Source organism: Hemicordylus capensis, chromosome 10 (assembly GCF_027244095.1).
Source record: "Hemicordylus capensis ecotype Gifberg chromosome 10, rHemCap1.1.pri, whole genome shotgun sequence".
Classification (NCBI taxonomy): Eukaryota; Metazoa; Chordata; class Lepidosauria; order Squamata; family Cordylidae; genus Hemicordylus; species Hemicordylus capensis.
In genome coordinates, this window is record NC_069666.1 from 15,878,625 (window position 1) to 16,162,913 (window position 284,289).

The 284,289-nt window shown below is 46.6% G+C and overlaps 9 protein-coding genes and 2 long non-coding RNA genes across 29 annotated transcripts in view; 6 read left to right on the plus strand and 5 right to left on the minus strand.

Moving 5' to 3' along the window:
• Positions 1–14,392: 14,392 nt before the first annotated feature.
• On the minus strand, positions 14,393–69,912 carry TRIP4 (thyroid hormone receptor interactor 4). Of its 2 annotated transcripts, XM_053272798.1 has the most exons (14): positions 69,753–69,912; positions 65,240–65,406; positions 63,745–63,881; positions 59,424–59,645; positions 57,111–57,189; positions 56,455–56,584; positions 53,511–53,726; positions 52,649–52,772; positions 50,853–51,040; positions 48,257–48,381; positions 47,769–47,882; positions 43,569–43,660; positions 30,044–30,146; positions 14,393–16,276 (listed from the first exon to the last, which is right to left on the minus strand). In XM_053272798.1, the coding sequence occupies exons 1-14, from the start codon at positions 69,830–69,832 to the stop codon at positions 16,209–16,211; spliced, it is 1,845 nt and encodes a 614-aa protein (XP_053128773.1). In that variant the 5' UTR covers positions 69,833–69,912; the 3' UTR covers positions 14,393–16,208. The 2 variants fall into 2 exon arrangements, with proteins under 2 accessions (XP_053128773.1, XP_053128774.1); XM_053272799.1 differs by lacking the exon at positions 47,769–47,882 and having other exon boundaries at positions 69,753–69,908.
• Positions 61,038–67,006, plus strand: LOC128335049 (uncharacterized). Its single transcript, XR_008311489.1, has 3 exons — positions 61,038–61,174; positions 64,535–64,598; positions 65,259–67,006. It is a non-coding gene; the product is annotated as an uncharacterized LOC128335049 (long non-coding RNA).
• An 18,625-nt stretch (positions 69,913–88,537) lies between the features above and the next one.
• PCLAF (PCNA clamp associated factor) lies at positions 88,538–98,799 on the plus strand. Of its 2 annotated transcripts, none has more exons than XR_008311378.1 (4): positions 88,538–88,731; positions 92,298–92,375; positions 95,133–95,353; positions 98,389–98,799. XR_008311378.1 is itself a non-coding variant. In XM_053271823.1 (4 exons), exons 1-4 carry the CDS (start codon positions 88,680–88,682, stop codon positions 98,450–98,452), a joined length of 360 nt encoding a protein of 119 aa, XP_053127798.1. In that variant the 5' UTR covers positions 88,543–88,679; the 3' UTR covers positions 98,453–98,799. The 2 variants fall into 2 exon arrangements, 1 of the variants encoding a protein (XP_053127798.1); XM_053271823.1 differs by having other exon boundaries at positions 88,543–88,731; positions 95,133–95,298.
• Positions 98,800–100,776: 1,977 nt separating this feature from the next.
• CSNK1G1 (casein kinase 1 gamma 1) lies at positions 100,777–158,744 on the plus strand. 8 transcript variants are annotated; one of them, XM_053272126.1, is made up of 15 exons: positions 100,777–101,475; positions 113,267–113,653; positions 119,557–119,597; positions 120,747–120,816; positions 122,338–122,492; positions 124,939–125,173; positions 129,343–129,428; positions 130,463–130,531; positions 131,081–131,165; positions 135,920–136,068; positions 137,109–137,210; positions 138,580–138,684; positions 141,976–142,082; positions 146,083–146,106; positions 148,190–150,287. In XM_053272126.1, the coding sequence occupies exons 2-15, from the start codon at positions 113,482–113,484 to the stop codon at positions 148,200–148,202; spliced, it is 1,413 nt and encodes a 470-aa protein (XP_053128101.1). In that variant the 5' UTR covers positions 100,777–101,475; positions 113,267–113,481; the 3' UTR covers positions 148,203–150,287. The 8 variants fall into 8 exon arrangements, with proteins under 8 accessions (XP_053128101.1, XP_053128102.1, XP_053128104.1 ...); XM_053272127.1 differs by lacking the exons at positions 146,083–146,106; positions 148,190–150,287 and adding an exon at positions 150,301–150,545 and having other exon boundaries at positions 100,778–101,475; XM_053272129.1 differs by lacking the exons at positions 146,083–146,106; positions 148,190–150,287 and adding an exon at positions 150,317–150,545 and having other exon boundaries at positions 100,778–101,475.
• Positions 158,745–161,223: 2,479 nt separating this feature from the next.
• Positions 161,224–174,041, plus strand: PPIB (peptidylprolyl isomerase B). Its single transcript, XM_053272788.1, has 5 exons — positions 161,224–161,430; positions 165,075–165,188; positions 168,120–168,213; positions 171,602–171,786; positions 173,642–174,041. Exons 1-5 carry the CDS (start codon positions 161,254–161,256, stop codon positions 173,762–173,764), a joined length of 693 nt encoding a protein of 230 aa, XP_053128763.1. The 5' UTR covers positions 161,224–161,253; the 3' UTR covers positions 173,765–174,041.
• Positions 174,042–174,959: 918 nt separating this feature from the next.
• SNX22 (sorting nexin 22) lies at positions 174,960–189,179 on the minus strand. Of its 3 annotated transcripts, XM_053272789.1 has the most exons (7): positions 188,941–189,179; positions 181,806–181,889; positions 179,508–179,612; positions 178,638–178,732; positions 177,996–178,028; positions 176,111–176,184; positions 174,960–175,921 (listed from the first exon to the last, which is right to left on the minus strand). In XM_053272789.1, the coding sequence occupies exons 1-7, from the start codon at positions 189,061–189,063 to the stop codon at positions 175,767–175,769; spliced, it is 669 nt and encodes a 222-aa protein (XP_053128764.1). In that variant the 5' UTR covers positions 189,064–189,179; the 3' UTR covers positions 174,960–175,766. The 3 variants fall into 3 exon arrangements, with proteins under 3 accessions (XP_053128764.1, XP_053128767.1, XP_053128766.1); XM_053272792.1 differs by lacking the exon at positions 181,806–181,889; XM_053272791.1 differs by lacking the exon at positions 177,996–178,028.
• A 3,432-nt stretch (positions 189,180–192,611) lies between these two features.
• On the minus strand, positions 192,612–226,059 carry SNX1 (sorting nexin 1). The gene is made up of 15 exons (XM_053272936.1): positions 225,881–226,059; positions 222,026–222,128; positions 220,780–220,913; positions 218,618–218,684; positions 214,188–214,231; positions 210,052–210,193; positions 209,031–209,109; positions 205,654–205,729; positions 200,715–200,828; positions 200,469–200,562; positions 198,931–199,136; positions 196,795–196,938; positions 195,474–195,554; positions 193,969–194,040; positions 192,612–193,027 (listed from the first exon to the last, which is right to left on the minus strand). The coding sequence occupies exons 1-15, from the start codon at positions 225,998–226,000 to the stop codon at positions 192,977–192,979; spliced, it is 1,527 nt and encodes a 508-aa protein (XP_053128911.1). The 5' UTR covers positions 226,001–226,059; the 3' UTR covers positions 192,612–192,976.
• A 3,361-nt stretch (positions 226,060–229,420) lies between these two features.
• Positions 229,421–251,909, minus strand: PATL2 (PAT1 homolog 2). Of its 2 annotated transcripts, none has more exons than XM_053271758.1 (19): positions 251,797–251,909; positions 247,208–247,310; positions 245,899–246,254; positions 245,754–245,822; positions 243,817–243,882; positions 242,721–242,870; positions 242,278–242,361; positions 240,443–240,567; positions 239,545–239,625; positions 237,654–237,795; positions 237,145–237,262; positions 236,971–237,068; positions 235,613–235,657; positions 234,100–234,248; positions 233,325–233,484; positions 231,939–232,079; positions 231,635–231,732; positions 231,214–231,363; positions 229,421–229,803 (listed from the first exon to the last, which is right to left on the minus strand). In XM_053271758.1, exons 1-19 carry the CDS (start codon positions 251,842–251,844, stop codon positions 229,800–229,802), a joined length of 2,187 nt encoding a protein of 728 aa, XP_053127733.1. In that variant the 5' UTR covers positions 251,845–251,909; the 3' UTR covers positions 229,421–229,799. The 2 variants fall into 2 exon arrangements, with proteins under 2 accessions (XP_053127733.1, XP_053127732.1); XM_053271757.1 differs by having other exon boundaries at positions 231,939–232,087; positions 233,324–233,484.
• A 2,920-nt stretch (positions 251,910–254,829) lies between these two features.
• B2M (beta-2-microglobulin) lies at positions 254,830–265,161 on the plus strand. The gene is made up of 4 exons (XM_053272498.1): positions 254,830–254,985; positions 260,147–260,425; positions 261,967–261,997; positions 264,231–265,161. Exons 1-3 carry the CDS (start codon positions 254,916–254,918, stop codon positions 261,978–261,980), a joined length of 363 nt encoding a protein of 120 aa, XP_053128473.1. The 5' UTR covers positions 254,830–254,915; the 3' UTR covers positions 261,981–261,997; positions 264,231–265,161.
• Positions 264,625–271,847, minus strand: LOC128334924 (uncharacterized). The gene is made up of 3 exons (XR_008311451.1): positions 270,725–271,847; positions 269,858–269,923; positions 264,625–265,594 (listed from the first exon to the last, which is right to left on the minus strand). It is a non-coding gene; the product is annotated as an uncharacterized LOC128334924 (long non-coding RNA).
• The window catches only part of TRIM69 (tripartite motif containing 69), an 18,120-nt gene continuing 4,764 nt past the window's right edge, over positions 270,934–284,289 (plus strand). The window contains exons 1-5 of one of the 7 annotated variants that reach the window (XM_053272490.1): positions 270,934–271,335; positions 274,781–275,322; positions 278,266–278,361; positions 279,829–280,062; positions 282,668–282,690. In XM_053272490.1, coding sequence (XP_053128465.1) covers positions 274,828–275,322; positions 278,266–278,361; positions 279,829–280,062; positions 282,668–282,690 — 848 coding nt within the window. In that variant the 5' untranslated portion in view covers positions 270,934–271,335; positions 274,781–274,827. Of the gene's footprint in view, positions 271,680–271,704; positions 271,922–272,032; positions 272,308–274,780; positions 275,323–278,265; positions 278,362–279,828; positions 280,063–282,667; positions 282,691–284,289 lie in introns of those variants that run through there. The other 6 variants (XM_053272491.1, XM_053272488.1, XM_053272487.1 and 3 more) reach the window with 6 other exon arrangements.

Consider the following 284,289-nt stretch of genomic DNA (forward strand, 5'->3'; position numbering starts at 1 on the left):
CTGGTTTTTTTACTCTCTGCTCCTGCCGATCTCCAAGAGACTCAACGTAATTCATAGGGGGTGCAACACGGGCAGGTGGGGAGTCATGTGATGTGCCTCTGGGGGGGCCTCGAGGCAGTGGGGCCCCAAGACGACTGCCTCCCCTTGCCTAATGGTAGTTACACCCCTGGGTCTGACTCAGTATATGGCAGCTTCCTATGTTCCTAACTTAGTGGAATAATGTTACAAGTGCAATAGAAATCAACTAGTAACAGGTGATATATCTGGGCTGTCCTTATCTGATTTGTCCCTAACCTCTAATTTGGATAGGAAGTGCATTCCAAAGTCCCGGGACAACCCTAGAAAAGGCCCAGTTTCGAGTCACCATCGAGCCAGTGGCAACCAGGCCTCCCTCCCCAGATGATCTTAATAGGCAGTGGGGATCATGAAGAAGAAGGCGTTCTCTTAAATACCTTGGGCCACAATATGGCCCATTCCTCCATTCCAGAGATGTGAGCCGGGTGTGAAAAACCTCCTGGAACCTTATTGGCAGCCAGTGTAGTTCTTTTTAATTTGGTGTAATATGATCTCTTTGGGTAACCCTAGAGACCAACCTGGCTGCTGCATTCTGTACTAACTGCAGTTTCCAGACTACATACAAAGGCAGCCCCACATAGAATGCATTGCAGTAGTCAAGTCTGGATGTTACCAGCATATGCACCACTTTTCAAAGGGCATTTATCTCAAGAAATGGACATAGCTGGCATATCAGTTTATTTATTTGTTGTATTGCAAGTTTATTTATTTGTTGTATTGTTTTATGCCTGTTTTTATATGTTTTTATACTTTTAGCATGATGTTTTTATTGTGTTTTTATTGTATGTTTTTAACTTTTGTAAACCGCCTTGGGGCTATCTTTTAACGAAAGGCGGTATAAAAATGCAAAAATAAATAAATAAATAAATCAGCTGAAGCTGATAGAAAGCCTCCTGTTCACTGCCTCGGCCGGAGAGACCAGGGAGAGGTTTGGGTCCAGAAATACTCCCAGATTACGTACCTGTTCTTTCTGGGGGAGGTTAACCCCATCCAGAACAGACATAGTTCTCACTGAACAAACTTCAAGCACCCTGTCATAAATAGGGTTGTCAAATGGCTCACATTTGCAATATTTCAGGGGTTGTCAAACCTGGGTCGCCACAGGGAGGAGAGCTGGTCTTGAGGTAAAGTTGTGCCATTGAGTTGGTGTCAACTCCTGGCAACCACAGAGCCATGTGTCTTGGGTAGAATACAGGAGGGGTTTACCATTGCCTCCTCCTGCACAGTATGAGATGATGCTTTTCCGCATCTTCCTATATCTCTGCTGCCTGATATAGGGGTTTCCCAAAGTCTGGGAAACACCAGCAGGGATTCGAACCTGCAACCTTTTGCTCCCTAGGCAAGTTACTTCCAAAGGGCTCACAATCTAAAAAGAAACACAAGATAAACACCAACAATAGTCACTGGAGGTACTTCCTCTGAAACTGAGGACATGGTGTACAATGTACATGGGTCTCCTCTCCTGGATTTCATCCTCACAACAATCCTAATCGCTGCGCCATTAGCAAGCATGAATTGTCCCCTTTGTTAAGCAAGGTCCACTCTGGTTTGCATTTGAATGAGAGACATGTGTGAGCACTGTAAGATATTATCCTCAGGGGATGGGGCCACTCTGGGAAGAGCATCTAGGTCCCAAGTTCACTCCCTGACAACTCCAAGATTGAGCTGAGAGAGTCTCCTGCCTGCAACCTTGGAGAAGCTGCTGCCAGTCTGTGTAAACAATACTGAGCTAGATGGACCAATGGTCTGACTCGGTAGAAGGCAGCTTCCTATGTTCCTATGTCATTGCAACGGTGGCTGGGGTGATGGGAATTGTAGTCCAACATCTGGGGACCTAAGTTTGAGAACCTTTTGCAGTACATGATAGTGGTGGGACAGTGGCTGGAATTAGACCTTGGAGACCCTGGTTCAAATCTTTACTCAGTCACAATGCTTATTGGGTGACCTTAGGTCAGTCAATGTCTCTCTGCCTAACCTTCCTCACAGGATTGTTGTGAGGATGAAATCCAGGAGGGGAGAACCATGTACATTGTACACCATGTCCTCAGTTTCAGAGGAAGTACCTCCAGTGACTATTGTAGGTGTTTATCTTGTGTTTCTTTTTAGATTGTGAGCCCTTTGGGGACAGGGATCCATCTTATTTATTTGTTATTTCTCTGTGTAAACTGCCCTGAGCCATTTTTGGAAGGGCGGAGTAAAAATTGAACAAACAAACAAACAAACAAACAAACAAAAATATTATTTATTTAACACACTTCTATACTACCACCCAAAACTCACATCTCTGGGCAGTTTACAACAAGCAAACAAAGAGTTAAAATAAATATTAGTTAAAATAGATGACAAAAAAACCTTTAAAACAGTAGTTAAGACAAAATAAATGACATAGTCAAAGTTAAAACATTACAACAATTTACATTTTTTTAAATTAAAATTTTAAAAACAACATTTTAAAATGAGGTTAAAACTGTTAAAACATTACTTAATTAATTAATTAATTAATTAATTAAGGCAAAGTACAAGGCCTCGCATGTATAATGTAAGCCTGGAAAAGAGCACTCGGTTTGAAAGCTAGTTTTCCATGAGTAAGGATTCTCATGGGGAGGGGAACATTTGAACATGCACTCCTTCAACTCCGTCTAAGCAATAGTCAATCAATCAATTTATTACAGCCATAGGCCATACAGAGTCTAAGCAATAGCATTTCAGTTACTCTTTGAAGCCCTACATAGTCTGGCACTAGGTTAAAGTAACCCTGACCACCTGCTGCTGCATGAAGCTGAGTGATCTCTTTAATCAGCCTCTGAGACCTTCCTTTCTGGCCCATCTTTAACTAGAAAATGCCTGGTCAGTACCAAGGACAGGGTCTTTTCCTGGTGGTAGCACCACACCTGTGGAACTCTCCCAAGGGAGGGACATCTCAGGCTCCCTCTTGAAATATTTAAGCAGCTGACGGCCTTTGTTTTTGCCTAGGTTTTCCTTTCACATCTTCTTAAAGCTTGAAAGCTGGCTCTCTTTTTAGATGACTGCTTTTATATTGTTTGTGTGTGTGTATCTATATATACACATATACACACACATAAACAATATAAAAGCAGTCATATATATATATGAATGTTTGTTTATTATTTTATACAGTGAACTGCCTTTTGCCTGCATTTAGAAAAGCAGAATTTAAATAAATGGAGAATAAAGTGCATTGCACACATACAGTGCTGTATACATCAGTGCACTTCTGCTTGCAATCCTGTTCATCAAAGTTATTTCCAACATAACACTTCTACCCCATCATAGCAAGTATAGAAAGGTGTTAACAGAAAGTACTTTAAAAAAAACTATCATTATACAAACATATGAGTAATTAACAGCCTAATCATGTTCCTTGTTTTAAATAGATCTCTTTCTAGTTAATGGCTTTTTGTGTATGATATGTTGCAACATCGGATGAATGAAAAATGAATAAATTCCACTTATCTATACAAGGAATTTGCAGGGGGGGAGGAAAACATAGGAACATAGGACACATAGGAAACTGCCATATACTGAGTCAGACCATTGGTCTATCTAGCTCAGTATTGTCTTCACAGACTGGCAGTGGCTTCTCCAAGGTTGCAGGCAGGAATCTCTCTCAGCCCTATCTTGGAGTAGCCAGGGAGGGAACTTGAAACCTTGGCTTCATCCTGAGGGGAATATCTTGCAGTGCTCACACATCAAGTCTCCCATTCATATGCAACCAGGGCAGACCCTGCTTAGCTATGGGGACAAGTCATGCTTGCTACCACAAGACCAGCTCTCCTCTCCTAAACATTAGTAACTTAAGTGGTGTGATATGTCTATTGCTGCTGGGCAAAATCCACCAGGGCGTTCCCCAACAAAAGACCAATTAAAATGAGGGGGAGCTACATAAAATACGCTGTGCCCACCCACACCCTGCACACACGCAATGAAATTACAGCGCATTTCTGTCAGCCGTAGCCTATTTCTTGGGCATTGCTGCCGCATGCATGGCCAGCACTGGACCAGGCCCTGGAACTGGGGGCTGGAAAGAACGGGGTGGGGGGGTTGGCAGGAGGAGAGGGGTCTGCTTCCCTTGCTGAGCTCGGCACGCTGCCTAGCGGCCCACCCTCTTCAGACTCTGGCGTGATTTACAAGACTGATTGCTGATTAGATTGTTCTGTCCAGTTATGCAATAAATAAAACTGCTTACGCTGGTAAGGGAATCGTGCGGGTCTGACCCTCCGCAGCATGCATCTTTGTAGCCGGGGGAGATTTATTGCCTTTCAAGAACTTCATCAGACTTCTCTGAATTAGTCCCAGCTTGGCTTTCCTTCAGCTGGCAGTACGTTATCCACTTGCACAGCTGCTGGGAGGGCTATTCAGGGCAAGTCTGGCTGCATGGAAGAGGCTCTCTGGGCTGCCTGCAGCAGCAGCAGCAGCTTGGGTCAAAGGCTTGCAAGGTCCAAGCCAGTCTGGCGGTCAAAGCATTGATAGTTTTATTTCGGTCATATTCGCAGGAAGCTGACAGTCCCTTTGGAGCCATAGTGTGCCTTTCTACAAAACCACTAGTCTTGGCTATTCTGCTGCTTGTTGTTTTGATTGAAACAAAAGCCCTATTAACTCATAGGAACATAGGAAGCTGCCGTCTACTGAGTCAGACCATTGTTGGTCCATCTAGCTCAGTACTGTCTACACAGACCGGCAGCGGCTTCCCCAAGGATGCAGGCAGGAATCTCTCTCAGCCCTATCTTGGAAATGCTGCCAGGGAGGGAACTTGGAACCTCCAACCTTAGCTGTCCAGCTGTTGTTAAACTACAGCTACTGTCATAGGAAGCCTCCTTAAGTGACACAGCGGGCAAATACTTGACTAACAAGCAGAAGGTTGCTGGTTCGAATCCCCGCTGCTACTATATTGGGCAGCAGCGATATAGAAAGATGCCGAAAGGCATCATCTCATACTGCAGAGAAGGAGGCAATGGTAAACTCCTCCTGTATTCTACCAAATACAACTAAAGGGCTCTGTGGCCACCAGGAGTCAAAACTGATTTGACGGCACACTCTAACTTTAACTGTCATAGGAACATAGGAAGCTGCCACATCCTGAGTCAGACCATTGGTCTATCTGGCTCAGTATTGTCTACACAGACTGGCAGCGGTTTCTCCAAGGTTGCAGGCAGGAATCTCTCTCAGCCCTATCTTGGAGAAGCCAGGGAGGGAAATTGGAACCTTCTGCTCTTCCCAGAGCAGCTCCATCCCCCTGATGGGAATATCTTGCAGTGCTCACACATCAAGTCTCCCATTCATATGCAACCAGGGTGGACCCTTCTTAGCTAAGGGGGCAAGTCATGCTAGCTACCACAAGACCTGCTCTCCTCTCCTCACCATCCCTCATTGCTTATCCCTGCCTCAGGAGCCTCAGTGGTAGAGCATCTGCTTGCATGCAGAAGGTCCCAGGTTCATTCCCTGGCAGCATTTCCAGGTAGGTCTGGGAAAGATTGCTGCCTGGAACCTTGGAGAAACTGCTGCCGGTCAGTGTGGTCAATACTGAGTTAGATGGACCAATGGTCTGACTCGGCAGAAGGCACCTTCTTATGTCCCTATGTTTGCCCTCTTGTAGACAGTCTCAGAGCCAGGAAAGAACTGAACAGATATCCAGAAGGCAGGTTTTCAGGGAGAGGTATAACTCTCCACAGTATTAGCACAGTATTAGCCGTATTATGCAAAATATATGCAAATATAGTGAATTCAGATAATTTCTGCAGGCCACTAAATTCAGCTGTTATTGGCCACAGGTATTTGTATTTGTATTTGTGTGTGTGTGCGCGCGTGTGCATGCTTCACCAGGAGTGGTGAAGCAGATTTTCCCTTCCCTGCAAGCCCTACAGAGCTTAAAGCCATTCAGAAACCCCATACATTCCTATAGCCATTCGGAAAGAACCAGCAGACCTTCCCAGTCATTCAGCCTAGTACATCCCCCAGAGCCTACAGGATCCTTCACTTCTTGCAAGAGAACCTCCCAAAGGATTGCGTCTATCTAAGCGAGGGGTGTGGCTGTCGTGGTGTGTGTGGCTATGGGGGCTGTAATGGAGAGCCCCCGAATTTGCAACTAGGATCACAACTAGAATTTGTTTTAGGATCACATCCACACCCATCCCCAGGGGATGTCTTATTTTGTACCCATCACATCGCTGTAAGCATTTGGTACTAAGCAAAGCACCTCTTCCCTGCCAGGAGCGTGTCCAGAGTTGGCTGGGGGGTTGGAATGCAGTCCGCTCTGAAGGGGGCCGCCTGTGTGCTGGCTTTGGGGCCAAGGGAGTTTCCCAGCTGCCCAAACGGGGCAAGTGAGCAACAGCCAGCTTGGCTCAGGGCATGCTACAGCACTTCAGAGGGAAACCATCGCTAGTTGTCAAGAACAGGCAGCGGGTGAAGTGGCCTAGAGGGATCACAGCCAGCTACTAGTGGCGGAATCATCACCTGCGGCGGGGAGCGCAGCAGGAATTGTCAGAGAGTAATTTATTGGCTGATCAGCTCTTTGAATTCCAGGCTGCAGCGGGTGTTTTTTCTCTCCCTCTGGCCGCAGATATCACAGGCCAACGAGCCAGGTGGTGAATGGATGGACAGGCTGCTCTCTCCCAAGCGGGGTGTGTGTCTCTCTATGGGCAGAGTCCAAGGGAAAGGACGGGTCAGTAATCTACAGCGATGTGGTGCTGTGGGGTGACAGCCCGATGTGGCAAAGGCAGAAATGGCGGCGGCAAGTATGGCTTGGCCGATGGCGGGAGAGAAAGCCACCTGGGCATGCTTTCTATACACAAAGGTCCTGTCGTGCTCCGCCACCTACACCCTCCGTTCGCAGCAAGGAGCAGACCCCGATTCCTCTGCTTGCCTCCCTGAATGTGAGCACTAGTGCCTGCTGGTGGTTGTGAGCTAAGCCATTTGGAGACTCCTTAGGAACATAGGGTTGTTGGTTTTGCTTTTCGTGACGGGGGCCGTTCAGCGGTTTTGGGGGGTTCCGGGGTTTGATCCGCTCATTCCTCCAGGTGACCCTTGTTGACCATGCTGTCCCTTGCCAAGTTAAAATGCCTTGGAGGGATTTTGAGGGGTTCAGAAAACGCCCAGAGGTTCAATCTGCTCATTCTTCTTGGTGATATGAAAGGATTTTGGGGGATTTTTTTGTGTATTCTTTCCTTTATTTTGAGGTCTTGTTGTGGTTGCAGTTCCCCTAACCCCATTTCCCATATACTTGAATGCTTCACCAATTTTGAATTTGCCAACAGCAAAGTTTTGCCAAAACAGAACCCTAGCAGTTGGCAAGCAATGACTGTATACTGCCTCTGAATCTGGAAGTTCCATATAGCTTCTTCTTCTTCTTCTTCTTCTTCTTCTTCTTCTTCTTCTTCTTCTTCTTCTTCTTCTTCTTCTTCTTCTTCTTCATTTTAGAAAATATTTATACCCCGTCCCTCCAATATACTACTGCTCAGGGTGGCTCACGACATCAATAAAACAGATACAAATACATTTTAACCAGTTAAAAGACCAAGCTAAAACCAGATTTAAAATTGTGGTTTGACATATGGAAGCTATAATGGCTTGCAGACATAGCCAGATCTATCCATGCATTTGTCTAATTCAGAGATCCCCAACTTTGGGAGACCAGATGTTTTTCCTGGGGATGATTGGAGATGCAGCAATGGACTTCGGCCATTGTGAGCAGGAATGATGGGAGTTGTAGTCCAGCGAGCTCTGGGCACCCAAGGTTGGGATTCATTGAATAAGTGCCGTCAAGGTGGTGTCGACTCTTAGCGACCACACATAGATAAATTCTCTCCAGGATGATGTGTCTTCAGCTTGGCCTTTAAGGTCTCTCAGTGGTGCATTCACTGTTGTCATAATCCATCTGCAGGAGTCCATCTGGGAGACTACATGTGAGCACTGTCAGATATTCCCCTGGGGGGATGGGGCCTCTCTGGGAAGAGCACCTGCCCGCTTGCAGGCAGAAGGTCCCACGTTCCCTCCCTGGCAGCATCTCCAAGATAGGGCTGAGAGAGACTCCTGCCTGCAACCTTGAAGAATCCACTGCCAGTTTGTGTAGACAGTACTGAGCTAGATGGACCAACGGTCTGACCCAGTAGATGGCAGCTTCTTATGTTCCCCTTTGGTCCTTCAGGGCAAGGGATTTAGGCAGGAGGAAACCAGTACCCAAGTTCCCATCCGTGATGGGAACAGAAGCCAAGGCTGGCTGCTCATAATCATCCCACCTCATCAGTGGTCCATGGAAGTTCCCAGGTCCCCTTTGCTCTCACAGCAAATCACGGGGATCCCCTTGGAATCAGGGGAAGTACGCAGCTTTCATGCTGTACTTCTGGAGATGGTGCTTTCCAAGAGCAATTTGGATGCAACCCCACAGAAGGCATTCTAAAGCTAGAAATGAAAAACTGTCTCTGAAATGTAGTCAACTGGGAGCAACAAATCATACAAGAAGGGTTGGCCTTTTTTTGGCTGGTTTGGGGCCCTGTTGATTCTCCTGCTCTCGTTCAGACTGTTTTTCAAGTGCTCTGGCCATTATGTATTGTGTAGTTCCCATACTGTGCAAAGACATTCAGAGATACCTATTCATTGGCTCCCAGCTGTGAAAATACTTTGCTGAGGAATCTATTTTGCCCATGGGGTTTTATCCATTTATCATTCTAGTAAATCTATTTTCCATACATGAGAATGGAGCCTGTCTGGTTGTTTTTTTTTAAAAGGCAATCTCATGTGGGGGGAGAGAATGTTGACATGGAGAATGAGCCTAGTTGGGGGTTATTTCATGTGGCAACTGAAAGACCACAGAATCCAAGCAGATTGTCTTCTCCTGACAACATTTTGTGAAAGAGTGCTCGTCCTTCTGGTTTCTCATGTGTGGATCTTCCTGCCTTTCATAGTTTGAAACAGTGTTAACTGCCAAGATCTTGATTCTGATATGGAACTTCTTAATACCCAGATGCAACATGCTTTGCGTTGCAACAGAAACTTTAGCCAAATTTAGCTCTTTGATCTCCTAACTCACCAGCACTCAGTCTTATGCATCCATGTTGATAATACCCCAATGTCTGCAGGGAGATTATACCAAGTGGCCTAATGTAGGAAATACTTTGCCTACGGGAGCCTTCTGGGGGTCACTGGAGACTTTCAGCAAACTGGAAGAGTCCTTTCCCCCGCTCTCTCCCTTTTCTTTTCTGGAAGACCTTTGGGGAGGAGAGCACTAGCAAGCATGAATTGTCCCTTTTGCTACACAGGGTCTGCCCTGGTTTTCATTTGAAAGAGTGAACACATGTGAGCACTGCCTGCTGTAAGACATCCCCCTTAAGGGATGGGGCCATGACCCAGGGGCAGAGCACCTGTTTTGCATGCAGAAGGTCCCAGGTTCACTCCCTGGCAGCATCTCCAGGTAGGGCTGGGAAAGACTCCTGGCTGCAACTGCCAGTCCATGGAGATAACATAACATTGAGCTAAAAGCAGTCTGAGTCTAACTTGATAGAAGGCAGCTTCCTATGTTCGTAATTCTAGGATGTCTTCCCAGTTGGCATGATCCAGCCAAAGTTAAGCCATTAGTTGCACTGATTTAAAGCATTTGCACAAAATTATTGAAACCCTGGAAGCAACTCTGGGTAGATTGTAGGAATTATATACAGTTCTGTACTGCTGATTAACATCTCCTAGCATCTGTTCTATATGTGACAAGGAAATCAGAATTCTGGCAACAAGTGGCTGCCTCACCTAATTAATCCTTTCCACACCGCTTCATTTGGACAACATTCCAGGTGTTTTGCAAGCCTTTGATTATTTGTGGCAAGCTTCCTCCATGTCCAAAGACTGGCTTTAGTCACTTGTGCTACAATGAGCACTTGCTGTATCCCCTTGTATTTCTCCTCTTTCTCCAGGCTTTCTCTCTTTTGCTGAGATTTAAGTTAGAACATAAGATCAGCCCGGCTGGATCAGGCCCAAGGCCTATCTAGTCCAGCATCCTGTTTCACACAGTGGTCCACCAGATACCTCCAAGAAGCCCGCAGGCAAAGGGTGAGGGCATGCCCTCTCTCCTGCTGTTGCTCCCCTGCACCTGGTGTTGAGAGGCACCTTGCTTCTGAGGCTGGAGGTGGCCTCTAGCCACCAGACTACTAGCCATTGATAGACCTGTCCTCCATGAATTTGTCTAAGCCCCTCTTAGAGCCACCCAAGCTGGTGGCCATCACCACATCCCATGGCAAAGAATTCCATAGATTAATTATGCACTGGGTGAAAAAGTACTTCCTTTTGATGGTCCTGAATTTCCTGGCCTTCATATTTAAGATTGTACACTTACGGGCAAGGTCCTGTACTCCTTGCTTGTGTGTGTGTGTGTGTGTGTGTGTGTGTGTGTGTGTGTGTGTGTGTGTAATGAGAGAGAGAGAGAGAGAGAGAGCGCTTTAAAATAGCTGAATCTAAATGTATTAGAATACATTTGATGTAAACCATTATATCTGATAATATATAGTGGAAAGCATCCAGATGAGTATTCCACTTTGGGAAGGCTGTTCCACTCAGGAAAGAGGGGAGGGGTGGTTTTTGCCAATCCTTTCTTCCTTCTGCTGCCTCCAGTGCCTTAAACTTCCCCCTCAGTGAGACCCTCAGGGACCTATTCTGGGGAGGCATCGGGCTGCAGAGAAAAAGGTGGGATTGGATAAAATTGTCTCTCCTCCCTTGCACAAGTGAAATACACTTCTCCGCACAGAACGTTAGTCTGGATGCTGCCCACTATTAATCCATTATTTGATATAACCATTTCCATCAAATGCATTCTAACAGTCTGCAAATCCTTCTGCTGTGTGCATTTCGTAACCAACACTTCCCTGCAAACCAGGACCAAACTCTGGAGAAAGAGCACGCCCATGGCTGCTTGGGACCAGGGCTCACAGCAATTCACAGGCCCGATCCTCCTCCGGGAATGTGACTAATCCCAGTTTAAAGCCACTTGAGCTTGTGGCCATCAGAGTTTGTAAGAATTCCATACATGATATACTCTCTCGTCTGTCCCGAATCTACTGCCAATCAATTTAACTGGATAAGCCAAAAAGTCTCCCTCTCCATTCTCTCTGCCTAAGCATAATCTCACAACCCTGATCACACCCCCCCCACCTTACATCATTTTTGTCTAAACTAAACGTCCCGGAGGCTTTCGCCTTGCCTCATAAGGAAGGTGCTCCAAGCCTCTGGTCATGCTGGCTGCCCTTTCCTGCATCTTTTCGAGCTCAAGGATATCCTTTTTGGCTGCACCAGAGATTCGTAGGAGGACATCACATTACTCTCCCTTCTATTTCCAGTCCCTCTCCTGACAATCCTTCACGGGGAGTTTACATTTGTCCTGGCACTGCTTACCAAGCAGACACTTTAACGGAGCTCTCTGGCACGAGCCCCAGCTCTCTTTCCAGCGACACCACGGCCAGTTCAAGCCCCATCACTGTATACATGAAGTTCGGATTTATGTGTGCGTGTTTTTTGCCCCAGTGAGAGCATCACTTTTGACTTGCTTATGTCAGTGTAGAGAAAGAGCCAGTCCTCTCTCTGACTCCAGTCCTCCTGCTCCAAAGACAGGCTCACCTAGGAGGCCAGATCACAGACAGACAGTCCAGCAGAGCAGCTTTTGGTCCTCACCGGCAGGCAAGGCCCCAGGCTAGCACTCTGCCTGCCTCTCGCATTGACTTTCTGTCAGAGGAACATTTCGGTCCAAGTGAGAGGGGAGGGGGCAAGATTAGACACCGATTCCCACAGTGTCTTTCCTCCCGCCCCACTGTTTTCACGTACTTCCTTTCCAAACAAGGAGATCCTTCACATTTCCTGTTGTGAAGAATCTGCCCAGCTGGGAAACCGTCGGTAAAGGTGAAGTGTACCGCCAAGTCGGCTTTGACTGCTGGCGCCCACGGAACCCTGTGGTTTTCTTTGGAAGAACACAGGAGGGGTTTACCATGGCCTGGAGAGGCTGGAACAAGTCGGGAGCAGCAGGGAACTAGAAACCCAAACGCCTGTGCTCAGAGATGGTCTATTTGCAGTTTGGTAAAAGCAGAGAAGAAGGGCGTATTTTCTTAACCCTGGCTAACTGGGCAAAGAGGCGCCTTTCCAAATGGTGATTCTCTTAACCGGGGGAGAGCAACTGGCCCCATACAGCATCCCTCCTAGTGATTGTTGCTGGAGTCTCCGTTCCTTTTTTAAAGACTGTGAGTTCCTTGGGGGCAGACAGGGAACCATTTTCTTACATAAAACCACATGGGAACTTCTGTATTGGAAAGCAGTATATAAATAGCAGTAGCAGAGGTAGTAGCATTCTCACCTCAAGTCCTGCATGGGGCCCTGCAGTCATTTCTGCTGGTTGGAATAAGGAGGTGGAGGAATTGGGCCACGGGACTAGCTAGAGAGCCTTAAAGAGACAGAATGACTGAAGTGGAGCATGGCATAGTGGTTAGAGTGTTGGAAGAGGACCAGAAGACCAGAGTTCAAATTCCCATTCAGCCACGAAGCTCACTGGGTGACTCTGGGCCCATCGCTTCTCTCAGCCTAACCTTCCCCACAGGGTTGTTGTGAAGACAAACACAGCCATGTACACTGCTGTGGGCTCCTTGGAGGAAGAGCGGGATATAAATCAATACACCAACCCTTGAGCTCTGATCCCAGCTCTGGGCTTCCCTCCCCCAGCCCACCCTGTCTTAATTCAAGCTCTCCCCGTCACAATCTCGATCTGCTCTTTTCCTCCTGTTACGCAAGGCACAGACCATCTTGCCCTGATCTCGAAAAGGATGTACAGCAATCGTGACATCTAAGCTAGTAACAAGGGCATCAAACTACCTTCCTGGGGAATTGGGACAGTTATTAAAGGCCAGACACTTATTCACTAGAACCCCAACTGCATTCAAAGCTGGTTTTTCACACATTCGGACCCAACTCATCCATTGTACAAAATAACAAAACTGATGCTAGGGCCCTTGAGAAACTGCATTGCCAGCTGACAGCCCTTGAGCAGAGATTCTCTGGCTATTCTTTGGGAGAATTCTGAGCAAAGCAGTTCCTGGATGAGGAAGGGCCCAGGTCTGTGACTGAGGGGAAGCCTTGTGTGTCCATAGGAACCCCAGATCTCACAAGGAGACACAGAGTACAAGCAGGGGTGGGGCCATCGCCCAGTGGGAGAGCATTTGCTTTGTTGCACAGAAGGAGGTTCCAGGTTCATCTCCCGCTGGGAGAGACTCCTGCCTCAAACCTTGGAGAGCGGCTGCCAGTCACTGTAGACCAGGCCTGCTCAACTGAGGGCCCCCCCCCACTGTTTTCGGACTACAACTCCCATGATCCCTAGCCATAGTGTCCAGCTGTCAGGGATTATGGGAGTCGTAGGTAGAGATGTGCACAGAATTGGTTTGGAGGCCCTTTATGGGCCTCCGAACCGGTTTGAAGAACCGGCGGTTCTGCCAATTCGAAGGCGGTGGGGGTGCCACTTTAAGAGTGAGGGAGGGTGCACTTATCCTTCCCACCACTTTTTCTCCACTGGCGTCCTTTGTTAAGAAAGCTGATCGGGGCAGCAGCGTACCTCCTTGCCGCCCTGTTGGCCGGAAGTCCCCGACACGTGGGCGCATCGGGGACTTCCGGCCATATCCGGCCAATGGGGGCAACGGGGCGGCAGGGAGGTTCGCTGCCACCCCGATCAGCTTTCTTAACAAAGGACGCCGGCGGGAGGAAACCGGCGGGAGGGGTAAGTGCCCCCTCCAATGCTCTTAAAGCGGCACCCCCACCACCTTCGGACGGCCTCGCCGCGGTTCCGTGCACATCCCTAGTTGTGGGCCAACATCTGCAAGAGAAGTTGAGCAGCCCTGGTGCAGACAATACTCCGTCGGAGGACCAAGGGTCTGACTCAGGAGAAGCAGCTTTCTATGGGAAGGAATCGCCACACACTGCCATTTCTGTTAGGTCTCTGGCTGGCAGCACTGGGCATCATCCAAGTGGGCATGATTTAAAGGCAATCCGGTCAGGAGCTGGACGTCAGGGAAGCTACACACAGCCAGAAACCACCTGGGGCCTTTCAGTCTAAAGAACTATGAAACTAGTGCTGTCACCCCAAAGGGAATTTTGGGACTGCTTTTAGGGACACCCCCCCCCAGACAATTGTCTTCCCAACAGCCAAAGGGAATCCTGATTTTTAAACTGAGAGGGGTTTCCAAATACATTTGCGACATGAGGTGGGAAGGGGCTGTTTCTTTTTGGGTTTAAAACAAAAGGAGAACTTAAAACTCAAAAACAGACTTTTGAGTTAAACACAAAAAACATGTTTTGTTTGTTTCCATTGTTTTAATCACTTTTAGCTGTTGAACTTGATTTGGCTGTTTTATTCTTTGTCTGTAAACTGCCATCAGGGTCTACGAGTGGTGGCATGGAAAAAATATTAAATAATAAATACAAAATTTACCTGCAGCTTCTGGAATCCTGGCTTGCGGATGTATATTGATTATGATTATTTTTTACATTTCCGTCCCACTCTTCCTCAGTGGAGTTCAGGGTTGTGTATACTATTCTCCTCCAGCCTATTTTGACCTCACAACAATCTCTGAAGTTGAACAAGGACTGGAGAGACCTGAATTCAAATCCCTGCTCAGCCAAGCCATGAAACTCTATGAAGCTCTTTTCACAATCAGTGAGAAGAGCTTCGGGTGGGTCTGCAGGGAGAGCAGGCCTGAAGTGCCAGGAATTCTCCCATGAGGGCACATGCAGACGTCTCATTTAGTATCTAGCTCTAGCTCGTATTTGACAGGGCTGGGAAGTTTGATCGCCTCTCTCTTTGTTTGAAGGAGGAGGGAGGCAATGGAATTTCTTTAGCACTACGTGCTGAATTAACCCGACAGCTACTAGGGATTTTTCCTCTACAGAAGCACTCCTTTCATTTCATTTCAGTGAGCAGGGAGGGGGGTGAGGAGCATCGGCTGACCGGGAGTACGGGGGTGGTTGGGTCCGGCCCTGGGGTCTGGGAGGTTGTGGGGCTGGGGGCCACTGCCCTGCTTGCCCCACCTAAAGGACAGGCTTGCAGAGGGGAGAAACTGTTCCCCTTGCAGCCTGAAAAGAGGTGTGTGTGTGTGCTGGCTTAGCCCTTGACATACGGACCATGTGGAAACAAAGGCCAAACCCCTGATAACCGAGCAAGAGGCATCTTTCAAAGCGGTGGCTCTCTTACATTTAGCAGGGGGAGAGCAACTGGCCCTATCCAACCCTGGCGCAGCATCCCTCCAGTGGCTGTCGCTGGTGTTTTACTTTATGTTTCTTTTTTCGATTGTAAGCCCTTTTGGGACAGGGACCCATCTTATTTATTTTTATGCTTTATTTGTCTATGTAACCCACTTTGGGAACTTTGCTGAAAAGCGGTATATAAATAGTGGGAGGAGACAGAAGCAGTGCAATCAACAGCAGAGAAAAAAAAATCTCTGCAGCCTGTGGCAGGACAGCAGGAAGGCCACTGGAGATGAGCTGTTAAGGAAAGGGAAAGCCCTCTTTTATTCAGGCTTCAACATGCAGGATGGAGCCCTGTGCCCCCAAGTGGAGGGAATCCGTGGCCCAGATCCGTCTGCTTGCCGGTGTGCGCGCGCGCATGCGCACTGAACACACACAGTGATTCCAGAGGTCACGCGGGTTCAAGAGCCCTGAGCGTTGCCAACCAGCGATGTGCCCCCCCCCGAGACCCCAGCCAGCCCCCTGTCCTGAAGCTTGCCATGCGCAAAAGGGTCACCGCAGCTCAGCAACCCGGGAAGGCCTTGGCTGTCTTTGGGCTCAGGCAGCACAGCGGCAGGCCAAGGACTCGGAGGCTGGGCTCACAGCCAGCCAGAGCTCCTCGCTCTCCCTCCCCTCCTCTCGGAGGGCTGCTCTGGGGACACAGACAACTCGGGACCTCCTTTTTTTCTCTTGGACTGCACTGTTTATACCAGCGGACAGCAACTTCACCTGTGCTTCTCGCTCCACCTTCTCGCCCCCGGGCCCCACCCCCTGCACGCTCCCTTTAGCAGCTTTGGAGCCTCCACTCTGGACATCTCAGTGGCCCAGTTGAGATCCGTTCTTCTGCTTCTGCTGCGGGTGGGGAGCCCAGATTCCTGCCCGGCAGTTCAGGCCCTTGCCTGCTGCCTCATTAACCCCTTCTTGGCTCCTTGATGGATCTTCGCATCCAACTTCCCTGTAAAAAAGAAGAGGGGGGAGAAAGGGAGGGGGAGAGGGACTCTCATGAGCACTCATTTTTTAAAGGTTATTTGCAATGTAAATCAGCTGCAGGCAACAAGGTCTCCCGCTTAGTGTGTTCTTGTCACATTCAATTTCCCTGCTTCAGGAGCCAGACATTTCCAAACCCAGCCGCTGCAGGGAGGTGGCAGGGACTGTGTGAGGAGAGAGAGAGAGAGAGAGAGAGATGGATGAAAGCCAGGGGGAAGGGAGGAGGAGGAGTGGAAATTAACAGCCCTGGCTGATACGCCCACCACTTCTGCTGTCACCGTTGCAAAGAGAAAAGCAATCTCTCTACTGACTGGGATACAAGCAGTATGGGTGTCAGCGTGGTGTAGTGGTTAGAGTGCTGGACTAGGACTGGGGAGACCCGAGTTCAAATCCCCATTCAGCCATGAAACTAGCTGGGTGACTCTGGGCCAGTCACTTCTCTCTCAGCCTAACCTACTTCACAGGGTTGTTGTGTAAGAGAAACTCAAGTATGTAGCACACCGCTCTGGGATCCTTGGAGGAAGAGCGGGATATAAATAATAACAATAACAACAACATCCATTGGACGAGGGGGTGCAAATGTCCCTGGGCCTGGAGGATCAAGGGGCCCACAAAAGCCCAGCTGCCTCGCCCCCGTGCTGCTGCCCCGCCTGCCTCCATTTCCCCAGGGAGAAACCGGCCAGCCGAGAAGCCCACCTGCCCACCAGCTGCCGCCAAAGGTAAATAGGGGGGGAAGCACAGTGGGGCTGGAAAGTAGGGGGCATGGCTTCGGCACTGGGGCACGCGGGGAGCCCCCCAAACAACCTTGTCCCGGGGCCACCGGGAGTCCCCCTACGCCACTGACAAGCAGGCCTCTCTGCTCAGGTCATCCAAGACCATCGCCAGCCATCCTGAAAGAGGACCGGGGGGTGGGGGATACGTGTAGCCCGCTGCTGTTCTTGGGGGGCAGTGGACCAGGGCAAGAACCCGAGACCCACGAGGAGACTGCTCTGTTCCAGGAGAATCCTCACTCACAAGGCAGAGCCATGGGAGAGAGAAGAATGGGCACAAGGAAAGCAGCAGGCTAGGGGCTCACGGGAACTGATTATTTGGCAGGGGGAAGTGACTGGCCCAGAGTCACCCAACTAGTTTCAAGGCTGAATGGGGATTTGAACTCAGGGTCTCCTCGGTCCTAACCACTACACCACGCTGGCCTGAGTATTCACTAGGCCCCTACACTTTAATGTAGGTTAAAAAGAAAATTATTTGCAGTATTCACATAACATAGAACAGTATCACATAACACCACAGTACATTGAACAATCATATTTTACATATATCACAGGAAAATCCAAAATCAGATCTAGTACTGTTAATGTAATAAATATAATCTGCCGGTGGAAACTGTGATTCTGCTCACAGCATGGATTAATCTAATCTTATCAGTTATCTTTTCTAAGAGCGCAATTGACCACACCTTATGATCCCACTACTCAATTGTTAACTGATCCAAAAATTTCCATTGTTGAACAATTAGTGTTTTTACTGCCAAGATTTTTTAAAAAGTACAAGTTCCTTATTTTTTAACTCGGCATTATTTCCTACAAATAAATGTAATAACCCTAATTCCAGAGAACATTCCACGTTTTGTCTCATCATTATTATTATCTATATATTTAATTCTCTTAGCTGGCAGGTGAGTCCTCCTGGATTTGGTGGCGGAAATCTCGCGAGAGTTCCTCGCATTGGGTGAGAGTTTGGGGGAAGGGGGAAATGGCGGCAGATGGTGGCGGCGGCGCAGGCCACAAAACGGCCGGAGATAGCCTCGGCTGGTTGCCGCCGGCGGGACAGCCCGGGTAAGGGGGAGGCAGCAAAGTCCGGCCTGTCCGCCGGGGGTGGGAGATGGCAGGCCTGGCCGTCCCGGGTAAGGGGGAGGTGGCGGTAAGGGGGAGTCCGGGGGTGGGAGGCAGCAGCGGGACGGCATGGCCAGGCCATCCCGGGTAAGGGAAAGCCCAGGAAGCAGCGGAGAGACTGGAAAGGGGGTGAGTGAGTGGGAAAGAGAGAGTGGGGTAGGAGGGAGGGGAGAAGAGCCGGCCCCAAACAGCGCACAGATGCTCTGTACGGGTCGGCTAGTAGTTCTTATTACTCCAAATATTTTTTTGCAGAAAACATACTACAGACACTTCAATGTAGCTGAACACCATAAAACACTGAAGATCAGCACCCAGAGTGACAGAATGGCTGTCCACAGCTCAGGCCATGCTGGTCGAGGTCAATGGCGCCCACCACCAGTCTACTTAAAGTAGGAGTGGGGGGAGGCCTAGCGCAGCACGGGGCCCGGGTTCCCTGCAACAGGGATTCCCAGATGATGTTGACTAGGACTCCCATCATCCCCAGCTGCCATGGCCTTTGCCCTGGGATGATGGGAGTTGTGGTCAACACCACTTGGGGTTCCCTATTACAAGGAACACTGCCTGGGAGTCCATCAAGAACGCGGCTGGGGCCTCTACTGGGATGCCCTTGGGCTGCGGGGAGCGCTCAGCTGGGGCCATCCAGTCGCCCAGTCAAGAAGCCTCAGCGCCTCTCCGACTGCTCTGTCAGGTCACCGGCCAAAATGCTTCAGGCTAGTGCGCTCTTCCTTTGCTCAGCAGGAGGAGGAAGAGGATGGCCACAGTTCTACAGGGCACAGCCATTCGTTAGGATGCCTAGGACAGAGCCACTTCCAAAGGCAGGTTGACTCGGCAGTTCCGCTCTCCCTTTCCTGCCAGGCTTGGAGCGACTGCAGAGCCATTCAGAAGCACACGGCCTTAGGCCAGTTCAGACCCTGGCTCCATCTAGCTCACTGTTGTCTGCATGGACTTGCAGTAGCTCTCCAGGGATTGGGGCAGGAGTCTCTCTCAGTAGTGAGGTGCACGGAACCAGGCAGGGGAAGTCCGAAGGCGGTGTGTGTGTGTGTGTGTGTGTGTGTGTGTGTGTGTGTGTGTGTGAAACTTTAAAGGCAGGGGAGGGTGCACTTACCCCTCCCTCTGCTCCCCCCCCCGGCACTCTGTTTGGAAAGCCTCCTTCGGGACTACCGCCCTGCCGCCCCGATTCTTTCCTGGCCAGAAAAGTACCCAGCGTACATGCGCATGCTGGGCACGGGTATGCACACATTGCACTCGCTTGTGTGCACACTGGGTGCAAGTGTGATGTGTGCACAGGCGCACCGGGTACTTCCATCCGAGAAAGAAACGGGGCGGCAAGGAGATATGCTGCTGCCCCGAAGGGGGCTTTCCAAACAGAGTGGGGGGGGAGCAGAGGGAGGGGTAAGTGCCCCCTCCCCCGCCCTTAAAATCCGACACACACACACTCCGGCCTTCGAGCCAGCCAACAGCTGGCTCTTTGGACCTTAAAAGGGCCTCGGAATGGGTCCGTGCACATCCCTCTCTCTCAGCCCTCCCAGGAGAGGCTGCCAGGGAGGAAACCTGACACGCAAAGCCCATGTTCTTCCATTGGGTTGGGGCCCCAACTCTTCATTCTACCAGGGTGCCCTGTGGGGGAGAATGGGAGGGGGGACCCACCTGCAGGCTGGCAAGGCGCTGCCCTTTGCACGGAGCCCCAGCCTTGGCTTCCCGTGCCCTGCCACCACCTCCTCCTGAGGCGACGTGTGCTCTTTAATCAGCGCGACGCGACAGTTGCCCTTGGCCTGCCGTCCATTGCGCGCGACAGAAACATTTGTCAGGAGGAGTCTGCTCCCACTGGTCTCGGCACGGTCAGGGCACTGGCTGACTCTAGACATGCTCATCCATAACCAGTGGCAAGAACTCATTAGCGGCATCCTCACCCCTCTGAGACATGGCGGGGGCTGCTGTGCAAGCCCAGCCAGCATCACTCTCGTTGTCCAGAGCCCTTGGCAGCTCAGCAGGGGAGCCGGAGAGCCCGCCCGGTACCTAACACTGCCAGGAGAGGATGCTTGAGACAGCACAGCAGCAAGAAGGGGAAGGAGAGCTGCTCTGATGCGAGCAAGCAGGACTTGTCCCCTTAGCTAAGCAGGGTCCACCCTGGTTGCCTATGAAAGGGAGATTAGAAATGTGAGCACTGGAAGATCTTCCCCTCAGGGGATGGAGCCGCTCTGGGAAGAGCAGAAGGTTCCAAGTTCCCTCCCTGGCAGCATCTCCAAGACAGGGCTGAGAGAGATTCCTGCCTGCAACTTTGGAGAAGCTGCTGCCAGTCTGTGTAGACAATACTGAGCTAGATGGACCAATGGCCTGACTCAGTGTATGGCAGCTTCTTATGTCCCTATGACCCATCAGCCCCAATGCTTTTCAGGTCACGCTTCTCTCCTGGATGCGCACTTACAAACATAGAGAGCTGCCTTATCCCGAGTCAGACCGTTGGTCCATCTTGCTCAGTATTGTCTACTCACTGACTGGCAGCAGCTCTTCCAGCAATCTTTCCCAGCTCTATCTGGAGATGCCAGGGAGTAAACTTGGAACCTTCTGCTTGCAAAGCAGAGAGCCTGAATACTCCCATTCAAACCCTTCAAGCAGATGAAAATGTTCAGTAAATAGCTCAGAATGTGGCATGTTCCAGACACTGAGAACAGGGAATTAGTGGGTCATGACACCTTTGTCTGTCCAAGAAATATCCCAGTGCTTCATCCGAGGTCAGCCACTGTCCACCAGTAATGCACAGAGTATTTAAAACAGATAAGTCCAGCATTTAGGCTTAAAAAAATGTGGCTCTTAAGTGTCCCGCTGTCATGACAGGTTCCTCTTTAATACAGTTAGCAAACCGTGGTCCCTCTAATTTTTTCCATCTCTGTGCAGAATGATTTTTGTTCTGGGAGGCAATATCAAGGCATATGCATTCCGAGTGAGGCCTTCCTGAGTGGGATCTAAAATTAATGGAGCGAACATCAGAAAACTTGTGAGTGCGTGCATGTCTTAGAGGGAACAGTGGTAGCAAAACACATCTTCACAAATATGACAGATCAGCCACTCCACACTCAACGAACCATTTCACTCCACAGCTGTTTGAAGAATAAGTTCTCCTGCTGTGCAGGCTCAGATTGACACTAGATAAAGGCTCTTCCCTAGCTATCATCTTGTCTTGTCTTTTGGCAGCAGCTCTGCCTGGGATTGCACAAAAACCTGACCCTCAACCCACTGAGGAACCTTGACATGCAACAACAGGCTTGTCACCACAACATCAGCTGGGACGTTGCTTTTCCAACACAGCAAATACCCATTTCTTAAATCAGGTAGGATCCTTTTCATGGCAACACCGGGTACAACCTCCCCTAGTTTTCACAGTCCACACAGAAACATGCCTCAAGGTTAAGATTTCCCCACATTTTCCATAACAGGAGCAGAACGGTGGGCAACAGGTTCTAAATTTCCTTTGGCCCCAACTCATTTGCAGGGGTCAAGTCAAGGGAGGACAGCTGGTCTTCTGGTAACAAGAATCAATTGTCCCCTTGGTGAAGCAGGGTCTGCCCTGGTTTGTATTTGAATGGGAAACTACATGTGAGCACTGTAGAATATCCCCCTTAGGGGATGGGGCCACTCTGGGAAGAGCACCTGCTGGCTTGCATGCAGAAAGTTCCAAGTCCCCTCCCTGGCAGCATCTCCAAGATAGGGCTGAGAGAGATTCCTGCCTGCAACCTTGGAGAAGCCGCTGCCAGTCTGTGTAGACAATACTGAACTAGATGGACCAAGGGTCTGATTCAGTATAAAGCAGCTTCCTACATTTCTCTGATTCTAACTTATATTGACATTGGAATGTGTTTTGTTTCAGGACACTGAGAGCGGCTGTCAATTTTGGTGGTTGGAATTAACATGACATTACTGCGGAGGCTTCCAAATAATCTATACATTGCCATATATAATAAATAATAAATGTATTAATAAATAATATATGAATTACTGAAATGTTAAGTTTACAAGCTGATGTGTTCTTCTACATCAGGGAAGCTCAACTTCAGCCCTCTTGCAGCAGTTGTACTAAAGGCAAAGGCAAAGTTCTGCCGTCAAGTTGGTGTCGACTCCTGGTGCTCACAGAGCCCTGTGGTTGTCTTTGGTAGAATACAGGAAGGGTTGACCATTGCCGCCTTCTGTGCAGTATGAAATAATGCCTTTCAGCATCTCCCTATATCACTGCTGCCCGATATAGGTTACCAGCGGGGATTCGAACCAGCAACCTCTGGCTTGCTAATCAAGTCATTTCCCCGCTGCACCACTCCCATAATCCCCGACTACTGGCCATTGTGGCTGGAAATAATGGGAGTTGTCAGCCACCTAATGGCGCAGCGGGGAAATGACTTGCCTAAGCCAGTCAGAGGTTGCTGGTTCGAATCCCTGCTGGTATGTCTGGGAAACACCTATATCGGGCAAAAGTGATATTGGAAGATGCCGAAAGGCATCATCTCATACTGTGTGGGAGACAGCAATGGTTAACCCCTCCTACCAAAGAAAAACCACAGGGTTCTGTAGGCGCCAGGAGTCGACACCAACTCAACAGCACACCTTTACCTTTAATACAACAACAGGTGGAGGGCCAAAGTAGTATGTGATCTATTTGTGGGGTTCCCCCCCTCCTCCTAATGACCACTTCAGCAGCTGTTTGTGGGCTGTGAATTCCCTAGTGGCTGGGTTTAATAGGATTCTTATCTCACCGTCTCCACCGCACCTTCCTTTTGCCACCAATTCTTGCATGATGCTCCTTGCTCGTAAACATGAAATCCCATTGGCAATGCTTCTTGCTGCAGGCCTAGCTGTTGTGTCACTCCAACACAATCCCATGCAATTGCAAACACTCACAGTAATCCACATTTTGCAAGCAAAAGCAGCTGATCCAGGCAGACAGCATAGCAGGCTTCCAGATTCATCTCCTTAAGAAGGGCCCAAGGCAGCAGCCAGGAGGAAGAGAAGGCCCAGCTTTTACAAGACCGACTCCAATCAATGGGAGCTGCCTAAGAGCCTGTTCACAAGCTGGTGTGCAATTCTTGCTGGTTTCTGAGGGACTGGAGCTGGTGGGTTGATTATACCCAGTGTGAGCAAATAGCAGCAGCTGAACTGCCCCTGCAAGGGACCCTATCAGAAGGCAATACTGAAGCCGGAGGAAGCCCTCCTCGACTGGAGGTTTTCAAAGCGAGGCTGGACAGCCATTTGTCAGGGATACTGGAGCTCAGCAGTAGAGCATCTGCTCTGCATGCAGAAAGGCACATAGGAAGCTGCCTTCTACGGAGTCAGAACTTAGTACTGTCCACACAGACTGGCAGCGGCTTCTCCAAGGCTGCAGGCAGGAGCCTCTCCCAGGCCGATCTTGGAGATGCTGCCAGGGAGGGAACTTGGAACCTTCTGCATGCAGCTGCTCTTCCCAGAACAGCCCCATCCCCTAAGGGGGATATCTTGCAGTGCTCACATGTTGTCTCCCATTAAAATGCTAACTGGGCAAAGAGGCACCTTTTAACGTGGTGATTCCCTTTATTTAGCAGGGGGAGAATAACTGGCCCTATCCACCCCCAGCACAGTATCTCCAGTGGCTGTTGCTGGTGTCTGCCTTATGTTTCTTTTTAGATTGTGAGCCCTTTGGGGACAGGGATCCATCTTATTTATTTATTATTTCTCTGTGTAAACCGCCCCGAGCCATTCTTGGAAGGGCGGTATAGAAATCAAATCAAATCAAACCAATCAATCAATCAATCATGCAAGCCAGGGCGGACCCTTGTAGAACTGCTGCTGGTCATTTGCTAAGCCGGGTCCACACTGGTTTGCATTTGGATGGGTGACCACATGAGAGCACGGTCTGCTGTAAGATGCTCCCCTTCGGGGATGGGGCCGTAGCTCAGTGGTAGAGCATCTGTTTGCATGCAGAAGGGCCCAAGTTCAATCCCTGGCAGCATTTCCAGGCAGGGCTGGGAGAGACTCCTGCCTGAAGCCTCGGAGGGCCGTTGCTGGTCAGTGTGTAGACAATACTGAGCTGGATCGACCAAGGGTCTGACTCGGTAGATGGCAGCTTCCTATGTGCCCTGCATGGAGTAAAGGGCTGGACCATAAGGCTTCCAAGGTCCCTTCAAACGGCAATAATCTACGATCCAAACAGGTGAATTGGCTCCGTGTGAATTTTAGGTTTGAGATAACAGAGCTGTTCTCATGACCCTACAGAGGGTTGGAGGAACGCCCAGCCAGTGTAGGAGAGGCGTGTGCATTGTGTGTTTGCAAAGATCAAGGTAGGAGGAGGGAGCTGCGGAGGACCGGCAGAGGCAACCCACACGCTGTTCCCTGCATTTACATCAGAGCAGCCCTGCTGGATCAGGCCCAAGGAAGCCCATCTAGTCCAGCATCCTGTTTCCCACAGTGGCCCACCCGAAGCCTCCGAGAAGCCCACAAGCAGGGGGTGAGGGCAGCCCCCCCCCCGCAGCTGGTATTGAGAGGCATCTTGCCTTTGTCGAGGGTGGATGGAAAGCCACCCCACCCAGCTCCCCCACAGCCACTCTCCTTTCCTCCTGTCTTGAGCACCGATCGGGAGGGCACACATGGCTCAACTCTTACCCTGGGCGGGTGCTCCGCAGACCCTATTTAGGGCTGAGAGCAGCCCTAATATCGGGCTCGGGGGGGGACGGGAACCAAATGATTTCCTAGCAATGCTCCAGTGAGAAAGGAGAGGAGAGCTGGTCTTGTGGTAGCCAGCATGACTTGTCCCCATAGCTAAGCAGGGTCTGCCCTGGTTGCATCTGAATGGGAGACTTGATGTGTGAGCAATGGAAGATATTCCCCTCAGGGGTGGAGTTGCTCTGGGAAGAGCATCTAACTTCCAAGTTCGCTCCCTGGCAGCATCTCCAATATAGGGCTGAGAGAGATTCCTGCCTGCAACCTTGGAGAAGCCGCTGCCAGTCTGTGAAGACAATACTAAGCTAGATAGACCAATGGTCTGACTCAGTATATGGCAGCTGCCTATGTTCCTATGACAAAAGAAGAACAGTGTGTGGCTGTGGCGAAAGGCTCGAGGCTTCTCAGTCCCCACACTCTGCTTACGAGCTGTTTCCTGATGGCCTGGAATGACCAACCGCTTCCACCCCGCCAGCAAACTTGCTGTGCGAGGATCTTCCGATGGCTCAACCCAGCCACGAGGGCGCCAGCCAAGGGAAGAAAGCAGGGCACTCAGGCTGGGGCCATCTCCTTCCAGTCTGTGAAGCTGATCCCTCTGCAAGCAGGAAACCGTCACTTTGGAAAGGACACTCTGTGCTATTCTTGGGAAGGGACGGTCCTGGCAGCAGAGAGGCACATTCTGCTTCACAGCCGTGGCGGGGAGGGGAGGAAGCACCCCAGCCGCCCCCCCCCCCCGCCAGGACTTGCTCTGCTGGGAGCAGAAGGCAAGCCAGCTGGGGAAAGGCACCCAGCCGAGATGCGGAGAGGCAAACCCCTCTCGCAAGGGTGGCTGGATCCAGACTGCAAGGGGTGGGGGGAAGAAAATACCCCTGGGGCCCTGAGTGAGTGGGGGGCACAAGCTGCGTGACAACTTGCTCTTTGCTCTTCAGCATTGATGCCATATGAATATATGAGGCAACTGTGGTTGGCGTCTATGTTAAAACAGGTTTTTGAGTGGGGGGGGAGGAACACACACGTCTCTCTCTGTGTGTGTGATGTTATTTGCATAGGAATAAGGGCAAGATCTTGCTGATGGTGTTTTGTTTTTTACCATGTCCTTATTGTTCTTTTGCATTAGGGTTGCCATATTCTGGCTTCCCAAATCTGGGTGCCTAATTTGCATATTATGTAAATTGGCTTGAAAACAATGTTTGAGCAGAATAGTGACTGCGTGTTTTGCTCCATGGCTCCATTTCTACATGGGGTTAGAGTCTCTCTCTCTCTCTCTCTCTCTCTCTCTCTATATATATATATATATAATGAAAGCTGAAATCTGGGTGGGCGAAGCAATCTGGGTGAGATGCTCAAAATCCGGGTGTAACCCAGTATTCCGGGGGGCATGGCAACTCTCTTTTGCATCAAAGACATGGGGGGGGGGGAGAGAAGGAGACAATGGGCCCATGGGGCCCCATCTTGTCCCAGGGCCCCAAGCTTGCTATGCCCCTGACTTAGAGAGATCCCCCTCCCCGCCTTTGGAATGGCACATGAGCAATCAGAATCTGTCTTTAAAAGGCAACATTGGATCCTGCTTTCTGGGGAAGCTCAGACGTCTTCCTAAGACATTTGCTCAGTCCCCTGCTAACTGAGGAAAGAGGCACCTTTTTAAAGTGGTGAGTATCTTTACTGAGCAGGGAGAGAGCAACTGGCCCTATCCATCCCCAGCACAACATCCCTCCAGTGGCTATTGCTGGTGTCTGTCTTATGTTTCTTTTTTAGATTGTGAGCCCTTTCGGGACAGGGAGCCATCTTATTTATTTATATCTATGCAAACTGCATTGAGAACTGTGGTTGAAAAGTGGTATCTAAATATGTGTCACAGGTGGGTGGGCAGTGCGTATATACATGTGTGTGCGTGCACGCACATGTGCACCACAGGATGAAACATTGCATTAAAGTAAAACTGCTTGTGTATCCCCATGAAGGGCTGTCTGCAGCTTCTGCCGCCAAATCTGTTCAAACAGCGATGGATCTTCTCCTTTGGGGAGACAAACTACAAAACGACACATTTGTCTAGGTACTAACTACAAATACAAGAGTGTGAGCAAGATTACATCCAAGTACATACAGTGAGAAAGAGGCAAACCTCCCCCTCCTCCCCACCCCCGGCAGTAAATGCAGTCTACAATTCAGCAGAAAATTGGAATGATGTTATGCTGCACTTCCCCAGGATTACGCTAATGGGAAGAAAAAGAGAGGAAGCCAACTGTGCTGACCCATTAGAGGAAAAAGACTGAACAGGAACAATCTTGTGAATATCTTTATAAGGCCAACTAAATATACCAAATCTGAGCTAGCTTTTGAATGTGTGCTCTTTGCAGACTAGTTAGGCTAATCTATGTTTAGTGCACAAGATCACAGGTTGCACCGAAGTACATTGGGACAAAAAATGGAATGGCTATTCTCCTCTTGGAAGTATACCTGCAGTTATTCAAATTGGTCTCTAGCTCTAAAAGGTAATTCCCAGGTCCCCTTGTAAGGTAGAGGGCTGAGGAAATAAAAACATGATAGTTCTTACATTAGCTGAAGTTGAGATTAGCTCTAGGAGATGCACTCAGTATAAATTCAATAGAAGCCAAATTAGGTAGGACTGCCTAGTGCCTCTTTCCCCCTTTAAGATTTAACAAATCTTAAATCATTAGCTTCAGGCATGATAGATCAGGACCTGAACCACAACAAACATCCATCCAACCAACCCCCTCAGGCTACACAGAAGACCACTGTTCACAGATTAGCTACATGCTGATCTTGACTGAGATTAAGAACCAGTGTGGGGCAGTGGTTTGCAGGCCTGCTCAACTTCGGCCCTCCTGCAGATGTTGGCCTACAATTCCCATAATCCCTGGCTATAGGCTACTGTGGCTGGGGATTATGGGAGTTGTAGTCCAAAAACAGCTGGGGGGGGGCCTAGGTTGAGCAGGCCTGGGTTAGAGCGTTGGACTAGGACTGGGGAGACTAAAACTCAAATCCTTCAAATTCCCCGTTCAGCCATGACACTCTGGGTGACTCTGGGCCAGTCACTTCCCTCTCAGCCGAACATACCTCACGGCATAGTTGTGAGGATAAACATCATAACCATGTGCACCACTCCGGACTCATCGGAACATAGGAAGCTGCCATATACTGAGTCAGACCCTTGGTCCACCTAGCTCAGTACTGTCAGATTCCCTTTTCGCCACTCCCCCCCCACCGCCTTCTTATTCTAGGGAATCCCCCTTTACTGGTAGAGGGGAATCCGAGCTGAATTCCCCTTTACAAGTATAGCCCCCAGCTGACCTGCAAGCCAGTTCTTTGAACCGGGGCAGGGGGGGACGGCGGTACAATTCTAACTCAGACCAGCACACACACACACACCCTTTGCGGGTGGCAGTCTGGTTTGAACTTGGACTGCTCGAACTGGGCCGGCTTGCCCATCCCTACTGTCAGAGGAGAGTTGGTCTTGTGGTGGCAAGCATGAATTGGCCACTTTGCTAAGCAGGGCCCATCCTGCTTTACAATTGAATGGGAGATTATATGTGTGAGCAGCTGGTCGAATGACCATAACAATAAAGATCTGAATGGGTGTGAGCATGGTGAGATATTCCCCTGAGTGAATGGGGCTGCTCTGGGAAGAGCATCTGCATGCTTGCATACAGACGGTTCCCTCGCTGGCATCTCCTGATAGGGCTGAGAGAGACTCCGGCCTGCAACCCTGGAGTTACTGCCGGTCTGTGTGGATAAAACTGAGCGAGGTGGAGCAACGGTCTGACGTGGTATAAGGCAGCTTCCTATGTTCCTAAGTAATCCTTCAAAGACTTCTACACTTCCAAATATAATCGAACAACAAGTCACTGGCTGGCATGATGCACAGCCTCCCCTAGATCCAATGCTCCACCCTGGGGCTGCTGCAGAAGAACCCCACGGCAGCATCAGGGCTGTCCAGAATGTGCGGCCGTGCTAGCAGCACTTCTGCTGTGTAGTGATGTGATGTGATGCGATGCGATTAGAAGGTTCAATGAGGACCAGGGACACCAGAGTTCAAATCCCCATTCAGCCATGAAACTCACTGGGAGACTCCAGGTCAGTCACTTCTCGCTCAGACCAACGGCTGTGCATCTGCCAGCCAGTATAATCACACATCGCTGGTGTCCTATCGTAAGCTTAATTACTACCACAGTAGTTATATTCGTGGCAGCTGCTACTGTCAGGCAAGAGGAAAAAACACCAACCAAGGCAACTGCTGATGCCTCTTTCATGGCCGACGTCTGTGCCTTCTTTGCGAACTGGAGTGCAGGGACGGAGGCAGGGCTGGACTATGAGATGCGGAGACCCTAACCAATATCCGTATTATTATTCTAACAAAAAGGGCAATGGAAATAGAAACAACCAAACTTTATTTTAACCTGGGAAAGATGCCACGGAAAACCAATCATCTAACAAACGGTCATCTTGCAATAAATCTATCTGTATTAGAAATACCTTTAAATGAAGATACACTATGTAAAATTTGAAACTTAGTCATTTTTGTGTATTCAGAGGCCCCTCAGAATGTGAGGCCCTCAGCTATAGTTTACTTAGCTTATGCCTAAACCCAGCGCTGGTCCGAGGTCTCCTGCCTTTCCCCATCCTAAGATGACTGGGAGCCAGCACAGAAATTTGGTGCTCCTCCCACCCATTCGCAACTGCCCCACCCTATGCCACCCCACTGTTCTGCAGGGTTCTCATATCAAGCAGGGAGGTAACAAGACAATTGTGGAGTCACAGAACAAGAAGATATATCTGTGCCCTTTCCCCTGTCTCACATCTGAGGCATGAATGTTTAATGTTAATCATTTCCTCATCAAGGGAAGTTCTTTTAACTAGCCCCCAACACCCACCCACCCTGCCCCACTTTATCTGATTACATCAGGAGAAGTTTACCATTCCTGCAACATTAGCAAGGGTGGTGGGGACGATGTGTCAGAAGGAAGCACTATCGTTGGGGGAAAGGGGGAAAGAAGAACTCAAGAGACATTGGCACTAGTATGCAAATGCCAGTGCTGAAGACTGTAATAGTTAAAAGGCATCAGGACTGGATACAAGAGAGAACACACAGAGTCGGATGCCACCCACTGCCTGCTAGGAAATGTCAGCGGAAAATGAGGACTTACAGATTTTGTGTTTGCCTTTGATGGGAAACTTCACCACCATCTCCTGGGGGTTAGAGCAGATAAAGACAAACGGAGAAGCCGACTCCTGGCTCAGCTGTGGATACTAGAACAACAAAAAAACACACACACACAAAAACAGTTAGGCTAGACCATGATGAATTAAAGCCAGAGAAACTGGATGCCCCAACATTACACAGATCAGCAGAAATATGCTTGCAGCAGCACAGAGCAATTGACCATTTCATGGCAAGAAGCAGCAGAGGCGCCTTTCGCAAGAGCTCCTGAGGATTAGGGTGGCCCGCGTCTAAGTGCAGCGGCACTGAACACAGCCAGATCCAAGCAGCATTACAAATGTGGCATCACATCCCTGTAAGGGGCTCAAGGAAGATTGGCCACAAAGCCCTGGCCTGAGGGAAGGCAGCAGGCAGCTGCTTTTCTTTAAGTAAGAAAAAGCCCTGCTGGGCCCATCCAGTCCAGCATCTTGCTTCATGCAGTGGCCAGCCAGGTGCATCCGGGAAGAAGCCTGCAAGCAGAGAGAAGATGGCAAGCAGCCTTTCCCGTTCCCATTGGTATTCCCTTCAAGGGCATGACACCTCCAATCCTGATGGAAATACACAACTACCAAGGCCAGCAGCCATGGATAGCCCTCTCTCCCATGCATGTGTTAACCCCTGTTAAGAGCAGTCTAGATGGGTGGTGATCGCCCAACTAGACCCTAACCATCACCTTAAAACTCTGAAGGCGACATTCAAGGAATACCTTTATTAGCACCAATCACGACGACCAATCATAAAGCAGCTAACTTCCACGATATCCTGCCATTGTGGTTGGTTCCAATAACGGTATTCCTGCAATGTGGCTTTGGGGGTGGGTTGGTCCAACATGGCTACCTACATTAAAAAAACAAAAACAAACCAGAAACAAATTCCGAGCCATCTTCAGAGATCCTGTTGCTGGCAAAGCTCCAGGTCACCCCAAACAGTGCAGAATTGGGGCAGCAAGTAGGAAACGGGTCCTCCGCTGTGCTGATAAGGGACAAGATCAGAAAGAAAGAAGACGCCAGCTCTGCTCAGAGGCATCCAGCCTCACTACTCTCCAAGGGCCAAGCCAGATGTGACGATCAACCCATTCTTTGTGCTTGCAGTTTTTTCTTGCTCAAGGTAGCAGCTGGGAGGGTGGGCGGTCAGCATCTGGACTGCGGCGGGCAGGAAAGGAGCACTTACGGTTTCCCCCTTGTGCTGCTGTCTCAATAAAAACTGAGCTCCCTGAACTGGCTATGAGGCCTTGGGACAGATGAGCCCAACTGGTGCAAACTGAAGCTTCCCTCTTGGCCCTTAGGAGCGTGTCAGGAGCACGGCACAAGCCAGAAGGATGCAACGCCCCCTTCTTGTGGGCTATGCCAGGCAGCATGGCAGGGTGGAATAGGAGAGAGCCACAACTGGAGCTGACGGAATCAGAGGCCACTGGGCGCCTCCCAGGCTCACTAGGACAAGCTGCTGCTGGCAGACTGCCTTTTGATCCCAAGACAGTTGAGACGTGTAATGAAAGCCATTCAACAGTATTTCAATTGATTCATCGAGCCAGCTAGTCAATTAAGCATTGCAGCCTCTCTTAAGCCAGTGTGGTGTAGTGCTTAAGAGTGCTGGACTAGGACCAGGGAGACCCAGGTTCGAATCCCTCTTCGGCTGTGAAACTCACTGGGTGGCTCTGGGCCAGCTGCTTCTCTCTCAGCCTAACCTACCTCACAGGGTTGCTATGAGGAGAAACATAACCATGTACAGTGCTCTAGGCTCCTTGGAGGAAGAACGGGGATAGAACTATCAAAAATATAAAATACAGAAATGTCCAAAATATAAAATACAAGCCTACTCACAAAGCCATGTCAGCACACTCTTTTTGGCTCCCGTGAAGAGCAGTTCCTGCACCTTAACCGCCACATGTGGAATTTAGCTTTTGGCAAGTCGCAGCAACGCAAACTCCTGGAAAGCAACACGGGGGAGAGCTTGCCAGAAGCTGAAACAGCCGGCAGCCGACATGGGCAAAGCTTCTCCTAGAGCAGCCACTTGCCAGAAGAGTTGTGTGGAAGCCCTTCGGCTGCTTGATTTCTGTTTCTCGTCCCCCGCTTTCTCTCCCCCCCGCCCTCCCGTATGACGGCTGCCCCTTTCTGAACAAGAGCCTGGCCCTGCACTCCGAATCAGACGCACACCGACCAACCATTGATATATTCAAGAATTATTCTAAATTCCTTTGTTCTTTAGCACAGGCCCCAACCCCTTCGGCACACTTGTTTCAACGACAACTACACAACATGCAGAAGGCACTCAGTCCCTGAGCCTGGCCAACACATTTTGGCCAGTGGTGCCATCTTAGGATCAGCTGTGGTGGCGCAGCAGGGAAGCAGCTGGCCTAGGGAGCAAGGGGCTGTTCGTTCGAATCCCTGCCGTTGTGCTTCCCAGACTGTGCCTAGTAAATATAACTGTAGTCCCCTATATCAGGCAGCGGACCACTTTAAGTGGCGCAGCAGGGAAAGGCTTGATTAACAAGCAGAAGGTTGCCAGTTCGAATCCCCGCTGGTACTAAATCAGGCGGCAGTGATATAGGAAGATGCTGAAAGGCATCATCTCATACTGAGCGGGAAGCGGCAATGGCAAACCCCTCCTGGATTCTACCAAAAGAAAACCACAGGGCTCTGTGTGCGCCAGGAGTCGAAATCGACTTGATGACACACTTTACTTTATATCAGGCAGCAGCAATGTAGGAAGGTGCTGGAGATGGATGCTCACTTCAGTGACAATGGCAAAGGCATCATCTCATACTGTGTGGGAGGAAGGCAATGGTAAACCACCCCTGTATTCTACCAAAAAAACCCTATGGCTCTGTCAATGCCGATTCGACGGCACAATCTTTCCTTTCCTACCAGCTCAGGGGACAAACGGTGATAGTGATTTTTGGCAAGGTCTACCCACCCCGCAGAGATGGAAAACAACAGACCTTCCATGGACACCGAAAGCGCATCCCACCAGGGCAATGGCCACTTCTGCAGCCTTTTGACAGTAGCCTTGGAAGTAGTTTCCCAAGCTGAGGAGAGAAAAGCTTGGCAAGCCCAGAGCCCAGAAGTATAAAGCACAGAGACCACATAGAAGAAAAGGTGGCAGCATTGTTGCAACCCACTTTCTCTGTGTTAAAACCCCTTCTTTATCCTTAAGGAAAGGAAAGTGTGCCGTCAAGTTGATGCCGACGACCACAGAGCCTGCTGCCAGTCAAAGCAGCCAATACTGGGAAAGACCGCTCATTGGTGTGACTTGGTGTAAGGGAGCGCCACATGGTCATAGCCTCCTGTGTCACACTCACAGAGATTTCATCCGGCACATAGGAAGCCGCCTTATACCAAGTCAGACCATTGGTCCATCTAGCTCAGTACTGTCTACCCAGAAGGGCAGCTGCTTCTCCTAGGTTTCACGCCATTAAGGACAAAATCAAGGCAAGGTGTATCCTATCAGCTGGGATATTTGCGTCCGTGTTTTCTTGGAAGGCCTAATTCAGATTTATCCTCCAGCCAGTCTTTGCCGCAAAGTCTCAAACTTAGGTTTAACAACAAGGCAGGAGATGAGAGAGCAGTGAAGCACTCTCCATCCTCCACCCCCATGAAAACTGAAGACGCTGCCAGGGAAGAGGAAGGGGCCATCATGAGTGCACTTGAAGCCTCCTTCCCCCTTTTCCAAACCTAGCTGGCGAAGAGGACAGAGCCACCCTCCTTTCATGCCTCATAAAAGCTTCACAGCTGTCAAGCCGATACTACAGGTAATTAATTACTTAGCACACATTTTCTACTCTGCTCCTGCAGGAAATTGCTCACCATTGCAGGAAGAAAATGTGAGTTGTTTTCTGTTTTGCTAAACAGCAAAATGCATCAGGGTTTTTTTGGGCAAGTAGGTCAAGAGCTGAGGCTGGAGGCAAGTATGTCAAGGCTATGGATCAGCACGGAGTCCCTTGGGAAAGACTAGCATCATGGCCTTGCCACATCAGGAGAGAACCTTGGTTTGACCCCATTGATTTCCACTGCAGCTTCAGCCGGTTTATATGCGATGGGAGCATTTTACGGGGTCCAGTTCTCTTCATTTCATGTGTGATGCTTCCAACTGACCCCTGCTAATTGGGCAAAGAGGCACCTTTTTCATGTGGTGATTCTCTTTGTTTAGCAGGGGGAGAACAAACGGCCCTATCCATCCCCAGCACAGTACCTCCAGTGACTGTTGCTGGTGTCTATCTTAAGTTTCTTTTTAGACTGTGAGCCCTTTGGGGACAGGGAACCATCTTATTTATTTATTATTTCTCTGTGTAAACCTCCCTGGTCCATTTTTGGAAGGGCGGTATAGGAATCGAATAAACAAACAAACTAGGTTTTGAGCTACAGTTTCAGCATGGGAAGAGGTTTCTCAGCATCCCCTCTGCCCATGGCCCTCTTTCCTTCACTTTACAAGCAAGTGGGCACAGCAGTGGGAGTCCGGCTGCCCATCTGGTCTATGAAGCTGCAGAGAACTAGCCAGAGCAGATATGCTCCAGCACCATTCTAAGGAGTAGCAAATATAGAGATCATTTTAAGAGAATAGGGTTGCCATAGTCATATTCTGGCTTTCCAAATCCGGGTGCCTAATTTGCATATTATATAAATTGTCTTGAGAATAATTTTTGAGCAGAATAGTGACTGCACGTGTTGCTCCATAAAGCTGCTTCTACCAGGGCTAGAGCTTAGCTTTTCTTTTTAAATGAAAGCTGAAATCCAGGCTAATCTGGGTGGGCTAAGCAATGTGGGGAAGATGCTTAAAATCCAGGATTTCGGGGGCATGGCAACCCTCTATGAGAACAGCCTAGTCAGGGGCTACAAGCAGCACCCCTCTATAGGATTTGGAACTGCAGGCTTGCAGTCTCCATCTTGGCTATCTGGACTTGCGGGACTGCAAACCCTCCACATCCCCATATTCGGCAAACTCTCAGGCGCTTAGCACAAGCAGCATGGGGCAACTTTGCCCCAGGTCAAGTATGACGTGCAACTGCAAGGTATCCCCATGCCCCTCTCTATTCACAGACACAGAGAAGGGTGGTGGCTGGGCAGACCGGAGCTAAGCAGGAGGACTATTTCTCAAGAAAACAGTGAAACTCCTCTTTTCCTTGGCACAAAGGATTAGTCTTACTAAGGATAAGGCTGTAGCACTCCCACGTCGCTATGGCAGCGTTAATGGTCTGGTGCCAACCAGAGGAAGAGGCTCCTGAGTGTGAAAAGCATCCCAATCTTGATCTTCTCACCTGGTAGGTCTTCCTTACCCACAAGATAAGTTTTGAGCCTGCCCATTTACCTGATCCCATACAGGTTTTTCAAACCATTTCACTTGTGTGATCCTCAAGATTGCACACGCCCATGACTGACTCATACAGCACAAGTTAGTTTGTTAACCATGGAGGTCATTCCCTGCAGCCAGGAGGTGTGACCCGTGTTTGGTCTGAAGGCATGTTTTTGCCTATATCAACCCTAAACCCCAATCAATGGTGTGCGTCTTCTTCGGACCCACCACCCGCGTGTGCTTTGGCTTTGGTTGTTCCATCGACCATGGCCATTGCTCCAGCTTCACTTCCGGCTCCTGGTTTGGACCCATCTCCTGATCCAAACTACGCACCATGCTTGGCTGCCTTGGAGAACCAACCTCCCCGGAGCCAGCTGCTTTCCTGGCTCCCTGGCTCTTGAGTGTCACGCCTGCCTCCCCTCTGCCCTGTCCTTCTGCTTGGCCCCTGGGAAGGAGGACTCCAGCGTTCGCTATCTTGCAAGTGGGACAGATACACCAACGTAAATAGAAGAAGATATCTATGTATTTATTTCTCCTGGGTGTAACCATCACTGATCCCATGTGTGGCAGCTCTCACAAGAGCAGCTGCCTAGAAAATAGCAACGGGGACGGAGAGCCAATGGTGGTGGCGGCGGCGGCGGGCCAGGCAGGGCGCCGGGAACAGGAGGTGGCGGCAGGCCGGCCTGGCCCAGCCACCGGGAGAAGGAGGCGGCGGCAGGCCAGGCCAGGCCCCACTGGGAGACGGAGGTGATGGCGGGCAGGGCTGGCCGCTGGGAATTAGCGGGCGGGAGGAGGTAGCAGGATGGCTTTCTAGCTGGCCGGCCAGCCAGAAAGTGCCAGGTGGGGGGGGGGGGCGGGAAAAAGAAGCGGGCCGGGCAAAGGGTGGGGGGAGAAGTGGCCAATGGAGGCACAGATGCTCTACGCCCGGCCCAGCTAGTTACTAATAATCTCTGCCTCTCTCTCTCTCCCCTTCTTCCTCAATCTAAACTCCGCACTCCAGGTCTGCTCTCTGGCAAGTCTTAAGCTGATTTAATTGCAATTCAAACCTTTAAGCTAAAACAGCTCTTCGTGAGTCTCTAATTGATATTGCTATTTAAGTTTTATTGCCCTTTATCACTTGCCTAACGAGCTTTCATTTCCTGTACCTCAATAATCGTTGAATCAATCCGACTGTACCATATCCCTGTCTTAAGCCTTTATTTCCAGACCAAAACTTTGCAGAAATCGACACTGTAATGGACTGTTCACTCCAGTCTAGAGTTGCCACATTCTGGCTTTCCAAATCTGGGTGTCTAAATTGCATATTATGTAAATTGGCTTGAAAATAATTTTTGAGCAGAACAGCGACTGCGTGTGTTGCTCCATAACTACATTTTGCTCCGTAACTCCGCTAGAGCTTAGCTTTTTAAAAGGGGGGGGGAGCTGAAATTCGGACAAATCTGGGTGGGCTAAGCAATTTGGGTAAAGATGCTTAAAATCTGGGTGAAACCCAGAATGGGGGAGGGAGGGCATGGCAACTCTGCTCCTGTCTCGCTAATTCCCCACACAAGCCCCAAAGTAGTTCATTTAACAACCAAAGGTTATTCAGGATGGCTGGATCCAAGGACTTCTATCCGGGGGGAGGGGGCTAATGACCATCTCCTTCAGCAGGGGAGGCATCTCCCACTGTTCCAGAGTGGCACTGGCTACCCCTGAAACCCAAGACCCCACCCCATCCCTAGCCACCCTTAACAGCCACAAAGGGCAAGGGTCAAGCATGCAAGTGGTACGTCTCAGACTTCCAAACAGCTTGTGTATCTCTTAGGCAACACATTCTGAAAACTATTCAATATAACCAGATCAAACAGCAGCACATGGGAACACTGAGTTCTGGCGCTACAGAAGTCTTAGTCAACATGGATAGGAGAGATTTTATCTAACAAATTTAAAGCAGACTGGTGAGGGTTCAGATAGCCCTTTGGGCCCTCATTGAGGACACCCCAAACCACTCTAGAAGGTTCAGCTGGGTGACATTGAGGGGATACAGTGGCAGTGGATAAAAATGTGTTTTTTTGCCTTCGCCACCACCGAGTAGGCCCTAATTTGGGTTCTAGCCACTGTTCCCTGTAACAGGGATTCCCAGATGCTGTTGGCTACAACTCCCATAATCACCATCCAAAGGTCATTGCAGCTAGGGATGATGGGAATTGTAGTCAACAACATCTGGGAACCCCTGGTTCAAGCCTGTGTTTGATTATATTTGCTCTAGATTTTCTGCCAGTGACAGACTAGCAGCCTGCTTCCTTGCCCATGGTTTGCTTTCTACTGAGGAGTTGCCAGCCCCAGCAGGACAGAAGGCGGCTCTTCGATGGGATCATGCCGCCCACCTCCTCCTTCCTCCAAGTTGATGTATGGAACTGAGGACACCCGTATGAACACCCACGATGAAGATACATGGCCATAAAGGAGAACCATGTAATCATTTACAAGTTTGTCCATGAAAATTCACTCTCACAGTCTGAAGCAAGTCTTGTCTCAGTTTCAAGGCCTCTTGGGACCTGGTGTGTAGTGTCTGGTCTCACTAGCTTGGTTATTTGGCTTCTCGGACCTGTAGCTCTGGTCCTGACCTTGCCTTCTGCCCGGCGTGACCTCTGGCTCTGCCCAACAGCAGTGGCCCTTTCATGAGGCAGAGTGAGGCAGTGACCTCAGGCAACAGATAACAGGGGCACCAGCAGGATGGCAAGATCACTGGGCCCAGAGTATTTAAGAGAGTGGCTTCTTTGTCATGAACCCTGCCAGCAATTACCATCTTCTGGAAAGGTCCGGTTACGGTTGCCGCCAGCTCGTTGGGTAGAGAATCGGGACCGGGCTCTTTCTGTGGTTGCCCCAGGGCTTTGGAATATGCTCCCTGTTTAAATAAGAGCATCTCCTTCTCTGTTTGCTTTTAGTAAGACCCACAAGAGGCACCTGCTTCTTCGGGCTTTTAACTGGAAATAGTTTTAATAACCTGTTTAAGGAGATGGTTTTCATTCTGCTTTCTGGAATTTTAATCTGTTTTCCCTCTTCCATTGTGTTTTAAGTTTTGTACACTACCTAAAGAAGTACATATCAGATGGTATAAAAATATGATAAATAAATTATAAATAATAAATAAAATGCTCCGTCATCATCGCTGCAGCAACAGCAGCAGCTCTTTGGGGCCAACCTGACCCTTCCAAACTTTGCAAGGAGCACAGAAGGAGAAGAGGAGACTGCTAACCGTCTTCTCATCTCCCTACCTCCTACACCACTTCCAAAGATTGCAAAGGTCAGTTTTGAAAGAGGGAGGACCCCCACCAAGGGAACAGAACAAGGCAGCATTTGGCACCTCCACTCAGGTGCCATGATACCTTGGGCCAGCCCAGTGCCAGGTGTGATCCTGGTCAGCCCACCCAACTCCCAGCTTGGACTCAGACTCTTGCCCTCTTTCCTGCCCCTCAGCTCCCCATTGCTTGCTGGGCTCTCCCTGCCTTGAATAGAAATACAAAGGATATTTATGTGCCGCTTTTCAACAAAAGTTGCCAAAGCGGTTTACAAATGAATAAATGAATGAATGAGAGAGAGAGAGAGAGAGAGAGAGAGAGAGAGAGAGAGAGAGAGAAGGGATGCTGTGCTGGGGATGGATAGGGCCAGTTGCTCTCCCCCTGCTAAATAAAGAGAATAACTAATTTTTAAAAGGTGCCTCTTTGCTCTTTTAGCTGGGGACCTTGGACTCTGTGGCCCATTGAGCAAGCTGCCCACGGTTCAGCCCCCGATGCACCAGGATTCGGCTTGGAGACAGAGTCGGATTCAGAAAGCAAAATTGGATGGTCACAGTCTGCCTGGGAAAGCCTGCAAGATCTAGATAAACCATGTGAGAAAGGAACTGAACAAAACCACTGCTACTAATAGTTATCTATTTGGCAATCAAAATAGTTTTGTTGTGGGGTGTGTGTGTGTGTGTGTGTGAGAGAGAGAGAGAGAGGGGGGGGGGGAGAGCGCTAACTGCCTCAACTGCTGAGGTTACAAACCACAGTCTTGCAGTGCTGCTGAATTCAGGCAACATCTTCTCTTGAGGCTGCTGAGAGCTTATATCTGCTGCTTGCAGATAAGAGAACAGGCTGGAAAGGGGCTGGATTGCTTTGAAGAGGAGACACAAACCTCTTAGCCAGGCTACTTCATTTCCCTTTCATCACACACTTATGTAAGTCCCCTCTTGCTTTCTGCACTGCTTCCCTGCGCAGCAAACCGATCCTGGCCAAGTCAGGAGAAGGAGCAAAGGGAGGAGGCCCTGAGTACACCTTGGAGCAGAAGGGAGGAGTCTCCTCCTACATGCCCTCCTCCAACAGAAGCCTTGGCAAACCTTTCCCAGCCTACATCTACAGTAGGTCGGTATTTCTGCTTAAAGCAAGACTTGGCTGAAATGGCTGAAACATCACATCAGGGGCACTAACTATAGACTGCGTGTTTCAGGGGATGCATTTTTCCCACTTTCCATGTTGGACAAGATGCCACAGCTCAGGATTTTACAGTGCCAGCAGAATGGGGGCAGATTTATTTATTTGCTACATTTGTAGTAAAAAAGATTTTGAAATAATTGCACAGGCTGCCGATACAAAATACAAAGTGCTGGTTATTACCTGTAAGCCTTTAACTATCTGGGAAATGGTTGCTTAAGAGAGTGTCTTCTTTTTTCATGAAGCCTGTTACCTATTGAGATCATCTGGAGAGGTCCAGTTACGGTTGCCGCTGGCCTGTTTGGTGGCGACTTGTGACGGGGACTACCAAGCCAGAGGTTGCCAGTTCAAATCCCCGCTGGTATGTTCCCCAGACTATGGGAAACACCTATATCGGGCAGCAGCGATCTAGGAAGATGCTGAAAGGCATCATATCATACTGTGCGGGAGAAGGGAAGAGCAGAAGGTTCCAAGTTCCCTCCCAGGCAGCATCTCCAAGAGAGGGCTGAGAGAGATTCGTGCCTGCCACCTTGGAGAAGCCGCTGCCAGTCTGTGAAGACAATACTGAGCTAGACAGACCAAGGGTCTGACTCAGTAGTATATGGCAGCTTCCTATGTTTCTATGATGCATCTAGCTCAGAATTTTAAACACTGACTAACAGTAACTCTCCAGGGCTCCAGTCTTCAGCCCTACCCAGAGACACTAGGAACTGAGGCTGGGAGCGTCTGTTTTCAAAGCATGTGCTGCCATACTCAGCTGCAGACTGTCCCCAAACATATATCTCATGCCCTACACATCAAATACAACCAATCTGAAATCCAGGCTGGGGATGCCCTGGTTAGACGGATTCCAAGCATCAACACAAAATCCATTCTCAGAAAACTGCGAGAGCCCCACCAAAGGGGGATGTGGATTAAATGCCGAGTATCCAGGGGCCAGTCACAGTGATGTGAACCAGAAGAGTCTGCCTCTAGACTGAATGTGACCAAACAAGGGTAAACAAAAGGTGGTGGCTGCTTTTCTCTGTTATAGCAAGACCTCTCCCCCCGCCTGGCGACCTCCCTCCATCTCCTAGGCGTGCTGGCCCAGCTGCCGCTGCCTCTGTAAATCCACAACCGACTAACCCGTTGCCAAGAGCCTTGTTCAGAAAGGATTGCCCTGACTCGGGACTGATTTGGTTACGCAAATAGGAGCCACAACCAACGACACAGATCTGAGAGGGGAGTTGCTGGCTCTCCAGCCCAAGCCGCATGCAAGGCTTAGAGAGAGCCTTTGTTCTGAGCTCTACCAAGCAAAACTAATCATTTCCAGCATTCGCTCCAGCAAAGGCCTAGCGGGGAGATTTCCTCTGCAAGAATGTATTGATGTACTGTGGAGAGAAGACTCCCCCCCCCCGCACACACACACCCCATTTAATTCCAGCCCTCCATTTGGTGCTCCCTCCTCTGAGCTTTCTAAAAAAGGCAAACAGCAGTAGCCACACCAGCCCAACCCAATCGGAAGTACAGGAGGCCGGGAGGGGTGGCCAGGATTTGAGAAGCCATGGGCTACTTAGTGGGGCCTTTGAGGGAACACAATTGCCTTCCACTACAGATGTGAGCCGCGGGAGCACAGGACGCCACCTTTATCGGTTCCATGTATTGTTCGATTGGTATACCACCTTTCATTAATCTCAGGGTGGTTTACAGGACATTTAACACAATATAGAACTTATTAAAGAGTTAAACCACAACAATATGAAATTGGAATATAAAAATACTAGGGGGGGGTTACCAACCTGTTCGGAAGCCCTTTTACGGGCCTCCAGTAGTCATGTGCACAGACCAGTTCGGAGGCCATTCAAAAGGCCTCCAGACCGGTCCGGACACGGGTGGTTTTGGTTCAGGTGGGGGGTTCCAAAAGAGTTCGGGGGGGGCTTTACTTACCCCCTCAAGAATCTTACCTCCCTGCTGCCCGCTTCATTCCCCCTCCTCCGGCGGCGCCCGGCTCGGCTTCCTCCTCGTGTTCAAATTGCAATCGGGCGGCAGGGTATCTCCCAGTCCCTGCCGCCCGGCTCTTCAATGCCCCCCTGCTCGGCTGGCGGCCGCCCCCTGAACAGCCCCAAGAAGCCATTTGCAGCCGAGCCGGGGAAGGGGACGGGGTCGGCAGGGGAGCTCTCCTGCCGACCACCTGTGTAAGGGAAGGGAAGGGGCACGAGGAGGAAGCTGAGCCGCGCGCCGCCGGAGGAGGGGGAATGAAGCGGGCGGCAGGGAGGTATGCCGCCCGCTTACTTAAATAAATACAGCAAGATTCTTGAGGGGGTAAGTAAAGCCCCCCCCCCGAACTCTTTTGGAACCCCCCACCCAGTGCCGGACCGCAGCTCCGCAGTTCCGTGCACACCCCTAGCCTCCAGTAAGGTTCGAACACCGGACAGTTCAAAGGGTTTGAAGGTAGGGAGGGGGAACAATTTGAAGGGCGAGGGAGGGGGAACTTACACACACACACCCTCCGCCGCCGTGTTTCCCCCGCCAGCACTTGCTTAAAAACTGGTCCAGTGGGGCGGCAGCATACCTCTCTGCCTCCCCATCTGCTCCTTGGACCGGAAGTAGCGCGTCGGGACATCGGGCATACGCGCTACTTCCAGTCACTTCTGGTCCAAGGAGTGGATGGGGTGGCAGCCGCCCCATCGGACCAGTTTTTAAGCAAGCGCTGGCAGTGGAAACGCAGCAGGAGGGGGAAAGTGCACCGTCCCCCACCTTTAATGTTATCCCCCCCACCTTCAAACAGGCCCCCACCAGTTCCATGCACATCCCTAAAAAATACACATCTAATTAAAAGTTGTACACACACACCCCTTAAAATACAGAGCAGCAGCAACACAAACTATTTTCATAAACAAGCCTGGGTAAAAAGCCAAGATTCCACTTGCTTTCTAAAAACTGGGATGGAGACTGAGGAGCGGATGCCCACTGGGAGAGCATTCCAAAGTCTGGGGGCAATGACTGAGAAGGCCCTGTCCTGCCTACACAAGAGCCAAGCCCCTCTCATTGTCAGCACGCAGAGCAGAGCCCCTCCGATGACCTCATCAAGCAGACAGAAACCCTTGGGAGCAGGTGTTCCCTCAGATATCCAGGGCCCAAACCATTAAGGGCTTTAAAGGCCAAAATCAGCACCTTGAATTGGACCTGGAAGGAAACTGGCAACCAATGTAGCTCTTTCAAAATGGGTGTAATATGATCCCAGCAGGCAGCTCTAGCTAGATAAAACCCTAGTTGCCAACTTTTGCACTAGCAGCAGTTTCCAAATACTCTTCAAGGGCAGTCCCACAAAGAATGTGTTACAGTAATCCAGCCATGATGTAACTAAGGTGTGAATAACTGTGGCCAGATCTGCCTTCTTGAGAAAGGGACGCAGATGGTGCACTAGCCGAAGCTGTGTAAAAGCGCCCCTGGCCACCACCTCCACCTGAGCATCCAAAAGCAGAGCCGGGTCCAGCAATACCCCCAAAGCTATACACTTGCTCTTCCACTTCCCCACCCCAACTTGCTGCCTCTTCCCCTTGCTTCATGAACGTAGAGAGCAGAGGAAAGGAGCGACGGTTGGGGCAGCAGTCAGAGGGGGCAGCACAGCATTACCATCCCTTGATCCCAGGACTGGGACAGGAGGGAGGGGAGATCAAGGGGCCAGAAAAGCAAGAGGGCTTGCTCCAGCCCTGGCAAGCGCAAAAGCAAGCAGACTTCTTGCCTACTCACCTGTTCCTTAAATTGCTCTTGGGACAAGCAGTCCATCACATACACGCAGCCGAGGAGGCAGCCAGAGGGATAATCTTTGGGAAATTCCAGGTCTACAACAAGCAGGGGAGAAAATGATTGAGCAAGCTCAGGCACATGATCCAGGACCCCGCCATGCTCCGCTGGGTCTTGATTAGCCTCCGGTGTGCTTTTGCCACAGCGCTTTCTATGATTCCTTCTGTGGTTTCTGGTTTGCACAGAACGCTTGCTTAGTAAAGAACTGCCTGACGTGTGCTGGGAGAAAGCATCTCACTCTCACAGCCCCCAAAGCAGTTCTGCATCCCAACTTGAAGCCCCGAGGCCCTCCACCCGCTCCCTTAACACACTGCAAACCGGTGCAAAACCAGCCCCGGCCTAAGTGAATTACAAACCAAAACCAAGTCTTACATTCAGTCCTTCGCCAAGAAACAGCTGCATTTTGTTCTTAGAAGAGGGCGTCGGAAGGATGCATTCAGAATATATTACAGTCCTTAGGCAGGGGTTCTCAAACTGGGGTCCCCAGAGGCTGCTGGACTACAGCACTCCTCCTCTCCAGCCAACCCCATGCTTAGTATCTACTACAGCACCCCTGGCAGATGGCTGTCCAGCCTCTGTTCAAAAACCTCTAGTGAAGAAGAGTTGGCCACTGTACAAGGCACCACTTTAAGGGCCCATCCAAAAGGAATATTCTACTTTTGGATTTCCATACACACAAGGGACACCTGAATCTATCTAGATGTTCCACTGATGAGAAGGAGGGGGGCTTTTCAACTGTGGTGTCCAAAGCATGGAATGACCTCAGCACAGAGTTGTGGTTGGCTCTCTTCTTGCCTGCTTTTCAGCAGCTGCTTAAGCCAGAGGGCATATTGTAGTCAGACATAAGGACATAGGAAGCTGCCTTATACAGAGTCAGACCATTGGCCCATCTAGCGCAGGACTGTCTGCACTGACTGGCAGCAGCTCTCCAAGATTTCAGGCAGGGGTCTTGCCCAGCACTACCTGGAAATGCTGCCAGGGATTGAACCTGGCACCTTCTGCATGCAAAGGAGATGCTGTACCACTGGGTTACGGCTCCATTCCCTTTAGATATTTTAGGACTGGCTGGGGGTTTTTTGCTGCTTTGGTCTGGTTTTTGGTTTTGATGATGATTAGTGTTTCAGTTTTTTTGTTTTTGTTTTTTTAATATATTGTTCTATTGCTGTAAGCCACTTTGTGTCTGCTTTGCTGAGAAAGGCAGGGCATACAAATGTGATTATAGATAGGTACTCATTTATATGTACAGGCAAACCTCGTTATTCACAGGGGTTCTGTTCCTCACCTACTACCACGAATAACAAAACTGTGAGTAATGAGGCATTATGCCTATGGGAAACGGGGGGTTAGGCTCCAGAATGGAGGGAAAATGCTAAGAACAGCTTTTAAATGTGCAATTGTTTACTGTGCCACGCTCTGTGGGATCTGCACGTGCCCAAGAATGCCCCCCAAAATGACAAAAAGTTGTGGGGAAAGGTTTTTTTTTTTTAAAGCAACAAACCACAAAGTGGCCCCTGCAGACAAAATGGTGGCCAGAAGTGACCTCTGTGGTCACGTCCAGCCCTCTAGGAATTGCGGATATGTGGGTTTTAACCCTTTTGTATCCACGAATAATGAAACCGGGTGTCAATTAGACACCTGTAGTTATGTGAAACCACGGATGATGAGTCCACGAATAGCGAGGTTTTACTGTACTCACACTCACTCACTGACCCAGTTCTGCATCAGATGTGCTATGGCGAGTTCACTACGTACAATCCAATCTGGATCAATTCAGAATTCTCAGCCTGGGCTTGGGCTGCTTCATACCACCCTCCAAAACAAATAATACACTTGGATTTTGATCTGGCAACCCTAATCACACTGTGTTCCTGGCCTCTCTTGTAGGAAGAATGCTTTAAACAGCAATTAAGCAGCAGAGACCACTGCTGCTGCTGCTGCTGGCTGGAACCTAATTCAATGAGTGACCTTTAGATCTCAGTGCTGGTAAGGCAACACACTCCTATCAGGCTCAAGAATGATGCAAACCTTCCTTCATGTCCAGTCGAACACTGAGCTAAAGGTTGTTACCTATAAAGCTATGAACAGCTTGGGCCCAGGGTATTTAAGAGAGCGCCTTCTTCTTCATAAACTCCGCCACCTATTAAGATCACTGGGGGCACTGTTCCCTCTAACAGAAATTTCCAGATATTGTTCACTACAACTCCCAGCATCCTCAGCTGCAATGGCCTTTGGCAGGGGATTATGAGAGTTGTAGTCAACAACATCTGGGAATCCCTGTTAGAGGGAACACTGATTTGGGGAGTTCTGGTTGCAATTACAACTGGCTCATCTGGTGGTGATCCAAAAACCGCACCTTCTCTAGGGTTGCCCCAGAACTCTGGAACGCACTCCCATATGAAATTAGAACCTGCCCATCATTGGTGGCTTTTAAGCAACTCTTGAAAACATACTTATTTTATCAGGCTTTTTGTTTATAATGTTTTAAAGTTTTACTGATGGTTATTTTAATTTGTTTTATATAAGTTAAGGTTTTAATTGTTGTCAAGTTTTAATTTGTAAACCGCCCAGATATTTTATATAGGGCAGTATATAAATGTGATAAATACATTAATTCAAGCAGAGGTCGTCAAGCACTTTTTTTCTGATATTGCACTGCCTCCTTCAGAAGTCATAAGGAAGAGAACCTCTGGGAGACCAACAGCAAAACTTTAGTCAATGCAAACAAGTAAAACTGATTAAACATACTCACAACCATTAAAGTAATTAATTGCAGCAGATTTCAATAAAATATTGCAAGTTTGGAGTAAAATTCACCGTTCCCAGGTGCTTGTCAGAACAATATGGTCCTAAAAACCAAAGCTGAGCAGGTCTGCTGAACCTCTGCAGGAAGGGAGTCACATCAGAGTGATTCCACCATTGAGGATTCCCTGCTTCATGAGCCAGGGAGCACAATGACCTAAGCACATGGGGAAGTTCATAGAAGAGAAGATATCCTCTGAGAAATGTGGACTGAATGAGTTTTATGGCCACCACAACAGCTTGACTCTGACTCCATGATAATACGAGGCAGAGACTTTGATGATATGGAGAACAGATTCACTGCTATTAGTGGAGTTTTCAGATAATCTCCAGGACAATGCTACCCAACAGAGTCCTTCATTTGCAGCTCATTAAGAAACAGTGCAATGTATTTGCATGTGTGAACAAACTCTCAGACTCAACAAAAGGACACATTCAAAGTATGGATAAAGGTTTTGTTTTGAAATTCTGAAAACTTTGGTATGCATCTGAGGAAAGTAATCCAAAATTAGTAGAAGGTCATACTTTTTCAGGGTTATCAAGGAGGCCACTGATAACTGATTAGGTTTTTGAAGTTTTTTTAAAAAACCTCCATCAGGCTAGATTTTAGATGGGAGTGGGTGGAAGGGAAACAGGGTGGTGGCAGAAGAAAAGAATGATGCTAGGTTAGAGTCCCAGTCTTCATCTTCTTAATAATCAGAATAGTCTAATTTGAGAGCCAGCATGGTATAATGGTTAGATTGCTGGACTAGGACCGAGGAGAACAGAGTTCAAATCCCCATTCAGCCATGAAACTCGGTGGGCAACTCTGGGCCAGTCAAATTAAACAAACAAGTCAAGTCAAATCAAGACAGATTGGGAAGGTATTGCCTCAACTTAATTGGGCTAGGCCATGCCTCGTGAAAAATGATGATAAGTTGCACCAAAGGCTACTAGAACAAGGAAGCAATGGCTGATTCTCTTCTGGAAAGCATGAAAGCCAACCATTAATTCAGTTTTGTTCCTGGTATGGTTAGAGTGAAAAAAATGGGACTACAGCTAAATGTAAAGAAGACTAGACTAATGACAACGGATACAGCAACCAGCCACAGAGGTCACTTCTGGCCGCCATTTTGTCATCAGGAGGCGCCATTTTGTAGCTCATTTCGTGGGGGAAAAACCAGACGTTTCCCCATGAATTTTTATGGTTTTAGGGGCCATTTCGTCCTTTAGAGGGCATGCCTGGCCACATGGGGGACCCATGGAGCACATCACAGTAGGTCTGGGGCAGTTTGGGGGCTTTTTCCAACTTCCCCCTCCACCTTGGAACCTAACCCCCCTTTCCCCATAGCACTAATGTCTCATTACCCACGGTTCCATTACTCGCGGTAGTAGGCGAGGAACGTATCCCACGCGAGGAACTCCCAGCAGGACCAGCTCCATGCAGGGCGGGGTGAGGGGGCTTTTCAGCAGAACCAGAGGCTGCAGCAAAATGCAAAGAAGAATCTGGGAAATGGGAACTTTGCACAGGGAAGAGCGCACAGGGAAGGCACTGCGAGTAACTACAGTTCCCAGCTATCCCCATGCACCCAGCCTCCCCACAGCCTGTGGTTCCACTGAAGACCACCTTGACGGCGCCAGAAATGACAGGTACTGCATGCAGCCAGCCATGCATCTCCACACAGAGCCAGGGGAACTGTATACTCTGTCAGAATCCAAGATTTTGACACACAGTCCTAGTATTCATTGTGGAGCCCAAAGACGACTTCCATTCAACCAGCTGGCCTCTTGGTACCAAGAAAAAGAAAAACCCAAACCAACCCCTGTCATATGCAAAGAAGCCATAAGAGGCTCACCTTCCTGGAGCAGTATTTTGTAGGTGGTCTCCAGCTCACAGATTTCCTGAGGCGAAGGTCTTTTGGCCGTCGCTGCGATCCATAGCCGGCCTCTGTGCGATGTGTACCAAGTCCTGCCCTCTACCCTGGAGGGGGAAGATCAGACACCGATTCAGTCTCCAGTAGACATGCTTTCCACAGCACCCACACAACTCAGGTTTCAAGCGAACATTTCAATGGCAATTTCAGTATCCAAGGTGTGCACTCTGGGGGAAGCAAGAACCCTTAGGGCAGACACCACATTCAAAGAGAAGGCGCTCATGTAAGAGACAAAGGGTGCAAGACGAAAATACACGGAAGTCCCTCAAAGGTTATGCAACTTAAGATCCATGCCCTCCAGAGGATCTGAATGCTGTACGTTTTTCCAATTCTTCATCACTGTAAAACAAGCATTTAAGGGGGAAAGCTGACATTGTCCAACTTTTTTTTTTGCTGTTGTCTTCCCATTTTGACTTCAAGAGAACCCTTACAACAGCAAGGTTATAGGAACATAGGAAGCTGCCTTACACTGAATCAGACCATTAGTCTGTACTGTCTATCCAGTACAGACCAGTACTGTATGGCTTTAAAAGGGGCTTAGACAAATTCATGGAGGACAGGTCTAGCAATGGCTAGCAGTCTGGTGGCTACAGGCCACCTCCAGCCTCAGAGGCAAGAGGGCTATGAATACCAGTTGAGGGAGCAACAGCATACCCTCACCTCTTGCCTGTGGGCTCCCCAGAGGCATCCAGTGCGCCACTGTGTGAACTAGATCAGCCTTGGGCCTGATCCAGCTGGGATGTTCTTACGTCCTTGTACTGCCTGGCAGCGTCTCTCCATGGTTTCAGGCAGGAGTCTTTCCCAGCCCTACCTGGAGATGCTGCCAAGGATTGAAACTGGGGCCTCCTGCATGCAAAGCAAATGCTCTACTACTGAGCTACAGTCCCATCGCGTAACCCCAGAGGAGACAAAAAGGAAAGAGTTGGGCCACAGCCAGTGCTTATTTTGTCACGAAGAGAGACTGGCCATCGAGGCCACTTGGAAGGGCCATAAGAGTCTCAGAAGCACAGGCTCCAACTAAGGGGAGTGAGTGGCGAGGCACAAATTCAGTGCACATGGTTATCTATCGTATGTTTATAGCATGCCCTTCCCGAGGAGCTCAGAACAGCAACATGGCATTAGCCTGTTGTATCCTCCCACAACTGGAGGAAGCAGCCAGACCAAACTACTCCTGAACCAAACTACTACTGGAAATAAGTAGCCCTTTAGAGTAACTCCTGAGTAGTCCTATTGCATCACTTTGTCTGGATGTCAGCCAACGAGCTGACTAAAGCCACTCTGAGCAGCTCTCCGAAATCCAGGCACTCCTGACCAACGTCCAAGGCACCACTGTGGATCTCAGACATTCAAGACTGACCCAGCCAGCCTTCATTTTCACATCCCTAGCAAGACCCGGGTGTTCAGTATTCTGATACAAAGCCAGGTGCCTTCTCGATTAGGTGTCTGCAGCCAGTCTGTTCCCAAGGCCCTTTCCTTGCCAGACAGAGGGGGAAACAGCACCACCTAATGCTTACTGTGGGAGATGCATAACTTGGTAGCAGAGTACCTGCTTTGCACACACAAGGTCCCAGGTTCAATCCCTGGCACCTCCAAGTAAGGCTAGGGGAAACCTCTGGCTGAAACCCTGGAGAGTTACGGCCATCCAGCATAGACCAGACCTGCACAACCTCAGCCCTTCAGCTATTGGGACTACAACTCCCATCATTCCCAGCCACGGCAACCAATAATCAGGGATGCTACTCAAGCTGCTCCAGCCAATCTGATTCCTAGGGGGCTCCTCCTGGGCACTGCCCTCAGGAAGAACTAAAATAATGCGTTACAAATGTACTTCCTGGTATATTTTAAATAAATTTGCCCCCTTCGTCCTGGGGTCACTGCCAGGAGGACAGCTGCAGGACAGCTGAAGTTGTGCAGCCCTGCCTTAGGGGAGGACGCTGTTGCTCCATAGCGGAGCATCTGCTTGGCACGCAAATGGTCCCAGGTTCAGTCCCTGGCAGCATCTCCAGTTAAAGCTGGGGAAGACTCCTGCCTGAAACCTTGGAGAGCCGCTGCCAGTCTGGGATACTGAGCTGCTTGAGCCACTTGTGGAATTCTCTGCCACAGGATTGTGGTGACTGCCAGCAGCCTGGATGGCTTTAAGAGGGGTTTAGATACATTCAGAAGAGAGGTCTATCAATGGCTACTAACCTGAGGGCTACAGGCCACCTCCAGCCCCAGAGGCAAGATGCCTCTCAATCCCAGTTGCAGGGGAGCCACAGCAGGAGAGAGGACATGCCCTGTGGGCTCCCCAGAGGCATCTGGTGGGCCACTGCGTGAATCAGGATGCTGGACTAGATAAGTCTTAAGCACGATCCAGCAGGGCTGTTCTTATGTTCTTATGAGCTAGACAGACCCATGGTCTGACTTGGTATAAGACAGCTTCCTATGTGCCTTTTCTTTTTTCAGTATGAACATTTTATTTAACACACACAAAATTCCAAGTGTTTTCAAGTGCTCCCAATTTAAGGCCTCCGCTTACCTTTTGATCCCTCTGACCAGCAGCGAGGCCCACGGCTGATGCATGCTCAGGCACCAGCCACCGTCGGAAATCTCCTGTATCTCTCGGTCCTGGACCCGTAAGCGGCTCCTGTCCGAGTCAGCCTCGCTCCCAGTCTCTGCAGAAGAGGCAGCTTTCCTGTGGGGGGGCAGCCCAGTCTGGTCCACCCACTTCAGCACAGCAGTGGGGGGAAGCAAAAGACACATCACAGAAGGTCAACGCTTCTCTGTTAAACTAGAACCGCAAAGCAGGCAGGCATGACAAGCCTGCCTCAGGTGTCCCTTTGCTTGCCCGTGCCAGGTGACAACATTCTGCTTGGTCTGAGTGAGTGTGATAAACAGCAAGGGGAGGAAGCTGGTTTGGAACGACCTCAAGGCGCTCAATTAGCTCATGTAAAAAGCAGGTCTGTGGCTGTCTGAAGTGGTTGGCCGACAGATAATGTCTCCCATCTGAATTACATAATCTGCTCCGGGCTAACACCCGAGGAGCAAGAGGATCAGTCCAACGGGCTAAATTGGAGAGCAAAATGCTACGTGCCGTTCCAGTGTTCAGACAGAAAGAGGACATGCCTTCAGCTCATAAGCAATGCCCAACAAAAACGGGCCAGAGGGAATTTCTATAGCCAAAGAATCCCAAACCCTGGCTGCTGTTGGCAACGTTAACTCCTGAAAGGCTAGACTGGACTCCTTTTGGATGCATAACAGAGCTTGGAGCCACTATGTTAACAGATCACACACATCCTTGCTCCTCTTGAAAGGAGAATGCCCAGAGCCACACGAGACTCCCGAAGGTTCATTAAAGGGAACAGAAGCTCAGTGGCAGAGCATCTGCTTTGCGTGCAGAAGGTCCCAGGTTCAGCCTCTGGCATCTCCAGGTAGGGCTGAAAGAGATTCAGCAGGGAAATGACCTGACTAGCAAGCCAGAGGCTGCCAGTTTGAATTCCCACTGGTATGTTTCCCAGACTATGGGAAACACACCTATATCAGGCAGCAGAGATATAGGAAGATGCTGAAAGGCACCTTTTGAGGGAGCAGGTTGGTCAAGAGCTGAAGCTGGAGGCAAGTAGGACAAGGCTATGGATCCACATGGAGTTGCTTGGGAAGGACTAGCATCATGGCCTTGCCACATCGGGAGAGAACCTTGGTTTGACCCCACTGATTTCCACTGCAGCTTCAGCCGTTTTATATGCGATGGGAGCATTTGACGGGGTCTAGTTCTCTTCGTTTCATGTGTGATGCTTCCAACTGACCCCTGCTAACTGGGCAAAGAGGCACCTTTTTCATGTGGTGATTCTCTTTATTGAGCAGGGGGAGAGTAACTGGCCCTATCCACCTCCAGCACAGTACTTCCAGTGACTGTTGCTGGTGTCTGTCTTATGTTTCTTTTTAGATTGTGAGCCCTTTGGGGACAGGGAGCCAATTACTTGTTTGGCCTGGTCTTCCAAAGTTTTAAAATTGTTTTTAAAAGTATTTTAATTGGTTTTAAATGGTTTTGAATTGTTAAAATTGTTTTTATATTGTTCTATGCATTGCGATTTTAAATGGTGTGTGTTTTTGTGTCTTTTTAAACTTGTTGTACACCACCCAGAGCCTTCGGATGGGGTGGCTTATAAATGTAATAAAGAAAGAAAGACAGAAGTGGGTCTCCCATCCAGGCACTGACTGCACCAAGACCCGCTTAGCTTAAGCAAGGTGGCTGTGTTGTGTGCCCTTAGACCATACTCTGGGACACGTAACACTACGTAGAATTCTGAAAAGGAAGGAACAAAGATTACTGACCACAGGGGCTGGCTGAAGGAGGTTTGGATTCACCAGAACTCCAGGCGCTTTGCCTCCCGCTGCAGGGCTCTCCTTTGGCTTGGTCAAAGTGCCACTGTGAATTGCTTCAATGGTTTCATCCAACCTACAAGGACAAACAGCTAGTTTCATACTCTGTGTAGACTCTCTCTCTCACACACACACCCCTAAAAATGCCTTTCTAGGCTCCTGTTATATACTGTGCTATACTAAGTGTAACTGCCTGAAGGAGGCGGGGGGGGCAGAAATCACATCTGTTTTCTTACACCTCAGGAGGCAATTGCTACAAATGCATTAACTCTATATTGCTTTCTTGGACAATAGAGTCCCCCAATGCACCCCACTTAAGGAAGGAGGAGAGGAGAGCTGGTCTTGTGGTAGCAAGCATGACTTGTCCCCATAGCTAAGCAGGGTCTGCCCTGGTTGCATATGAATGGGAGACTTGATGTGTGAGCTCTGTAAGATATTCCCCTCAAGGGATGAAGCCACTCTGGAAAGAGCAGAAGGTTCCAAGTTCCCTCCCTGGCTTCTCCAAGATAGGGCTGAGAGAGACCTTGGAGAAGCCACTGCCAGTCTGTGAAGACAATACTGAGCTAGATAGACCAATGGTCTGACTCAGTATATGGCAGTTTTCTATGTTCCTATGAAAAATTCTGCCTGTGAACAATACAATGAAATGTTTATGGGAAGAGGCTACCAGCACCACAGTGATCCCTGAAACTTCCTCCTCCTTTCCATCAAAAAACAAACAAACATATCTTCCTGACTGCCAGCAGCATTTTGAAGCAGGCAGCAGCATACACACAGACAGGCATTCCTCGTCCTGCCAAGCCAGGGTACTCACTTGCTGTGATATTCCTCCATGCTCCCAGACTCCTCCAGGACCTGCCGGCCGGCAAAGTCAATGGTGATCTTCCGGGAGAGCCGAGACGCGTGCCTCAGTTCCCTCAGTTCCTTCTCTCTCTTCTCCAGCGCCTCCCTCTCCTGCTTCGAGAGCCACTGGTTGGAGTCGCTGGCAAAGTAGTCCGACTCGTCGTCGATCACGTGAGTTCGGCGCACACTGCCAAGCAAGAACAAGAGAGCAAACCAATGCTACCAAATCTCAAATCTCTACAAGGGAGCCCTCAGCTGTACCCCCTGTGCCTCTCTAAGAGAAAACCACCTTTTTAAAAGGGCACAATTCTCTTTATTTAGCAAGGGGAGAGCAACTGGCCCTATCTGTCCCCAGCAAAGCATCCCTCCAGTGGCTTTTGCTTATCTTATGTTTCTTTTTTAGAGTGGGAGCCCTTTAGGTACAGGGAGCCATTTTATTTTTTCATATCTACATAAACCGCTTTGGGAACTTGTTGTTGAAAAGCGGTATATAAATATTCTTCGTCATCAGCAGGGTAGGACAGCTCAGCAGTTGCCTTTTCCTGCAGCATTGTTGGAAGGACCCAACCCTGCCAACTTTCTCCTCGCCATGTAGCACAGCGACACTCTCCATAATCTGGTATTTCCCCCTTAAATTACACTGAGTTTATACATTGTGGCTGTTGATAGGTATTATAGTTTTATTTAAACATCTGGCCGGTTATACTTATTTCCATTTTGATTTTAACTGACTGCAAGCCACCTAGGGGGTCTTCTAAGGGTTGAAAGGCAGGAGACAAGTGATCAGATACGTAAAATAAAAATACTGGAAGTTCTACACAGGGCAGTGAAAGCCTATCAACAACAGCCATTCCCATCTTCTACATTAGCAGCATATACAGTCAGTTTCAAAACACAATTCAAATGGGGATGAGGCCACAGCTCAGTGGAAGAGCATCTGCTTTGCACACAGAAGGTACCAGGTTCCATCCCTGGCAGCATCTCCAGGAAGGGCTGGGAAAGACTCCTGCCTGAAACCCTGGAGAGCTGCTGCCAGTCAGTGCAGACAATACTGAGCTAGATGGACCAAGGGTCTGACTCAGTAGAAGGCAGCTTCCTATCTACCAATGACAGCAATATTTAAGCACCTACAATTGTCTATAAAACAGAATTGTGCCAATAAAGCAGAGCCACATGTACATGCAAAGGCCAGAAGCAAAGCAGATACTATTCCATTCTCTCAATGTGGCTTGCTAATAACTCCTACAGGGTTTCTGCACACCCTTGCTGAAGTTATTCCGCTAGAAGGCCAATCCAACCAACCCAGACTCTAAGCTATCAGCAATTGGCTTAGCGGGTATCTTTTAGGAAAGGTTCCCTTGGTGTTGCTGTAGAGGTAACCCACCGAGCAAAAACTGAAGAAGGTGAGTTTTGTAGGCGGCTTTAAATGGGAAGAGCAAGAGCAAGACTCAGTGGCCAGGACTGCAAACTGCACACATTTGCTTTGGAAATTAGTCCTAATGCTTCAGCAGGAAGAGGTTAACTTGCAGGACAGACTGCACACAGAGAGATAGATGGGTCCTTCGTCCCCAAGCAGCTTTTGGATCTAGATATGTCCCTACTTCACAGGAACATAGGCAGCTGCCATATACCGAGTCAGACCATTGGTCCATCTAGCTCAGCATTGTCTTCACAGGAATTGAACCTGGGACCTTCTGCATGCAGAGCAGATGCTCTGCCACTGAGCTCTGGCCCCATCCCACTGCTCCTTTCCCACTGCCACCCTTAAGCATGCCACAAGCAATCTCGTTCCCTTTTCATAGAAAGCTCTACTGTTCCTCCAACCCCACATTCATACCAGAGGCTCCCTCCAATCCTTTGGCGCGCCTCCTGTTTCATCAGAAGCTCGCAGCTGGCCATCAGCCTCCGGACAGAGTGGATATTTTCTCCTCCCTTCTGCTACCCATCAGAATGCACACTTGTCTTTTCAAGGCCTCGTGGAGATTAAGTGCAGCTCCTTGAGTTGAAGCTTCTTTGGCAGTGATCCCAAGTGCCACCCCTTTTTTTCCTTCCCCCAATCAAGATGCTCGGATGTGTTCAAGGCTGTACAGAGGCAAAGGACAGGTCCACACTGCCGAAATTTCAGGAAGCTGCTCTGCAGGAACCATTTTGTGTTCGGTAGAGATAGTTATGCTGTTAAGCAGAGGTGCACCAAGGTAATTTTGGAGTCTGGACCTAAAGGCCTTTGGAGGCCCCCCCTCCCCTGCAAATTAAGCATCATCATGCTCAGCTGGGGGACCACACCACCCAGGACAGACTACAGAGGATTTGGGGGCACCCAGGGGTTGTGGAGGCCCTGGACTTTGGCCCCAAAGTCCAGGGGTAAGAGCTCCTCTGCTGTTAAGCATTTCCTATTCTAATAATGATAATCCTATCTCAGATCTATGACTCTTGCTGGGCTTGCATTGGTCCTAAGCCTGCAGTGCTAATAGGTCAGAGGGAAGCTTCAGACGGTGGATGCATTAAGAATGTCTCTGATTACTGCAAAAAAGCCAAGTCGATGTGGCCTAAAACAGCAAAAATAACACAGATGTTCTCCTATAGCTTAGCCTACAAGAAAACATAGGAACCTAGGAATACTGAGTCAGACCATTGGTCTGTCTAGCTCAGTATTGTCTTCACAGACTGGCAGCGGCTTCTCCAAGGTTGCAGGCAGGAGTCTCTCTCAGCCCTATCTTGGAGAAGCCAGGGAGGCAACCGGGAACCTTCTGCTCTTCCCAGAGCGGCTCCATCCCCTCAGGGGAAGATCTTACAGTGCTCACACTTCTAGTCTCCCATTCATACTCAACCAGGGTGGACCCTGCTTAGCTAAGAGGACGATTCATGCTTGCTACCACAAGGCCAGCTCTCCTCCCATAGCTCAGCCAGCTCTATACCTTGTTTTGTCAAACTCCAACAGTTTGTCCTTGTGCTTCACAGCCATCTCCAGACCAGCCTTGAGTCGAGCTTCCTGGCGGGGAAGCAGATCTTTGCCACTTGCATCCACCTTCCCAGAATTCTCAGTGCCTTGAGAGACAGAGCAATTAAGTCACAATCTCTTTTCTGTGCACTAATTCACAGATCCACCTGTGCTAGAATCGACTGCATAGCTACACCAACCGTGTGAAATATTGCAGGAACCAAAAGTGCTCGCACACATTAAAGGGCCACTTGAACAATTAACCTTGATCTCATTTGCTGTAGAAGCACAATTACACGGGTCAATACTTGGCTGACAGGTACGACGCCACAGTTAACTAGAAAGCCGCTTTTGCCCAAGCTAGATGGACCAATGGTCTGACTCTGTAGAAGGCAGTTTCCTCTGTTCCTAAGACAGCCACATAAACAGGATACTTTTAGCCACTTTAAAAATATCTCTCTTACAATCTACGTGTATTAGAAACAAGCATTTCCTCTGCAGCTTTTAACGTTGGCATCGTACCAGTTTTATGCTGTTGTAGGGTGATTACATCAACTTTTAAAGTGAGCACTGACTCTGCAAGGAGGTCTGTGTGGGAATCCCCCAAGATTCTCTCTCATGAAAACTACCAACCTGCCAAGAGCTTCTTCAGCAGCTTCTGGCTCTTGTTAGAATCACGCTGCAAGACATCCTGCTCTTCTTTTGTGCACACCTAAAAAGAGAATGGAGACCGTGAACTGGAGAATGAACAAGAATGCTCTCCATGCACGGACAGAAAGCTAGTTTATACCAAATTAGATGACTTGTCTGTCTAGCCCAAGGCTTTCCACAGACAGCAGCTATCTGGTCCCTCAGCCCCTCTTTTCCAGCCCTGCGATCTAGGCCCAGGGACTGAACCTGGGACCTTCCGCACCCAAAATTATGTGTTCTACGACTGAGCAATGGTCCCTTGCCCTCACAATAAATTCATCCCTATTGCTCTAACCAATGAGCAATAATGAGGACCTTTTGGGTCCATTCTAGAACCTAACCCCCCTTTCCCCATAGGCATAGTAAAGTAAAGCGTGCAGTCAAGTCAGTTTTGACTCCTGGCGTCCACAGAGCCTTGCGGTTTTCTTTGGTAGAATACAGGAGAGGTTCACCATTGCCTCCTCCCACACAGTATGAGATTATGCCTTTCAGCATCTTCATATTGCCTCATTATTCACAGTAGTAGGCAAGGCGTAGAACTCCCATGAGTAAGTTTGCCTGTACAATCAGCACTAAGAGCTTTGGCTCAATGCAGAAGACAACAGTGAGTTCTTGTCAGTCTTTTCCTGCATAGATAAGCAGGAAAGATAAGCTTTTCAAGGCTTCCTTCCCTCTCGCCTTCAAGCCCTTCTCACAGATTGTGTGGGAAAGGGCTCATTGGCTTTTATAGGATTGTTTCAATTGTTGCTACACTGTTGTTCTTCTTTGTCCCATTGTGTTTGTTTTTTAATCACATCTGTATTTTTATATTCTAGTTTAACATTTTAATTGTGAAATTTTCATAGTCTTGTTTTAACTTTTGTGTGAATCGCCTTGAGATTGTTTTAATGAAAGGCGGTATAGCAATTTAACAATCAAATAAATAAATAGTGTGGCTAAATGTTGTGCTGCAGCCTACAGACTTTGCCATGAGTTAACAACAGCTCCTGCAAAGTTGTGATTAGATCATTTCGGTAACAGAGAGAGGGAGAGTAGTTTTAGGTAATTAAGTAATTGCATTTCCGTGATGGTTTTGTAGTTTTACTTTGCAGGTGAAAGACTGTAATCGAGAACTGATTGATCATTTGTCCAGTGCACACATATCCACCATGGAAGAGCAAGAATGTTATGTCTGAACTAATTCAGTGACATGAGTATGGGAGTGAAGTGAGAGCTCCTCGCTCTCCTTCTTTCTGCCTGCTTGGTTTCTTTCCTCAGCAGGAAGCAATGAGGGAAAGTAGACCACTGTGCCAGAGGGAGGAAGGACTCCCCTCTCACTGTGGTATTATCGCCTCAGTTTCCCTTTTCCCCATCTTGCTTGGGGAAAAGATGAGACTAGGACAAGCAAGAGTTGTCAGGACACGATGAAGTTTCCTCCTCTTGCAAGCACATGCTAGTCTTCCTCCTGCCCCCATTACCGCTTGTTTTAACAAGAATGGTACCTGGATTTGCTGACGGACCACTTGGGGGGGGGGGTCAGCCCCTCAACAGCTCCCTGTTCCAAGTGGCTTGCAGAGACTCACCTGCAGAAATGATTGCTAGCTTTGACACCAGAAAGAAAGGGCTGCCAGAATAGGAGAACACTCAGCAATTATTAGGGAAAGGATGCCAGACTCTTTGGGAAACATCCCAAGATTATTTCAGTTCCCAGTGCTTGACAATTCCTTTGGAAGAGGCATTAGATCTTGTAAAAAGTTCCCCTCCACATCAGTGTCCACCAGGTGTCCTAAAATACAACTTTTAGTTAGCCCCTGAAATTCCCTGGGGGCTGCTTCTCACGTGATTCTTTTCTGAAGATGAAATGCAACAGGTTGGGACTTTTTGAGGGGAAGGTATGCTTAGAGGACAAGATGCAAGGCGGCCCACGATCAGGCACCCATGTAACACAAGAAGCAACTCCTCTAAGACAAAGACAGGCAGCACAACATCAGTCCTCCAGCTGTTTTTGGACCACAGCTCCCATCATCACCAGCCATAGTGACCAATAGTCAGGTATGATGGGAGCTCTAGTCCACTGTCTGCAGGAAGGGGCAAAGCTGCACAGCCCTGTTCTAAGAGCCGAGCAGAGAGATTGAAAAGAGAATGTGTGTTAAATCTCTGTCTCACACACACTCCCGAGAGACAAAAAAGCATGGGACAAATCCAACCCTGTGCACAATCTTACAACTGAGCAAGGCAGACAAGAAAAACACACACGGAGAGAAGGCCCTTACATACCAGAGTGCCGCAGAATAAGCAAGGTCCAGAGCCCTCTTGCTCACAGACAATGCGCCCACACGTCAGACAGTTATTGATGAGCTTGTGCCTCTGGGCTAGGCACTCACAAGCATGGCGCCCAGGAAGCATGACGGCCAGTTTGTCTTGACCTTCCTTCGTGTACAAGCTGACGTATTTGGCCTTCTTCTTGCACGAGGAGCTGCCACTGTTTACCTCCTGGGCCTAATACATACAGAAAGAGCAGAAATAAGGTACGTCCAGGAACAGTTAGAATGAAGAATGTTTCATTCCATTCATTCACGCTGCTGATCTGGAATTCATTAACCATTTTGACATGTTTCCCTGGTTTACATCAAGGTTATAGATGGTTCTCTCAAAGCAAAACATACACAAACAGTTATCTGCTGCCAGCTATTACAGCCAATTGTTTGGTATTCATGCTTTGAAATCGAGTCTCAACAATTATGTGTAAATTATATTTCCACCTTGCTTTGTCTTCCATTGTACCTCAGCCAATATCTTCCAATGCAGGCTTGTCTACCAAACCTCACGCGACAATAAAGCAGTCTCTAACACACCATGGCTACAACAGTGCTGCAACCAACCACTTATGGTGGGATCCAATGTCCTCTGAGGAATGCAGTAATCTCCAAGGAAGCAATACCACTTGTCAATTGTCCTTCCCAGTCCTTATAGAGAGAAGAGCTGGTCTTGTGGTAGCAATCATGACTTTTCCCCTTAGTTCAGCAAGGTCTGCCCTGGTTACATATTAATGGAAGACTAGAAGTGTGAGCACTGCAAGAGATTCCCCTCATGGGATGGAGCTGCTCTGGGAAGAGCAGAAGGTTTCGGGTTCCCTCCCTGGCTTCTCCAAGATAGGGCTGAGAGAGATTCCTGCCTGCAACCTTGGAGAAGCCGCTGCCAGTCTGTGAAGACAATACTGAGCTAGACAGACCAATGGTCTGACTCAGTATTCCTAGGTTCCTATGTTTTCTTGTAGGCTAAGCTATAGGAGAACATCTGTGTTATTTTTGCTGTTTTAGGCCACATCGACTTGGCTTTTTTGCAGTAATCAGAGACATTCTTAATGCATCCACCGTCTGAAGCTTCCCTCTGACCTATTAGCACTGCAGGCTTAGGACCAATGCAAGCCCAGCAAGAGTCATAGATCTGAGATAGGATTATCATTATTAGAATAGGGAATGCTTAACAGCAGAGGAGCTCTTACCCCTGGACTTTGGGGCCAAAGTCCAGGGCCTCCACAACCCCTGGGTGCCCCCAAATCCTCTGTAGTCTGTCCTGGGTGGTGTGGTCCCCCAGCTGAGCATGATGATGCTTAATTTGCAGGGGAGGGGGGCCTCCAAAGGCCTTTAGGTCCAGACTCCAAAATTACCTTGGTGCACCTCTGCTTAACAGCATAACTATCTCTACCGAACACAAAATGGTTCCTGCAGAGCAGCTTCCTGAAATTTCGGCAGTGTGGACCTGTCCTTTGCCTCTGTACAGCCTTGAACACATCCGAGCATCTTGATTGGGGGAAGGAAAAAAAGGGGTGGCACTTGGGATCACTGCCAAAGAAGCTTCAACTCAAGGAGCTGCACTTAATCTCCACGAGGCCTTGAAAAGACAAGTGTGCATTCTGATTCGTAGCAGAAGGAAGGAGAAAATATCCACTCTGTCCGGAGGCTGATGGCCAGCTGCGAGCTTCTGATGAAACAGGAGGCGCGCCAAAGGATTGGAGGGAGCCTCTGGTATGAATGTGGGGTTGGAGGAACAGTAGAGCTTTCTATGAAAAGGGAACGAGATTGCTTGTGGCATGCTTAAGGGTGGCAGTGGGAAAGGAGCAGTGGGATGGGGCCAGAGCTCAGTGGAAGAGCATCTGCTCTGCATGCAGAAGGTCCCAGGTTCAATTCCTGGCATTGCCAGGTAAAGCTGAGAAAGACTTCTGCCTGAAATCTTAGGAACATAGGAAGCTGTCATCTAGCTCAGTAGCATCTTCACAGACTGGCAGCGGCTTCTCCAAGGTTGCAGGCAGGAATCTCTCTCAGCCCTCTCTTGGAGATGCTGCCAGGGAGGGAACCTGGAACCTTCTGCTCTTCCCAGAGCGGCTCCATCCCCTGAGAGGAAGATCTGACAGTGCTCGCACATCAAGTCTCCTATTCAGATGTAACCAGGGCAGACCCTACTTAAGAGGACAAGTCATGCTTGCTACCACAAGACCAGCTCAAACTTGGAGAGCCACTGCCAGTCATTGTAGATGGTATTGAGCTAAATGGACCAATGGCCTGACTTGGGATAAGGCAGCTTCCTATACTCCTATGCAGGGGCGCACCAAGGTAATTTGGACACCCGGACCGCCCAGCCACGAGCCCCACACCCATGCGAGACCGCCCCCCAAGCCTCCTTTGGGGGGCTGGCCCCCTCCAAAGCTCAATTTTGTTTTTGTTTTTTAAAACTCTTACTGCAGCCGAGGAGTGGCTGCAGGGGAGGGGAGCAGAGCAGTCCTTCTCCCCTCCCCTGACAGCGGTGGGGTGGGAGCAGGAGCGACGCTGCGCCGACCTGTTCAGGCCAGCATCTTTAAGCAAATTTAAGGCGTGCCTGCACAGCTGAGAGATTGTCGCAAGCCCGTCCCAAGTTTGATCCCTTCGGTTCTAAAGAAAACTCTGATGACCTAAAGAGGAGTCTTAACCAATGTAATATCATCTGAGAAATTCCACTGTTTTAGAATGCTTCATTCATTTCAGTTGAGTTATTGACAATGAAATTTTCTGGGGGATTGGGTGTGGGGGCGGGGGGTGGATCAGGAAGAACCTAGTCAACTGTCAAGAGATCTGTTGAGATTACAACCAAAAGTGATATTCCGGTAAACCAATGAATAATTCACTAACAATCCTTGCAAGTAATATGAATGAAGCCAAGGACTGGGTTTCCAGATGTTGTTGGAATACAACTCCCATGTGGGAGCAGAGTATCTAAACAGGGCACTTGGGCAGACCTTGAAACAAGGCTAAGCAAAACAGGCTTGATAAAGATAAGGCATGTTGTTAATTGTTGGACTTACTGCGGTTACAAGAAAAACAGCAGCACACCCTGTCTTGACACACCCATTGGTTTGTTTTATCCGTGAACAAAAGTATACAGTATTGGGAATCCTCAATCAATGTAGCCTAGAACTCAAATTTAGTCTCTTGCCTGCTGACGCTTTTTGCATATTTTATACTCGTTCTAGAGGCCAGTACTAGTTAGAGACATGAATCTAATAGAGCCATTGGTACATTTCACCAGATGCACATTACACAGGTGAGAATCTGTGATCCTTAAAATAGCTATAGTCACTTTAGCCCCCATGACGTGACTCACAATGGCTGGTTTGGGAACACACAATAGCCCTATTCAGACATTATGTTGTGTACGTTGTGCACTTGTTGTACAAGTACAGATCTGCACACAGGTAGAGTTATTCACATGTGGTGTTGAACACAGGTACAGCAGTACACTTCCTATCGGTACTTGCAATTCACTTTTAAAATTAACACAGGTACAGCCATTCACACAAACACATTATGAGTGTACACATATCTGTACAACATAATGTCTGAACATAGGAAGCGCCATATACTGAGTCAGACCATTGGTCCATCTAGCTCAGTATTGTCTACACAGACTGGCAGCGGCTTCTCCAAGGTGCAGGCAGGAGTCTCTCACAGCCCTGGCTTGGAGATGCCAGGAAGGGAATGCCAGGAAGGAAACTTGGAACCTTCTGCATGCAAGCTAGTCTTGTGGTAGCAAGCATGCATTGTCCTCTTTGCTAAGCAGGATCTGCCCTGGTTGCATTTGAATGGGACACTACATATGAGCACTGTAAGATAATCTCCTTAGGGGATGAGGTTGCTCTGGGAAAAGCATCTGGGGTCCCAGGTTCAATCCCTGGCAGCATCTCCAAGATAGGGCTGAGAGAGACTCCTGCCTGTAACCTTGGAGAAGCCGCTGCCAGTCTGTGTAGACAATACTGAGCTAGATGGACCAAGGGCCTGACTCGGTAGAAGGCAGCTTCTTGTGTTCCATGCAGATGCTCTTCTCAGACGGGCCCCATGCCTCCATCCTCTAAAAGGAATATCTTCCAGTGCTCACACATGTAGTCTCCCATTCATATGCAGCCAGAGCAGACCCTACCTACCAAAGAGGACAAATCATGATTGCTACCACAAGACCAGCTCTCCTGCTCACAGCGCAGACATTTCATGTTGAAGTGCAAGCTTCTGTCCTTCATTCAAGTAACCACAAAGTGAACATTCCAACGGGGGACAACGAATGCACCAACCTTGGCTAAATCGAGCGGCGTTTTCACTTCCTCTACAGGCTGGTCAGCTTCCACATGGACGGGTGCTTCCTGTTTGTTTCTCCCTTTGCGTCTTCCCCTCTTGCCTTGGTCTCCTGGCCGAGGGGCCTCTAGAGTGTCTGAAGGTTTACATACACAAGGGAAGCACTTAATAGCTACTGACACTTCGCCTCTCTTTCCTCCTCTTCCCTGTAACGTTTAGGTAAACATAGCCCATGATTTGGCATTATGGGATTTATGCTTTGTTGCACCCACGTTAAGTCACATCACTGGCTGTTGGTGCAAGGCAACACACAATGCTACAGCATGATGTTTACCTAAACATTACAAGGGAAAGGGAGGAAGAAACACAGACTGATGGCTGCTCTGTGCCTCTCAGAACGTCTGTCTAAGCCTAGTACCAACGTGTGATACTCCAGATGCTGCTGAACTACAACATTCATACGGATCTCCTCTTATTTATTCAGCAACTTGCACTCAGTAGTTCCAGTTTGTTCAAAGTCGTATGCAATAAATTGTAGCTGGGGGTGAGAGGAGTTGTTGTTCAGTGACATCTGGAGTACCACAGGTTGGGGAACCCGGGCCTAGAGGATGCTGATCATGGCTGGCACACTTGAAAGAAGTGATCACACAAAAAGGTGGTACAGTGCAATGGCTAAGAGACTGAGCTGTGAGTCAGGACTTCCTCAGAATCTTACCTCTGACATGGACTTACTAGGTAGTCCTGAGCTGGCCACTCCCTCTCAGCTAACAGTACTTATTTACTTTACAGGGCTGTTGTAAAGATTACATCAAAACAGTGACACATGTGAACCACTTTGTACACTATACAAATGGTAAGTATCATCATCATCATCGTTATAATAGCACCTTCCTTAAGATCCTAGGAACCATTCCCATGAAGGGAATGAAGAAACCTTTCCCATGAAAAGTATTTTAATTAATGCAATTTTACTGGAATCAATACCTCTGCTAACTGGGCAAGGAGGCAGCTTCCAAAGAGGTGATTCTCTTATATTTAGCAGGGGGAAAGCAACTGGCCCTATCCAACCCCAGCACAGCATCCCTCCAGTGGCTGTTGCTGGTGTCTACCTTATATTGCTTTTTAGAAAGTGGGCCCTTTGGGGACAGGGAACCCACTTCCCATTATTTTTGTTCTATGTAAACGGCTTTGAGAACTTTAAATAATAATAAAAGTAGTAGTAATTCAAATGTTAGTTTCAGAGGTGTTGTAAGATTGGAGTGGGCCCTGGGATAAAAGGTGAAGACCTCCTCCTCCTTCTTCAGGGAGGTGTAAGGGGGAGAGCAAAGAGGAAACTGTCACCCAGGCACATACAGACATCCAGACGGACACAGAAACACACACACACACACACCCCGCCGCTTGTTCAACTGTTCAAACCGCCCCTGGCCAGTTTCTACAAAACAATCAAATCACTCCTTGCTGCTTCCTGCCTCACCTTCTATTCCTACTTACCCCCTTTCTTCCGATATAGTGGCAAAGGGTCAGAAGCAGGCTGACAGGACTTTCGCCATCGGGCAACCAGCTCATCTACAAAGTGCTTCTTTTTACCATCTGTACCCTGGATTAGGTCAGCTACATACTCTCGTATCTCCTCCTCAGTCTCAATAGACAAGATATACCTGTGAAAAGGCAGAAAAAAAGCACATTTGTGGGAGTGCCTCAACCAACAGACAAAACAAAGACGGAATTCCATATTCTGCTGATAGTTAGCTTTTTTTATCTATGCTGTTTTCATACTAACGCTATGGCAACATGGGACATTTGTAAGAAATTAGATACTTTGGAATTCTCCCTTCACAAGTGAGGAATGGAGAACTCAGAAGTCATCAGAAGTCTAGGTTCTATACCTTATGCCTGGCATGTTTTGTTCCTCCAAGACTCATGAAGCACACACGGACAAGAAATGAAAAGTTAACAGTATTTATTCTCACCCAAATCCTGATAGTATTCAGTAGGCAGAAGCAAAAAACAATTCTGAATTCAGTCAGTACACCTCAATCAATTTACAGAGGTTTTTTTATGGTTAGAAATTGAAAGCTAATGGTTTGTTATTTTTATAATACCTCTTCCTGTTTCTCGCAGTTACACGTTGTGGTTGCTTCTCTGTCTGACTCTCCTGAGCTCCTTCCTCTTCTTCCTCCCCCTTCTCCCAAAATAATTCAACAGCTTCTTTCTTATACTCAGTTGTGGAGTCACCCCCACAACCCCGCTTCCCCCTTCTTCCCAACAATGATTGGTCAAAAGAATCCACACCACGGCTAACCTATAACCCAATTTGTCACCCTTTTTGGCATATCGACCCATTGGTCAATTCCTGAATGTGCATAAATGAAACCTACAAAAACTGCATCGTAGGTGTTTTGATCAAAACTCATGCAAACATTGTGGTTTGAGTATGTTCTGTTCTAATGTCTGCAAAGTAAAATCTAGACCAAATCGGGGAAGTGTCCTGTCGTGTGACCTGAAATATCATCATTTGGCATTTCAGTCTGAAAAGGCACCTCATGATAGCTTGGAAACATGTGTGGCCATAGCACACCGGTCATCTCAGGCCAAAAAAGCCTGACTCTCCTAAAACCAATGGCAAGCACACTGGTCAACTTGGCCATAGAAAAAGAAAATGCCCTATCCTTTGTCTAACATCTTCCCCCCTTGGTAAATAGGATTATTTTATAATACTAGTTTAACGAACCTAAACATTCGATATTTGTCAGCAATAAACAAATACATTGAATATGAATGGATACAAAGTACAAAAATGAATACATAAGTTTGAGCAAGCATGATATGAGAATATATGTGTTTCAGCCATATTGCAATAAACAAATATATTGATAATTTGACAAACATAAGCCTCATCCATCAATGAGGTCGATATGCCAATTTCTAACCATAAGAAAAAAATCTGTAAATTGATTGAGGTGTACTGACTGAATTCAGAATTGTTTCTTGCTTCTGCCTACTGAATACTATCAGGATTTGGGTGAAAATAAATACTGTTAAATTTTCATTTCTTGTCTGTGTGTGTTTCATGAGTCTTGGAGGAACAAAACATGCCACGCCTAAAGTATAGAACCTAGACTTCTGAGTTCTCCATTCCCCACTTTTGAAGGGAGAATTCCAAAGTATTTAATTTCTGACACAAGTATGTTCTTTCCTTCATGTTTCTATACTGATCAAAAACTGTAATAAAACTGTACTGGTCAAAGACTGAACAAAGCCTGTAATATCTATCTAACATGGGGCAAGAAAGTGACGTGATGCAACTGCAGCAGCAAATTTATAACTCCATACTTGCAGAAAGATCAGAATATACTTTCCCCCTTTTGTTTCAAAAAATATCATTAATGACCAAAGATGAAAGTAGTACCAGTTTCATTTTTTATTATACATAACACAAATCCGAAATGTTTTGCACTATCAGAGCCCACATGTATGAAGAATCAGGTTTAATTTCTGTCCTGGAAAGATCCCGAAATATAGATTTAGTGGAGAAATAGCAATACTGACTCCTTATACTTTTCTAAACCCTGAGGCTTTTTCTTCCAACTCCTTGTGAGGAGGATAGAAAACATAGGAAGTCGCCCCAGTATATGTCCATTGATCCTTCTAACTTAGTGTTGTTGACTGACAGTGGCTCTCTGGGGTTTAGGAGAGGTTCCTTCCACCACACCCTACGTGGAGAACTGAACCGGGGTCCTTCTTTGTGCAAAACATAAAGTGTTTGAGTCTATAGCTCAAACACTGAGCTATAGGCAAAACATCAAAAATCATTATTTTGGTCCTCTTGGTTCTGAAAGTATGTCACACAGATGAGTATTTGAATGTAGTTGCATGTGAGCATGGTAAGATATTCCCCTTAGGAGATGGGGCCACTCTGGGAAGAGCATCTGCCCGCTTGCATGCAGAAGGTTCCAAGTTGGCATCTCCAGATAGGGCTGAGAGAGACTCCTGCCTGAAACCTTGAAGAAGCAACAGCAGGTCTATATAGACAATACTGAGCTAAATGGACTAAGCTAGGTGGACTGGTCTGACTCAGTATATGGCTGCTTCCTGTGTTCCTATCAGTCAGCAGTGGGAAATCGCCTGCCAGGGCCTAAAATGGCATGCCAGACAGCTCCTCTCTGGCAACCCCTTGGCCACATTCTTTCAGGGCCATGTGCTAGCCCCACAAGTCCCCCCCACCCCATTTCTTCCTCAAAACAGTCTTATAAAGTAGGTTAGGCTAGAGTTGCCATGCCCCCCCAAAATTTCAGGTTTCACCCAGATTTTAAGCATCTCACCCAGATTGCTTAGCCCATCCAGATTAACCCAGATTTCAGTTTTCTTTCTTTCTTTTTAAAGCGGAAAGCTCTAGCCCTTGTAGAAGCAGAGTTATGGAGCAAAACGCACCATCTCTCTTCTGCTCAAAAATTATTTTCAAGCCAGTTTACATAATATGCAAATTAGGCACCTGGATTTGGAAAGCCAGTATATGGCAACCCTAGGTTAGGCTGAGAGAGTGATTGGTCCAAAATCACCCAGTGAATTGCATAACTCAGTAGGGATCTGAACCTGCATCTCCAAAGCCTGACACTTGCGTGACTACATCACACTGGCTCTCCAGCCTCCAGTCACACACATTCCATGGAGAGATCACAGTGAACTATGGCTTGCACCAGCCTTTATTTAGACCCCAAACCATGACCTGAGTTTCCAAATGGACAACAGGAAAACCATCATTTAGAGCCGCTTGTCCACTTTTATTTTTCACCCGCTCAGCACAAAGTGGCAAGCATCTTAAATTTAGCAGGGGAAAGAGCTACTGTGTCTATCCAATCCAATATCCCTCCAGTGGAAGGAGGTACCAGTTACTTTTTAGACTGAAAGGGGACAGGCTTCCATCTTCTCATTCTTCATATAAAACAAGAAAGTAAAAGTGATATTAGTACATTAAGACTGGAAATACCAGGTTTTAAAATCACTAAACAACAAAGGTGAACGAAGGACAGATGGTAATAAGAGTAAAATGATAGATAGTAATAAACCACAGGGGTCTTTGCGCATGGAGAGTGTGTCCAACTCCAACACCCTCCTGGCGGAAGTGATAGCCACCAGGAAAAGCACCTTATAAGGGAGTAATTTCAGTAATGCTGAGCGTAAAGGTTTGAAGGGTGCCTGAGTGAGAGCCTTGAGCACCTTGTTGAGGTTCCAGGTGGGGAACCTATGGACGACAGGCAGGGCAAGGTTAGATGCTCGTTTGAGAAAACGTTTATTTCTATTTTATTTTTTATTTTTATATCCTGCTTTTCCTCCGAGGAGCTCAGAGCAGAGTACATGCTTATTTTTATCTTCACAACAACCCTGTGAGGTAGGTGAGTCTGAGAGATACATGACTGGCCCAGAGTCACCCAGTGAGTTTCATGGTTGAATGGGGATTTGAACTCAGGTCTTCCTGGTCCTAGTCCAACACTTTAACCACTATGCTATGCTGGCTCTGTTATGCTATATTTGACATCTGGGTGTGCTGCGCAACAGTCCTTCTCATTCTTTTTCTTATGTAAACCACTTTGGAAATTGTGTTGTTGTTGAAAAGCAATATACAGGTATAATCACCATGGTTTTGGGGGTTTGTTTGTTTTTTTAAAGTCCTGTTTTTCACCCTGACAAGACTCCTGTGCCTTCTGGATGAAAGACAGATATTCAATTCAACAGGCCACCTTTTCCCTTTGCATCTTTTGGATTTCTGCCTGTCCTCCAGCTGTGCAAGGCACAGCAACCTTGCCCTAAAACAAAATAGCGGCAAACTTTTGAGAACAGCACTGCGGTCGCTTCAGCACTTCCCGTCGTTTTTACAGACGAAAAAAGGGCGACTCTACCCCGCCCAGCAACCAGTCCTGATCCCGTCAAAAGGAGACGGGATTGCTCTGGCCAGGGGAAGCCAGGCCAGCCTGCTCCCTCCCGCCTTCTGCCTCCCACCGCTTACTGGACAAGCTCCTGGCCGGCATCCAGTCCGAAGTCACCCCGCAGCTGCTCCACACACCATGACACGAGCGCCTCCGCCATCGCCACGTCTCCCGGACCGGTGCCGGTTGGGGAAGAAAATAATGGGAGCACCTCCGCACTACGGAAGCCGAAGGAACGCTGCTGGTGCAACCGCGCTTCTCATCTCGGCTAAACAACAGGGGCCGCGCGTCCACAGTTCCGGCCCTAAAAGATCCCCAGCCCTCGCGGCGCCTTCGCTGTCTGGGGCCCGCTTAAGCTCTTGCCTGACTCAGTCGGAAGGGTCCTCGGCTCTGCCAGGCCAGTGCTCAAGAGCCGGTGTGTGGCGGACAGAATGACGCTTGAAATCCCAGCTTAGCCATGCTGGCCCACTAAGAATGCAATCTTGTGCCTATTGCCCACCCGCATGGGAGTAAGCCCCACTGAACACCCTGGGGTTTATTCCTCCTGAGCAAACGTGCAAAAGTTTGTTCTGCATTTGAACATAAGAACAGCCCTGCTGGATCAGGCCCAAGGCCCATCTAGTCCAGAATCCTAGAGGATGCCTCTGGGAAGGCCATAGGCAAAAGCTGAGAGGGCACACCCTCTCTCCTGCTGTTGCTCCCCTGCAAATGGTATTGAGAGACATCTTGCCTCTTGAGGCTGGAGGTGGCCCTTAGCCACCAGACTAGTAGCCATTGATAGACCTGTCTTCCGTGAATTTGTCTACGCCCCTTTTAAAGCCATCCAAACTAGTGGCTGTCACCCTGTGACAGAGAATTCCATAAATTAATTATGCACTGTGTGAAAAAGTGCTCTCAAGGACGTCGTTCTCGCAGGTCTTGCGAGGAACCTCGTGAAACCCGCGAGGAAGCTCCTCGCAGTTCTCAAGCTCCTCTGGGCCAAGAGGTTAAGCCCAGTGGCCGCTCCCAAGTCCCACTCTGGGTGGAGCAGAGCGTGGTCACAGTGGCACAGCATCCCCACGTCCCATCCCCACTCCTGCCTGACCCCCACCCACCACTGCGGTAGCCTGTGCAGAAGGCTGCTTGCAGCACTACTCGGAGGGCCCCCCCCCCCGCAGCAGAGGACCAGGCCAGATCCCTGTGGCCCTGTCCTAAGAGTGCCTCCGGAAGGGGTTAATACAAGTGCAGTCACCTGCAGGCCTTTCCACTGTTCCATTCCATTTGGGGCTGTGAAGGGGTTAATAAAAAAGTAATACTGGAAATGTTTCCGTGTTAAAATATTGTTCTCCAGTGTCTCCAACACAACGCACTGCTTTTTGGATCCAATTTGATTGTTAAGATCCAGTCCATTTGTTTAATATATTTGTTTTCACTGAATATTTTAACTGTGTCTTTTTTACCATCTTGTGTTTAAATTTTTTGCTGTAAACTGCCTTGGGATTGCTTTAATGAAAGGCGGTATATAAATGTAACAATAAATAAATAATAAATATAAACAATAAATAAACAATAAATTTGGTTCCAGCTTGTATCAAGTTCAATTTTTTTTAATACTAATAAATATCTACTTCAGACATACTGCAGACATACTGCCTTTCTTCCAATGCATTCAAAGGTGGTTTACAGTTTTAAAAAATGACTCACAGTCTAATAGCCACGATGAAAGTGAATGAGGGGGAAGGGAAGGGAAGGGAAGGAAAGGAAAATAAGCAAATGGAGATACCAACCCATACATAAAGTTACAGGTTATATAAGGATCAGGCAGAACTACAGGAGACATTTCTGGGAGCAGAAGACAGTTCCTTCCATCTGATCCAGACATACAGAGCAAGGCCGGCTACTGAGAGGCGGCAGAGGGCAAGAACCCCTCAGACAAGTGGCTTGCCCCCATTCACCCATCTCATTTCTGTTTCAGATCAGAAATCTAATATGCTCCTGCTGTTCCCCACCCCACATGTTTTTTCCTGTTGCCGCTACTGATGTAGACAGGGGCTTCCTTGATTCGGAGTGTTGTTGTTTTTTAAACATATATATTGCATATTTTAATTATTTAAAATATTTACACCCCGGCCCTCCAGTACACTACTGCTCGGGGCAGCTCACAACATAAATAAAATAGATACAATGTAAAATAAGACTAATAAAGTTAACCAAGTTAAGTTAAACAAGTTAAAAGGGCTGGGAAGCCAGCATTCAGCTAAGCAGCTCAAAACAGATGCCTCATTTCTGATCAAAGCCCCGCCCCCTGACATCAGATGCAGGGGTGGGGCAAAGGCACGAGGTGTGGCCCTTGAGGGGCACAGCCCCATCCTTTGAACTCATGCACGCAATGGTGGCTCCGCCCCTGGTCCAGGCTATTTAAGAGAGCACCCCCTTTGTCATGAATCCTGCCGCCTGGGTCAGGTTACAGTTGCCACCAACAACTCTGGTGGCGACTTGGCTTCTTCAGTGGCTGTCCCAGGGCTTTGGAATATGCTCCCTGCTGAAATAAGATCTCCTTCTCTGTTTGTTTTCAGGAAGTCCTTCAAGACTCTCCTGTTCCTGCAAGCTTTTAATTAGAATTTTAATAATTTGTTTTAATAACTGTTTTATACTATTGTTTTTATTGTTTCATGTATTTTCATCTGTGATTATTTAATATCTTAAATTTTGTACACCGCCTAGAGATGTACATATCAAGTGGTATAAAAAATATGATAGAAAAATACATACATACATACATACATACATACATACAAGACCAGGCTAAAGCCACAACTGGATTTTTTTTTATTATTATTATTTTATTTTTTTACATTAAAAGTCATTTTTTAAAAAGCTAAAAACTGGGAGCTATAAGAATGAAAGAACATTCCAGCAGATATAAGCAGCAGATGAAACATTAAAAAGCCTCTTTAAAAATATGTGTTTTTAATTGCCATCTGAGCAAAGAGACACCTTTTAAAGTGTTGACCCTCTCATATTTAGCAGAGGGAAATCAACTGGCCCTCTCCAACCTCAGCACAGTATCCCTCCAGTGGCTGTTGCTGGTATCTGCTTTATGTTTCTTTTTTAGTTTATGAGCCCTTTGGGGAAAGAAGAGCATCTTATTTATGTATTATTTATTTTTCTATGTACAGTACACTGCTTTGAAAACTTTGGTTGAAGAGCAATAAATAAATATTCATCGTAGTAGTAATTTAAAAAAAAAACACTGAGGGAAGCTCTTAAGGGAGGGCATTCCATATTCATATTCATAATGAGGGAGGCTCAGTTGTCGTGCATGCGGGACAGGGCCTTCTCTGTTGCTGCCCCCAGACTCTGGAGGCTATTCGCTCCTTGGTCCCTATCACAGCTTTTAGAAAGAGTGTAAAATCTTGGCTTTTTGCCCAGGCTTTTATTTGATTGTCTCTGCTGCTGCTGCTCTTTGTATTCTGTATTGCTTTTATGCTTTTGTTTTAAATTTTTAATCAGATTTGTTTTATATTTTTAGCTTAATATTTTAATGGTGTCTTTTTTTACAACTTTGCTTTTAAACTTTGCTGTAAACCTCCTTGGGATTGTTTTAATGAAAGGCGATATGTACATTTAACAACAAATAAATAAATAAAGGTTAGCACCATTTTGATTACTGCCTTGTGTGTGCACTGCAGGTGAGCCAGCCAGCCCAGAGAAGAGCCTGCACTTCTGGGCTCAGATATAGTGTCTCTTCCCTCTCTAAGGTCTCTTAGGCAATACATCATCGGTGGGACTGCTGTCATTCTAGGCAAAAAGGCCAAGGTTCAGGCATAGGACACCACATTTCGTAGTCCACATTATCTTCAGGCAAGCCAGCCTGCAGGTGCTACATCCGTCCACTCTCCATCTGAAAAGATTAGCAGCTCAATTCAAAACCAAATGCAGCCAAACTAATTAGATTTAAAGCCGGTTTAAGACCTCTGAAGTCAAGGGGCCCTGATGTGGTTTAAGGCAGATTGCTTTTACAGTCCCATCTATTATGTTGTTAAAGCAGCTTAATTGGTTTAAAACCCATTTAGTCCCATTACCAAGAGTAATTGTGCTAGTCTGTAGCAGCAAGATTACAAGAATTACTGTTGTGACAGTAGGCAACATAGGCATGAAAGGTACTGAAGTATTTCTTCTCACAATCCATAATGGAAGACACATCTGGGGCCATGGGGAATTCACTCCCAAAAGACATGGCCACTAGCTTACATGGTTTTTAGAAAGGGTACTACTACTACTACTGCTACTACTACTACTACTACTACTACTATTTATATACTGCTTTTCAACAAAATGCGCCACTGAGAGACCATAAAGGCCAAGCTGAAGACAGAGCACCCTGGAGAGAATCTATCTATGTGGTTGCTAAGAGTCAACACTGACTTGACGACACTTAATGAACCAATCAATCAATTTCAACAAAAGTCTCCAAAGATAAAAATACATGTCCCATAGGAACATAGGAAGCTGCCTTATACCAAGTCAGACCATTGGTCTATCTGTTGTCTACTTGGATTGGCAGCGGCTTTTCCAAGGTTGCAGGCTGGAGTCAGCCCTTTCTTGGAGATGCTGCCAGGGAGGGAACCTGGAACCTTTTGCATGCAAGCGTGTGGATGCTCTTCCCAGAGTGGCCCCATCTTGTAAGGGGAATATCCTACAGTGCTCACATGTAGTCTCCCATTTTAATGCAAACCAGGACTGACCCTGCTTAGCAAAGGGGACAATTCATACTTGCTACTGCAAGACCAGCTCACAATAGAAAAAGAAACATAGGGTAGACACCAGCAACAACTACCGGAGGGATGGATAGGTAACTATATAGTAAATATGCATAGTATATTGTAGCAGGGGAGCTACAGTCAGAGAGAGGGCATGCCCCCACCTCTTGCCTGTGGGCTTCTTAGAGGTGTCTGGTGGGCCACTGGAAAACAGGATGCTGGACTAGATGGACCTTGGGCTTCATCCAGCAAGGCTGTTCTTATGTTCTTAGCTCTCCCCCTGCTAAATAGAAGAGAATCACCATTTTGAACTGTGCCTCTTTGCTCAATTAGCAGGGACTAACTAATAAAAGGTAGTGTTGCCTAGTGGTTGGTAGTCGTGTTAATTTCCCAGAGACAGAGTCCCACAGAAGATCATCCATCATGATATAACACTACCCAGTTTGACTTTTATATCTAGTGCACAATTTAACAGTAATATCCAGTTTACGTAATTTAAATCAGAATGCAAGTTGTAATATTTCTGAACGTTTGCTCATGCAATTCCTTTTCCGTATTCCACTCTGCATGTACATATTAGTAGCATTCATGCACATGTGGAGCAAATAGATAAAGAGAAGATGATCATAAGCTTTTTATGAAAAATCTAGATAGATAGATAGATAGATAGATAGATAGATAGATAGATAGATAGATAGAATCTAGACAGATAGAATATACCTATGTGGTCGCTAAGAGTCAACACCGACTTGACAGCACTTTATCAATCAATCAATGAAAAAAATACCCTTAGCATGAGCAACAAAGGAGGTGCCTTATATTGAGTCAGACCATTTGTCCATCTAGCTCTGTATTGTCTACACCAGGGTTTCTTAACCTTGGGCCCCCAGATGTTACTGAACTACAACTCCCATCAGTCCCAACAATAAATTGTAGCTGAGGCTGATGGGAGTTGTAGTCCAACAACGTCTGGGGGCCCAAGGTTAAGAAATCCTGGTCTACACTGATCAGACAGGCAGCTACCCTCCAGGGTTTCAGACAGGGCTGGACTCCTTTGCTCAATGGAAAGCGGATGGCCACACATGGAGAACCTGTCATTAGTGCTACAGCTAAAGGTAAACTGTGCCAAGTGCTGAGTCCCTGTCGACTCCTGGCACCCACAGAGCCCCATGGTTGTCTTTGGAAGAATACAGAAGGGGTTTACCATTGCTGCTTCCCACGCAGTATGAGATGATGCCTTTCAGCATCTTCCTATATCGCTGCTGCCCGATAAAGGTGTTTCCCATCGTCTGGGAAACATACCAGCGGGGATTCGAACCAGCAACCTCATGCTTGCTAGGCAAATAGTGCCAAAGTAATGCTGGAGAGTCCCAGGTTCAACTCCCTGCTCAGCTATTAAGTTCACTGGGTAACCATGGGACAACCATTCACTTTCAGCCTATGGCACAGGGAGAGGGGGAGAACCACGTACAGTATCCTGAGCTCCTTGGAGGAAGTGTGGGACGCACAATATCATAAACAAACTAGGTTTCATTCCTCTCCTGCCACAAGCTTAACTGTAGCACTTTTAACACATAGATTCCTGTTTCTCAAGAAAATCGACAGGATTGTCTGAGGACAATATAAGGGTTATACAACCCTAAGTGACCTCAGACCACATATGTGGAAGAAACCTCTTCTGAACAAGTCTTCCTGGACTTCCTTCTATTCAAGTCCCACTTCCAGCCCTTCAGGAAATTAGATGTTGTGATGACCAGAGCAGGGCCTTCTCAGTGGTGCTGTCGCTGCAGATAGTTCCAAAACACCCTCCTGTGGAGACCCAACAAACCACTTTGCTGTCTTGTTTTAGGTGGGGTAAAGACACTTCTTTTAGTTTCATAACACTCTCACATATGTTTAAGATATGTTAAGAGGAGAGCTGGTCTTGTGGCAGCAAGCATGACTTCTCTCCTTAGCTAAGCAGGGTCTGCCCTGATTGCATATGAAAGGGAGACTAGAAGTGTGAGCACCGTCAAATCATGCGGATGGAGCCGCTCAGGGAAGAGCAGAAGGTTTCAAGTTCCCTCCCTGGCAGCATCTCCAAGATAGGGCTGAGAGAGATGCTACCTGCAACCTTGGAGAAGCTGCTGCCAGTCTGTGAAGACAATACTGAGCTAGATAGACCAATGGTCTGACTCAGTATGTGGCAGCTTCCTATGTCCCTATAGGGTTGTGGAGATGGATGCAATTTTGCTGCTGTTACTTTCTAGTTCTGTGGTTTCCTGTTTCTGTCATTTGACCTGTACATAGCCGGTATTCATGTCTTTATCTACTTATTTATAAAATGCAGAAAAAGAACTGTACAGAAATGAAAAGCAACACTGTCCTTCCATTGATTTACAATCTATAGAATGAACAGAAAACTGATAATGCACGATGAGACCATCCATCTTCCTTCAAAATGACTTGGGAGTCCAAATTTACTTGTGATATGATGGAAGAGTTTCTGTGTAATCAACATTAAAAGTGAATTGACCAATAGTTTTATTCTGGTCATAGACCAGCAATCACAGTTCAAATGCAGTACAAATACAATATCAGCAGAAAACTGCTGGGAAGTGTAGCCCTTCCCCGGACTTTCCTCCTAGACTTCTTAAGACAAGGCTCTACCTCCCACCCCCCAGAAAAATGCAACACAGTTCATCCCTCACCAACCATGACGGTTCCGTTCCAGCAAAATTGCGACTGGCAAATTCACAGTTGGTAAGGCATTAAAATGAATGGGAAACAGGGGGTTGGGGAACCAAGATCAAAAGACCAAAAAATAAGGGGGGTTAAAAAAAATTGGCAAAACTCCTCTAAAATTCCTTAATATCTCCAAGAGTCACCCAGAGGAATGAGCAGATTGAACCTCTGGGAATTTAGTTAAATCCCCAAATCACTCAAAGGCACACTCAAAGGCATCATGAGGAGTGGGTGAGGGTCAGCAAGGATAAGTAAGAATAATGAGTAGATTGAACCTCTTAACCCCCCACCCCAATCACTACAGGAGAGGAGAGCTGGTCTTGTGGTAGCAAGCAGGACTTGTCCCCTTAGCTAAGCAGGGTCCACCCTGGTTGCATATGAATGGGAGACCTGATATGTGAGCACTGTAAGAGATTCCCCTCAGGGGATGGAGCTGCTCTGGGAAGATCAGAAGGTTCCAAGTTCCCTCCCTGGCAGCATCTCCAAGATAGGGCTGAGAGAGATTCCTGCCTGTAACCTTGGAGAAGCCGCTGCCAGGCTGTGTAGACCAGAGTTTCTTACCCTTGGGCCCCCAGATGTTGTCGGACTACAACTCCCATCATCCCCAGACATGGCCTTTGTGGCTGAGGATGATGGGAGTTGTAGTCCAACAACCTCTGGGGGCCCAAGGGTAAGAAACCTTGGTGTAGACAATACTGAGCTAGATGGACCAATGGTCTGGCTCAGTATATGGCAGCTTCCTATCACTAACAAACCCATCACTAACAAAACTCACCAACCACAGATTCTCAGGTCGCGGTTGGTGGGACTGGACACAACTTCCTGTTTGCGGATACTCAAAAGCGATGACTTTACTGCGCAGCGGTCAGCACAGTTGGGAAATGGCTCTCACACTGAAGGGTGGGTTTTTCTGCCAAAGTGGCCCTCGCTTGAAAAATAGTGAAGATCACTGGTATCAATAATCACTCCAGCAAGTATTCCCAAGATATATGTTGTATGTAGCAATACGATTTACTACACAATACAATTTAGCAACATTTTTAACGAGAGGAGTAGGCAGTCTCTTCAAATGGTGTGAAGACATGTCGGGGGCAGGCACAGGAATTATTTCCCCTCCACTCGTGATTTCAGGGCCAGCTCAGTCTGCAGATAACTGGCTGATTTGCTTGTGCGTGGAAGGAAGATAAAAAGAACTAAAGAGGACAGAATGTATCATATTTCTGCCCCTTACAGAACATGAAGACAGCTAGTTCAGATATGTGGGCTGTGAGAGCATCAGCATGCAGGTGAGAACGTGCAAGATGGGTTTCTGTTTATCTCTTTCTGTTTCCTGCTTGCCTTGCCCTCTTTCAGTGTTTATTTTTTCCCTTTTTACAAAATATTGTGTCTGCGCACATGCACACATACACCACCCTAATACTGGCACAATGATGCCAGTTTAGTGAAGCTGGTGGGGTTTTTTTTAGCATTCCACCATTATAAGCCCTGCAATTTCCATTGCTTATAACATCAAAACCATTTGTCTAATCCAGGGCTGCACAACTCAAATGCTCTGGTGGGCTGGAACCATCCACAACTTGGCGTGCAGGGGCCGAGATCAAATTTTCTACACATTATTACATTAAAATTAAATATTACTAGTTACTTGTGGATCTACTGCCCCAGTCAATGGACCTATAGTTTTAACCAAGGATAGTGGCCAGAGAATAGATCCTGTCCCTGCTCGATCAGTGGGGCCCCTAGGGTGCAGGTCAGCCCCAAACAAATGCCAAGTCCTCTCCTCTCCCTAAATTGTCGTTGCTTTCAGGCTGCAATGCCAGGCATGCTTACACGGGAGTAAGCCTCACTGGGCACACCATGGAGCATGTTTCTGAGAAAGCATGCGCAGGGTGGCGCTATAAGGCAGTTTCCAGCTGCTGTGTTGCTGCAGGAGAACTGCGGGCAAGTAAAATAGTCCCTGTGGGCTAAATCTGGTCCCCGGGCCTTATGTTGTGCAGGCCTGGTCTAAGCTGCACTCATTTAGTAGATGACAAGAGATACCTCCCCTGCAAATTTGGTGAAGATCCGTTGGGAAATGGCTTTAAAAGAGCAATTTAAACTTGTTCTCTTCTGAAAGGGGATTTCAAGGGTTGGCGACATAGTTTCAGAATGAAGGGCTATTTAAACCTTGTCTACGTCCATTTTCATCGTTTCAGCCTTTAGACTACACGCCAGAAAAATACCTCTTGTCGATCCCCCTGCAACCCCGTTTATTTTACAAACTGATCTGCAAAGTTGGGTTTTAAGAGTCAGAAAAATGCATTTTAGGGCTAAGAGAGTCTGTGCAGTCGTGAGTTTGAGGTCTCAGTGCCCTTAGCGCTACTCCTCTGGGGGCTGACTCACCACTCTGCCCCTCTAGCTGACCCTGCTCCCACCCACCACTCCTCCTGGCATACATCCCTCTCCCATTCAGGCGCACATCGACCCTGGCAGGCTGGCATGCCCTGCGGCTTCCCTGGCCTCTATCCCCAGGGCTCAGATGGCTTCCATGCATGTGCAGACTCTGCACATGTACAGAGGCCATCTGAACCCTGGGAGTGGGGCAGCCAGCAAGGAACGCTCCCGTCTGGGTTCTGTTCTGTCGTGCGCCCCTCACCTGTCTGGGTGTGCGCTTCACCCCGGCAACTCCGCCTTCCCTGCCAGCTGCCCTGGCCTCCATATCCAGGCCTCAGATGGCCTCTGCACATGCACAGAGGCCATCTGAGACCTGGGGGTTGGGCAGCCAGCAGGGAACACCAGCTTGCCAGGGACAAGGAGGAGCATGCTGGAATATTATTATTAATTATTATTATTATTATTACATTTATATCCCGCTCTTCCTCCAAGGAGCCCAGAGTGGTGTACTACATACTTGAGTTTCTCCTCACAACAACCCTGTGAAGTAGGTTAGGCTGAGAGAGAAGTGACTGGCCCAGAGTCACCCAGCTAGTTTCATGGCTGAATGGGGATTTGAACTCGGGTCTCCCCGGTCCTAGTCCAGCACTCTAACCACTTCATCATGCTGGCTCATAGGAATAGGAACATAGGAAGCTGCCATATACTGAGTCACAACACTGGTCTATCTAGCTCAGTATTGTCTACACAGACTGGCAGCGGCTTCTCCAAGGCTGCAGGCAGGAATCTCTCTCAGCCCTATCCAGGAGATGCCATAGAGGGAACTTGGGACCTAGATGCTCTTCCCAGAGCGGCTCCATCCCCTGGCCTAAGGGGAATCTCTTCCAATGCTCACACTTCTAGTCTCCCATTCAGATGCAACCAGAGTGGACCCTGCTTAGCTAAGGGAACAAGTCATGTTTGCTACCACAAGACCAGCTCTCCTCTGGGTGAATGTGTCTGTGTGTGCCTCTGTGTGAATGGCTGTCACTTGTGCACAACTTTTACACTATTTTGCTGAAGGAAGTTAAATCAAGCAGGGGAACTGTGCGGTTTATAGGAAATTTCTGGGAAGATGATCTGTAGTTTTGGACACAGTTCGGACACATTTTTTATTCTTAATCAAAATTGTTGTGTGTGTGTGTGTGTGTGTATTTTTAAAGAAAAAGGAAAAAATAAAGTACAGATTTAAAGTGAACACAAATTACCTGCTTCCTGTTGTTTCCTATTTACTACTGAATAATAATTAGGTGGTATCACACTGTCATTAGTACTGAATCCACTAATTCAATTAACTTGTGTTTTTTTCAGATGGGGGGGAGGAGTGTGACTTAGCTGCAAGTTTTACAAAGTTTTTGGTGTTCAACATCAGGAAGTGGTTTGGATGAGCTCTGTTAAATGTCTGCCTGGATGCATCCCTCCCCAGCCCAATTTCCAACTGAAAGGCCAAGACAAAGTGTGGGTGCATGGAGCAAGAAACTCCCCATCTGCTGCTACCCTGTAACCACTCTTACTGGTGGTCTTTACAGACAGAATCTGTATGGGGGATTTGAGCATTACAGAGATCCAATCAGTGCGAGAGAGGGATTGCACAAATACATTTTACAACCATTTCCATAGGCTTTTGAGTATATTTAGCAGCTGGAGGAAAGAGGATAAGTGCATGTAAGGCTCAATAGCTGCCAGCTAGTTAATAACAGGAAACAGAGGCTAGGAAATTACTAGGCAGTTCTCACAGTGCCATGGCATCACCCAAGGATCTGTACTGATTCCATTCGTTAATAAATTAACTAGCATTGGGTGAGGTAGCCAGGCTTGCAGTCGATACCAAATTATTCAGGATGGTGAAAACTGAAACAGACAGCAACAGCAAAAACAAATATTTATATACTGTTTTTCAACAAAAGTTTCCAAAGTGCTTTACATGAAGAAATAACAAATAAGAAATGACAAAAAAGATGGATCCCTGTACCCAAAGAGCTCACAATCTAAAAATAAACATGATAGACACCAGCAGCATCAACAACAAATATTTATATACCGCTTTTCAATAAAAGTTTCCAAAGCGGTTTACAGAGAGAATTTAAAAATACCTAAATAAGATGGCTGCCTGTCCCCAAAGGGTTCACAATCTAAAAGAAACATAAGATAGACACCAGCAACAGTCACTGGAGGTACCCTTATAGGGCCTGTTAGTCTCCCCCTGCTCAATAAAGAGAATCACCATGTTAAAGAGGTGCCTCTTTGCCCAGTTAGCAGGGAATTCCATTGAGAATTCCCTGCTCTGTGAACCAGCCAGTAGATAGTGCTGCTGGCACTGGGGAGACTGATTAGCTAAGCCTGTGGGGCAGTTCATAGTAGACTGAATTCACTTTACGGCTATCACAACAGTCTGACTCAGACTCCATGATAATGGGAGGCAGAGGCTAAAATGACAGGAAGAACAGATTAAATGGAGCTTTCAGATAATCTCAGCCACAGTGCTTTTCAGCTGAGTCCTTCATTTGCAACTCATCAAGTGGGAATAGATCAAGGGGTGTATTTGCATGTGTGAACCAGTATTCAGACTCAAAGGTTCTCACAATGAGAGGAAGTAAGACAAGGCTGTATAGTTTCTCTGTATTTATTCAATTTCTATGCTGAATATATACTGAGATACTGGATTGGAAGAGGATGAGCGTGGTTTTAAAGTTGGAGGAAGGGACATCAATAACCTGCGCTACGCTGATGACACCACTCTGAGAGCTGAGAATGCGAATGATCTGCAAGCTCTAGCAATGAAAGTCAAGGAGCACAGTGAAAAAATGGGACTATGACTAAATTAGTTAGAGTGCAGGACTAGGACTGGGGAGACCCGAGTTCAAATCCCCATTCAGCCATGATACTAGCTGGGTGACTCTGGGCTAGTCACTTCTCTCTCAGCCCAACCTACTTCACAGGGTTGTTGTGAGGAGAAACCTAAGCATGTAGTAAACCGCTCTGGGCTCCTTGGAGGAAGAGCGGGATATAAAATGCAAATGTCAAGAAGACTAAACTAATGACAGCGGGGTCAGCAACCAGCCTCAGAATTGATAATGAAGACATTGAAGTGGTGGGTAGCTTCTGCCTTTTAGGATTGACCATCAACAGCATGGTGTAGTGGTTTTTAGAGTGCTGCACTAGGACCGGGGAGACCTGAGTGACTCTGGGCCAGTCACTTCTCTCTCAGCCTAACCTACTTCACAGGGTTGTTGTGAGGAGAAACTTAAGTGTGTAGTACACTGCTCTGGGTTCCTTGGAGGAAGAGCGGGATATAAATGCTAATGATAATAAAATAACAACAACAACAACAACAGTAAAGGATCCAACAGTCAAGAAATATGTCTCAGAGTAGCGCTTGGTAGGGTTGCAATTAAGGTCTTGGAAAGGATATTTTCATGTGGTGTGTATACTTACAAAGATTAGAATCGTTTGGACGATGGTTTTTTCCCATGACACTCTATGGATGAGAAAGCTGGACATTGAAGAAGCAAGATAGAAAAAGTATGTACGCTTTTGAACTTTGGTGCTGGAGAAGACTTTTGAGCATACCATGGGCAGCCAGGAAAACAAACCAATGGATCATAGAACAAATCAATCCAGAATTTCCACTCGAGGCACAAATGACCAGGTTCAAACTATCATACTTCAGACACATTATGCGAAGTTCCCTCTCCCTTGAGAAGTCCATAATGCTGGGGAAAGTTGAAGGAAAGAGAAGAAGAGGACGACCAGCAACAAGGTGGATGGACTCAATTACGGCAGCAATTAATGCACTACTGAGAGACCGAAAAGGCCAAGTTGAAGACAGATCATCCTGGAGAGAATGGACACCAACTTGACAGCACTTAATTAATCAAGCCAGCCATGGGTTCCCCCAAGGATCTGCATTTGATTTGTGAATAAATTAGCTGGAAATGCAGTTAGTCCTGATTTGGGTGCATTCCTGATTTGGGTGCATCCATTAACATTAGAGCTGCCTGCAGGATGGCCTCTGATCTGTACAAAAGGCTGGAAATTGATTAGATTAAACCTATCAGGCAGACTGCCCCACCCACCACACCCTCCCATCAACTTTGAAGAGTCTGAATGAGAAGGCCTCTAAAGAAATGCCAAGATCCATTCAAGGCTAAGGTCTTCTAGATAACAGCCCCAGAAACAGCTCCATGAGTCCTGCTTGAGAAGCATCCCCCATTAGCACAAAAGCACCCTGCAGGAAGAGACCCACACTTGGCCCTTTGTCTTTGGGAATGTCAGGATTGGGATCCTCCCAGTTTTGAGAGGCATCACATCTTTTGTTTATAGCAATTAAGGATGGACTTACACCCAGTCCCTCCTGAAGCCAACTTCTAAAGGAATCCTGCTGCTTTTTGCACCCAATATGTGCTGCTTCAAAGAATCCACCTATTCCTATACGCTGCTCTGGAGTGGCCAGGGCAAGCACACCTTTGGCCCTCCTGCAGATCAGGGGCGTAGCAAGGTTGGAGTGGACCCAGAGACAGGATTTTAAAATGCCCCCCCCACTGAAGCTCAGCTCATGAAGTAAAGTAATCTTAAACGAGGCTGAATAGTGGTAACAAAAAGCATAGTAAAATTGTGTGTGTATACATATATACTCTCTCTCTCTCTCTCTCTCTCACACACACACACACACACACACACACACACACACACACACACACACACCCCTATGTGCTGCAATAGAACATCATCCTAAATTATTTTTTTAAAGGTTTTGTAAATTGTGGACGATGCAAGTCATTGAATGGTACTAGAGAAAGACCTGCTGTTCTGGTAGCTCCAGGTCTTAACACTCACTTCAGTTTCGGAGGATGAATACAACTGAAGGAAGCACAGGCGGGTGCGTGGCTGGGGGAGTCGGTCATGTGACTTGCCTCTGGGGGGCCCCCCCAAGGCAGTGGGCCTCCAGACAACTGTCTCCCCTTGCCCTATTATAGTTACGCCCCTGCTGCAGATGTTGGCCTACAATTCCCATCATACCTGACTACTGGCCACTGTGGCTGGGGATGGTGGAAGCTGTAGTCCAAAAAGCCAAAGTTGTACAGCCCTGCAGGAGATAAATCCTTTATCTGTTGTGCTGTGGTTTCAGAGATAACCCTGTCTCATGCAATGTGCATTATAGAGATGTGCACCCTCTTCTCTTGCACAAGGTGCTGCAGAATTGCTTCCCTAACTCCCAGAGATATCTCACAGCGTACTGCAAGTTAGCAGACTCTGGCAACTGGTACATAGGAAACTTCCATATACTGGGTCAGACCACTGGTCTATCTAGCTCAGTATTGTCTACACAGACTGGCAGCGGCTTCTCCATGCCAGGGAAGGAACTTGGAACCTTCTGCTCTTCCCAGAGTGGCTCCATCCCCTGAGGGGAAGATCTTGCAGTGCTCACACTTCTTCTAGTCTCCCATTCAAATGCAACCAGGGTGGTGGACCCTGCTTAGCTAAGGGGACAAGTAATGTTTGCTACCACAAGACCAACTCTCTCTGTCTCTTCAGACTTGAAATGCTGAAGGAATTTCTCTAGTAAATTAAAATATTTTTTTGATCAATTAAGGACTACGGTCCCATTATGCCAGAAATAGAGAAGAAATCCAAATCTACTTGCAAAAAGTCAGTTTCCTTCTATTAATGTCTGGAATGCTAAAGCACCACCTGAGAGAGATGCCGGACAGGCACGTGGACATTATTCATAAATATTTAACCCTGTCTCTCTGCCGGCTGCGTATTGCTTTGAGTACCTAAGGCATGCTGCCTTCTCCTTGCACCAGAAGCCTAACTGATGTGGCCCCCCTGCCTTTGCCTCCTTCCATCCCAAGTAAAAATGCCAGCAACCTTGCTATCCTCAACTTTCCAGCCTTGCAGACCAACCTAGGATAATGATATGAGTGTGACTCCATCCCTTTCTCTTTGTCTAGCATCCCTCCTCTCTCTGGATCCCTCTATGCTATCTCTCAGTTAACCCCTGCTAACTGAGCAGAGGCACCTTTTTAGCAGGGGAGAGCAACTGGCCCTATCCACCCCCAACACAGTACCCCTCCAGTGACTGTTGCTGGTGGATCTCTCCAAAACTGGGTAAGTGGGTGACAAAATGGCAAATGTGGTTCAGTGTTGGCAAGTGTAAAGAGATGCACATTGGGATGAAAAACCCCATCTTAAAGTATACGCTGATGGGATATGAGCTGTCAGTAATTGACCAGGAGAGGGATCTTGGGGTCAGCTCATTGAAAGTGCCGTGCGGCAGCTGTGAAAAAGGCCAATTCCATGCCCTCACCTCTTGCTTGTAGGCTCCCCAGAGGCATCTGGTGGGCCACTGTGTGAAACAGGATGCTGGACTAGATGGACCTTGGGTCTGATCCATCAGGGCTGTTCTTACGTTATGATGTCTGTTTTGTGTTTCTTTTTAGATTGTGAGCCTTTTGGGGACAGGGATCCATCTTATTTATGTATTTTTTAATTCTCTGTGTAAACCACTTTGGAAATGTTTGTTGAAAAACGGTATGTAAATGTTGTTTTTGTATGCTAGGATCCTCTCAAGTTTGTATCAGTTGGAAGTGGATACTATTCTTAAGGACCAGCATGATTCCTGTAGTTGGGAACTCTGTCTTGGTATTCCGGAAGATAGCTAAGGGCTGCTTTTGTCTTGTAAATTCCTGTTCTTTAGAAACGAAGTCTCTGTTTTTCAAGAAATTGCAGCCAACTTTCTGGCTACCTTATTGAACAACATGGCTGGATGCATGTTTTCACGCAATTTGAGTTAATTTACCTACTTAGGCCAAGGCAAAGTCACAAAGCGTGGTAACAATCATGCATCAGAGCAAATGTGGTAACCCTGTTAGACGACAACTCCCATGATCCCTGGACCCAAGTTCAAATTCCTGTTCATCCATGAAACTCACAAAGTGGCTCTGGGTCAGTCACTTATATCTCAGCCTAAACTACTTCACAGGGTTGTTGTGAGGATAGACATAACCATATACAACCCTCTGAGCATTTTAGAGGAAGAGTGGGATATACGTGTAAAAATAAATAATTTGTGGCAGGGGCTGATGGGATGTATAGTCCAACAACATCTGCGGACTCACGGTTGAGAAACCTTGGGGCATGGAGTTCCAAAGGCCAGATGCTACTGCTAAGAAAGCCCTGTCCCCCTCCTCCCCTATTCTATTTGCTGTGCAACACAAGCCTGATATCTTCCTTATGGCTTGCCGGTAGCTGCTAAATACTGTATCCCAAGCAGGATATTATGTTTGTAGTTTGTACTTTGCCTTGGAATCCACCAGCAACTATGATGGTTTTGTCTACAGGAGTATTTGATATGCTAGGTCTGCATAACATTATTTAATCCATAAAATAATTTAATCCACATAAGATTATTTGACATGCTAGTTAGAAAACGAGTCCAGTTGCTGGGATCCGGAACAAGTTTACCTTCCACTATTCTTCTAAACTGAAGGAGAATGTTTCCAAGTAGCTGGCACAAGAGCCGTTTGAATGTCAAAAGTCTCTTTCTTCTGCCAACTTCAATGGATATTTCTCTACACCGTCCAAAAATAACATTATTTCTGCCCAAGAGACTTCCTGTGTTCATTACAAGTTTCGGAAATCAGTCTGCAAGCTCACCAAAGTGTCAGACGCCTGCTGCAAGCTTTCCAAGTGCTAACCAGGAGGGCTTGGCCATTATCATCCGGACAGGATGCGTGATCCGGAGTAATCTGTCACCAGAAGGCTTGATTGCGTGCCCTCAGGCAATAAAGACTCCTGATGTACTCTAATGGCTTTACTTCCGAGTAGAAAGTCCGAGGACTGCGCTGCACAGCTGCAAACGTCTTACACTTCCTTGGGGAGTCTGCTACACCATCCAAATGGTTCTTTTACTGGGTCAGCAAGCCAAAGAACATCACCAGCCGAGAAGTTTTAAAAGGCTTTATTTGCTGTGCAGAAGCAAAGGTTCTGGCCAGCTAGTGCCCAAATTCCAGAACCCCGATCTTCATTTACAACAGACTTTTATACACTACAGATCACATAGGCAAGTAATCTCTTTAATAAACATGATAACAGTATCTTCTAATTTTATTTCCTGTGTAAACTTAGTTGTACTTTGTTCCTACTTAAGTAGCAGTTTCAGCTGGAGAGGAAATTCCTTCTTAACTTTTTATCACATTGTGTGTTTGTCTTGACGTTAAACCTTTTAGCATGACTAGATTAGTTTTATAAGTTAATCAATTATATCAAGTTGAGGCAGGATGCCTCTCAATACCAGTTGCAGGGGAGCAACAGCAGGAGAGAGCGTATGCCCTCACCTCTTGCCTGTGGGCTCCCCAGAGGCATCTGCTGGGCCACTGTGGGAAACAGGATGCTGACTAGATGGGCTTCTTTGGGCCTGATCCAGCAGGGCTGTTCTGATGTTCTTATTACTGGCAATATTGATATGCCGCTTTCCAGCAAAATAAAGTCTTAACCCGGTTTACTCCGAGGAAACGTGTATAGGATTGTGTATAGGGTTGCGTGTATGAAGCATGTATAGGATTGTACCGCACGGCTGCAAAAGAAACCAAAAAACACCCTATAAACACCGGACTCAATTGCTCACGAGTAGTCCCACTGAAATGGTTCGTCGTGCAGCCTAACCGGGACTGATCACGGCACGAGTAATGTAGTCTGGGGGGGGGGGGTCGTCAGCCCCTTAGCCCCAGTAAGCTCTCTGGAGGACGTGCTACCTAGGCGGGGCTTACTCCGAAGTAGCACACACCTAGCATGACAAATTGCACCGCAGAGTTGCGATCCCACTCCGGGCCCCCAGCCGCGTGGCCCCGAGTGCGGTTCGAACGAGCCAATCCGCGGCGGGTCAACCGGCAGAGAGAGGCGGGGAAGAAACCGCGCCCCCCCCCCGCAGCGCGCGGTGGCCTGGGATTGGGCGACCAGGTTTGCAGCCTGGGCCAATGGGAGTGGGGGGCGCGCGCGGGAAAGGCAAATTTGGAGCGGCTGAAAAAGGCTGGGAGCCGCGATCGCGAGCGGGAGTTAGGGTTTTTTTTTTTTTTGCTGGGGTTTGTTGCAGCGTTTGCTGGAGAAGCTGGTCTTGGAGGAGCCGGGATGGTACGGACCAAAGCGGACTGTGGAGGGACCGGCGGAGCCTACCGCAAAGGTGAGGGGCTGGCTTGCTAGTTAGGGTACCTGCCTTGCCTGTCTGGCTGGTGTGCAGTAGCAGAGAGGGGCTTATCCGGCTAGGGTCGGCGACCCATTGACCTTGGGCTTGGCGCTGTCTCCGCAGAGCCTGCCTGCTTTTCAAAGTTGCTGTGAGCAGAGTGTCATTTTGGAGGCGTTTTGCAGGGGGTCCCCCCTGCAAGTTGAGCATCACTTTTTAACATGTAAGTTCTTGAGGGCGCACACTGCATCTCCCAGGACAGACTAAAGAGGATTTGGGGTTCCTCCGCGGTTGTGGAGGCCAGTGGTCCCTCATTTTCTCCCCATCTCGGTGTGGGATAAGTTTTTTTTCTGGGTGGCAATGTCAAGGCACTGTGTGTGCACATGCATTCAGAGTGGGGCCTTCCGAATGCAACCTGAGTGGGGTCTAAAATTAACTGAGTGGATATTGGAAAACTTCTGAATGTGTGCATGCCTTAGAAGGAACAGTGGTGGAGGCCCTGGACTTTGGCCCTGAAGTCCAGGGGTAAGAGAGTCTCTGGCTGTGAACTTAAAAGGGGTGGTGGTGTTTCCTGGGGGGGAGGCAGAGTGTAGCTATAATTGAGCAGGTGGGTTCAAAGAATCGGGGTCCTCTAGTTCCTGAGGTCCCCCCCACTCCACTCCTCCCTGGGCCACCTCTTCCCAGCTGTGCCCCTGGTGGGAGGGATATCTGTGATAAATAATACACAATTAAATATATCATGGTCTAAAACCTGCTACAGTGGTCAATAATATAATGTCAAAGGTTTCTTGTGTTGGTGCTAGAATTCTTTGGTGTATACACTCAAAGCATACAAATTGTAGCATAATGGTTCTCGGAGACAGGAAGCCTTGAGGCTCTTTTCCAAATGCTGCAAGATATTTGTCACTCTATAATGCAATATGCCACTCTTGCAGGATCTACTGTGTTCAGAGCTAACACAGTCCTTTGTTTTGTTTATTTTGTGTCTGCTATTGTACTGGTCTGTGACTGTAACAATAAATGATTGACTGATTGTGTCTGTTTCCCATCTTGCTTAATTGTGAGCATGCATTTCTATCCCTTCTCTGCTTATTGAAAAGATTATAATTGAACGGGCTTGTTCCTGTGGCCAAGATAATGTTTATTGCAACACAAGAGTCCTATTCTCACACTGTGCTCAAAATTAGTATAATGAATGTGCTGTATACGTAGGTACAAGTTTGTACCAGGTACAGTGATTCATGCATTATATTGAGCATAATGGGTACAGCAGTACACTTCCTATCTGTATCCTGCATTTGAAGGGTTAATTTTTAAAAACGATCAAAGGTGCAGTCATGTGCACCATGTGTGATTGCAGGTACAACCATATGTGATTGCAGGTACAACATAATATCTGAATTGAGCAAAGAAATCCCTTAGGAGCATAGGAAGCTGCCTTATACCGAGTCAGACCATTGGTCCAACCATCTCAGTATTGTCTACAATGGACTGGCAGTGGCTTCTCCAAGGTTGTAGGCAGTAGACTCTCTCAGTCCTCTCTTGGCGATGCCAGGGAGGGAACTTGGAACCCTCTGCATGCCAGCACCCAGGTGCTCTTCCCAATGCAGCCCCACCTCCTGAGGGAGATACCTTACAGTGCTCATACATGTCTCCCATTCAAATACAAACCAGAGTGGACCCTGTTTAGCAAAGGGTGCAATTCATGTCTCCACAAGAGCAGCTCTCCTCCCACTGCCACCTTAAGCAGTGGCTTGATCTTTGATCTGGATTCCACTGGGGAATCTCTTGGCAACGAAGAGGTTTCTGTGCAAAGCAGCTTGCTCCAGTTGACCCCTTCCTGGGTGTCTGGTAACTTTTCACTGGGTGGGGTGAGTGAAAGGTGCTCAGGCTCTCCTTGGCAGATCTTGGGGGATGGAGTCCTAGTAATGCCGATGGATGGGTGGGCATGGAGGGTTGGGGAATTCCTTCACTAGCCAAAGCCCCAAGGAAGACTTGGGCGTGGTAGGTGGGATAGTAACTGTGAATTTTTCTAGCTCTTCTAAATATCCAGAGTGCAGTCCTACAACCAGGTTGTATGATCCTACCACAATCCCAGTAAGCTTAGGCCAGTATTAGCTCTCTGCTGCAGATGGCATTGCTGAGGCTGGAGGGCTTGCCTAATGCTAGTTAGTGACCTAATGGCAGAGACAATGCCTGAACTGTCTGACCTCAAACACAGTCCCCTAACCGTTCTGCTGTATGCTCTTGTGAGTGTAGTAGCAGTTGTAGGATTTTGGTTTGTGCTGGGCGAGGTGTTCCGTGCTGGGACTGATCATTTTTTGCTGAAATTCTGCTTCCAGTCTACTTTTGCAATGGAGCTTGAAAAATTGCCTTGCTGAGTTAAAATGCCTCCTTTCAAAGCACTGCCTCCTGTAGCAAGGCTACAGTCCTACACAAATTTATTTGGGAATTAACCCTTTGGGACTTACTCCTGAGTAAGCATGCATATGATAGGATTGCATGTTGGTTTAGGATTATAGCTTCGGTGTTGACTTGGAATCATTTTGTTTGAACGTTGGCTTATTATCATTATTATTATTAAACTAGTTCTCAAACCTGTCTATACTGTACAATGAATAAGAAAAAAGTTCCCTGTCCCTAAGTGGGCTCAGTCTAAAGATCCAAAGGAGACAGCAGCGAAAGCCACTGGGAGGGCTGTTGTGCTGGGCTAAAGGAACAGCTGCTCTCCTTCTGTGGAGTTTGAGGGTCACTATTTGAAAAGGTGCCTCTGAGTGCTGGGAATGGGGCTGTCGCTGAGGGGCAGAGCATCTGCTTTGCAAGCGGAAGGCCCCAGGTTCAATCCCTGGTAGCATCTCCAGGTAGGGCTGGGAAAGAATCAAACCTGAGACTTGGGGGTGGGGTGGGGGGAAGAAAACTGGGGAAGATGTTTGTAAACTGCATCAAGTCCAAAAAATAAAGGAAAAAGGAGCTGCTGCCAGTCGGTGTGGACAATGCTGAGCTAGGATGGTCTGACTCAGTATAAGGCAGCTTTCTGTATCTGGAGGCATGTGGGGTTTGTCCTTAATGTTGAAATTGGCCTCCCACATGGAGAGTTCAGGCTTGATATTGAGTAGTTTGTGGTTTTTAACCTCAGACTCTCAGACTCGGGTGGTAGAAGGAGAGATTCAGTTACTGTGGAATCACCATCTCCAAAAAGGAGCATGCTGTGTTGGATAGAGTAAAGTTGTGCTGTCGAATCAGTGTTGACTCTTGGTGACCACAGAGCCCTGTGGTTTTCTTTCTTTGAAAACAGGAGGGGTTTCCCATGGCCATCTCCCGTGCAGTGTGAGGCGATGCCTTTCAGGCTCTTCCTGTATCGCTGCTGCCCGATACAGGTGTTTCCTGTAGTCTGGGAAACATACCAGCAGGGATCCAAACTGCCAACCTCTTGCTCCCTAAGCAAGTTACTTCCCTGCTGCACCATTAGGAATTGCCTGATTGTTAACTTGCCTGTGGGAGAAAAATGCAGGATACAATGCTTAAATAACGAAATGACCATTTCTCCCCCCTTCTTACCATTCCAGTGGTAGCCGCTAGGGCACCTCGCAAAGTACTGGGCTCTGGGAACGCCAATGTGGGTTCTACACCGACTTCACGGAAAGGTGAGTGTGTGGGGCTGGAATATTGGCAGCGTTTGGTCCTTGACTGGCTTAAATGTTTCTTGATGTGTTAGGGGCTCTGGATGGCTCTTAAAACATTCTCTAATGTCTGTGCCAAGCAACCTGTTGGGAGGCAAAACAAATGTGTCCTCTTGGTAGAGCAGAGCTGGCAGCAGAATGAATAGCTTTGGACTGAAGTCAATAATGCTTGGCTGCCCATAGTCTTTCAGGTCATCAAATATGAGGCTTGCAAAGATGGTGACTGCCTGGGTTTGCCTGGAGAATCCCAGGTCTTGGGTTCTAGTCCTGTAGTGGGTGAACTGTACCTTTGGGGAAGGGCTGTGCCTCCATGGCAGGGCACCTGGCCCAACCTTTGGCACCACCCAGGACAGTTGGGAGAAACTCCTGCATCAGGAGAGTAGCTGCCAGTTGGGTGCAGCTAGATAGCTGCTGCCAGTTGGGACAGACAACACCTAAACTGGGTGGCTTCCCATGTAAGAATTGCTGTAGAGCTGTGGCTGTTTATGGAGAGCAGTAATCCCCAAACTGTGTGCCTTGTTCAAACTACTCATGTACTGTTTGGGACTTAGAGTGCTTTAGTATGTGATGTGTTGAGGATAATTGTAGGGGTTTTTCTTAGGCTTTATTGAGCTTTTATTTATGCTGCCACGACTGGGGGAAAATAAAAGGATAAAGCCTCCATAACTCGCACAGACCAGAGGTTCAAAAGAAAGAAGGATAAAATTTATTTCAAAATATGTGTGTGAGGTTTTGTTTATTTCTACAAGGCTGCAGGGTATTACATGTGCTGATGTTACAAGGTTGCTCTTTACTTTGTTGCAAGGTACTAATTACCCTTTGAATGAAAGTCCAAACAAAGCACTTTCACAGAAATCCAGTCCTTATTTCAGGCTTATTCTTTGAGTCACAGAACATCGCCCCCTTTGAGACGGTTCCTAATCAGTCCCAAACCTATAACTCTCCACTGACTTTGCACTCTGCCCTCCATCCCACACCCACAGATTAGTTTGATTGACAGCTCAGCAAGGTTCCAACCTCACTTGCATAGGAGTGCAGAGCATTCGCCCCTCCAGGGCCAGTTCATCACATGCTGTGAGAAATTTAGACTAGTGAGCCCAAACTACTTGCTCTTTCTGCATTATTTGCTGCTCTGGCCTTCCCTGCCTTGGATCAGCCTCTGCTAGGACAGATAATTGTCGAATGCAGTCGGATCGTTGGCATATTCCTGACGTAGAGCTGCAGCAGAGTTCTCTATGCCCTGAGGAGGTTGCAAATAGGGGTGTGCAAGCCAGTCCAGTTTGAGCCCTGGTTCGACTCAAACGGCAGCAGTTCAAGTGGTCCGGGTTTGAACCCAGTTTGAGAGTCTACTTGTAAAGGGGAATCATGTGAGGATTTCCCTCTGAGTCAAGGGGCAAGGGGGACTTCCTAGACCGAGAGGGCGTAGGAAGGGAGTCAGGGCCACTTACTTTAGTCGGGGTGGCAGTGGCTCCCTCACCCCTGCTGGCCTCCTCCAGGGTAGCCCGGGCCAGCTGCGGCCTGATCCAGCTCTGAGGCCATTTTAGTGACCTAAAATGGCGCCTGTGTGTGAGGAGGCCTGAACCAGGCTAGAGGAACTGCTGCCGATTAAAGTAAGTAGTCCTGCCCACTACTCCCTTTACTCGTAAAGGGGAATCCTCACTGGATTCCTCTTTATGTGTAGACCCCATGCAAACTGGTCTGGCTGGGGCTGGGTCGAATCCATGCACACCCCTAGTTGCAAATGTCTTCTCTGCCTGAGTTTCAGTCAAGAGGCATCTCTAGATCAAGGTCTAATATACAAGGAGAAGGCTCTGTAGAAGGTGGGCCAAACTAGATGGGCACCTAAACACATCAAGAGACATTTCTAACTGGAAGAAGCACCTCTCTTTCTCACAAAGAACAAGCCACATGGGGCGGAGGCAGCAATCCTAACTGGGACTGTGGGAGGCTTGCTCTTGCCCCCATATTTTTCTGCTGAAGATCCTCTTCTCAGCTACTTTTTGACCCCGATGCAGATGTTTGCAGCAAATATCTTTGGTGGGGGCAGTCTTTGGAGGAAAAATGGCACAGAGGGAAAGAGCTAACCTCACCCACTCCACTCCTCACCCCCAGCTTGGTCCCCCCCTTTTTTTGAGGGCAGGGAAGGAGGTGCTTTCAGTCAGACACACACCTGTCAACACCGCACTTAGGTGCACATAAAGTTTGAATCTAAAAGTAAACAGTTCCAGATAAAAAGTAAGCAGTGAGTGAACTTCACTTTTAATTACAAAAAAGATTGATTGGCTCTCTGAAACTTGGAACAAATGTTGTAGAACAGAAACAGTCGGTGGGTTTTAATTCTTGCACTGTGGCATCCTTCACAGGTATCGAATCTGACATCTGCCTTCTCAAATGTGTGTAAACCAGAACATCCTTTGTGACTTAGGACCTAGGTTGCAGTTCTAAGATACTTGCCAGAAAGCAAGTCTCATTAAATGAAGGGGGAGCTACTTCTCAGTAAACTGTGCTTAGGAACTTGCAATTAATTGCTCTAATCTGTTCTCTCCAGTATACTTGTTGAATACGTAGAGCCCCAGATTTCTTTCTTCATGCACTTTGTTGCCCATATTAGTGCAAAATTCAGTCCTGGTTGGGAAGTGTTTGTAGTAGTGATTTCCTGTGTTTTATGGCCTTGTGCCCAGTGGCTTCTGCATCAATTTCATTCTTAATATTCCTCTGTAGCTGAAAGTAAATATGCTGGTGGGAACCCCGTGTGTGTGAGACCAACACCCCCATGGCAAAAAGGAATTGGAGAGTTCTTCAGCCATTCCCCAAAGCATTTGGAGAAGGAGAATCAGATCTCTGAGGAGGAGCCAGGATGCAGTGGAATAGGAAAGCGCCGAAGAAAGTAAGGAGTGTGTCCTCTTGTAACTTAGCAAGGTGACAAGGTCTGCTTTCAGCTGGTTAGTGAAACACTGGGTGGGGATTGTAGGGCCAATCTCTAAACTTGGCGTTTGAAACCTATAAACCAATTTCTGTGGAGAAAGTTTGCTCTCTTCATCCTAAACTATAACTTATTTAACAAGCCTTCCTGAGCTTGCTACTTTCACAGAAAAGTGAAACACTTACAAGTATGGGATTGGCTAAGCAGGATGGACTGATTTAAATCAATCGGGGGAAAGAACTCTATTTAAATCAAGTTTCCCATTGATACTATATTTCTTAAATGAGATGGTATTTCTTAAATGAGATCATGTTAATTTACAAAGCATGTTAATCTACAACACAGAGCATTTACAACATCTAGAAGGATATACTTTGTATAACTTTCTAGAAAATTGGATTTTTACTAATTTAGGAAGTGGCGTATACTAGGGCTGTGGATGTCAGCAAAGGGGGATTTACAATATTGGAAAACGCATGCCCCACCACCAGGAGGCATCAGATCAGTGTCCCAGCTAGTGCTCTGGTGGTGATGGCCCTTCTAACTGTCCGCCCGGCACTGGTATGGGGGTTCTCGGCAGCTTTGGGGGGAGGGCAGGGAGTGACGCAGGGCAGCCTGGGAAGCCCATGTGGCTGCTGGGAGGACACACGGGCTTCTGGAATTTGGGAAGTTCTGAGCTGGATTAGAATCCCCAGAAACCTGCATGTCTTCCCAGCAGCTGCATGGGCTTCCCAGGCTGCCCTGTGTCACCTGCTGCCCCCCACCTCTGCTGAGAACCACTGTACTGCCCCCCCCAATGCTGGGTGGGCAGTTAAAAGCAGTGGCGTAGCAAGGTTGGAGTGGGCCGAGAGACAAGATTTTAAAATCCCCCCCCCCCCCCCCGCTCGCTGAAGCTCAGTTCATTAAGTAAATGAAGCTGAATAGTGGTAACAAAAAGCATAGTTTTACTTACATAAATACATACATACATACATACAAACACACATACCCCTATGTACCACAATAGAACATCACCCTAAATTATGAGAAAGGCATGCTGTTCTGGTAGCTCCAGGTCTTAACACTCACATCAGTTTTGGAGGATGAATACAACTGAAGGAAGCCCTGGTGGGTGTGTGGCTGGGGGAGTCAGTCATGTGACTTGTCTCTGGGGGGCCCCCAAGGCAGCAGACAACTGTCTCCCCTTGCCCTATTATAGTTAAGCCCCTAGTTAAAGGGCCCCCACCGCCAAAGCATTAATGGGCATTTGCCCCATGATCTGATGCCTCCTGGAGGTGGGGCAAGGGATTTCTGATGTTGGCTCCCTTTTGTCATGCACAGCATCCTGGTGCATACTAATCACACTGCTTACATTTGACACTTTTTTTTTTAACCCAGGGAAGGCATTTCTAATAGGTATCAGATGTCCATCAAAGAGTTCTGTAACTTTGACACCTTTGATGGGGTGTCTCCTACACCCAGAAGTGATGGCATGGCACGCTTCCAGTGGCAAAATGTGGGGCAATACAGGAAGATGCATACGGAATCATGCCTTCCCTTTTTACCCACTGTTTCTACTTCAAATCTCTTCCTATACTGTGTCTGTTTTAAAATGCCTGACTTGGTCAAGCTCCACCCTGCTATCCAGCCTGGGTCTTTGCACATGAAAAACAAGCTTAAGCAGAATCTGAAAGCCCATAAATTTCCTAAAGCAGCTCTAATTTAGTGGCCTCTGCCAGTGGGTAGGTTCTGACTTGCTCTTACTACTTTATTGTGTTTTAAAAACTGGTTCAGGAAAAGTTTCTTAGCAGCTCCTTAAGTCAAGCAACATGTGGAGGTCTTGTGGTAGCAAGCATGACTTGTCCCCTTAGCTAAGCAGGGTCCACCCTGGCTGCATATGAATGGGAAACTAGAAGTGTGAGCAATGTAAGATAATCCCCTCAGGGGATGGAGCTGCTCTGGGAAGAGCAGAAGGTTCCAAGTTCCCTCCCTGGCAGCATCTCCAAGAGAGGGCTGAGAGAGATTCCTGCCTGCAACCTTGGAGAAGCTGCTGGCAGTCTGTGAAGACAATCCTGAGCTAGATGGACCAGTAGTCTGACTCAGTATATGGCAGCTTCCTATGTTCCTATGTAGATGTTCTTGTGTAAATCTGGCAGCCTCTGAAATACAGATACATCTGGAAAGCCAATTCCTACAAAGAATGAGTATCCTTAGTATAGGGCAGTTAACTTTAGTCCCTTTGAAAGGGCATGGAGTTTCCAAATAGCTGATTGGGGCCTACGGTATTTAACTGGAAAGTGCGAGACTTGAACAACTTGTGTGGAATAGACTGAGGCAATCAATATAGGAAGCATGGCTCCTGAATTTCTGCTGTCTTGAGTGGCCTCATCTATTTACATTCACGATGTTTGATGTTGGGATGCTGAGCATTCAGGCTGTGAATTTTTCTGTCTAGCCCTTTTCAAAAATATCCTGGGGTATAAACTTGTATGACATCTAAAGAATTGAGACTTGCACATTCCTTGTCTGGAGACAAATTCAGTCTCTAATCTACACAGTGAACTATGAAGGTTCACAGTTGGCAATAAAATATATTAACACTGCTGTGGTGGAATCTGCTGCTGAGCTCAACAGATTTGAGCACCAGTGATAGGAAACATAGGAAACTGCCATATACTGAGTCAGACCATTGGTCTATCTAGCTCTGACGTGCTGCAGAGGCAAAAGCTATTCTAGCCACCAAGTAGATAAAATTACCATTTTTATTTAGAGCACAAATCTTTGCCTTTTTTCTGTCTAGTGCAAAAAAGTGCAGAGAAAACATTAAAAATTAGAGTCCAACTAGGCTATAAAACTTGCCAAATGATCTTGGAACAGTCACTTGCAGCTTAATTTACCTCACAGGGTGGTTGTGAGGACAGAACGGTCAGAGGGGAGAATTTAAGGAAGGACAGAACAAGAAGTAGTATTGCCTTCGTGTTACAAACATCCAGCACTAATGGGGAAACTGTTCAACTAATGGACTGGTGCCTTCTTATGACATGAGATTTTTAGTTTGGTTTTTCTCCCCCACAGAGCTCGTCCTTTGCCTCCTTATCCTGCAGAACATGAAGCATCCTCTGAAGATGAGCAAATGTGATCAAATCGAGCTTCATCTGTTGACACTTTTTTTGCCATGGTCTGTGTCTGAGGGGTGGTGTTATGTGTACATTTGTGTATATATATATTACATGTGTCTGGTCTGAAAACAGGTCTTTTAAAAAGCCTGTTGTACTTGTTTACTAAATATTCTCAGCCGAAAACTTGAATGACTGTAAGGGAATGGGAACCAATATGTCCTAGGAGCTTAGCTACCGATAAAGCACTGCTCGACTGAGTTAACTGGAACCTGAGGCTTATGCTGAGTGCTGTTTGCTTTCTGCACATCCTAATGTTCTGTGCCATATGAGTGTTAAAATAACCCTATTAAAGTTTTTTAAAACTTCATTTGTGTGTTGGTGTAATTTAGCTGACTTCTGGCCTTTCTGTAGGTTAGAGATAGCTGAACAGAAATCCTTGAACAGTATAATCAAGTGAGGTGAGGCATGCCCTTTGAAAGAAAAAAAACTAATTTGGAAGGGACTATAGGATAATCAACTGTCTATTTCAAATTGCTGTTAGGAACATGGGAAACTGCCATATACTGAGTCAGACCCTTGGTCCATCTAGCTCAGTATTGTCTACCTTGACTGGCAGTGGCTTCTCCAAGGTTGCAGGCAGGAATCTTTCAGCCCTATCTGGATATGCTTGCAGGGAGGGAACTTGGAACGTAAATGCCCTTCCCAGAGTGGCTATCTTACAGTGCTCACACATCAAGTCTCCCATTCATATGCAACCAGGACAGACCCTGCTTGGCTAAGGGGACAAGTCATGCTTGCTACCACAAGATGAGGAGCTCTCCTCCCAACAGACAGGGCTTCATGCAAGTGTTCTGTGTTAACATATTAGGCAAATGGTACACAAGGATTTTAAGAGGAAATGTATTGGGGAAAAGGATGAAGATAACTGAGATGGTAGTGGAGTGTGTCCACTCAGGTTTGCTGTGTTTACAAGTCATTGATGAACAACAAAGCCTGAAATTTCCAGCCATTAATGTATATTTGGTTCCATTCCTGCTTGGTCCATCAGAAATTGCTGCTTTAATGATTTATATCTAATTTTACTTTTGTTCTTAATCTACCATCACATTCAACAATGCAGCCTTCTGGCCAGTCATTAAAAAAAAAAAAAAGTAGAAGTCATGTCAAAACTATAGGAGCTTAACTTTAGTATATTTAAGGCTGACTGCAGACATTGTTCAAATTCTTGTGCAATGCTTGGCAACCTACATTTTGGGAACTAAATGGGAGTCTGCTTTATTTAGGCTCTGTTGTAAGGATTTTAAATGATCTATGATGAATACTAGGATGACAAGTGAGGGTAGATAGAAAGGGTTGCCAGGCTGAAGAACATTGCATGAAGTGGATATCTTATGTCTAATAGATGCTAAACTTAGGTACAGAGTTCTGTTTGAGACCTATAATGTGGACCTGAAAGTAGTTGCTAAGAAATCAAATTTGTATGTATATTACTTGTGAAAAGGGCTATAGTGGCACATCGAAATCATAGGTCTATATATAGACGTGTATATACCCCTTTTTTACAAGATGATTTATATAGCAGAAGGAATGTGGGGGGCGGGGAGAGAAAAGAGTGGAAATGTATTGGCTTACAGCCTGCTCTATCCCATAAGCACGGGGTTTGTTTATAGCATTTTTCTAAAAGTAGTAGCCTGCCCCCAATAGGCTCAAAATCAAAATCTAAAGGGGGAGAAAAAATAGTCCCCTGTTTTCAAAGGGGCTCCAAGTCTCAAAAAAGAAACACTAGCAACAGCCAACGGATAGGATCCTATGCTGAGAGGAACAGGGAAAGCGCTCCTTCGCTTGCAAGACGGCAGAAAGCCACAGCTTCACAAGGCGCCTCCACTTAAGCTCGATGGGGCTGGAGTTGCTTGGAAAGGCAGAGAAGCCTCGCAGGTCTGCCCTGTGCAAAAGACAGGTCTCCTGTTCCTTCTACGAAATACACAGGGAAGGTGTGGCTTGTTACGCAGGGGGGGAGAAAAGCGACTACCTGTGCTGAACTTAAAGCCACAGGAGCCTTTTTCTCTCGTTCCAGCAGCAGCGCCTGTCTATGCGGTTGCACAGCGCAGCAGCAGCACCCAACCCCGCCGTGGCTCTTAGGCCTGGCTCGAGGACTTCCTTCCGCCTAGCAGGCTGATAGACCCCGCTCTCCCATCACGTGGCCTCGCCCCGCGCGCGCGCACCCCACCACGCCGCTCGGCTGGCCCTAAGCCCACTCACTTCCGCCTAGTAACCGAACGCGGTTGCTAAGGGGGCTGCGTGGCGGGTGTGACCCGGAAGCCTTTCCCTGAAGGCGCCGCGGGCCAGCTCCGGAGCTTCTGATACGGCGGCGGCTAGGGCGGGGTGTGCCCGCAGGAAGCGCTTCCGGGCTGGCCCGCTCCTCCCTTTAGAGTGCGAGCGGAGGCGGTGGGGGGGGGGGAAGTCAGTGGCCCGGGGTTCGCGCCCCCTTCCTGGTGGGGAGAAGCGGCTCCTTTCTCCGGACAGCAGGTGGCTGGGACGGATGCCTGCTGACTGGCCCGTAGTGGCTCTTCCGCGCGCAGGCTGCTGCTCCGTCTTCCCCGCGCGAAGGGAGAGGGGCCGCGCCGCGCCGCCACAGGGCCGAGGCTGGCATGCCCTGGCTGGCCCAGGCCGCTCGGTCTTCCCTTCGGCCGCTTCCTCCTCACAGGCTCGTCGGCGTCGTGTCGCGTGAAGGGAGCGCCCGCCGTCGCCTCTGAGGGGCCCCCGGCAGACTCGTTGCTTGCGCGCGCGCCCGGGGGCGGGGGGAGTCCTTAGCCGAGCCTCCCCCCGCCTTGAGAGCGGAGTCCTCTCGCCATGCAAGGAGCAGGCGGCGGTGGCGGCGCTTCCGTCTCGCGGCGCTGGCGGGGTCAGGGCGGCTCGGGCTTTCCCTTTTTCCCGTGGTGGCGGCGGCAACCCGTTCTCGAGATGCCCGGAGTCGGGACACACAACCGAAATTGCTGAGCAGCTGCGAACGGCGAAGGAGCGGCCCAGAAGGGAGATCTGACCAGTAAGTCTCGGGGGTGGAGGTGGTGAGGAAGCGTCTGGCCTGCCCCACGCCCCTTGGGCCACGGGCTTGGATGATGATGATAATTATTATTACATTTATATCCCGCTCTTCCTCCAAGGAGCCCAGAGCGGTGTGCTATATACTTAAGTTTCTCCTCACAACAACCCTGTGAAGTAGGTTAGGCTGAGAGAGAAGTGACTGGCCCAGAGTCACCCAGCAAGGATCATGGCTGAATGGGGATTGGAACTTGGGTCTTCCCGGTCCTAGCCCAGCACTCTACCCCACTACATCACGCTGGATGGAGGAAACAAAGGGGGTTCTTGGGGGCCTTCTCCTGAGCAAGATTAAGGACACCAGAACTGTCCCGTGGGGGGGGGGGGATCAGGCGAGTGGACTGTCTCGCTTGCAGAAAGTGGCCAGCTGGATCCCCTGACAAGGCTGGTTGTAAACAGGCAAGAATGCCTTGATCAGTACCCAGATGGGTTCAAGTAACGTAGGGGCCCCCAGCTCCTGAGACAGTGTTTTCTCCAACAGGAATTCCTAGATGTTGTTGACTATAATTCCCATAATGCCCAGCCAAAAACATTGCAGCCAGGAATGCTGGGAGTTGTACTGAACATCTAGGAATCCTTTTTAGAAGGAACGCTGTCCTGAGGGCCCCTCAACTCCATTCCTCCAGATTTTCTTCATTATCTCCCTCATTCTGAGGGGCTGAGGGGGCGAAGGCTGAACACAGGCCCGCTCTCCCTTAGCTACCCCCTGGTCCTTGGGGTTCTCTTCAGAAGAGATCTTGCCTCTGAATATGAGGCTGTACTTTTGAGTGCCAAGGTTAGAAGGACAGTCTAATAGACGTATATTGCCCCTATCTAATCTCTGTTTTTAATGCCCTTTCTGTCACGGGCTTGTGACGACTAACCCATGGCACTCTGTTCCATAGACTGAATTTCATATGTGGTGTTGATGAGAATGACTTATCTGGCTTTTTGTGTAAAGCCCCAAGTTTCTGTTCTGGAACTTTGAAGTGCTTCAAAGTCAAGGTTGACACAGCCTTCCATCCTTCCGAGGTCGGTAAAATGAGTACCCAGAATGTTGGGGGCAATATGCTAAATCATTGTAAACCGCTTAGAGAGCTCCGGCTATAGAGCGGTATATAAAATGTAAGTGCTAAGTGCTATTTGTAGTCTAGATACAGCCTTTGGCTCTCTTCCTAGGAAGCAAGCCTCCTTTAGGAGTAGTTAAAGAAGTAACTATACCAAAGGAGCTAAGAAGTCTCTATTTACTCTTTGCCCTGGGCCTCTTGAATATAGGGCTTTTCCTTTGCCTTGATTACTTGGGTAATATGCAGCAGCTCATCATGTTTTGTTCCTGGTGATTCAAATTCAAGCTGAAATTGCCTAGCCCCATTCAGGCAATATGTTGTATCTGCAGTCAGATATCTGTACACACATACATACTTTTGTAAAAATGATCCCCTGTGTTCATTTTAAAAGTGAACCTGGGTACAGGTCTGCTGAAATGAAGGATAGAGATAGGGAGAGGAGAGCTGGTCTGAGAGAGGATATGGTCTGCATATGGTATGCTTGTCCCCTTAGCTAAGCAGGGTCTGCCCTGGTTGCATATGAATGGGAGTTTTGATGTGTGAGCACTGTAAGATCCCTTAGGGGATGGAGCCACTTTGGGAAGAGCAGAAGGTTCCACATTCCCTCCCTGGAATCTCCAAGACAGGGCTGAGAGAGACTCCTGCCTGCAACCTTGGAGAAGCCGCTGCCAGTCTGTGAAGACAATCCTGAGCTAGATGGATCAATGATCTGACTCAGTATATGGCAGCTTCCTAGGTTCCCATGAAATTTACCGCTGTATCTGTGTTCAGCATGTGAATAACCATATTGCATACAGTACTGTTACACTGTTCTCATGAGAAACCTATACACAGGACAGGAAGCCACAGTCCAGACAGAACATGGTGAAATAGACTGGTTCCAGATTGGCAAAGGAGTAAGACAAGGTTGTATACTTTTTCCTTATTTATTCAACATATGCTGAACATTTACTGAAAGAAGCTGGATTGGAAGAAGATCAGCGTGGTTTTAAAGCTAGAGAAAGAAACATCAATAACCTGCGTTATGCTGATGACACCACTCTTTTAGCTGAGAATGAGGATGATCTGCAAGCTCTAGCAATGAAAGTCAAGGAGCACAGTGAGAAAATGGGACTACAATTAAATGTAAAGAAGACTAAACTAATGACAATGGGTATAGCAACCAGCCTCAGAATTGATAATGAAGATATTGAAGTGATTGATAGCTTTTGCCTTTTAGGATAGACCATCAAGAGTAAAGAATCCAGCAGTCAAGAAATACGCCTTAGACTAGCACTTGGTAGGGTTGCAATGAAGGCCTTGGAAAGGATATTTAGATACCCTGACGGGTCTATAGCTTCAAAGATTAGAATTGTTCAGACAGTGGTTTTCCCCATGACATTCTATGGATGCGAAAACTGGATGTTGAATAAGCAAGATAGAAAAAGTATTGATGCTTTTGAACTTTGGTGCTGGAGAAGTCTTTTGAGGATACCATGGACAGCCAGGAAAACAAACAAATGGATCATAGAACAAATCAACCCAAAACTTTCACTCGAGGCACAAATGACCAGACTCAAACTAGCATACTTTAGATACATTATGTGAAAACCCAGCTCCCTTGAAAAGTCCATAATGCTGGGAAAAGTTGAAGGAAAGAGAAGAAGAGGATGACCAGCAGCAAGGTGGATGGACTCAATTACGACAGCACTGAATGCACCACTGACAGACGTAAAAGGCCAAGTTGAAGACAGATTATCCGGAGAGAATCTATCTATGTGGTCACTAAGAGTTGACACCTAATCTATCAATCAATCACAGTTACAGTGTACACAGATGCTGCAAGTATTGTACATAAAATGAAAATAGGGCTTCTGTCTGATTAGTGTTTGCATTTTAATGGCCAAGGTTTTGAAGGGGGGTAGGAGATACCAAGAAAACTATTTTTCTGCTTGGTTTTTATTAAGAGATGTGTTAGTCTGTAGTTGTTTATCTGGAGTATGTTAAGATGATGCTATTTTTAAATATTTTATGATGTGCAAGGATACTGGAATAAGTGTAAATTTGTATGATGTGCAAGGATACTGGAATAAGTGTAAAATGTGTTAAAGCTGTGTTATGTATATTTGCAAAAGTTCAGTGTGAATTTTAATAGTGTCCATCTGGCTTTATGTTGGCAGTGTTCAGCATATTTACTTTGAATGTTGTTCTCACTGTATTTTCCCCAAGTCATGTTTAGGATTGGACTGTTACTAGAAAAACACAGTTTTAGAAGGTGAACATGACTGGTACTCTTCAGGAACTTCCTGAATGGCAAATTTTGCTCTAGCATTTTCTTAGTGTGGATGAAATAGCTGCATATACTTTAGCATTACATCATTTTGGAAATACAGGGAAGTGTAGTATTTTAGTAACATCCCACGGATTTTTGTATGTGATAGAAGAAGCTGTATGTATTCAATACTATGTAAAAGGGCTGGCTTCTCTATTTAATTAATTAATTAATTAATTAATTAATTAATATCTATATACCATTCTTTATCCTAAGACCCCAGGCAGATAGATAAATAATTAAATAAAGTGTGTTTAGGTGTGAAATTGTTTGGTTTTACTGTAGTATGTTGTGATAAACTTTATCTCTATTACTAGAAGATCCCTTGATTTCTGTGTGATTTGTCATTCTGTACATATTGTAATATTGTGTTCTGCTTCTTCCTATTTTATGCAACAAATCTACTATAGTTTTCTTTCTGTTGGTAAATCAAAGTCTGTGCACTTAAGCAAACTCTACATGTGCAAGCAAAAGTAAAATATTTTACTTTTTAAAAATTCTGGCAACCTGGTATTAAGCAGGCCGGTATTACATCCACTTAGGTGGATGTAAGCCTAATTTATTCTTGTGGAACGTAATTAAATGATTTTAGGATTGCTGAGTTAGATGCAGTAGTGCTGATTTATCCCAAACATATTAGGCTTGTAAATTACTGCGACCCTGACTGTAAACCTCTTTCCTAACACTTGCTACAATAGTTCTAGCTGGGATCAGAGACTGGTTTATGCTCACCCACCAATGCAATTTATCTACAACTTGATTCTCCTGGAATGTTTGGATCTCTTAGCTCTTGATACATAGTGCTGGAACTTGGTGCTAGGTAGGACCAAAATATTGTCCTCTGTCTACCCACTACATATTGCAGAGGGAGGTTGTATGCGTATAGGAGCTGGCAAACTTCCCAAGAGACATTTTCGTGGGACAGACAGAGCAGCAAGTCTCGTTAAGGTTAATGGAACTACTCACAAGTAAACTTGTGTCAAATTGCTGCTTTGAATTTTTCAGAAAAACCTGTGGCGAAATATTTATTTATCATTCATATTTTTATACCGCCTGATATGTCTATCTAGGCAGTGTACAAAATTTGAAATATTTAAAAGTCACAAATTAAAATGACAATAAGAATAATAGAATAAAATTATTAAAACAAGTTTACAAAATTATTAAAATTAATTCTAATTAAAAGCCTGAAAGAACAGGAGGGTCTTGAGGTTCTTCCTGAAAACAGAGAAGGAGATGCTCTTATTTCAGCAGGAAACCTGTTCCAGAACCCTGGGGCAGTCACAGAAAAAGCCTGGTCCTGGGTTGCCAGCAAACGTGGCAACCGTAACCGGACCTCTCCAAATATTAAACAAGATGAAATCCTGTAAAGGTTTACTTGTGGGTAGTCCTGCTTAAATGGTGACATTTACTTGCTGTAGCTGGACTGTGTGTCTTCAGGGTGACTTGCTATCTGAGTCTTCATGGACTAGACAGATTCAATCACTGATTGTATTTCATAGTTGCTGTGTATTATGAATTTTCTATCTAAATATAAACACATTTATGGTCAACTAAATGTTATCCACCTAGAATGAATGCACGTTACTTCTCATAGGTTCACTTGATGTCTCTTAGAGCTTGGATCTGGAGATGTGTGAGCAAATTTGATAACTTGGAGGCAGTAGCTGTGGAACTGTACATGTTGACACTCTGCATATAGACAACCAGTTCACTGATTAAAGGCAGTTTGAGAAGATCCAATGCATGGGATTCTTGGCAAAAGCATTTCAAAACTAAATACAGAGAACAGTTTGTCTCAAACTACATAGAGGCCAGGTCTGATGAGCTAGTCACCTATATATTCTGTCCCACAGCATCTCCTTTCAGATTGTCAAACCTGTTAACAAATGTCTCCTAGAGCTTGGATTTGTAGACACCATTGTCATCCAAATCCATCTAAAATAATTTCTTGCATCCATCCCAAGTCTTTACGTATTGAGTTGACCAACAAAAACTGAATCCAGATGACATATGCACGAGATTAGGGGTTATAGAGTCTTGCCATCCTTTCAGGAATAAAAAATCTAGTTATGTTGCTAAATTTTGATTCTTATATGGTGCGTCTGGTCAGGATTATGTTCTACCTCTTTATAAATTAGATTAAGCTATAACAGCTTCTGGGCCAAAGATCTCTGCAATTGTCATTCCTTCTTTGTAACTCTGGGAATTGATTACTCCATTGTTTTAAACATGACTGAGTCAAATGCCCTAGCAATTGCACTGATTACATATTAATTTATGGACCCATTCAACTTGACAGTGCTCATTCATGAAGCTCTCCATGTGGTTGGTGTGTCTAAGGAAACACCTCTTCTGGTATGAGCCCAACTGTGAGGTTCAGCTACAGGCTCTCTGCTGATACTTCTTCCATTCAGGGAGTGTTATGGAGCTTTCTTTAAAGTGACCCTTGTCAATTAAAATAGATTACCCAAGGAAACACCCTCAACCCAGCCCTTTAGAATCTTCAAAGGCAGTACATTGCCTGTGTTCAGGAAAGCTTGTAGAGATCCTAATATAGCAGAAATTTTCCTTGCTTATTTCCTTTGATCTGGATAACAGTGTGTATATTTTTGTTCTGTGTTTTGATATATTTTGTAGGCTGCCTACAAAATATGTTCTGGAATAAGTGTAGGATATAAAACCATTTACAAACAGTTGAAGCTTAGGCTTCATGGTATGAAGATTATGCATTCGTTGCTCAGTTCAGAATGTTTCTGATTGTGAGTACGTGGGCAATACCTTATTTACCTTTCTGTCTATGTACTGCACATAGTATATTGTAGATTCTTTATAAAAATGAAAGGAATGAGGAAAAATGCCTGCCATGGAAGAGACAAGTTCACTTACAAGGTAGGGTGTGTGTGGTGGTAATGAGAATGTTTTGATGGGGGCAGTTGCATTCACATGGCAGAGTAGTACTGTCTTGCATTACTTTAAAAACAAACTATATAAACAGAATAAAGTATAAATACTAAGTCAATTTATTCTAACACACGATTTATTGGTATAGCAGAACTTTATACTGTGAAATTATCTCCTTATGACCCCTTTGTACTATTAGAGATCAGCTCTTCCTGTAGCCACCTACTTGTTCCATTTCTCCATGCTGATGCGTGGGCACAACTGTGAGCTGCTTCCATGGCAACCACCTCCAGCTGGTGACTGATCTGCAAATAGGTAGTTAAACCATGCAGATTTATTCAAAATGTATATAGATATTGCTCTAAATGGTGGGTTGACAATATTGGGTCACAGCATTTGCTTGCTTACGCAGAGAAGTGGTAGGTATCTTAATTTTCAGTTGACTTTTGTTTTCAGAGAAAAACCACAGTTGGATTCTAAGCTGTTCCCTTTACTTTATTCTTTCAGTTCAGTCTTGTAATTAAATCCAAGTTGTATCTATCTTCACAGTTTGAGAGTTTTCCATTACATGGTTACCAGAGTGGCACTGTCACTTGTAGGCCCATTCTGCACTCAGTGTGTTTGCATTATGGAGTTTAGTTATTGCATCGTGTTAGTTGGTATTACTAACTTTACTTCTGGGATGATACTCAAACACTTGATTGTCCAGAGTGACTGTTTTATGTTGGGCAATATAAGTGTTAATTGATAGCATTATTGTAGAGAAGAAACACCACATAGAACTTTTGGAAAGTACTGTTAAGGACGAGAATGAGATCGTTGTGATGCAGAGTTCATATTGTAACATTTATATAGCAGTTAAAGTGCAAGGACAATTCTGTAAGCTCTGTGAGTGACATACCACATCAGGCGTCACAATGGCTTAGTCTCCAAGCTGTTCATCCCATGGACCATATAAGCACTGCTTTATCAGTTAGTCCTTTTCATGGAGCTGAAACACATTGGCCACCTCTCTAGGTGATTTATCATGGATTTGTTGCCAAACCAGTTCTTACACACAATAAATGTGTAGGTCTCAGACTTGTAATAAAGTTATCTGATGATCTATGAGTACTGCATCGTAATCTGACACAGTCCCCCATTATGGCATTGCAATCTGTGATTTTTCTTACAGCTGCAAGCTCTACAAATTTGTTTTCATCAAGTTCTATCCAATTTCCCTCAATTTAAACAAAAGCAGATCTTTCTAAAAGTTGGATTTAATACTGTAAATGCTTTAATTTTGATTTGTACACATCTGCTTTCAATTTATGCAAATACTGTTCAATGGCCCAACTAATTATCAGCTGACTCATTGAGGTGCCTCGCTTGTCATTAATGGTACAATTTGGGATGTTGTGTAGGTCCCAGCATTTGATGCTGCAGAAATGATCATGGTTCATATTAGTAAAGTCTGTGGGGGCTGGAGAAGTTATTTTCTTCGCATTTACGGTTGACATCAATTAAACTGTTGATTTTAAGGAAAATCTGCCTTTTCATGATATTGGGTAGCCTGCATAAGAGCTAAAAGAGCTCTGTTGGCACAAAACCAGAAATAGTAGCTGCTTGTGTAAATAGATCAGACACACTGACTGAGCTAATCCTTCTTTTCTTGGGACAATTTCAGTGCAGGAGGGTTCAAAGAAATAGTGACTGAAGCCCATAGTAGAGTATAAGCCTCTTTAGGTAGAATCTATTTTCTTTAATATTCAACATATCTTATTATTCTAAGAAATATTCACAGGATTTCCAGATCTGCCCATTACTACTTACTATTTTTAGCTAACAAAACAGGAGAGGTGACCATATTGTCCAATGTGAAGTTACCTCAGCTTCCTCATGGCTCTGAACTCCTGAATACACTTGAGCTGCATTATGTTATCACAGCCAGTAAAGTTCTATGAGTCTTTCACATTCTAGGCTGATGTGGCCCTTCAACATCAACTAGCCAATTGGGTTTTTCTGAAGACATGTAGCTTGGAACATAAGATTTTTGTTGGGTGAAACGGCAAGATGCTCTTGTACCTACACTTTCTGATCCAGGTATGTTCAAATAACTAGGCTAACAAAAAACCATACTGAACAAATTGTAAATAACAGTATTGCCTCAAATCTTCATACAATGTGATTGCACAGCGTTCCAGTCCAGTCTCTCTGGCTTCATTATGAAGCAAGCAGTTCCTTTGTTTATTTCAGCTTCATTTTCTTAAGCCTTGTTTTTGTCTTGTTTCCCCTGTGCTTCTGCATGGGGATGTTGTCACTTGTTTTTGTGAAAACCCTCTTGCTGCCTGGTGTACGTAGTGCTCCTTCCAAATGAGATCATAAAGCCACCCTTTATTTCATATTTGGCAAATCCATATGTGGACTAGACAGTAAAATGTCAACAAATGAATGAGCTGGGTGGTCTCTAGGTTGAATTTATATTTAATCTAGTTCCCCTTCCACCAAAAAAAAAAATCTTTTGAACTCGTGAGGGTGGGAAGGTTGTCTAGAGTAACTTCTCTCCTCCTCCTGTCTTCGGGTGAGTGTGTGGAGATTCTGGTGTGCAGTGGCATGTATCCTGCTGCTGTGTGCAAGAATGTGTGGTCTGGAAGGACAAATATTAAAGTCTGTTCTGGGGATAAGGGCAGGCAGCACTTTTGTTATCTCCCACAGAAGCAAAAGGGTCTACCTTGACTGTTCTTGGGATTATCCTGAGAGATAAGAACTGAGCTGTACCTTCCTCTGTTGCTTGCAGAATCTCATTTGCAGGTCTTGGAGAGAGAGGACTTTGAGCTGCTGCTTGTTTATTTATTTATTTTTTATTTAACACATTTTCATACCGCCCCAGACACAAGTTCTCTGGGCGGTTCTCCAGCATTAGCTGATCACTCCCACAATGTCAGCACTCTTAACTACCTAGGAGTCCAGTCAAACTGAAAGCATCTTTCTCTGTGTAAAGCACCATGCAGTAGACAGGAGTACATTAATATTCTTTCTGGGTACAATTAACATGTTGGGCCCGTCTTAATGTGGTTGTATTGAACACATAATGCTGGAATTCAGTGCTAAAAAATGTAGCAACACTAGGCTACACCACTTAATTGTTTTGAGGCAATTGTGCAGGGATATGCAACCTTGTCTCTTAAGCTGTTGTTGAACTACAACTTGCATCATTCCCAGATGGGAGTTGTAATTCAACAGCTGGAAAGCCAGGATTGCCTACCTCTGTATTTGTGGATAGATCATGCAATGGGTTGTCCACGATGACCTTGAGTGCTATTTGCCATTATGATTAACCTTTTGAACCACTGAACTAGAATACTTAGCAAGCAAGAAAAATGATTAGCGGCATATCTTCCATGTCAAGCAGCATGTAAAGCTCTGACGTTTAGGGTGAAAACACTGATTAGGGAAACAGCCATCGCTCAGTGGTAGAACATGTGCTTTGCTTGTGCAAGGTCTTGGGTTTGGTTCTCAGCATCTCATGTTAAAGGATAGCTGACAGCAGGTTAGGAAGGAGCTGCTGTCACATCAGTATTGGGCTAGATGGACGAATGGTCTGGCTTGGTATATAGCAGTTTCACTTGTACATTTAAGGGTCATATATAGTGAAACGGCCAATTAATAGATTTAAAGCAAAAGATCTGGATCAGCTATCCAGAACAATCGGCCAACAGAGAAGTCATTTTCTGTCTTTTAAATGATTTGGAGAGGTTTGGACTGACTGAGCGCAGATTTCAGTAGTGACTGTAGTCTGTTCTGACAATATGTCCTGGTATTACCAAACTGCTGAAGATTGGGATTAGAAGGCTAGGGTAATGGAGTATTGTTCGAAGTATCTTGGTCTGACTACTCAGGATACTTGTTAACGTCTTGTTTAGAGTCGAACCGATCCTGTATTTTAAAGTAGTTGTAAAGTGTAGTAAATGGATGCTTGATCATCTTTTCTAGGCTTAGTTTGCATTAGTAAAGCGGTTTCTGATAATCTGCAGGAATATGTTACAAATAAGCAGAAGAGCTCATGTTTTGAACACTTCTGCATGCAAGATAATAGTGCAATTTAATACAATCCAAAGTGTGTGCGTTGGGCGGGGGGGGGGGCAAGATTACTGTTATAATTAGCTTCTATAAAAGAAGAGATGAAAACACTGTGTTCCAGTGAATAGATCATTAGCAATTAGTGGAGTACTTGGTAGCTCTCTGGATATAATACTGTCTAGACTGGTAAATACGCTGTTGTGGGTGGGGGTAACTGCCTGCAGATTTTCATAATGTGGAAGCAGCCCTCTGTCTTCTTTTCTGCAGCAAGCAGCACAGACAATAGGTTTTGTCTAAACTTGTGGTACAATATACAATCTGAGTTCTGGCAAATTAATGCATCTGGATTAAGTGGCACCATGTCTGATTCTTATAGTTCTATTCAAGTTAGTTCATTGAGCTCTCCTGTTTCTTTGACGTGTGTGTGTGTGTGTGTGAGAGAGAGAGAGAGAGAGAGCGTGCTTGCGCTCGTCGGAGTTCAAGTTCAGCTAGTTATTCCAAAACTAAAGGTATCTCAATCTAAGAACAACTTCTCTTTTTGCTTCATCTCCCCAAAGTTAGTGTTTGGCAACGGACAGACAATAGTCTTTAAACATTAGGCGATAGTGATGGATAAAACTCTTTCATGGGGCTTGATTCTCTTCTTATGCCAATTTGATAAAATAAACATTTAAAGGTGACTTTTTTTCTTTGTTTGTATTCAGATTAGCAACTGTCATCTTTAGGGATTGAAAACATTTCTTTTTCATTCTATAATCTAAAAACATGGGATATTGAAGCTGACAGTATGTAGCTGAATCAGTGTTGCCATATTCTTAAAATCTTGCACAATTATAGAATTTTTAATGGGTCTATTTTTTAAGCCATCCACTCTTGAGATATTGTTATTGCATAACAATATAATTTATCATATTATAATATAACAATATAATATAATTCACATTTCATTTTTGAACAAAAACATTTTTTACTGTCATCTGAGTAATGCACAAATACACAGACTTGCAAAGCCCAACCTTTTAAACTGCATGGTCATCATAGCTTTATCAAAACAATGATTTGTGCAGTGTACATATACATATGCCATTCGTGTGCATGAAAATAATATGCTCTCAAACATAAGGCTGAGATTGGTGGATTCTGCTGATACTTTCATCAATACTTTAATTTTGGATTGTGAGTCCTTTGGGGTCGGAGTGTCTCGTTCTTTTGCTATTTAAACTGCTCTGATAACATTGTTTCATATTATATTAAGAGTATTTACATATTACTTTTCAACAAAGGCGTTGCATTAAAACTGATCGACATTCTGAAAAATGTTCATTCTGAAATAGCTGTTCAAGTTCTATTTTAGTGAGTAGATTGTTCTTCTATAAATAGGATTCTGATTTTACTGTGGCCCTCTTTTTCTTTTGTAGGTTGTATAAGATTTTCCTCTACCTCTTGGAGGACTCTGGACTCGCCCATCAAGTGTTCGGTGGCAGTACATAAATAACCTGGATATGATGCCAAAAGATCTCCAAATGATTTTATAGTTTAACCCAATGATTCTTCTGGATATATATTTCTTTCTTCAAAAATAAGTGCACAGTCCAAATCCTGCTTTCCAGCAGATATTTTTTATTCTAAGATCATGGACCAACTTACTAGGGAGAAAGATGAAAGGCAAAGATCAGGAAAAGGAAATCCAGGAAGAGGTTCCCGAGCATCAAGTTCCAGTTCAGCCTCTGGTGGTATTATGGTTGGGCCTAATTTCAAGGTTGGCAAGAAGATAGGCTCTGGAAATTTCGGAGAGCTCAGGTTAGGTAAGAGCTTAGTGATTTTGAGTTGAAGTTGGGGCTGCCGCATTTGATTGCTCAGCTAAAAAGATGTCCCAATTAATTGGGCAATATATATTTAATATATGTACTTATACAAATTACAGATGGTGGGTGCCAACATAGACAAGACATTCCCCTTTATCGATCACACAGAAGGGAATACCTCTTCTAAGAAGGTTCTTACTGTGATGTGTACATTCCTTGTCATAATCTAAAAATCAAGTGCTCCTTTTTCTTCAAAACCACAGATCTAGTCATGCAAACTTGCATAGATTTCATCCACTGATTAAAAGTTTGACAATTCTGGTTAAGATTTCTTTACTTGGGTAATAGTCGTACTTGCAATTAAAGTATTGGGATGAGTGTTGTGCTCAGGATTTTATCTGAGAGCTATACAGTGGTGTTATAATTCTGGGCAGCTAATAAGCAGCTTTAACAGTTAGGTTGGTCATCTGTAATTGCCTATACTTCAAAATGAATTGGAGCCAGCATGATCTGGGGGGAAGGGAAAGTTGGGCTTGGATGTTGAGAACCTGGGTTCAAGTCCCATCTTTGCCATGGTCTGATTGTGTGGCCTTGAGCAAACTGATGCCTCTTACTGAGGCCAGGTTATTTTGATCATATCCTATGCAACTGCATTGCTAGCTGTATGGGCTTCCAGTCTGCTTTGGGGCCCAATTCAAAGTGCTGGTGTTAAGCGCTAAATGGCTTGGGGCCAGGCTACCTGAGATAGTGCCTTGCCTCACATGTCCCTACCTGGACCTCAGGATCCTCTTCGGCGGCACTGCTCAGAGTACCCCTGCCAAATGAAATGAGGCTGGCGGCTCCAAGGGATATGGAATAACCTCCCCAGTAAGACTCACCTGGCATCATTGCTTTGTTCTTTTAGATGCCAGGTGAACACCTTTCTGTTCACTCAGGCCCTTTTAAAAGTTTTTTAAATTTTTGCTGAAATGATATGCTTTATTCAATCATCTTACTTTGTGAGCTACCTAGAGCACAATTTGTTATGGGGTGGCCAAGAAATAAAGTTGTTGTTAGTCTCAATTCCCCATTTATGAAATGGGATTAAACCCTGATCTAGCCCATAGTTGAAGCGCTTGGCAAGTAAAGTGCTGTATGAATTGATGTTTGCAACTTGATCTAGTGTCCAAGCAGGCATGCTGCTAGTACTCTGTAAAACATGTAAGTCATGTAGAGGGTCATCCATACCCAAATTCATTTTGTCAGAAGGTAACAAAAGTATTTCAAAACATGTCGGTTAAAATTCCTGCAAAAAAAAAATTGCTAAAATAACTTTTTATTTTAGCTGTTTGATCATCTCTGGAAGTTTTTTTAGTCTTAAATGTTGTATGGCTGCTTTCCTGTTACTTGTTTTCAAATTGGATTTCTTTAGTGCCAAATTCTGCAATGCCAAAACTTGCTTATTAGGCTACATTTCAGTTTCACAGATCTCTGAATAACTGGGCATCTGTGGCTGCAACTGAACCCATATTTGCTTCTGAATTTTTGCCTTTCCATCCAAAGGGAGAGGAGAGCTGTTCTTGAGGTAGCAAGCATGACTTGTCCCCTTAGCTAAGCAGGGTCTGCCCTGGTTGCATATGAATGGGAGACTAGAAGTGTGAGCACTGTAAGATATTCCCCTCACGGGATGGATCCGTTTTGGGAAGAGCATCTAGGTTCCAAGTTCCCTCTCTGTTTTCTCCAAGATACGGCTGAGAAAGATTCCTGCCTGCAATCTTGGGGAAGCCATTGCCAATTTGTGAAGACAATACTGAGCTAGATAGACCAATGGTCTGACTCAATATATGGCAGCTTCCTATGTTCTATGAAGTCTGAAGGCAATTCTCCAGAATGTGATTGCAGGAACTATCTCTTGTTTCCTAGAGAATAGACTGAAGAAAGAGTGTGACCAGCCTAGGAAAGTAACTAGAATCCCATTCCACTTTTCCCACAAAGGGGGACTTTACAGAATTTAGCTTGGTTAGTTTTTTTTACTTGGGTGTATGTATGTGTGTGCTTTCAAGAGTAAATACAGTGACAGTTAATTTTATCATCCCAGAGTTTGATTTATTAAATACCTTTTGGTTTCAGCTCCTTAACCTTTTGAGCTCCTTTTAAAATTTGTACACGAATGTGATTTGGCCTGCTGAACTAGAGCACAGCCTATTCAGATATGACCCTGGCGCATGCCACAATTCCTACTAAAATCTCTAGCAGAACTACTGTTTAAGCCAGGGGTTCTCCAACTGGGGTCTCCAGATGATGATGGACCACAGCTCCCATTATCCTGAACCACACTGGCCAAAGGCCAAAAATAAAACCAAAGACTGCTGTGTCTGGGAATGATGGGAGTTGTATTTATGTAGTACTTGATGGAGAAGGAAAGGAACTTTTTTGGTACCAACTTTTGGTGAGAACCAGCAAGGTTTAGCCTTCTGTGAACCCAGAAGGATGTTTCATAGAATACTCAATGCACATGCCTGGCTACTTCTTTCCTCCCTAGGGCCACCTTGCACTCGCCTCTTCCCTCACAAACACCTGAGGGCAGATTTGCAGCAGTTAATTTTTGCTGCTCTCTCTTGTCTTAACATGAATGACCTTTTCTCTGATTACTTTATTGCCAGATGAGCTTTTGTGTTCTCTTTAAAGTAGTATACCATTTGGCAAGACTTTATAGCCTGTTTTAGTTGGAACTAGAATGGGGTGTGTGTGCAAGATATAAATAACTATTGTATAATCAGTCTTGGTTTTATGAGAGCCAGGGTAAAACGGAAGAAAGAAAAACGTGTTCAAAGGGTAGACTTCAAAGGTCTTGGAAGTTTGTGAAGAAAGCGGAAGTCAAACTTAAACTTGAGAGAGTAGGAGGATATAATTTGCACTGGGTACAAATTCTATTGAGCAGCATCCAGATGAAGTCGCATTGAAATTAACGGGAATTAAGTTAGTCATAATTAATGTGTCTCATTTATTTCAGTGGTGCTTAGTCATGACTAACAAGACTGAAAACTGCACAGTGTATTTCATTGATGCATGTTGGTTTGGATCTGGATCGTGATCTGTTGGATCATTAGAAGAATGAGGTTCTACGCCTGCTCAGGAAGCTCTTGGGCCGATTACGTAGCTCCTCATGCTCGCCCAACCACCTGCTCGTGCTGTGCTTCTGTTTATATGCAGCAGTTGAGTGTCTATTAGTCAGTTTCAATTTGACCGGCAGATCGCTTAGACCTTGGCTAGGCTCCTCGGATCATTAGAAACGTGTCTTTCTGAGAAGGGAACAAAATATCTCTGTACATTGCTGCTTTACGGAGAATATTGAAGGATGTAAGTAATGTTTGACTTGACTGAGCAGGAGGTGACTGGGTAAACAAAGCCTAGAGGCGGGCTTCACAGCCCCCATAATGGAGACAAAAACAACTTTTAAACACTGTATAAAATGCCGGACAAAGCTTCCGACTACGGACCATCATGACACCTGCGTCTTATGCTTGGGGGAAGGTCATATTACCAGGACCTGTGAAATCTGTTGTGCGTTCTCAAGGCAAACTAAAAAAACAGAGCTTTATGCCTCAGAGCCGCCTTGTATGATGAGGCGCTGCGCGTGCCCACTCCACGCCCAAATTTGCCATTGATGTCCACAGTAGCCTCGGTGTCGACCTTGAAGCTGATTAACTGCGGATCTGCTCAGTTAAGGTAGTCTAAAACCGGTTCGTCTGAGGAACACTTTAAAAAGCCCAAAGGTATTCCCTCTTAAGTCACATAAGCACAAGGACCATAAGCATAAACATATACATCAAACTCCCTTGGAGCAAGAGGAACCTGTGCCAACTAAGCGACATTGCACGCCATAACCAATGACTGTTCAGGGAAGCCCATCGACATGGGGAACTGGGAGCCCCTGTATGCTAGGGAGCCCTTCCCGTGGTGTCCCGACAAAGACAGCAGAAAGTACCCTGTCAGCCCTTTCGACAGTCGAGACGCAGATGCAGAACACTCCTGCTAATGGTACGGGGTGAAGCAGGGTGATACCAGAGGACTTGCTTTCGAAACTGATGCTGACATCAACTACAGCGAGGAGACACCTGCAACTGTCTCCTGTGTGCACGCCTGCACAATCCCCCTCGACCCCAAGTGCTAAGGGCATAGGATTAACTAAAACAGATCATACTTCTGACCATGATGATGATTTTGACCATGGGGAGGATGGAATAAATACTCTACTGGAGCTCCTAAACTCGTCCTCAAATGCACAAACTGAGTCAGCTTTCCAGGGTTTCCAAAGCACAGCGTTGGATGCTGAGCTAGAGGATGATGCAGTCATGATGCCACCTCCTAAAACACCATCAGTGTCACCAATAAGAGATGTGCAGCGACTAACCAATACTCAGCCCCACACTCTAGCTCCAACTCAAGTACTACCTGGTCAGGTACCTCCAGTTCAGTCGGCTTCTGCAGCACTAGCTCCACCTAGTGCACAACCAGCTCACCTACCAGGAGACTACGTTGAGTACCTGCAGTGGAAGATACAGCAGTTATCAGGCGCACGGCCGCCTACAGTTAAAGAACAAAATAACCAGCACACTCCTTGGGCTCAAATAGCACAGGCATGCAATGCGCCAAATGTAGCCAGGCATGCGGCTGTGGGAAGACATAGGGAATTGACGGTGAGACCTACCCGGGTACCAGATTCTCCATCATCACCAGAATTAGGAGAATGCTCTTCAGACTCAGAGGACTCTTGACTCAGATCTGTCGGGAATAAAGATGGAAGACATCTGCACAGCAGCCACGTGGTCCTCTCAGCAGCCATTTATAAAACACTACGCCTTAGACTTGTGCATGGCTAGGCAGGCAGAGTTTGGGAGAACAGTTTTAAAGAGGGTGTTACCATAGTGCTCCCACCGCTGTAAAGGAAGCTGACTAATCACCCATTCTTCTAATGGGTCCAATGGATCTGGAAGTGATACGTTGTATTCATGAGGACCCTCCCCCCAAACCGACCCCACAGCATTAGCCATGTGCTACTTAAAGAAAATCTGAAAAACACAAGCAGTCAGTAAAACAGACACAGTCAACAGATCGTCACTAGCTGGCAGTCTGCACGAAACTGATGGACAGATGCCCATCCGCAGCATATAAACAGAAGCACAGCACGAGCAGGCGGTTGGGTGAGCGCGGGGAGCAACGTAATTGGCCCAAGAGGTTCCTGCGTAGGCGCGGAACCCCATTCTTCTAATGATCCAACGGATCACGATCCAGATCCAAACCAACATGCATCAATGAAATACACTGTGCAGTTTTCAGTCTTGGATCACTTCCAGATCAATAGTTTCAGGTAAGCAACCTGGTTTTTTGTCTACTTCATTTTTTCTTTGGATACTTTTGCTCTGCTTTTTACATTTAAATGTATATAAATGGAAGCATTGTGCAAGGCTTGCTTTTGGTTCTGGTCTGGAAGGAGTTTTTGATTGTGTATTTGAGATGGGCCTTGGTATTGAAGGAGAGGAAAGTAGCCACTGCTGGGTTTGAATGAGTTGATGTATTTTAGAATTCTGTCTTAGGGCTTTATGAGCTGAAGGGGCAATGTAAAATGAAACTTGTAGCATGGCTTGCATGTCTTTTTATGGCTTGTTTTCCATGAAATGGATCACAGTGTCTCTCCTATACTTTGCCTTAAGCATCGGTAATTTTGGGGGACAAAGCAAATTGCTAACCATTGGCAGCTGTTAAGCAAATAATTAGCTATCGATAACATACTCAGTTTAAACTACTGTATATTAGAATGAACAGCTGGTTTAACTTTTATAGTGATTAATAGACGGCCATGTCTCTAAAAACTTCTGTCTGTCACAATTTTGATGCTGGGAGATTCTTTGTTTCCTTTGCAGGCAAAAATATTTTCACAAATGAGTACGTAGCAATCAAACTGGTGAGTAGATCTGCCGTTTTAGCATCTCTGAAACTCTGAATGTTAAGCAAAATAGGACAAAGTTTTCATAACTCTGCCTCGGTGCTTGACTATCCTGTACATCAGGACTGCCCAACTTCGGCCTTCTTGTAGGCGTTGATAATGCAGCTCTCATTATCAACAGCTGGAGGGCTGAAGTTGTGCAACTCTGCTGAACATCTGTACAATGTGATGTCTTGCAGAATTATGTCCTGTGAGAACATAATTCTAATGATGTACTCCATTAAGGCGGGTTTGGAAGCTCTTGGTAGTTGTCCTTGTTAATGGGTATTGAACTGAATAGCCAATTTCTTTCGGCAATTGCAAATTACATATGCGTAGTACTATGTGGAGCTTCAGATTATTTCCTCTGAAAATATTATGTATCTATCTACGCTCATTCATATCTGACAAGGTAATTGGAATGGTAATTTCCAGTCAAACTAGACTGTTGTATTTTCTCATGACTGAGACTGATCTTTTCCATTGGAAAGAAGGTCTGATAGTTGTGGAAATTCCTGTAAATGTCAGCTGGCTGTTCAGTGCCCCCCTCCCCGCTGCTGCCCTTTTCTCTTATTCCTGGCTTCCTTAATTTAGAGATGGGGAGGGGCATTTATTTATACCTTTATATTTATTTATACATTTAATTATACCTATTTATACATTGATATCCTGCTCTTTTTCCAAGGAACCTAGAATGGTGAACGTGGTTAAATGAGTGAAGGATGATGAAAATATGACTGAAGGACTGGGTGGGGGTGAGCAGAAGGAGTAGGAAATTTGGATTCTACGTTCACTTGTCTGGAGTCTGTAAATGTATATCTACTGGGGTGGGGGGAGTCGTGGCCATTCCGCTACCGCCTCTGATCTAGTTGGCTAAATGACTTTGGTATGTGCTGTGTTTCTTCAGATTCGTAATTCTTACTTCTATGTCGCCTGCCTATTTCTGCTTCTCAGCTGTTGTCAGGCATTCAGTGGTAAATCTTCTTCGTATTCAGTTAAATTTATCCTTGGTTCTAGGCTGCTTGAAAGTTGTTGTGTTGTTTTTTTAAAACTTTTTTAGGCATGTAAAGTCTGCCACTTAATTGAGTTGGATTGATTTAATTGTGCCTTCACTCTCTGTTCTCATAGGAGCCATTAAAATCCCGTGCCCCACAGCTGCATTTAGAGTATAGGTTTTATAAACACATTGGCTGTACAGGTGAGTAATATATATTTTAAATTGGAAACAAATACACACACATGACTATAAGACTAAAAATATTTTAACAGGTTGAGTAATATTTATTTTAGGAGTGTTCTTAGAATAGATTGTAGTAAAAAGGTGGCATTCTAGACTGGGTTAAGATCAGGTCCCATCGAAATTAATGGGATTTAAGTTAGTCGTGACTAACTTTTCTCATTGATTGCAGTGGGGCTTAGTCATGACTACTAGTCTGGATGCTGCCCAAAGAGTCTTATTTACTGTGGCTTGTAGCTGACACAATCAAATTGAAATATTCTTTATGGGCTTAATGGGGATTTAATGAACACAATTTAGCAGTGAAGCTGCCAGACTTTGAACATATAGCTCATGAACTTTACTTCGTAATGTGACCGCGGCTTGTGTTTGGCTGGCTTGATGGTTGTGGCTCTGAGGATTGTGGAAATGCATACCTCTTTTTATAACGTACAGCCCTATTTATTTATTTATTTATTATTTCTATGTAAACTGCTTTGAGAACTTTCGTTGAAAAGCGGTGTATAAATATTTGTAGTAGTAATAATGTGAAGGGATACGAGAACACTTGTGATTGGTACATGGACTTTAAAAGATCCAGGTCGAAGGCCCACACAAATATCTCTGTCATCAGAATTTTAGTTGGCTCACTAGAGAATTAATACAACCATTTCCTTAAGACATGTAAGAGACCACAGGTGCAGACAGGAGGGAAGTGGTACAAAGTAGGGCAGAGCATAAATTAAAAGGAGGTGCTGCTCCATTTTAGCCCGTTTATTAAATGGACACTGTCAGACTTCAATCCGAACCTCAAATGCAATGTGAAATGTTACCAGTATATGAACCTAAAAGTTGTGTTAGCTGTCCAGGAAGAGGCCGGGTAAATACTAGTAATACCAGGTAATACTAGTTTAAATTGAGTATGTGGGACATTGCGTAAGTACAGGGAACTAGCTAGGCTGCTGTAGCTGAAAGTCAAAGCAGAGATGTATTTGGTTTCTGTACAGTGTACATGCGGCTATCCTGTAGTCACAATGTGGGGCTACAGCCCTAAAGATGTGCTACTTCAGTAATAAGAAATATGCATAGATTACAGATGTTGTGGGGGGAGGTCCGTCCCCCCCAAAAGTTGTATACTCGGGGTATGTGAGTTTCTGTTCATTCGCTAAAATCCAATTTGTGGTGGCTCTGTTTCCCAGTGCTTTCAATGGAAGACCAGGCTGCTGGGGCAAAAGGGTCTCCTGGAGGAGTGGTCTCTTGCCCTTCGCACCCATTTTGTGGGGTGCAAGATGCTTGAATCCCGGGTAACCCATTCATTATTGATCCCAGTGCTGTGGCCACTTATTCCAAAACTAATGCATGCCTCTCATTGATATATCTCAGAACCATCTTGGTTAGCAGTTTGACTGGCAGAAGTAAAAGCTGTGGACTTTGGGGCAATTCTCAGTTTAATTATAGCAGTGCTACTGTTGTTTCTGATTAGCTCTTCTGGTCTTCTTCCAGTTGAGGGCTTCCCCCGGGTATTTTACTATGGGCCCTGTGGAAAGCAGCACAACGCCATGGTACTTGAGCTCCTTGGCCCAAGTTTGGAGGACTTGTTTGACCTCTGTGATAGAACATTCACTCTGAAGACTGTCTTAATGATAGCCATCCAGCTGGTGAGTAAAAGTCTTTGGGTCATTTTATTTTATTATTATTATTATCTATTTATCTACCGCCCCATACAAAGAAGTCCCTGTGCGGTTCACTCTGTTTGAACTGTGTACAATATCCAAGCTTTTGTTTGCTTTCCGGAAACATTTTAAAAATACACTGGCAGTATCCAGACTAGTCAGTTACGACTAAGCACCACTGAAATCATGACAACTTAGCCATGACTGACTGTAGCCCCATTTAACTTCAATGGGATTTATTCATGATAAACTTAGCTCACTGTCTTCCAATATCAAATTGTTCTAGCAATTGTTCTTCAGCCCCATTCTAGCACTCAGTATACACCTGTGACTATATACTCTTACTACAAGTATTTATAAACTGCATTTCAACAAAAGTCCTCAAAGTGGCTTACAAAGAAAAATAACGATGGTTCCCTGTTCCAAAAGGACACACAATCTAAAAAGAAGCAAAGCAGACACCAGCACCAACCGCTGGAGGGATGCTGTAGATAGCTGCTCTCCTGCTGGTGGCTAAATATAACAGAATTGCCACTTTAAAAGCTGCCTCTTTGCTCAGTTAGCAGGGGTGGAATGGACACACTTGCACGTGCATTTGACACAGCAGGATTTGACCACAAAACAATCCTGTATGTATTGGTTTATTTCGTCCCAAGACCAGCATAAAAACAATCCTAGCTGTATCCTGGTCCACTTGAGCTTTTCAGTACCTGTTCATTCTGTATAGTCTGTAAAAAGATGAGAGGATGTTCTGTGTGCATATGGTTGTTGTATGCCTATGCATATGACCTATCCAAGAAAGTGATAGGATAGATCAGTGTGGAGATTCCTGGTTCTGGAAGTACCTCTGCACTCACTCTCTGTTGTATTTTTTCCGAAAAACAGCATTGCTTCTGTTATCGTTAAAAGTGTGGAGCTTAAAATGGTAATGCAGCAGATGTGGGTTACCAGGTCTTGTTGCTTGGGTAATAGAGAAGCACATCTCCTCACCACTTTGCAAATGTTGGCTCCCAAAATGGAGTTTGGACACTTCAAATGGCAGACAGGCTAGGTACATCACAACAGGATCATTTTGAATGCGTGGTGGTTTGTGGATAGGTTGCCCTAGATGACTTTCAGCCCCATTATAAGAAAAGGCAGAACGTGGATTAGAGTTGTGGCTTTCAAACTTGCCCCTCAGTAATGATGGGCAAGGTTTCTTTAAAGATGGCTTGGCTACCACTTGCTGCCCTTCTTCCTCTGCAAAGAAGTGTTGAATGTGTTCTAGGTTGCACTTTCAATTCACAAGTGGCAGTAGTGAGGTCAGTGCCAGAGCCCTGCATGAACAATCTCTTAACAGGGATCGGCAACCTTCATCAGTGATGTGCCAAGTCTTCAAGGGCACCACTTAAAGCAAAGTTGGTGCCTCCACCTCACTAGCCCCACCCCCTGTGTCATCCAGGTTGTAGTGCTGCTCTATGCCCCCAGTTGCTGGACCTGCCACCAGGCTGGAAACCCTGCGCTGATCACCACCTTTCTTCTTCCTGGCAGCATTCAGCATGGTTCTCCAGCCAGCATTAAGCAGCTGGCCTGCCTCTCTATCCTTCAGCAAACTTTTGGACTTTGTCTCCTGCATTTCAGGAGCAACCAAAGCACAGAAGTTAGTTGATGAAGGGGAAAGCGCATTTGTGAGTGAGGAAGGCCAGCTGCTACAATGCCCGATGCCTGCCTCTGCCTGGTGTGTTTTGGTTTGTTCTTTACACGTGTGGCCCTTTTGTTACATCTGCCTGGTGTGTAGCTGCTTTCTGTAGCAGGTGGTGGACATCCAGGATTGGTGGACGCAGTCTCTCTGACAATTGGTGGACATCCAAGATTGGTCGATGAATTCTCTCTGACCATGCCGGCTGGCTCTTTCTTGAACGTGCATGCCTGCCTCTGCCTGGTGTGTTTTGCATGCACGTTCAGGAGAGAGAGCCAGCCGGCACAACCAGAGAGACTGCTTCCACCGATCCTGAATTGTCTGCTGCCCGCTACAGCAAGTACACACACTAGGCAGTAGGCATCATAGCAGCTGGTCTTTCTAGCAATGTGAGTGCCGTTCAAAATAATTTTGTGTGTTGCTTTTGGTACCTGTGCCATAGGCTGCTGACCCCGACCCTAATTGAAAACATACGCCTCAACAGTTGTTTGAAGTTCCATGATAAATTCCAACGTAAGGGAACTTTTTTTTGGTGTGTGACCTTGAAAACCACTGGATTAGAATATCTTTCAGAGCTCTTATTTTCTCAGTGCTTGTGGTAAATCTTTTTGGGGATGTTAGACTAAGGTATCTTAACATCTTGTGATGCTGTCAATGTACCCTTTGATTTAGAGGAGTATTAATCTATGAGTAGTTGACAAATGTTTTATAACTGAAGGCAATGGAAAAACCTCTTGTTTTTTCCTCTCGTAGATCACTCGAATGGAATTTGTGCACTCAAAGAATCTTATTTATCGGGATGTCAAGCCAGAGAACTTCCTTATTGGCCGGCAAGGAAATAAGAAAGAACATGTCATTCACATAATAGATTTTGGGTTGGCCAAGGAGTATATTGATCCTGAAACGCAAAAACACATTCCTTATAGGGAGCACAAAAGCCTAACTGGAACAGCAAGATACATGTCCATCAACACACATCTTGGCAAAGGTATGTTCAGTTTAAGTTAATACTAGTTAATTACTTGAAAATGCTTTGGTGGTTCTTGCACTTCAAAGCTTTTTCAAATATTCAAATAATTCATTTATTTTAACTGAAAGTCCATACTGCAGCTATCTTTGAAACTAGATGGAATCAAGCAGAACAGTAGCTTCAAGAGTTTCTTATGCACATGAAAATAGGCTGGAAAAAGGAGAGCTGTTTCAACTGTAAGGGCATGCCTTCATGTGCCTCTTTTCATTATGTTCCAGTGCAGTGTTCCCTCTAACAGGGATCCCAGATGTTGTTGACTATAACTCCCAGAATCCCCAGCTGCAGTGGCTTTTACTTGGGGATTCTGGGAGCTGTAGTCAACAACGTCTGGGAATCCCTGTTAGAGGGAACACTGGTCCAGTGGTGTATATCTCTTAGCTATTTGGATTGTTCAGTTGCCTTAAACTACTTCAGTTTTATTTGTATTGTGCTCTAGTTGAAGTCCGCACCTAATCTTGTCGTCCTGCTTTTATATTCTTAGCTTTTGCTAGGCAGCTACTCCTTGGGTTGTCTAAGTTGTGGCTTAATAAAATCAAGCAGAACATATTTAAAGCACTTCTAAAGTGCTGCTTATGTGGCTGCAATTGTAAACACCTCAGTACTTACACTTGTGCATTCCAAATGGTCTGTCTGAGCTTTTACTGTCCTACTTTCTGGGGAGCAGTGTATCTCTGAACTCCTGACCTTTTGAAGTTCCCCATTATTTTCCTTCTCTCTACGCTCCTCTCTACACTAGTAGAGAATACTGCCTTCTTTATTGAATATCTATGATGCTTTACGGCTAGGTTTTTTAATGTCACACTTATGTGCATGTGTTGATCTTGGAGAGCTTGGGTAAGTAGCCTAATCACATCTACTGTGTTTTTCACTGTTCATACTGCTGTGTTTTTTATTTAATTGATACCATCTGCCAGGTGAGAAGCCCCTATCCTCTTTGGACAATTTGTGTTAGCCAGACCGGGTGCTGTCTCCACGTGGCAGCTGTGGGCATGGCAAACAGTCCTCAGCCAAGACGTCAGTGAGCCAGAAGCTACTGTCGTAACCTGCCCCATTATATTTGCAAGACTTGAAGAAAAATGCATACAAAACTCTAGTAAAAATGTTAGGAGGTGTTTAGGATATAGTTGTTGCCCAGACTGATTTGCAAACAGCTTTAAGAGATTTTGCTTTTAAATAGTATTTACTTTATTATAAGAAATAATATTTATTATTAGCCGCATTTATATACTGTTCTATATAAAATCTCAGGACGGTTTACAATTCAAACCACCACCAAAACCTAAAAATCATATAAGCAGATTAAAATTACCATAAATAAAACCTTAAAACATCATAAACTAAAAGCCTGATACAACTGATGTGTTTTCAAAAGTTGTTTAAAAACAACCCTATTAATTGACTCTTAATAAGCTAAGGATTGCCTTAAAGGTAAAGTGTGTTGTCAAGTCAGTGTTGACTCCTGGCAACCACAGAGCCCTGTGGTTGTCTTTGGTAGAATACAGGAGGGGTTTACCATTGCCATCTCCCGTACAGTATGAGATGATGCCTTTCAGCATCTTCCTAGATCGCTGCTGCCCAATATAGGTCTTTCCCATAGTCTGGGAAACATATCAGCGGGGAACTCTGGCTTGCTATTCAAGTCATTTCCACGCTGCCTTACTGAAGTACAATACTTGTATCCTGGATTTAGAGCCATTTCATACTCGATATCTATGGAGATATGCACTAGTGTTTAAAGTAGTAAAGAACAAAAAAGTGTGAAGCAGAAATACACGTTTATCAACAGAATGAAGAACATAAGTACAGCCCTGCTGGATCAGCCCCATGGCCCATCTAGTCCAACAACCTGTTTCACACAGTGGCCCACCAGATGCCACTGGGAGCCTACAGGCAGGAGTTGATGGCATGCCCTCTCTCCAGCTGTTACTCCCCTACAACTGGTATTCAGAAACATCTTGCCTCTGAGGCTGGAGGTGGCCTATAGCCTTGCAACTAGTAGCCGTTGATAGACCTCTCCTCCATGAAGTTATCCAAACCCCTCTTAGAGCCATCCAGGTTGTTGGCTGTCACCACATCTTGTGGCAGAGAATTCCACAAGTTGATTATGCACTGTGTGAAAAAGTACTTCCATTTGTTGGTCCTAGATTTCGTGGCAATCAATTTCATGGGATGACCCCTGCTTCTAGTATTGTGTGAGAGGGAGAAAAATGTCTCTATCCACTTTCTCCACACCATGCATGATTTTATAGACCTCTGTCATGTCTCTCTGCAGTCTTCTTTTTTCTAAACTAAAAAGCCCCAAGTGTTGTAGCCTTGCCTCATAAGGAAGGTGCTCTAGGCCCCTGATTGTCTTGGTTGCCCTCTTCTGCATGTTTCCTAGTTCTGCAGTGTCCTTAGATGTGGTGACCACAATTGTATGCAGTACTCCAGGTGTGGCCACACCATAGTTTTGTATAAGGGCATTATAATATTAGCAGTTTTCTTTTCAGTCCCCTTCCTAATGATCCCTAGCATGGATTTGGCCTTTTTCACAGCTGCCACACATTGTGTAGACATTTTCAACAAGCTGTCTGCCACAACCCTAAGATCCCTCTCCTTGTTAGACTCTGACAGCTCAGATCCCATCAGTATATGCTTGAAGTTGGGGTTTTTTGTCTCAGTGTGCATCACTTTACACTTGCCAACATTGAACCACATTTGCCATTTTGTTGCTCACCCACCCAGTTTGGAGAGATCCTTTCGGAGCTACTTACAATCTATTTTGGATTTCACTACCCTAAATAGTTTGGTGTCATCTGCAAATTTGGCCACTTCACTACTTACCCCTACTTCTAGATCATTTATGAATGAATTAAAAAGCACCAGTCCGAGTACAGATCCTTGGGGGACCCCACTTCTTATTTCCCTCCATTGTGAAAAATCTGCATTTATCCCTACCCTCTATTTCCTGTCCTTCTACCGGTTAGCAATCCACACATGTACTTGTCCCCTTATCCCATGACTGCTAAGTTTCTTCAGGAGTCTTTGATGAGGAACTTTGTTGAAAGCTTTTTGGAAGTCCAGGTATACAATGTCAACTGGATCACCTTGATCCACACACTTGTTGACACTCTCAAAGAACTCCAAAAGGTTCTTTTGAAGCTACGCAAAGAATCTTTTTTTACTTTTCAAGGTTTTCTTTTTCCAGTAAGTATACAGAAAATATTATTTATTATTATCTATAATAATAAATAATTATATATAGTATACATAATAGATTATATTATAAATATAATAATATAAAATTATAGAATTTATATTATATTACATTATAAAATAATATTTAAAATATACTATTTTACATTTAAAATAGTCACTATATCTAAACTCTCATAACTAACCTAAATTATATTGAATTGATCATCTAGTATTCCATAAATTAAATTTAAGAGCTGTAAAGTGTGAGCATATTTTCTTTGTTTTTTGAGGATGGTAACACAAAGTAGATATAAGTCCTGTTTCAAAGAGAACATTTTGCATATGAAGGTTCTCACGGTGATATTAGCTTGTCTGTCGTCATGTAGAACTATTGTTTAAACATGATTTTATGCAACACTCACAACCCTTTAAATACAAAGTTTTGTAGACCTGGTTTTTAGTACAAACTAAGATCTGCTGTGTCATTCAAACCCGATAAATTCCAGCTTGTTCTAACCAGAGTTTACGAACAATCCAGTATATAAAATGAGGATTGAAGTGGAAAGTTATTTATTGAGTAAAGACAAGTTATCTCCAATTACCCATAGGAAGCAGCCTTCTGCCGAGTCAGACCATTGGCCCATCTAAGTCAGTATTGTCTACACTGACTGGCAGTGGTTTCTCCCAAGGTTTCAGGCAGGAATCCTTCCCAGCCCTCCTTGGAGATGCTGGGGACTGAATCTAGAACCTGCAGCATGCAAAGCAGATGCTCTGTCCCTGAGTTATGGCCTCGATTAATGGTCAATCAGGGCTCCTTGGTTCATGTCTCCTGTGTGCCCCATCATGTTTGTATATGTATTCCTGCTTCACATTCTACACTGGAGCTAGGAATATAATTGATAGACTTTTCTGTTAGAGTGGACAAAGCAGTGATATATGTTGTTTTTCAGAGCAAAGTCGGCGAGATGACTTGGAAGCCCTTGGCCATATGTTCATGTATTTCCTTCGAGGCAGTTTGCCATGGCAAGGCCTTAAGGTATATGCTGGAATGCATGTGTAGCCACTCGCACTTGCGGAGAGCTGTCCTCCTGTGTGAAATGTCTTTCCTTGCTGATAGTTAGCATTTATTCAAATGGCATGGGAGAAAATATGTGGCTTTGAACAACTGGTGGTGGTGACCCCAAGTTTTGTGATGTTCGCCACCTGTGAGGATCTGACACTTTGCTAACTTCATCACAGCCCGAAGTTGTAACCCAAACCTTGCTGCTTAATAGCTTAGCTGGCTTCTTTGCTTCAGCAACTGTTAGTTCAATGTAGTCCTTTTGAAACTTGCTGACTTTCAGGCATAGAAATTAATAGAAATTTGTTTAAGTGCATACTCTAGTAAGCAGTATGTTGCAAAATTATTTCAGACACCTTAAAAGCTGGGCTCTGTAGAAACCCAGATAAGGTTCTCCTACAGAAGCACAAGTAAACTTGATGTTCTTTGGACATGGGCAGAGGAACATCTCAAAAAAGGAAGTCTCCTCCTTGAGGATCAGGAAGTGGGAAGTTGAAGATGACTTGCCCCCCAGCTTGTTCTTGGCTAGGGCTAGTAAGCAGGTGTAGGCAGCACTTCTCAGTTCAGGTGCTGTGGACCTCACTTCTAAGGTTTTCCTCAGGATACATTCTAGGAAGTTGGCAAAAGTTCTCCAGTTCTGCTTCTCCCATAATGTACCAAAAGATTGGAAAGAATATGTTGAACTGCTCTTTGTGGGCCCATTTTTGCCAAAAAGATCTTGGTTCTCCAGTATCCTAGAACTGAGCTATCTCAACTAGCCTTTCTCAGTTACTTAAGTCCTCACTAGCCTTATGGCTTTGAGGTATATTTCTATAAATAGTGTACCATGTTGTGTGATGATCCTCTGTAGACTTGTGTGGAGAGAGAGAGAGATGTCATAAACTCTCCCCTGCAGGATGGTGTTTAATGAGGCCTTTAGACAAACACTGTTAGCAGTCAGTTTGCTGTCCCAGATTGAGTGTAGGAGTCCCTTCTATTGAGTAAGGTCATCTTGAACTTCCTGCCTGCAGGCTCTGAGGAAGGGGACTTCCTGCTTCTGGGATGTCCCTCTGCTCATGTCAAGAAAGGAGATTTTCCAGGTAAGATCCACCTCCCTTTATTTTTGTCAATTAGTAGATACGTTAGATGAATAGATGGTTAGCGCTTGATCCTAGACTTGTGACATCTGCCCTCAAATTCATAATATACCATTTTAAACAGTTTGCCAAAGTGTTTTTCCCTACTGGTGTTCCCTATTGGAACAGTATATATAAAATCTTAACTTTTCTCAAAATAATCATGACTATCTTGTCCTAGAACTATCAGATTTTTCTACACAGAGCAGAAGCTGCACAAACCACCTTTAGCAATGTGCCACAAAAACTGCAAGGGAGCAGGATGGGAGACCATCTAAAAGCTGTGTAAAGAGGCTTATGTGTCCCAGTCCTGTGACACTTTTGGAGTGATGAGTATTGGTTTACTCTCCTTTCTTTCTTGAGAGTTTGAAGGCAAAATTAATATTCACTAATAAAGTGCTTTAGAACATTGTCTCCATCTTGCAGATGGAAGACTGAGAGCAGATGTGTGATTGGTCTTAGGACATCCAGTAACACTTTAACTTTATTTAAAAATCTATTTCCATTATACAGGCTGATACACTAAAAGAGAGATACCAGAAGATTGGGGACACAAAGAGGAATACTCCGATTGATGTTCTCTGTGAGAACTTTCCAGGTACGTTTCAGACTGGGTGATGTGTTTATCCCTGCAAGGTGCTTCCTTGAAAATTATTATATTTTATTTATTTATTACATCTCTATACCACCCAAACCTACACCTCTGAGCTCATTTCCTGTTTTTTATAATTGTGGCATTTTTTCGATCCCATCTGTCAGTGTATGTATTGATGTATGCTAGACACCTAGTTAAATGGTTGCACAAATATAATTAGCTTTGCATTTCAGTGGTATTTTTAAAGTCCTAACTTTCTCCACTGTGTCCAAACAATTGCTTGCATCCACTTAGCTGCTGATACTTTTGTCATAGTGGCAAAGAAAAAAGCAAAAACAACTTCTTATTCAAGTGGCAAAGAAAAAAGCAAGAACAACTTCTTCTTATTCAAGAACAACTTCTGCTAGAACAGAACCAGTAAGAAGGTTCTGTCAAATTTCATAACACCCCTGCAAAATAATGTGCACCTTGCCTACAGCCACAAAAATATGAATTTATGTCCTCTTCCATGGGGTGGCAAACCTGAGGCTCTCCAGCTGTTCTTGGACTAAACTCTCCTCATCCTCAGCCACAAACTGAGACTGCAGATGGTGAGAGTTCCCAGGTGTTGTTGACTACGAGAATCCCCAGCTGTAATGGCTTTTTGCTTGGGGGTTATGGGAGTTGTAGTCGTCATCATCTGGGAATCCTTGTTAGAGGGAACACTGTTCTCTGATGCCTGGAGCCGAGGACATCTCTCATTGGGTTATCGTGTCCACGTGCTCCCAGGCAGGACTAATAAAAATTCGTTACTAGGCTTAAGAGCACCGAATGGATAACCCTGCCCAGTTCTTTTAGTCCTGCAGTCGCTCCTAGGCAGAGATCGTTCGTATTGCTCTTGCAAATCTTGTTTGTTCTTTGTGGTATTTCTCATTGTACTTGGACTTTTATTCTATTTCTTACTTAGTTTTTTACTTAGTTTTAAAACAGACAAATAACTTAAAAAACAACAACACTTTCTTTCCCGCTCTTTTTGCTATCCTCCTCAACTGTTGTTTCTCTGTTTCCCTGCACAATGGAGCGTCGCCAGGCTATTAGATGCATTTTAGTGCCCAGGGGAGGACAAACGGAGGGCTTCCCGTTTGCCTCTCGAGCGCTGGGCTCGCCCCCCGTATCGCCGCCATGAGCGGCAGCGCCATTAACGGCTGCATGGGAAGAGGAGGATTTGCTGAGGGACGCCATATCAGGTCCCTCAAGTGCTATGGGCATGGGCGCTGGATCGGGCCCATCCCTGCTCACCCGCACAACGCGAACTGTGGCAAGAGCAAGGGGAGATGCAAGCCTGGATGGTGCTGGCCAGACCTCGGTCTCGTTCCCGCCCATTCCAGAGCTCAGAGAGCTGAGCCGTACCGCTTCTGCCGCCGCGCCCTCTAGTGGCTCTGCAATGGCTCCTGCAAATGGCGGCTTGACAATTTCGGCGAGAATCCTGGGAGCCGCCGCTCTTCCAAGCCGCGTTTCTTCCACGGACCGTCAGGGAGCTGGCTCCACAGCAGAAAGACCGGTGAGATTCCTCCTTGTCGCAGCTAGCCAGGGACCTCCAGTAAATGACCCTCCAGTAAATGTCCCTCATCCTATTCAGAATGTACCTCCTCAGGCCATTAGTCTCCCTTTGATATGCCAACTACATGGCAGGACTGGATTAAAGAGACCTTTTCTGTGTCTCTTAGGGAGGTGGTTAAAAAGGGGAAGAAGTCCAAGAAAAGGTCCAGGGAACGTGTTTATACATCCTCTTCTGAGGAGTCCACTTCTCAGGCCCTCCGAAAAGCAACACACAAGAGAAGGCACACTAACGCTGAGAGGCGCAACCTGATTCCACCTCATGACGTGGTGGTTTTAGGCGGGGGGGTTCGCTCTTCGGAGGGGTCTGGTGGGGAGTCACCGGATATTACACCCAGTAACCCCCCACCTCCGGCTCCCCCAAGTGAGCCCATTCGCCCTGTCGGGCCAATATCCCCGACTCCTTCAAGAGCGGATGCGGTACTGTTAGATATTCCAGATCCGGGGGTACCTGTTGTTATACCAAATCCTGTGGCTCCAATTCCTAATCCTGTGGTTCCATCACTGATCTCTATTCCTAACCCGCGGCTGGAATTACCTTTAGACCCATTTGACAAAGAAGGGGGAGAATGGTCGGATGACCAGGACAATCCTGCATCCACAATATCTCAAAGATTACTTTCTCAAGTGGATTTGAATCCCCTCATGTCTAGGGCCATGAATGCATTAGACTTTCAAACACCTGTGGCCACTGAAGCGGTTCCACCTACTAAGGGCTCGCTGGTGTTTCCTAAACTGAAGAGTAAGGAGTAAGGAATATACTTCTCCCAGAACTCCTGGCATGTCTCCTCAGCCTAATGGTGGCCACGTTGGACGCAGTACTGTGGGCCAGATTTCATCTGCGACCGCTACAATGGTTCCTTCTAACATTCAAGGAACCCATTTCAAAGAAAGTCAACATAACCATCCTCGTTCCCCAGGACATACTAACGTCCATGTGGTGGTGGCGGCTCCTGGATTCCAACACTCAAAGACGCAAGAGGTTCCTCGACCCGGCCTGGATTCTGATCACGACCGATGCCAGCAAGACCGGCTGGGGGGCACATTGTCACCGCCGAACAGCCCAAGGCCGGTGGTCACAAGCCGAGAGTGTACACAGCATCAGTTGGTTGGAGCTGAGGGCCATCTGTCTTGCCTTGTTGGCATCCCAGGACCTGATCACCGGTTCCCACGTGTTGATAAGAACAGACAACACGACGGCGAAGGCCCACATAAACAGACAGGGGGGGACCAGGTCTCGATCTCTTCAGGCGGAAGCATCACTGATACTGGATTGGGCGGTGGTTCACCTGGCCTCACTCATAGCCCACCATGTACAAGGGGATCTCAACTCGATAGCGGACTGGCTGAGTCGAGAGCAGCTCCTACGTGGGGAATGGGCACTCAACAGGAGAGTCTTTCGGATGATCATGCGACGCTTCGGCACCCCGAGAGTCGACCTGTTTGCCTCAGCACTGAATGCACAGCTCACCAGGTTCTTCACTCGCTTCCCCTGCCCACAAGCAGAAGGGGCAGATGCCCTAGCAGCGAGATGGCCTCGGGAACTGCTGTATGCCTTCCCACCAACTCCGCACATTAACACACTCTTGGCCATCACTGCTACCTGAGAAATGTTGATCCAAGAATATACAAAGCTAGGAAACTCTCTTCAGAGGGAGCACAGCCCCATCCAACAAAGGCTATAACACCAGTTCCAAGATCAACCAGATTCCCAAACTGTTGTACTTCCATCTTGTCAGAATTAAGTTGATTCACCTTCATGCAATTCATCACAACTCAAACCACCTCTTCCAAAATGCCACTGCTTCCCCAGGAATAGATGAAAAGGAAGGGGGATACCAACGTGCGGCGGACCTGTGCAGCGGCGGACGCACGCCTGATTGCTATGTCTGGTATTTCCGGCAAAAAACGGGGGCAGGGGCTGCAGGGAAGAATGCTGCCTCCCCAAAAATCATTTCCAAAAAACAGTGCGCCAGCGGGGGGAAATCAGCAGGAGGGGTATGTGCAACCCCCCTGCCCTTAAAGAACCACCCCCCACTGGCGCCGGACCAAGCCACGTTCAAACTGGTTTGGAGGCCTCTGTCATGGCCTCCAGACCGGTTCGTGCACATTCCTAACCCAGGCTTATGAATATCGTACGGATCACTTCAAAGATCATCCCATGAAACTGATTACCAGGAAATTCAGGACCAACAAAAGGAAGTACTTTTTCACACAGCACATAATTAATTTATTGAATTTTCTGCCACAGGATGTGGTGATGGTCACCAGCTTGGATGGCCTTAAGAGGGGCTTGAACAAATTCATGGAGGACAGGTCTATCAATGGCTACTAGTCTTGATGGCTACAGGCTATATCCAGGTTCAGAGGCAGGATGCCTTTGAAAGCCAGTTGTAAGAGAGCAGTGGCAGTAGAAGGGGCATCATCTCCTGGTTGTGGGCTGTCCAGAGGTATCAGGTGTGCCACTGTGGGGAAAAGTGTGCTGGACTAGGTAGGCCTTGGACCTGATGCAGGCTGTTCTTATGCTCCTGTATCTTTAACCAAAAAAAAAAAAGTCATGTGATTACAGAATAATCTGAAGTGGGAGGATCAGTGGAGAACTGTCTGTATCCACCCAAGTCTTTAGTCAGGCTTGCAAGGGCAACAAAGTTGACAATAGACCTCATGACATCAACTGCATCTGGAGAAAGATGTATACTGTATCCAACTGGCTCCTCTGTTTTCAAATGTAGTTATTTTTACTGATTTCCATTTGTTCCTCCTGTACAAATGTGGGATAGAAGCGCATGTATTTGATACTAAACTGCTTTAATCGACCCTTAGCTGTTGTGGTAGTACACTGAAAAGCAGCCTCTCCATTTTATTTGTCTAGTAGTCACCTGTGGTGAAAGAATAGGAAAATACTAGTTTATTCTATAATCTGCTGTCCATTCTGGGGTTTTGCTATTTGGCGCCTTTTAGCCATGCTTTCAAGTGTTCTCAGGGGAACCACTTGGAAATTTTATGTGCTGGCATATCAACCAGTGACCATTTCATCTGCTTTTAGATGTTTATAATTTAGGGGATTTATCTGATCACTGGGTAACCTTGAAATGTATTCTGCTTCTACTTCTTTCTGGACAGATTGTCTGATGTTGCTTCTTCCTAATTCCCTTTAACAGAGGAGATGGCCGCTTATCTTCGTTATGTCAGACGATTAGACTTCTTTGAGAGACCAGACTATGATTACCTACGAACAATCTTCACAGAGTTATTTGAAAAGCGAGGATACACCTTTGATTATGCCTATGACTGGGTTGGCAGGCCAATTGTAAGTTGCAGGCACACAGCATGCTACTGTCAGTGACTTCCTTCTGTAGGCCCCCTTTAATGTCTGATGTTGCAAGTAATTGCTTCATGATAAATTGAAAATGTAAGGTTGTCTTTATTTTCATTGTGAGCTCTGCTTCCAAAGTAGATTAGATCCTCTGTATGCATGGCTCCCAATATGCTTGCTTTTTCTTAGTTCTTAAAATGTCTCTAACTTGCTATCCAAGGCTGTATGAAGGCGTAAGAGAATACAGGAGAACCTCAGTATTTGCGGAGGTTCTGTTCACTACTACCACAGATTTGGAAACTGCGAATACTGAGTAATTGGGGCAATGAAAATCCAGAGGTTAGGTTCCTGGAGGTCGGGAAAAGTAAAAAAGGGTAAAATGGCCCTTAAAGCACCGGAGGAAGTGGCCTACCATGCTCTGCGGGTTCCCAGCAGTCCAGCAATGCCCCCCAAGAGTAAAATTGGCCAAAAATCATGGGCTTTGGGGGAGAAATGAGTCATAAAATGGCTCCCGATCTCTCCTGAACGCAAAATGGCATCTGGAAATTACTTCCGAGATCACTTCTGGCCACCCCCAAACCATGGTTATGTGGATTTTGCCCTTTTTGCCTCCCACACTCCCACCATGCACATATACTGAGGTAGAGTGTCCATTACCTGACCGTGGATACGCGAATCTGTCAGTGCTGGGCCCATGATTAATGAGGTTCTTATGCATATGCAGCTTTTCTTGGGTCTCCGATAGCCAGTGACTATCAATTGTGTGTTCATTTCCTCCCATATTTGTATGACACAATTGTATTTCCTCCTTCCCTGTAGCAAATCCTGCCATAGGATTTGACAGCATTTATTTGGTTTCTGTCCCACCTTTCAATATAGAAGGATTCCCAAGGTGGCTTATACTTAAGCATTGGGTGTAACCAATTAGAGACTGGATCTGCTTGGTTTCCATGCTTAAAATGAGATGTTCTAGTAGCAAAATCAACATAGATTGTGCCTAACCTGGCTGTTCAGTAGTGTGTTTTCTTTTTCAGCCCACTCCAGTGGGGCCCATGCATGTAGAATCTGGACCATCAATAGCTCGAGAAGCCCATGTACACAGGGATCGATCATCATTGCAGCCTCCTCGACAACAGGTTGGTTATCCTTTTGTTTTAAAAATATTTTCTTGATACTCCATCCTAGCTCATGGGTTCAGGGCAGTTTACAGCAGTGCCCTCCACATCCCTCTCTGTCCCCAAAGGACAGAGTCCTATAGGGGTCACAATCTTAAGTATTACGTTTTGAGTGACTTGAACCAATGGAGGACAAACAGAAATAAAACGCTTCCCACTCGTATATTTTTGTTGCTGTTACTCTCCTTGCCCCCAAACGAAGTACACACAACACAAACCCTGTTCTTTTCTTTTTCATCTCCCTCTCCCAATCCTGAGACTACAAATGCACAATGAACAATATGTAAACCAAATAACAAAACAATTCTAGAACTCTCTCCCTTCCCACACTTTCACTTAAAAATAGTATCCTCTACAAAATTGAGGTGATAAAGTAGCCAGCAGGTGGAAATGGTGTTGGTAACAGTTTGCCTCACTAACTTCTGCTTCAGGTCGAGATTGCAGAAAATGAAATGTTTTTCCATTCCAGGCTTTATTTAAACTTGGCGTAACTTCCACTCCACAGTGGCTCTTGTGGGAGGGCATCATGCAGTTTCAGTGCTCCACAAAGTTGTACTACATAAGCGGAAGAGAAACCACCAAAATGCATGTTGCACAATAAGTTCCCCACTTGCATATATATATATGGGCTTGTTCAAGAAGTGGAACAGCTATTGCAACAAGTTGGTACTAGTATAAGAACTAGTCTTCAACGGAGGTGAATTTCTTCACCCAATGGCCATGCATTACATCCTTGCACTAGCACCACTCTTCCCTCTAAGGTGTGGGCACATGTGCACACTCACAAGTTTTTGTTTGTCTGCTCAGTTCATTTTAGATCCCGCTCAGGTTGAATCAAGAAGGCCCCATTCTGAATGCAGGTCCGCACACAATGCCTTGATACTGCCGCTGGGAACAAAACTCATTCCACACACAGATGAAAAAAATTAGAGACACTACTGGCTAGCACCATTGCATTTACTTTAGTGTAAGACTTGTCCAGATGTTACCCAATATTTAAGGCAGGGCTGCTCAACTTCGGCCCTCCTGCAGATGTTGGCCTATAACTGCCAGAATCCCTGCCTATTGGTCACTGTGACTGGGGATTATGGGAGTTGTCGTCCAAAAGCAGCTGGGGGGACCAAAGTGGAGCAGATCTGATTTAAGGCCTTTTTGGCATTCACAGCTTATGGCTTCCGTGCAAAGGTAGACTTGTCAAAATTAATACTAAATCATTTACATGTTTTTAAATGCTTTGGCTTTTTAACCCGATGAACTGATCACTGTCTTTAAAAATAAATCTTTGCTTTGCTCTGGTTCACCTTTCTTCTGCTTTCAAATGCCTTTGCAGACTATAGAACGCCGAGGAGACTGGGATATACCACCAGTGCGGCAGGCCAACGCCTTGTTCCTATCATCTCACTTGACTTCAGAGCGGCATGGGGGATCAGTGCAGGTATTATACTTCCCAGCTCAGCACAGCTTTTCTGTTGCAATGATGTACTTGTCCACTTTTCCTGTGAGCTGGTTCTAAGATATATCAAATGATTAAGCATGCATCTGTGGCCTGTTTCTTTCTAAAAGCAGAAATGGCTGCAGTGCCTTGTGTCAAGGCCAGCTTGCACTCGCTGCTTTCAGCATACCACTTCACACCAGATCTCTTCTGTCTTTGGGCATGCTGAAGAAGGTAAAGAGGAGGAGAGGACAAATTCTTGCCATTAGTGAATCTCGGCTGGAAGCAACAGGACAAACACTGTCAGACATACAGAATCCTTTGGTGGGAACTGGGAGCTTTTCATGTGCAATGAACTTTTTAAAAGGCCAGCTCATATTAGAGATGTAATATCAATTCTAGAAACTCTTGAGTTTATTTTATTTATTTGTTGCATCTTTAGACTGCTTTTCTGCCTTGACAAAGGCACCCAAAGCAGTTTACAATATTAAAAACAAAAACATTACATCGGATTTACAAAGTGTTATCTCCTCGGGCCATTGATGGTCTTCTTAAGAGGTGAGGACAAGAGCTCCCAGACCTGGGTGCCTCCTTTCTTGTCTTCCTCTCCGGGCACGCAAGTCTTTCAGTACTCCTGGGAAAGACGAGGCCAGTGTTGGGAGCTGTGGGGGAGGGGCTACCCCCAACAGTCATCACAGGCCCGAGCTGGTCTCTATGGGAGCCTGTGTTATGTTAGGCAGTCGTGCACTCCCCTGCCCACCCCAAACTTCCAGTCATCTCTTGTGCCACCCCAACACCAGCACTGGCATGCATATACCACCTTTGCATGACTTTATTTGCATGACTGTGGTAGAGTGAAGCCCTATAAGATGTGGCACTGGAATGTTTGCAAACTGTCAGGTGGAAACTTGAAGGAAGTAGAGAACCTAAATGCTATCGCATTTAAACTTGCCGCCGTTTAATTACAGAAACTCTCACTTCAGTACTGCATATGTGCCTCCCCCCGCCCCCAGCCTTGTTTACTAGGTGTTCTCCAACTTGGTTGCAGCTTATGTTGCAGCAACTGCAAGGCCTTCTCATGCGAAGTAATGCACCTTTGCACATAGTTTGTTGAATCAACAATTGTCTTCCCTTATTCTTGGAAGAGGAAGTTTGTAATTTGTAAGCGAAAATGTTGGATGTTCTGTGAAGACTCACACATGTGAGTTTTGGCAGGAATGGGCTGATTTCACTGAGGGACACACGCGCGCACACACACACACACACACACACTCTCTCTCTCTCTCTCTCTCTCTCTCTCTCTCCCTCCCCCTCCCCCTCTAACTGGAATCCCCATGGTCCTCCACTGCATGTTAAATTTACAGAGAGAGCATCCTTACTCAGGACCTCTTCAAAGTTAAGGTTGTAGTTCTCAAACTGTTGGGGGTGTCAAGTACTTCCAGGGGACAGGTTAATAGATTTCACGGCTGCCTGCCAGAAAACAAAGTGCCGTTATTTGTGGTTGCAGTTTGAGGATGATGAGAGAATAGATGGAAAGCAAGAAATCCAAAAGTGGGCAATAATGAACAGAGTTGAACCACCAGAAAGCCTTTGACTCTGAGCAAGGTGGAGGAGATGCCCACCTCTCTAACTCTTTTCTGTTTGTCAAAACACATGAACAATATTTAGACATACTGTGGACTACTTTTCATTTGAATGAAGGAGGAAAGCTGTGGAATGGGGAAGGAGAGGGATGTCTGGATTCATAAACCCCAGGCAGCTTGGCTCCTAGCCTTTGCTTATAGCCCACTGGGATTCTATTTGTGTACTTAAGAGCTTTGGACACACCAATTCCATAATGTTGCCACTGAGTCAAATACCCAGTTTTTTCTTATGAAAAATTCATGCAGTCATTGCTATTTTAAATCATGCATCTGTTCCCCATCTACTTTTCATGCAGTTACAATTGAGTACACTCATCTTAAAGGGGCCATGACTGCTAATGTTGATGGGGGCAGCAGGTCTCCCATCAGCATGAGTGTACCCTGGAATTGTTACCTCCAGAAAGATAGGACTCTTCATTGCACAGCACCCAATAGACAGATAAATGCACGGGGGAAGCTGTATCATGCAATAGATAAACTAAAACTCTGAGGTCCGTAAACGATTTTATTCATGATTTTTATTCATGAGCAGAATTTGAAAAGCAGGCATCTGTGTGTATACATTACGCATTTTGCACCTGTGCCATATAGGATGAATTTTTGCATGATGCTTCCAGTAACTTCAATACGTCATGGATCTCTCACAGTCACTTTGGGCCCAGTTTAGGGCTAACAGATAGTACTACTATGAATTTTTATATACTGCTTTTGAGCAATTAGTTCTCAAAGCAGTTTCCATAAGAAAAGAAATAAAATGGTTCCTTGTCCCAAAAGGGCTCACACTCTGAAAAGAAACATGAGATAGTGACCACCAGCAAACACTAGACAGATACTGTGCTGGGATTAGATAAGGACAGTTGCTCTCCCTCTGTTAAATATAAGAAAATTGCAACTTTTAAAAGTGCCTCTTTGCTCGGTTAGCAAGGGTTCTGTATGACATTCTGTATGAATGTTGGCCCCCAAACTCTTAAACTGGGAAGGGATGAAATTTGATCAGATACAGGAGGCCCCTGTTATCTGCGGGATCGCAGTTTCATGTATCTGCAGTTGAGTCTTAGAGACCCAGTTTCTTTATTCACAAGTTTTAAAGTGGGCAAAACTTGCCTATTCACGGTCCCTGAGTGGCTGGAAATAACTTCCGATGTCATTTCCAGCCGCCATTTTGCAGCACGGAGCCATTTTGTGGCTCTTTAAAAAATAAAAATAAAAATCCTGAAAATATTTGGAAAGCTGGAGGCCTGGAGAGCCAAAGTACTGTTCTTTATTCCTGCTTTTTTCGCCTTTTTAAAAAGGCTTAATGAACCTAACCCCTGGATTCCATAGGGTTAAGGTTTCTTTATTCACAGTTTCCATACTCGCTGTTTCAGGCGAGAATGGAACCCTTGCGAATAAAGAGGACCTCCTGTACATACGTTTAAATGTATCCTACTTTTTAACAAGTGTGGGAAGGCTAGAACAACTTCTAGGCCTGGGTGAATGGAGCTATACGCTACCTGTATCCACTGGGAAGGGGATTTTGTTTCTGAGCACATCTTTCCTGATCACTTGATGGTCTATATATAAAGTGTACCCTAATGAGGCTTGCCAAAACTGAGATAATGATCTGTGTTAATGTCATCTTGTTGTTTCTCCATCTTGGTCTTTTTCCCAGGTGGTAAGCTCAACAAATGGTGAGTTGAACATTGAAGAGCCAACAGAAGCACCCTCCAGTACACAAATTGCAGCGCGGGCTGAAGTGGAAGTAGTGGAGGAAGCTAAGTATGTTTGTACATGCAGGTTTTTCTCTGATCATCTCTTATGTGGCGCGCGTGTGTCTGTGTCTGTGTCTGTCTATGTCCATAACCTGCCCTCCAGTATTTTGGTTTTTTGCATGATAACCACTGTGATGCTGGTGGTGGTTCAGTTTCTCCCCCACTTGCAATGCCTAGGTAATGTTACTATTGGCCGGAGCATGTATTGCAAATTAGATAGAAATGTTTCAGAAGAATTTGCAAGTGGCATGCTATAGCAAACTTCTTCTGCAGAAGGGCTGTAGTTTTTGTTTTATTGCTGTATGTGCAGAACTAGTTCAGTTCTGGTCCAGGGACTTAGTCAATTAATGTGCAGCCAGAATCCCCATCCTCTTTCATTCTTTTGAGGCCATGTGCTGTTTGGCCTGTAAACTCATCCTTGCAAAGAAATCATTTTGAGTTGCAAATTGGACTATAATTTCTATAGCAAAAAAAGGTTATTTCTGTAAGTTTGTTTTGATTAGCTGGTATTGAGGAACAGAATTGGTGTCTTGACCATTTTTTCCATCTCTGCTATCGTCACATGAGCCATGATGTAGAGTGTTCTCCCAGTGATCAGCAGTAATCTCCACTTTTCTTTTTAAACAAGGAATGTCGGCATGCCTACAGGGAGAAAATTCTACAAAGGTTTCATATGCTCAAACTGCTACCATTGTTTGACTGACTTGCCTTGTTTAGTTAGTAGCTTTATAGCATTGTGGTCCTTGATCTTTTTGGAGTTCCTTGTGCTGAAAATGATCAGAAAATATTCCTGCTTGCCTGCCAAAAAAGCAAGTTTATGCATTATTGCTAATTGTGCTTCAGCACTGTGTGTCCAGCTGGAAAGAAAGAAATCACCTTGCACTCCAATTTATGCTGTTTCTTGAGTATCGCTTTGCAAACTTTAGGGGTTAAGAAACTCCTAAGGAGAGCGTCATAACTTCTTCCTGCTTTGGAGAGGCAGAATATGAATGTGTTGAATGCATAAATAAGGATGTGTGTGGCAAACGTAGTAACTGCACTTTCCTTTCCCAACTAAGGGGTTTGTCTTAGTTCCTTTGTAGATGATCATTGCCTTTCTGTAGATGAAGGGGATAGATTGTAGGTGGTGGTGGAGTTACAATAATAATAATTAATAAGCAGCTGTATGCCTAAGGATCTCTCAGGAGTTGCACAACAGGCTAGCCTCAGCAAGTGCCACTCTAGTGGTCTGGGTCTCAGTACTTGTGTCTGAGCAAAACCTTCAATAAGATGCTCTCTTTGCCGTTCTGTACAAGGTGCCTGTTTGCTCTGATAGTGATTCACCAGCTAAACTGAGTTTAGGTGACCCCCTTTGCTGCAGGACCAGACAACTAAAAGAATCCAGCATTTCCCCAAGAAAATTCCCTCCTGTGGTGAACATTTTGCTGTGGTTGTGGCACAAACTTTGAATGTTTACTTAAAAGTAAATTTCACAGAGTTCAGGATGTTTCTTTTCCCTTAGTTGTGGGATGGAACTGCACCACTTGGGCCCTCCAGCTGTTGTTGGACTGCAACTTCCATCAACAGCCACAGTGGCCTGTAGTCAGGGATGATGGGAGTTGTAGTCCAACATCTACAGCAGGGCCGAAGTTGTGCAGCCTTGCTCTGCGCCTGTCTGAAGAAAGGCTGCTTCTTGGTTGGTTAGAGGCATTTTAGTACTCACTAAAATATAAGTGATAAGTGAAGGTTCTCTCCTTAGTGTGGAGGTTTTGTGGTTAGGACACTGTATTTCCTCTGTATCTATTATTTTCATGGAAATTGCACTTTCAAACTGCTTTCAATTCTCTGGGTATGTTGAGAGTTTCCAAGATGTTTGAATATGAGTTCTAAGTTAATAGGATGCTGTTAATATATAGCAAGGTGCAACCATATCAGAGAAATGGAGAGCTCAGTCCTGTATAGAGCTAAACATTCCTGACCGTGCTTAATTTCCATAAGTTTGGGTGTGTACAACTCTGTATTGGATTGGGCTGTAAATGAGTGTGTGTAAACATTAGCAAGCCAATACATTCATTTTCAGCTCATTCTACCCTAATCAGAATATTATCTTTCCCTCTGCCCACCGCCACCCCAAACCCCTTCAGTTCCCAGCTGTAGTTGATTTGTTTTAACCATAATCCCCTTCTGGGATTCCTAACAGACCATGCAGATGTTGTCTGGTTACAATTCTTTCCTTGTCCAGTTCTTCATGCCATATCCCCATACTCTACATCTGATCTTGCTCTTTTGCTGCTATGTTTCTTACTGTAAAAGATCTTGCAATTTTATTTAGAGAAGTGACAAGCTGCAATGGTGAATTTCTGTCTAGTCCTTTTTTCTTCTCTCTCCAGCATTTTCCTTTTTTTTTTTTTGGTCTTCATTTACTTTATGCTTTCTCACTCATCTCTGACTCTGAAGTATCTCATTTCTGCACCAACTCACTCCCACAACTTGTCCTCTTGAACTTCCCTTCCTGCCTCTGCCTCCCTCTCTCCTGTCTGTTTTAATATTCCTATGCTGCCTGGTTCTTTCCCATGAGCTTTCTTGTACACACATACTTCCCACATCCTTAAATCCTCCTTGGTATACTTCTGTTTTGCTTCAGCTTATCCCATATTCTTTCACACCAAAATTCCTTGAACATGTTGACTACACTCAAGTTTCACATCTTGTCCTCCAGCTCTCTCTAGTTTGGTAAACTAGCACAGCTGTACTGGCAAAAATAGGTTTCCATTGCCACCTTCTGTCGAAATCTAAGCATCTCACCTTTATCCTTATTGACCAGTCAGGTACCTTCAACACTTTCAATTCACTCTCTTTTTCTTGGGCTCACTTTTCTTCTCATCACCTTACTTGGCCACCAGATTTGACTCATTTTTCAACTCTCTGTGTTTCTTAGGGAAGCAGTCAAAATTAGCTATTTACAGTTAGTTGTCGTGGCATATACCTACCATAGCTATGCTAATAAATTTGGAGATTTCTTTTTATTTTGGTTGTCTGCTTCGAATTCTGTTTTTCTAACTGCACACTCAGTGTCCCAAATCAAGCATCTTAGTGAGAATAGAGTGGCTTGTATGTTGCAAACGAACTCGTACAGGATCACTGTCCCCTCCTCCTGCCTTGTTGTTTGGGTTTACACAACTGCTGAATCATGCCCTGGCTGGTAAATGGTGCCAGATGATGGCTCTGTGAATGAATCTAATTGGGGGGAAATGTGCCTCCTGCATCATCTCTCTCCTGCTTTGGTCACTTTTCAGACTAGTTTCTTCCTTAGTCATTTATAGGCAAGGCTCTTCTGGTTTTTTGCCCTTAATTGTCCTAATCTGGTTTCCTTTCCACTCTTTCCTCCATCTCTGTGTTCTGCCTAAGTCCGACTGTAAGCAGGGAGCACTTTTCTAGTACACACTGAATGTCAAATGATGTGGTAGTGGTGTGTCTGCACCCAAAGCATGAGGGGAGGCTGGCTCCTCCCCGAATTATAAGTGCCTTAGCTTCACTCAAAGTGGGTGTAAGCATATTGGGCATATAGCTTTGATTAGCCTCTGTATATCAATGTGCTAAGGCATTTGCATCCAGGCCTTTTTGACTAGTTACCTTGAGATTTCCCCCTGAAAACCTTTCCAGGCATATGATCTAAGGGTTTCCAAAACCTTGCTCCCATCATTCATTGTCTTCCAGAATGCACTCTCTTCATTGATATGATTCTGATGTCCTGCTATCGTTTTCTTGGGCTGTCGTGAAAGCTTGCCTTGTGCTTCTCAGCAATGCCCGTCATGCTCTCCCTCCTAAGCTAGTTGCAGATGGTTCAGGTGGAGCCAGATTAGACAGAGCAGGGCAGGCGAGCCTGGTGTGCATCTTCTGATCTGCACTGCATGTTTGCATGCTTTGCCATGACATGCTTCCATCTCACCTCAGAACTAATGGCTCTTCCTTCCTTTCTGTGTTTTTATTTGTCTTTTTCTTTCTCTTTCTCTTCACACTGTCTGTAGCTGCCTGAAAATACTCAACTTGTGGTGAGTCACTCTCTCTGGTCCACATACAAGGGGGAGTGAACCAGGCTAAGCTACGAATGGTCAAAGCAAAAGGAAATGAAACCCCAACCAGTGATGGGCTGGGTGGTCTGTTAAGTGGAAGCCTCAGCAGGTCAAGAAATTTGGGCAAATCCTTGGGCTGGTTCACTTAAAGAGCCCCCAGACATGTTAGAATAGGAAGTGTTTGGAGCCAAATGTGGCAAATTCCTTATGCAAGTTGCTCATAATATGGACATGTTTGCTCACTGCCAAAAATGTTCAGAGGCACACCACTCCCATGGAACAGTACACTTGCCACAGAACTGGAGTTCATCTTTTCCCACTTCAACCCACCCTTGATTCTACATGGAACATATTCTGCAGTAACATATATAGCAGTTTCCATTACTACATAATGCAAGGTTTCTCAGACTTGGGTCCCCAGATGTTGGACTACAACTCCCATCATCTCCAGCCATAAAGGCTTTTGGCCATTGCGGCAGGGGGTGATGGGAGAGCTGTACTGTAGTTCAATAATATCAAGAGACCCCAGTGTGAGAAACCCTGATGTAATGGATGAGACACTTGGCTTGTTTCCATAGTTGGGGTTTGGCAGTATAAAAATGGGAGTCTTGCTCTTGAACTGGGAATCTCTCATCTGCTGTCCAATCAAGATCTTGGCTCCCTTCCTCCCACTGAAAGGTCACAGGATTTTTCTTTGATTTCCTGAAATTTTGGGGGAGGAAAGTAGCAATTTGGTTTCTAAGCTTTTAGCTTGTCAAAGGGCACACAACTTTACACTGTGTCCTTCTCATGAGGCTTGGGCCCCAACAGTAATCCTAAATACTTCAGAACTGCTTAGTGATATACGCTTGCTTTTGGAGGGAAAATGATCCTTGGGACTCTCCCATGGCAGAGGAAGGATTCTCTCCAAGAATAATTCCAGCCGAGTAATTTGTGGGCTACCAATCTATGGCAAAGTTAGGATTGCTAACTTTGTTTGCATCAAAGCAAGTTTTGCAAGGTTACAGCTTCAGAACTTGCAGTGCTGCCGTTGACAGAACAGAGGGAGTAAGCTTCTAGAAGCCCCATATTTGGTGACAGCTCTTACAAGTTGGAGGAAGGGTAGTCTCTCACAGCCCATTGCCATATCACAAATAGTTGTGTTGTGAGTGTCTACCTTTTGTACAACAGCTGTTCCCTGAAACACACTCTTTGCACAAAGGTCACCTAGTATTTTGAGCTTTTGTCTTATACATTCAGTATTAGTCCTTGTCTGAGCAGCAGAAATGGAGAGAGACGGCTGTGGCAATAGGATAGTACTCTATAGAAACATGGTTGCAAACAAGGGTAGGGGAGACTTGGCAGCAGGCCTCAGTTCTTTGCTGCTGCTTCTCGGCTAGGCTGTGGCAGTTGTAAAGGGAGCCATGATGACACCTAGAAATTAAGCTGTGGTGCCTTAACTAGCATAGGTAGTTATTTAATTACATCTCTTTTTGTCCCAGGCAGCCCTGATTCTGTTCCGTTACTTGTGAAGAGAGAGAGAGGGAGGCCCATTTACCCTTCACTCCCCTCACCGTACAATGTCTGTCACTAAGTCTGGTAATTTTTCCAGGTGTCTCTTACCTGGCTCCTAATTTGTCAAGGCCTGCTCTACACACTCCATGGCCACCCTCATACCTTTTATCTGAACTCTGAGAAAAGCATACATTTTAAAAAGGCCAATTCAATGAGTGCTATTATGCTGTTCCAAGTGGTTAGATGAATACTTTCTGGAGAACCATGTTTTTGCATGTGATATGGAGGTCTTCAGAATAACTAGAGATTCATAAGAGTGAGCGTGTTTGTAGGGAAAGGGATGCCGTTCTGAAATAGGTGCATTTCTTGACAACCCGGTGCAGGAATCAAACATTGGCTCTGTACACCAGCCAGACAAAATTTTTACTCGTCAGATGGTTCCTCAAGCTATGTTGGTATGTTACTTGTCAGGATTTTTTTTCACTCATCAGGCATCACTTTTCATTTGTCATGGACAAGTATACTAGTGGATTTCTTGAGCCCTGACTGTATGTTCCTCTAAAAGCAGGAGAGAAGCTTGAAGTGCATCTGGAGGGTTTTCTTCTTGAAGTGTTGGAGAGAAAGCTGCCAGTTGCCATATGGAGAGAGAAACCCACGACTAAACACCTTAGATCATCAGAATGGGACTACTGGAGCATTTGGTGCTTTTTCTCCCTTTGCTGTTCCGTCTGCTGTATCTGAGTGGGCGAAGCAGTGAAGAGGCTTCTTTGCTGTTGGTGATGACAATGCAGTTGATTTCTAGTGGCCATTGGACACAGCTGCAGGAGGCAGATCGAGATGAAATGCAAATTCAGAGTTAAAATTGGAAGGTTAATGAGGTGCTGCCTGCTGGGAATGAAATGGTTGGAAGAGCTATCAAGATATGTAATCCAGGACATAGAGTACCTAATGTTTTGGTTGGTCTGTTCTTTCCTCATCTTGTGTGTCTTACACGTGTTCTTTGCCTGTAATTCTCACATTGCTGAACAAAGTGGCAGATCACTGTTGTGCATCACTCAGTGAAGAAGAATGCCAATTCTGAAGAGATGACAGATTTGGAAGTGAAGTCATGGAGCTTTGATCTGAGTTGCGTCTGGCTTGCCCAAAGTGCAGCCTGTGCAGATGGCTTTTGTGTTGGTGATGGTATTAGAGAGAGAGGAGGCAGAGGTGGTTAGTGTAGGAAGGGAAGAAGAACTAGTGGGTTGGTTTTTTTGCCAGGATTGCTGCAGCTTTATAGATATGTAGAGGGAATATCTTGCAGCTGACAGCACAGGCAGACCCTGTTTAGCAAAGGAGACCATTCATGCTCACTATCACAAGACTAGCAGGCTCTCTGTACTTGAGTGGCTGCCTCTGTTATGAGCTAAAATTCATGCATAAAGGATTGGCTGATTATTCCTAAGGTAACTTTTCAGTTATCTTAGGAAACATGTATCAAACGTTTAACTTTGTAGGTGATTTGGAAGCAGCTTAACTGTTTTGTATTCCATACAGATATGACTGGTGCTAGGTATCTTGAAGAGGCCTTGAGGTACCCTGTGAAAGACAACATTGCCAGTTTTCTTGTTAAGTAGCTGAAAAATATACCTGGCTTCTAAGATACCAGGTTTCAGACTTGACTAGGATTCAGGTGTCCTGTAGAGCTTCTGGACAAGTGAGAGATGATTGAATTGACTAGTTCCAGTTAACCTGGCTGTTATATTCTGAACTAGTTGCAGTTTAAAGACACTTTTTCACAGGGAGCCCATTGCAGTAATACAGCTAAATGTTAACAAAGCAGTATAGAACTGTGGCCAAAAGTTCTGTCAAGTACTTAGGCACCTTGTCTCGGCTTCCTTAAACCTGTGAAATCTCCCTTACGGAGTGCTGAACTTATTATTGGCTTTTCCCTGCACTGAGACATTCTGAAGAGGATTATGCAGTGTTCAGCATAATTAGTCGCCTAGTTTTGTGCATGCCCATGTGTGTTTAGAATATGCCGGTGACTTTGGATTACGAATCTGGCCTTTGACCACACTTGGAGCATTAATTCAAGTCCTACTATGTGTGTATATGTATATGTAATATGCAGTGCCAGTGACATAACCTTTTGGCTCGTCAGAATAAGCTGTGAATGTCATAAGCCATGTCTCTTCTATTGAGATGAATCCCCAGCAGTTTTATTCAGCAGCATTTATGGAGTTGTGAATTGGCTCCAGTGCAGTGCCAACTTGATGATTTTTGAAGTCAGAATTGGGTAACCTGTACTCCAATATTTTTGGTAAAGTGGTGATGTGAAGGCATCACCATATAAAATGGTGATTACTCCTGTAAAACAGCTGTGTGTTAGCAGGGTTCAGGCCATGGTTAACCAGCAAGCTTGCAGTGTGGCACCCTTTCACAATATCATTTTGTCATGTAAGTATTGATGGGGAGGGAAAGTCACCTGTGGCGACTTTTGCAGTGGCCAAATGCCAGGCCAAATGCAGACCTCTGCAGTGGCCAAATGTCAGGTGCATTAGAAGCCACCTCTAATGTATCTACTCTTGCCACAGAGTGTTGGTATAGATGGAAACACCGCATACGGGAAATGGGTGATTAAGGAGTACCTTACGTATTCCATCATTCTATGTGACTCTCTGTCTCTGCTTCATTTCATAGTGAATTCATTTCTTAGGTGAAGGCCACCCAGTGTCTACTCCAGGCTTCTCATAAGAGACTGGTTTGTCTGGTTCTGCCAACCATCCACCCTGTGTCATCTTTAAATGGAGGCCATCTGTGCAGCATAAGTCACCCCTAGCTTCACGCATGCCTCTCGCAGGTTTCACAGATCGTCTATATTAAGAGCTTCCTTCACTTCTGTTGTTCATTTTATCGTTGATTAAAATACACCATGTCAAAACCTAGATATGTCACCTTTCTATTTGTTGTGGGTTGTTTCTCTGAGGTTGTATCTGTATACGGGGTCACATTTTCTCTATGCCCTCCCAATCCAAACCATCCAAAGAGTCCCAATCCATATTATATACATACCCAAAGTTTTTACACACGGAGTTCATTATGGAAAATACATTATTTCTGTCTAATTGGCCTGCATGACTTTAGACTAGGGCTGCTCAACTTCAGCCTTCCTGCAGATGTTGGCCTACAATTCCCATAGTCCCTGGCTATTGGCCACTGTGGTTGGGGATTATGGGAGTTGTTCAAAAACAACTGAGGGGCCTAAGTTGAGCAGGCCTCCTTTAGTCCCTCAAGTTTTAGACTTTTTAATTTCTGAAGTGTGTTGGCAAGACCTGGGATGTGGAAACTGGACAACATAAATTCCCTGTGGGGCCATGGAGTCCTTGCATCCCAAGGAATAGAACTTGTAGGGCTGTAGCCAGACCTGTACTCTCCAGTGCTGGGGTCAACAGTATCTGGGTAGTATTCACCCCCCTCAGTAATGTTTCCTGCTCCAGTCCCTTTACTTTTGCCAGTGGAAGCCACTCCCTCCTATGGGAGGGGAATGTAACCTGTATTTAAGTAGCATGCAAGTAGTATCTACTACCAAGATACTATGCTAGTAGTATCCTATGTTTCAAATTTTGCTGACTCTCCTTCATTAATTTGCAGTGCAGATGTTAACCTGTTCTGTTTTTGAAAACAAGAGTGTGGGAAGGATACAGATGTGGTAATACCAGCAGTGTGTTTTGGTTGGGTTCTTGTCTTGTGGTTCACATCTCAGCAGTGTAAAACCCCTCATGGTCACCTTCCCCTGTTCCTGTCCCAAGGTTGCAAAGGAGCAAATGACAAAGCACCGTTCCTTGTTCTGCTTAATTGTGCTCTAAAGGGGACCCTTTACTTTTCTCCATGGTGGTGAGGGGCAGCACTGGCTGGGGGCTGTCTCTGCAGAACAAATGTCAAATCCTTATGACAAAAAGGCAAGCCACATGTGACAAGGAGAGGAAGAAAAATCCCACAAGGCCATCAAACCATCCAGTCCATGAGAGGGGTGGGGGGAGTGGTTTATCTTTTTTGACCACATATACCAGGTGATCAGTCCCAAGTTGGGGGTAAAGGGCTACTACAGAGATCTCAGATTAAAATGCTTAAATATTCCATCTGTCCACATTATTTGATTTTTAGTCTAATTTTTAATAGCATGTGCATATTACATAAACCTTACCTTTTCTGAGGGTATTGATGGAAAGGAACAGTATCTCTTACGCATACGAATTTAAAAGTCAAACAAAAGCAACCATTCATTGTCAGAAGGAAAAGCCAAATCCTCCTTCAATGTTCATCATTTTGGAAACTGGGAATACAGCGTATTCTCAATGGCAGCAACACATCAGAGTAAAAAAGGGCTTAGAAGTGAACAAATTCAAATCCCATCAGAATTGGGAAAGATTGGGATTTAGGTGCTCACTGGCTTAGATTTTAACTCTGCACTGTCAGTTTCCTATGGTTCTTATTGCTAGAAGAAGGGACAGAAGGTGACTTCACTCGGCAAGGATATACTAGGAATGGATGTAAACTGGAAAACAAAAGCCCTCCATTTGTCATCAAACTTGGTGGAGAGCCAGCACATCCGGGTGGCCTACATTTGTGTTTTCTTTCAATTGAAGTTTAATAAAGGGGACATTTGGATGGCCTACATAATAATATATGTCTTGGAACCAACCAAGTGATTGGGGCTGGGGAGAAAGAACTTGATTTTGGGCTAAAACTTTAGTTCATTATTAGTACTAGATGAAACTGCTAGTTTGAAGTTTGCTACCCTATGAAATATGTTTCTTTACCTGTGGTTATAGCAAGTGTGGTTCCTTTCTCAGGTAGAATTTCACTCTAAATGTTCTGTAATCTCCAGGTCAGAACCTACATTTGAGGTTCTTGCTCTTATGCTTTTCTCCCACACTTCTTCCTAATCTCTTAATGTATTTGGAGACAACAATTTCTCTCTCTCTCTCTCTCTCTCTCTCTCTCTCTCTCTCTCTCTCTCTCTCTCTCTCTTGTGCTTCCCCCTCAGCTGTGCTGTGTGAGTCCATCTCTTTCCACAGCCTCTTTAAAGAGGTTCTCCATTATTCTGTTTTACCCTGTTAGCCACTTCTTCACCCTGAATTGCAGCCTGCTTCTCCAAAACCCGACTCCAAATGAGGCCTCTTTCTGTTCTTGTGCAGGAAATGCATCATCTGTTTGTGAAAGTGCTTTTGCTAAAGATCTGCCATTCTTGTAGCTTGCTGCCCTTTGGGGTGCAGTATGCTGCTTGGTGGGCCCTTCTGAGGGACATTGCGATGTTCATGTTTCCAGTTGTAAAGGTAGTTAGTGTGGAAAATGACAAAGAAGCTTGAGGCTAGAATTGCATGGGCTCCTGCGATGTTGTGGCAGTATTGCAAAGAGCCCGTCACCTAGTTCATCAGTGGTCACAGGAGAGGGTGGTTTGGGGAGCATGCGCATTGGGTGTTCCTGAGCGTGAAGAAGCTGGCCCCATCCATTATGTTGTGTGGAGGAGAGGGCTTACTGGAGGCCCTGGTACTCTGTATTGATTTGCTGTGTTCTTTGTGCTCCAGGTGCTGCTGCTTCTATAAGAGGAAAAGGAGGAACTCTTCCCAGCGCCAGAAATGACAGGTGTCTCCTTGAGATCTTTGGGGGACTTTGTTTACCGGCTGTTCCTGCCACGTCTTATTGAATGGGGCTTCTCTTGGGGAGAGGAGAAGAAACAAGGGACATTTGAAACCAAAAAGAGAGAGGAGAGGGGAAATTCCAAAATAAACACTCAGGTGGATTATCTAAATGGTCTCCCTTCCTCACTCCACGCCTGAGGCTCCTTTTGGAATTAGGATTGCATCCTCCCAGGCCTTGGTTGCCCTTGTCGGAAGGCTGGCTGGCTACCTTCCTCTCTCTACAACAGTTCAGTCAAGGGGGCATTCCTGGCGAATGTGCATCGTTCCTGCTCCCTCTCTCTTGCTTCTCCTACATGCTTTTTCAGCCAACAGGAGGGGCTCTATCGTCTGTGGGATCAACGTGGTGGAGAGAGAGAGAAAAAGAGGGAGGATGCTCTCATGGGGGCACAGCTCCTCTTTGTCCAAATGGCTTGGTTTAGGCTGCCCCACCAGCAGCTTGGACCTGATCCTCCTTAATTGCCCTCTGACAAATTCCATGGTAGTAAGCAAAAGGCAAGAGAATTGCAATTTACTTTTCTAGTTGCCTTGATCTACTGGTTTCTATGACATTTCTTTTCTCAGAATGGTTACAGAGAAGTGTCTTGTTGTTCTAAAGGAACTGTTGATGTTGCACTTTTTAATTATTTTTAGCATTTTTGTATGCATATACTGTGTTTGGTTACCCTCCCGCTCATGGGTATGAATGATGCCTAAATCACACATGTTCAGCGCTTATATTTAGGTGCAAAGCCTCTCCTTAGTCTGTCCGACACATTTGGAATTCCCCAGGACTGCTCTGGAGTTCCTAAGACCCCACTGTTGGTTGTGCACTGAAGCTTACTTGAATTTTCAGCTGCCCTTTTCCAGCTGTCAATAAACACCCCTCTTGTGTTTTTTCCCCCCATGGTGCCTGACCCTTATCTGCTCGGAAGGGGAAGTCTTTCTGCTGGCAGGAGGGAGAGATCAGCTGGGCTGATCTCTGGATAGGTCAGGGAAATGCAAACACAGACTACCCTAAGTGAAATGGGGGGGGGGAAATTAGGCATTTTGTATAGCTGTTAAAGGGAGCAAAGCTATTTCATCAGGGAGAGGACATTGCCACTGCCTTAGACTATATCTTTCATCAGACCCTGCAAAGGTTTCAAGCCGCTGGTACAGGTTGTAAGACCTCGAAGGCACCAGCAGAGCAGTTGGTGTGCATTAACCTGTAGTTCTTCCAGACGAGGCTTTTTAAAAACATACCCCAGGAAATGGACTTGGGATGCTCCACATTCACTCAACATCTTGTACTCCAAGGCAGAGATTGTGAACATTTCACAGTGTTTCTTTGAGAATGGCTTGAGAGGAATATTGAGAACTGAGCCAGAGAGGGCAGAGCTCCATATGCTCTGCTTACTAGTTCAGAGTGCTTTGCAAATATGTACATTACAGGGCTTCCGGTAATGGGGCTTCTGGGCTCACCTTCTGAAATGTGTCCCATCTCCTCCTAAATGACAATGTAATGTTTGAGTTTGCTCTGTAACACTTCTGGTTCTTTCAGAGGTTGTTGCCATGAGCGGGACAGTCTGACTTGTTGACAGGAGAAGCAACTCTTCTGCCGTGTCTGTTTTGGCTCCTGTGACTTTTTTCCCCTTCAGTTTCTGTAGTTTTTTCTCCTCCTAGATTTCAGCATCTCACTTTTAATATAAAGGAAGCTGCCATTGCTGAGTTCTGGGCTGCTTTTTCTCTCTCCCCTGTATCCTTGCTCTTTGCCCACGAGCTACTAGGCCTGAAGGCTTGTGTGTCCAGTGTTTCTGTTCTGCAAGTTGCCTTTTCATTGTGTTTGGAATGCAGGAACTCTTTATCTTTAGCCATTGATAAGAAAGGGAGGGGATTAACTCCTCCTCCTCCTCCATTGCCCACTTCTCCTAATGAGTAACTCTCACCACTTGAATGTTTTCGATGACACTTATTAAAATTATCCATTCTGCCCACACTTGTGATAGAAAATTGTGGTCTGATCTCTTGTGAAGAAGAGAGATAGGAACTTGCAAAATGAAATCCATCTCTACGTTTCCCAGTTCTGCCAAATGCCCAACACTCTTCATTCCAATGTGTAACTCTGTTCCACTCTACTAAGCATTCTAGTTCTTTTCCATCCTAGAGCAACAGTCTGAAAAAGGGAATCTGCTATAAATGCTGCTTTTTTGGTGGAAAAATATTAATATGTTTCATTGGAACCCTTTGTGGTGCAGAGCTTAGGTAAGGTTACTTGAAAGCTGTTTTGTTTTTGATATACTTCTCTGTTGCTCTGGAGGTCTTCCTTACAAATTAAAAATGTGTAATACGTAGGCAGGGGAAATCATGTGCTCTAAAGCAGGCTGATAAATATCCAAACTCTATTTTGCATTCTTATTCAAGCCTCTTCAGAGTGCAAATACTTTTAAGACATCACTATCATTGTATGGATACTTCTAGAACTTCAGAGTAAACTCTACTAAATGGGCTCAAGATAAGAACTACAAAAACCCAGTTCTAGCTTGGATTATTTCCAAGGCTGTCTTCTCTACAGCGAGTTTACGTCCCAGCTAATGAACAGCTGCATGAAGGTAGAGAATACCTGGTCCTTTTCACAAAACCCCCCTTTTAGAATCTTGACATAAGACCTGGGTCTGTAACTCTAGAGAAATGGCTAGCAATGAGATAAAGCCGCTTTCAGGTCTGTTGTGCTTCTCTCTGAGAAATGTCTTTTCTAGAGGAGAGTCAATTATAAACATGGTTTTCTTTCATTTCATTTTTCACTATTTTATGGTGAGCTGCTTTGAAGAGAATTCTACAGCCAACTCTGTTCCAACTGAATGCCCATCTTGGCAAGAAGAAGCTGGCATTGCTTTGGAGACTTACACTCAAAGCCGCAAGATGTAACATCATGTGGAATCTTATTCTTTTCTCATTCCTCAGACAATAGATATTTTGTGACCCCCACCTTGCCCACTATTTTGTCCTTCCTCAGATCTTAATAAAACTATATCACCTGCTGAACTGAGAGGGTTGTCTTGCTTCCAGAGTCCTGTCTGAGTCATCTGCTAGTTGACCCCTCATGTTTTCTGACTCTGTGAGACTATATACCATTTGTTATAGGAGATGACAATGTTGGCTCTACCTTGTTAGCTCGACACTGGACCTTTAAGTGCTTCTTCAGCATTCAGTTGCACTTAGACAGAAGTCTGAGATGGGCCCTGTTTACAGAACCCCTAATATTTGGGTCTTTAAATGACCTGTCTAATGGCTGTGATCATAACTTTGCTAGTCAACTATTGGCTTTCGTTTTGGGTGGGAGGGATTGAAGTTGCTCCTTTCTCTTAATCTCTCAAATAACTCTGATGTAATGCCAGACAGGAGTCATTCTCAGAGTTCCAAAATTCCTAAGCCCATGGAAATCTTGCCCTCCTTCCAATGTTCAGCCTTAATCTCATTTTTTTAAAAAATCATTAAATGGCTTCCAAAAATATTGTTTCCAACCCAAGGTTTCTTGCTCTTTTGAAGTGCCCTGGCCAACATCCTTCTAATGCAAGCCATGCAGCCTTGAACCAAATCTTTCCTCCTCTGTAGTTTACGATAACTTGCAGGTATGGAGGAATAAACTCTTATTTTCCCTTTGAGGAGCGGAACTTTTTACAGAGGTCCACATGCCTGCATTTCCTGAGGTTTTGGGAGTGGTGATTTGAAGCTGAAGGGAAAGTGAGGATGCCACAGTGAGTGTTCCTCCGAATTGTATGTACATTGGAGGCAATGTTGCTTCCAGTGATACATGACATGTGAGTGGCCAACTGCAAATCTGCAAGTACGAAGCTAAAATCCATGCTTTCTCAATAATAATGCTAAGGCTTCACAGCAAACAAATAATAGAATTACATGGTTTTCTGCGTTGTTTACTAGGCCTCAAAGAAAGTACCAATGTTGGTTTAGGGAGCTAGTTTTCAGTCTGTTTTGAGCCTCAGTAATTGAGGAATGAGAGCACTTCCTTTTTTGTAGGGCTTGGTGTTTGAATGGCTATCAGTTAAGGGGCCTAAGATTCTCGGCATACTTTGTCTTGGCTGCTTTTAAAAGCTGTGTGGTGTTTATGCATATCCCAGTAAGTCAGGGTTTCTTATACTTGGGCCTCCAGATGGTGTTGGCCTACAGCAGGCTGATAAATATCATCCCAAACCACAATGGCCTCATATGGCTGAAGGTGATGGGAGTTGTAGGCCAACATTACCTAGGGACCCAAGATTGAGAAACCCTGTGTAAGTGATGGGAATGGATCTGATTTCTCAAAACTCCCTTTAATATATGCACTGGAAATGAAGTGGAGAATCCTAAGATCTAGTCAAATTGTAACACACACACTCTATATTAACATCTGAAAAAATACTTCAGTCATTGTATGCAGCTGTATAAAGCCAGGCCTGGAGTCTGAGGTTGAACAACAGATGCTTTTGTATGTTTCTTTTTAAAAATATATATATTATTATGAACTCCTGTTGTGAAGACACTTGGTTTATGCACACACACACTCTTTTTTGTCACCTCACAGTAGCAACCTGTCTTTCAGCACCTCGCAGGGATTTAATTTTGACTTGTTACCCTAGAATCCTGCACCTGCAGAGAGTGTGGCTTCTGAGATGACTGGGTACACACTTGCACACTGAGCAGGTATTTTGGTTATTTTAAGTCTGTCTCAGGAAAATTATCATTTTTTCCCTTTAATGCTATTCCAAAATGCGTAACTGCTGCAAGGTGTATGCCACCCTGCAAAACCTGGAACAGGTGATCTTCACATTAGAAAGCAACTTGGTACTGATGAAGTCTGTCCGTGCAATGACCCTGCAGAGTGAATGGTCAGTTTGGGGCATGTGGACCATACCAAATATTGCATCTTCCCCAGACAGGGAAATCACAGTTAAGTGGCTTGTTCCCTTTGGAAACCTTGCAATGTATAATTTATTATGTCTTGTTTCTTTAATGTAGGCCTCTTGTGCTTTTAAAAATCGGGTGATTGGGATAATGAATGCAACTCTTGTTACTGTAAAAAATCAGCTGTGAATCTTTTTTTAAGTATTGTGTGCACATGTCTTGTTAAAATGCCTTTTGATTTTTAATCTTTTATTTTAAACATGTAATGCAATGTTTTGATTCATATAATCCTGGCACTGCTTTTGGAACTTGGCAGTGAACATGAAACTTAGTATTTTTAATATGAATGTCAATTTCACATGTGTTTGAAATGGTTCAACCAGGATAAGGGCTTACTTCTACCATGCAAGCAGCTCCCCTGGCACCTGTTGGATTTCACGTAGCCAGAAATTGGGTTCTGCTTCTGATCTTTCTGATGTGCCTGTTTTAATGGGACATTGCAAGAAACGTTGTGTACCTTAAATACTCCCTTTCCCCTATTTACACCCTTCAGTGTACAATAAAATATCAAATTTGCTCTGTTCACATTTTTGTACTCCTTTTTTGTTGTTACTTTGTTAACATAAGGTCCCATCCATCTTAAAAACTGGTGGAGGTGAATACAGGGTGCTGTTCCATTGGCAAGTTTGCATGCAGACCTGACTAGCAGTTTTATCACTGCCCAAGTCACTCGTCTGCAGGGAAAGGTGTCGGAATTGGATAAAGCTTGTATTTACATTTGCAAAGGAAGCGTAAGCCCAGCTTTCATAAGCCCAGCTTTCATGTTTCATGCTAATCTCTTCTGTCTTGCCAATAAGGAAAAGTTTGATACTTTAAGCAATTGATTTTGAGGGGGGCAGGCGGAACAAATGGCGGAACATTCAGTCTCTGTGTGTTCCCATTACAGATTTTGAATACTGTGAAGTAGATCCATCGTGTCCTTGGCTATCCTGCACTCTTAGTCTGTTCTTCTGAAATCTACTTTATGCTGGTCAAAGACTTGTCCCCTTAGCTAAGTAGGGTCCACCCTGGTTGCACATGAAAGGGAGACTAGGAGTGTGAGCACTGTAAGATCTTTCCCTCAGGGGATGGAGCTGCTCTGGGAAGAGCATCTAGGTTCCAAGTTCCCTCCCTGGCAGCATCTCCAAGATAGGGCTGAGAGAGATTCCTGCCTGCAACCTTGGAGAAGCCGCTGCCAGTCTGTGAAGACAATACTGAGCTAGATGGACCAATGGTCTGTCTCCGTATATGGCAGCTTCCTATGTTCCTATGATTGTAGTTGAACATCTAGGGACGGTAGCAGCTTGTCCTAGGAGTGCTGCCTGCAAGCTGGCCATTTACCAGGTGGAGGTTAACCCTGCAGCTCTACCTGATGAATGGCCAGCACCAGGCAGTGTGGTTCTCCAGAGGGGCAGGAGAAAGCAACCTGAGTTGCTGCCTGACTCATTAAGACCAGCTACTACTGTTTAGGGACCTAAGGCTGGCTACCCCTGCTTTAAAGAAAAAGATGAGATGTGCAATGCATGGACCACTTCATCCTTGCCATAGTTTCTACACCGAAGCCCCACTTCCATATAGATGAATAATCTACACTCAGCTTACAGAGTGTTGTGGACAGTGTCTGCCATCGCTTCAGTACCAGGATGTGAAATGCCACGATCTTTGCAGTGTAGACGATGTGGGCAGAAAGATAGCTAACTTCATGGTTCGTTCCAAACTGTTCAGGATGGTGAATAACCCTGAAGCCTTCCTGAAGGATGTGTCCAAACGGCATAGGCAAGAGAACTGCAGGTGAGATTGAATGATGTACAAATAAAGTGAATTTCCATACCATGCAAAACTCTCCATAAGACACTTGGCTTATACTAGCCAGCTCACTTAAAACGTCTGCTTAATGTGCATTACTGGATTGAACAGGAAACTGAAAATTGAACATGATTCTGTCATGGATCTATTATATTTGTACACCACCCCAAATTTCTGTTTCTGGGTGGCTTACAATAGCATAAAACAAATGAAAACTTTAAAACAATTTAACACCACAAGTCTAGTTAAAAATCTTGGGTGAAAAAATACCCTTAGATACTTTTTAGAGATGGGGAGGCTTTTATTTCAGCAGGGAGCACATTCCAGAATCTCGGGCGGCAACAGAAAAGGCCCATCCCTGAATAGCCACCAATTCCCATTATCCCTAATGTAGCTGGGGATGATGGGAGTCGTAGTTAATCTGGAGTACCACAGGTTGGGAACCCCTGCCTGCAGGGACAGGCAATGTGTGGCCCTCCAGATGTTGATGGACTATAACTCCCATCATCCCTGGGGTGTACTAACTTGTGGCTGGGGGTGATGGGAGTTGTAGTTCAGCAACATCTGGAGGGCCACACATTGCCTGTCCCTGCAGGTAGGGGTTCCCAACCTGTGGCACTCCAGATTAACTACGACTCCCATCATCTCCAGCCACGTTAGGGATAATGGGAATTGTAGTCCATCACTAGAAAATACCACAGGTTGGGAACCCCCGCCTGCCTGCAGGGCTACATAAACATACACATCTTGTAGGGTGGTTTATATCTGAATGTCTGCACACAACACTGCACAGTGCACACACCGCATGTTTACAGCTGAATACGTGACAGTTTTTTAAAAGGGGTCTTCGACCCCTTAAAGACCGCTAGTATTACGGAGGCCACCCCACGACTACGCCCCCGCGCTGCTCGCTGGGTAATGTAGTCTTGCTCCATAGACCGCCCCGTCTCCCTCTCTCTTGTTGCCACTTGGCCCAATCGGCGCCCCGCCGCCGCCCTCCGTGCCCGCCCCTGATTGGCTGAGGGGGCTGTCCAATATAAGGCTTGGAAACGTGGCATTCCTTTGTCGCGGGAGCTGCCGTCTCGCTCGAGCCGCCCTCCCCTCTCGAGATGGAACGTGCCAGCCCGTGCCGCTGAGGAATTCGCTCCGCCTGGCTCAGGGCTGTACCACTGTTGACGGAAAAGGGGGTGGGGGGCGGAGGGAGAGAGAGGGCGCGCGCGCGCGGCGCTAGGGGAGAGGAAGGGGGCGGATGCTGGCGGCGCGGCGGGCACTGTGGCCGGGCTGGCGTTGCTGGGGCTGTGAGCGCAAGAAGATGAAGCTGCTGGCGGCTGCGGCCCTGTTGGGGCTGGGCGGGTCTCTCCTGCTGCTCCTTTTCCCCGCTGCCCACGGCGAGGAGCGTAAGAAGGGCCCCAAGGTCACGGTTAAGGTGAGGAGGGGCAGGCCGGCCTCAGACCAGGGACCCCTGACCCCAACCCATCCCGCTGCACCCCGCCCTTTGCATGCGGCAGCCTGCATCCCTATCCTTTGCAATGTTCTACGTTATATACAGCATAGAACGCTACCTACTGAGACCGACCTCTGGTCCAGCTCGCTCAGTATTGTCGACACTGGCTGGCAGCAGCTTTCCAGAGTTTGAGAAAGGGGTTTGGGTGCCTGGAGTCCGATCTGTTGGACCTTTTGCATGCAAAGGAGGTGCTCCACCACTGAGCGGCAGCTTCTCCCAAAAATTCTGCCGCATACAAAGTTGCCTCGAAAAATTCAGCTCAGTATTGCCTGTCATAACTCAGGCAGTGGCCTTGATATGGCTTGGCTATGTCTCAGGTAGAGGTGCTTTCCACTCATACCTGGGACTTGAGAACTTGTGCAAGCAAAATGGGTCCTCTGGCCCATCTATGGAACATAGGAAGCTGCCATATACAGAGTCTCTCTAGCTCAGTATTGTCTTCACAGACTGGCAGCAATATGCAACAGCCCTATACTGAATGAGAACATATGTTCATCTGGCTCAAGTGCCTTCTCCCTACATATCTGGGGATGCTAGGATTGAACCTGGGACCAGGCGAGGAAGCTGCCATACATAGAGTCAGATTGTTGGCCTATTTAGCTCAGTGTCCTCTCTACTGATTGGCAGTGGTGGCTGCCAGTGCTCTTTGCACCCAGGACCTAAAGTGGGAGTTGAACCTCTAGACTCTAGAGACCAATAAGCTTTTCACTTGATAATTAAAGCCAGGAGAGTGTTTGCTCTTTTGGTTAAAAATATGTTAGAAGGAACATAATTGCCTTGCAAATAAGTCCTCTATCTATCTATCTATCTATCTGTTTATCTATTGATCTATCATATTTTATACCAACTGATATGTAAATCTCTAGGCAGTGTACAAATTTTAATATTAAAAGCATAGGTTAAAATACATAAAACATGATAAAAACAATATAAAACAAATTATTAACGTTCTAATTAAAAGCTTGTGAGAACAGGAAAGTCTTGAGGTCCTCCTGAAAACAGAGAAGGAGATGCTCTTATTTCATTAGCGAGCATATTCCAAAGCCCTGGGGCAGCCACAAAGAAAGCCCAGTCCTGAGTCTCCACCAGACGAGCTGGTGGCAACCGTATCTGGACCTCTCCAGAAGATCATAAAAGGCGGGAAGGTTCATGACAAAGGAGGCGCTCTCTCAAATAGCCTGGACCCAAGCCGACATCAGGCCAATATACACCTCAGTAGCTCCAGCTTGTGCACTGTCTTGTGCCTTAGTGTTCATGTGCACGCCTACATGCATGCACACGAGAGAAGAGAGACATTCCTTAAGCATGGTTGTTTAGAAAGAAGTCTCAGAGTGCGGGTCTGCCGTTCACTTCTGAAGGCTGCGAGAGAGAGATTGAGATCACTGAATCCTGAGGAATGGCAACTTGGAAAATCATATTAACAGGGCATCATCCAAAGGTGAAAACAGAGACCAGAAAATAGAACTTCTCCAGTCATTCTCTTGGGCTCTCCCTATGCAGAGGAACACCTGATGTTGCCTTCTGCTGTGTCAGGCTCTGAACTCCTCTAGCTCAGGATCGACCACTTCCAGAGGGATATTTGTGGCACTTCAGAGAATAACAGATTTGGACTTGTGCCACCAACAGTCTGTTAGTCTTTAAGGGGGCCACAAGACACTGTTGTTGCTGCTGGAACGCCTCCAGGTTGGAGATGCCAGGGATGGAACCTGGAGATGTATACAGTAGGGTCATCTCTGCCTGCAAGCCTTTGCTCCCTCAGACTGGGAGATGGGAGTATTACATAGCATAGTGGTTAGAGTGTTGGGCTAGGACCGGGAAGACCCGAGTTCGCATCCCCATTCAACCATGGAACTCACTGGGTAACTCTGGGCCAGTCACATATCTCTCAGCCTAACCTACCTCACAGGGTGGTTGTGAGGATAAATGTAACCATGTACACCGCTCTGAGCTCTTCGGAGGAAAAGCGGGATATAAATGTAAAAATTAAAATAAAATAAATAATCCAGCTGGCAATGGCTCTCCAGTTTTGGAACATAAGAAACTGCCTTATACCATGTCAGGCCATTGTCCATCTAGCTTTGTATTGTCTACGCTGATTGGCAGAAGCTCTCCAAGGTTTCTGGCAGGAGTCTATCTGGAGATGCCAAGGGTTGAATCTGCAAAATAGCTCTTCTATTTTGTTTGTTTGTTTATTACTCTTCTATACTGCTCTTCCTCCAAGGAGCTCAGAGGTTACATGGTTATTTTTATCCTCACAACAATCCTGTGAGGTAGGCTAGGTTGAGAGATACACGACAGGCCCAGAGTCACCCGGTGAGTTTCATGGTTGAAAGGGGATTCGAACTCGGATCTTCCCCATCCTGGTTCAACACTCTAAGCACTACGCTATGCTGGCTCTACAGCTCCATCCCCTCCAGTATCTACCTTGCATCTTTAGATTATGAGCCCTCAAACCAGGAACGGGTTTGTCATTTTCCTACAGCTGTGAAACAGCTTTGCCCGGAGCCTTCAGAATGCTACTACAGTATTGATATACTGCTTTTCAATTAAAAAAAAAAGTCCAAAGTGGTTTGCATAGCAGAATAAATAACTTAGATGGTTCCCTGTCCCAAAAGGGCTTGCAGTCTAAAAAAGGGAATAAAAGGTCGACGCCAGCAACCAGTAGCAGCTTGTCCTAATGAGCCTGGAGCATCCTCCAGGCTCATTAGGACAAGCTGTTACTGGTTGCTAGTGTTGGCCTGCTATTCTCTTTTATTCTGTTCCCTGGTTCCTGGCAGTTCGGGAAGCTTCTCTCTCCCGCCCTGCCAGAGAGCTGCGCTGCCTGTGGGTTGGCCGTTTCTCAGGTAGAGCTTCAAGGTTAACTGCACAGCTCTACCTGTTGAATGGCCAGCAGGCAGCCTGGCTCTCGGGTGGGGTGGGAGAGAGAGAAGCAATCCGCGGTGCCTCCTTTGGTCCGTCCGTCCCCCCCCCCGGCTACTACGATGACGGATATTTATATACCGCTCTTCTTCAACCAAAGTTCTCAAAGCGGTTTACATAGAAAAATAAGGAATACATAAATAAGATGGTCCCCTGTCCCCAAAGGGCTCACGATTTAAAAAGAAACTTGCTATCAGCCACGGGAGGGATGCTGTGCTGGGCTGGATAGGGCCAGATGCTCTCCCCTTGCTAAATAGAAGAGAATCGCCACTTGAAAAGATGCCTCTTTGCTCAGCTGCTTCCGCCAGCAGCTACCACTGGAGGGATGTTGTGCTGGGGCTGGACAGGGCCAGTTGCTCGCCCTTTTCTAAATAGAAAAGCACCACCACTTTTGAGAGGTGCCTCTGTGCTCAGTCAGCAGGTGTTGACTCGCCCTCAAACAGGGTGGCCTGCAGCGTTCACTGGAGATGGTAAGCTGCGGTTGCTGCTTGTGTGCAAGTCTCACTGCTGTCTAACCTTCCCCTGGCCTGACGGATTGGACTCTGGGACACTCGGCTCGCTGCCAGGCTGGGTGCCGACCCGGAAACGGGCTCTGTCCTGAACGCAAGCAGCCGCTCTAATGATGCAGCCTCTGTTTTGCTCTCCAGGTGTATTTTGACCTGCGGATCGGGGATGAGGACATGGGGAGAGTCGTGATTGGCCTCTTTGGCAAGACTGTTCCAAAGACCGTTGATAACTTCGTTGCTTTGGCCACGGGAGAGGTGAGTTAATGTGCTCGGCCGGAAATGCTGGGTAGTTCTGCTTGCTTGTGAGGGTTGGGAAAGGGAGCTGGTGAGAACAGCCGGAACAGCCTTTTGCTGCTGCTGCTGACACTGGAGGAAAAACCCTGACCAGGCTGGTTCTCCCGGAGTGGGTGGATGCCAGGCGTTGCCTCCAGTGAGTATTCTCTGAATTCTGCAAGACAGCACGTTGTGTGGACGTTCAGCAGCGCCGCACCACTTCAGCCCTCCAACTGTTATTGTACTACAACCCCCATCATCCCCAGCCACAGTACACAAGGACCACTGTGGCCCTGCAACATCTGGGGTCCCAGGGCTGGGAACTCCTGATCTGTAGATGCTTTGGAAGCTGGGTTCAGCCAGTTGTGTGGCTCATAGGGAGCTGCCTTATCTTGAGTCAGACCATTGGTCCATCTAGCTCAGTATGGTCTACCCCAGGGATTCCCAGCCTGTGGTACTCCAGATGTTGCTGAGCCACAACTCCCATGAACCCCTATGACAACTTATTGTGGCTGGGGATGATGGGAGTTGTAGTTCAGCAGCATCTGAAGTACCGCCAGTTGGGAACTCCTGGTCTACACCAGGACTGCTCAACTTCGGCCCTCCTGCAGATTCTGGCCTACAACCCCCATAATCCTTGGCTATTGGCCACTGTGACTGAGGATTATGGGAGTTGTAGTCCACCTTAAGTGGCGCAGCGGGGAAATGCTTGACTAACAAGCAGAAGGTTGCCGGTTTGATTCCCTGCTGGTATGTTTCCTAGACCTATATCTTCTTTCAGGAAGATGCTGAAAGGCATCATCTCATACTATGCAGGAGGAGGCAATGGTAAACCCCTCCTGTATTCTACCAAAGAAAACCACAGGGCTCTGTGGGTGCCAGGAGTCGAAATCGGCTTGATGGCACACTTTACCTTTAGTCCAAAAACAGCTAAGTCCTGATCAGCAGGCCTGGTCTACACTGACTGACAGAAGCTCTCCAAGGTTTCAGGCAGGAGTCTTTCCCAGCCCTGCCTGGAGAGGCCAGGGATTAGACCTTGGACTTTCTGAAGGCAAAGAAGATCCTCTACCACTGAGTTAATGACCCTGTCCCCAAAACTGTGGAAATGTGCTGGAGAAGAGGGTGTTTTCCTGCTGTGCACCAAGAAAAGCTGAAATCCTCTATATTAATCTTGCCCATCGCAGTGCTGGCTTTGTCTTTGAAACTTGACTGCCCGCCAGAAAGGATACAAGCCAGGTCTACAGACGTGCAGGCACCATAGAGAGAATTCTCACCCCCTTCTCCGCTGTCAAGGGTGCTGTGATGCTTGTGTCATGGTAATCATAAGCGATCACTGGATCCAGCTCCTGCTGGTTCCCACTAGAAAGTTCATGATCCCTTTTGGGTTACTTCCTTGTAAGTTGCCAGCCTGCTGGAAGCGAAAGCACCAGGATTCTCATGGGGCTGGTGAGAAAATAGACAATTGCCAAGGCCTTGTCTGAGCAATCGAAGCTGCCGTATACTGAGTCAGGCCAGTTGTCTAGTTAGCTTACTACTGTGTAGACTCACTGGTGGCAGCTTTCCAGGGTACTGGACAGTGGTCTTGACTTGCTCTATCTGGAGGGCTTATTTAAAATTAAAATATTCTAACTTTATTAATTTAATTTAATTTAATTTAATATTTTATTTTAAATATTTAAACATAAATGCGTTCATGGTGGCTTACAAGATTCATTAAAAAGCCTAGTCAATGACTAGGTTTAAAATGACAGAAAATTCACAATGAAGCAATCATTAAAACAGGGTCAAGGCCTGCTGAAATTAAAAAGTCTTATATAAGAACAGGCCTGCTGGATCAGGCCCAAGGAAGCCGGTCTAGTCCAGCATCCTGTTTCACACAGTGGCCCACCAGATGCCTCCAAGAAGTCCACAAGCAGAGAGTGAGGGCAGGCCTTCTCTCCTGCTGTTGCTCCCCTGCAGCTGGTATTGAGAGGCAGCTTGCATCTGAGGCTGGAGGTGGGCTATAGCCACCAGACTAGTAACCATTGATAGACCTGTCCTCCATAAATTTGTTCAAGCTCCTTTTAAAAAGGGGCCTGAACAAATTCATAGAGAACAGGTCTATCAACGACTACTAATGTGGCCATCACCATATCCCATGGCAGAGTCTTCAGCTTTATTTTAAAATTAAACAGGGAGGCAGCAAGCCGAAGAGCAAGGGGCAAGGAGTTCCAGAGAGCCAGGGGAGAATGCTTGCCCACGCATCACCTAAAATTGTGCTTCAGAAGGCAGGATGCACAGAGAGCTTCCCTACATGATCTCATGGGATGCCAGAAGAGGAGAGCTGGTCTTGTGGTAGCAAGCATGACTTGTCCCCTTAGCTAAGCAGGGTCTGCCCTGGTTGCATTTGAATGGGAGATTAGAAGTGTGAGCACTGGAAGATACTCTCCTTAGGGGATGGAGCCGCTCTGGGAAGAGCATCTAGGTTCCACGTTCCCTCCCTGGCATCTCCAAGATGTAGCTGAGAGAGATTCCTGCCTGAAACCTTGGAGAAGTTGCTGCTAGTCTGTGTAGACAACATTGAGCTAGACAGACCTATGGTCTGACTTGGTTTATGGCAGCTTCCTGTGTTCCTATTGACTCTGGGGCCTTCTGCATGCAAAGCAGCAGCTGTGGCTGCTGTGCCTGCACTGCAGAAGCAAAATGTCTCATCTCCGCATCTCTTCTGGCAAGCTTGCATCTCCTCTCCTCTCTTCCATCCATTTGCCCTACAGTGGAGAGGGGTTAGATTCGATCCTTTTGAAGCTCGTTGCTGACAGGTTGGTCGGAGGAGGACGAACCCCAGCCTTGCAAACGATGGAGAGGCGAGTGGGGGTGAGTTCTGTGAGTCTGTGTGGTCCTGTGAACCTCACTTTTCACCTCTTTCATTTTCAGAAAGGGTTTGGGTACAAGGGGAGCAAATTCCACCGTGTGATCAAGGACTTCATGATTCAGGGAGGAGACTTCACCCGGGGGGATGGAACAGGAGGTAAGATGCCAGACGGCACCCAGGGCTAGGGCATGGACTGTTCTGGTTTGTTTCTACTTGCCAAGAGTCTTGGAGCTAGACAAAGACATTCTGCACAGTGGAAATAGGTCTTGGCAGTGGAGCTGTATCTGTCTATCACATTTATAACATTTATATCCCGCTGTTCCTCCAAGGAGCCCAGAGTGGTGTACTATATACATAAGTTTCTCCTCACAACAACCCTGTGAAGTAGGTTAGGCTGAGAGAGAAATGACTGGCCCAGAGTCACCCAGCTAGTATCATGGCTGAATGGGGATTTGAACTCGGGTCTCCCCGGTCCTAGTCCAGCACTCTAACCACTACACCACGCTGGCATTCCTTTCTGCCAGTGATGCAGTCTTTGGTGTTTTGGTAGAGGCTGCCCTTAGTGCTAGAAGCCCCTTCTGTTTAAGTTAGGGGCTCTCAAATGTGGTTCCCCTGATGTTGCGGGACTACAACTTCCATCATCCTTTTGGGTCACTAGCTGGGGATGATGGGAGTTGTAGTCCAGCAATATCTAGGGAGCCAGGTTTGTCCTAAGCAGAAAAGGAACATAGGAAGCTGCCATATGCCGAGTCAGGCCATTGGTCCATCTAGCTCCGTTTACAGAGGGTAGAAAACTACCCCAAAATGAATGGGCTTTCTGTGTTGGGGTTGTTTCTATCCCATTCCCATTTTAAGCCATCTGGGATGGGGGAGAACACCATTTCTCTTTGGAAACTTCAGTTTTGTGTCCCCCAGATGACAGTAGTGTCCCAGAACTAGTCTGAGGTACTGTATCGTTTTTTGCTCCTGGGTTTTGGGAAGACAAAACCAGCCCTTCCCACAGTGTCAGACCTCGTGTTGGGAACCAGTCAAGCATTCCGAAGCTTCTGAATCTGAACTTAGCAGAAGCAGGGATTTTAGCCTGCAGAACAAAGCCACAAAGATCACCACAGCAGCAACCACAGCATGTCGGCTTCAGTGTGTGGGAGAGCTTGATTCCAGATGGAGAGAGCAAGAAGATGTTGAGGTGGGGTGTGTGGCAGTGAACCGTCTGCTGAACCTCACTCCCCTGCCAGTGAAGGTACCCAGATAACGGGTTACATGATAAGCAGACATGGCAAAAGGTGTTCTCCAAACAGCCTATTACTTGCCCACTGCACAGTGCTGAGGTGGGGTCTGCGTCCTTTGGTGAGAGGCCAGACCAAGAGAAGTTTAGTCCAGCAGGAGGAGGCGGTGAGGGAAGCAACTCCTTCCCCTGCAATCTTGAGTGAGAGAGAGAGAGAGAGTGTGCACCGCCGTGAACCCTGAAGGAGGAATCCAAATACTACCTGGAACCCTGGAGAGCCACTGCCAGTCAGAGTAGACTATGCTGCTCTAGATGGACCTACAGTCTGACTCAGTAGGCAGCAGCTTCCTGTGTTCTGATGGAAGTACCTTGACCTAACAGAACTGAAAGTGTATCTTGGCCTGCTGGTCCTGGCTGGTGTGTTTCATGCCTATCAGGAAGCGCTGCAGGGGCTGTGGGCAGTACATTTGGGGCCTCCCTACTTCTGGGCCATAAGATCAGCCCTGCTGGATCAGGCCCCAAACCCATACAGTCTAGCATCCTGTTTCACACAGTGGCCCACCAGATGCCCCTCAGAAGCCCACAGGCAAGTGCTGAGAGCATGCCCTCTCTTGCACCCCTGAAACTGGTATTTAGAGGCAGCTTGCTATGATGCAGCAGAGATAATTTGAGGACATGACAAGTAATTTAAGGTTCCATGACAAAGTCACACGAAGAGAAGTGTGATTGCCAGGCTGGCAACCATTACAGGTATCAGGACCTTGTTTGTGCAGAAGCTGCAGCACAGCTCCATTCCTGGGTCTGGCCAGCCGCCGATGAGCATCGGTTAGGTTTCCGAGATGCTGTCCCTTCTGGCAACACATTCCAAGCAAGCCAAGGAAGTACAGTTTGAAATTAGGGTGGTGCTGTGATGCAAAAACATCCAACCCACTGACAGGAGATGTTGACCTCGAGTAGCAAGCTGGAGGACTGCAACAAAGACAAGTAGGCCTGCAAGTTGTGCAGCAATGTGTACAGCCATGGGACTCTTGGGGCTGCTTCCTGAAGTGTGGGCAGAGGGGTGAGTCACATGAGCATACCTCCCACACAATTACAGGTTGTGCCAAGAGTGCATTAGCACATCCACCAGTGACATCAGGGCAAGTGCATTTGTACCACAGACCTGATATTCTCTCACATGCAGGGCAGTGTTCATCTCAACCTGCTTTCAGAGAGTTGTGGCAAGGGATAATGTCCCCCCTCCCCTCCGCAGTTTATAGCTGACAGAGGCTCTCCTGAGCAAGGGGTTGACTTGCGTGTAGGTGCTATGAAATACAAGAAGCCAGACATATCCCCAGAGATGCAACCACATTCACAAAGGGAAGCACCGCCATCTTTGTTTGGCTGGATGGACAGAAGATGTTGGTATTATGTGTACCCAGGAAGTTTGTGCCCAGATCAGCTGACAAGAAACCAAGCTTCCCCCCGCCCCCCAAGTGGCAATTTTGGGTGGCTGATCTGTAGAATGTGCTTGACCAGCTCCCAGATTGTCTTTGGGTCAGTCACGACATGTCCTCTCAGCTCAGGAATGGAGCTGTTGGAAGTGTGGGTCCTCATTATTGTGCGGTTTGAAATGTTCATTTTTATTTGCTAAATAACGCTCACATTCTCAGTGAGTTGTGCAGTCACACAAGGCACCATGTTTGGGATGTGGGCGGCGGGCGAGGGGGGTCACTGCTGCACTCCCCTGGAGTGAAATGTTAAATTATTGTAGGTTCTGTGGCCTGCAAAAGTTGCGGGGAGGGTTTCCAATGTAACCACTGGTCTTGTAGTAGCTGGTCTTGTAGTAGCAGGCATGACCTGTCCCCTTAAGCTAAGCAGGATCTGCCCTGGTTGCATACGAAAGGGAGACTAGAAGTGTGAGCACTGTAAGATATTCCCCTCAAGGGATGGAGTTGCTCTGAGAAGAGCATCTAGGCTCCAAGTTCCTTCCCTGGCAGCATCTCCAAGATAGGGCTGAGAGAGATTCCTGCCTGCAACCTTGGAGAAGCCGCTGCCAGTCTGTGTAGACAATACTGAGCTAGATGGACCAAGGGTCTGACTTGGTATATGGCAGCTTCCTATGATCCTAGGGAGTAGGAAGTTCTGCTCGTGTGTAAAAAATGACTCCAGGTGAGGGTTAAGGGTAAAAATGCAGCCTTAAAATAGGAAGCATTCTCTTGCCAGTGGGCTTATATAATGTCAACTTGGAAAATTTGCTTATGGCTACGGTCCTTGGGGAAAGTGGCCAAGTGCTGGATTCCGTTACTGATAAAATCTCTCCCCTCCTTTTGTTGCCAGGTAAAAGTATCTACGGCAACCATTTCCCCGACGAGAACTTCAAGCTGAAGCACTACGGGCCTGGCTGGGTCAGCATGGCCAATGCCGGCAAGGACACGAATGGTTCTCAGTTCTTCATCACCACTGTCAAGACCTCGTGGCTGGACGGCAAGCATGTCGTGTTTGGCAAAGTCCTGGAAGGCATGGTGAGCCTGCAGCCTTGGGATTTCTTGTGCTCAGCATCGCTAACTTGTTTTGTGGGCTCTCTCGCTGCAGCTTAACAGCAAATTCCAAGGGGCCGAGTGCTTACTTTGGGAGCACCCAAAACAAAGTAGTGGCTTTTGCACAAGGGCAGAAGGAACCTCCCAGAATAGACTCTTGAGGACCGAGTGTGCTCAACAACCGACCCACCCCACCAGAAGCCGCAGAACGTTAACGGTGGGGAAACTGGCCGGCTTGCAGCGCTAATGCAGGGCTGCACATCCTCAGCTCTCCTGCAGATGTTGAACTACAACTCCCATAATCCCTGACTATTGGCTGCTGTGGCTGGGAATTATGCAAGTAGGGAGATGGGTCCCAGGAGGGTTGGGGGGGGTTCCTTTTAAGAGGTGGGGGAGGCACTGCCAGCCTCCACCCCGCTGCTCCCCCCCCGTGCTCGTAAAAAGCGGACACACGAGACTGAAGCATCCCTCCCGGTGCCCTGGTCAGCGTCGCCACGGAAGTGGTAGACAGGTGTGGGCCATGTGCACGTGCAGCGGCCACTTCTGTGTCAACGCAGTCCTAGGCGCCGAGTGCTTTTTACAAGAGTGCTGGCGGGGGTGGGGAATGGAAGCGGCGGAGTGGGGGCTGGCAGGTAGGCAGTGCCTCCCCTGCCCCATAAAGGGCAGGGGAGGGGGTCCCCTCCCTCTGAACTGGCTCGGATGCCGGTACACTGAACCAGTTCAGCGCTCCTAGAATGGAGCACTGAATGGTTCCGTGCACATCCTTCTATTTGAATTTTAGTCCAAAAGCAACTGGGAGGCCAGAGTTATGCAAGCCTGCTCTAAGCTTTCCTGGAGGGAGTGGGCATTGGAGTTGGGGTGATGCAACCTTTTGTTAAAGGCTCTAGTACTACGACTGCAAAGATTTATCTGTCGCTCTTCATCCAAAGCTCTCAAAGCGGTTTACATAGGAAAATAAATAATACATATATAAGATGTTCCCTTGTCCCCAAAGGGCTTAGAATTGCAGAACCCAGCAACAGCTACTGGAGGGATGCTGTGCTGGGGTTGGATAGGGCCAGTTGCTCTCCCCCTTCTAAGTGTAAGGGAATCGCCACTTTTTAAAAAGGTGCCGCTTTGCTCAGTTAGCAGGGTTTCACTAATCAGTTACAGGAAACTGCCATATGATGAGTCAGTCCCTTGTTCCATCTAGATCAGAATTGTCTACTCTGACTGGTAGCACCTTTCCAGGGTTTCAGAAAGGGATATTCCTAGCCCTGCATGGAGAGACCAAGGATTGAAACTGAGACTTTTTGCATGCAATACATCAGTTACATCGGAAGCTGCCTTCTAAAGAGACTCAGATTCTGGGTCCATTTAGCTCAGGTGCTCCAGATGTTGAACTCCCAACTCCCATCATCCTCCATTTATTGTGGCAGGGGATGATAGGACTTGGAGTTCATCAACATTTGGAGCCATGGTTCCCAGCCTCGGGGCCTCCAGCTGTTGCTGACTACAGCGTCCATCATCTCTAGCTGCAATTTGTTGCAGCTAGAGTCGGTGGGAGTTGTAGTCCAGCAACATCTGGGAACTGGTGCTTTAAGAGAAACTGAGCCCTGGAAAGATGAGTGCTGGAAAGTGTCGCCTCCCCGGTGCTTCCTCCGAGCGCTCTCCAGAGGGCGCAGTTTCTCTGAAAGGGCCCTCCCGGCCCGGCGAAAAGCACAGCACTGTGCACGGGTCAGCACCATGGGAAATGGCTCTTGCATGGGAAGTCTTTTGCCAGAGCGGCTCCTGCTTGAAAAGTAGTGACGCTCACTGGTGGAGAGGGCTCTGCTGATTCCCGTGACACCTCTCTTTCCAGGACGTGGTGCGGAAGGTGGAGAACACCAAGACGGACAGCCGGGACAAGCCTCTGAAAGACGTCACCATTGCCGACTGCGGCACTATCGAGGTGGAGAAGCCGTTTGCCATTGCCAAAGAGTAACAGGTGGCTGCTGGAGAACCAGGCCCCGAGTCCGGCTGCAAAGGGCTGGAGGCCCCCCGTGTGGCAGAGGCCTCGTCACATCATCCTCACCGCCTGCTGCCACCACCGCCTGCCCACCTGAATCTTCCGGCTGGGGGCTCCGTTCCTATAACAGCAACTCATTCCATTGGCCCCTGTGGGCATCACGGCCCTGAGTAGCTACAGAGGGGAGGGTGCTTTTTTTTTTTTTTTGTAAGAAAGCACATGGACCAATAAATGCAACCATTGTGTTTTTGTAGTGCTGTCTGGCTTGGCTTCCTTACAGTCATAGGAACATAGGAAGCTGCCACATACTGAGTCAGACCCTTGGTCGAGCTAGCTCAGTATTGTCTTCACAGACTGGCAGCGGCTTCTCCAAAGGTTCAGGCAGGAATCTCTCTCAGCCCTATCTTGGAGAAGCTGCCAGGGAGGGGACTTGGAACTTTCTGCTCTCCCCAGAGAGGCTCCATCTCTTGAGGGGAAGATCTTACAGTGCTCACACTTCTAGTCTCCCTTTCATATGCAACCAGGGCAGACCCTGCTTAGGGGACAAGTCATGCCAACTACTACCAGACCAGCTCTCCTCTCCGACCCTGCTTTGCCTGGGAGCTGCCACCATTAACAGGGCAATAATAGACACTGAAGGCAGCAGACAATGCTAACTCCAAGCGGCTGCCTTGTACCGAGTCAGATCATCGGTCCATCTAGCTCAGCATTTACACCAGGGCTGCTCAACTTCAGCCTTCTGCAGCTGTTGGCTTACTATTCCCATAATCTCTGGCTATTGGCCACTGTGGCTGGGAATTATGGGAGATGTAGTTCAAAAACAGCTGGGTGGGGGGCACCTAAGTTGAGCAGGCCTGCTCTACTGACTGGCAGCCGCTCTCCAAGGTTCCAAGCAGGAGCCTTCCCCAACCCTCCTGGAGATGCTGCCAGGGATGAGGTAACTCAACAAGACAAGCCCCGTACAGTAGCAGACACTGACCATTTCAGAAGTACTGTGGTTAGACTAGGCCGGCACAACTGCAGCCCTCCAGCTGTTTCTGGACTACAACTCCCATGACCCCAAGCCACAGTGGCCAGTAGGGATGATGGGAGTTATAGGCCAGCATCTGCAGGAGGGCCAGAGTTGTACAGCCCTGGGCTTGACCGACAGACAGAACCAGAAAGGCTGTGGTATGGCCAAGTGTTTTTATTGCAAAGCCCTTTTAGTCAAAGGACACCACCTACAGTGCCGAGCTCTATGCAATGTGCATTTTGTGGCAAAGAGACTAATCTAGAGTTGCTGGCCAGCCGCAGTGCCCGAGAGCACTTGTGCCTTCCTTCTTGGCTCGCGGCCTACTTCCACCCCATCTGCACGCACCGTTTGCATCTCGGAGTCGTATGTAGCTGGGGTGCAGATACTGCTTATGGAAGAGCCAAAAGCACAGCACGGCGGCCTCTCGGAGTGATGCCAAGAAGCACGCCTCTCTGCAGGATGACTTTCAGGATGGGGTTGTATGCAGGCAGTGCCTCACCAGAGCTGGCAGGAGGTACCGCAACTGCTAAGAAGGTGATGTTGCCACCCACTCCTGTGGTGGGACCCCTCTTCCAGCCCTGTGCTGCTTCCTTGCAGCACGACCCCCACTTGACATTTCTGCTGACTCCCAAGGCTCAGAAAGAGACCCAGTGCCGTCTGCCCATGTAATCCAGCCCCAAGCACCCACATCTGTCCCCAAAGTGTCACGCGGGGCCCAAGGCGGCTGTTGGGGCAGCTTAGACAATAGCCACCTCTTAAATTGCGGTGAGCGTGACCAGCACCAGCGTGAGCTTAAGTGGCAATCCGGAGCACTTTCCTATGGAAGCAAGCTGGTGGTGCGTGTGGTTTTTTTTAAACCCGTCGCCTGTCTTTTGCACTGGGCAAAATGGAAACGCAGCAGACAAGATTCAGAGGCTCGGGAGCGTTCTTCCAAGGCTGGATTGCTGGATCCAGCTCCTTTGCTTCTCAGACCCGTAAAGGAGCAGACATGAAGTCCGGGACTGGCAGAGCCCGCAGCCTCAAGCCAGGCCGTGCCAAGAACGCCGCTTCCAGGCAGGCCACGGTTTCTGGTGCGTAGAAGCCCTGCAGCACGCCGCTCAGGATCATCTCAGGGAGCAAGTCTGAACAGAAGAGGAAGAGGTTAATGGGGACAGACTGTTGCCTGGAGTGGAAAGGAGGGACCGAGATCATGCCGGGGACGAGTCTGCCTTTCCCTTGAGTCCAGGAAGCAGAGCTATCCCTCCAGGTTGGATCTGCTCCCCTCCACTCCCTGCAAACCTCATTTTAGGAAGTGGCTTTTCTAGGCTTACCTGTGGAGGAGGGGAGTAGATACGGATCCCTGTGGAAGCGGATGACCGGCCGGTGGGACAGGAGGAAACGGGGGCTACAAGGAGACAAAGACAACCCACCTTTGTCATTGGAATGAGCAGGAAGGGTTCAGGGATCTGTCTCCTTGAGCGAGAAGAGGCCACCCACCGCTCAAAGGTGATTTAGTCACTCCCAGAGACTTGCCAAGCGAGCAAGAAGTTGCTGGTTCGAATCCCCGCTGGTATGTTCCCCAGACTATAGGAAACACCTATATCAGGCAGCAGCAATATAGGGAGATGCTGAAAGGCATCATCTCAGACTGTGCGGGAGGAGGCCATGGTCAACCCCTCCTGTATTCTACCAAAGACAACCACAGGGCTCTGTGGGCGCCAGGAGTGAACACCGGCTTGACAGCACAACTTTGCCATTACAGTGGTGTAGGGCTAGTAGGGGGATCAGGCACGTTACCACCCTTCCAATAACTGTAACCATAAGCAAATATTCAAGTTGATATGATATATACACACTATCTACTATAAGACCACATTTTAACAAAATTATTAAATATTAGAGTGTCTGAAATATGCAAAATACATCAGTAACTTGAATCCAATGATGTCTAAGTATTCTAATTCCATTAGATGTATTTTGCATGTTTCAGACCCTATCGTATTGAAGGGTTCTTGTGAAATATGATCTTATAGTCGGAGAAATTCTCTTGCCAGTGGGTACAAATGTATCAACTTGAAAATTTGCTTATGGCTACAGTCATTGAAAAAGCAATAATGTGACTGATTCTCTTACTCTTGGAATTGCCCGATGGCTAGACTAGGTCTGGCAGATCCTAGATTCAAATCCTCAGTCTGTCATGAAGCTCATCGGCTGATCTTCAGCTAGCCTGCTTTAAAGTAAGGGTGGTGAGATAAAACAGAGAGAGGGGAGTGCCACATACACCACCCTGTCCTCCCTGGAGGAAGGGGGCAGGGAAGATAAAACATACAGTTAATACACAGAACACTTGACTACAGCTTTCTCTTCCTCCTCCTCCATTAGGGAGTTGTGTCCAATCTGCAAACAGACCCCGTTCAAAACTTGCATGTGTCAGCTGCACAACTAAGAGGACCAAGAAGCTCATGCCTATAAGCAGCTTAGCCAGGGTCAAACAGAAGCCCTTGTCTCTCTGCCCCAATCCAGAGCTAGCAAAGCCTGAATTATGCTCAATATGTAAAACATGGGATGTGCTGCTTTGTTTACATCACATATATACGTTGCAGCATTCAGCTTGGGCATGGATGGAGTTTTGACTTTGGAATACAACATATACACAGCCCCTGGGGGGTGGGGACACACCATGCATGTGTCATAGGACCCTAGGAAGCTGCCTTATACCTAATTAGACCGTGGGTCCGTCTAGCTCAGTATTGTCTGCACTGACTGGCAGCAGCTTCCCCAAGATTGCAGGCAGGAGTTCTTCCCAGCCCTATCTTGGAGATGCTGCCAGGGAGGGAACTTGGAACCTTCTGCATGCAAACATGCACTGTAGGATATTGCCCTTAGGGTATGAAGCCATTCTGGGAAGAGCAGCTGCATGCAAAAGGTTCCAAGTTCCCTCCCTGGCAGCATCTCCAAAATAGCGATGAGAGAGACTCCAGCCTGCAACCTTGGGGAAGCCGCTGCCAGTCTGGGTAGACAATACTGAGCTAGATGGACCAATGGTCTGACTCAGTATATGGCAGCTTCCTATGACCCGATGTTCCACAGCCAGGGCTCTCCAGGACAGGCCTGTGGCCTAGACTCTTCTGTTGCCCAGCTTTTTGGCTCACCGCCACCCCACCCTCCCACCCACAACACTGCCTGGCTCAGCAGAAAAGAAAAACAAGAACTTGCCTGGTGTCGTGCAATGAGAAGTCACTCAGGGAGCTAGGAAGAAAAACAGCATGTGAGCCTAGAATGCCATGACGGTGGTTTGTTCTCTCCCTCCCTCCCTCATGCACACAGTGCAAAAGCTTGCATTGGTGCCCCTACCAAGAAGAGCAGCAACAGGTAGGTTTAGGGCACATTCAGATCTTTTACAAGGCCCAGCTGTGAGCCACGGGGCAGGAGAGGAATACAGTGGCCACAACTAGATATAGGAAGCTGCCATATACTGAGTCAGACCATCAGTCCATCTAGCTCAGTATTGTCTACACGGACTGGCAGCGGCTTCTCCAAGGCTGCAGGCAGGAATCTCTCTCAGCCCTCTCTTGGAGATGCTGCCAGGGAGGGAACTTGGAACCTTCTGCTCTTCTCAGAGCGGCTCCTTCCCCTAAGGGGAATATCTTACAGTGCTGAGTGCTCACACATGTACCATTCAAATGCAGCCAGGGTGGACCCTGCTTAGCAAAGGGGACCATTCATGCTCGCTACCACAAGACCAGCTCTCCTCCCATCTACAAGCTTCTTTGCCTTGTAGAGCCAGATGTTACAGCCATCACCAGGCAGACAAGAGGGATTGCTCTTCACCCGACTCCCACTCGGTGAAACACTCACTCCGAATTGCTGGCCGTGGGGTCTTGCTGAAAATGCCAGAGCTTCAGAAACTCCAGTAATTCCTTGGGAAGCTCTGTGTTGTACAACAGGATGCCCTGCAAAAAAACAACAACCCAGAACCAACAGATCCAGTAAGGCAGGGCTTCTCAAACGAGGGGCCCTCGCAGGGTTCCCTAATACAGCGATTCCCAGACGATGTTGACTACAACCCCCATCAACTCCAGCCAACTCAGGCCACAATGACCAAAAGGATTGGAAGTTGTAGGGTTGCCAACAGTCCCGGATTAGCTGGGACGTCCCGTATTTCCGGGGGGAAAGTGGTCGCCTTATCCAGGGCGCCATTTCCCCCGTATTTTGGCTGCACCGCACGCGCCACCAGGGAAGCTGCAAGGTGAGCCATGGGGCGGTGGGGGGCTGGAGCTGCTGCTGCAAGGCTGGGGGGGGCATTGTTGCTCCTGCTGCCCGTGGCCAGGGGAAGCGCCGTGCCAGCAGGTGAGGAAGACTGGCGGCGCATGCGCAAGGCCCTCTCCCGGAAGCAGCACTGCTGCCAGGCCTCCTCTGCTCCCAGCTCCCTGGCGGCGGCGGCTGACCTCTGAGCAACATGGCCGGCAAGGGCTCCAAGGCCGAGGCCCGTCCGCTCAGGGCTGAGGTGGCGGCTGGGCCTGGAGAGAGGAAGCCGGGAGAGCGCCTGCAGAAATGATGGCCCCGCCCGTGAGACTTGTGTCCATCTTGTGTGTCCCCTATGGGGTCCCGGCATGTTGGCACCCCTAGCCCGGAGCTGAAGGCCAACCACAGCTGGGGGCCCTGGGGAGGAACGTGCTCTCCGGCTCCGTGTTAGGAGCCCTGCGGCCCACCAGCCTCGCCACTGACCTGGAGGTAAGCTTCCAGGCCCTGCCGCCGCTGCTCCAGCACTTTGGACATCCAGTTGGGCACACGCTTGGGAGGGAATTCCGGGACTCTGCATCTCTTCTTGATCTAGGAAAGAGCACCGGGGCATCCCGTCATTGTCCTGGCACCAGCGGGGGCGTCACTCTCCACGATGCAGCTCCAGTTCCTCCGCCAAAGCCAGCCTGCGACAGGACTGCCCCTTGCAACTCCGCCCCTGATCTGGCTTCCACAGATTATGTCCAGCTTCTCAAACCTGGGTCTCCAGATGATGTTGGATTACAACTCCCATCATCTCCTGCAACAATGGCCTTTGGCCAATATTGACTTCCCACTGATGTCAGTTGCATTGATTTACTTTTATATCCCGCTCTTCCTCCAAGAAGCCCAGAGCAGTGTACATGGTTATGTTTATCCTCACAACCACCCTGTAAGGTAGGTTAGGCGGAGAGAGACGCGACTGGCCCAACGTGAGTTTCATGGCTGAACGGGGATTTGAACTCAGGTCTCTATGGTCCTAGCACAACACTCTAACCATTACACTACACTGGCTCCAACAACATATTTTTGTAGTCCAACAGCAATTGGGGACCCAAGTGAGAAGAGGAGAGCTGATCTTGTGGTAACAAGCATGACTTGTCCCCTTAGCTAAGCAGGGTCTGCCCTGGTTACATTTGAATGGGAGACTAGAAGTGTGAGCACTGCAAGAGATTCCCCTCATGGGATGGAGCTGCTCTGGGAAGAGCAGGTTTCAGGTTCTGTCCCTGGCTTCTCCAAGACAGAGCTGAGAGAGACTCCTGCTTGCAACCTTGGAGAAGCTGCTGCCAGTCTGTGAAAACAATACTGAGCTAGAGAGACCAATGGTCTGACTCAGTATATGGCAGCTTCCTATGACTTCAGTTTGCCACACACAGACTGGGTGAATTCACATTCAGGTAGTGACAAAGAAGCCAGATTTCTAGGATATGTGAGATGACTGTGTCCTAGAACAGCTGGTCATGGAACCAACCAGAGCCTTGGACTTAATCCTGAGTGGTACACAGGACCTGGTGCAAGATGTCAGTGTCATGGAACCTTTAGGGAACTGAGTGTGATCAAATTCAGCATACATGCGAGTAGAGAACCACCAAAGAAGTCTAACACAGACACTATGAACTTCAGAAGAGGAAACTTCTCTAAAATGAGGAGTTTGGTGAAAAGAAAACTGAAAGGGGATCTCAGGAGAGTCACTTCGCTCCAGAATTTATGTATTATTTATTCATCCAATGTATATACCACCTTTCCTAAAGTGGCTCAGGGTGGTTTAGCCAATGTAACAGGTGGGGATCTCGGAAATTACAGGCTGGTTAGCTTAACGTCTGTTCCAGGCAAATTATTATCTACAGTGGTCCCTCTACTTACGAAATTAATCCGTTCCGAATGCACATTTGTAAGTCGAAAAGTTCGTAAGTCGAAAAGCGGTTTCCCATAGGAATGCATTGGGAACGGATTAATGCGTTCCGGAGCCTAGAAAAAAGACCCAGACCCCCAGTAAGGCTTGCAAACTGCACAGGAACATTTTTTTTCAAGAATAAACAGGCAGTAAACAGGCAGGCAAGTCAAGGAAACCACATGTAAAATTCGTAAGTCGAGGAAACCCCATCTAAAAATTTGTAAGTCGAAAAAACCGCATCTAAAACCGGATCTAAAACTGCCGTTTGTAACTCGAAAAATACTTATGTTGAGTAGTTCGTAAGTCGAGGGACCACTGTACATTTTATATTTACATTTTATATCCCGCTCTTCCTCCAAGGAGCCCAGAGCGGTGTACTACATATATAAGTTTCTCCTCACAACAACCCTGTGAAGTAGGTTAGGCTGAGAGAGAAGTGACTGGCCCAGAGTCACCCAGCTAGTATCATGGCTGAATGGGAATTTGAACTCGGGTCTCCCCGGTCCTAGTCCAGCACTCTAACCACTACACCATACTGGCTCCCTTCAGGGGATGGGGTCACTCTGGGAAGAGTACCTGCCTGCTTGCATGCAGAAGGTTCCAAGTTTCCCTCCCTGGCAGCATCTCCAAGACAGGGCTGGGAGAGACTCCTGCCTGCGACCTTGGAGAAGCCGCTGCCAGTCAGTGTAGGCAAGACTGAGCTCGATGGACCAATGGTCTGACTCAGTATATGGCAGCTTCCAATGTTCCTAAAGCCCATGCACGCAGAGGGACTTGTGCTCCACTAGAGGCAGCAAATCTGGGACACAACATTGATCCACACACACACACACTCACACGCACCCTTCTACCTTTTTATGGAGGGCGTGAAACTCGCTGTAGCGCTTCTCCAGGGCATGCTTCCGCCCGTTGCACAGAACTTCCACTCGGAATACCTGCAAAACCAACAGAGACGTGTCCGATTTGCCCACCCAGGGCTGCTCCTGCCTGCCAGACAGGCCAAGACCACCACCAAGCAGGAAGAAGGCCCTCTCTCTTCCTTTCTGCCCCGCAATGCCCCGCAGCTGGCTTTCTATGGGAAAGCAAAAACCCCTGCACAAAAGCCTCTTTGAGTCCAGGCCTCGCCTGGGCTGTGCTCCTCCTCACTGCCAAGCAGGGTGGGGGGGAAAGAGCACTCAATACACTCGACTCTGTACTGAGAGCGGCCAAGAGAGGCCCTCGTCTTGGGCTGGAGGGAGGTTTGGAGCTGGTTTGCGGCCAGCGCACGCTGGGCAATTCCTGCTGCAGCACAGGCAAAGTACTGGGCTTGCTCGTCTCTCCTCCGCTGAGGTTGAAAGCCCGAGGTTGTGCTAATATCATGGAGAACCTGCCCGTGCTTATGTGCACATTGCTCAAGAGCGAGAAGAGCCAGGAAACCCGCTCCCTGGACATTATGGAGGCCACTGTCGTTGCGTCTCATGCTCCGGGATGGCCACCATGTGACGCCACAAAAGCGAAGGCCCACATCCTCCTCCTCCTCCTCCTCCTCCTCCTCCTCCTCCCCCTCTTCTTCTTCTTCTTCTACTGTGATGCTCTTCCACAGAGCAGATTCAAATACTTAGAAAAACATTGCAGCACAAGCGCTTGGAGGATCGCACCATTTCAGAACGCAAGCAAAGGAAGACCTGCTAACTGAGCAAAGAGGCACCTTTTAAAAGTGGCAATTCTCTTTTTCTAGCAGAGGGAGAGCAACTGGCCCTATCCGTCCCCAGCAGCACAGCATTCCTCCAGGGGCTGTTGCTGGTGTCTATCTTGTGTTTCTTTTTTAGGATGTGAGCCCTTTGGCGACAGGGAGCCCTTTCATTTCATTTCATTCTCTGTAAACTGCTTTGGGAACTTTTTTTTTAAAGTATATAAATATTTGTATATGTATATAAATATTTGTATTTGTATATAAACATTTGTATAGAGGTATATAAATATTTGTCATATTTGTATTTGGACACTTCCTCTTTTTGCATGCAGGAAGGCAGCATGGCAGGAGAAGGCAAAGTTTGAGCTCTTCTCCCAACATGCTCTCTCACCTAGAAACACATGCGCAGTAAGGGAGAACATTTGTGTGACAAGGGCTGTGTGTGTGTGGTAACAGGCTAGCAAGTCACACCCATCTAAATGAGGCAAATCTGCATATATGTTCTTGTTTTGCATTTTATTCCACTTCTGTCCACCATTATTATTTTTAATTATTATTATTAATAATAATAATAATAATAATAATAATAATAATAATTATTATTATTATTATTATTATTATTATTATACCACTTTTCAACAGAAAAATTTCAAAAGGGGGAAAAATACTTATAGGATGGGGATGGTTCCCTGTCTCCAAAGGGCACACAAAGAAATCCAAGGGAGTCACCAGCAACAGTAATTCATTCAGCAAGCTGAGCTGAACTGAATAGGACAGCTGGCTGTTTTTTAAATCCCTCCTTTTCCTCTCCTATGTTGGTTGTATCCTATTACATTAAGCTGTGTTAAAGGATTCCCCCTGCCCTTATAATTACATGTATCATCATCCTTGCTTATGTCTATAAACTGTAACCTTATTGCAATAAAGGAAAAATAATAAATAAAAATAAAAAGGGAAGTTGCTCTTTGCCTGCTAAATACTAGAGAGACACTACTTTAAAAGGTGCCTCTTTGTCCTGTTAACTTAGCAGGGGTCTTTTGTCCAGGTAGCACTATGGAGGGCAACAGAAGAAGGGCTGTGGTGCTTAGTGGAAGGAGCATCTGCTGTCCTAGGTTCAATTCCCGACATATCCAAGTGGGTCTGGGAAAGATCGCTGTCCGGAACCCTGGAAAGTTGCCACCAGCCAGTTCAGATCACGTTTAGACCAGCAAGACAGAGCAACCAATGATCCAATCCAGTATCAGTCACCTTTATATGTTCCCCCGCTGACTGGTGGGCCAACTGTGGCGAAACAGGATGCTGGACTAGATGGGCCTTGGGCCTGATCCAGCAGGGCTGTTCTGATGTTCATATGACTGGCCGTCTTCTGGACCATCCTCCTGAGTGATGCAGGAAATCCTGCTCAGAGCATCCCTAACAGATGGCTGTCCAGCCTCTGCTTTAAGATCTCTGGCAAGGGAGAGCCCAACAACTAGGTGACCAGTGTTCCCTCGAAGGACCTATGAGCAGGTGTATCCGCTCACAGATTTTTAAAGTCCGCTCAGTTCATTTTAGATCCCGCTCAGGTTGAATTAGGAAGGCCCCACCCTGAATGCAGGTGCGCACACACTGCCTTGATCCTGCCACCCAGAACAAAACTCATTCTGCCCACAGATGGAAAAAAGTTTGAGAACATTGCAGGTAACCAAGTCCATTGTCTCCCTATTCTTCTCTCTCTCATAACATCCACCTGAAATCTGCCTTCCTATGATGTAAGTCTATTCGGTCCCGTCCTTCCCTCTGGGGCAACAGAGAACAAAGGCCCTTTCACATGTTATGTTCAGCTCTTTTATGAGTGCACAGTGTAGTGTACACAGGCACAGATCTGTTCCCAGGTACAATCACTCACATGTTATGCTGAACACAGGCACAGAAGTACACTTCCTGGCTGTACCGCGCATTGGGAAAGCCTGTATCCAGGTCCACTTGTCAAATGAACGCAGGTACAGCCATTCTCACACACACATGCAGGAGTGTACAGCATCGTGTCTGAACGGGCCTCCAGCCGTTGCCCTTTTCTACATGCCAGTCCTTCCGGTATTCAAGAGCTCTCTCATGGCTCCCTTCCATTTCCCCTTCTCCAAGCAAAACACAGGGGAAGGCCGGCACGTTGAGCTTTCTCAGATGTCTCCCGGTGCTGCCTGCACGGATGTCACGGCTGCCATAAACGGAGAGAAGCCGTTTTAAGAACGAAATGGATCCTCAATGTGCCCGACGTTCCATCTCCCCGGCTGAAACGTCACACTGCCTCGGCCTGCGCACAGTTTTTCCTTACGGAAGAAAGCAAAGCAAACGCCGCAGCAGAGGACTGCCACAGCCACGCCCAGCTCAGCTAAACAGAAACTCATCCAGGCAACTCAGCATTCAAAGGCGCGACCATCACAATTTGCCGTTTGATCAGGGCGAGGTCCGATGGAGACGTCCCATCCCAAATATATGACTTCCCTCACTGGAACCAGGCTGGTCATGTCCCAGGTCAAGTTCCTCGTGTTGCCGGCACGCTTTTGCATTGGCCCTGCCAGAAACAGGCAGCCAGAAAGCTGATGCACCTTAAGATCAACAGGTGATGTGCCCCACTCAGGGTGGGTCTATCTGGGCAGTCACCCACCCACCTGAAAGGGGGGGGGCAGCTGAGCTTGTGCAAGCCGCATAACTGGGCAACACTGTCACACTTCCTCTGCTTGAGCCCCCACTTTCCTTATGAACAAGGAAAAACTAGCAGGGAGGGAGCAACTGGCCCTGTCCACCCCCAGCACAGCATCCCTCCAGTGGCTGTTGCTGGTGGCTGTCTTATATTCAGTTTAGATTGTGAGCCCTCAGAGAGAGAGAGAGAGAGAGAGAATGTCAGTGAGTATCAGTCATTCCACAAAAAAGGGCCCTTACTCAAAATTAAATGTAGTTCCTACTGGGCCTTTCCCAGACATCAGGCTTTACTGTGGGATCAAGAAGGGCGAAATACTGCAAGTTACGGGGGGAAAGAAAGGAAAGATCGTGCCGTTGGTGTCGACTCCTGGCACCCACAGAGCCCTGTGGTTGTCTTGGGTAGAATAGAGGAGCGGTTGACCATGGCCTCCTCCCGCACAGTGTGAGATGATGCCTTTCAGCACCTTCCTATATCGCTGCTGCCCAATCTGCCCCCAAACCCAATGCAAACATTTGAATTTTTTACCATAGACATAAATTGGGCGAAGCTCCGATGCACAATGAAGAACTCCAGTCATGTCTGGAGTGCTTCCCGATAGCTCAACATAGGAACACAGGAAGCTGCCATATACTGAGTCAGACCATTGGTCTATCTAGCTCCGTATTGTCTTCACAGACTGGCAGCAGCTTCTCCAAGGTTGCAGCCAGGAATCTCTCTCAGCCCTATCTTGGAGATGCTGCCAGGGAGGGAACTTGGAACCTTCTGCTCTTCCCAGAGTGGCTCCATTTCCTAAGGGGAATATCTTAGTGTTGCTCACACATTGTCTCCCATTCATATGCAATCAGGGCAGACCCTGCTTAGCTATGGGGACAAGCCATGCTTGCTACCACAAGACCAGCTCTCCTCTCCTAGGGTCTAGGCTCACAGGGTCTTTGCTCTTTGACATAAATCTGGACAATACGTGAACGCCCACTGCCCTTCCGAAGTAAAATTGCTGCCTGGCAGAGTTGCTGGTTAGGGAACATAGGGCGCTGCCTTCTGCTGAGCCAGACCATTGTCCATCAAACTCAGAATTGTCTACAGTGACTGGCAACAACTGTCCAGGGTTCCAGACAGGAGTCTCTCTCAGCCCTACCTGGGGATGCCAGGAATTGAATCTGGGACCTTCTGCATGCAAGCAGATGCCAAGCAGCCATAGCCACCCACCCACATATGTGCTGGAAAGCCTGTTACACGTTCACTGGAAATGCCAAGCATTCATTTAACTGTTCTGGCAGCTTCTCAACAAACCCATGATTCACATCCATGGGCAAGAAGAAAAGCACTGACGCAGGCCACTAGAAACCTGCCTCCCAGAGTGTGTTTGTTTTACTTATTCTTTTAATTTATATAGCCTGCTTTTCATAATAACCCCAAGGCAGCTGAGAAAACATTGTTTAAAATCACCGTTAAATGTTTAGAATTACAACAGGCATCATAACCACCAGAACATGAAAAGATACCAAAATACCGATGTATCAGTGTAACTGATGGCTAGCAAAAGCCTCACCAGTTACAGCCACTGAGGGAGGGGCACGTGAGAGCACACAGTGCAAATGCAGTTACCGTGGGGCATAAACACCCCATCACCTTCAGAGCAAGTTCAAAATATCACAGCATTTGTCTGCAACCTTCCCTGGCAAGAGCAGCAAGTAGAAGCAGGGGCATAGCAAGGTTGGAGTGGGCCCAGGGACAAGATATTAAAGTGGGCCCCTCACTGATATACACACTTCACAATATATAGTGCACTCCCACTCACATCCCCATTATGATTACAGTGAATATCTAGCTCACATTGAATCTAGTTTTTTTACTCTCTGCTACTGCCGATCTCCAAGAGGCTCAACGTAATTCATAGGGGGCGCAATACGGGTGGGGAGTCATGTGACATGCCTCTGGGGGGGGCCTTCGAGGAAGTGGGGTCCCGAGACAACGGCCTCCCCTTGCCTAATGGTAGTTACGCCCCTGTGTAGAAGCTACCTAACCACATGTACAACTGTGCAATGCCACCTATCTAGCAAAAATGCCTAGTTGCTTCTGAAGTAAGCAGCAAAGTCATCGAGGAAAGACATCCATCCTTTTCGGCATTCACTAGATCAAGGGTTCTCTGACTTAGGTCCCCAGATTATGTTGGACTAATCACTCCCATCACCCCAGCCCACTGCGGGATGAGAGTCCAACAACATCTGGGGACCCCCATTGGAAAACCCCTCCACTAGATTAAAGTACCACGCCATGATTAAAGTATGGTACGGGATAACTACTCGACCGCACTCTCACCGACTTTGTGTTATGCACCCCCACCGCCCTGCCAAATCAGAACAAGGTTTTGTTTGGTGGGTGGGTGTGTGCGTGCGTGGGCAGGAAGGGTGTGTGCGTGCGCTCGGCCTCATAAACAAGAGTCCCCCACCCAGCATCAGCCCCCATGTCCAAACTGGGAGCCTTTTCTCCAGGGCACGTCATAGGCGTGACTGTTCCCTTGAGGACACCTAGAGCACCTTCCTTATGAGATAAGGTTACAACACCTGGGGCTATTTCGTTTAGAAAAAAAGACAACTGCGGGGAGACATGATAGAGGTCTATAAAATCATGCAGGGTGTGGAGAAAGTGGATAGGGAGAAGTTCTTCTCCCTCTCCCATAACACTAAAACCAGGGATCATCCCATGAAATTGATTGCCAGAAATTTAGGAGCAGCAGACGGAAGTACTTTTTCACACAACGCATAATCAACTTGTGGAATTCACTGACACCAGATGTGGTGACAGCCAGCAACCTGGATGGCTTTAAGAAGGGTTTGGATAACTTCATGGAGGAGAGGGCTATCATTGGCTACTAGTTGGAGGGCTGTGGGCCACCTCCAGCCTCAAAGGCAGGATGCCTCTGAGTACCAGCTGCAGGGGAGCAACAGCAGGAGAGAGGGCATGCCCACAACTCCTGCCTGTAGGCTTCCAGCGGCATCTGGTGGGCCACTGTGTGAAACAGGATGCTGGACTACATGGGCTTCCTTGGGCCTGATCCAGCAGGGCTGCTCTTATGACTCGAGGCACAGGCGGTTCACACGCCTTCCCCTACGCGCGTCAGGCACTTGCCCCCAGAACCGGCGCGTGCGAAGCGATCCCAAGTCCTGCCGCCTCGCAGTCCCCACATCGAGCCTCTTTCTCCCTCGCTGAGTCAGGAGCAGCCTTTCCCCTTTCTGGCCGCGGCAGATAAGCCCCTTGGCCGCTGCCCGCCCGGTCTTTGCAAAGTCATCGCCAGCCGACACTTTCCCCCCAGGAGGAGGCGGAGGAGAAATGCCAGGCGCTGCCAAAGCCGCGCACACGACGGCAGCGCGGGGCTCGGGCCGCCCTGGACGGGATGGACGCGACGTGCCGGCCGGGCGCGGGCAGCTCTCCGAGGCAGCAGCTGGTGCCGCTGCTCCCAGGAGGCGCGCGCACGGCGGTTCTCCCGTCCTGCCCGGGGTCGGAGAGGGAAGCACCCAGGCATCCAGCCTTGCTTCGGGGCAGCCCCAGCTTGCCGGAGCCTGTCGGGGGCAGCTCGGCCCCTCCGCGCCTGCTGCCTTCCTTTGAAGCCGGCCACTCACCCACCACTCACCGTGCGCGTTTTCTCCGGGCTCCGGTCGAGCTCCGACGCCCGCAGGCGCACCGACGGCACCGCCACCTCCAGCCTCATCCCGCCGCGGGCTCGGCCACTCCAGCGCCCGAGGGGCTCATTCATTGCCCGGCCGCGCTGCCCCGCCCAGCTCCGCCCAGATCCGCCTCGGCTTTTCAGCCGGCCGACGGGGGAGAGGCGGCGGGCTGCGGTCGCTCCGTCCGCCGCTGCCCTGAAAGCAAACTCGCTCACCTCCTGGGCAAGCAGCCCAGCGCTGCTCCGGCGGCTGTGCCGAGCCTGCAGGCCACATTCCGCCCGGCTGGTCTTTATATCTTCCTCGTCAGCTGGCGCTCGTGCGTCTCTTGAGCATGTGCAGAGAGTTCTCTTCGCAGCACGGTTTTGTTTCAGCTATTTCTACCCGGCTCTGCCAGCGCATTGCTGCTTGGGGCGGCTCATAAGAAAAGTAATACGAACATGAAAATAACATTTTAAAAAAACAAAACAGGCAGTAGAGCAGCAGGATTTCTCGGCATGCGAAATGCTTTGGACGCTGAAAGGCTTCTGTAAACTGCACGGTGCGATGTGGGATTTTTCACGGAACTAGGAGGAAGCCGCATCGGCAAGTTGGACTCTGGACCGCAGCAGCTCTGGCTCGCTTCTGGACCTCCAGTTGGGAGCGCGCTTCTTCCGCCACGCCCTGCCTGCCCTGCTGCAACTCTTACCCGCGGACACAGTAGACTGGGGAGCTCCGGGGAGGTGGCTGCTTACGGGGGATTGGGATCAGCAGCAGCAGCAGCCTTCCGGCGAAAAGCTTAGTGCCTTCAGCTGCCTCGTTTCCAGCAGAGCAAAAAGTATTTAAGAGCAGCAATCATCTTAAGGGGCACAGCGGGGAAATGCTCGACTCACAGAAGGCTGCCGGTTCGAATCCTCGCTGGTACTATATGGGAAACACCTATATCAGGTAACAGCGATATAGGGAGATGCTAAAAGGCATCATCTCATGCTGCACGGGAGATGGCAATGGTCAACCCCTCCTGTATTCTACCCAAGACAACCACAGGGCTCTGTGGGCGCCAGGAGTCGACACCAACCCGACGGCGCACTTTAGGGAGGTGGAGGCTGTAAACTAGGGGAGAGGGGGCCTGTGTTCACCCTTCTCCCTGGCAGCCCCTCAGACAATAGGGGTGTGGAGCTGGGGGCCTGGGTTCTTCCAACCCATCTACTCAACTATAGCTCCCCCCCTGCAGAACAGTATTGCTGATAAACTGTATGCAGCCAGGACTGAAGATGTTCAACATTCATACCATCTAGGCCCATTCACATGAGTGTTCACCGGCATCATCACTCAAATGTCATGCTGAATGCAGGTACAGAACGACATTTCCTGTCCATACCACGTATTTGAACGGCCTGTAGCCAGGTTCACTTTTAGAATTAACACAGGTACAAACATTCACAAACACACATGCACAAGTGTACAGACAGCTGTACACTCATACAGCATAATGTCTGAATTGGGCTTCTGTGTACAGCATACACAGGAACAGTTGTTTATGTTGCAGTGAATGCAGGTACTGTACACACATCTGTAGCCTCCTTCACTTGCTCTTCAAATGCCCGCTGTGCACACAGTGTGCAATATGGGTTCAGAGGTCCCACCCCCATCCTGTACATTTCTGGCACATCAATCACCCTCCCACCCACACTGTTCACACTTAGGGTGTTCACCTAAAGAGAAGAATGTCTTAAGCATGGTGGTGGCCATTCGCCTCGTCTTCTGTAGGCTGAGCCTAGCGCTTCCTCACAGAACCTTCCAGACTCACCATCTTTGTTGCCCACACCCCCTCCAAACCGGATGGGAGTTTTAGTCCAACATCTGGGCCCCCCCATTCCAGAGCTCTTGTTCTAAGGTGTTAGTGAGCTCCAGCTTTCTCTTCCTCCCAAGCAGACTAAGTTGCAGGCATGTTTCTTTTACAGCATGTTGGATCAAGTGCTGAACACACTCAAGGCAGGCCAGTTTAAAGCAAGCTCTGCCAAGCAAACTATGAACACAGAAATTGGCCACTGAAGATGTAGTCCAGTCCAGGACAACTCTGGACACCCTACTGATTGGACCCCAACTCCCATCATACCTTATTGACCACCAGAGCTGGGAATTATGGGAGTTATGGTCTGAAAGCAGCTGGTGGGCCAAAGCTGTACTTGTGGTTGTTTCAGAGCCTGTGAAATATTGTGGCATCTTTGGGAAGTAGTAATCCACTTGCTGTGCATTACTTACTGCATTCCCACCTCACCCTTCCTCCAAGGAGCTCAGTTCAGTTAAGGCTGCCATAGTCTGGCTTTCCAAATCCAGGTGCCTAATTTGCATAGTATGTAAATTGGCTTGAAAATAATTTTTGAGAATAGTGACTGCATGTTTTGCTCCATAATTCCACTTCTACAAGGGCTAGAGCTTAGCTTTTTTTTTTTTTTTAAATGCAAGCTGAAATCTAGGCGGGCTAAGCAATCTGGGCAAGATGCTTAAAATCCAGGTGAAACCTAGAATTTCAGGGAGGCATGGTAACTCTAAACACAACGATCATTGCCCCCACCTCAATTTTAGCACAACAGGCCTGCGAAGTAGGGACTGGCCTAAACTTGCCCACTGTACTTCGTGGCCGAGAAGCCAGTTTGCCTCAGTGCTCATCTCACAATTTTAACTTCAGCATCACAGCAGCGATCCCCATGCAGAACCAAGAGTGCATTAAGCCACCACACCTTAATCAAAAGCCAGCTCTGTGTTAATAGGAGGGCTGGGGCAGTCCTACTTTCGTTCCGCCCATGTGCACTCTGCGCCTCTCTTCCACACAGCACCCACTGATCCTTTTAGAACCAAGCTGCTCCCTGAGAGGAAGAGGCCACAATCGTGGCCACCTTCACCTGCTGCTGGCAGCAGGCTTGCCTTCCTTCACTGAAGCCAGGAAGCGGCAACAGCCAGCAAGGTGAGGATCATTGCCCAACTCTTCCAATAGGCTATTTAAGGACCAAGTTGGCTTCTCAATGGGCTTGTCGTTTGATTTTTATGTAAGCTGTTGAGGAGCCTTGATGGCTGAAAAAATGTGTTACAGGGGCCTAAAATGAATCCTGGCCAACACATCTTGCTCCATTGGACTGAGAATCTGCATACAGACCAGGCCTGTGCCCTGGCACAGCTGAAGCCCAATGATCTGCCCCACTGCAGACCTTAGAGCTTGAACCAGTGGCATAGCAGGGTCTGAAGGGGTCCCTGATCCATCATGGTACATTGCCCACAAGCTGCCTTATACTGAGTCAGACCCTTGGTCCATCTAGCTCAGTCTTGTCTACACAGACTGGCAGCAGCTTCTCCAAGGCTGCAGGCAGGAATCTCTCTCACCCTTATCTTGGAGAAGGCAGGGAGGGAACTTGGAACCTTCTGCATGCAAACAGGCAGATGCTCTTCGCAGAGCGGCTCCATCCCCTAAGGGGAATCTCTTCCAGTGCTCACACATCAAGTCTCCTATTCAGATGCAACCAGAGTGGACCCTGCTTAGCTAAGGGGACAAGTCATGCTTGCTGCCACCAGACCAGCAACCCTCCTCTCTACAAGGCATGTCTGTCCCTCACCCCCAGCCAGGAGCTAACAGTGTGCAAAAGTAAAAGGAACAAGAAGCAAGTTGCTTGCCCTGATTAAGTTTTATTACACAGTCTTCATCATGGCACTGCAGGAGTCACAGGAAGTATCCCTGGGTCCGATACCAGAGTCGAAAAGATACACATTAACCCCTCCCTGCCCACACTCCACTACTTATAGCAGTTCTTGACTTTAAGCAGGAAACGAGTCTCTCTTCAATAGGAAAATATATATATATGTGTGTATATGAACCTAAATGAAAAAATATACAGTTAGAAGAGTTACTAGCTGGGAAAGCTGATCCTTTGGGGTCCAGGCTATCAGCTCTGCAAGATCCATCCGAAAGGCCAAGAGGTATAATGTAGTAAAGGCAGAGTCAGTCCAGGGGCACGAGGCGGCTTGGTCTGGTTAGGAGATGGCCTTTGCCTCCGGGAGGAATGCTTCCCAGTACTTCACAAGCTGCATGGGGGCACAAGGGGGCAGGGGAGGGAAGAGGCACATCAACAAGCGTAATGCCAGCTCCAAACATCAGAACAGCCCTGTTGGGTCAGGCCCAAGGAAGCCTCTCGAGTCCAGCATCCTGTTCCACACAGTGGCCCACCAGATGCTTCTGAGAAGCCCACAGGCAAGAGGTGAAGGCACATGCCCTCTCTCCTGCTGTTGCTCCCCTGCCGCTGGTATCGAGAGGCATTTTGCCTCCGAGGCTGGAGGTGGCCTGCAGCCATTGATAGACCTGTCTTCCGTAAATTTGTCTAAGCCCTTTTTAAAGCCCATCCCACGACAGAGAATTCCATAGATTAATTATGCACTGTGTGAAAAAGTGCTTCCTTTTGTGGGTCCTGAATTTCCCGACCTTCAGTTTCATTTACTTGTGTGATGCTAACGGGACTGGCAGGCCAGTAAATCTCCTTCTCCCACCGTTGGGAATTGTGGCTGAGCAGCACTGGCCACCACTGAAGTGAGCCTTGATCTGTTGAAGATAAAAGCGGGCCGTCTGTTTTGCAAAACTATTAAGCTAGAGGTGCTGCCATACCAGACCCTTCAATGAGTGGCAGGTGAGGGGCCGTAAGCTCAGTGGCAGAGCATTCGATCGGCATGTAGGAGGTCCCCGGTTCAATCCCCGGCAGCATCTCCAGCGAGAGCTGCTGCCGGTCAGTGTGCCAATGCTGAGCTAGATGGACCAGAGGTCTGACTTGGTATAAAGCAGCTTCCGTCACTGATGCGGAGCACCAGATGTGTCACGACAGGGAAGTGTATTTTCATTATGAACCAGACAGGTGCAATGCGACACAAGCAGCACTGCACTGGGATACACTACTTTGAATGGCCTCCTGGGATGGGAAGGATAGGCACCTGCTGGGGAAGAAGGCAAGAGGCAGACACTGCTGAGGGCTGCTCACCTGCTGTTGCGAATGTAATAATGTCTCCAGGTATTTAGTCACGTGGGTTCTGAAATCCTTCGTTTTCTCTTTCTGCAACAGAAGGTGCAAAAGGCGTGAATGGTGCATTTCTGGAGACTATAACATCCCTCCAGAAGACAGTAGGATCTGCAATTTGGCTTAATACCTGCAAAAATACTCTTTTTTTAAACATAATTCATTTCATGTGTCTGAAAGGCTATGCCAATTTAAGTTTGTGCCAAAGTCGGATGGTCCCTCCAAAAGTGATAGGAATTCTCACTACTACTATAGAACTATAATTCATTCCGTGGTTTGCCCAGCAAATCCGGGATGATCTTGGGCAGGAACCTGCAGCCAGATATTTTCCCAGTCTGACAGACTAGCCTGGGAAAGACATGCCCACATTTCTAACGCCTTCTTCTGCATGATCCCCACTGCACATTAAGGTCATCTGAGGAGGTCCGTCTCCGGTTACCACCGGTTCGTCTGGTGGCGACTCAGAGGCGGGCCTTCTCTGTGGCTGCTCCTGGACTGTGGAATGCGCTCTCTGCAGAAATCCGCAATTTGAATTCTTTACTGGCCTTCAGGAGAGCCCTTAAAACCTGTTTGGCCTGGCCTTCCAGGGTTTTTAAATAGTTGTAATTGGTTTCAATGTTGTAACCTGTTTTTCAGGGTTTTTTAATTGTTGTGATTGTTTAATTACTGTTTTATGATGTTTTAATTGTTAAACATGGTTTTATGATTTTTGTTTTAATTGTTAACCAATTTTAATGGTTTTGTTTTAATTGTAAACCACCCTGAGCCATTTTGGAAGGGCGGTATAAAAACTGAATAAATTAAAAAACAACACAAAAAGGCGGCTGTGTCATGGATGCCAGGACTTGGTGTTGAAGCGTGGCAGTTCCTCTTTTGTTTCCTCCTTGGAAGCGTCAACTCTTCCTCCATATTTGCAGACACAAGGGGAAACCAACAGTGTCCCTGCTTCCGTGCAGCAGTCAAAAAGCAACAAGAAAGGCACCCGTCCCACACACAGCTGAGGCACTCCTGGCCTCCCCTTCCCAACATGCCATCCTGTAAAGCAGCAGGAAGAGATCCCACAGCACGGCCCCTGACAATAGCAATAGCAATAGCAATAGCACTTACATTTATATACCGCTCTATAGCCGGAGCTCTCTAAGCGGTTTACAATGATTTTAGCATATTGCCCCCAACATTCTGGGTACTCATTTTACCGACCTCGGAAGGATGGAAGGCTGAGTCAACCTTGAGCCCCTGGTCAGGATCGAACTTGTAACCTTCTGGTTACAGGGCGGCAGTTTTACCACTGCGCCACCAGGGGCTCTTTTCACAGAACGCAGTTGGACTGCAACACCACAACCAAACTTTCCAAAGGATTCCTTTGCTGTACGCCTCTTTGGGGCTTGGCAAAAAGGTTAAGTGGACATTTGAAAGAAGAAGAAGAAAAAGAGGGCCTTGCTAGGCTTGATGCATGGGTCCCACCATACCTCAAACCGCAACACTTCTTTGCGGAGAACTGCAGAAATCCGTTCAAAGTCCCTTTCGTACTGTGTCACACGAGATTCCCACTGTAGAAAAGACAGAAGTTGTGTGTGAAGAGCATGAAGTGACAGAGTAGAGCTGCACTATGCACAATTGAATCCTTCACACTTTAACAACCTAGCAGAGAGGAATATGGGAAACTGGTTTATAGGGAGTCAGACCATTGGTCCATCTTTATCAGTATTGTCTACACAGACTGGCAGCAGCTTCTCCAAGATTGCAGGCAGGAGTCTCGTCTCTTTCTGGAGATGCCAGGGAAGGAGCTTGGAATCTTCCACATGAAGAGGCTCTTCCCAACCACTAAGGGGAATATCTTTGTCTCCCATTCAAATGCAAAACAGGGCATAGCCTGCTTAGCAAGGGGGACAATTCATGTTTGCTACTACTATAAGGTAAGCCACCTAAAGGCACAGTGGGGAAATGACTTGACTAGCAAGCAAGAGGTTGCCGGTTCGAATCCCCGCTGGTATGTTTCCCAGACTATGGGAAATACCTATATCAGGCAGTAGTGATACAGGAAGATGCTGAAAGACATCATCTCGCACTGTGCAGGAGGAGGCAATGGTAAACCCCTCCTGCATTCTACCAAAGACAACCACAGGGCTCTGTGGGTGCCAGGAGTTGAAATCAACTTGACAGCACACTTTACTAGAATTATGCACCATTCCCTACCGTGATAATTTTCATCTCCAAGTTTGTCCTTTTCATGGTTGCAGCTTACTGGGACAGTGTTAAGGAATTTACTGCTACCTCAAGGAGCAGTATTTGGTTGACTACAATAGGAAGGGCCCTTTGTAGGGCTCGGATTTCCCCATTTCCCCAACTCTGTCTAGCACTTGGGGACCCATGTTTGAGAATCTCTGCTGTACCACCACCTCAGCACAATATGCCACCAGTGGTTCTTGCCAATTTTCAAATTTCTTTTTAGATTGTGAGCCCTTTTGGGACTGGGGACCACTTTTCTATATAGAGTCACCTTGAGAACTTGTTGAAAAACGGTATATGTAACTATTTGTAGCAGCAGCACATCCCATTTTCCAAGGCTAGGTGGCACCTACAAGGGTTCTTCTATCCGTGACAAACAAATCCACTTTAAAAGGTATTGTAGCCACGGAGTGGCACAAGATGCAGTCATGGCTTTGCCATGGTGGCTTTTATCGGACAGCAAGGCAAGAAGGTGTATTAGACCAATGCCTGGACAACCTAGGCCACCTACACATATACCAGAGGAGCAGGAGAGATTTCTTGGGTCTGGCTGCCTCTCACCTCTGAGATCTCGTCTTTGGCCTGTTGGAGTTTGTCGGGTTTGTTGGCCCAGAGCAACCGAGCCTCCGTCTCCCGTTTCTTCTGCAGCATGATCTGAGCGTCCTGCCAACGCTGCCAGGTCTTCATCCGCTGGTCAAAGGCACCCTGTGGGCAGGGAGGGGCACACGTCAGAAGCAGCCTCCTCACCCACCAGCTCTCTTCTGCATACCAAGAGCAAAGCATCCAGCCCAAACAGCAACAAGGTCTGATGCTCTGGAGCAGTGATCTTCACTATTTCTCAAGTGGAGGCCACTCTGGCCAAAAAGCCTTCAAGGCGAGAGCCATCTCCTACTGGGCTGACCTTCGCACAGTACCAGACTTTCCCAGTGCTGGGAGGGCCCTTTAAGAGAGAAGGAGCCCTCTACTAAGAGCTCTATGGAGAAAGCACTGGGAAGGGATACACTTCCTAGCACTGTGAGGAGGAAGTGATGTCATATCTAATTTTTGAGCTCCTCATCCTGGGACTGAATAGAAGCTTTTAAAGATGTTAATTTACCCATTCCTGTATGGGGGAAGGGCAACCAGAGACCTTAAAAAGATTTCCTCTCCGCAATCTTGGAATCCTCATCTACACAAAGGAAGTCTTTAACACAGCAAAGAAATGACCAAAGGGGCAAGCCTTGTGTTGACAGAATCAACAATCAAATGACACTCGGCTCCTGCTAAATGAGTTGCAGGAAGTCAAAGCAGACATTCTAGCAAAAATGCAATCATTGCAGCAAAGAATGGGAGAACTTGAGCGAAAAACTACAGATATCGTCCAGGCAGCAGAAACAGTTATGAAAGTAAGTACAACCTTACAAGCTGAAATATAAATGATGCAGAATAATGATGCAGAATCTCTTTCATGCATTGAAAGTCTCAAAAACCAATTTTTAAGAAGGGGCTCAATCTGATCTAGAGGTTTTGAAGAGAGGGTGGAAGGTGAGGATATTATCTTTTATCTCTCCGTGGCTAAGGAGTTGCAATTGGAAGCAGGAATCTATGAGACGATAACAAACATATTGAATGGGTTCCCCACCCATAAATGTAGCGCAGCTACCAAGGGACATAGCTGAAATGTTTCTGATATTTGCACAAAAAATAAAACATTGCAAGCAGCCAGAAGACAGGGCTCCTTTCAATATTTGAATAAGTCTATCCAAGTTTTTCCAGACCTATCTCTAGAAACCTTGAAATGAAGAACAACGCACCCTGTAACAGAAGCATTGATAGCAGCAAAAATCCCTTATTGGTGGGGCTTCCCCTTCTCACTTCAAAATTCCTTATAAGGGGAGAATGCCAATAGCCAAAGATTTAGAATCTGGTATAGACCATCTTTGGGTCTCCAGATGAAACAGAAGGATGAAATAAGAGAACCTCCCCAAAAGAACCTAAAATGGAAAAAACAGTAATTGCCTAACACCATCTTTCACTTTCTCCAAACTGAACTCCAATGTGATGCAACCTTGGAATCTGCAGTCTCCATCAAAACCACCAGGAGAAAAAGAAAAAGGAAGATACACATGGACTTCTCAACACTGCATGTTGTTGGACTACAATTCCCATCATCCCTAGCCGCCGTGGCCTTTGGCTGGGGATGATGGGAGATGTCTTCCATCATCTGAGGCCCCAAGGTTAGGAAACCCTGCCTTCAAGGATCCCCTGGCACTGGGCACAGCTCTGCGCAGGGGGAGCAGTCACCTCTGCATCGTGTTGGGGAACTGTGCAGGATATTCCGCTTTGGCTAAAGCTTCACACAAGCCAACACAATGAGTCAGGGGGCTCACTGTGGGCTTAGGGGCTGCACTAAGGGCTGATGGGGGCTGCCGCTGGCCCCCAGGCCTTGCAATGAACACCACAGGAAGCTGCTATATACCGAGTCAGACCACTGGTCCATCGAGCTCAGTATTGTCTGCACAGACCGGCAGCAGCTTCTTCTCCAAGGTTGCAGGCAGGAATTTCTCTCTCAGCCCTGTCTTGAACAGCCCAGAAGACAGCTCTGGAGCCTTTCCTCTCCAATCACTTTGCAGGGGTTGGCAGCTGGGTCTCCATTGACTCTCAAGCTTCACAGCAGAGGAGCCTGCCGGCTGGCGGCAACATACAGGGAATGCTTACCCTCACAACCGAAAGCAGGCGGATATAGTCACTCAGGAGCTCGGCCAGGAGGAAGAAGTCGTGGTTGGCCTGTTCCTGGTGCAGCTGCTCGATCTTCTCTTCCACCTCGGCCAGCTGGGAGAGTGCCCGGGACAGGGCCGTGTTGTCCTCCGAACTCCCCAGCATGGCCAGGCTCTTGGCAAACTGAGCAGTATTCAGCGACAATTCTGGTGGGCAGAACAGAGAGCACAAGGGCAGCGCAAGTTAGGTGGGGTGCGAAGAATATAGGAAGCTGCCATATACTGAGTCAGACCCTCGGTCCATCTAGCTCAGTCTTGTCTTCACAGACTGGCAGCGGCTTCTCTCCAAGGTTGCAGCCAGGAATCTCTCCCAGCCCTATCTTGGAGAAGCTGCCAGGGAGGGAACTTGGAACCTTCTGCATGGAGGCATGCAGGTGCGCTTCCCAGAGCAGCTCCTTCCCCTAAGGGCAAGGTCTTACAGTGCTCATTGGTAGACTCCCATTCAAATGCAAGCCAGGGCAGACCCTGCTTAGCAAGAGGGACAATTCATGCTCTCCTGGATTCTACCAAAGACAACCACAGGGCTCTGTGGTCGCCAGGAGTTGACACCGACTTGACAGCACACACTGCCTTTACCACAGGGCTACCATTCGTGCAGACCACAGACCACCCACCCCAGGCAGGGACACAGCATGTTTTGAGACAGCTTTGTGGGATCAAAGGTTTTAATTGCTGCTGTGTTTTTATTTAAAAACCACTCCAGTTTTATATGGGGTGGTATATCAATGCAATACATAACACAACCCCTAGTTAAACAGCTGGGCTTTATCCAATCCACCAGCTTGCTTGTCTCATGACATAACCAACTTCATGCTTAACTGAGCAGAGAGGCACCTTTTAAAGTGGCTGCTCTTATATACTTTGTAGGAAGAGAGCATCTGGCCCTGTTCAACCCCAGCACAGCATCCCTTTCCGGGGCCGTTACAAGCACATCCCCCGTGCTTCTTTTTAGATTGGCAGTTCTTTGGGGACAAGGAGCCTTCTTATTCCTTTTTCCTCGGTGAACCACTTTGAGCATTATATTTAAGTTACTGCCTGTGCACCAATCAGGCTCAACTGAGCCACATCGACCAATGTGCACAAATCAGGCACCTCCAATCAGACACTGGCACCAATCATGCCCCCCCCCCAATGTGCACCAATCAGGCTCAACTTTGTGGCAGCCTTCCCACTTCCCTTTAGGACAGGGATTCTCAGCGTGTGGGTCCCCAGATGTAATTGGACTTCAACTCCCATAATTCCCAACCAAAGGCCACTGGGGCTGGGAATTATGGGAGTTGAAGTCCAGTAACATCTGGGGACCCATACGTTGAGAAACCCTGCTTTAGGAGTTATTTCCTATTGGTCAAGGAGGCTTGAGATGAAAGCAGCACCAATATGCAACACACCCCAAACCCCACATGCCCAAGCTAGAGAGGTCCTGCACGGGGCAATCCCCAGCCGTCTCCAGCTGCACAAGAGCAAGCTCAGATAGGTTACCTTTCCTGTGACTAACGAGCATTTCGACAACGGCATGCAGCCTCCGCAGTCGCTGCTCCTCACACTCCACCTCTTGAAGCTTCTCCTCGAACCACTGGAAGGGGAAGATGGAAAGAACAGCAAGGTCTCGCTCGGAGGGACGTGTGGTAGTTCTAATTGTTATTTGCTCCCAGAAACGCCACCCCAGGGCAACTCTGGGGTTACTGAATGTCTAGCAAGAGCTGCTCTGAGGTGTTAAGTACTTACAATGTCCGACTCGTTCATCTTTATGGTCATTTTGCTGACCGCATCGGTCGCCTTGTTGAACATCTTCAGGAGGCCAGCGCCACTCAGAGTCTGAGTGCCAAATGCTCGGGGCAGCTGTAAAAGGCCCAAGAAGCGTGATCAACTAGCATCCCACCAAACTACAATTTCCCAAGCTACCAGCGTTTTTATAATTAAGATAAGATAATAGTTTAAATATTGAGTTTTCAATTATTTTAATTGTAAACCGCCCAAAGATGCAAGTTTTGAGTGGTATAGAAGTATTTTATTATTATTATTATTTATTATTAATTCGATTTCTACACCGCCCTTCCATAAATGGCTCAGGGCGGTTTACACAGAGAAATAATAAATAAATAAGATGGCTCCCTGTCCCCCAATGGGCTCACAAGCTAAAATGAAACACAAGACAGACACCAGCAACAGTCACTGGAGGTACTGTGCTGGGGGTGGATAGGGCCAGTTACTCTCCCCCTGCTAAATAAAGAGAATCACCACCTTAAAAGGTGCCTCTTTGCCAAGTTAGCAGGGGTAAATAAATAAATAACTATAAATAAAGTTGTCATGCAAGTCAAGAAATCAAAAGGTGTCTCTAAAGCAAGTAGTAAAATTTGGCAGGAAGTAAGTGTGAATTCCACACAGCTCTGAAGGTAGAGAAGGCACTCTTTTGCAGCTTAGAGTGCTATGAATGGGAAAACATCCCACCTCTATGGAGTTTTAGAAGGCTTTCTGCCCACATGGAAGCCAAGTCCTTCCCACTGAATTCCAGCTTTGGAGAACTTCCAGAGGGTTAGCTGTGCTTGTTGCTTTTGCTGCAACAGATTTTAGGTCTTGCAGCACATACATTTTTAAGGTCTGTGGGTTTTTTTTTTAAAGCTTTGGAAGGAAACAGACTCACTAGCCATTTGGCTTCCCAGAGGCATCTTGTGGGCCACAGTGTGAAGCAGGATGCTGGACTAGATGGGCCTTCAGCCTGACCCAGCAGGGCTTGCCTGCTGTTCTCATGCTTCCCCACTGTATGGCTAGCTCACTGAAAGGGACCACCAAGTAGGAGATTAGGGACTTAATGGTACAACAGCAACTCAGGAGCTCCTCCTGAAGTCTGGCATAATGCCGCTGCTCCCTGCTGACTTTACAAAGGTTTCGTTCAACAGCTGAGAAAGCATCATTATGTGGTGGCCTCACATCATCCTAGCTTGGCCAAAAAGGGCCCCAAGGAGGAACAGCAATAGGTCAACTCATCTAACCACATGGGAGGCACATTACAGAAAGGCTTGAATATTCGGGAGCTTTTTGCAGTGCAAGCCAGCCAGACAAGCTGCATGGGGGTGGTGGGGGTGGTGGAAAGAAGCACACATCCCAAGTATTCCGGGAGGTCTCTGGGAAACGAAGCCACCAGATCTACTTGAGAACATTTCTAGTACTGACAGATTCATCACTAGTGGGCCAAGGAACTGGCAACACTGTGGAACACAGAGCCGTTTCTATTTTAGGACTAGCATGTTCTGGATTTCTCTTCAAACATGCAGCGACTGGGTCCCTGAATAGAAGTCTTCTCAGGACTCAAACAGGAACTGGGGTCACGAGCCATTCGGCCGTAAGCTTTGGTAGTACATCAGCAGGCATGGACCCTATGATACAGCTGCTAAAGGGTAACAGAGTTTGACAAATCCCAAGGGCCAGGGAGTCATGGTGCCTGGAAGTTTAACTGGGCAACCCAAGATAGGTGGAATTTAATAAAGATTTGTCCACAACAGCCCTGTTTCTGTTTTAAGAGAGACACACCCATCCCCCGCCTGCCCCACTCCACAAGGCCCATCATTAAGTCTGGTAATGTTGTCAAGTCTCCATTGACTGGATCCTAGATCCAAATAAAACCTGTCAAAGCCTTGCATCAGTTTATCCCTGAACTGCAGTGAGCATGTCCTCCAGTACATTCATGGGCACCCAATTCATTGAGACTTGACTTCTCTGGACCCATTCCTACAGAATGCTTAAGGGGACTCTCAACAAGACAGATCTAAGCAGTTTTCCCAGGGAGGAGATGCTGGAGTAGTCATCACAAAAGCCACACATTGACTAGTCCGAGCAAGAAATGGAAGTTCCATTCAGGGGATCCAGTAACCAAAGCAGAAGTGAGTCATCATGTCTCAGTGTGAAACTTGGGGGGTTGGAATTAAAGTGTGTTTAAACACCTTGTTGAGAAGTGGGTGACAACCACAGAATTTCACAGCAGGAGAAACTCCTGGACATGCCACCCTGCATGTGGTGAAATATGAGCCACTGAACAATTGCAAACCTTGCAGCAAGGGGACTCTATGAACCAACAGGAGGGTGACTTCATGTTCAATCAGATTTGACAGCAAAGGAGCCCAGGGTCTCCGACAAAGCTGAGTGGCACGCACAGATTTGCAGCAACAAACAACACAGACTTCATGTTTGCCTGACAGTGCTCAGGGCTTGAGCACAATGTGGTTTACACATTCTCGTTGGCTGCTAGATTGGGTAGCAATGACTGTATTTCTAGATTGCTGCAAGCCTGTATCAAAGGGTTGGCTTACATATTACAGCCACCTGCTGTAATTACCAGAATTACTCCTCCTGGATCTATGGGGCAAACTGTGGGAGGGATGAGGTCCTAGCTCAGTGACAGCACACTTACTTTGCATGCAGAAGGTCTTAAATTCAATCCCTGGCTTCTCCAGGTAGGACTGGGAAAGACACCTGCCTGAAGCCCTGGAGAGTCAATGTAGACCAGCTCTGCTCAACTTGCCCCCCCCCCAGCTGTTTTTGGACTTCAGCTCCCATAATCCCCAGCCACAGTGGCCAATAGCCAGGGATTATGGGAGTTACAGGCCAACATCTGCAGGAGGGCTGAAGTTGAGCAGCCCTGATGTAGGCAGTCCTGAGCTAGATGGACCAAGGGTCTGACTGTCTAAGGCAGCTGTGGCGTATGTTCACAGTAAGAGGTGGGGTTCACTTCAGAACTTTGAATTGGTCCAAAAAGCAAGTAGGGGGAACCCCACTAGGGTGATGGGACCAGGACACTTCCAATGGGATGAAATCAAATTAATAATAATAATAATAATAAGCGGCCACAGAAATTACCATCAGTCAATTACAAAAAGCAGCTTTACTGGGAACAGCCTATATTCTGCGACAATGTCTATAACAACAGCAACAACATTGATAATAAAATCCAGCCATCCCAGGTCCTTGGGAAGGACTCGATGTCTGTATAAAACAAAACAGTCAACACCTGTCTGACTGTGTAAACAATTATTAACAACAACAACAACACTGACAATAAAATTCTGGCATCCCAGGCCCTTGGGAAGGACTCAATGTCTGGATAAAACAAACTAGTCAATAACACCTCTCTGACTGTGTAAATAAATAAATAATCTGCTGAGGCATTCTGAACCAACTGATGGAGCTGAAGGGTCTATCTAGTTCAGCATAGTACACTGACTGACAGCAGCCCTGCAGGGTGCTGGAGAGCCAGTCTTGCAGTAGCAAGCAAGCACTGATCCCTTTACTAAGCAGGGGCTACCCTGGTTTTCATTTGGATGGGCAGCATCATATGAGCACTGTCTGCTGTAAGATATTCCCCTTAGGGGATGGGGCTGTAGCTTAGTGGTAGAACACCTGCTTTGTGTGCACAAGGTCCCAGGTTCAATCCCTGACAGCATCAGATAGGGCTGGGAGAGACACCTGCCTGAAACCTTGGAGAGATGCCGCCGGCCAGTGTACACAATACTGAGCTAGATGGACCAAGGGTCTGGCTGTCAGCTTCCTATGCACCACACAGATCCAGCAATGCTCTAAGCTGCCAAAACACATCTCTACTTCCCCACAAAACTGTCTGCAGTGGCATGGGGCAAGTACACTTGACCTGTGCCCACTATTTTAACCCCTGGGGCAAACAAAATAACTGGGACCTAACCAACCAGCAAAAAAAGTCACCTTAAGTGGCGCAACGGGGAAATAGGAACATAGGAAGCTGCCATATACTGAGTCAGGCCATTGGTCTATCTAGCTCAGTATTGTCTTCACAGACTGGGAGTGGCTTCTTCAAGGTTGCAGGCAGGAATCTCTCTCAGCCCTATCTTGGAGAAGCCAGAGGGAATTTGAAGCCTTCTGCTCTTCCCAGAGCTGCTCCATCCCCTGAGGGGAATATCTTCCAATACTCACACATTGTCTCCCTTTCATATGCAACCAGGGTGGAACCTGCTTAGCTAAGGGGACAAGTCATGCTTGCTACCACAAGACCAGCTCTCCTACCACACAAATGCTTGACTAACTAGCAGAAGGTTGCCGGTTTGAATCCCGCTGGTACTATATCGGGCAACAGCAATATAGGGAGATGCTGAAAGGCATCATCTCATACTGCGTAGGAGGCAATGGTAAACCCCTCCTGTAATCTACCAAAGACAACCACGGGGCTCTGTGGTCGCCAGGAGTCAAAATTGACTTGACGGCATACTTTACTACCTTTAACCAACCAGCAGTTTACTAGCGTTACATGAGAATTCTCATTCAACCTGACCAGGATTCAGGAAGGGAAGTCTAACAGCACTGAGACTGGCTGCTGCCAGACAATTGTGTGCAAAAGCCCTCAAATTCCCTGGACCATCCCTTTATCTGAACACTTTTGCATCAACGACTCATATGACTGGCTTCTTTGTTTTGGCAGAAGCTGTGCTTTGTACTTTCCCACCTCTTCTGCAGTCACAAAGGTATTTGTTTCAGGAAATATGCGTTCGTCATGATTAAGCACAATGGGGGGGAAATGCATGCATGAATTCCTCGCAAGAGGCACAGAGTTTTACCAAATAAACCAAGTTAGAGTGGCTTGGTTCACAAGTGCCGAAACATCTCGCAGACAAGCGCACGCTCTCCGGGAGGGCAGCAAACCAACCTCGTCTTTTTCCAAGAACTCCCTGACGTCTGGGTCCTGCAGCATGGTCGGGTGGCTGACAGTTCTCTGCAGGTATCTGTGGAAGAGGGAAGTGTGAGGCCTCTCTAGCTCTTCCCACCATTTTAATAGCCCCGGCTTGGTTTTAGTTAGAGCATGTTTGCAGCACTCATATGAGAGAGAGAGGCAAGCAATATACCTCAAATCAGTACTGAGGAGAGTTCTTGGGCAACCAAATATGCCCAATTCACAGAGACAAATCTGTAGGGATGAGCCTGAAGTGTTCTGGTGCCTCTTTGGAGAGGCGCCGAAATGTTTCGGCGAGGGGTTCTCTTAAGGGGAGGCAGGCAAGTCCTACCTGCCCATCCTCCAAGCTCCTGCCAGCCCACCACGACGATACGGCAGCTTGTACCACTTGTCCCTCTAAAATGCCACGCTGTTGGGATGCTTCCCCCAGCATCCCTTGCACAACCTCAACACGTAAATAGTGCGGATGCCATTTATGTGCCGATGCCACGCCAGGGAAGTTGGGGGGCACATCCTGCTGCCGCTTGCACGGAAGTATTTCTGCTTCAACAGTGCTGTGGTGGGCTGGCCGGGGCTTGGAGGATGGGCAGGTAGAACCCACCCACCTCCCCTTAAGGGAACCCCTTGCCGCCCTTGGATGTGCACTGAAGCCATTCTAGGCTGCAGGTGGAGTGGGGGGACGGAACCATGTTTGAGTGCCCCCAGGGCGTTAAGCTCCTTGCACGTGGAAAGTCAGCAAAGTGATGGAGAAAGCCAGGTGGTTGGCCTCCAGCGTGTGGGAAGTGTGTAGGTTTTACTCCTCTCTCTCCACCATGAGGAAGCATTCAGACATGCCGCACCATCCCTACCTATAGTCGGAAATCATATACTCTATGAAGGAACAGACTATATTCATTCTAGTGAGAGTGAGTGTGTATATATATATATATATATATGAAAAAGAGCACACCAGTGTGGTGTAGGGGTTAGAGTCAGGGATGTGCTCGGACCATGGTTTGAAAACTTTGAGGGAAGTCAGAAGACAGAGAGCAGGGGGCTTAGCTGCTCTCTGCTGCCCCCTCCAGCTTCCTGCTGGGACAGCGTGTGTCCCCAAAAGCCCCGCACATCATCGGCATGCATACGGGCATCCACCCCTTGCACGGTCAGCGTAGTGTTGCTGACCAGGCATACATGGATGCCAGGTGTGCACAAGACAATTGGGGACCCAGCAGACAGCTGGAAGGGGCGGCCTAGAGCAGGTAAGCACTTGCTCTCTTAGTCCCCTTTGTAATTTCCCTCAAAGTGCTCGAATCGTGCTCCGAACCGCGGTTTGGGCACATCCCTAGTTAGTGTGTTGGGCGAGGACTGGGAGAGCAGAGTCTCACTTGGGAGAAGGCAGTTTCCTATGCGGCTATGCCACTCTTCAGTGAAGGATTATGGGCATGGACATCTCTTGGGTGGAAAGCATTTGAAAGCAGTACCCCTAGGAGAAGCAAAGCCAATGGAGCTGGGCCAAGGGTTTTCAAATCAAGACGATCCCAGTGAGGTCTGTGGCACCGAACCGAAAGGACTAGGAACAGAGAACAAGAACTGGGAGGATGTCATTTCTTCTTTCACTTCCTCTGCTGAAGAGGAGGATGCGAAGCAGCTTCCCCAGTTTTAAGTGGTTCTCACAATTAATGTTAATTCCAGCTAGTACGATCCCTCTGGAGTAGTTTTAAAGTAAGGCTCACAGAGAACTATAATGGGAATGGGGCTGTAGCTCACTGGCAGAGCGTGCGGAAGGCCCCAGGTTCAATTCCGGGCAGCATCTCTGGGCTGGGAAGACTCCTGCCCGTCCGTGCAGACAGTGCTGAACTAGTTGAACCAATGGTCTGACTCAGTAAGAGGCAGCTTGCTGTGCCTTCTATTCACTTGACTGTTAGGCAAGTGAACAGATTTTCAAAACCAGAAGAACATCAGGGCTGGACAATAGGGATGTGTATGGAACCGGTTCAGAGGCCCTTTATGGGCCTCCGAACCGGTTCGAAAGGCGGCCGGTTCAATGGCAGAAGGGGTGCTGCTTTAAGAGCAGGGGAGGGTGCACTTAACCCTCCCTCCACTCTTCCCCTGCTGACGCTCCTTTCTCCCCAAAGTTAATCGGGGCAGCAGCATACTTCCCTGCCATCCTGTTGCCCTAATTGACCGGATACAACCGGAAGTGGTGCTGGCACACACAGTTCCATCAGATATGTCTTCCTATATCGCTGCTGCCCGACACCAGCCTTTAAAAGAGCCCTCACACTTTTTTAGACAGGCTTTTAGTAAGCTTTGAATGTTTTAAATTTTTAATTGTTTAGTTGGTTTTATACTGTTTCTATTGTGGCTATTTTTGTGAATTGCCTAGAGCCTTTGGAGTCAGGCAGTATAATAAAGTTAGGAAGGTGATTGAAAATAAAAATGCTAATATTATAATGTCCTTATACACATCTATGATGCGGCCACATTTGGAGTCCTGCATACAGTTTTGGTCACCATATCTTGAGAAGGACATTGTAGAACTGGAAGCGGTGCAGAAGAGGGCAACCAAAATGATCAGGGGCCTGGAGCACCATCCTTATGGAGGCAAAGTTACAGCAATTGGGGCTTTTTAGTTTGGAAAAGAGGCAACTAAGGGGAGACAATAGCGGACAGAAATTTTTCTCCCTACAACACTAGAACCAGGGGTAATCCCATGAAACTGACGTCTGGGAAATTTAGGAGTGACAAAAGGAAGTATTTTTTCCACACAGTGCATAATCAATCTATGGAATTCTTTGCCATGGGAGGTGGTGATGGCCACTAGCTTGGATGACTTTAAAAGGGGCTTTGACAAGTTCATAGAGGACAGGTCTATCAATGGCTGGTGGTTACAAGCCACCTCCAACTGCAATCTGAAGATGCCTCTCAATACCTGTTGCAGGGGAGCAACAGCAAGAGAGAGCATGCTTTCAGTTCTTACCTGTGGGCTTCCCAGAGGCATCTAGTGGGCCACTGTGGGAAACAGGATGCTGGAGAGAGAGCGAGCGCTGGTCTTGCGGTAGCAAGGCTAAACAGGATCTACCCTGGTAGCACATGAATGGGAGACGATATGTGAGCACTGTAAGATCTTCCCCTCAGGGGATGGAGCCACTCTGGGAAGAGCAGAAAGTTCCAAGTTCCCTCCCTGGCAGCATCTCCAAGATAGGGCTGAGAGAGATTCCTGCCTGCAACCTTGGAGAAGCCGCTGCCAGTCTGTGTCGACAATACTGAGCTAGATGGACCAATGGTCTGACTCAGTATATGGCAGCTTCCTATATTCCTATGACTAGAGGGCCTGATCTAGAAGGGCTCTTCTCTATGTTCAAATACTTTACCTTTCTAAAGCAGCGCGCCTTTTTTCTAGAAATTCTGTAGAGGAGGAGTCTTCTTTCCCCACTTTTACTTTGGTCATTCCTGGAACGAAAGTGAAGACACAGAGGCTGTAGATGCAGCACAGTAAGCTTGGCTCCCACCGGGCGGCACGTTCTTCTCCAACGAGCAGCCCGTTTGAAAACGTGAGCAGCCCATTTGAAAACACTCCTCTCAGCTCTTCAAGCCCTGTGCCTAGTCAACCATCACGGCAGAGCAAATCAAGAGCCAGAGAGGCGAAGGTCAAGGATGCAAATCAAGCACACACAGTTCGTCCAAAGTAGCCCTAGAAAAGTGGATATGCAGCCACAGCATTCAGTGCAGCACCCAGAAGCAGCAGCAACGCAAAAGCTGGAGACAGGCAACATGGAGAAAGGGCTGGTATGGTTTCTAGAAAGAGGCTGAAAACTAATAAGGGAAACTGATAATCCTCTATAGGCTAATTGCCAAGAGGTTTTCACGATACATTTGAGCATGAGCTTTTGTGGGAGACAGCCAACTTCATATATGAAATGGAAATTGATTGAAGCAGGTCAGATAAGCTTCTAGAGCAGGGTTTCTTAACCCTGGGCCCCCAGATGTTGCTGGACTACAACTCCCAGAATCCCCAGCCACAAGAGCCATGTCTGGGGATTCTGGGAGTCGTAGTCCAACAACATCTGGGAGCCCAAGGTTAAGAAACCCTGTTCTAGAGCCCCTAAAGCAGGGCCATACAACTTCAGCCTTCCAGCTGTCGGACTACAATTCCCATCATCCCCAGCGGCCAAGTCAGAGGTGATGGAAGTTGTAGTCTAACATCTGCAGGAGGGCCAAAGTTGTGCAGCCCATAATGTATACTAAGTGGAATCTTTGTAGTGCAAGAGGAAACAGTAATACCTAGCAAGCCTTTGGTTGACTGTCAAAAGTTTTTATGAACTCCTGCTCGGCTGTTTCCTGCTCCATGTGCCCACCTATTACAATATCAGCACACGTGTTGCTGAGCCTCACCTATTAAGCTCTTCTCAGGAGGTGGAGGGACAATGAATCCATTTTGCGCATGTTTCTCCGACAATTTCTCATATAATCCCAAGAAATCACTGAATCGCCTCTTCACTGAGAACTGAGCATTTCGGAATACTGGCAAAGTGGTCTGAGAAGATAAACCAGAGTCAGGAGACATGGAATGCTCCACAGCCAGATTGTCTGAAAGTGCAATTTACATTAAGTGTTGAAAGCAGGCAGAAGGCCATTTCCCCCCTAGCAAAATATGTTGAGCATTGAAATATTTCACAGTTCTATTCCACTCTTCCTCCAAGGAGCCCAAAGCAGTGTACTTGGTTATATTTACCCTCACAACTACACTGGGAAGTAGGTTAGGCCAGAATCACTCAGTGAGTTTCATGGTTGAAGGGGGATTTGAACTCTGGTCTCCCCAATCCTAGTCCAACACAAACCGCTGAACTAGTACTGATTTATCTGAACGTTACAACTGTAATAAAATATTCATGATATGCATCTTAGCAGTTCAGACATCGGGTATGTATTTATAAAGTGCCATTTGGTATATATTTACAAAGTATACCTTCTTTAATTTGAACCTAACCAGAATGATATGTATATACACTGTTAGAGATGGAGCTGCTGTACTCCAAGGTACCTTAAGCACAGCTAGGATTCAAAGTGTTATTTGGGCAAGGGCCATGTGCAATTTTAAGAACACAAGCAAGTTGACTTTAAGGGCTTTTAACTGGTCTTAAAATGATTTTAAACAGTTTTCAAATTTGTTTGAAACTTGAAAATGCTGTTTGAAATGCCTTTGGCTAGGGAGGTAAAGAAATGTAATAAATTTTTAAAAAGCCCTGCTGGATCAGGCCAAAGGTCCATCACAGCAGCCAGCCAGATGCATCTGGGAGTTTCCTGTTCCAATGGAACAGGAAAGCAGCTTGTGGTATAGCATGGGAAACAGCACTCCATTTCAAAACTGGTTTACCATGCAGACTGGAGGGGATGTTCAGGCAACAGAGTCCAAAATCCACTTGAGCACACTGATGAGTTACTGTATGAGTTACCGATGAGTTACCCTTTGAATCGTAGCCCACGTTTGCCAGTTGGCCGACAGGGAGATAAAGTTGGAAAACAGAACTATCCGCATTGTGGTGGGTGCTATGGAAAGCTATATTTGTAGGGCCATGAATAAAAGGTTAATTTCAGCCACCTACTTTTTAACGGATTTATTCAATACCTATACATGTATTCAGTACAGATGCTCCAAGGTAATCCAGGATGAGAAAGGTTCATAAGCTCCCACTTGTTCTTAAGAAAGGCCATTTGTGCTGGTGAATTTCAGTAATGGAGAACAGCCTCAGAAGTCGTACACAAGTGAAAGCTAACCCTCAGAACAAAGCTTTAGTAATTGAACTGGGTTGCCAGCTCTAAATGACAGACTTTCTGCTTAGAAATGGTATGCTGTGTTTATAATCAGGATTATGAAGGAAAAAATAGTGTCTCAAAAGAATCCAGAAATGCTCATCCCTATAACAGTGACTCTTAATCAACAGCTTCCAGTCCCCACCATATCAGACTTTGAGAGGGCTTTTTCTTCCAAGTTTCAACCCAGTCTCTACAACTGGCCTAATCTTGCCAGCTCTCTTCCCTGAATTGTAGATCTGAACCAGCCTAATCTTGCCAGGGCAGCCCATTTATGTTCGCCTTAGAAGTGCGCTCTCTGGAATCAGAAAGGCTACTTCCTGTGTTGCTTTAATGCCACAGAGGGTAAGAGACCAATCAATATGGGAGAGCAGGAAGGAAATACTGTACTGTCCCAGAGAGATGATGCACGGATCAGTTTGGTCCAAGAAAGTGGATGATGAGACATTGCTAAGAAACCATTAGCAACAGCTTGCAGCGCTTTGTCAACATGCCTGGCATCCATTCAAAATGAAAGCGAGGCAGTTATTTTCCTGAACAGCTTGTTGTCCAAGACAAGCCTTGACAGATCATCACCCACATATTGAGCAAGAGAAGATGCAAGGAGATCAACAAGCTGAACTCAGCAAGCATCTTAAAGTATGTGGCATTTAAAGTCTATGGATGGGCCATCTATTATTATTATTGTTTACACAGTCAGACAGGTGTTATTGACTGGTTTGTTTTATCCAGACATCGAGTCCTTCCCAAGGACCTGGGATGCCAGAATTTTATTATCAATGTTGTTGCTGTTATAGATATCGTTGCAGAATATAGGCTGTTCCCAGTAAAGCTGCTTTTTGGAATTGGCTGATGGTGATTTCTGTGACCCCTATGGTGTTGAGGTGCTCTTCAAGGTCTTTTGGAACTGCACCCAGGGTGCCAATTACCACTGGGATTATTTTGGTCTTTTTCTGCCACAGCCTTTCAATTTCAATTTGTAGATCTTTGTATTTTGTGATTTTTTCCATTTCTTTTTCTTCTGTTCTGCTATCCCCTGGTATTGCTATGTCGATTATTTGACTTGTTTTTCTTTCTTCTCAACTACAGTTATATCTGGTGTATTGTGTGGCAGATGCTTGTCTGTTTGTAGTCGGAAGTCCTATAATATTTTGGCATCTTTATTTTCTACAACTTTTTCAATTTTATGGTCCCACCAATCTTTGGCTACAGGTAGCTTGTATTTTTTGCAGATGTTCCAGTGTATCATCCCTGCTACCTTGTCATGCCTTTGTTTGTAGTCTGTCTGTGTGATCTTTTTACAACAGCTGATTAGGTGGTCCACTGTTTCATCTGCTTCTTTACAAAGGCGGCACTTGCTGTTTGTTGTGGATTTTTCCACTTTTGCTTTTATTGCATTTGTTCTTAGTGCCTGTTCTTGTGCAGCCAGTATCAAACCCTCTGTTTCTTTCTTCAAGTTGCCATTCTTAAGCCATTGCCAGGTCATGGTGATGTCTGATTTTCCACTTATATTGTGCACATACTGATTCTCTCTATTCAGCAGGGGAGAGCAACTGGCCCTATCCACCCCCAGCACAGTACCTCCAGTGACTGCTGGTGTCTATCTTATGTTTCTTTTTAGACTGCAAGCCCTTTGGGGACAGGGATCCATCTTATTTATTGTTTCTCTACGTAAACTGCTTGGGAAACTTGTTAACGTGCGATATATAAATATTTGTGGCAGCCAGGGACAGAGGCCCCTTTAAGGGAGATGGCGCCCTATTGGGCCCCTGCACAGAGTGCTGGGAAATGTAGTCCTTCCTCTTTCTCTTAAAAGGCCCTCACAGCACAGAGAAAAGCAGAGGTCAGCACAGTAACAAACGTCCCACATACACTGAAGCGATTTTCTTTGCCAGAGTGGCTCCCACTTGAAAAAATAGTGAAGATCACCATAGTAGAGAATGGTTGCACAGAAGGTAGGAACCTGCCGACATACTGTGTCACTGCAGCTTTTCAGACTGCTCCAAGGGAAGCTAGAGGATGACTGGCTGATGGCAGCCAGGAATGGCCCTTTGGATAGACTCGGTGCTGCTCAACAAGTGTGGCTTGGGGTGTTACAGTGCCTAGTGGCCTCGGAGCATAAGCAATTTCCCAGTGATGCAGCGTACCAATGCACCTTGGTTTACAGGCTTTAGAGAATTCAACAGCACGAATCCTCAACCGGGGGCAAATCTTGAGCATGCAGAACTGAAAATTTCAAACAAAAACTGTTAGTAGGTTAGAGGAACATGGCTCAGCCACCCACGTTTTATTGTGCAGCGCAAGAGGAAGGGCGAGTTTCAGTAGCCTAAATGGAAGACTGGCTCATGTCCTGAATGTTTTAATGTCCTTAATGCAATGAATGTTTTAATATTTTATTAGAGCTGGTGTAGCTTAGTGGCTAGCAGACTGAATGGCAAGTCAGGACTTCCAATCTGAATTTTGCCCATCATGAATTCACAAAGTGGGCCTTAGGGAATTCACCAAAGGCCCTTAGGCAAGTTGCTCCCTTTCAGCCCGGGCTGCAAGGCAGTACTACATACCTACCTCACAGGACTGTTGTAAGGATACATCAAGGTCATACATGGAAAGCGCTTTGCACACCAGATAGCACTGTACAGATGCTCAGTGCATGAGTAAACATTAACTTAAAAGGAAGCCAACTACTTCTCATTCATCAGCACCAAAACATAACATACCTGTGTTGAGACTTTGTAGGCTACATAGGCATTCATACCATCCCCTGTGGAAAGAAAGTGCATCTCAGTCACCTGTAACACACTGATACGGAAGTCGTGGTGAACACCGCCTCCTAGTGGAGACTGGATATAAGAAAACTGGTTCCAGTAGTTGTGGATCCTCCTTTCCGAGAGGTTTGAGAATCACAGCATACATTGTACACGTGGCCCATCACCAGATGGCCTTAGGAAATTAGCAGGGGGAGAGCAACTGGCCCTATCCAACCCCAGCACAGCATCCCTCCAGTGGCCCTTGCTGGTACCTGCCTTGTTTCTTTTTAGATTGTGAGCCCTATGGGGACAGGGGCCCATCTAATGATGTATTTTTCTTATGTAAACTGCTTTGAGAACTTTGGTTGAAGCGCAGTATATAAATATTTAACATATTTTTATACCGCCCACAACATGCATCTCTTTACAGTTAAAATCATTTAAACATCAAATCAACTAAACAATTAACATCATTTAAACATTAAAACCATTAACATTAAAAACATTTAAAATAACTGTTGTTGTAGTAGCAGGACATGTACCTTCCAAAGAGACCCAAGGGCAATTCAAACTGTGGTACGTGCAGTAAAAAGAGTTTCCCCCTCATTTGTTAATGAGTACATTGCACAGACTACATGATCTTGAGGTGCGAGGTTGCATCCAAGGAGCCAGAGAGTTGTTATTTGGGAGACAGAAGGACAAAGGTGTACCAAGCACTGAAACCCGATTCCATCCCACACCCACCACCACAAGAATCCTACTTTGCTCCATTCTGGCCTCTAAAGATTTACAAGGTGAAATCCACATGTTTCATCTGAACACAGACTCAAGGGCTAGGAACTTGCTTTTTAAGAAGCGTTGTCAAAAAGATACCACAGACGCTGTTGTATTGCTGCAATTCTGCTGAACTGTATCACAGTTCAGTAACTGCATCTCTCTAGTCTCAAGGAGTCTTAGCTAGCTTGAAGTTCCACTTCTGCTACCAAATATGCAAGTATAAAAGAATAAGACACATGTCTAAGTAACATTTAAACAGTGGGTTGACACTCTGTCCACACTAAACAATAAATCAATTTTAAATGCAACGAAGCAAGCACCAGCACCAAGACAATTCCTAGAAGTACCAAGACAATTCCTAGCATCAACTGATCCAGCTGCCAACAGGGTGATGTTGTTACAAAGGCATGTAGAATTTTGGGCCGCATCTTGGATGTGCTAAGTCCAAGAACATTTGGAACTAAACAGAATACTACTGGAGGATAATTTTGCCTTTCAGCAATTTTTTTTAAAGTTAGCAAACAAGAAGCAGCTAGCCTACAATATAGTTTAAATGGAGTTAGGATGTCCAAATATTTTAAACAAAGCCTGCCATAAAGACAGCAATTGTTCTTGTGTGCCAGAGCAGAATCAGAAGCAACAGATCCAGGTCAGATGCCACTAATCTGGACACTTCCTACCTCCGTAAACTGGGAAGTTAAATTGACGGTGAATGTTTCCCTGAAGGGTCAAGTTAAGTAAGCTGGGGAGGTTTCTATTTCCCCGAGTCATGCCTTAAATGCTGCACATTTTTCATCTTGGGCACATTTACATTTTAAGAAGATGGGTCACACTGTCACCCCCAGACACCTTTTTTGGTGGCGGCTTTGCTATGGCACAATTTTTATTTAGTGCAACTTCTAGGAGGTCTCAACATGCTGGCAGTGGCAAAAGGCACCCCCAACTGCCAGAATTAACGGTCATACTGAGCTCATGCAGATTAGGGAGGGGTGCAAAGAGGAACGAATTAGTCTATCCGAGAGGTCCCTGCGCAAGCGCAGAAACCCACTCATGAATGACAACCGATTACTATCCAGATCATTACAGGCAAGCAACCTGTTTTCCCTTCTCACTCTTCATTCCTATATAACCTTTATTCTCATTCATTGCCATGCCTCATGTCTCTCCTGGAGCTGACTCACCCCATCATGCACCAGGAGGGACATGTCCCTTAAGGGAGTCCGTGAGCTCCAAAAGTGAGTAGTTCACACTTAGGCACCAGGAGGGACCTTTCGGGTGAACTATGGTGCTAGCCTGCTCCAGACATGGGGAGTTTTAACTCCCCACTTTTGGAACCGACTCGGAGCAAGTCAATATGGCACACCAGCCTAGTGTATCCCCTGCTAAACGGCCACTCTCATCTTGAGCAGGGGGAGAACTGCCTTTGTTTAGCCCCCTTTCCCCCTATGGTCGTTCACTGGTGTCTCCCTCGTGTCTCTCGTTTCGAGTCCCTCCGAGACAGAAAACCATTATTTCATTTCTTGTGCCACAAAAACGAGTTTGAGGACTTCTCTTCTTTCTAAAAGCAGGCTATAATGTCCTTGATATTAATATCAGGAGGAGGGCTGGATGGTTCGGGTCTCTTCCAACCTCTCCTGCCACAAGCTCCTGGATGCAGACAGCTGAACGCTCACACAATAGTGCGACTGCTTTGGGGTGCCAAGTTCTGCTTGCACTTCCTATGGAGATGAACTCAACATAATCAGCAACTTGTTGTACCGCAAGGATCTGGGAGAGCTCTGCACATCTGCCCTGGGCTGAACAATTAAGTGGCTGTTATGGCACCGAAGGCAGCTGAAGTCGGAGGAAGCGGGTTGTGAACTGACCAGAACCCCCCTCCGCGAAACACGGGACATGCATTTTGAAGCCCAGAAGGCCGAAAGCAAATCTTGTAACGTTCCCCAGTATAGAGGTCTTCTTGCAGAATCTCTTTCCGTATTAACAGGGATGTTAACTGTTGTGCAGCTGCAATTAAAGATGCATAAACAATTCTCTTATGTAACTAGAAGAGTGCTTTGCAGCTATTATTGTTTCACAGAGACCAGGTAGCGATTCAGAGTGAGAACCTCTCAGCTCAACTTCTCCAAAAGCCAACTTCTCCTGCAACCAGGTTATAGAAGCCTGCTCATGTTTTCCACTCACACAAAGCAAGATGACCCCCCACAAGATAGTAGATACTGACAGAGAGGTTTTTGCAATGACCACCACCAGCACAGTACCTCCAGTGACTGTTGCTGGTGTCTATCTTACATTTCCTTTTAGATTGTGAACACTTTGGGGACAGGGATCCCTCTTATTTATTTATTAGTTCTCTGTGTAAACCACCCTGAGCCATTTTTGGAAGGGTGGTATAAAAATCAAATGAATGAATGAATCCTTCCACCACAGCAGGCCTGCTCAACTTGGGTCCCCCAGTGGTTTTTGGACTACAACTCCCAAAATCCCCAGGCAGTGGCCAACAGCCAGGGAATTATGGGAGTTGTAGGCCAACATCTGCAGGGAGGCCTAAGTTGCACCACAGCAACAAAGGGACACAACCATGTTAGGAAAAGAAGAAAATCTAGCTTTACCAAGAGGCTAATATTTAGTCAAGACAAAAACCAGCAGCCACCAAACTTCAGACTGGACCTTCTCTTATCTCTACTGTACACCCTTGGTGCACATGGACATATACAGGTTATGAAGCCAAGATTACTGCTACTGCAAACCACCAACTGCAAAGATATCAACAAGAGTTACTCCAGCCATTTTGCAAGTTCACTTTCAGCCCAATATTGCAACTATTTATGCTGCTCCTCTCCTGGCGGTACTTGATGTTCACTCCCCCCACCACCCCACCATCTGAAATCCCATACAAGCTTTGTGTTTCTGAAAGACAAGTTGCTCGGGCTGGATTTGCAAATCTGAATACCATCTTTGCTTTGTAATAGGTTCAGATTTGAGCACTTTTAGCTTCCAAAGAGAGCATGTCTTAGGAGGAGAGCCGGTCTTGTGGTAGCAAGCATGAATTGTCCCCTTTGCTAAGCAGAGTCTGCCCTGGTTTGCATTTGAATGGGAGACTACATGTGAGCACTAGAAGATACTCCCCTTAGGGGATGGAGCCACTCTAGGAAGATCATCCAGGTTCCAAGCTCTCTCCTTGGTGTCTCTAGCTGAGAGAGACGCCTGCCTGCAACCTTGGAGAAGCCACTGCCAGTCTGTGTAGACAATACTAAGCTAGATGGACCAAGGGTCTGACTCAGTATAACCCCTGCTAACTGAGCAAAGAGACACCTTTTAAAGTGGTATATTTAGCAGGGGAGAGCAACTGGCCCTATCCAACCCCAGCACAGCATCCCTCCAATGGCTGTTGCTGGTATCTGCATTACATTTTTTTAGATTGTGAGCCCTTTGGAGACAGAGGACCATCTAATTTATGTATTTTTCTATGTAAACCGCTTTGAGAATTTTGTTGGAGAGTGGCATATAAATATTTGTCGTAATAGCAGTATAAAGCAGCTTCCTAGGTTCGTATGGCAACAGACAAAAACCCAAGCAGCTTTCCCCTTCAATTACGTCACATCACTTCCATCTCAAAGACTCACCGATTTTCTCAGGATCACTCACTCCCACTGTAATTTCAAACTGGTCTTCCTGTTCTTCTTCTTCCAACTATATGAGAAACAGAAGTACACACACAGAAAGTACACACAGAAACAGAAGTACATCATCAACACACAGTGCCAATCCTTGTCCAGGGCATACAAGTCGAAGTTGGAGGCTTTGAAACAAAAGGGCTGTTCTCATGGCCACTAACTGGGAAGGACAAGGCTCCTATCTAGCTTTGGGAGCTGTGCATGCTCCCAGTTTTCAGTAAAAAGGAGAAGCAATCATGTGGGAGGTGGGTGCAGGCTCCAATGTCGTCCTATCCAGCAAGTTATCAAGGTAGAAGAAAACCCACATGATCACTTTCCCCTCTTCTGACCTAGCTTTTAACCTGCACATGACTGGAAATTGGGAGCACAGGCAGCTCCTGAAACTTGGCAGGAGCTTGTCCTACCCAGTTAAAGTTCATGAGAAGAGCCCTGATGTATTTTAGCATCTTACACATCGTGTTAAGAGCAGCAGGTTCATTCATTCATTCGATTTCTATATCGCCCTTCCAAAAATGGCTCAGGGCGGTTGACGCGGAGAATCAACAAATAAATAAGATGGATCCCTGTCCCCAAAGGACTCACAATCTAAAAAGAAACATAAGACAGACACCAGCAGCAGTCACTGGAGGTACTGTGCTGGGGGTGGACAGGGCCAGTTACTCTCCCCACTGCTCAATAAAGAGAATCACCACGTTCAAAGGTGCCTCTTTGCCAAGTTAGAGGTTAGGATTTGGTTTTATAAAGTTCGGCTGAAGACAGCCTAGCAGTTTACCTAGCCTCCAAGACCACAGCACTCAAATGCTAACAAGAACAAAAGAGTTCAGCTTAAAGTGCGATTTTATTCCATTTCAGTGAAACTAGAGCTTAACAGGAATGTGCATGAGCCATCTGTGCACCCTCTCAGGGGGCCAGGAGTGGTTCCTTTAAGAATCAGGTACGCCTCTGCCCTGCCGCCATTTCTGGCATCGACACCCACTTTGCAGACACCAGTGCAGAGCTGTGGCACTAGTCTCTGTAGCCTCCACATGGCTGGGGGCACCCGAGGCAGAAGAGTGGCAAGCAGTTCAGGAGCTCCTGACCTAATTTTTAAAGGAACCACTCCCTGCCCTGTCGAGCCGGTTAGGCACTTCCAAGAGGAGGCACTGAACCGGCTTGTGCACATCCCTACATCTTAGGGTAGCAAATCCTGCTGAAGCAATAGTAGTCTGGACCTGCAGTAATTCCTCTCCCAAGATTGTGCTCAGTCCTTACTGTAGTAAACGAACGGCTGCTGCTGTATGCAGCGACAGCAGTTTTGTTTCCAAATGCAAAGTGTCCATACAGGCCCCTCTGTCCTAGAGAATAATTGCAGCATTTCTGCCTGCCTAGTGATATGATCATTGCTTCTTCCCTGTTTTATGCTCCCGTGTGAAGTTGCCTTCTGCTCAAGCTCTCTCAGAGGCCAGATTCTGGGTGCCCCTGCCACCACCAGCAGGTAGCGACCAGAGAAAGAATCTCTTCTATGGTAGCATCGGAAACCCCGCCCCTCAATCCACAAGCAAACAGCAAAAACCAGAATAGATATTGGTTCAATAGGAGCCAATAAAACTGAACTTTGCTCAAACGCATACTGAGGTGCAGCAGGTTAGAAGCCACAGAGTTCAGTCCAAGTGACTTGAGTTCTGCAGTCAGGCATCGCCACACAATCCAAGTTCTCAGCCACTGAGAACCAGGACAACCCTCATGTCATCCTCTGTGCATGAACCCAGCCATCCTCTGGAGTTGTGGCTACTGCCTCAAAAGCATTTCCAGAAGATAGCCCAATAAGCCATTTTAAATGCAAGAGCTGGAATTCCCAAAGCTCCTTCCAAGATCCTATTATTGCCTCCCCCTGCCACCCAAAAAGGACCCCCCCCCCACATATTCCTGATTCATCCGTTTTGCAAGTGTGGTGCCAGAAAGACCAATGGGACACAGCATCGGGCCAACCAATGAGCTGGCAGTGTCTAGTCAGCAACTACGGGGGTGGGGCGGCGGGAGGAGACCATCCGTTCCCATTTGGTCACCACCACTCACCTTCCCAGGATGCATCCGAACAAACTATACAGCTAGCCGGACACAGTAGTACATACCTCCTCATAGGTTTTTGACTGGTGCTTGGAAGAAGAATTTGCCGTTTTCTCTAGGGAAGGTACAGGACTGAACACAGTAGCTGTCTCCTTCTGGTTGTTTTGTGTGCTATCCAAAGACAGTTCTACTGTGGCATCTGCAAAACAACCAGATTTATATAACTAGGAACAATCTGCACAATTTCTCCAGGCATTTAACAAGAGAAACTACTAGAGATTATTCTTCCCTTACAGCAGCAAATATGAAGAGCAATCAGATCAGAGAGACTTGCATTCAGTAGATGAATAATAGGAGCATTATTCTATTTAAATCTTTAGTTCCAGGAATATAAACATGCAATCCAACTTGTTTCCTGTTGTACCAGCCAGCCACGATACAAGTTTAAAGATTTTCTCATGCAACAGCATCTAAACCATCTTGCGTCATATTCCACATTACATTTCAAGCTGCCATCCCGAATGTCAATTCGGTTCATGAATAAGACTTCCTCTTGTCAATAGCCAAGTCTCATTAGTTCAGACATATCTGGCTGCTTGTCCAGTTTTAAAGACATGCAGCATGTAAATCGAGTTATCCACCCAGAAACAAAGTTGATGCACATCAGGTGGCTCATTTTTCCTCTTGCTGAACTTCCATGCTTCACGAAACTGGTTTAGCAAAAAGGCTCTGGGTTGATTTTGAGAAGTGAAACCAGCAGGCCCTCTGAAAATGAGACAGACGCAAGCAAGCACACTCCCAGCCTTAGAACCATCATCCACATCTGGTTATCCAAAAAGTTACTGCATCTATGCATCATAAGAACTGTCGCAGTCAGCAACAGGAAAAGTGGTTTTACCACAATTAGGAATGCAATGAGTGTATTCCAACCATATTAAAAACAAAGCAGGCAAGCAATTTTAGTTTGTCTTTGAAGATCCTTTTTGGATTCAGATAAATACTGGTTTACATACCCTGAGCCTCTCTTTAGAACAGAAACTGAAAGCCCAATTTTTGTCAAGTGTTAGCAGTTACTCCCCATGGATTTTGGCAGACGACAGTCCTACAAATAGGCTTGCTGGGCCAATGAGAGAGTTTCTGGCAGAGTACTTTTGCAGCACTTACACTGGAGGGACACGTGCATTAGCACACAGTCTGAGTCTTGTGTAATTAAGGCATCCTTAACTTCCCAAGCCTTATTCAAACACATACACACACCCCTCTATCAACCTCTACCTTCTGCTTTTAACCACTATGCATGGGAAAACATACCTGCAAATAAGTCCTGCTCCTCCTGCTCCTCCTGAACACCATTTGTCCTGGAATCGGTTCTTACTGGAACAGGGGGCTCCTTCTTAGGGGACATCGGCTTACTCTAGAAGTGGAAAGAAAGACTTTACAAGATTCATCAATGAAGGATACACCCAGATGCTTATAAGGAGTCAAACCAAACCTGAATACAAACCTAAAGTCTCTTGGCTACATTGCACTTGAACCCCTCAACACAAAAGTGGTCACTAATGAACCAAAAGTGGTTCATTAATTTGTAATAGTGGTTATTGGTTCAGCTTTCAACTATATGACTGACATCCTGTTTTATGAATTTTGTTTGTTAAAACATTCAGAATATTAAGACATTTTGTCCTCAACCTAGTTATCAGTGCATTCATTTTATGGTTAAATTGCAAGCAAAAGGTTTGACATGATTCTGCATGAAGTATATCTAAATGGGTTTAAACGTACGAGCTGCTTACAAAACTATTTCGAAGTTAGTGCCTGGACTAGAAAGTTATAGCAGTGAAGCCGAACCAGACTCAGACACATATTTTTAGAATGGCTGACTCCCTGGATACCCCATAAAAGTTTCGCCTGCCCTCAACTACATTCTTCAGTCCCGGAGATGCCAACAGGTTGCACACAGTGGTGGCACCCTTATCTTGCGGACCTAGCCTTTTTGTGTGTGTGGCTCCATTATAAAAGTCGTGCTTGAAGACCTTCCCGTTTCATTAAGTCAAGCTTATTGCTTCTCAAATCCCGTGGGAAATAAGTCAAACCCCCACCCCCACCCCTTATGCAGACTTGGGTGCGTTTTACACAGTTCTCCCATTCAAGAGTTTGGCTTATAGAGACCCACTGTTTCCCAAAAGCTTTCACAAGACACAAGGCTCTGTCTTTGCAGACAGCATTGACATTGTTTGCATGGCTGAGTTGGCAGTTTCAAAAAAGTAGCATGAACAGGTCACAGACCCAAGAGGCACCATGGCTGGAGCTGCTGATGCTAAAAGTCAGGCTCTTTTTTTGTTCCAGGAGCAAGCCTTGACAACAGGAAAACAAAGCCACTGACGGCTTCACTCTCCTGCAGCTCTGTCAACACCATGCTGCTTCAGAGGAATTTCTTCTAACCTTTTTGCACTTCCCAACAATCATTTGAATCCATAAGAACCAAACCTCTGTTCTACACAAACCCACAGCCACATACGTAATTTCACTGAGAAATTAGCTTATACTGTCCTAAATGCAAGCTCATAGAACAGTGCATCTCGGCCCAGTGTCCATATGCCACGATGCATTTCTGAACCGGTAAGAGCTAGAAGCTCTAAAGTGAAATATAAGATTCTCAGAAATTTCAGTTATTCTCAGTTACCAGGCCAGTGTTTGATACATTATACATGCAGAGCTGTAGAGAGTCACCAACACTGAGCATAATGAAGCTAACTTTTCTGCCAACTTTAGTAATAATGGGAGGGCCTACATAGGGTTTGCTTGATTTCTGCAGAAGTTGCGCAACTTCCAGCTCTCAAGCACCAGGGTTATTCTTCTTTTGTCAGATCTACTGCTGTCATATAATGCATCCTCTCTCACCATCAGTGGACAAAATGTCAAGTTCTATTTCATTTAAGCAGCATCACTACACACTCTCTAGTTTCTGCATAGAGTTCATCTTTATTTTTGTCCTGAAAGGGAAGAGAGCAGACTAGCTACTAAAGCGTGTCTTAACCACACATCATTATCTGGTTTTGCAAGGAACTGCCTCTAGATATTCGGATAGCATTTTCATATGACACAGGACACCCACTGCAAAAAGGATATCTCATGCCAGGGGTACTTCAAGTCTTGCCCCTGCTAACAGGGAAAGAGAAATATTTAAACTTTTAAAAGTGGGAATTCTCTTTATTTAGCAAGGAGAGAGCAACTGGCCCTATCCACCCCAGCACAGTACCCCTCCAGTGACTGTTGCTGGTGTCTATCCTATATTTCTTTTTAGATTGTGAGCAGTGCTCCCTCTAAGGGATGTGTGCACACGCTCACGATTTTTTAAAATGTCTGCTCAGTTAATTTTAGATCCCACTCAGGTTGAATCAGGAAGGCCCCATTCTGAACACATGTGCACACATATTGTCTTGATACTGCTGCTCAGAACAAAATCCATTCTCCACACAAATGGAAAAAATTAGAGAGAACACTGATTGTGAGCCCTTTGGGGACAGGGATCCATCTTTATTTCTCTATGTAAACCACTTTGTAAGTTTTGCTGAAAAGCAGTATTTCCTATATATTTGCATATATTTGGTGTTATGCAAGAATGCCTGATTCCCAGCCCCCCAACCCAGGATGTACAGGTCACCTTAAGAATGGTGATAATAGGAGTGTCTTTCAAGAAGGGATGAATATTTATATACCACTTAGTGGTTTACATAGATATGAATAAAAATAAATAAAAAGGTATCAGGGTACCACAGAATTTGGCCAACAGCCTGTTTCACTGCACTTTACTACTCATCACAAAAAAAATACAAGTACACCCCAGGTTGGTTTGAGGAACTAGAGCACAGAGGTGCTCAACTGCAGTAAGATGGGCCTTCCAAGACATTCTTGGGCAAGAACCTAACACAAACCCAGGAGGACTGAAATGCCCATCAGTAACCACAAGAATCTGAGCTTTCAGGCTACAGAGCCAGACTCCTTTCTCCTGGAAGACCACCAATACAAGCAGGAGTGGACTACCAGGCCAGCCAGAGGCATATTGGGATTATTTTGTTTGTTGAGCAAGCACGCTCTTTTCAGTGCCAGTTGCTTTGAAAAGGCAGACCACATTTAGCACCACATTATAAATAATCTCTAAAGTGTTCTATAGAGCACTAGCCTACAAATGCAGAGCTCACCATAAGACAACATGTTTCAAGCCCTTTCAGACAAAGGAGACTGACTGGAAGGAAAAACCACCCAGTGAAGTGGGATACCACCAACTTCGGAGATGTGTAACTGAACTACTTGCCTGTAGCAATCAGGACCTAAGCACCACATGGCCTCTAAACCAAAGTGCGGCTTCTTAAATAAGTCTCAAGTAAACAAACCTGCCTGGAAAAAGAAGTAGCATTTTGCGGGGAAAGGCAAAGCAGCATCATTATCCATTTAAGAAGTTTGAGATTCCAAGAGCTTCCTAAGGAACTCTCAACAGCCAGAGTTATGGGGGAGGAGGAAGAATAGAGAAAAGGGACAGCTACATGCGCTAGTTTTCGGAACTCTGATCTGAGCCAGCTGCAAGTCTTAGGACTCTTACCCCAAGGGCAGCAGGGATGGGCAGCAGCCTCCTAGCATCCCTTCTTCCTGTGCAGGCAATTCAGGTCCCGGCTTCAAATCCTAGCAAGACTCCACTCTAGCCACAGATTCACAAGGCCTGAATCCCCTTTGATTCACCCGCGCGGCCCCTGGGATGAGGGTCCTAAACATGCAGCTAGCCTTTCGGGGCCCCGGCAATACTGGCGCCAGGGGGCTTGTTGTTCAGAGCAGGCTGGAAACCCCCACAGCCCGTGTTCCCTATGGGGTCAGAGCCAGGAGCCTGACAGGCAGCATAGAGGTGGGCTGCAAGCCCCAGGGGGATTCTGAACTTCAGCACAGACAGAGACCGAGCCGCCGCCAGCAGAACGCAGCCTGCCTCTTCCGAGCAGTCTCCCCCAAGAGGAGACGGCAGCAGCGCAAGACCAGACCCCCCCACTTCCGCCCCGGGCAGGGAACAGGGCGCAGAGCCCCCCAACAGCAGCCCCTCCTCTTCTCCCCCCGACGGTCTGCACGCAGCAGCCACCAGAGAGAGGAAGGAGGCGGCTGCCACCTGCGGCTCGCACTCACCGCACTGCCGGTGAAGATGTCCTCCCCGTCCGAGTCGCTATCCACCGAGGGGGCGCTGGCAGCCTCCGCCGCGGGGAAGGGCGGGGGGAGCCGGTCCACGGGGGAGCCACCCGACGCCATGTCCCCTGCTCGTGAAGCCGAGGCGGCTACTTCCGGCCGCAGCGCAGTAACCGGAAGCAGCTGCCACACGCGTCTTTATGGAGCTCAGCCCCCAGCGCCGCCCGCGGAGGAGGGCGGGGCTCGTAGGCCAGGGGGCGTGGCCAGAAGCCGCCCAGGGCTCGGCGCGAAGGGGGCGGGGCCTTCTTGAGACTCCCGAGCGCAACGGGGAGGGGGGGAGAGAAGTGGGCGGAGCCTTCTTCATTCTGTTGAGTCGGGTTCCTCTATTCCGGCCACGCTCTTCCTCGGTGTAAGGGGGCGGCTGCATGCATGGCAGACTTATTGGGTGGCACCCACTTCTGAGTCCGCATGCACGCATGGGAAATGGGAATGGGCTGTGCGGCTGCGGTCCTGCGCCCTTTTGCTCGGGAGTAAGACCACCCGTTGCACTCCTGCAGGAACTTATTTTTGAGTCGGCGCGCCTGCTGGCGAAGATGCTGGCACCACCCGTTCCGGAGGAAGGAACCTGCAGAGAGGGATAGGCGTGCAGTGTGAGCTACAGCAAAGAGGCCAGAGAGGCTTGTAGCGCCCTAAAGAGCCTCTGGATGGGGAGGTGCATAAATGTCATACATAAATATAAATAAAATAAAGACTTGCATGCTTAGCCTGAGCTTTCTTGGGCTAGAGGAGGCCTCTTCATCAGAGGCACCTTTAGGGCGGTTAATGGTATCTCTGGCAAGGGCGTGGGGTGTAGGGCGAAGATTGGAAGGGCGGGTGGGGGGATCCGACCAAGGGGAGGTGGAAGTCAGTGAATGAGTAACAGAAGAGCCTGCTGGATCGGGCCAAACGTCCGCCCAGCCCAGCCTGCACGGGGCCCAGCCTGGCACAGGTGTTTCCAGGCATCCCAAGAGAAGGGCATGAAAACAACAACCCGCCTTCCCCGTTTGCTCTCCAGAGGCTGGTATTTAGGCAGATGATGCCTCTGGGGTTCGATTTTGCTACCGTGGCGACTTCTCTTGATAGATCTACCCTCCATGAATGTTATGTATTTTAAAGCCATCTAAGCCACTGACTGTCACCCCCTCTTGGAGTCCTGACGTCTATAAATTAATTTGCAGATATGGCGAGGGGGCATAAAAGTGAACAGTAACAGTAAATGAAAGTAGCAGGTGCAGACAAGCCATCGGAAAGACAAGGAAACAAAACAAAGCAAGAGCAGCAGTCAACAGCCTGACAGTCAAATTGTATGCTTGTTTACTCAGAAGTAAATGCCCCAAGGAAAGACAACATCCATCTAGTAAAGGGCATTTGGTATTGTTAAGTAACCAGAAGGGGCATGTTCTTGGGTAAATTATGTGGTTCTCTACATTGTTTATAGCTTAGTTCAGAGGTGCCCTTAGGCACAGACCTGGGGGCCTAGATCCATGTGCCCACTCTCCTATAGGGCCCCATGGTGTTCCCTAAGTGAAGAGAGGGCTCATTTTATATTTCTGGGATGGCTTGGCCTCGAGTTCAGAAATCTGGCACAGATGTAGGACAGATTAATAGGATTCTGTGTAGATTGTGAAGTGATCCATTATTTTTTTGTATTTTTAAAAAAACCTTCAAAAAAGTCCTACATATTTTCCCCATGGTAGAGAATTACAAAAACATCTGGAACTGAAGCCAGCCCCCTTGAACCATCATTCCACCCCCACTACCCTTTGCCTTCATTAAAAAAGTGCAATGTGCACCACCACCCCTTTTACTCAACTCATTATATATTCAGAATGGCTGGGCTTAGAGTTCTGAAATTGGGCACAGGCATAGTCCAAGATAGCCAACTCTTATTTCAAGGAAATTGGTCAATCCTGTGATTTTTAATGATTTTTTCCTACTGCAATAAAGCTGCCAGAAAGATATATCTATCCACAGAGTACTTCACACCTAGTGAAAGGGGAACTCTTACATCTGAATAAACTTCTTTAAAACACAAATGCACTCAGCTCAAGATGGTTTGTGATCCAAAAGGTCTGCATTAGAATTGTGAAACAAGGGCATGTGTTGTGGCTTTAATTTATTTTCCTCATAATGCACTTTATGTCCAAGTTGGTTTTCTGTTTGAACTGTTGTGATCCAGTGACATTTGTGGTCAATCAACTGTGTGAATCCATTTAGGCTTGCATAGTCCCTTTTTAGCAAATGCACTCAGGCCCAGCTCCTGGGGGTTTGTGGTGAGACAGAGCTATGGAGAGGATGCTTATTCTGCAGGCTCTATAACCAAGCTTAAGAGTGTCCTATAGCATGTGCTTGCAACGAGCCATACACTCCTTTATTATCAAGGTCAGTGCCTTCCCTTGGAACAAACCCACACCAAGGTGAATTCCTTGGAAAGAGCTTCTATGTATCAAACAGTCTGCTCTGCAGAGTATTTTTAAAGCATACTATCACCCCCAAAGACACAAGCAGTATGCCACAGAACACTCTTGCTCAATTGCAGCACCATAATAGTTAAGTGGCTCACTGTTCTGCCTACTAGACTGTCAATGACCACAGACAACAAAACCTTGAATTCTGGACATCACCCTATAGCTTGTTTTTACAGTGAACACACCAATGCCAAGTAGTGGTTAATTGTTGAACAGGGGGATAAGCTATTTGTTAGTGCCACAGTAGCAAGGGCTAAACTATATATTCCATTAGAAGTGCCACTAGGCCCAGAATGCTTAGCTTGTGTGAGTGACTTCGCTGTAAAAAGATAGTTACATTTATTCCCTCTCGAATTATTACAGGTAAACCTAGTGCTTTTCTAGTAGTAGTTCAGGAAGCACTCTGGAGATAGCAGAAAGCTACCAACTAAAAATCAGTGTGAAGTTATAAACTAGTGTATAATTCTAGGGTGGGGGCTGCAAACAGTGCCATACCAAAAGCAATGAAGTGGTTTAAGAGAGACATCACTCATCACTTGGTGCCCACTCCTTCACAGTCAGCGAGTGGTTCTTTTGCCAGCTGGGTACTTAAAAGAACCTGACCAGGAGAGGGGTAAGTGATGGGCAGTGCAGCTGTACTCCAATGGAGGGCCATGCCCCTTATGGCATTGTTGGCACATGGGGTATGACTAGGTCAGGAGCCAGAAGGTTGGCAGCAGGCAGGACTTCCTATGTCTCTGACTTTCAGCACCCTCATGTAGAGGGAGCAGTGCTTTGTTAGATGCCTGCATAGTGCTGCAAAACACATGGACTACCGTCTCCAGCTATAGAGGAGAACAAGCACGGAGAACGGCCACCTTCCCCAACATTAATATGGCTGTCTTTGTGCAAACTAGTTCAACAGCCTTCTGCAAAGTAAGATAGTTGTTTTCAAGGCACTTGGAACCTCTACTCAGAGGAGCACACTATTAGTACAACTGAACACAGTTCACTGTGTCCAGCTATGCATTCATTCCTCTGATGGAAATCCTACTAATTAGTTTGTTAGTTGCTTTTATTCTATCAAGTGCTGTACACAAAATCCTATAAAACAAAGTTCTCCCCACACCATAAGCTCCTAGAGTACACTGTACAGACTAGCCTGTGTCTACCACCACCTAAACTGCTTAGCCTGAATGTGCTATGGGCCCTGGTGCCAGCACGGAGTGTCTATAACTGGCCCAGAGCACTTCGGAAAACCCAAACACAACGTCTGTGCAATTAAATGAAGCAACCTATTTTGAGAGCAGACATTGTACTCCAGTTGCATTTAAGTGTTCATGGCGAAAACTCATTCCACCAACAGAAGTAGTCCACACTGCAGGAACAAAGCACATTCCGAGTGGTGTCACAGTGGCTTATGGAGGCAAGAGGGATCATCTGCAAAATAAGGCAAAGAAAATCAGGAAGTGAGAGTAGGCAAGCCCACTTTAATAGGAGACTCCGTCCTGCAAAGCTTGAACTGCTCTGAGGAATTGCTGAGAGAGGGCCATCTGCACACTTAATTCAGTTTTTCCAAGCTGGAAAAGCAGCTGCCTTTTCAGGTCTCTGCATAATTTTGTAGTTCATAGCCAACTGGCATTTGACCAGCAACTTGTTTCCCTCTTCTCCCCAGCAGCCCAGGATGACAGAGCTGTGATTTACAAGGGCCCGGGGGGTACAGTGTTGATGTATAGTGAAATAGTAACAAACGCACAGCTTGAAGTTATGCAGAATGATACCACAGTGTTATACAACAAGGTGCTTACATTGGAGCCTGTCAAATCCCAGGTGCCAGTGAGCCAAGGCACCTAGAAATTAGATTGCAGTCCTAGGATACTCAGAGATAAAGATGTTATTAAATAACTGTATTTGTCCCAGGAAGGCCATACTTGAGCAAGTATGTTACTTGTAATGGAGATAAAGAGAAACCTATCTACCCTCTTCCCTTGTCACAATGACTGTCACTAAGTCAAGTAATTTTACCACATGCCCATTATCTGGCTCCTAAAATTTTAGGCTGGCTCCTAGATCCAGTCAAGTATTTCCCAGTCTTATAACTTCTCTTGCCTGCTCTGAGCAAGGCTCTGTGCAAGATCCACAAGTGGTTCTCATTCTGACATGGCCATTTTTCAAGAGCCAAGATTCCTCCACCCAACTGAGCATTTGAAGGAAGTCTTCCTCAAGGGTGTACAGTTTAGATGGAACCTCTTGGCAAAAGCAGCACTAGTTTATGTTTCAGTAATACTGTTTTCAGCCCCAAAGCCATTAATATGGTTCACAATAAATACTTGCGATACAGCATCTTGGTTATGCCACAGCCAAGCAGAAGCAAGCCAGCAGCAGCTCATGCAAGGCCAGGCGATGAGTTGGTGAGGTGGGGAGACAGTGTGACAAGAAATAGGAGCTCAATTGAAAACAAAGCACTGGAAGAGCATGCTTCATGGAAAGGCAGAAGAAATTCCTTCTTGCACATCAGTGAGGGATATAGCCCTCTCTGCCCGAGAACTAAGTCACTTGAGTTCTCTGGATACAATACTGTAATACAAGTAAGGACTAGACAGCTTTCAAGACATCATCATCCAGCCTGGCACTTCAGACTAGGTGTGGGCTGGAGACTGAAGAGACAGGCACTTGTTAAATGACTCCCCTGACCCCAACATACTCTCTGGGATGCCAAGACTCTGGCCTGAAGCTTTTACTGGCAGCTCTGTTCTGCTTAATGAGTATAACAGGAAGGATTGTCTCCACGTGGCATACTCACTCCCATCTCCACCACAGACCTGCTCCCTGGCCATGTTCAATACTTACTCCATCTTGCCATCCAGGCGGTTCACTGTCTCTTTGTCCACATAGCGACAGAAGAGAAACAGGAGGTTGCTTGGGAGGTAAAGGGGCTCCACCATGGAGGTCTTGGGCACCTGAGACAGCTCCCTAGCAACAAGCACCACTGTATCCGCCCTAGGGAAGAGATGCAGTAGTAAGAGCATGTGTCTCAGGACTGGCATCAAGGGCTGGCACTGTTGAGTTGCTTCAAAGGATCCACTGCTGACCCCCGAGACCCCCTCTGTGCCCGTAGCCTGGGTGGGGTGGCAGCAGAGGAGCTCTCCGGGCCCACAGGGGGCAGTTTGCCAAGGATGCCCCCCCCCACTAGCTCTGACGTCTCTGCCAAGCCAGAGGATTGACGGCCTTGCTAGGCGGCACTCCCTACTCACAGATGCTGCCCTCTCACCATTTCTCGAAGTCTCCACTGTGGGGCTTCAGGGGCATGCCGGAGGAGAGGCATCTTTCGCCATGGCTCAGCAACAAGTACAGGAGAGAGATGGCAAACTGTGGAGGGAGACCAACATTCACAAGGGACCAGGGGCACCAGGAGAAGCTTATCCATTATCAGGTGGAGAATCCGAACTACACAACACTGCACAGAATATGCTAAACAAGGGAGGTCCCTTCCTCCTATGGGTTTTTAGCTGGGCTGCAAAAATACTGCCAATATCCCCAGGAGAAGAAGACTTTCAAAACCCTGGCCAACGCACCTTGTTCCCAAATATCAGAGCAAGCGATTGCTTGACCGAGTCTGGCTGTAGTCTGGTTAGCTCCTGTAGGATGCCAATCATCTCGCTGAAGGTCAGGTACTCAACGACATCACTGAGGGGACTGTAAAGAATGGGCAGGGTCTGCCATGCCCATAGGACAAGGAGAGGGGGAGGGGATCAACATTCAATAGGTCAAGCTCACTTCCCTCTTGCCCATTAGAAGTGCCCTACATTACACCCGTGGGTCTGCAATACTGTGGAATCCCAACAACCCTTGCAAACTCTAATGAGGCCTCCCATGTATAGGTCTTTATATACACTGAACCTCTAGAAGGATAGGATGGGTCTAGAAAGCTTCCCTCTAATCCTCACAATCTGCCGAGCATGGACTACCAATTGCTCTCCGACGACTTTTGCAGCCTAGTTACCAATACAGCAGGATTCAAGCAGCATTCTCTGCTTGAGTCATTCACCAAAGGATAGGCTCTGCACTTCACTTGCCATTTAGATAGCATCCTGCATGTATTCTACAAACCTATATCCATTGCTGAGCGCGGAATGTGATTCTGTGGGAACATACAATGTAGCACTGGCCAAAAGATTCCAAGGCTGAGATTCTCTGGAAGCATTAAATGGGGGAAATAAGAGAGACACCCCCAAATTCCTGACCCGTATGGCTATCAGATGAATGTGCACAAGATTCTTGCTTAGGTATTTAAGCCCAGTGTGCAAAATATAGTTTCAGTGATTGGGACAGAGGCTTTATGCCCTGCATAGGTCTTTGCCTCTCCTCGTGACTAGCAAAGCCGAGGGAATTAAAGGACAAAGGTATGAACTGTGGACTAAAATTGTGCAAGGTAACTTCATTCAAACAGAGCATAAGTTTAAAACAGTTTGCTGTTCTTGATGCAGAATTTTAGTATTGGCCTGGATATTGTCGGAGATGGAGTTCCAGTGCATTGACCTTTTGCACCAACTATCCTAATGACCACTAGGGGCATTGGGAGCAGAGGTAGTTAGTGAGGGTTTCCTTACCTGTCCCTGCTTTGCCTCTGCTCTATGACCCCTGCTTTGACTCCTCAGGTCCTCTTCCTTTCTGCCTAGAAAGAAGATGGAATCCTCTCTCTCTAAATCCCTACCTATTCATTATGCAGCCGATAGATAGGATAGGTCTTTCCTAACCCAAATGTATTTCACCAATAAACTAGTTGAGTAACTTAGTGATCTCCATGGGTGTTCTTGGAATAGCTGCAACAACTAAACTCTGCACTCGAACTGGAGTGGTAGCTTGTCTGGCACTCTGCTAAAATAAACTGGTTCAAGAACTGAAAAGGTCTTTGTCTTTCACCAAAGGCCCCTCATATCCACCACTCCCAGGATTGATACCTCATCCAGCATGTCTCTCTTAATGAGAGAAGGTAGATGCTGTGCGATGGTGAAAAGGACCTGCTTGGCCTGCTCCTGTGACAGATGTGGTAAGAGGCGAGCTATTAACCTCTTCCCTTTTCCTACCAGTAGGATCTGCAGGAACTCATCTTTGGCTTCCCTGAAAGAGAAGAAGCCAGCTGATCCACACACGTTCCAGTGTCAAAGCGGCATTAGAAGGGAAGACACATTAGGCTAACGTATCTGAAGCACAAGAGAGGACCCACAGTAATCTTCTGCCAATTGCTACCTGGGTGGATGGCATTTTAGGTAAGCAATTCAAAGGACCCAGAATCTTCTGGTTCCTCCACTAGGAGGGAGGGAGGACAGTTTGGATCCATGTTAACAGCCAGCCAACCCAAGCATGCTGTTAGCCTGGACAGGGAGGGGCACAGCAGGTAGCCTTGCCATGTCCCCCGGAATTTAGGGCAGCCTCCAGATTTTGGCTCCTCCACCTGGCTGCTAAATTCCACCCAGATTTCAAACACGCTGCCTGGATTTTTCTCTGGATCCAATCACATGGGAGGGCTGAGAAAGAGGGGGAAGTATACAAATCTGTCAAATAAATAAAATGCAAATTAGGTGCTGCATATTTTGCATAATATGCAAGTTAGGCCACTCGGATTTGGGAAGCTTGAATATGGCATCCCGAATGGCAGGGGCATCAGTAGTAGCCTTCCTCTCCCCGTCCCTGCAAATATTTACCACCACTGCCATACATATTCTCTCGGCTTACTCTTCACTGTTGTGCTCTTCAATTCTCAGGGTTTGATAGAGTTGCTCCACCTCATGTGCAAGTTTTTTACAGAAGTGGGAGTGTTGCTCTTCTGGTGCCAGGTCCAGTTTCCTCCGAGTATCCTCCATATCCAGTAGTTGCAGGTACATCTATCTCAGGAGCACACGGCCAAGCATTAGTCATGGCAGCATGCATGCTTCTGCTACAACTTTATTACCTTCCCAGTGCTCTGCCTGGATTTCTTTCGTCTCTTAACTTGTTGCAAACACCGCTCTACTTTCTAGGGAGCCTCCTAATCTTGTCCGGGTTCACCAGTGCCACTAGAGGATTGTGGACACCAAGCTCTAAAGGACTGTGGATGGCTAGTTGATGTATTCTAGGGACCCACTCTACTCTCTAGGGATTAGACCCCCGCAACAGGGTCATGATGTATCTCCGAAGTATGCTTCAGCACTGCCTGTGTTGTGACACTGCAGTCCCTATGCTAACAGCAGAGTGCCTTTCACATTTCCGATGACTTGTTTCGGATTTAATTGCTGCAATTTATTGCTATGATGTTACATGTCTGGCATAAAAAGGTTGCTGTATTTTCTGCTTGTTAGTTTTCGTGAGACTGCTCCCCCTGCTGGGCGCTTTGCTATTGTTTTGAGTGTGATTTGCCTGAACTGAAGCATTTTGCCGCTATTGAGCAGGTAATCCGAAAAGCACCCAGGCAATGGCCAGATCTGTGTTAAGTTGGTGCCATCTAGCAGCAAGGGTTTCGGAGTTAGGCAACACAGGATATTCTTTCCTGCAATGGAATTTTGTTAAGGCCACCAGAGGGCAGAAGAGCTTGCTCTGGAACAACAGCCAGACAGCCATCTGTGCTCTATGACTCAGCTGTGTCTAGACTAGAGCAACTGAAGATTCACTGGCTCAGACTGCAGTCTCTTTTTGTTCTGAGGGGGACAAGTTAAACTTCCAGAAACGTCTACTGTGCCTAGAAGTGGGTGGCTTGCTGCAGATTGGTCCCTGCAGCAAAGGAGGCTTCTCTTGTTGCTACTGCTCCCTTATTCTGCACACTCCTTGCCCAACCTGTTCCTCTTTGGAAGGGCTAGGCTGCTACACAGCCACACCTTGCTGCCAGTGCGCCATCACCTAGCATTGGTGCTTCTGACAGAGTCAGGCAAGCAAGAGTAGTGCTGGGTTGTCACCATAGCAGTAGCCATGGGCCCAGCCGCCTTAATGGCAAGATTTTTTTTTTTAAAAAAAACCAAACTAACATGCATGGGGAATCTGGAATATTGTTCAAGATTTCAAGTTAAACCTGGAAGAGATTTTTTTAGCCAGCATCACCGCCATGCCACTGAATGGCATGCACCAGCAGTACTTCCAATATCAAACAGTTCTATGCTGCTCAGCTTTTACTCCTGATTGGAGGCTGAAGTTTAAGGAACACACCAGAAGTTTGCATCTGGCTGCTGCTCATTATTGAGCAACATAAGAAATGGCAGCCACACCCAGTTACTCTCACCTTCTCAATCTGATACAGCACTTGCAGCCGCTGATTCCCTGAAGCCTTCAGAGAGGAGAGGGAAAGTTAGTTCACAGCCAGTAGAAACTAGTGCTTTGACATCTGTGGGCGCTACCTTGAAGTTCAGGAGGCTTTGCAGGAAAGTGGCAGACATACTGAAGAAAGTTGCTCAAAGCAGCCGCCTTGAAATTAGCAAGCCAGTCAGCTTGTTTTTCATTTCACTGGGACTACTCTGAGTAGCTTCCCAATATTTAAAAAGGCTATACTGCCTTAAGCATGGCCATATGGAGAGACAGCATATACATACATACAAGTTGGAAACAGAGCTTATTGGTTAGGGGTGTGGCTAGGTACTCAAAAGATTTATTTATTAGCTACATTTTTATACCACCTTTCTGCCTTGACAAAAGCACCCAAAGCGGTTTACAATATTAAAAGCAGCAAGTTATAGAAGATTGATAGAACGTCATCTCAGGCTGTTGGTCTTTCCAGGAGCAGAGGACAAGAGCTCCCTGGTCTGGGTGCCTCCTTTCTTGCCTTCCTCTCAGGGCACAATGGTCTTTCAGTAGTCCTGGGAAAGAGGGGAGGGCCTGCCCCAACAGAGATCTGGGGCCCGGGCTCACAGCCCCTCTTGATAATTAAACTCAATTTTGCCCTCCCTGAGAATAATTATACCCAATTCCACCCTAAAGAAAAACTGCAGAAGACAAATGCCATATTGGGGGGCTAACTAATCCCCTGCTAACTTGGCAAAGAGGCATCTTTTAATGTGGTGATTCTCTTTATTGAGCGGGGGGGGAGTAACTGGCCCTCTCCACCCCCAGCACAGTACTTCCAGTGACTGTTGCTGGTGTCTATCTTGTGTTTCTTTTTAGATTGTGAGCCCTTTGGGGACAGGGAGCCATCTTATTTATTTATTATTTCTCTGTGTAAACCACGCTGAGCCGTTTCTTGAAGGGCAGTATAGAAATTGAATTAATAATAATAATAAAGTATATGTTTGGTCCCTAGCACAGCACTTTTCTAGAGAAGAGAAGATTGCTATTGGAGGAGCAGCAGCAACCACCTGCACCCCATTCAAGGAGGTGGTGGCGGCTGATGAGATTCAAGGCCCTGAGCCATTCACTGCCCCACCCCCACCACCTGAGCCTCATGGGCCACCTGTTAATTACACCTCTGTAAAGGAAATGTGCAGATCTAGTGTCCACCCACCACTGTACGTCAGCAATCCAGCACATACAGACTCCACACACACACACACACACACCCCGGAGAGGCTCTAGAGATAGTCTTTTTTTACCTAGCCACCATAGTTTTTACTCCTGGTAGAGCCTGCAGGAAAAGAATCTGGTACCCACCTGCTCCAGCGGGATGTGGTGTACAGCATCGATAGCCCTGCGGGGACTGTAGCATGTCGACACTGCTACCTGGCCTAAGGAGCCTGGAATCCGCACCACTGGAAGAAGCAGCCATGATCAGGATGTGCCCAAGGTCTCTCCTCGCAGAGAACCTCCTTGCTCCAGGACACTTACCGGATTCATAGATCTCCACTTTCTGGATATATGGTGTGACCAGCTTGGGAACTTCGTTTTTGCACCCTCCAAGGAGTCCCTTTTCTGCTTGCTTCCGCTCCAGCTTACGGTAATACTCCTGGGGGCAGGATAGGACAGCTCACTGCTGAAGGCAGGGTAAGTATACAGCACATCCGTGACTGCTCTGTTTAGGAGAGGTCTGTCACCATGGCCTAGCTTCTACAGTCACACCACAGTTCTCCCAAAGGCTTCTGTTTGGACACTGGTCAACTTGCACCTTATGAACCCCTATTCTCAGTCTCCCAAGCAAACCGACAGGGCCTAAAGGAAGAAGCTCTAGCATAGTGCCAAGGTTATGCAGGAAAAATGCACATCATTGCAAGGACAGGCTTGCAGCTGCCAGAACCAACCCACAGCCTGCAACATCCACACAAGGGGCCTTCCCCCAGATTTGCCCAACAACTATAATAGACTCCATCCTGAGGAAGTCTTGCCTTTTCTGCACTCACCTGGTAGTAATAGTCATCCCTGTGTGGATTCTCACTCTGCAGCTGCAGCATTTGCACCTTTATCACCCAGTCCTTTTCCACCGACGTCATGAGTGCAGCATAGGGGTCTACCTCTGAAGGCTGGAGCTCCAGGCAGGAAATGCTGAGAGAGGGATTTAAGAACACTGCTTCGACAGGTACAGAATAGCAAGCCTAACTAGCCTGGTCCAAATTACCCAAGTTTCCACTCGGCAGAATACCAAGGCCAATACTAATGGGGATTGATTTGTTTTTCTGCAACAACTAGCACATGCTGAATTCCTTCAGAAGCGTTTTCATACTTGCTGTCAGCCATCTTTCCCCCCAATCTGAACTAGGAACTTAGAAAGCTGTCTTTTACAGAGTCAGACCATTGGTCCATCTTGCTCAGTATTGTCTACACCAGGGATTCTCAACAGTGGGTCCCCAGATGTTATTGGACTTCAGCTCCCACAATCCCCAACCAAAGGCCACTGGGGCTGGGGATTATGGGAGTTGAAGTCCAATAACATCTGGGGACCCAATGTTGAGAATCCCTTGTCTACACAGACTGGCAGCGGCTTCTCCAAGGTTGCAGGCAGGAGTCTCTCTCAGCTAGGCTTGCCATATTCTGGCTTTCTGAATCCGGGTGCCCAATTTGCATACAGTGGTCCCTCGACTTACAAACTACTCGACATAAGTATTTTTCGAGTTACAAACGGCAGTTTTAGATCCGGTTTTAGATGCGGTTTTTTCGACTTACAAATTTTTAGATGGGGTTTCCTCGACTTACGAATTTTACATGCGGTTTCCTTGACTTGCCTGCCTGTTTACTGCCTGTTTATTCTTGAAAAGAAATGTTCCTGTGCAGTTTGCAAGCCTTACTGGGGGTCTGGGTCTTTTTTCTAGGCTCCGGAACGCATTAATCCGTTCCCAATGCATTCCTATGGGAAACCGCTTTTCAACTTACGAATTTTTCGACTTACAAATGTGCATTCGGAACGGATTAATTTCGTAAGTAGAGGGACCACTGTATTATGCCAATTGGCTTGAAAATAGTTTTTGAGCAGAAGAGTGACTGCACGTTTTGCTCCATGACTGCTTCTACAAGGGCTAGAGCTTAGCTCCCCCCCCCTTTTTAAAAAAAGATGAAAGCTGAAATCCAGACAAATCTGGGTGGGCTAAGCAATCTGGGTGAGGTGCTTAAAATCCAGGTAAAATTAGGAATTTCAGGGGGCATGGCAACTCTACTCTCAGCCCAATCTTGGAGATGCCAGGAGAGGAACTTGGAACCTTCTGCATGCAAGCAGGCAGGCGCTGTTCCCAGAGCAGCCCCATCCCCTAAGGGGAATATCTTATGGTGCTCACATGTGTTCTCCTGTCCAAATGCAAACGAGTGCAGACCCTGCTTAGCAAGGACAACAATTCATACTTGCTTCCACAAGACCAGTATTCAAAGATTTAAATACCAAGGTTTAGTACAGGTGTCCCCAACCTGTGGTCCTCCAGATTTATTTAGTCAATATTTATTTATTATATTTATTTATTTATTTATTTGGTTGCAGACTGCCCAGATATGCAAGTTTGGGGCAATACAGAAATGTTTTAAATAAAGTAATAAATAATATATTTGTATATTAAAACTTATGTCTGATCAGATATTGCTGAACGACAACTCCCATAATCCCTATCCACAATGTATTGTGGCTGGGGAGGATGAGACTTGTAGTTCAGCAACATCTGGAGGACCCCAGGTCGGGAACCCCTGGCTTAGTGCTTTCATCTATTGTGTAACTAGTGTTAAGTAAAGAGAATAGGCTGCCGTCTAACTATTCAGACAGTCTAGTCGTGAGCCTACCCACTTACCTTCAGTTTCCCTATTCGCCTTTCTTACCTCCTCTCTTGGCCTCGCTGCTGTCTTTGAGTCAGGATCCGTTGATGCAGAGGGTGCAGCTGCGTCATGGCACTGGGCAAGCTGTGAAGGGAAGATGAGAATCAGCATTGGGACCAGACACTACGCCTTCCAGAGAAAAGTATGCAGCGGACTATTTGTAGAGAAGGGGGGCAGAGAAAAAGAGGAGTTGGGCAAAGAGATCTGTGGTCTATACCCCAATGAAACTGGGTATATCTAAAAAGCCTTTTGGCAGTAGCTCATCATTCAGAGCATATGCTTTGCATGAAGGCGGCTCAAGATTCAGCACTTGCCCAGCCTGGTGATATGTCTGGCACTAGCATTCAATTGGCAGGGACTACAGACTGGGCCTTTTCAGTTGTCGTCCCTCTGCTTTAGAATGCCTTCCTGGAGAATCTTCACCATGTACCCTTTCTCGGGATCTTCAGAAAGCATCGGAAGAATGCTTTTTAGTATTTTATCTGCAGTCTGTTTCTGGTGGGTTTTTAAGCTTTTAAAGTTGGGCTTAATTGAGTTCTGGTTTTAGCCAACCTTTTACATTGTATACCGTTTGTCTTACTATTCTTGTGAGCCAATACTAAAACAGAATTCTAATTTAGTATTGCATTCCAGTGTAATACTAGACAAGATTGTATGGTAAGGGCAGGATATAAATGCAGTGCAGAAGGGATTCAGGACAAAGCCAAGGAACCCTTGCAATGACAACAGGCTAGCCAGATAGCTCCAATCCCACCTCACTAAATTGCAGCCAGAGAGCAGCTTAAGTCAGGATAGTCAAACCAAGTTTATACTCCAATTCGGGAACAGCCTACATCTCTGGTCACTGCCAACATAAAACAGACCCACCCTGGGAGACCACAAGCACTCATCCTTTCTATACCTGAACTTCTGCTGGCCACCAGTTGGTGGACTGAAGACCAGAGGGTCAGGCGAGCGGGTCAGAGACCAGGTTGGACAACTGACATTCTGAAAGAATGGTCTGAAGGGGGGTGGAGAAGCAGAGGTCTAAGGGTGGAAAGAAAAGAAAGACTGGATGATGTTAGCTGGCCCGTCACTCCTAGGCACAGAGTCCAAGATCAAGGGCAATAACCAGAGTGATATAACCAGAACCTTTAACAATTTGGCTCCTCTAAAGCCTATCCTTGGGGGCAGGAGGTGTCAGCATTGTTTCCTTACTTGTATTTTATTTTTTACACTTATATCCCACTCTTCCTCTGAGCGCTCAGAGCAGTGTACATGCTTATTTTTATCCTCACAACCACCCTGTGAGGTAGGTTAGGCTGAGAGATACATGACTGGCCCAGAGTCATCCGTGAGTTTCATGGCTGAATGGGGATTTGTATTCTGGTCTTCCCAGTCCTAGTTCAACACTCTAACCACTACACTATGCTGGTTGAAGACACATTATCTTTTCCCTTTCACCAGCATATGCTGCTGAATAATCCTACTCCCTTGGAAAATTGGCAAGAGAACAACATGCCTAACTCATCTCAGGGGTCATACTGCCGGCTGGCTGCAGCTACCTTTTGGCAGACATTGGTGGGGGGAGGTTGCCATTTTTGGTTGATAAAGAAGCAACAGCAAGCATGCACACCCATCTCTGGTGAGCATTTTCTCAGTGATTCACTCCAAGAGGGGGCTCCAGGTATCCTTTGGGCAGGAAATGAACTCTGCTGCCTATTGAGATTATCTGGGTAGTTATAGTTGCCAGTGGCTTGTTTGTTGGCAACTCTGGACAGGGCCTTTATAGCTGCTCCAGAGCTTTGGAATATGCTGCCTTTCAAAATAAGAGCTTCTTCCATCGCTGGCTGGCTTCCTTTAAATGCACCTGTTTTCTCAGGCTTTTAGTTAACAAAACAGTTTTTAAATGTTTTTTTATTGTTGCTGTATTTTTAAAATGGTGTACATATATTATCTGGTCTATAAATGTGACAAATGTTAGGGGAGGTTTTGGAAGAAGCCATACATTCAGTGAAGAAAAGCAAAGATTTTAGAGATTTTAAAATGAAGTCACAATCTGCTTCATTTATACTAGAGACCAGGTTGAATCCAGCCACATGGGGGCACCAAACATTAAATACATCACCAGCCCCATGATTTATTTATTTTTTAACAAGTAGCAGCCAGATCAGGCCCTCTATAGATCGTGACTGTGGCAAGGAGTAAGGGATTTAAATCCTATTCCCTCCAAGGAAAGAGCTTTTTTTGCTTAGTGGAGAACAGTGAGAGGTATGTGCATGTGTGAGAAATCTAAATCAGGGCTGTTTTGGGAGGTAGAGTTAGAGTCCCATATCCCCAGGGTCCCAATCCTCAGGGGGAACAATCCAGCTATGATTTCCTAAAGAAAACTGAAGGACACCAGAGCCAGTGACATTTGTCACCACATGTACTTGGCCCTTTGACAGTTCAGGAAATGTAAACTGAGAAAGGAACCTTCTCTTAATGTGAAGGGGCGGGAGTGGGAGTGGGGAGAGAATGACATATTGGCTGGTGAGATTCCCAAGGCTGATATACAAGCGTCAAGAGCGTTTTCCACAGAGTTCCCATACTTAGTTCAATTAAATATAAAATGTGAAATAAATAAATAAATAAATCCAAGTATGTGTCACTGAAATAATATCCTTCCTGTTCACTTCTACCTCCACTCTCCCTCCCTGTCACTTGTCTTCCTTGTGGTGATATCTAGGATTCTGAAGGAGCTACACGATGCATTACCTGATTGAGGCCAAACCCACGGCGTGTTCTGCGAGGTGTTGTGAATGGGTAAGGTGACCGCAGAGAGCCAGGCATCATGGGAGACTACAGTGAGGCAGGAAATACTTGTTAAGTATTAGTAGAAAAGCACGAGTAGCTGCCCCATCAAAGCATGAGTACAAGGTTTCTTGAACTTGGGTCCTTCAGTGTTCTTGGATTACAACTCCTATCACTCCCAGGCGAAGTGGCCTTTGGGCACTAGATGGCAGTTGTAGTCCAACATCATGCAGTAGTGTATGACAGACACAAAGTACAAGACTGACATCCAAAGGGGGTAAAGCCTGGGTAACCAACCTTGCCCTCTGGACAGAAGTGGTGTAAGGAACCGGCTTGGTGTAGCACAGAGTGAAAAGCAGGAAGATCTAGATGCTGGGGGGAAAGAGGCCTGAGGAGAGTCAGTTTACCTGCCTTATGAAGCGCTGGGAAGAAGGCTTGAGAGTTCTTCCACGGAAGGCTGAGCGCTCAAGACCAGAGGAATCTAGATAGCTCATCTGCAGCGGTGAGGTCAGGAAATCTAGGTTGACACGGGACATGGTGGTAGCCCTGTCCAGTGCCTAAGCAGCAAATAATATTTACTTTAACAGAATTATATTAATGGATATCATCTATCAAATTAAGTGCCACACATTCTTACACAAGCTATTCCATCTATGCGCCTGGAATTTTAAAGAAAAACTATTTCATTGTTATCAGACTCTTTCTCCTCCCTGCTTCAGGGTGGCATATATGCCCCACCCCAATTAGACCCTCACAAGCCTGCAGGGTAGGTTAGGCTGAGAGATGGTGACTAACTCAAGGTCACCTAGTGAGCTTTATGATATGTGCAAGTTTGCTGATGCCACTGCTGGGCTAAAATTCCAAACACCGTGTTCCCCATTTTGTAGGGATATGAACAGCAGCAATACCTTGAGATTAATGTCTCAAGGTTTCTAGAGTTCAGTAACATCTAGTACAGTTCTTCAGCTTTGGCTAAACAATTAAGCAATCCATTGCAGGAGGGGAAGTTGAGTGCTCAGCTGAAGATAGTAATCTTTTCTCACACTATTACCGGTAATTCTCTAGAACTCAAAGCAATAGGATGACAAACGGGATCAGGAGTTACTGGTGTTGTAGAATCTAGGCAATAGTATACCAAGGGATGGGGCTGGAATAAGCTGAAAAGAGACTCCTCAGGTAGTGACAGACCCAAGACTCAATGGGCAGATGGCCTGTAACATCGTCTGCTACCCCACTTTGAGAATCCTTTAGGCTTCTGATCCCTCTAAGCTTTCTACAGTGCTACTACTATGCAGGGATTTTCATGGTTTTCCTCACCCAAGCTCTCACTGTGAACAGAAATCAAGGTTTTGACTTCTTGACACCAACGGCCCAGATTTACAGAAACCTCAGGCAGATAGTTATAGCAGAGGAGGCCCTAGCTGGATCTGTGATCAAGCCAAAGTAAGGGGGGGGGGATACAATTCCTATTAAAGCAGGGAAATGTTGCAACGTGACCCTTACCTCCATCATAGATAGTGACTGGACTCTTCTCACAGTAGAGTTCCACATACCAGATTTTGAAGCTGCCTGGAATGAAGTGGAGAAATTCATCCAGTGAAATGAAAGGACAAGCAAAGTTAGAAAGAAAGAACAGGCAGAAAACAAAATCGAGACAGCAAAGGTTAGAACATAAGAACAGCCCTGCTGGATCAGGCCCAAGGAAGCCCATCTAGTCCAGCATCCTGTTTCACACAGTGGCCCGCCAGATGCTGCTGGAAGCCTACAGGCAAGAGTTGAGGGCATGCCCTTCCTCCTGCTGTTACTCCCCTGCAAGTGGTACTCAGAGGCATCCTGCCTTGGAGGCTAGGGTTATCCAGTTTTGGCAATATAGGAAGGCCACAATACAGTACTTGGGGACACTTCCAGTAGTACTTTCCCCAGTGTGCTTCTTGAAAATGCAGAAGCCTAAAATGGCTGCAGGTATATCTTTGTAAAATGAGAATTCATCCAGCCAGTAACTTCAGAAGAGTACAGGATAGAAGTAGTAGACAACTTGGCCAATTTCTGCTGGAGTATGCACAGTTTCATATCACACAATTGCTGAGCCAAGAAAGAAGTTCCACGTAGTACAGAACTTGTGTGAATACTTGTACGGACAGTTGGTAAAGTTATTGAGAACACAGTACTTCTCAAGATAAAGCTGGACAATTGTGAGGTAACCCATCCATCATTTGTTCCCAGCTTCTTGCAGTCAGTAGACACTTTATACAGAATCATTTAACCTATGTTAGGCATAGCAGACACAAGACAAGTCTATTAAGAAGTTACAACTTGCCTACTTTTTTGGCATTAAGTTACTCTCCCTCCCATTTTAAGTCTTTTGCTTTTCAGCTAGAAGCTCCTTCTGGTTCTTGCATGCAGTCTGCTCCCCCACCCCAAACACCACTATTTGAAATACAGGTGGTCCTTGTTATCCACAGTTCCAGCAACTGAAGTTTCATGTATCTGTGGCAAGGTCCTAGAGACCTGGTTTCCATATCCACAGGTGCAAAAACAGGCATTTTTATCCACAGTTTCAGGGCCACTGGAAATGACTTCGTGTCACTTCCAGTGTGGAGGCAGCATGGAGCAGTCTTTTAAAAAAAGATCTGGCTCCTTTTAAAAAAAGAGAGTCCCTTTGTAGCTCTTAAAAAAATTATTGTAATTTTTTTGTTAAAATTGGAGGAATTGGGGGTTTGGAGGCATTGCTGGACAGCGGGAGTCCTGGAGAGCAAGATAGAGTACTTTATTCCTCTTATTCATGCCACTCTCCATTTTTAGCCTGTGTGTAGGAGCCTAGCCCCTAGATTCCCATGGGGTAAAGTTTCATTATTTGTGGTTTCCTTATTTGCCTACAGGCAAGAACAAAACCCTTGTTAATGAGGACCACCTGTACTATTTGTTTACAATGTACAACCACCAGTCCTTTGAGTTTCCCCTTAAAGTCTCTTCTGCAAAGTCTCATTGTCCATGACGTTTTTGGTCCAAAACCCAATCCTCATCCCCAAAGTCTACAAAAATGCACAACTGCATTCACTCATCCCAGGTTATCATCACCTTCCCAAAGCCTTTTTGTGTGCCCCCCACTGTCAAGGTTTGCGTTACAAACTCTTGTAAATTACAAACTCTTGTAAGTAAGGGTAGCAACTGTCTTTTTAGTGGTAAAAACTTCTCTTTGTTTTGTCTGAATGGTTTAATTTTACAGTGTTTTGTTTTGTGAACTGTCCAGAAAATAACTGATTATAGGGTGGCCATCAAGATTATTAACAACTGTCCTTTTTGTGCTTGGGCGGGGCAACAAGAGAGCAGCACCCCCTCCCTCCCAATCTTTCCTAGACTGAATATGCTGTCCATCTTCCCCCCGCCCTCTGATATATAGGAGTAGATAAAGAGGCAGATGGAAAAGTAGTTAGTCTTACCAAGTAATCAGCAGCATAATCTGCAAGAATGTTAGAAACCTTACTCTGAAGGACAGCAGAATCCTCTCTCTGTAAAGCAAAAGAAAAAGAAGAGGTTTAACACAGATCTCTACAGAACATTTTAAATAAATGGAATACATCTTACCTCTAGCGTAGGTTGGCCAAGCACAGCCCTCATGACTGCTGGGTCTCCCAGCTCATTCTGCTCTTCAGCTTCCTCACTTGCATGATTATTCTCCTCCTCCTGTCCAGCCATGTCTTCTGCCTCCACCGCCGCCGCCGCCTCCTCCTCGTCCTCGTCCTCCTCCTCCATGTCTTCATAAGCAAGCTGTGACTCACTGTGACTGCTTTCATCCTCTGCCACATCTTCTAGCATGGGCTGCTCTTCTCCAGCTTTAGATTGTCCCTCCTCTTCTACAGCTATAGCATCCTCAGGTTCTCTTGTAGGAGCTTCCTCTGGTTTGGTAGCCACGGCTTTTGCTGCATTGTCTTCTAGATAACCTTTAGAGGGAGGAAAAAACATGTTTCCAGATCAGTGGTAGAAGCAGAAGAGTTGAGGTGCTTACGCTTTAGGGATGTGCCAAAACACGATTTGGAAGCCGGATCGTGGGGCACTAAAAATGAGGGTTTCCCCAGCCCCTTTGAAGCCAAGAAGAGCAGGTCCATACCTTCTCCTCCTCTGATCGCCACACTCCCCCCAGGAATAATTGCGTGCCGGTGGGGCATCTCCCAGCGGCCCCTGCACTCTCTGCTGGCACACACATGGTCTCTGTGCATGCGTGCTGACCATCTGTGTGGGAGTGCCAGGACTACAGCGATCGGAGGAGGAGCAGGTATGGACCTGCTCTCCTCCACTTTAAAGGAATTGGGGGAAGCCCTCGTTTTTGGGGGGAGGTGCTCTGCATTCGGTAGCCAAATCGCATTTCAGCAAATCCCAATTACATTTTCTTCATGCCGCTGTTCCTCAGCCATCTAAATGCTCATGTCCTGGGAAATAAGTTACTTAATGATGATGCTGGGTTCAGCTGACAGACTTCAGCTGTCCTATCCCTCAGCTTCTTGTAATTCCTGAACAGGAAACTATACCAAACAAGGGGATTATACAGGTTTGTGGACAAGCAGGAGACAAAAATATAGTACAAACAACGAAGTAAGTTCAAACAGCTGCGGATGTAGAGATATGGATTTCCCTATCTGACAATCACCACCCAATATTTAGCTCTGTCCCAGTATGCTTACGTCTCGACACCAGACCCACTATTTAGCTGAATCTTCAACTCTACCTTGTTATCTTTGGAGGTACTGCCAGACATTTAATTTTTATCTAGTATGCCTTGATATTTCTGAACAATACTTTATAAGCTGATGATACTGGTTATTTGTGTTATAATACACTATCGCAAGTCACTTTATTTTTTTCAACCTGAGGGACAGAAATTTAAACAAGCTTTTACCTGCTGAAGTGAAGGTCAAGTTAACATAAAGATCAATCTCATCCTCTTCGGCTGTTTTTTCAACCTGAGGTTCCTCTTCGGTCATAAAGTAATCTTCCAGGATCTGGTTGGAGAAGCAAAGAGAGACTGGGACTCATCCTGCTGTCAAGCCCCTCCTGGGAGAGAGCAGGGAACAGCGTCAGTGTCTCTCATATCAACAAGTGCCTCTTATAGAGCCCCTGGTGGCGCAGTGGTAAAACTGCCGCCCTGTAACCAGAAGGTTACAAGTTCGATCCTGACCAGCGGCTCAAGGTTGACTCAGCCTTCCATCCTTCCGAGGTCGGTAAAATGAGTACCCAGAATGTTGGGGGGCAATATGCTAAATCATTGTAAACCACTTAGAGAGCTCCGGCTATAAAGCGGTATATAAATGTAAGTGCTATTGCTATTGCTATTATACAAACAGTGGGCTCTTGCACACGGGGTGGTGGTGGTTAGGACTTGGAAGAGTTCTTACCCCATACTGAGCAGATGAGCAGAGCCTCCATTGGGCTCTGCAACCCCAGTGCAAAGCACACACAAGAGCTGCATCAGCAAGCATGGAGCTGGAAAGTCTGTCAAAAATCAGGAGAACCTTCCCACAATGCCTCTCAGGAGGCAGAAAACCCCATGATGTCAACAGTCATGCTCTGATTGGACACAAGGGCCAGAAGACAAGCCCAGCCCTATTCAGCCATTGCTAGCGTGGGACCATAGCGCATGCTGTGCAGAGTGGTACATTCACAGCTAGCACTCTCTCCCAAACATGGCAGCTGGCCTGGCTGCCAGGACCTGAAAAAAATGGGGAAATGGATACACAATCAACAAGCCTAGGTATCAGGGTCCCTGCTCTTCACGAACCTTGGTAAAGATAGAGGATTAAAAGGAGGGTTACCCAGATTTGATGACCAGGGCTTGGGGATTTGCCCTGGTTCACACAACCATGCAACCCTGAGTAATCTGCCTCTAACCTAGGTTTAGACGATTGTGTGGAGAGGCTCAGTGTCTTATGCAATCAAGTGCACAGCAACTGAGGGCCTGTTGCACAGTGTAACTGAATGGAAACTGAGACTTGTTAAATATATTGAACAAAGTTGCGAAAGTTTATTACTTAACTATTACCAAATTATAAACAGTCCTACTCCAAGTGAAATATTATCCTAACAAAAAAATAAGAGTCTCAAGCGTCCAGTGAGAAAAAGAAACTTTATTTGTATTCTGCCCAGTGAGAAACACATTCTACAGAACAGATGACTGACACAAACATTCTGAACTCTACCACAAGCTTATATACATATAATACATGAGTGGCAAGAACAAAGACAATGTATATACACAAATCCCAACAGATCCAGGACAGGCAGCTCTTAGTCAACCTACGATTTCCTCAAGTGTTTGGCCTCCTAGGGCAAGACCATGCAAGTCAAGCCTCTGGCCATGGTAAGAGGGCCTGGAAGTTTCCATTTCAAGCCAAGTTTACCCTTGTATGAGAGGTCTCATCCCACTGGCATTGGAGTAGAGATGCTTATACTTATAAGAGAAAAAAATCTGGAATGTTTTAAAGGAGATTGGGAACCATTTTTGCTTTACTTAAAGAACTATTTTTCTAATATAGACTTTTCAGCAAGGTTTGAAATATAGTAATAACAGCAGGTTGGGTTGGGTAAAAATCGAGTAGAAGCGTGGAGTATGTATGTTTTGAATTATTATAGCAATGGTTTATATGTATAGGTATCGTGAACCGCGCAGATAGGTAAGCGGGAAGTCGATATTAACTTATGTGTAGAAATGAATGTAATTTGAATGTAAAGCTATTGTATAAGCCAATCAAAATTTAAAATGGAGTGGAGATGCAAATAACTGATGCAAGCAGGACTTAAAGAGTCATTATTATAAACTTTTTATTGCACTGTCAGTGTTTCCAAGACAGTGACAGACACCCTAGATCTTCTGTGCCCACTGCAACTCACTAGGTTTCTTGCTCCTTACACTTCATCCTTACACTCCTTAGCACTTCATCCCCACTCTTCAGTGCCCTTCCGCCAAGCTCCTGTACCACTTTCACCACCAATCTAACTGGGCCCACACAGCTCTCCGTTTACAGAGCCTCACTCCTCTGTGGAGGCAATCCTAGTTGCGTTAGGGCAGGTCAAGCAAGAGACTGCACAGAGCCCCACTCGTTGGAGGAAACCCCATGCACTTGTTGCTACCATTAAAATCAGGTGGAGGGGGCCCACACTGGCAGATTTGCCCTAGGCGGGCCCCACATCCCACCAAGGAGCCAGTGTGGTATAGTGGTTAGAGTGCTGGACTAGGACCAGGGAGACCTGAGTTCAAATCCCCATTCGATCATGAGACTTGTTGGGTGACTTTGGGCCAGTCACTTCTCTCTCAGCCCAACCTACTTCACAGGGTTTTTGTGAGGAGAAACGTAAGTATGTAGTACACTGCTCTGGGCTCCTTGGAGAAAAAGCAGGATATAAATGTAAATAATAATAATAATGACAGCCCCGAGGATTATAACCCACACTTGGAGATATTCCAATCATTAACGGTTTATATGTTACCTCAAAGATGAGGCTGTTAGCACCCTCAAGTCTACCCACCCATATGCGAGACACTTTGCGCCACCTAAACAAAAATCCTAGGGACAGGAAGCAAACTGCTTCCACAGAATCCAGAAGCATGAAGCACCAGGACATTTTCAGAATGCGGTCCTCGGAAAAACAAGGTGTGTGAGTTGCTGGCATTCAGCTTTCCAAACCCAAAGTACTTTTGGAACTCTGAATCTATAGTGGCAAGGAGACCCAACCAATCAAGCCAGATGGGCAGTACTGAGCAGCTGGGATGCAAACTCACCAACAGTTCACAAACACAGCGAGAGAGACTCATGGTCACTGTTGCAACTCATGGAGAAGCCTAACTGGAGCACACAGTCAGAGAGAAAGGGTGTTGCAGGAGGGTAGGAAGCCAAGTGGAGTCTTTTGGGACTACTCAGCTGTAGTAATCTGTTGCAACAACATCAGAAGTGGGGAAATGTCCTCCGGCATCTTCATGGTAAGATTAACTGAAATGTGGCACTAAAGTACAGTATTGTGCAAACCAAAGTATGGTGGCATGCCTGTTCATTAAGCAGGGGCACCTTTCAAGGGGTGGTTCTCTTACATTTAGCAGGGGATAGCAACTGTGCCTATTCAGCCCCAACATCTCTCTCCAGTGGCTGTTGCAGCAGCTGTTTTTTTTATTTGTTTGCTTTTAAGTTGTGAGCCCTTTGGGGACCAGGAACCATATTCCTATTTCTTTTGTTATGTAAACTACTTTGAAAACTTGTTGAGAAGTTTGAAAACTTGTTGAGAAGTTTGAAAACTTGTTGAGAAGTTTGAAAACTTGTTGAGAAGTTTGAAAACTTGTTGAGAAGTTTGAAAACTTGTTGAGAAGTTTGAAAACTTGTTGAGAAGTTTGAAAACTTGTTGAGAAGTTTGAAAACTTGTTGAGAAGTTTGAAAACTTGTTGAGAAGTTTGAAAACTTGTTGAGAAGTTTGAAAACTTGTTGAGAAGTTTGAAAACTTGTTGAGAAGTTTGAAAACTTGTTGAGAAGTTTGAAAACTTGTTGAGAAGTTTGAAAACTTGTTGAGAAGTTTGAAAACTTGTTGAGAAGTTTGAAAACTTGTTGAGAAGTGGTACATAAATATCAATAAAAATAAGTTTAACACCACTTCCACCACAATGAGCTTGCTTGGTTTTAAGGTGTCACACCTGAAAAGGAAAGGTGATCTAGTCCTGTAGTAGCAAACACAACTCGTCTCCTTAGCTAAGCAGGGTCTGCCCTGGTTGCATTTGGGAGACCACATATGAGCACTGTAAGATATTTCCCTTCGGGGATGGAGCCACTCTGAGAAAGGCATCTAGGTTCTAAGTTCCCTCCCTGGCTTCTCCAAGATAAGGCCGAGAGAGACTCTTGCCTGTAACCTTGCAGAAGCAGCTGTGAAAACCATACCGAGCTAGCTAGATGGACCAAGGGTCTGACTCAGTATATGGCAGCGTCCTATGACAGGAACTGCCACAAGTTCAGGGACGCCTTACAGTCGCGGGACCGCTGTAAGGCTCTTCTTAGATGCAAAGCATTCCTAGCAGCCACTAATGCATCTCTTAGTCATACTACATTTCATATTTTGGTTTAAAAAAAAAAAAAAACAACCCCAAAGAAACACAAGCCAGCCAGTCGCTCTCCTCCCCGGGGGCCGCCCCCACCATGGCGTGCAAATACTGTTCACTGCAAAAATGTGCAGCGTTCTCACACGCACCGGTCTGTGCTTGGAATTAACCCGCCCGCCCCTCTGGGTTGCGCCCTGCCAGAGACAAAACAGCGAAACGCCAAGCAGCCCCGCGTGGCTGAAGGGCGCGAGAAGCAAGGGATGAAAGCAAAGAGCGCCCGCCCTTCCCTGAAGCAGACGCCCCTTTCTCTCGCCTCCTCTCAGTTCGCTGCCGCCCACACTCGCCGGCGCGCGCAGCCTGCGGAGGGCGGGTGGGGTGGAGGATGGAACCGCAGCAGCGCCGCTCGACGAGCTTACCAAGTCCTGCGCTTCTGCGCCGACGGTGGCTCCGCCCCCTTCCGCCATCTCCTTGGCGTCCCGCTCCCACAGCCTGGCTCGGCTTCTTTTGAAGAGGCCGCCGTGTAGGGGCGGGGCAGCTGAGTGGGAGCTAGAGGGGCTGCCACCCTGGCCTGTAGTTTCTGTTTTAAAGAAATAAAACAACCACAGCAGCAAATATTGGCATACACACCGCTTTTCGACAAAAGTTCCCAAAGCGGTTTACACTGGAGAAATAATCCGTGAATACGGTGGCTGACTCTCCCTGTCCCCAGAAGGCTCACCGTCTAACAAGAAACGTGACATAAGGCAGACACCACCAGCAGCGGCCCCTGGAGGGATGCTGTGCTGCGGGGTGGATAGCCAGTTACTCTACAAAAACCAAAACAAGCTGTTGTCCTCAGAACCAGTCAGCCTACTTTCCTTTCTCTGTCTCCACAACAGGACTAAATTTGGTTCAGGTGTCCCTATAACGATACCTGATTTGGTTCATATTGGTCCAGGCGTTGCAAAGGTGACAGTGGGGGACACACAGAAAGCCAGGTGATCTCATAAGCCTACTGGAAAGAAGGCTAACAAAATAGGGAATAAGTGTAATATTACTGAGAATTTTAATATGCTTAATAATTTTTGTTATTTATTAGATAAAAGTACTCTTGTAAAACTTTATTTCGGTCGTAGACCAGCAATAGAGAAAAGTATCTTTTGGAAGTAAATCTTTTCAGAATGCAGTGAGGAAGCCCTCTCCACAAAGAAAATTAGATGTCAGGGAGAACATTCTACTTTTCTATATGCAGCACTTTATTTGATGGAAGATCGTTGACATTCAGTCCTGTGAATTCCCATCTGCGCTTTGAAGTTGTATAGCTTAGACCTACAGGTTTAACATTTTTGTGAGAATGAGGCCTCAGAAGTGCATAGTCTTCACAAGTTGCAGCCCAAGAGATATGAAGCTCTGGTCTCTTGTAAGCTTATCCTGTCCCCATTCTTTGTTGTGACTGTAGCTGTGTTTTGAGGATTGGTTACATAAGTTTCTTTAAAAAAATAAATATTTAATTTTTATGGTTTTTAACAATAATAACATCCATAACAAACATAACAAAACAAAACATAATTGGACTTCCCGCACACCTCTTTTCGTGAAATAACAACTATAAACTTTATCTTTTTATAATATTAATAGAAGACAACCAACCACAAATTTGGTTACATAAGTTTCTCAGCTCAGAGTCCAATACTAGAACCTTCTGTCAGTGCCAGTAACAGAAGTGTGTTACTGAGAATGTCTACAAAGGATTTCTCCCACTGCTATGCCTGATTCACAAGTAACTTCTTGTTATTTCCCTCTTAAACAGCAAATATCAGAATGCACTGTCATACTTACTTACATTTTTGTCCATGATAAAATAGACACTTCCATAAAAGCAAATGAAATGAAATGAGACTGTGGATCTTTGTGAGATAAAGTCATTCTTCCCAAATGTTGCATACACAATCCTGCCACTGAAATTAGCTGAATGCATGATTTTTAAAACTGGAATATGCACAGTGACAATTTAAATATTTGTTTTTGTCATTTTTTGGGAAGAAATTCTGAATAACATACTTCCTGATTACCTATAGTTACCAAATTTTGCATATACAATCCTGCAACTGAATTAGCTGAATGCACTACTTTTTACACTGAAATATGCTGGGGGACACATTTAAATTATGTGTGTGTGTGTGTGTGTTAGCATAATAGCATTCTGTTATTTAGCATTCTGAATGAATCATCATATTTTAACTGCTATTCTCGGCAGATTTTCAACACAATAATCAGATCAATAAGTCCATAACATAATTAATGCCCAAGAAAAGCAGATTTTTCTCATATTCAAATTGACTATGATTCAAATGTACCATATAGTTCATGATACAATAAAATTAATATCTTAAGTTGAAATATATTTAATTGCTTGAACTTTCCCGAAGTGTAATCCTCTCCACACAAAATGATTTTGCCTGGCCAATGGGCCTCACCTCTTAGCAAGTGAAATTATCTGCATAGGAGCAAGAGAAAGGGTATGCCAAGAACGTTGTATTTTTCACCATGCCCTTACAGCTTTTCTGCAGCAAAGAAACGAGGGTGGGGGAGGACAAGGCAGGATGACAAGGGTCCATCTTCACTTCTTGTCCTAGGGGCCACCCATGCATTGCCAACCTTGTCTTGCCCCTAGTAAGCACAAGAAACACAAACACTTCTGGGACTAGTATAAGGGTGAGTTTCCGAGGTCCCAACATCTCCCCTCCCACCACAACTCCCATGGGTTCCTCTTTCAGGGTCTGGGTTGTGGTACACAAATCTGCTCCTCCCAATTCCATTCCGAGGCCACTGCCATCTGGGTTTTCTTCATACCACCCAACAACATCCCCCCCCCCGCATTCTTTGTGTGTATGATTAACATCCAGCTTGATCAATCAGATCTTCAGAGTGTTCATCATTTTTGATGCTCATCAAAACTTCAAAGCCCTGACACTTTTGTTGGGTGCCTTTTCATATAACAATGGCATTCATGTTGATCCCCACCCACCCCTGAGAGACGAACACAGCTTCCTGAAGTTTTCGCAGGCATTTCCCAGCACAGATTTCAAACACACACCCCGGTGTACCCTTGGGGCCTCCTTATCACAACGTTTTAAATGCTGCTTGTAAATTGTTTATTTATTTATTTCTGCGCCATCTGTTCCGGGCCTGATAACTCCAGCCTGCTCCATCAGACCTAGCAAAACACCCGCCCCGCTGCAGCGCTGCCGCCTGCAATTCGGCTTTGCCACCACCGCGCTCATCTCGTGATCGTTTCTCGGAATTGCCGCAGCCTTTCCTTGAAAGGGAAAATGAAAGCAACTTCAACGGGTGGCGAGGGTGCGCATGCGCCGGAAAGCCCCGTCCATCCTTTCACTCACTTGCGGGGCAACGTCTGCCTGGTGACTAGAGACGCGAGGACCTTGAATTATTCTGATTGGCCAAGGCCAGCCAGGGTGTAGGCGTGGAACTCGCCCTTACGACTTGCCCGGACTCGGGTTCGGCAGGTCAGTCTTCGCCAAGCACGGCTGTGAGGATGGCGTTTCTTTTGCAGAGCGTGGTGGTGGCGCTGCTCCTGTGCTTCAGCTGCCTGGAAGCCAATCCAAGTAAGTCTTGATTGTACTTCATGGAACCTTTTCCCCTCTCTCCCGCGCAGTTTTGAGTTGCTGGCCGGCTGCTCTAACTCTTTGCTAAAGGGGCGCATTCTCCAGATTGCCGATCCCTAGAATTTCTCCTCCCGTGTGGTGACAAATGCGGTAACCCTGTTAAGTCTATGCGAGGAAGACTCTGGCAAGTTTGACACAAACTTGGTTCTTTCTGACGTCCACGCCGATGTTTCGTGGCAGGTAAGCCAGGTTTGGTGCGGCTGCTGTTAAGCTCCGCACATGGTGTGTTAGAAACTGATACTCTAGGTTTTTCGGTGGTTTCAGCTTATCATATTTTACTCCTGTGTCATAGCTTCTTAAATATATGTATTCTTATATATCTGTACTCATATTTCCTCTTAAGGTTCTTTTAATTTGGGTCTGAGCTGTATTCTGTTTATCTGATCGAAGATCGTAACAAACTGGTGCGGGTCCAGGCGATATAGAGAGGCGAGTTGAGGTCTATAAAGGCATAACGTGAGATATAATAAATATGGTACACGGCCCAAAACCAAAGAGATGAAACCGTTTAAAAACACACACAGCTATATCAGAGGTGTGGCAGAGAAGTCCATCATGGCTGCCTGTTATATGAGTTGCGAGTGGCTTCCTTTTTTTGTACACAGTGTAGAAAATTCGTTTCTGGCACCCATGCAAAGATGGGAGTCTAGAGCCTTGGATGGTGCTCATCCCTAGACTGGACAAAGAGAGTTGGGTTGGAAGAGGGGATGGACCACAGGCAGTGGTGCCACCAGGGGGGAAAGTGTGTGTGTGTGTGGGGGGGAATAGAAAGGCCAAAGTGCATTTTTGAATGGGCAAGATGTACCCCACAGGTTAAATTTCCAAAACAGAAAAGTAGGGGGTACTTCCCTAGCTTGGACAAAGAGAATTGGGTTAGAAGAGAAGATGGACCGGGCGGGGTGGTGGAGGAGGGCAAAGTGCATTTTTGGATGGGTGAGCCATGGCCTCCTACATGTTAGTTTTCTGAAACAGAAAGTGGGTGGCAGGTAGGGGGCAGCTACTTTTCTGAGAAGGCTCTTGCCTACCCTTCCAAGCGGTCCTTGATCACTGGGAGGAAAAGCTAAACTAGCCATGATTTTAAACGTGCTTTTGAATTCCTTGGTTGGGATTTCCTATGAAGGGCAAGCCAGGGTGTGTGTGTGTGTGCAATTTAGAGGAGGATCATGGGGAGGCTTTCTCCCCCAAGCAGTTTTCTTGTGTGCGTCTGTGGGTCTCCCTGCCCCGTGCTATTGTCCTATAAGACTTTATAGAGGTAGAGGTGCCTGGTTTGGGCAGCAGAGTCCTTCAAGCCGGACCATTTTCTAACAATGGTTCCCCTCCCCAGTGTAGAATTGAAACATGAAACTGTTTTGCCGCTGGAGGACTTCGTAGTGGCTTTGGCAGTGGTTAGATTCAGGGAAGTGGAAGAGTGTTGGGGTGGGGGGAGTTATGGGAAATTTGCTTCCCTCCCCAATGGCTGTTTTGAAGGGGAAGGGAGGGCTCAATGTCTTCACTGAAGGAAGGGAACTGGTTGCATAGAAAATGCACCATCAATTCTGCTGTTTTGTGAGTCCAGTTTCACTTTTCCTCTACAGTTGCTTTGGAGGGGAAGGGGAAGCTTGCCCTCCCTTCACTCACAAAGCTTCTGCTGAGTGGAAAGGTTAGTGACTTGTGCCGACTGGCTGAAAGTTGATACAGCTAATTTCCCTGTTCCCCACTTGAGGTCAGCACCTGTGCACTGCCTGCTGCTGCCGGGATCGGGGATGTAGGCAGCGCTTGGGCAGCCGGAGGCCATAGTCCTATCAGTGGCTAACTCGCCCCCTGAGACTGTCAAGTGCATGCGCAAAGCGCCCCCCCCAGGCATGCCCCCTGCACCTGACATCAGATTTAGGGTGTGTGGCCAGTTGGCCCCTGCAGAGCTTGCCTGGTCAACTGGCCCTGTCCCCTGTACTGGCCACGCCCCTGCATCTGACATCAGGTGCAGGGGGTGTGGCCACTGCCCAGGAGGGGGTGCATTTGGACCTCCTCCCATCCTCCACTGGCTTGCTTCCAGGGACTTTCTAACCAGTCATGGACTTCCACCCAGTTTTATTTCCACAACAGCTGTAAAGTGGCTAGCAGAGTGAAAATGGTGTCTTGGACTCAAGGGTGTAGATAAAACATTGCTTACACTTTCATTTTTCTTTCCTCCGCCTTTGCTGGGATATAGAAGGGCCTAGCACCTCTACTAGCACAGAGAAGATTGCCCTGATGTATTTTCAAGCTGTGCTAGGTTTTTATTCTATTTATTTATTTATTTTTACATTTATATTCCTCTCTTCTTCCAAGGAGCCCAGAGTTAAGTTTCTCCTCACAACAACCCTGTGAAGTAGGTTAGGCTGAGAGAGAAGTGACTGGCCCAGAGTCACCCAGCAAGTCTCATGGCTGAATGGGGATTTGAACTCGGGTCTCCCTGGCCCTCGTCCAGCACTCTAACCACTATACCACGCTGGTTGTTTCCACATGAAGCAGGCCCTTCAGTGCAGACATCCCATTTCTAAATTGCATAGAATCCAGAATGGGGAAGAAGGGTTGTATTTTTGATGATGGCGAAGATTATTTGCAAAGGGTGTCAATTCAATTAAACAACAGGTTAGAACAAGCATCTTGGGAACATTAGGACTCAGAAAATAGACATGCTGCCAAAACTGGCAATTGTTTGTGGACTCCTGGAGCCAAACGGAGAGAAAGAATATTGTTACCCCAAAAATTCTAACCATGAGATACAATTTATTAATGATGTGTAACAAATATTTGATAAAATTCTGCCCTTTATGCATGTTTATGACTATATTCTTTTACATTCTAAACTTCAGTAAATATAGATTTTTTTAAAAAGATTATTTGTATAGTGAGACACTGGAACTCCTGTTAAAGTGTCCCACTCAGAAGTCCTGCTCCCTAATCCCATAAACGTGGTGTGGTTATTTAATGGTGATCGGACATCACCATTAAATAACCATTTGTTCCAGGATGGAGTATTGGCAATAAGCCCTGCTTTGCAGTTTGTGGGGTGTGACTCAATAGTGAATTTAACATAATCAGAACTCCTTATACAAGACTGTTCACCTGGCCATAAAACCATTTGCAGGATTTCACAGTGTAGGAGAGGTACACATGAATCTACCATTTACTAGCTCAGTATTGTCTACACTGATTGGCAGCAGCTTTCCAGAAATCCAGTCATGAGTCTTTCCCAGCTGGAATTAAACCTGGGAGCTTCTGCATGCAAAGCAGTTGCTTTAACACAGAGCTACAGCCTCCCCGCTAAATGCATGAGTGGCTGTAAGTTGGTTAACAGTGAAAAGCTGTTCTATGCCTTGCATTTTCCCATGAATGATGCTGATTTGAAGCTTTTTTGCCCAAAATGGACTATAGCATCTACCGATTGGGATGTTGACTATTCTGGAAAGGTGTAAGTGGAGGTGGCAACCACAAATTAACTCTTTCTGTTGGCCATCCTGGTTGCTGTGTGCTGTTCAACCTGACTTCTGTTTATGACTGATCCCTCCTGTCCAAGCAAGTCTGTCTTCCATCTAAGATTTGCAGGAGTGATGGTGGTGCTTGTTGGGGTTCTTGTTTGTTCCTTATATATTTTCATATCACTGCAGTTGTACTGCTTTGGCATGGGAACGTTCAAGGGCAGATTTTCCAAATAAATTAGAAAGATATTTCAAATTATGAGGATGGCATACCAGAAAAACTTTCCCTACTAGAGTGGAGGAAGAGGGAAAAGAAAACCCCAACAAAAACATACACACACCAGCTTTTTGTTTTTGTTTTCTGGCACAGAATAATTCATAGTAACAGTGTTGTGTAAACACAAGGATTATTTATAATTGGGTGTAATGGTTAAAGATTAGGCAGTGGTAAGAGTCATGCAGGACCTGTGAATCAAGGTTCACATTTGAGTTGCAGTTTAGGCAGTCCTGATCTTCTGAGATATAATTAGAGCCATTGCACCCTGATTATCTTGCTACATGGATCTAATATCTGTGCAAGGAACTGTATGTATGGCAACATGTAATGTGCACACAGAAGGCAGCACAAATGCTGGTGGGTTCCATGTAAGTGGGAAGACAGACATATATATTTTTGCCACATGTTGACAGCATACATGCAGAAAGCATGCAGCTTCCCATGGTCCATAGTGGACAATAAAAACATGGCAGATGGGCAATTCCAAGGGTAACAGAATCAGGCATGTTACTACTTCTTCAGTGTAGCCATAAACAAATTTTCGAGTTGATAGTTTATATATGCCTGCATAAGTGGCATATATACTCCCCGGCAAAAGAACATCGCCTCCTGTAAACCATATTTTTATAAAACCCTTAAATATTATAAATAGTGTCTGAAATGTCCAAAACATGTCAGTAATGGAATCAGAATTTTTGGACATCATTTCTGATACTGTGAATTTATGTATCTTGCATGTTTTGGACACCATATTCTCACAGTAGGAGCTGCCTGATCTAACTCAGGAAGCTCATGTCGTTGGGAACACCTAGAGAACACTGGGAACACTGTTCCTGGAGGAAGACTCCTGCTCTTGTTCTCTGTTCTTCCACCCAGTGTTTTCCCCAGGTCGAATGAACCGTGGGTTCGTTCTACTTTGGCAGGGAGTCATCTGGGTGATCGCTGCCAGGTAGAAGGCTTACCCACAACCCACCACCATTTTGCTGGCATGGATCTCTCTGGGATGTGGGAGGACTTCCTCCTCCTGATCCCAGCTTTGGTCTCCGCTGCACCACCGCTTGTGTGGGCACATGGCATGATGGAGACAAAAATGGCCACCACGTCTGCCAGGGAAGGCAGGTTTGCTCCTGCCTCTCCCCACCACATCTCAGTGGCATGAAGTCCCATGACCGACTTCATCTTCTATCATATTTAAGGGTTTTGTAAAAATATGGCTTTATAGTAGATGTTCTCTTGCCAGTGGGTATATATAGTATTAACTTGAAAATCTCCTTATGGCTGCAGTCATTGAAAAATGCCCAATTCTGTTACCCATGGAATTGCCCAGACGATGATTACCTGTGTCGCTAATGCTTTTTCTCCTACCTTGCCCAAATTCCAACAGGATCTCCCCAGGTGCAGGTGTATTCCCGTCATCCAGTGGAGATTGGCAAACCAAATATCGTGAATTGTTATGTAGATAAGTTCCACCCTCCCAAAATCAACATCACTCTGTTGAAGAATGATCAACCTCTTGAGAACATGAAGATGAGTGATCTTTCCTTTGGCAGCGACTGGGCCTTCAACCGCCTTGCCTATGCTGAAGTCACTCCAGATGGGAAGACTGAATTCAAGTGTAAAGTGGAGCACAGCACCCTACAGCAACCCAAAATCGTCAAATGGGGTGAGTTTGCTACTTTGGGCTTGCTGTTGTCTTCTTCCCCTTTCTTCTCTCCAGTGATGGGGGTATTCTGGGGAACATTCTGGGAAATTTCCCCAATCACGTGTTTCTTTGTTTGCATAAAATGTAGGGATATGCACCAGCTGTTCGTGCACCCTCTGGCAGGGTGGGGTGTGGCCCCCTTAAAAATCAGGAAAGGAGCTCCTTGCCTGCTTTTTAAGGGAACCTCTTCCTGTCCTTTGTAATGACCTGCCTTGGCCGACTGCCCAGCAGCTGCGAAAACCACTCTTAGAGAGCGGAAGGGAGAGCCAGCAGTCAGGGATGGCAAGTCAGGCGTAGCCAGAAGTCAACACCAGAGAACGGAGGAAAGGAGAGCCATTAACGTTGCCAGAAGTCTACACAGGAATTCCACAGGATCGGGGGTAAACACGGAACGGGGTCAGACGATAACAAACAGGTCCAGATTTCTAGGTCAAGGTTGCTCACAGTAGGGCTGGTCACCACGGATGTTGTTTCCAGCACAGATCCCGCTTTCAGGCTGCTCTAAATAGGCAGTGTGCATCACTGCAGCTGGGCCTTGTCAGGGAGATGCAGCCGGGCCAGAGCTGCGACCCCTGTTCCTTCTGATAAGATTGAGCATGTTGTTGTTTTGCAGCGATGTGGTGCAGAATTGTGTTTGCAGAAAAAAATAATGGTAACAGAAATCAGTCACCCCACACCACTGCTTATTTCAGAACCTGAAGAATGAGGTGGTTTGCTTTTACATCGATATCCCACTCTTCCTTTAAGCAGTGCAGAGTGCTGTACATGGTGGTTTCTCCTCACCAAACTTAAATAAATAATCACAACAGCCCTGTGAGGTAGGTTAGGCTGAGAGAGAAATGATTGGTTCAAAGTCACCCAGTGAGGTTTATGGCTGAACGGGGATTTGAACTTGGGTTTCCTGGTCCTAGCCCAACACTCTTACGACTACATCATGCCAGCTCTCAGTGACGTTGTCCTTTGTAATCTTTTGTAATCTGTAGCCACTAACATATAGCAAAATAAACTAACTGACAATCCCCCGTCTCAATAAATTGATGTCATCTCCTTAAATACTTCACTATAACCACATTTCTATAAATAGATATGCAAATATATTTAAAAATCATATAGTATGCCATTATTTGATTAGATTTAAAAACTTTATGCTTATTTGAAATATTCAGATATCTCCAACAGGATAATATTGGCACCCAGTGCTAAATCCAGTCCTATGATTCTCTTTGTATTTTTTCTGAATCCTCAACCACTTTTATTTTAACTTCAAGGCAGGCCTACCACATATGTAGGAAAACTGCATTATTCAACCTGTATTTCCAACATTTACTTTTGTTTGACAAGAACATTTTATTCCATCTTTTGGGGATTAAAAACCATTGGAAATGTATATTATAATAATGTGTATTGCATGGAATCTATTTGGCACTAAATTGTAGCATTATTGCAACATGTGGGTGAGATCTGTGTTTGAGGAATATTAACTCTGTTATCTTCTCTTACAGACCAAGAGTATTAACCAGTTTGACAGAAAAGGTAAGTTATGGATACAGTAGAACCTCATTATACGCTGATTCTATTGGTTCTGCGTAGTCATGGATGACTAATTGACACCCAGTTTCAATATTTGTGGATATGAAAGGATTAAAACCCATGTATCTGCAGTTCCTAGAGGGCCAGAAGTAACTGCTGAGGTCACTTCTGGCCGCTATTTTGTAGCTCATTTCAGCAAAATAATTGGGGGAAATCTGCGATTTTAGAGATAGTTTTGGACATTTGGGGGGCCTTACCCGCAGAGCATGGTAGGGCACTATTTGGCCCACTATTGTGGTATTTTTGGTGTCTTTTGCTTTAGTCTGGGAACCGAATCTCTGCGTTCTCATAGACTTGATTACTCATTATCTGCAATTTCATTATCTGCTGTAATCTGCAGGAATGGAACCCCGAGGATAATGAGGTCCACCTGTACTTCCTTAAAGTTGTAGTTAACAAGATGTATTTCATGTCTCAAAAGACTTGTATCCCACCTTTCTTTTATTGAGGAGATCTACACAAATGGTGGCTAATAAAGTCAAGTTAATCAGTTTTGTGAAGACATGATGTATGTCTGGAGTCCTGTTCCAGTTCCATGTCTTCCTCCCAGTTTCCCATTACCAGGCTTTAATATCACACTCATTCTCTGAACATAAGAACAGCCCAGCTGGATCAGGCCCAAGGAAGCCCATGTAGTCCAGCATCCTGTTTCACACAGTGGCCCATCAGATGCCGCTGAAAGCCTACAGGTAAGAGTTGAGGGCATGCCCTCTCTCCTGCTGTTGCTCCCCTGCAACTGGCACTCAGAGGCATCCTGCCTTTGAGGCTGGAGGTGGCCCTCCAACTAGTAGCTGTTGATAGACCTCTCCTCCATGAAGTTATCCAAACCCGTCTTAAAGCCATCCAGGTTTTTGGCTGTCACCACATCTTGTGGCAGAGAATTCCACAAGTTGATTATGCATTGTGTGACAAAGTACTCGAGGGAGGAGAGCTGGTCTTGTGGTAGCAAGCATGACTTGCCTCCTTAGCTAAGCAGGGTCCACCCTGGTTGCATATGAATGGGAGACTAGAAGTGTGAGCATTGTAAGATATTCCCCTCAGGGGATGGAGCTGCTCTGGGAAGAGCAGAAGGTTTCAAGTTCCCTCTCTGGCTTCTCCAAGATAGGGCTGAGAGAAATTCCTGCCTGCAACCTTGGAGAAGCTGCTGGCAGTCTGTGAAGACAATACTGAGCTAGATAGACCAATGGTCTGACTCAGTATATTGCAGCTTCCTATGTACTTCCGTTTGTTGGTCCTAGATTTCCTAGCAATCAGTTTCATGGGATGACTCCTGGTTCTAGTGTTATGTGTGAGGGAGAAGAATGTCTCCCTCAGGGGCATAGCAAGGTTGGAGTGGGCCCAGAGACAAGATTTTAAACCCCCCCCCCGAAGCTCAGCTTATGAAGTAAAGAAACCTTAAATGAGGCTGAATAGTGGTAACAAAAAAGCATAGTTATAGATAGATAGATAGATAGATAGATAAAAACACCTATGTGCCACAATAGAACATTATCCTAAATTGTTTTTTTAAAGGTTTTGTAAATTGTGGACGATGCAAGTCATTTAATGGTACTAGAGAAAAACATGCTGTTCTGGTAGTTCCAGGTCTTAACACTCACATCAATTTGGGAGGATGAATACAACTGAAGGAAGCCCGGGCGGGTGCGCGGCTGGGGGAGTCAGTCATGTGACTTGCCTCTGGGGTGCCCCCAAGGCAGAGGGCCCCCAGACAACTGTCTCCCTTTCCCCTATTATAGTTATGCTCCTGGTCTCCCTATCCACTTTCTCCACACCATGCATGATTTTATAGACCTCTATCATGTCTCCCCATAGTTATCTTTTTTCTAAACTATAAAGCCCCAGGTATTGTAGCCTTGCCTCATAAGGAAGGTGCTCTAAGCCCCTGATCATCTTGGTGCCCTGCAGGCACTGTTCCCTCTAACAGGGATTCCCAGATGTTACAACTCCCATAATCCCCAAGCAAAAGCCATTGCAGCTGCGGATTCTGGGATCTGTAGTCAACAGCATCAGGGAATACCTGTTAGAGGGAACACTGCTTGCAGGTACTTCTTTGTACCACCCCCATAGTTTGTACCCAGTTGTATACTTTTCTTGGTATAGTGGCTTTGAATATAATTTCACAGAGAAATAGATTAAAAATATACTAAATAAACAATTTTTGTTTGTTTAATTCCAGGTGTGAAGGTTTTTGCTCTTTGAGATGATCTCCGCTTATGTGATCCTTAAGCATTCTTCCTGTGCTGTTCCTGCTTACAATTGATTGAAGAGCTCAAGTGGGCAGTATTTTAAGTGTATGAAGACCCATGCTTGCTGGGAGTTGCGTGGTACCTTGAGATACCTGCTGGCATTCACCTTGTAGAACCATACCTGCTGGGAGTTGCAAGATGCCGTGGGGTACTGGCTGACATCCCGACTAACAGTGCGCCTGTGGAACGAACAAAGTTGCACTAGCAAAGAAGGCTATGTCGCGGCAAACGAGGATTTTCGGAGGGGTCTATCTTTAAGAGCGGGGGAGGGTACCCTTACCCTTCCCACCGCTTTCCCCCACCAGTGTCCATTTTTGTAATTGATTGTGGATGTCATTCTGATTAATTATTACAAAAACGGATGACGCCGGCGGGGAGGAGGCGTAAGTGCACCCTCCCCCGCTCTTAAAGCGACACCCTCACCGCCTTTAAGCCTCCCCACCGCGGTTCCATGCACATCCCTATTGCCTTTGCAACATCCTTGCCCAAGTGCACTTTTAGTCAGGATGTCGGCCACTTGGTGTGAAATGTTGAGGTGTATTAATTCGTAGCCTTCCATTAGAGGCAGCAAATTGAGAATTGAACTGTAAATCTGTGAGCGCTCCCATGCTTCTTTCCACATACAGAGATTTGCAATTCAGACATTTAAAAATGATGTAATCTTCTGTTGCTTTTGCCTTAAATACATTTATTAAAATCTGGAAGCTTGTTTGGATCTCTCTTTTTTTTTAGACACTGGGGAGTAAACAGAAAAGCTGTATGCACTTCACCCTTTTGGGGATATCTGAAATTTAAAATTGTAATGAGAAACGTAACTTGTATTCTCCTTGTAAGAATAAAGTAAATTTATTAACTTTTTAACTTGTTTTTTGTAACAGTTGATTTAATTTGGTGGTGGCTGTGACTGGTGAATCAATGAAATGACCATATGATGACAGAATGTTAGTATATCCCTAGTGCTTCTGACTTGGTATAAGGCCACTTCCAGTGTTCCTCCTTCCTCAGTTAGCAGTGGGCTACTTCTCCACCTGTCACCTTAAGTGGTGCAGTGGGGAAATGCTTGATTAACAAGCAGAAGGTTGCCAGTTCAAAGGTTGCTGCAAAGCAGATTCGCACTTCAGATACCCCAAGGCATAGAGAGCCATGTGTGAAAAACCTCCTTGCAAGGCAGCTGCTGCCTTCTAAAGCACCTGCAAGTGAAGCTTTTGACCTCCACCTTTTCAATCCCCACCTGTTCCTTACTGGCTTCAAAGAGATGGGATGGAGGCTCTAAGGTGGTGACGCTGGTTGGAGACTGGAACAAAGGAGAAAAACACAATGCATTCATTTAAAGCACATATTGGAGCTATTCTCATGAGCAGCAAAAATCGGGCTAGGAGAGCCTAGCCTGATTTTTGCTGCTCGTGTAAACCACTGGACTCGCAGGCAAGCCCAGTGGCTTACAAGCAGCTAGCCCGCTTCTGTAGCCCGCCCCTAAAACCGGGTTTACGGAGCGAGCGCTCCGCAAACCCCGTTTTTTAAAATCGTGAGTAGCCGCGGGTCCGTGCTGTGACTACTCACGAGGAGACCCGGGGGGGGGGGAGGCAAAAAGCCACCTCCTGGCTCCGGGGGTCTCACCAGCATGCCCTGCACACCTGGTTGGAGGCAGGGAGCTTGCTTGTCACGCCCCAGTTAAGTAGGATGAACACGCCCTGCCCAGATTCCATCCCCAGCTTCAGAATGAGGTAGTACAGATACGACCAGTGAAGTAATTGCAGGCACTCTGCACGAGAGCCCCCATGGAAATGCCCACTCAAACAGCCAGAGAAGCTGAGCAGTACCAGCTCTGATCCCTGCGCACCCTCCCTCCACTACACCCCTGAATAAGATGAATATTTATATACCGCTTCTCAACAAAAGTCCCCAAAGCAATTTACACTGATAATAAATAAAGGTGGATTCCTGTCCCCAAAGGGCTCCCAATCTCAAAAAGTCTTGGGGCACCTTCAGCACTAACAGATGTATGCCACAATGCAACGGTTAGTCCAGAGGCATAGAGAGACCCCCAGGGGCAAAATCTTTGTAGGGGCCCCCTACTATCATGCATGCGGTTCAAGCCATGCCCCCAAGCCACATCAGACACAAAGAGTGGGGCAACAAACATCTCCCCACTGCCCCTGCCCTTCTTATTCTTGCCCCCGTGATGGTGGCGGGTGCTGTGGCTGTGCCGGACCTCTCTCTCACCAAAGTAATGGACATGCGATTTCCATAGTCAAACTGCGCAGGCGCACAGTTCAGCCGGCCAGAGAGAGAGAGAGGCATGCTTGCTGGCTGGAGAGGTGTGGCCCAGCCACAGCGCCTGCCACCGCATGGGGATCAAAGATAAGAAGTGGTGGCGGGGCAGGGGCAGGGGCACAGCACGGCAGGTTGGTCTGCTTGGGGGCCCCCTGGGCCCAGGGACATTTGTCCCTGCTTGTCCAACGGATGCTACGCCCCATGTGTTAGACGTTTCTGAGTCACTCTGTGGTTTTTAGAAACTCTTTGTGTATCTCTCAGGCAGTTCACAGCACCCAGACTGATTGCAAACCTAGTGGTGAGATCGGTTGTGTTTTTTCAGACTGCAGATGGCTGGGTAGGATCAAACTAGAAACAGGAAACTGCATCGTAGCAAAAAAACCAAACCAAAACAAAAAACCGACAACAAGAGGAAAACATTCAAAGGTGATAGAAGACTAGTTTTTAATTGTCGGACACAAAGAGAGTAACTGAAAGAAGTGGGTTTGGTTTTTTTGTGAAAAGAGTTGCAAAAGGAAAATAACCTTGGGGGGAAAACACGAACATGAGAGAAAGATGGGGAATTTTGCTGCAAATAAAAGTCTTTTACATTATAGTGTGTCTTTTATAGTCCGGTGCTTTCCTGTTGCTTCTCCTTGGGTAAAGTCTAAACCAGAACAAAGTCCAGCAAAAGCAAATTCACAACAGAGCACATGTGGCAATGTGAGGCAACATTTCCACCCATAAGTTGCCACAAAGTTACAGAACCCATTGTAATCAAAGGAACTGACGTGTGTTGGTAGGAATATTTTTGTTGGTAAGCAACTCTGATACGACCAATGTTCCCTATAAGGGGTGCGCATGTGCACGCACTCACACATTTTTTGATGTCCAGTCAGTTAATTTTAGATTCCACTCAGGTTGAATCAGGAAGGCCCCATTCTGAATGCACGTGCACACACACTGCCTTGATACTGCCACCCAGAACAAAATTCATTCTGCATGCAGATGAAAAAATTTAGAGAGAACACTGGATACGGCCAGAATTAACTAATAACTGTTTCCCAAACATTCGATAAACCCAGTGGTGCTCTTTTTATGGATTAAGATTAGACATGCTTCATTCTTTAAAAGAAATATACACACACCCCAGAATGATGGACAAGCATCCTTTTAGCTGCAGGATAAGCCAGTTAATATTGCTTCCCAATAGCCTACCTCCCCTTTGCCCGGTCAGTCAGGGCTCAGGGATGAGATTGTGCTTTTTGAGCACTGGTGCCCAGGCAATAGGAAGCCACTGTCGGACCATTACTAGTCTGTCTCGCTTCATATTCTCTCTACTGGCTGGCAGCAGCTCTCCAAGGTTGCAGGCAGGAGTCTTTCCCTGCCCTACTTAGAGATGCCTGGGATTGAACCTGGGACCTTCTGCACACAAAGCAGATGCTCTACCATTGAGCGGCAATCTTTCTTTGCAATAAATGTATCGGCTGCAATCAAGCAGTCTAGGCACATCCTTGCTTCTTCGCTCAGGATGATGTCACCAGTGGCGCTCTTACCCCTAGACTTCAGGGCTGAAGTCCAGGGCCTCCATATGCCCTGGGGCCCCCCAAATCCTCTTTAGTGTGTCCTGGATAGTGTGGTCGCTGCTGGCCCGTGCTGCGCTGGGCATCTGAGTGTGATTGTGACCTGTGCCGAGTACTTTAGAGACAGTGGGGGGAGTGGAGAAATAAATATGTGGGGTGGGAATATGTTAGCCTTGGGGGCGGGCCTCCAAAGGCCTTTAGGTGATGATGCTTAACTTGTAGCGGGGTGGGGGCTCCAGCTGGGAGCAGGGGCTCCAAAGGCCTTTAGGTCCAGGCTCCGAAATTACCTAGGTGCGCCTCTGGATGTCATTGCCGTGCCACCAGACCCAGCTCCGTAGCCCGGCAGTTTAAAGGTGCGAGTATGCCCTTTATCCAGATGCCGGGATCATGCGTCTGCTCGGGCTGCTTGCCTGAGACGGCAAGAAACAGGCTTGCCCGAGACACAGAGATGGGTGCCTAGAGCACCCATTTTCCAGGGTAATCCCCCAGTGCACTGCACTAATTGTGTGACGCACTGAGGGATATCCAGAGGCCGGGATGCACTGTCCTGGCCTCTGGAGATCCTCGCTACTTGGTGCAGTGCGGATTGTCTGGGAGCACGGGTCCACACTCCCAACAACATTTACTCCATCATCTGGGGGGAAGGTGAATTGGACCCAGCCTTCCCCGCCCCCCACCCACCCGGTCATGTGACAGGCCTTAGTAAAGGTCCTTTCCTGGGAGCAGAGTAGTGGATTAACTTAGATATGCTTCAGGCCGTCTCATGAAACACTAGTCTGACCTGGCACACTCACTAAGAATCACAGTTATAAATAGATATCCACACAACCGCTACGATGTGCACTGCAAGGTAATTTACCAACACTCCTGCACTAGACAAATATGATAATCTGAAAGTAGAAAATATTGCATGAACTCAGGTGCAGCCCATTTCTATGCAAGTTTAGCCAGAAGAAAATATTATTGGACCTGCCTGAACAACTTGCTATTAATTTCCAAATTCATCAGTTTTCTATATAAAAGGTTACGAGAACAAAATAAGTTAGATACACAAACAATTAGACATTAGTGGAATAAAGAACTAGAATCCCTAACAGGGAAGCATCAATGAAAAAGGGCATTAGCCTCAATCCAGTCCTGCGCTCCACATTAGTGCTCAAATTTATTTATTTATTTATCAGATTTGTACACTGCCCCAAACTTCTGACTCTGGGCGGTTAACAATAACATAAAAACAAGTTTAAAACATGCACAAAAACTTAAAACAATTTAAAAGCAAACACAGATTAAAACCTAAACAATTTAAAAAGCTGAAAAAGCTTGGGTGAAGAGGTGGGTTTTCAAATGCTTCTTGAAAATTGTCAGATATGGGGAGGATCGTATTTCAGTAGGGAGTGCATTCCACAATCTTGGGGCAGCAACCGAGAAGGCCCGCCCCTGTGTGGCCACCAGGTTAGCTGGCGGCAACTGGAGACGGACCTCTCCAGACGACCTCAATGGGCTCATAATTAAGAAGACGTTCTCTTAAATTGTGATTGATTCAGAGAAAATTGATATTCCGGTTCTCACTGATATAGTAGATCCAATGCAGATTATTTCAAACATATGTTTGTCGCACTCCCAGACTGTTGACTGTGTGGAAGGACACAGTCTGGCTGAAAATGCAAGACCTATCCTTTATATGTCAATAGCCAAAAAACCTTTAAAAAAGAGGTACTTACCTGAATAATAGAACAGTACCAGACAGAAGAGGGGTTGGACTCCAAATGTTGTTGTGTCTTGAAATACTGTGTGTGAAGAAGAACAAGAAATAAAGGTGGTATATAATTTATTGTAATGTCTATATTCTATTCTTTCTTGCCCAAAGCACTGAAATGCAGCATACTGAACATGTAATGAAAGAAACAAAACCTAAATTATAACAAAAGATGAATAATTTTTTTTAGAAGGAGGAAAAGAAACAGAATCTCCTATAATTACGGCTTTCTGTAGGGCACATAGGAAAATAGGAAGCAGCCATATTCTGAGTCAGACCATAGGTCCATCTAGCTCAGTATTGTCTACACAGATTGACAGCGGCTTCTCCAAGGTTGCAGGCAGGAATCTCTCTCAGCCCTATTTTGGAGATGCTGCCAGAAAGGAAAACTGGAACCTTCTGCTCTTCCCAGAGCTGCTCCATCCCTTAAGCGGAATATCTTTCAGTGCTCACACATCAAGTCTCCCATTCATATGCAACCAGGGCGGACCCTGCTTAGCTAAGGGGACAAGTCATACTAGCTTTTAGTATAGACAGGAAATAGAGCTGAGTAATAATTCACCAGGGGCATAGCAAAGTCGGAGTGGGCCCAGAGACAATATTTTAAAATGGCAGCCCCTCACTGAAGCTCAGCTCATGTAAAGAAATCTTAAATGAGGCTGAATAGTGGTAGAAAAAAGCATAGTAAAATTTATATATATATGTGCCATCCTAAATTAACATCATCCTAAATTATTTTTAAAAAGGTTTTGTGAATTGTGGATGATGCAAGTCATTTAATGGTACTAGAGAAAGACATGCTGTTCTGGTAGCTCCAGGTCTTAACACTCACATCAGTTTCGGAGGATGAATACAACTGAAGGAAGCCCGGGCGGGTGCACAGCTGGGGGAGTCGGTCATGTGACTTGCTTCTGGGGGGGCCCCAAGGCAGTGGGCCTCCAGACAACTGTCTCCCCTTGCCCTATTATAGTTACGCCCCTGCACTTCACAGCTGAGAAAGAACTGGAACTTGAAACTTCCTGATGATCATTCAATTTGTGGCCAGAGGTGCACCTAGGTAATTTTGGAGCCTAGACTTAAAGGCCTTTGGAGGCCCCCCTCCCATGCAAATTAAGCATCATCATGCTCGGCCAGACGACCACACCACCCAGGACAGATTAAGGAAGATTTGGGGGCCCCCAGGGGCTGTGGAGGCCCTGGACCTCAGCCCCGAAGTCCAGGGGCAAGAGTGCCTCTGTCTGTGGCTACACTGGGTATTTTTTAAAAAACCCTCTCTCTACAATAGCTGAGTCTAAGAGAAAGACAATGCTGAGAAAAGAATAAAGGATGGCTTTTTGGATTAGAGCTAATTTTGAACACACGTTGAGAGCCTCATCACTGCCGTCAGGAGCAAACAATTCCCCAGGAACCCAAACGGAAGCTTCTAGAAGAGGAAAACAGTTGGTGAGTGGCAGTTATCAGCCAGGACTCTACAGCCATTTAATGACGTATCCTGGCAGAGATACTGAGGCTAACTTGAAAACACTATTCCTGGGAAATAGGTCAGTCAGTAAGAGATGGCCTAGGAAAGTTAGGATTAGGATATCCTGGAAGAGGATGGGCAGCAAGAAGCAGGAGCCAGTGTCACTATGAAGCTCCATGAAGCGGTTGCTTCTGTCGACTATTTCCAGATGGAGCAAATGCCTCCGTTTCCTATGTGCCATTTTAAACATGAGCTCCAGCACAGGAGGGTGGAGCTGATTAACTTCAGGATGTGAAAAGGTATAAGGTCAGTCCTGGTGACACGGGTGAGTCCCTTGGAGCATGGAATACTGGATTCCCAGTGGTCTCCTGTAAACTGTAAGCCTTGTGGGGAGGGGCGAGGACATTTCTGTGTTTTGTACAACACTCACTGCGCACACTCTGGACATTAAACAGTGATGAAACAACAGCAGTAGTATCCTAGGGTGACATTGCCCAGAAGGTTGCAGGGCTTCAGTTTCAAGGGCACATATGTGAACTTGTTCTCATGTCAGGCCACGTGTTCTAGGTAGGGCTGCAATATTTATTATTTATTTATCATATTCATATTCTGCCCGATATGTGCATCTCTAGGCGGTGTACACAGTTTAAAACACAGCCAATATTAAACAGTTAAAACAATTTCACAGAATAAAAAGTGAACGCAATCTCACGTTTAAAATTAATTTCAGTTAAATGCCTGAGAATACAGGTGTGTCTTGAGGGTCTTCCGAAAAGCAAACAGAGAAGGAGATGCTCTTATTTTGACAAGGAGCATATTCCAAAGCCCTGGGGCAGCCACAGAGAAGGCCTGGTCCTGAGTCCCCACCCAACGGCTTTGTCGCCACCGGTGACAACTGTAACCCAGACCTCTACAAATGATCTTAATAGGCGACAGGGTTCATGATGGAGAAGGTGCTCTTTTAAGTTATTTAGCAAATTATTGGTTGGGCTAGTTGATTATTATTTTTGGGTTGACTTAAAGGTGCCCCTGGTTAATTGGGCAGCAGATTTTATTATTTACATTTATCATCATCATCATCATCATCATCATCATCATCATCATCACCTGACATCTTCACTAAAGATATGTGGATGCGGGGTGGGGGGATACGAAGCTACCCACATATTCTGGGCCATTGATGAACTCCTCCCCCCATGCAACCCTTCCGCAGCAGGGCCACTAAAGTTTCCCCCCTTACACACATGCATCATTAGTAGGGATGTCAACCATTATTATTACTATTGGCTGACATGATATGCAAGGGTAACTGGGGTCAATAGATATCAGTGCCACCACAGCAGTGTACACAGAAACAGTGGCGCCACTGTCCTGACCAGCGGTTATACAAATGGCATCCCTGCGCCATTTGCCCGTGTCCCTGTACCATTCGCCATAATAGGAGAAGCTGCGGGGATGCAGCTGGAGCAACTGCTGGTTGGAATAGGGGCCCCGCTGCTCCCATGTACACAGCAGTGCCACTGCCGATGTCTTCCGGACCTGTTCCCCTTGCGCATTGTGCCAGCTACTTTTAATGCAAGCCTTTGTAGAAACCGTAAGTGTCATCTTAGGAGCGCCATTCCTTCTTACATGTAAGAAAATGGGGACTGACTAAGGCAGCTTCTTATGTCCCTATATGGACTACAACTCCCAAGTATGTCATATCCCTACTATGACTGAGGATGATGGGAGTTGTCCTCCAACCACAGCTGGAGAGCCAAAGTTGCTCAGCCCTGGGATAGGCGAAGGCTAGTGATGTAGTTGCAAATTCAAAAGTGCAGCCGCTCTCCATGACAGCCCCCATGGCCATGCCCATGTCAACAGCCAAGAAGCCAAGAAGTACCAGTGCTCCGTCCCTGGGTGTCCCCCTTCCACAACACCTCTGGCTAAGGCATGTCTGAAACTTGGGAGAGCTGCGGCCTGTCTATGTCTATGTAGACAATACTGAGCTAGACAGACCAATAGCCAGACTCAGTCGAAAGGAGGCTCTTAAGGGGAAGGGGGTATAGCCCAACTTTCTCCTTGACATGCTAGTGTTCTATCGGCAGGGATTTTTGTTTTATTTTTAAGTGGAGGATCATTAACTCAGGCAAGCCAGTCTGCAATTTGGAGTGGTACAATCTCAACAAAGGTTTCCCACCTCCATGAGAACTAGCTCTAAAGCTGCGTTCTTGTGGGTCTTAGTTGGGAGTAAGCTGCACTGAAGTCAGTCTGGCCTGCTTCTAAGTGAACATGCATAGTATTGTACTATACAGTGTTCCAGTGGAATCCAAGGGATTTACTGCCCTGTAAATGAAATGACTTGACTAGCAAGCCAGAGGCTGCCAGTTCGAATCCCCACTGGTATATTTCTCAGACTATGGGAAACTCCTATATCAGGCAGCAACACTCTAGGAAGATGCTTGAAAGGCATCATCTCATACTGCATGGGAGATGGCAATGGGAAACCCCTCCTGTATTCTACCAAAGACAACTACAGGGCCCTGTGGTCGCCAGGAGTCGACACCAACTGGACGGCACACTTTGTTTTACATGTATTAAGGATTGGGATGCGGGTGGATTCACTATGAGAATTTGGTATAGTCTATCAAGGGTTCTAAAACTTGGGTCCAGGGGCGTTGCGGGATCGCTGGCGGCCTGTGCATGGCCACCGGCGTGCAGCCCCGCTGACCCTGCCCCCACGCCTGACATCAGATGCTGGGGCTAGCCACGCCCCCACATCTGATGTCAGACGCGGGGGCGTGGTCTGGCCGAATGGAGCCTGGAGGCTCCGTTCGGCCGAGAGAAAGACTCAGTTAAACGAAGGCTGCTGCTGCTTTCGCAGCACAGCCCAGAGCGGCTTTTCCAGGGAAGAGCCACTCCTGGCTGGTGCTGCGAACGCAGCGCCAGCCTTCGTTTAGCTACTGAAGGGGCTGCGCGGCCCCCGCTCAGGAGCTAAACTAGCCTCCCTGCGTCTGACGTCAGACGCGGGGGGCCCTGATTGGTCAGTGGCCTGGGTTCTTTGAACCTGTTGGCCCAATGGTGGCTCCGCCCCTGCTTGGGACCCTAATTGTTGGACTACAATTCCCATAATTCCCTACCATAATGGCTGAAGGCTGCGGGTGATGGGTGTTGTAGCCCAACAACATCTGGGGACCCAAATTTTACAACCCCTGGTCTGTAGTGACTGGTAGTGGCTCTCCAGGGTTTCAGGCAGGAGTCTTTCCCAGTCCTACCTGGAGATGCTGCCAGGGATTGAACCTGGGTCCTTCTGCATGCAAAGTAGATGCTCTGCCACTGAGTGACAGCCTCATGTAGCTACCACCACCGGACTTTTAGATGTACAGCTGACATCAGTACCTTAGGGCAAGAATGGAGATCTCATTCTCCTCTCTTTTCTCCTGACAGGATGGTCCTATCTTGACAGTGGCTTTAGGGCCTTTCTTTCCGGGATCATGTCCTCCTCTACCAGCAGAAACCCTTCCACTTCCTCTTTCCTGTCTGCCAATGAAACGGGAGCAAGTCCTGTAGTTGCCAGCTCTTCTAACACTTCGTGGGAGCTGCACGCGGAAGATTTCGCCAAGGACCTATCCTGCTTTCTGTGCCTTGAACTGTTTAAGGAGCCAGTGATTCTGCCCTGTGGCCATAACTTCTGTAAACTTTGTTTAGAGAACATCTGGGCCAAGAAAGGAGTTTTCTGCCCCGAATGCCACTCAAAGGTTCCAGGGGGGAAGTACATAGGAAACAAAACTCTGGAGAAACTGGCAGAGAAGATCAAGGCCTATTCTGTGGGGAACATCCCACAGAACTGCATCGAACATAGTGAGCCATATACCCTCTATTGGAAGAAAAGTGGGAAATTAGCGTGCTTCAGCTGCCGAGAAGCTCAGGATCCCAAAGATCAAAGCACCCAGTTTCTTCTCATCCCAGATGCTGTGCAGATTTATACGGTAACTGCAGGAGTGATTAGAACGTCTAGTCTGGGGGGAAATGTGGGAGCAAAGAACGTTCTTAAGGGAATTTTAGAGAGGCTTTTAAATAGTTTATCCACTGCTTATATCTAGGAGGTTTCTTAGTTTCTAGCTTTTTATTTATAACTTAATTTGAAAATTGTTAAATTTGTAATGGTTAAATATGGTTTTAGCCTGGTCTTTAAACTTTTACTTAAAAAACAAAAAACAAATTATTGTTCAATATTGTATGTAAACCTCCCCAAGCACAAGTGTACTGGAGTGACGGGGTAGAAATATTGTAAATAAACAAACAAACTTAAAGTAATTAATTAATGAATCTCCTACCTACCTGGCTGCACTAGCTTCTGCAGCTTATTCTGGGGGGTCCGAATAAAATGGGCCGCCACCCTTCAGAGGCCGTGCCTCGCGCCCCAGCCACGACCCCAACGTCAGACGTTGGGCGTGGTATGCTGGCAAACAGGGCCACTCCCCTCAATTGTGAGTAAAATCCGGCCAGCACCATGTTTGCAGTGCAGCCGGAGTGATCGGGGTGTGCGGCCCCGTTTGCAAGCAAACCACGCCCCCTGCGTCTGACGCCAGACACTGACATGATGTAGGCTAGGGCATGGCATGGCTAGGGCGGCCACAGCGGCGAGCTGTACTCAGGCGGCTGCTGGACTCCCTCCATGCCTGCGAATGAGGCTTCTTTAAATAATGGAGAGCAGTGTCAGATTTAGGCACAAGCTAATTAAGCTACAGCTTAGGGCCTATGTTATGAGGGGCCTCGGAATACTCCCCAAATGACTAAATTCCAAGTTTCACATAATTGGTTGAAAAATAAAGGCGAAAGTGGGGAAAAGATAGGGATGTGCAGAAACACGATTCAGCATCCGAGTTGCAGCACAATCCCTTTAAAACTGAGGGCTTCCACAGCCCCTTTAACACAGAGGAGAGCAGGTCGGTCCCAGCGGTACCACAGTGGCAAACCCACCTAAGAAGCCCCCCTTCAAAATGAGGCAAGTAGAGAGAGCACTCTCAAAGTTTGATCGTCTGTTATGTTTTATCACTGAAAAATGACACTGTTGTTAACTATTGCATGGAATCCAAGGCAGCAGGTTTACTGAGGGCAAGTCCCTGAATCACTTTCACTTTCATTCTAATTGGGGAAATATGACCACCCACCCACCCAATGTGTGTCAAATGCAAAAGTGACTGCGGTGGTGGGATGTGGTTGCACGAATATCATGAGCAGTGCCATTGAGCACACAGTGGATAGTACCCATGCCATCAATGCTGAGGAGCAACACATTTCCCTTTCCATGTCAGTGCCAGTTTGATCACATTTTAAAGGTTTTATGTTCATTTAATGTTTTAATACAGGGATCCTCAATGCTGGGCCCCCAGATGTTCCATTTTTCTGCTTGGTTCTTGACTTGTTCTTTCTTGTAGGCCTGCTTTCTTTCATTGGTGTTGAATAGTTTCGCATTATTGACCATCTGAAGTGCATCTTCTTCAATGTCCTTGATATATTCTTCAAGGCCTCTTTTTTCCTCCTCTACTGTTTGATGGACTTGCAGCATTCCTCTTCCACCTGAGCTGTGAGGGAGGTATAGCCTATCTACATCACTGCGGGGGTGCAGAGCATGATTGATGGTCATGATTTTCCTGGTCTTACGATCTAGCGTCTCTAGCTCCACCTGGGTCCAGTCTATTATTCCTGCAGTGTATCTGATAACAGGTATAGCCCAGGTGTTTATGGCGTGTATGGTGTTCCCGCCATTGAGTTTGGACTTGAGGATTTTTCTAACTCTCCTGATGTATTCACTTCCAATTTTTCTTTTAACTTCAGTGTGTGCGATGTTATCAGCCTGGAGAATGCCCAAGTATTTGTAATGTTCTTTCTCTTCCAGGTTCTTGATGTTGCTTCCACTGGGCAGTTCTATTCCTTCTGTTTTTGTTATTTTTCCTCTGTTCATTATTAATGCAGCACATTTGTGTAGTCCAAACTCCATTGCTATATCACTACTGAATATACAGACAGTGTTTAGCAGTGATTCGATTTCTGACTGGGACTTTCCATCCAACTTCAGATCGTCCATGTACAGCAGATGGTTTATTTTACTTGATGTTTTAGATGTTTGGTATCCGAGGCCTGTTTTGTTTAGTATTTGCGAAAGTGGAGTCATGGCGTTTACAAACAACAGAGGGGATAGTGAGTCCCCTTGGAAAATACCTCTTCTAATGTTAACCTGTCCAAGTGTCTCACCATTGATTGTTAACATGCTCCACATGCTCATTGCTTTTTAATAAATATCTGAATTTTTTTTGCTGACACCAATTATTTCTAAACATTTTAGTGTCCATGTGTGAGGCAATATTATTATTATTATTATTATTATTTCTTGTTTACACAGTCAGACAGGTGTTATTGACTGGTTTGTTTTATCCAGACATCGAGTCCTTCCCAAGGACCTGGGATGCCAGAATTTTATTGTCAATTGTTATAGATATCATCGCAGAATATAGGCTGTTCCCAGTAAAGCTGCTTTTTGTAACTGGCTGATGGTGATTTCTGTAGCCCCTATGGTGTTGAGGTGCTCTTCAAGGTCTTTTGGATTATTATTATTATTATTATTATTATTATTATTATTATTATTATTCTACAGCTTATCAACAAAAGTTCTCACCACTTGAAAACCATCCTTCTGATTAATCTATACCATTACTTCAAACTGTGGCTCTACTCCAATGTTTAACAATATATTTACATATATTTTTACAGATCCATGTGTTCATAGTACTAGCAAAGAGTATGGACTGAGATGATCTACTTTATAAATGTTTTATACAGCTTTTAAATATGGCTGATGTTGAATAATAATCTTTCCTGGATACCTAACTACCTGTCAAAGAGTAACGTTTGCAACTTTCTATCCACAGGAAAAGCTGATCATGCTAAGAATACAGCTTAGGTCCATCCTTGTGAACCTTGAGGTGTTGAAGACTTCCCAGGAAGATCAGATTTCTAGTCATAAAGTGGGTACCATTAATCCAGAAGATCTCACTCAACTGGTAGTTCTCACTCTGATAGATTAGCAGTAGATCTGCAACTGTTTTTGACTCCCAATCAATTAACAATAGCAAGTACAACTGCTAAAAAAAAAGACCTCTGCATGATTGGCACTCTGCCTAATAGCTTCTTTTTCATCCTCCAAATTCCTCGCGGCACAATATTTATTTATTTATTTATTTATTTATTCGATTTCTATACCGCCCTTCCAAAAATGGCTCAGGGCGGTTCACACAGAGAAATAACAAATAAATAAGATAAACAAAAAGGATCCCTGTCCTCAAAGGCCTCACAATCTAAAAAGAAACATAAGATAGACACCAGCAACAGTCACTGTCTGGAAGTACTGCGCTGGGGGTGGATTGGGCCAGACTCTCCCCCTGCTAAATAAAGAGAATCACCACATTAAAAGGTGCCTCTTTACCAAATTAGCAGTGGTAACACAATATGAGTATTAATAAGCTGCCTTTAAGCAGATTTGATGGTCAGCTTTAGAGTTTGATTTAATTTAGAGTTAGTATTCCTAGACTGTAGGAATTCAGATGTCGATTCCACATTCTGTTTCCAACCCACATTCTGTCCTCAGCATTTTATCAAGGGTGGGCAAAAAGCTGTCCTTTTTGCCACCCTTGTGGGACCCATGAGCTGTCCGCTCCTAGGCTCCACACAATCACTCTCCCCTCCTCCTACATTGATCTTTGCAAACACATGACTGTATAATCCATCCAAGGGAAAGAACTGTGATATGCAGGGACAAGGAAGTGGAGCAGAATCAGGAATATTAATAGTCTAATAAAATAGATATTCTGTTCAGAGAGGCCAGTGCAGACTGCTTTTCTGGGCTCTTCCTTCTGGTTGTTTGTTAGCCCCACTCAAATGCTGGCCTGGATCAAGGAACAGATTAACCAAAAACACCACAATGACCACCAACTGGGAGTGCACACAGCTTTCCTACCCTGGCTGAGTGTTCTTCCAACCCTGATTAGAGTTGCGAGAACAGCCTCTAAGACTTGCATATGCCTATTATCCCAGTGTATGGCTCATGGGATTTTATTTATTTATTTATTTGTATCAATGTAAACTGCTTAGGGAACTTTTGTTGAAAAGCGGTATATAAATATTAGTTATACGGGATGCATTAGCTAGTTGACTCTGCCCCTGAGCCACCATTTTGCTTCTGGCTCCAGTTGGTAGACCCCCGTCTTCCATTAAAAGAGAAAGGAAATCCCATAAGCCTGAAACCTGCCCGCCTCTGGTCTAGAACAATGCTATCCCTTCCATGCAATTTTTGCCATATTATAACCATGACAAGGCAAATAATAGATTGACAGAGATCAAACATAAAACAAGGCTAGTATCATTACTGAAGTGCTCTTTACTTTCATGCCAAAGTATATTCTTGGTCTAACAAATGTTCAAATGTGCATTTCCAGGAAAACAAATTGCAACTTCAGTACCACATTGCTTTGGAATTCTTAAAAATGCACCAGCTTCTTCATAGCAAGGAGAAAGCATTAATCAAGCAGCTAAAAGAAGAGGCTGAAATCCTCCTCCAAGAAATGGAGGCCAATCTAAACAAACTCCAAGACCAAACGCGGAGCGCTAAGGACACCCTGGTGTTCATTCAATCTCGACTGTACCAGGAGAATTCTGCTGGCTTCCTGAAAGTAAGGAGTTCAGACCTAACAGTCAAACATTGTGTGAAATATTGTTGCGGGCATTGAGATGCAACCAGTGCATTCTTGTTGTTAGGAAACACCCCCTAGAAATAAGGAAGAGGTTAATTAGGAGAGTAGCCACCTAATGGCGCAGCGGGGAAATGACTTGACTAGCAAGCCAGAGGTTGCCAGTTTGAATGAATCCCCACGGGCATGTTCCTCAGACTATGGGAAACATCTATGTCGGGCAGCAGCGATATAGGAAGGTGCTGAAAGGCATCATCTCAGACTGCGTGGGAGATGGCAATGGTAAACCCCTCCTGTATTCTACCAAGAAAACCACATGGCTCTGTGGTCACCAGGAGTTGACACCAACTCGACACCGACTTGACAGCACAACTTTACTTTTACTTTTAATTAGGAGAATCATCTGCCTGCTCATCCACCTGGTCAGAATCCCAGGCAGATGAGGAGGTGGGGAGCCACCCAGTGATTTAGGCTCACACACAGTTATTTACTGTAGGCTCAGGATCATAGTCAGGATGCAAGGTGAGGCAGTTGGCTCATGCAGCAGATTATGAGGGCACCATCAGGATGGCAAGATGTTCTCCTCTATTGCCACGGGAGCAGCTCTTTGGGACTGATCTAGCCCAGGCAAACTTGGCAAGGAGTGCAAAGCATGCCCTGAACCCCTGCTCCAGGATCATGTGTCCCCCTCAGGCTGCTTGCAGCCTGAGCACACACAGAGACAGGTGCCTAGAGTGCCTGTACCATGGGGGTATCCCCCAATGCACTGAGGGATATCTGGAGACCAGGGAAACAAGTCCTGGCGTCGAACCATCTGCACTGCATGGAGCAGCATGGATCATTGGGCGGTGTGCCAAAGATGTGGCAAAGGATTGTCGGGGGGTGGGGGGAGGTAGGTGAAACCCTGCCCACCCTCGCCCTCCCCACTCCAGCAGGGATCATGTGAATGGTTTCATTGTTTGTGTTTGCTTTTTTTCACTGTATGGTAATTGTTTAGAGCAGCTAGATTGGGCCCCCATAGGCTGCGGACCATGGAGGGAGATTTGGAGAACATCCCCTCCCCACTGAGGTCCCAATCCACGTGGCCTGGATCCCTCTGCTATTTAGAACGTTTTAAAAAGCAAACATGGAAGTGCTAAATGTGTGCTTCTCCGGTAACATGTAGTTTGACCCTAAATAATTTAAGTGCAGTGGCTGACATACTGCACCAGAGTACCTTAGTCCAGTCACTTTGTGTGTTTGCAAGTTGCACAAATGGCATGACACAAGAGTCATTCCATTGGAAGCAATGGGCTTATTTTGGTCTAACCTCATTTGCAAAATGTTTGCATTTACGCAACTTGTGCAACTTATGTACATGCAGTGCTGCTGGTCCGACGTACCCTTGCACAGTATCTCAGTCAGTTTTACACAAAGGAATCTGTGGTGAGGTGTATAGCTTGCTCTAGATGTGGTTGCATTCCTCTTGAAGAAATTGATGTGTGGCTTGCGTGTGCTCCTGGACCCAACTGAATGCTCAAGAGGCAAAGGAGTGCCTTTGCACAACTTCAGTTAGAGTGTCAGCTACAGCCTTTCTTGGAGAAAGCATACTTAGCTATAGTTCAACATATGCCTTAGTCACATCCAAGTTAGATAATTGCAATATGTTCTACATGGAACTAGCTTTGAGAAGTGTTTGGAAACTTTTGCTGGTGCAGAACGCAGCAGCCAGAGCAGGGTCTAGTTTTACTCGCATTTTCAAGTCAGAATAAATGAAGTCTGGAGAGGAAAAGGTGCTTCATGGGATAAGGGCATATATCTTCCAAGTTGCAGAGAACATCATCTGGATGCCCTGCAAAACAACCCATTTAGACACTGGGGTCATTCATACAATCAAAAATGGTGTTCTACCTGGGCTTGGGAGCTGTGTATGCTCCAAATTTTCAGTTGTGTGGAAGCAAGGTTAGAGGGAAACCTGGGTAGAAGTAATTGTGTGGAACCAGGAGGTTTTACAGACAGGGCTTTCCCCCGAATCCAGTCTTGATTGGAGTGTGCCAGTTCACATATTCTTTGGATGTAATCCGACTTCCCTGTGGGCTATCAGGAACCAGGACAGACAGGACTTAGATTCTCCCCGAATAGAAGCTGCAAATTCTGGTTTAGCCCGAGTTATGTCTGGGGTAAACAAATCCTCTATTTCCATCAGCTTTTGAAAAAAACTCCAGGGCTTCTGCTTTCTCTGAAGGTGAAGATGGAGGTGCTGATGGCTATGCGAAGGAGGTGCTGATGGCTATGCGAATGTTCCATCTAATCCGTTGAATTAAAATGCCTTGAATCTGCTGCAAAGCAGACTCGCTCTTCAGATACCCCAAGGCATAGAGCCATATGTGAAAAACCTCCTGGCTAGCTTTTCCTCTTACCTTGCTTCCACACAATCACTTCTACCCAGGTTTCCCTCTTACCTTGCTTCCACACAACCAAAAATGGGAGGACAGACAGCTCCCAAACCCAGATTAAAAACCGTTCTTGATTGCGTGAATGACCTCAATGTGTCCCAAAGAAAGATGGTTAGTAAACAATTCTTTTTTCCTTTCCTTTTCTCTGCCAGGGAATAAAATCCTTCGTAGATCGGTAAGTGTGAGTTTATTACAAGTATTCTCAAACTGTTGCGGCATCTCATGTAATCAGTTAGCAACAAGATGGTCAGTGGCGGATGAACAGAGAGGCAGGGTAGGCATTTGCCTAGAGCGGCATAATGTGAGGAGTGGCCAATTTGGCTGCTCCTCAAATGTGGCCGCCCCTCTCTGGGGGCGGTGGCAGCCTTCCTCCACGTGGCTGCTCAGCAGAGAGGTGAGAAGCCTGTGCAGTCACTTGAGTGGAGGGAGGGGATCTGGAAAGAGCTCGCTGTCCCCCATCCTGGTAAAAGAGGGAACTCTCCCCTTTTGCCCCCCCCCCGGGTAAAAGTAAATACTTGGGTAAAGGGGAACTCTCCCCTCCATATTTAAAAACACACACAAGGGGTGACTTTCTCCTCTCCCCCCTCGCTGCAGATGCTGAGCCCCAGGCAAAAGGGGAAAGTTTCCCCTTGCACTCCCTTGCTGTAGCCTACTGCTGTTGCCACACAGCAGTATTTTGGTTTTTTTTTGTTTTAAAGTAAAAGGGCGGCAAGAGCCTTTTTTGCCTATGGGCAGCAAAACAGTTAATCCGCCCCTGAAGATAGTAAACTATGAGGCAGGTCTCACAATCGGTGAGACCCGCCTCCATGGGGTTTGCGGGGAGAGCGGGCTAAGCCCGTTCTCCCCACAGACGATCATTAAGCCCTCCACGGGCAGCCGGATCGGCTGCCCACATGACTGCTGGCTCCGTGACGGAGCCGGCGGGGGGGTTGGGAGTTTGGGGGCCATGCAGCCCCCAGGAGTTCCAGCATGCTCTGTGCAAGCGCCTAGCTGGCAGAGACCCCTGAGCCAGGAGGCTGCTTTTTAGCCTCCCGGTCGGGGGTCTCCCTGTAAGTTGGCGCGGTGCGGAGGCGCGCCACGGCAACACACGGTCTGGAAACCCCAGTTAGCAGAGCGCTCGCTCCGCTGACCTGGGCTAAGGGGAGGGCTTTGCAAGTGGGTTAGTTGCTTGTAAGCCACTGGGCTCGCCTGCAAGCCTGGTGGTTTACACGAGCAGCAAAAACTGGACTAGGCTCTCTTAGCTCGATTTTTGCAGGTCGTGAGAATGGCCTCTGTGTGTATTTAAGAGTTGTCTCACATTGCAGGAAATTAGTGGTGTTAGCCTATATACATATTCGACAAATATTTATATACCGCTTTTCAACAAAAGTTCCCAAAGCACCTTAAAGGCTGACTAGTTTATTGTGGTGTGAGATTCTGTTGGGATGTCAACCTCTGCTTGACAGAAGCTCATGCCACAGTAATCTGATGTCGAGGTGCGGATATTGAATCCTGTGAGTTAGGCTCTCACCTACAAAATTATTTATGACAACAAACTGGTTTATCTTCAAAGTGACATAGGATATTTTTAGTCATTCTTATACATTATGAGTGGGTTTGCATGACACAGAAAACACCAAACTGCTGGTTCCCAGTGAACCTGTAAGCCCAGCTTCTAGTGTTGGGACAGCTATGCTGACATTGGGCATATTATCTCAACCCACCAAATGTCGGCATATTCTGTCCCACACACAGTTCTGAACTCAACATCTGCAACCAAATCTGGTTACAGACG

Coding starts and splice junctions, on each gene's coding strand:
- TRIP4 (XM_053272798.1), bottom strand. CDS start 69,832: ATGGCGGAGGCGCTCGTGTCATGGTGTGTGGAGCAGCTGCGGGGTGAC. Junction 63,882..65,239: donor ACTATATCGGAAGAAAGGGG/GTAAGTAGGAAT, acceptor GTAAACCTTCAG/ACACTCTAGAGGCCCCTCGG. Junction 57,190..59,423: donor GCTTATTCTGCGGCACTCTG/GTATGTAAGGGC, acceptor TTCTCTTTTTAG/GTGTGCACAAAAGAAGAGCA.
- PCLAF (XM_053271823.1), top strand. CDS start 88,680: ATGGTACGGACCAAAGCGGACTGTGGAGGGACCGGCGGAGCCTACCGC. Junction 88,732..92,297: donor CGGCGGAGCCTACCGCAAAG/GTGAGGGGCTGG, acceptor TTACCATTCCAG/TGGTAGCCGCTAGGGCACCT. Junction 95,299..98,388: donor ATAGGAAAGCGCCGAAGAAA/GTAAGGAGTGTG, acceptor TCTCCCCCACAG/AGCTCGTCCTTTGCCTCCTT.
- CSNK1G1 (XM_053272124.1), top strand. CDS start 113,482: ATGGACCAACTTACTAGGGAGAAAGATGAAAGGCAAAGATCAGGAAAA. Junction 113,654..119,556: donor TTTCGGAGAGCTCAGGTTAG/GTAAGAGCTTAG, acceptor TTTCCTTTGCAG/GCAAAAATATTTTCACAAAT. Junction 130,532..131,080: donor CAAGAAAGGAGATTTTCCAG/GTAAGATCCACC, acceptor TCCATTATACAG/GCTGATACACTAAAAGAGAG.
- PPIB (XM_053272788.1), top strand. CDS start 161,254: ATGCTGGCGGCGCGGCGGGCACTGTGGCCGGGCTGGCGTTGCTGGGGC. Junction 161,431..165,074: donor GCCCCAAGGTCACGGTTAAG/GTGAGGAGGGGC, acceptor TTTGCTCTCCAG/GTGTATTTTGACCTGCGGAT. Junction 168,214..171,601: donor CCGGGGGGATGGAACAGGAG/GTAAGATGCCAG, acceptor TTTTGTTGCCAG/GTAAAAGTATCTACGGCAAC.
- SNX22 (XM_053272789.1), bottom strand. CDS start 189,063: ATGAATGAGCCCCTCGGGCGCTGGAGTGGCCGAGCCCGCGGCGGGATG. Junction 179,613..181,805: donor TTCACGCCCTCCATAAAAAG/GTAGAAGGGTGC, acceptor GCTCTTTCCTAG/ATCAAGAAGAGATGCAGAGT. Junction 175,922..176,110: donor TCTACTCCCCTCCTCCACAG/GTAAGCCTAGAA, acceptor TCTTCTGTTCAG/ACTTGCTCCCTGAGATGATC.
- SNX1 (XM_053272936.1), bottom strand. CDS start 226,000: ATGGCGTCGGGTGGCTCCCCCGTGGACCGGCTCCCCCCGCCCTTCCCC. Junction 220,914..222,025: donor GGAGCAGGACTTATTTGCAG/GTATGTTTTCCC, acceptor GTTGTTTTGCAG/ATGCCACAGTAGAACTGTCT. Junction 200,829..205,653: donor AGTTCTTGGAAAAAGACGAG/GTTGGTTTGCTG, acceptor GGCCTTTTACAG/CTGCCCCGAGCATTTGGCAC.
- PATL2 (XM_053271757.1), bottom strand. CDS start 251,844: ATGGCGGAAGGGGGCGGAGCCACCGTCGGCGCAGAAGCGCAGGACTTG. Junction 247,311..251,796: donor GCGCAGAAGCGCAGGACTTG/GTAAGCTCGTCG, acceptor TTCTCCAACCAG/ATCCTGGAAGATTACTTTAT. Junction 242,871..243,816: donor AGTCACTATCTATGATGGAG/GTAAGGGTCACG, acceptor TTTGCTGCTTAG/GCACTGGACAGGGCTACCAC.
- B2M (XM_053272498.1), top strand. CDS start 254,916: ATGGCGTTTCTTTTGCAGAGCGTGGTGGTGGCGCTGCTCCTGTGCTTC. Junction 254,986..260,146: donor CTGCCTGGAAGCCAATCCAA/GTAAGTCTTGAT, acceptor AAATTCCAACAG/GATCTCCCCAGGTGCAGGTG.